This window comes from Phasianus colchicus, chromosome 15, assembly GCF_987193195.1.
Source record: "Phasianus colchicus chromosome 15, bPhaCol1.hap1.1, whole genome shotgun sequence".
NCBI lineage: Eukaryota > Metazoa > Chordata > Aves > Galliformes > Phasianidae > Phasianus > Phasianus colchicus.
Window position 1 is genome coordinate 13585642 of NC_143450.1, and position 218537 is coordinate 13804178.

A 218537-nucleotide genomic window follows, 5' to 3' on the forward strand; every position below is an offset into this window, starting at 1 on the left:
CTCAGGCAGGACCCTGCTGCCCAGACTTTCAGTCCCCAGCTCCGGTCACAAGATCGGCGCCTTCCCTTTCCAAAATAGACTGAGTGCAACCCATACATCGGGGGATTTTTGCACCTTCCCTGTGCCAGCAGCTGAATGTCCCATGGGGGCAGCTTGGCACAGCATCTCCCCTCCAACACCGCAGTTCCTGGCACTGGGGACCCCATGACAGGGGCTCCTGCAGCATTCCTGCACTGTTGGCACAAACCATGAAGCAGAGAGCCCCCAAACCTGCTGCTTTATGCTGTAATGGGGCATTTCTCAGGGATCCTTTGGCACCAACACCATGCAGCAGAAGGACAGGATGGGATGCATCTCCAAAGAGCAAACCTCTGCAGGACCCTATTGGACCCTATTTCTTTAAGGGAACGCTGCCTCCACAACTGATACGGAGATGTCCCTGTGGTGTGGCTGTCACTTGGAGCCATGCCTGGGCCACCCTGTGCCCGGCTGCTGTCACCTCTGCTGCAACCCAATACCACTCCAGGCTCCCTGCGGTCCCTCGCTGCTGGGAGCTGCCAGCACCATTCCATCCACCCCAGGACCCCACTGCAGCATCCCCAAACACTGCTAGGGCTGCATGGGGATGTGTGGGCATCGGGGCTGGAGGATGCTCCAGGGCAGGTCACTCTGCCCCCTGTCCTCCCTAGCAGGGCCATCAGAACTTCTGATGCCATTCACAGCACTGTATCTATGACTGCAGGCAGGGCAGAACCTGCTCAGCACTGGGCAGGTGGCAGCCTGTCCTATACACTGCTTTCCTGGGGACCCTGTGAGGGCAGATCCCAGCCTCACATTGTCCCCCACGCTTCCTGGAGGTGAGGACAGCCCCACCCTTGCTGACAGGGGCATTCTTGGGGCAATTTGGGGACAAAAAACACCAGGTTTGGTGAAATCTGCTACCAGCAGAGCTCCTGTGCCACCAAGGTGAGACCAAGGTGCCACCGAGGGGCATGGCAGTGATCACAGCCAGGAGCATTTGGGGACTGGGGCCACACGTGTGTGAGACATAAAGCAGCACGTGTGTGAGTGCGTGTTAAGCACTCAGCCCTCATCCTGGCAAAACTGCTGTGCAGTCCAAACGAAGCCGCTGAGGACACATCCCGGCAGCACAGACAGCCCCTGGCCCAGCCCGGCTCTCCCTGTGCTCTGTTTTCTTTCTCTTGCTTTTCTCTCTTAACCCCTTCAGGATCCTACTGGATTGGTGCAGTGGGGCCACACAGCCAAATGCTGCACAGCTCCTGCATAGCCCTGGGGACTGTGGATGGGGATGGGGACAGGAGTGGGGGCAAGGGTGGGGACACTGGGACAAAAACAGGGACAGAGAAAGAGATGGGGATAAAGACAGGGACACCACTGCTCCTGTGGGTGGCTCTGCTGCCCGCAGGCACCCCAGTGCTGCTCTCCCTGCTTCCCCCAGCCAGTCTCTCCCACCCTTTGGTACCCCACGGTACCTCCATCCCATGGGGAAAGGCTGGTGGCACCCAGGTACACTGCGCTCATCTCTTCCCCCCACCCCCCTATCCCCATTCTCCCTCTGAGAAGCAAACCCCCCTCTGCAGCCCTATGGCCACCCACCCAGGGGCCGTGACCACACTCCCCACGCCGTGCCCATACCTGTGTCCCCATTGTGCCCATACCCGGTCCCTGCCAGCAGCTCAGCTCAGTTCTCCTCTCCCGCTCTGCTCCAGCCGCTGCGGAGGGCAGGGAGAAAAGGGGGGAGAGGGGCGGGGAGGAGGGGAGCGGGGAAATGAAACTTTAATAGCACAGAGCCCCTTTTGTTTCCCGACATATGGGATATTTCATACATGCTGAAGGCATTAACCACCTATGTGCTTCTAGGGCTGGCGGCAGCGGGGAGCGCAGCACAGCTGGAGGCGGCCCCTGTCCCCCACATCCCTTCCTCCAGGGGGGGGGAACCTAATTGCAGCTCCCCGTTTTAGAGACACACTGCGAGGAGGGATGAGAACAGGGGGGCGGTGGGACCCCCAGCAGCCCCCCCATTGCCCTCCTGCCTTGGAGACACAGTGGGGATAGCCAATCCTGCAGCGCTGTGACTCGTGTGCCCCATCCCACCCCACACCCCAAGGCACAAAACCATCCCCAAGAGCAGCAAGGCTGGAATACACGTCTAATGGGTGTCCTTGTGCTGTTTCCCCCTCCATCTTCCTCCATGGAATCCCTCGCCCATAAATTGGAGTGACATTGGCAGACCCCGGCATGGCGCATCGCTCCCTCTTCCCCTATAGGAGGTGTCAGCCCACGGGACGCCAGCCCATGGTAAATTGGTACTTTGTGCAGTGTTGATCCAGGCGCACTCTAATTTGAAATAAAAAAAAATAACGCAGCCAGTAAAGGGCCTTTATGGCTCTTCAGAGCTCGTAAAGCTGCGGTAAGGGGCCGGCGGGCTGGAGGCAGCTGGGAAAATTTATGGCAGGTTTGGGTGAGTTCAGCATCACAACTCTGCAGGGCCGGTGTGCCGGGCAGGAGCCAAACAAGGGGGCTTTTTTGGGGTAGGGATGTAGGGGCTGTGCCTCCCAGGGACCGTGCTCACTTCTTGCCAACCCAAATGCCCCAAAGGATTTCCCCAAACCTCTTTTCAGACTCATTTTTAACGGTGGACAGATTTTGCATGGGGATGCTTCCAAAGCTAGGGGATGGATCCAGGCTGCACAACCATGGACCAAAGCTGCGTGGACCTGCATGGGCCTGACAAGCATCCCCATGCAATCCCAGCATTGGGCAGGAAGAGCTGGAAGTGGGGCGGCCGTGAGAGCCACAAGAATTGGGAGAGAATGGGAGGAAGCTGTCGGGTGGGGACCATGCAGAGGAGGCAGGCAGTGGGGAAAGGCATTTTTCCTTGCCAGCGTCTTGGCTGCTTTGGTGTGAACTGCTATAAATTCGCTCCTTATCTCTCAGACCATTTCATGTTTTCATGAAAAGAAAATAGTCTGCAGGAAAAAAAATTGCTCGCTGATAAAATATCCCTTTGGCATTGGGAGGAATGTGAAACAGCTCTAATCAGAGCGGGGCTGGGGCTGGGAAATGGCTGAGACGGGGCCGTGCCCCGGCCGGGATCAACCCAAGGGCATCCTGGGTGGGAGCTTCATATGCACAGCACTGCCACGTGCCACGTGCCACCCCCCTCACAACAGAGCTGTGCCCCCATCGTGCCCTATCCCAGCACTGCCACCCCTTGGACTGCGCTGTGCCCATGGGAGGTGCTACACCACTGCCCCACGTCCCTTCCAGCCCTGTCCCAAATCTCTGCATCCCCCCTCTCTGCAGAGAAACGCAGGCACAGACGGCGTGTGGAAATAGGATGTGCGTTTCGGTGCCAAAACATGCACAGACGCACATGCCAGAAACGTCTGTGCCGCCGCACAGAGCCGCCTGTGTTTCCCTGCTTCGCACAAGTGACTTTTGTTGGAAGGGTTTGGCCCTGTTGAGGGGCTGCCAGGCATGGCTATGGTTGGATGTGTGCCCCCTGCATCACCCCACCCATAGGTCCTTAGGGTTCAGGGTGCTGGTGTCCCCAGTCCTGTCCTTACTGAGCCCCACAGTGGTCTGGGGCTGCGGCACAGCCCCATTTCCAGACAGTCCTAGCTTTCTCAGAGCTGGAGATGGAAGAAAGCCCCTTTGTTCAGCTCTGCAAACAGTGCTCATATGGCTGGTGGACCCCCTGACCTCAGTGCCCCAAAACACAGCCAACGGGGTGCAGGGATGGGGCAGCCCCGCTGTCATCTCCGAGTGCTTGGGGAGACCCATGGGTATGACGTGTATCTATGAGGGACAGACAGTGAGATGGATGATTTATAGCCATGTCTGGGGCCAATAATGGGAAATAATGGGGGGCGAGGGGTTGGCGTCGGGCTCAGCCCCAGCACCAGGAGGAAGTAGGAGCACAAAGCAGCGATAACCGACCCCGGCACAGCACTGCTCCCGTCGGCCCTGCAGAGTGTTTATGGCAAAGCCTGAGGTGAGTGAGAAATCCATCTCCCGCTTCCTGTTGATCGCTGCGAGCCAAGCGCTGTGCACGGCCAAGCAGGATGGGAAGGGGATGAGGGTAGCAGAAAGCGGGGCAGCACAGAGCCCAGCCATGAGGGCTTTGTTCATCCTGTGCCATGGGACAGAGCCGAGCTCCAGCAGCACCGGACCCTGTGGGCTCACACTGCAGCACCCAGGGCACGCTGAGGGCAGGAGCAGTGCCGAGCTGTGGATGCTGTTTGCTCCCTGAGTCATCGGCCACAGTCGGCTGGGGCTGAGATCTGCCCTATTTTTCCCAGAATCCATGCGAAGAAGATGGAAAAAAGGCTGGGGGAAGGGGATTGCACTCAGTGGGGTGGGCTGCTTGCATTGCCCACCCTATCAGTGGCCTTGTGGGGAGCAGGGTGTGGGGTCACAGCATGGGGCTTGAGAGTCCCCCCCACTCTGTGGGGAGATCCTAAGTCCCGGAGTTGTAGAGGCCCCCATCCTGGCCAGGGGTGCTCATGTGGCCACCAGCTGCTTGGAAAGCCTTCCCTGGCGGTGGGTCAGAAGTACAGCTTTTTATAATTATTAGTCCTGGTAATTTACCATAAGATATGTATTCTGGCTCATTCCAAAGCTTTTGAATCGTGTTGAGTCTGCGGGTGGGGGCTGTGCAGGGCTGGGTGCTCTCTCCCCATCCTCTATCTATGGGATGCACGTGGCCCCCAGCGAACACCTCCCACCTAGAATGAGGTCTGGTTCACTGTCTCACCCCATGTCCCCTCCCCAGCACCCATAGAGGCCAACTCACCTGCACTGAGCCAGGACCCCCTCTCTGGGCTGGGGTCACAGGGATAGAGGCAGTGAGGGCTCCTGGGTGGTCACAGGACTGGGCTGTGTCTGGAGATGGGCTGGAGGATGGAGGATATCTCCCACCCCCCATTAGGATGGGGCCCCGCAGCTCGCTGAGCCCCCGCAGTGTATGTATGGGGAAACTGAAGCCAGATGTGCGCTGTTGGGACAGCCTCACATTGCCCTCCTGCAGCTGGGATCCGCCTCACAGCCCAGGATCCTGCTGGGTTTTCTCCTCTATCGCTCCACAACGCCCTGCAAAGAGCTGTGGGTGTCGGGGAGGGGGAGAGGGGGGAAACTCCAAGCTCCCCTCTGCATTATTAACCAGCCCCATATCAGCCCTTATCCTTTTCCATAGAGCTGTAGCTGCCAGGAGCTGTGGGTGCAGCGCTGCAATAGGATCTGAGCAACGCAGTGCCCACTGCAGCCCCCACTCTACATTGGGGTGGCTGCACAGCAAACCACGTCGGGACGTCTTATTGCCATTTATAATCTGACTTTTTAAAGTCTATTTTACTCCTGCGTGGTTTTCTGGTTCAGCCTGTGACATTTACACGGGCAATTCGTATTTACAGTCCGAGGCGCTGTAAATATGTGATTCATTTGTGAACGACTCCTAATGCAAAGCACACATCTTCCGAGCGAGGCCTGTGCACGCTCACAGGATGAGGGTTTTCCTATAGGTTTTATAATCTGGGGGTGGATGTACTCATAATAAAAACACACTGACATTTTTCAGATGCCGGAGTTCGGCTTTATTTTATCAGAAAATGTAAATACGTCACTGCAAATCACGAGACAGCAGAAGAAATATTTTGCATGGCCCTCGTTCAAGGAGAGGCTCTTCTTTAATTACTCTTTGAAAACAAACACGGCTCCGGTGCAGGTCCCTGGGACAGCAGACGGGACACATCCTGCTCCCAGCACCAGGCATGGTTGGGTGCGTGCAGGCTTTGGGATGGAGCTGCCCCCAGTGCATTGCCCCATGTGTGTCCTATTGCTGTAAGAGCCTTCGCCATCCTGCTGCAGTGTGAAATATTTGCATCATCTGGATTTCGCCTGCTGCCATATGGTGCTGGGATGCCTTTCTCCTGGGGCTGCTCTGTGTTCTGTGCCTTCTATTATTTATGGGGTGCGAGCGAGCCCTGAGCCCGCAACGCTGAGCCTGTGGCCAAACAGGAGCTGGTCCTTGGCACCGGGATGCTCTGTGTGCCATTGTACAGGACCAACACCACTGGCATTACTCCTGGCCCTGGGATGCAGAGTGTCACATGGTGCCCAGGAAGGACACGGGATGTGCTGAGGCACGGGGATGTGTTGGATGTGGAGATGGATGCATTGGGCTCAAGGTGCTCCGGGAGGCACCAAGCCCAGGGCTCCCCATGTCCCTGCCAGTGCCCGGCTGGCCGCAGCCGCTCCGGTCCTGGCCCTCACCCAGTGTGGATTTCGCTTCGTTTGCACATTTTCCACAGACACGGGAGCTGGAAAACATCATCAGTGCCAAGGGCTGGGGCGAGGGGACGGGGCAGTGGGAGCCTTCCTCCTGCCTGCACCACAGGGCTGCGTGAGGCACATAGGCACATCCCTTTACTCTCCCAGTGCAAAGTCCGAGTCCCATCCCACCCAATCCTGTTAATTAAGCAATTAACACCATGCAGCAGCTGGTACCACCTGTGGCAGCTGACTGGGCTGGGGGGAGGTGCACAGTCCTGGGTGGATGGGAACAGGGGCTTCATGTCCCCACAGGACCCCCCTTCTCCCACACGTTTATTTTTGGGGGACACAGGGAAGTAAACCCCAGGGATCAGGGACAAGGTGCATGCTTGGGATTTGCTGCAGCACAGCCCTAAACAAAACCCCCTGATCCCTGCACTGCAGGCAGCCTCCCCCCCAACAGCCCCGCACATCGTTTGTCACTTGGACAGGTTCGAACAGAGCCCGCCGCTGCCCGGCTGGGATTCATTAGGCCCCAGCTTCGTTTCCTCCAGCGCTGTGCAGAGGCCAAGAGGGAGGGGGAAGGTAGCAGCCAGGAGGGTTTTGGGGCCCACGGGGCTGCAGGGGCCATATGCAGCCGCAGTACAGTACGGTCGGATCCAGCGCTGGATGGCTGCTGCCACCTCGTGCATGGAGCTGAGCTGTGGGGCTGCTCCCACGGCACCTCCATCCTCCCCACACCCACCTCAAAGGCTGGGAGACACTGTGCCACGAGGATGGGAGCACCCAGGGGGATGCTGGCACATATGGAGGTACAGAAGAGCCTGGTTAGGCACATGTGGGTCATGCCACGGCAGTCCTTGCGTGCACACCATGGCATCTTGTGTGCACCCATAGGGCGCAGATGACAGCCTCCAAAAGGAGACCCCAACACAGCAGTCCTAGATCTTGGGCACAATAGTGCTGCAGTGAGTGGGTGTGCAGTACCCTGTGCAGCTGTTCTGGGGAGAAGAGCAGGAAAAAAGGCCAAAGCACAGCAGCTAAAAACAGCGAACCCCATTTTATTAGCAGTTAGTTCAACAGGACCTTACATTAGTGACTGGGACACTCTCTGAACACAGCCCCAGAGATGGGCTCGGACGGAGCCAAGGGGTGCAGAGGGGAAGGGCAGACCCCACCCCTGTGGCCCCCGGCATGGCTACAGAGGTTCATGCAAAACCCAAAGGCTGGGAAGCATCACCGCCATCCAGAACCAGACTGAATGGTGGGGCAGAGCCCCCCACTGCTGCCACTCTTCCCCTGCACTGCCCTGGCATTGCTCCATGTCCAGGCACTGCCAGGGCACTGCAGGAGGGCAGCCAGGGGGACTCCAGCTCCCCTTCTCCAAGCATAAAACACAAAGGGACCAAACATCCCCAGGCTGGAGAAAGCATTTGTCCTCACCCCACCTCCCCACACCGTACCATCAGGCCACCTCCGGCTGCTCCCCAGCAGTGCTGCAGGTGCTTTGGGGGCACAAATGGTAATGGGGTGCCCTTCACAAAGTGCCCCCACCCATCCCTACGTACCACCAGGGCTCTGCCTTTCCCCAGCCTCCAGCACACACACCAGCAGCTCCATCCACAAGGAAACCTGGGCCCTTACCACATAAACCCATTACGGCTCAGTGTTGGCACTGCTACATACATGGATGTTCACACACACACACACACACACACACACACACACACACACACTCGTGCACTCACCGCCAGGGCAGCCAGAGTCAGGGATGGGAGAACACTTGCAAAGCCCACATGAAAGGAGGCAGCTCCTGCACATCACCATGACAAGTATAAAGACACATCTCCAGTGGGGAAAACTCCCATTACTTCCCCACTGACCTTTGTCCGCCTCCCATGTAACAGCCAAACAGACCACGTAAAACCCTCAGGGTTTAGGTACAAATTCTGGCACTGAAGAAAAAAAAACAAACAACCCCCTGCAAAATCAGAACGAAACAAACCCTCCCCCCATACCCCAACATTATTAAAATACTTTAGCTTTTAATATTCAAGAGGTTTGAAGTTCTCAGCATCCTTCCAACTGCTGTTAGCCCAAAGTCTGCCTCGTTCCCGAGGGCCCACGCTCCTGTGAGCTGTGTTGGGTGTGTGCAGAGACCACCAGGCACCTCTGGGCTTTACCACAGGAAACACCACAATTGTAAAACATTGCAGAGCAGGCGAGGGTCTGGGAGAACCCCATCACCTTCTCCTACTTGACAGCGGTCCCACCGCATTGCCCATGGACTGGGAAGAGGTTCAGATTGAAAATGAATGAAGATGAACAAAGAAATAGCATCCGTGCCTTTGAAACAAAAAGACACCTTTTTCTTTTCAGGTGTTTTTAGAGCTGGGTTTTGGAGGAATCCAGCAAACCCCCCACTTCCTGCTGCTGGGCTGGGTGGCAGGATGAGGTCTGGGTCACTTGGTGCACTGGCTCTCCACCAGCTCCTTTCTTCTGCTACAGCTCTGTATAAGTCACTTCCAGCACACCCAAAGCTGCTCCTCTGTCACCTGCTGAGGAGGTGCAGAACAGTTCCAACGCTGCTCACAGCCCAGGGCACTTAGGGTCTGTTTTGGGCAGAGAAAGAGGGAATTTGTGCTAATTCCCTGTTTCTTCCATCAGAGCGGGATAGGAAAGGACCTCACCGTCAGGTTTGGGAATTGAAAAGATAAAAACAAAACAGAATGGATGTGGGGCAGACGGAGAGGTCACAGCGCTGGGACCACAGAGTCAGGCCAGCACCCAGCAACCTTCAACACAGCCATCCTGCTCGAGGGCTCCAGCATCCCCTCGAAGGCTGCAGCTGGATATTGCTTAGGGATGTGATCGGAGGGCGACAGCTACCTGGTGCTCTGCAGCTCTTCCCGCAGCCAGGTGGGCAGTGTCTGCCCCATTTTGTACAGCAGCTTGGAGAGCTCGATGTTATGGTCCCTGTAGTAGTCCCGCAGGAAGGCTCGTGACTGCAATGGGAGAACGGAGATGAGGGTTAACAGGACAGACTGCTTGTAGTAGAAATGCTAAGTCACTGCCTAAAACAGTGATTGAGCACCTGGTGGGAAGGCAGGACCAATCCAGGGGAGCTCAGGTGTATGCAATGTATCTGAGTGACCAGAAGGGATGCAGCCAGGATCCACCCACCCCTCCCCACACCTCATTTAAGGGCTGGCAGTGGAGGCAAGAGGATCTCTTGTTGGAAATTCCTGCCCATCTGAGGCCTTCCAAAGGTAGGCAGCTTTTTTCCTTTTTTTCTGTAGCTGCTGTCTTTGGGCTCATTCTCATTTGCTGTAGCCAAAGACTTTGCCACCCTACTATTGTCACAGTACTTTCCATCCTATTATAGCATTATAATGCTGCATCCAGATCCAACCTTAGCCTTTCTTTGTTACAGCCCCATTCTGTGTCTAGAACACCATGCCAGCAAAGCCACTGCCCCGCTAAAACTTTCTGCATACTCACATCTGAATCCATCTCAGGGTACTTCCTCCCTTTGCTCTTCCCCAAGCATTTGGTTTTGCCTCCTTCTAGAAGCTGACACCAGAATCCTTTCTTTGGGTCAAACCTGTAAAGAGACAGCTCTGCCTCACCCTGCCTGCCAACCTAGGGCACCCTGCCCAGCCTTGATCAACAGCAATGCACTTCCCTGGGGTATCCAAGCTGGCTGGCAGAAGAGCCCTGCTGCAGAGGTGCTGCTCTGGAGCCTATTTTTAATTTGCAGCCCAGCTAACATCTCATTATTGACCAACCTGTACAACAGGTTTACCATGCAGGTGCACCATAAGCAGCCTGACAAAATTCATTTATTTATTACTTACACTGCCCTGCTATGAGAAAGCATAGGAGCCTGTATGGGCTTTCATTATTACCTTCTCTGGCACCTCCAGCTTTGAATATTCTCAGGAGCTCCTCATCACCTGGGCCCAAATTTAGAGTGACCAAAGACAAAGGCAAGACAGGCACAGAAGTAAACTAATTTTTTTAGGAGCTCTGAAGGCTTCTGCTTCCTATTGATGGGCTTTATTGCCTGAAATGCTCCTGTGAAGGTGCCACACAGTAAGCACCAAAAGCAGGTCTCAGGGTGCTGCCCTGGAAAGCTTTGTGCTCCTGAGTTTCCCCTGAAGTAAAAGGGAGCAATCCCTGATCTGTGCCCTGTGGAACACAAGTGCTTTCCAGGCTGAGGAGTAAGAAAAGCTGGAGGTGGGACTTACGCCAAGGTTTTGTGGTAATCGATGAAGTTGGTCACACCTAGGAATTTCTGGACTGTTTCCATCACTTTGGCAGGTTCTGTTCGGAGCAGCTTGCCGTCCAGGACGAGAATCTGCAAGAAGGAAGGCAGGGCTCTGAGCTCTCACCTCCTGCTGGCTCTCAGCCCTGCTCTCCTGGGGCAAAACAACACCTTCTCTGCATATTTTGCCATCTCAGAGCTATATGTGCCATGAGCTTGTGGAGGGTTCCCTTTTTAATGCCAATAGTGAACATGTGTCCAGGTGTTCACTTACACTAGGTGTTGGAAAATTGAATGCAAGTTAAAGTCAGAGCCAGGATCTATCCAGGACAAAATCAGAGCTTTAGCTCAGGGCTGTCTAACCCGCAGAGTCAGGATTATATTACAGCAATTATGCCAGAAGTACACAATTAATAGACTTTATAAGGTTGAGTGATGATGGAAAAATCATTCAGCTGTGCAGAATCACCCGACGTAGCCCATACCCTGGCAGCAGAACGCGCTCCCCCTCCGTGCAGGTTCACAGCGGGGCTGAGATCTAACCCTGATTTCCCTTATGGGCAGCTTGAAGCCAGGGACAGCTTGGCCTGCTATTTTTGTCCTGCTCTGGTGCTGCACTGATGCTGTTCAGGAGAGTGAGGTGTCAGGGCTGCCCTCCCTACCTGGTTGGCATGGTAGCTGTTCAGCCAGCGCTCGATGTGAGTGGCATACCAGCCTGGCACCAGGCAGCGGTTCTGCAGGGTCCGCAGCTTTGCAGCAGCCTCAGGCCCAGCTGTGATCACCTCATGGAAGGTGTATTTCAGGGCAACTGGGTCGTCGTGGGCTCGCTGATGCTGTCAAACATGAGCAAAACAGGTTCCTGAAGCAGCCAAGAACGGACACCAACTGGACCCAAAGCCCAGGTTGCCTGCGAAGCACTATAGCCTCCCAAGAGATCAAAGGAGCTCCTGAACCAACAGGGAGCTGGGCAAGAAGAAGGTTGGGTGGCTCACCTGATACCAGGAGTAGGCTCGATCTGCAGGGTTGATGAGGATTGTGATGACTTTGGCCTTAGAGAGCAGGGCTGCGGCTCGCCGGGGAGCCACTTCTGAGTCAAAGTAGTTGGCACTTTTTTCAAAGTAGAAGTCAGAGGTGGTGTTGGAGGGGATGGGGAAAAACTCCATGTACCTGAGGGAAGGCACAGCGTGAGGCAAGCAGACAGACATCATAAAATATCCCCAGCAACCCTCTTTGCAGGTAGCAGTTTCCTGACACTTTGTACCAAGCACTGCAGGTGCTCAGAGAAAGACAAACTGGCCTCCAGACAGAGCTGCTACTGTCATGAGCATGACCTTGCATGGAGCAGAGCATGTAGTGGTCCCCAGCTCCTTAGACACGAGACCAACAGCCTCAAGGCAACCTTGCTTGTGCTCCCAGTCTGTCCTCATGGCAGGGAGATGCAGGCTGACCTACCAGTCTATGCCCTTGTGATAGTTGTGTCCGTTGAAGAACTGTATCTCCTCGAAGGTCTCTGAGCTGGGGTAGTTGCTGCTCAGGTCCGGGTGCATCCCCAAGAAGAGATAAAGGGCAGTTGTCCCTTCAGACAGAGAAAACAAGAGCTGACAGGACTAATTCCCCTTCCTGCTTTGCATCAGCAGGGCTGAGAGAGGCTCCTTGAGCGTGGGGAACTCAGCAAGCCTCTTGCTATGCTCACAGCACTGAGAGTAAAGGGGTGTACCTGTTTTTTGAGGCCCAATGATGAGGAGCTTTGGGAATCGGTCACAAGTCTTTTCTTTGGACCAAATGTCTTTGTGGCGCTTGTCTTCACAGGGATCCTGAAATGCAGAGGAGGATGGTTGGAGACTGGGCAGCCTGGGAAGGAAGCTGTGTGGCTGCTCAACTTCCCTGAGCTAGAGCAGATGTGCAGGGTGGCCATGCAAAGGTCTGGGTTTATTTCCAGGTTCATGAAGCAAATTCTGCCCTAGCACCACCCACAGAAACATAAAGAGGCGAAAAATCACTGCTCTTCTACAGTATCACAGGAACATTCAGATTGGAAAGGACCTGAAGAGGTCATTCAGTCCAACCTGCTGCTTAGAGCAAGGCTGGCTTCATCTCATTTCCCTCTCCCCAGCACAGACAGAAAACTGGGCTGCCCTCTCCATTCCTTCTGCACAAGGCATACCTGCCACAGAGGGTCCTTCTCCTCAGAGAAGATCTGGAAGTACTTCTGTGCCAGCTGCACAGGTGGCAACGTCTGCAGCTTCAGGTTGGTCCAGGAGTTGAGGAAGCGGACCAGGTGTTTGAAGGTGTACAAACCCAGGCGGTCATTGCCATAATTGGACAAATGGGTCATGAAGATGCTGATCTGAGGTAGAGGATGGAGCAGGGGTTAGCAGGACCTCACCCAGCCTCCATCCTGCACTAACAGCCCTCTGCTCCAGCTGAGTGCACTGGGGATACTGCCTGCAGCAGCAGCAGGGGACAGCTCTGCAGGAGGTGCCATCCATGTGTCCCCAGGCAGCAGTACTCACAGGGTTAAGGAGCACCGTCAGGAACAGTTCGCCTCCATTGATGATCTTGTCCAGCTCACTGGAGCCACCAGGGTATTCGTTGTAGAAGATGGTGTGTGTGAAGAGGCCACAGGTTTGTCGGGGGAGGACCTGGGGAGGGAGAAAAATATGTCTGGAGCAGTTGGAGGAGCCAGGGCAATGAAAAAGCCTCACAGCCCCTTCTCCCAGATTCAAAAAAGGTTCTCAATCTCTCTAAGGTCAGGATCAGCTCCACTACCCCTTGACTTGAATTCTGCTACTCTCAAGGGATGTAGATGAACAGATGGAGAGGCCACAAAGTGTCCTCATTAAAAGTTCCACTGTGCAGGGCCAGCAAACATGAAGAGAATGCAATCCTGTCAAATCAACAGTCTCCTTTGGCTGAAGCCAAAATAGCCAAGCCATCCAGAAACCACACATCAAAGTTTTGGTGGAGGAGGCAGAGAAGAAAAAGCATCAGAGGTAACATCTGGCCACCTACCATGATGCCATTGTGGATGAAGCCACGGCGATAGCGAGCAGGTTTCAGGTGGGGGTATTCTTCTGTGCTCGTGACTTTGATTGACCAAACCTGCTTCCAAGCTTCATACAACTGCACGTGGACAGGGTAGACACCGGAGTGGTGGGGGGCCACTGCATACCCCATGTCAGTGGGGATGCCATGCTCCTACAGGGAAGAGATTGGAGATTGGGTGACTAGGGAGAACCCAGAACCACCAGCTGCCAGCTCAACACAATCTCCCCCAAGGATTGTCCCTTCCCAGCCATGAACAGTCCACCTGTGTCTTGATGAGCAATAAGAGCTGAGCTGTTCTCATGCATCTTCCCCTAACCAAGGCTGTCTCCAGAAAAAGGAGTTCAATAGAAGATTTGCTGGATGGACACTTGCTCCTCTCAGAGTCATTTCTGCTTTCACAAAAAAGTCAGCAGCAGCAAAGCTTAGGTGAAGATTGTGCAGGGACAACTATACGGGACTGTAAATTGATTTATATCAGTAGATACAAAGCAACTTGGAAATTTTCAGCTGAACACCTGCCCATCTCTTCTAGCATAAGCAGAAATGTTCCAGTCTCACGCCTTAATTAATTAAGAGGGAATAATTCAAGTTAGATGAAGAGCCATCTCTCAGACTACCAGATCCAATTATTATTGCTAGGCCTGGCTTTACTGGATTTGGATTTGAGACAGCTGAGCAAATCAGTTGATCGCAGCATGACCTGGTGTCAATGCTGACTTTATGTAGGCCAGATAAAGGACTTTCCAGGAGGATGGACAATCTCCAACCAAGCCAAAGGTCAGAGCTGCCCTTACAAAGAAAATGAGTCCCTCAACAACTCAGCCTGCAGAGGGAGTTTCTAGCAGTGAGATCTTTGCAGGCACAGCCGCTCTGACCCCACTCCAGGATGCCACATCGGCCAGCTTCAGTGCAACACCAAACCACAGCGTGCTAAACATGAACCTCAGGCTTGGTTAAAATCCAGCACACAAACCCAAGCGACTGCTGCCTTCTGTAGTGCTGTGGGTTTGATCTCTGCATTCCCATGAATGCTGCGTCGGAGCAGGCAGCAGCACTGGCACAGCTGCAGCCACACGGCTGGAGTGGAACAACACATGGACAGCGTTTCCCAGTCAGCAGGCACTTGGGCAGCTCATTGTGACAGAGGCATGTTGACTGGTGTGGATAAGTATTTTTGCTCTGAGCACTAGTGTACAAATGGATTTAACCACCAAGTTACAAAGGCAGGGTGCTGAGCTTTAGAAGATCCTCATCCCAAATTTATACCCGGGCAGACAGGAGAGGGGGTTCCTAAGGCTCACTGTCATCAGCTCCCCTTGCTCCAGCAAACAGAGACCGTCATGCTGGGAATCAGAGCTCTGTCCAAGGAGTTAGGAGATCAGCCTAGTGACAGGAGGCCAAACCCATTCTCTTTGATTTCTCAGCCTACAAAGGCCTATTCGTACCCCCTCCTCCCATCCTCCCCCCATTACAAGCATCCCCGCCGGCGGCATCTTACTCACGACAGCGAATTTCTTGTTTAAGGTCATCTGCTCAGCAAGAACTGACTGGTTGTGGAAGAGGTGAGGCTGCATGTGGCTCCACATGTGTGGGAACCACCAGAACTCCCTCACGTAGGACAGCAACAGATCATCACCTTCATCCTCGGCGTCAGTACCTGCAGGGACAACATTTGTTGTCACTGCAGTGTATGCAGAGCTGCATAGGGTGTCCCTGGGATGCATGAGCGTCCCATACAGAGGTAAGAGGACAGGTACAAGTCCTAGCATGGGGTACCTGCTCCAAGGAGCTCTCTCGGGGGAGTGGGAAAGCTCCTAGAAGTGAGCTGCCCCACTGTCACCTCACCTCTGCTGGCTAGGCAGATTGCTATGCAGCATAGCCTGGGTCAGGGATTCCTGCAGCCCTGACATCAGTAATGCACTGATGCATGAAGCGATGCCCTTACTCTCCTCACCTGTGTGGAAGAATTTCCCTGAGTATCCCAGGTTGAAAGTGAAATTTGGGATGTGGGTGCGTAGCTCGTTCTGCGTGTCAAACAGCGCCTGAGAGAGGGAAAGAGAAAGCAAAATGTCCTCAGTCAGCAGCAGCAGGGGACAGCTTCATAACCAGGCCTCTAGCAAAGCCCATATTAAGGCAAGAACCCATGCCTCTAAGCCCTCTGGAAAAGAGACTCTCATAAGGAGAATGCTCTGAGGACAGGGAAACTCACCCCTGCAGTAAAAAACATCCCATCCCATCCCTCACCCTGGTCCCAGGTACCCCCTGCCCATCCAGCCAGACTCCAATAGCAGCACCTTAACATCTTCCACCTTCATGCGAGTGCCCTCCTTGCCCACAAATATATCATCAATGTCCACCAGGATGTAACGATCGAGGGGTAGGGAGAGCCTTTTCCCTGTCAGGAAGGAGACGGCATCCACAAAGACCAGCTTGTGCAGCCAGAAGTTGAGGTTGTTGCCAAAAAGCACCCTCTGGATGCCATCATGGAGGCCCAGGTCCTGCATCACTGTGGTGTGCAGCGCTGCATCCACGCTCATATGTGGGATTGACTCGGCTGACTTGGTCTTGGCCAGCAGGACGGGCTCGTAGGTGGAGTGGTTGGACTGGAAAACGGTCCAGTCCTCACCAGGGAGCACACCCTTCTCCACCTCGCTGGGCCGGGTGATGTAAAGGAGGGGTGACTTGGGGTTGATGCTGCAGTCCTTCAGCGCCAGGTTGGAGTGGAGGAAGAGGGGGAAGCCCTTCAGCTGTGCGCTCAGCAAGCTGTTCTCATTGGCCTGTGAGGAAAGAAAAGTGTTAAATGAGACAAGACAGCAGCTCCGTTGGGGGGCTGAACAGATGGGGGAGAGGAGCAGCCTACCACCCCTTCACAAACAGCTCCAACCCTCACTCTGCACTCCAGGCACTGGGTCCCTCTCCTATTTGTTGTGTGGGACACCCTCACCTGCAGCCACCTGCAAATCTGCATTTCCATTCCCTGCTCTCCCCCCGCAGCATTCTAACAGGACAAGACAGGCAAGGAGAACCTGCAGAAGGACAGCCCTGGGCCAAACTCCTTCAAACATCAACACCTGTGGCCACACAGGCTCCTCTCCTCCACTCAACCTCAGCCCCTGCTACGTGGGCTCAGCTCACCCCACACACCCCATACCTTGAAGAAGCCAATGATGCCCACGCCGTACTCCACGCAGTACTTGTCCAGCAGCTCCCGATTCCAGGCATCCAGGTTGACGTATTTGAGGATGTTTTCATAAATGATGAGTGCAAAGCGTCCCCGGTCTTTGTCAGTCAATGTGGGCATGTCCCCCTTTCCTGGGGCGATCTCTGTCCTGTACTTGAAGCGGCTCGACTCCAGAATGGCCACAATCTCCTGACCCAGCTGGGAGTAGAGGCTTTCTACAAACACCAGCACCAATGGGTCTGTGCGGGAGGAATCGGCCACTTTGAGGGCCTTCAGTGGGAGCAAACGGGAAGGGGCAACCTTGGGTTCATCACAGTCCGGCCCTGGCACATCCCCCGAGGGCTCCAAGCCCCTTTTCCACCCATATAAATAATATGCTGAGACAAAAACACTGAGCAGGCAGAATGCGAAGAGCAGGAGCAACACGACTTGGGGAGATACCTGTCGGATACCCCTCCGGGCCCTTGCCAGCACAGTCATCCTTGCATCCACAGGCAAGTTGGGGCCCCCTCCCCTGCCCTCTCGAGCCCCAGGGGAGGGGAAGAAACGAACACCACCACAAAAAAAAAGGGAAAATAAACTGGAATTATACTACTGATAATAAATTAAAATACTAGCAGGGTGCCTGTGCACACACAGGTTTTCTCCCCTCCTGCAGTCCAGCGTCCCTCGCTGTCCGCTTCATGTCACCATGGCAAACGTGCTGAGAGTCCCCGTGCCCAGCCGAAATCCCATGGCCTCAGTGGGGCGAGGGGGCAGCAGGAGGCCTCGGTGTGGGTCTGGGCAGACATGCAGGCATGGTGGCTCCCTGGGGTGCCTTGCTCCAGCAGCTCCACGTGCAGCCCTGTAAGAGAGGGGAGGTGAGCACGGGCACAGCATGGCCTGGCTTTCTACAAGTGCTCTCTCGCTGAGTTGCCAGCATGCTGGGGCCTGTGGCCAGCGTGCCAAGGCAGGATGCATGTGTGCTGCATGTCCCTGGGTGCCCAGCGGGGGTAGGAGTGCTCATGGCCCCCCACGGGCCCCCAGGGCTCTGTGATCCAGCAGAGCCTTCCAACAAGCATCCTTGCTCCTCCCTTCCCTGCTGCGAGCATGTGGCCCACACCCTTTTATTTTGCACGGGCTCCAAGGCTTTGCAAACGTATTCACCATGAGCAGCATCGGGCCAGAGCTCTCACATTCGTGCTGTGATAAAGGTCCATTGGGGCACAACGTCCCTGAGCCACGCTGCCCTCTGGCACAATGCACTCGTGGGACACGGCTGGTGGCAGGGGAGGGCTGTGGGCAGGAGGCCAGCCAAGGTCAGTGAGACAAAGCCTTCTTCTAAGGGAAAGGCCGAGGCCAGGAGGAGCGTCCACGTGGAGCCAGAAGGACCTTGGGATTGTTTTTCTTTTCTCTGTGAAAGGCCAACATGAAAAAGGGAGAAAAAGGAGCAGACACCACTTGCTGTTGAGTAGGTCCTCCTGGGGCACCAGCCCGCTTCTGGCTGGGCAGAGCTCTCTGCATGCAGCCTCTGGGTGCTGTGGGAAGGGGTTTGTGCAATCAAAGCATTACAGGGGATTGGGAGAGAGATAAAAATAGAGCTCTGGCATCCCAGCCGCAGTGGCAGACATAGAGAAGGGATCTGTCCCTCGCCCCTGCCCTTGGCATGGCTCAACCCTGCCCAGAGACAGCCCGAAAGGGCAGCCCAGCCCCTTGCTTTCACACCTTGCAGGGTGCTGGGACTATTCATAGCTCCCTTGGGAGCCCTTCCACAGAGGTCTGGGCTGGGAGCATGGCTGTGCAGGGCTGCACAACACGCAGCGGCCGGACAAATATAATCCAGACAATAACGGGATTAAACGTGGCCATCTGAGGAGTAACGTGGATTATAGGCTGCGACTTTGCAGGGTAATCCTGTCATTCCTGCCCTTACCTGCAGCAAGATCTGCTCCATGCCCGTGCTGTACCCTTCTTTCCAAACCTCCAAGCACAGCAGAATAAAGGAAAAAAAGCCAAAAAGCACTGTGCGTGTGTTAAGGGAAATCCTTGGGGAAAATCCATCCTCCCTGACAAACTGGGGAGAGCTGGGAACACGCCTCCAAGCATCACATCCTGAACGCAGCACCCCATTCCCCATAAATCACATTCCCTTATCAGGAGGGCAACGCAAGCACTGGTGCTGCTGTGTTCCCATGGCTACCGGCAGGGAAGTGACAGCCGGTGGATGGGGCATCACCATGGCAGGTGACAGCGGTTGGGGCTGTGCATCCATCCATCACTGCCTGTCAGCAAACAGGCTGATGCGCTTGGGAGCAGGGTACAGGCAGCTCCCACTGCCACAGGGTTAGGTCTGAGAACAGAAGTCCCAGAGACCAACAATGTTGTTGTATTTTTTTCCCGAAACAAAAATGTGAACGTGATGATAAAACAGAAAAAAATAACCTTCACAAGAGCTGGCGAAGTGGCAGCAGGAGTCAAACTTCCTTTTAACCTGATTTCAGAAGCTGCTCAGGTGCCTCTTAAAACCACAGTGGTTACTTAAAAGACACCAGCTGAAAACTACAGCCGGAGCACCACGTGCAGCCCTCAAGCCCCAGAAACGCCGTGCTGCGCCGACCAATGCTAAGCTGGAGCAGCACAGAAAGGATCCCAGGAGGAAGAGCTGCTACAAGTACCCTTTTCTCTTTGATTTATGTCCAAGCTCATTGCATGGGCTCTCCTGGAAGCCCACGTTCCTGAAGCAGAGCCTGCCACGCTCCCCACTGTGCCTGCAGGCTCAGCAAACCCACCTCTCTGCTTGCTGTGCGCAGGAAACCTCCCGCCTTCCCAGCCTCAAAGCACAGCTTCTGCAGCGCAGCCGAGCTCTGCTTCCACAGTGGTAACACAGCAAGGCATTAAAAGGGTCTATGAAAAAGGAAGGGTGAGGGTATGGGGCGGAAGACACAAAGCTCCCCATGAGGAACACCCTGCTGCAGGCTGCCGGCCGGCTTAGGGCCAGCGGTTGTAATCCGGGAGGCTGACAAACAGCATCAGCATCACAGCAGCTTCTCCAGCATGGCCACACACCCGCCTGAGCCACGGCCATGCAGTGCAGGACAAGCACCCCAAAGCTTTGCTCTCCTGCAGCGCATCCCCCGCTGTCACCTTCCCACAGCAGCACGTGCTCCCTGGTGCATCCCTGCCTGCCACTGCTGTTCCTGGTGGGCAGGGAGGTGGGACAGCCCTGCCTGAGCTCATTGGCCACCTGGCATTTGTTTATTCTTCTCTCTCAGATAGAAAAGGGGAGAAATATTGCTAGAAAGTGGGGCAGAGGGAAGGGAAGCTTCCCATTGCCAGCTGGACAGCCCAGGGATGGAGATGCTGGTACTTCCCAGCTGGAAAACCAGAGAAGGACTGGTGGATGAAGCCACCTCCATCACCAACACACAGTGCTCTCCCTTTAACCCCCAGTGGGATTTGCAGGGTTGCAATGGGAGGATTAAATATAAGTAAGGAAGTGCAAATAGATCTGGAGGAAAGAGAAGGGCTGATCGGTCCCAGCAGACACGCACAGCAGTATTGATTTATCAGCAGTACAACAGGTCCAGCCACAGGTGCAAGCAGCAGAGATCAATGTGGTTCACAAGCCAAATAAATCATCTATCCCAGCACAGGATGCAAGCTCAAATCATTGATGTGACATGGCCAAGGGGAGCTGGATGCTGCAATCACCCGCTGTCCTGGAATGCTCAGAGACCTGCAGGGCACATCCCTAAGCAGGGGGCTGCTGAAGTTATGGGGCAGTGTGTAAGTGCTTACCAGCGGAGGGCTACGTCTCCCCTCAATGGGAAGAACCTGAGATAGGAATGTGCCCCCCAGAGCCACGGCCCTGCTTGGCAGAGAGCTGCCATGCGTAAGCAAGCTGGAGGGGTTAAGCCCAGATGGACAAGGATTTAGAGGAAAGACATAAGACTGCATTGCTTAGCTCAGCAATTCACTTCTGCTTGCTCCATCACTTCTCTTCGCACATCCAGGCTTTGGCCAACCCCTCTGAGCTCTCAGACAAGCAAGGCAGATGCTATTCTTTGGCCAGCCTGGAATGTCCATCCCCAGCAGGACCACGACGCCATCCTGGCCGTGCCCCATCTCTCCTGCATCTCACACAGCCTTGCCAGCATTCTGAGTGGTCGCTGCCCGTGCAGCCCTGGGAATCACAGGCTACCTGCAGATGATGCACAAAGCCAGCCTAAATGATTATTAATAGGTTTAAATTCCCTCTACAGGGAATTTTCCCTCGCTCTGTTGGTAATATTTAGATCTTAAACCATTGAACTAAGCACATCCTTAGAGAGGAGATTAATGCCATCATATTATTCAAGACACAACCGCGAGCTTAAGACAGGAGAGCGCGCATTAGAAATGAAGAAGTAACCAGCATGAGAAATCTCCCCATAAACATCCACTCTTCTGCATCACTGCTTTATCAGCCGCAGATTCCTGTAGGCTTTCCCCCAGCTGGGGGGGATGCTAACTATGGGCAAGCCGCTCCAGCAGCCCCGTGCCACTTTTGGTACAAACAGTCCCATTTTGGTCAAACTGGCCCTGGCTCTTCCCAAGGCGACCTGCAGGGCCGCTCGCTATCAGAGCAGTTTTATAATGCTGGATAAGGAATGCCTTAGCAGTAGATTACATGGGCTTCTTAAGTACTTAGCAAACAGTAGTTACAACATGCCAGGGATAAAAACAAAGTGCTTACCAGCAGGGCCATGGCCCCAGCCCAGCTATCCTAAGGACAGCAGCATGGTTTTCCCCATCCCAGCATCCCAGAGATATGAAATAAAGAAGGATGAGCACACCAACGTGCAGCCACAAGCTTGGGGTGCCAGGGATGTGCTTGGTGTTTCCACGGTGCAATAGACTGAGCAGCAGCAAACAAGAGAGCATTGGGAAAATGCATCTCAGATCCACCCAGGGTCTGGGCAGCAGGACCATCGGGGTGAACCACTGTGGTCAAAGCAAGCCCCCCCTCCTGCCCGAGCTGCTAGACAAATGATGCACCCAGTAAAAATGGTCAAAGTTCTTCTCATAAAGAAGTTATTTTTGGCCACAGCGTCTGGCTCTGAAAGAGACATTTTTCACCCAGACAGCCCCGTTAACGCTTGGGTTTTACTGGAAAAGATAAAAGTAGCGTTTTGCTCAGGTTTCCTACAAAACCAGTCGTGAAAATGTTTCTCTTCTCAGAGAGGGAAGGGAAAGGCAGGTTTTGGTGCGGTGTTTTTTGCCCTTGAAGCCTCAGGAACACCCTCATTCATGAGGAATTGGGAAGCGGAGCTTGGGGAATTCTCCCGAACCTTAATTGAAAGAGACGCTTAACGAGGAGAGTTTCTTTTGTCTGTTAATTGAAACAGGTTCTTACTGACAAAACTCGCCGTGAATTTTAAGTGGGCTCACAGGGGGGAAAAACAATCCCCTCAATGAATCAGATTTTACTGCTTTGAAATGTGCCATGACAATTCTTCTGGTTCTCCAAGCGTCCAAGAGCCGTTCTGGATAAGCAAGGTCTGAAGTTCAAGGATCGTCAGAAAGAAAAAGGACTGAAGGAAGGGAACCTTATATGAAATTTAATATATAGGGGTAGGCAAGGAGCCACAGGCCGCAGTGTCACCTGCTCGTTGCACGGGGACACCAACCCAAATATACACCCTCTTGAGAAGGCCCCAGTGCTGCCTTTTGCTACTTGCAACACTTCGCTCAACCAGATTTTTGCTGGTCCTGTTGCAAACAGAGAGGGAAGGAGGGCTTAGCTTAGCTGCAGAACGTGGATCATGCAGCACACCCCCAAAAAGCTACAGCCCCTCAGCCAAGCAACGTCCCCAGTCTGCTGCTGCTACCCAAGCAGCACCACTGGAGCCTCTGGTACAGAGCAGCTGCTTCCTTTTCTTGACAGCTTCCCATGACGAGGAATTTGACATCTGCAGGAGACCAGCCTCAACCAGTTGCAGAAGAACCACCAGCTGTTCAGGGGACAGCAGGCCTCCCTGCCATACATTAATCTGGCCCCAAAATGTCACTTTTGCAAATGAGCGTCCATAAAACTGCAGTGCAAACTAACTGAAAGCATCCCTGGGAACCACTCAGGGCTGCAGCGAGCCCCTCGGTGCCCACGACTGGAAGCAATGGCTGTGGCACTGTGCAAGCTGCCCCCTCCTCGAGGGGCTCTGGAGATGCTCCCTCTGCTCCCATCTGTCCTGCTTCAGCTGAGGGCAGCCCCTGAGTGCCCACAGTGTGCATGGAGTTAGGAGTGCAGCACCCGCTGTGGGTGCAGGCATGCCCTGGTGTTGGCTCCTGACGGCCAGTGCTTGGGGATGCTGCCTCCAAGGTCAGGGCCAGGCCAGGCAGAGGTCGGATCTTTTCTTAGATCAATGAATGCAGTTGGAAAACCCGGCACAACCCAGACAGGAGGTACTCCTCATGCCCCAGAGCACATCTGTTTTTTCCTAAAGGTATTAGCTGGGCTAATAAAAGATATTACCTCTCCAGACAAACTTTGCCACCCTTCAAAAGTACCCGAGGCTGTCATGCTCTCCAGCCCTGCAGAAGCACAGGCAGCAGGTGCAGAGCATGGGAGACGCTTGCAAGCTGTGGTGCTCCCTTCCATCGGGGCAAGGCAGGAAGGAGCTGACCCCTATGGGGAGGACATGTCCCAGCCAAGCAGCTCCAGCCCCAGCCTGCAGCCACATGCAGGATTTACGGTTCAGTATTGATTCATCTGCTGCAAGCCCTGCCATTACAGTCGATGGCTTTTGCAGGAAAACAATATGAATCATAAGCTACGGGCTGCCCTCTCCCTACATCCGCGCTGTGTGACTCACCCGACATTTCCAGGGGTCCTGCAGCAACAGCTGCTCTGCTGTTCCAGAGATGGATTGCATGGTGCTTAGAACACTCTCACTTGGGGACCAAGCGTGCACAGCCCCCCAGCCCCAAAATCTGCAACTGTCCCCAAAGAAGCAGCATTGTACATCTCCTCCTCCCAGACCCCACAGACACATCCTCCTCTCCCCATCTCCGGTTCTAAAGCCATCAGTGCACATGGGACAGCACACTGTAGAAATGCAAAAAGAGACACCTCAGCCAGAAATATCCCATCACCCAAGAAGCCCAAGGGTCCTGAGCTCCAAAAAGTCCATCCAAGCAGGGCTAGGAAGACACATTAGATGGATTGGAAACCATAGCTTTTCACGACCATAAAGCAATTGCAAGATATAGGACCTTAATAACTTGTTTCTCTCTGCTTTGAGCCCTAACATAATTCTAGCAAGACTTAAGTCAACAGTCAAAACTAAAAGAGATGAAAGAAAATAATAAAGTCCACATAGAAGATAAAATCTCACAACCAACCAATGCCTTATGACCAACCCCACTCAATGACCCTACACTGCACTCAGCCAAAGAGCAGCCACTGCAGAATGGCAGCCCACCAGGCAGCACCTTGCTCCCCAGCTCCCCCTCATCTCATCTTACAGTGATGAAGAGACAGCTAGAAATGTAATTTTCCTGGAGAAGCAACTCTATGGAGTGTCACTAAAGGATTGTGTCTGTCTTGCACAGGGGAAGCCCTGATACCCAGCACAGCCCTCAGTTCACCAGGACAGCATCCCTCTGTCCCCTGCAGGGATTTGGGCAACCAGAGATGTCCCCAGAATCAGAGAGAAGCAATCTGCAGGCAGAGGGGGCAGGTGCTGCTGGTGACACTGCTGCAGCAGGGACATGCTTGGCTGTGCAGTATTTCATCACGACACGTTCCTGAAAAAGATATTAATCATTCTCCAGGCTCCAGCCTAGTTTCTGACTTGCGAGGCATCTTTTTTTCTTCTGTTTAAATTACCACCAACAGAGCATTAACATACATCCTGTTTTAAAGTACTGACAGCTCGACGCAGAAAGAAAAGGGAAAAAAAAAAAACGAAGCAGCTCACAGCCTGCTTAACAGAGATGGGTTTCCCATCCCCACCAAAACAAAAACAAAGCAGCCCCACCAGCTTCCCAAAGTGTAATGGCATGCCTGAGCTTTCTGGCCCTGGGGATGCACAACAGGGGAATGGCTTTGCAGGTGGGATGGCACAGCCAACAGCAGTGTGGGCACCTGTGGGATGGGAGCCTGGGGGTGAGCTCAGGCGATCCCAGAGACAAATGGGCATCCAGAGCCACAAGCATCGCTGCGTCCTTCTTGGTAATTCCCAAAACAAGCTCTGACACAGAGGGAAGATGCTCGGCCACCCCACCAGAAGCCAGCAAGTTTTTTTTTTTCCTGTCTTATCAAACCACGCACGTTTTTTTCTATTGTTTAATTTCCTTCTTCTCCACCCACGGCAAGTTCACTGAGAAGCAAGAAACTTATTTCCTATTGAATCCGTCCTGGTTGTTTTATTTGGAAAACAACGACTTCCTCCACTGCGGCCCCGTGTGCAGCTGATGGAGTGGGCACAGTGCTCATCTCCTGGTTCGCACCTCAGCCCCGGCTGAGCCAGCTCAGCCCCAGTTAAAAAAACAACACAACGCTCTAGAGATTAAAGTAACAAAGATGCTGCTCTGTCGCAGGAAAAGCCGCTGCGTGAAGGCTGTCGGTGACAAGGCGGTGCTGTGAAGAGCTGAGCACAGGGAGCAGCAGCCACACAGCAGCACCAGTGGGAGCGTGGGAAGGGAAAATCCCTGCTTACAGGAGGCTGCAATGATGGGATCCAGACCAGGGGGAGCACAAACCTTCCCGGTGACACTGCTGGAATGCCAGGCAGGGGACAACCTGCCTGCACAAAGGCAAAGGTGGAGTCAAAACACAAAAGACTTGGGCTGGGGGATGGATACAGCTATACATTAAAGCTCCAGGAGTTCGCTCTCGGCTGAGTAAGTACAAGGATTTCTTCTAGAGGGGATTATAAGGTGCTTTATGGAGACTCAAGACACTCCAAGGAGCGGACCATTACAGCACAGTTCTTGGCTGTGCTGCTGGGATCTCCTTTAATCCTTTATTATTTTTAATTAGTGCCATTTATGATCCTTGCGAGCGGGGACACTCCAACCTACCCCCATGCCAAGCTCATCTCTGACTTTCAGAGGCCATGTGCACCCACTGCGTGCAGTACTCGGTGCCATGCAGAGCCTGGGAGCTTTCAGCACGCAACACCAGGCAGCTGCACGGCACATACCGCTTCTCCTCCCCCAGAGTCGCTTACTGAGGGATGGAAAGCTTGAAAGGTATTGAGGGACCTGATGGACCATGAGCTTGATGGAGATGAGGCTTAGATGGAGCTGTGAAGTCCAACGGTGCTGCTAACACCTCCGGCGAGCAGCTGACTCACTCTGGACATCCTGGGAAGATCCGACAGCAGCAAGGCAACAGGAGCATCTTCACGGGAGGCCCGGGATTCCCAACGGGCGGCACGGGTCGGGCAGCCGGGAGGGCACCAGGCACGGCGCGCCAGCAGCGTGGGAAGGCGGGGAGAGCAGCAGCCGCGCCCGGGGGTGCAGCGATCATCGGCAGGTGACCCCGGCGCTCCCCAGGAGAGCGCGGAGCCGGGGCGGAGGCACGGCACCCCCAGCGCCCCAAACGAGCAGGCGGAGCGCACCGCCGCCAGCACCTCCCCGGCCCCGGAGCCGCCGCCCGGCCCGAGGCAGGTGGCACGGCGCGGCCCCGGGCCTCCGGCGTGCAGCCGGGCTCGGCCTCGCCGGCTCCGGGTCCCGCCGAGCGGCAGCAGCAGGCCGGGGCTCCGCATCCCCCGAGCCGCGCCGCCGCCTCCCGCCCGCAGCCCTTTGTCTGCGGCCCCGCTCCGCCGCCGCCCCGCCTCGCTCGGATCTCCGCTCGCTCCCTACCTGCATGCCCCGCCGAGGGCCCCGCTCCGGCTCCGCTCCGCCCCGCCGCTGCCCGAGCGCCGCGCCGCCAGGCCGCCACCACCGCCGCTCGGCTCGGCCCGGCCCGGCCCGGCACTCCGCCCCGCCAGCGGCACCGCCCCCGGGCCCGCCCGGCACTCCGCCCCCCGGCAGCGGCGGCGGCGGCGGCTCGGCCTCGCACCCGGCGCTCGGCGCCCGGCGGCGGCGCGGTGGGGTCGGGGTGGGCGCCGCTGCCCCACGGGACGGGAAGGAGCGCCGAGCCCTACCGCGCCGGGCGGTGAGCAGCCGGCGCTGCTGGCCAGACGAGTGCCCCATCCCTGCAGGCGTTCAGGGCCTGCTGGTTGGCAGCCCTGCCCGCGGCGGGGGGTTGGAGCCCAGCAAGGTCCCCTCCAACCTAAGCCATTCTATGATTCTGTGTACAGAACCCTGTGTACAGGTTTTTGTTTTTAAATTCAGCTGTGCGATGATCTCCCGACAAAGGCACCGTGACACTTCACTGAGCCTGGGATGTGTTTGATGTGCTCAGTGATGTCCTGCCAGGTCCTTCCCTCCCCATGGGATGGGATGTCCTGAAGGGTACAGCCCCAGCAGTGCCTCGGTGTAATTGGCATGTCAGGCTGCTGCCTCCTACAAAGCATCCTTTTATCTTTCCCCTGGTGTGTGTGTCAGATTTTTGAAGCCAATTAAGTCTGAGGTCGTCCCCATCCTCCTCCCCGGCTGCAGAACTCAGGCTGGATGATGAAGTGCTGCTTCATCACAAAGCTCTTCCACCCCGACTCCAAGACAAGCTCAAGGTGCACATCTGAATGAAAGGCTGGCTGCATCCCAGACCTGCGTTCACATACACAGAATTCCCTTCATTCCTCAGAAGGGGGAAAAACAAGCTTCACACAGTTCACTTGCTCCTATAGGCAACCTGCTTTAGCAGTGGGATTGGACCTGGTGATCCCCAGAGGTGCTTTCCAACATCCCCTCCCAGGGGAAGGGAGCCCAAGATGATCATCTGTGTGAAACGCTCAGGTCAGGCTCACCAGCACACACTGTGTGACAGCCCTATGGGGCTGCCTGTGTCCCATGTGCCAGTTTGCAGAGAGCCTGCTTCCAGTCTGGGTGCATCTCTGAGGGGCAGCTCTGGGGCTGGAGGGGTGATGTAGAAGGGCACAGAGCAACGTGGGCTCCTCTCAGATGAAAGGAAATGCGTGAAGCTGGATGAGCTGATTCGGAAATGGAGTACTGAGACATAACAGAGGAAGGAACAGCCGGGAGCTCTGCACCCACTCCACCTATCCCCAAAGCTCTGAGATCCCATCCTGGATCTTGACGTGCTTGTGAACGACAGAGGAATGCCTTGCCAAGGCATTTCAAAGCAACACTGAGAACAACAACATCTTCCCTGAGATCTCCCTACATCCGTTCCAAGGCATGACAAATTCGTGTTGTGCCCGCAGGGCTGTCTCTGCTCTGTGCAGCATTACCAAACCCCAGGGCAGCAGCAGGGTCTGGATGTGCCGGGCAGGGCATGGAGATGACCCCAGGAGGCTCAGGTCCAGCCCACAGGAATGGGATGCAGCAGAAGGTTTGTCTGGAGCTGGGCTTTGGCAGTGCACTCCAGGAGAGCTTCCTACTCGACAGGAGGCAAGGAAGCAATTCCAATCACATGCAACAAGCAGATAAACAACCAGCCAACTCACCCCCCTCCCCCTCCCCAAATAAAAAAAGGAAATAATAGAGAAGAAGACAAAAAAAATCACAGACAATTATGCACTCCAAAGCGTTCATTGAAGTCAAAGACTTCTTATCCTTAAACATTTCACTTTCCTCGCAACTTTTTTTCTCTGAAGATCTTCCCTAAGCCAAAGTTACTTGAAAGCTCAGAAAGTAAAAAGGAACAAACAGGAGATTTTTCAACTGTGAGCTGCTGTAAATTATGTTAAAGGCATTTTTTCAGCCTTAAGTGTTTTGCAAACTCAGCCTGAAGATGGATCTGAGCTAGGAATAGCTTTATGAGGCCAAGCTAACCTCTGTCAGAATTCTAACAGAGGCGACTCATGTACAAATCATCGAGCAAAAAGCCAAGGATGAGTAATGAAAGGCATACACCAAACTGAGGACAATCTCCAGAATCCACAATCTCCAGTGGTAACATTTTCCACTGAATACTGACTTTTGAGAAAAAGGAATTTGTTGAACACTTGCTCAGGCATCTGCTAATACATTTTTTCAGAAGCATGACCTATTCGCCGGGAACAGAAGGCTGCTTAGAAATACATTTATGTTTATTAATACCACTTCTACCATTTTACATGAATATCAGACAGCTTTTTTTTTTTTTCTTTTTTTCCTCTTTTCCTATCTTCTGTTTGCAAATGCAAGGAAAACCAGTTCCTTCCCTGCATACTTTGACTTAAAGGCTCTTCTTCGGCACATCTGTTAGCAAGAAGTTGAGCAGCTTTCCTCTGTGTTGTCTCCAATTTATTAATCAACACCTTCAGCTTCCTACTGAGTTACAGCCGAATTATGGCCCCCTTGAAGTCCATAGCAGCACTTCCACCGACTTCATTAGGAGCAAAACTGGCTCTTGAAGTCTCTGCCAATTCCTTAAGTGCTTTAACTTCAGCGTTGGAGATTTCTTTTTTTTTTATCTTCTTATGCCTGTTTCTGACACATCATTTTACATGTGTGCATGCACAAACTGCATTTCTAATGCCAAAAAGCCCAACAGCCTTAATAGAAAGGAAATACTTTTTTTTTTCAGTTCACCCAAGAATGGCCACACTCAAGACCTCAATTTCTCATTATAAATGTTATCAGAGGAAAAATGCCATTGTAAGGAACATGGAGCTGCTGCCCACCAGCCCCACATGCAGACCCTGCTCCATAGGCACATGGCAAGAGTTCAGTCTCCAGGAAAATTCTGGCCTCTCCCATCTGTTTTAAGGCCACCAGTGGGACCGTCAGTGCAGTGGCAGCACTCAACAAGTGGTTCATGGGAACAACACATCCCCAGGAACAACGGCCTTGCAACACCAAAAATTCCCACTTGTGGAAAGCCCCGAGCTGGGTCAGGCTTCCTGCTGTCCTTGTCCCAGCCAGGACTGGTTTATGCCAGGACTTGGGCAGAATGTAGGGTCAAGAGCAGCATTTCTATTTTTGTTGGCTCTCGGGCCCCCATTTTGTTTAGTCACTGGCTGAGTTATGAAATCTGCCTGCAGCATCACTATGTCTGTGGTTTCCCATGGGCCTTTACACAAGGAGCAGCTGGAATTTTAATTACCCATTAAAGAATTAAATCTTGGGGATTTCTCAAAGCAAATACACATAATCTCTGCCACTGACCCGACAGTGGCCTGAGCATCCTTCCGGCCAGGCTGGAGGACAGTCCTTGCAGCTCATGCTGGGTGCTCCACTTGTAACTCATCCCGGTCTGGGAAGGTCTTCAGTGCTGGTCCTGGAAGCTATAACATGCTGTCATGGGCAGCATTCGGGGACAGGAAGCTCCCTTGCAGACACATCAGGACTCACACAATGCCTATGGTGAAGGGAGAATTGAGAACTGAGAATTCATCCCTAGGAGTGGAAAAACCCCAGCCTACACAGTGCCTTAAGGGACCTGATGCAGACTGTCTCCCAGCTGCTTTGGGGCTGTAGGCAGAGCAGCATTTCAAACTGCTGGGTTGTTGGATTTTTTCGGAAGCTCATCTGGAGCCCTGGTTTCAGCTTGTTACCCTGTCAGTGGAAGCTTGCCCATTTCCATGCCTCTGGCTTGCATCTGTTCCACAAGGACATCTGCGAGCGGGCACGAGCCTCAGGGAAGATCATTGCTGTCTGCCCTGTACACGCACACAGGGCTGTGCTGGAGAAGCACAGAAACAGCTAAAAGGGATGGAAAAATCCTCATGGAGGTGAGATGCAAGGGAAGAAAGGCAAAAGAGAGGGAAACAGTAACTCATATCAGAGTTAAAATGGGATGCAGAAGAGTCCCTGTCCTCAAGACTTGTGTGAGAGCAGAAGGCAGGGCAAGTGCAGTGGTGGCAGGGGGAAATCAGCCTTGTGCAGGCCAACGGCTTCTTCACTCTCCCTTCAGTCAAATCAGTCCACAGCCCATGTCACTGGAGCCCCTGTCTGGAATTACAGCAGCCCTCCCAATGTATATTTTAAAAGACTCTCATCCAATATTTAAGCAGGAAGATCCCTGATGGAGCGGCAAGCTGCTGAGGAAGAGAGGAGCAGGCAAGGTGGCCCACAGGGTCAAGTGGGTGTTATCATGACATCGGTGGGCACAGAAAGCTTTCCTGGGGGAAGCCCAGTGCAGGGAGGAGCAAGGAAGCAGGGAGCACTACGGAACAAACCTATTCTCCCCAGAGGGCTGCATCCAGGAGGGACTTTGCATGCTTGGCTAGAGAAGAGAAAAGATACCCTGAAAGACACCAGCCTTGCTGTGCACATGGAAAGCTGCTCCTCTGGAACACCTGGTGCAGCAACAGCATCAGAAGCAGAAAGCTGTGCTGTACAAGGGGGCTCAGCACCAGTCGTTCATTGCACTGACCTCTTTTCATGCCTGAGCAAAAAAGCACCAGGCACTACAGGAGTTCAAAAGTTTTGCACCAGACAGCAGAAGTTCTGTTGTCCAAGCAGAGGAGTTTGACTTTCCCTGCAGAAGCATTTTCAGGCTTTCAGATTGTGCAATCCCTCCAGTGGAACAATTGTATAGAGTCTCCCTCATACCTCATCTGCAACAATCTGCTTCTCCTCTGGTTTAATTGAGGAAAAGCAGAGCAGGATCAGGCCCAGAAAGCATATTGCAAATGCTATTATGTCAGGTTCGATCTGTCTTTTTTCCAAAGGTCTTTGATGTTTCCCATCTCTCTCCTGAGCCCTATTTAAATCAGTAGGAACTGATTTAAATATTCACTTGCTGGATTGCCTTAATGTAAAACTTTACACATTTACATTCTATTTGCTGTAGAGGTGGAAGAAATCTCCCATGATAATTGTTTTAGGAGGGAGTCCCTCACTATCGTTCACAGCTACAAAGTCTGTGTCACTTACATCAGCCCTCCCAACTGAGAATTACGTGCATTAAAATCTCTCCCACTAGCTCCTTAAGAGAAAATACTCTGAAGATTTCCACATATTAAAATATCTAGGTACATCCCCCTGACGGGTAAAATTCCGAAGTACTCCCTCAAAGTCTTATAAATCTTCAGTAAGAATGACAGAAAATGCTATGCATCCAGCTCTTAGAGGAAATAAGGTAGACATTAACAGCGTTAGAAACCTGCTTGATTTTTGCAGAAATGTCTTAGCACAAAGCAGAATGTACAGCTGGGCTACATTAGCAGGTAAGCCTCATCCACGAGCCTCCTGGCATCAGACAGCTGAACAAAGAGGCTGAAGGTCTACAATGTCAACAGAGATGTTGATTGTAGAGTCTGTCTGTTTGGTTTTCTTTAATGGGTCAGGCAAGGTCGCTGCACATTAAGCTTGGGGTTTAAGGTCTTAATCAAAAGCCTTGAACAGAGTGGTAGCTGTTCTTCTGGATGAAGACATTAAGCTCAGGCCCAGTGCTGTCAGTAGCTAGGAGTCACCTGATGGCACGACGGGTTACGAGTGAAACAGAATCTCCCATTCTCCATTCAGGCCTCTTCTTGCACAGTGTGAGATTTTGTTGGCGTTAACAGAGGCATGCTCGCACTCTCAGGAGTCTTTGTGGCCACTAAAGTAGTGGCTTAATGAAGTCTTGGTGGAGAAACAATGCTGTCCTGTAAAATTACTCCAGGCTTTTGCAGGGGACTGGAGCCAAGGTTCCTGTCTGAACTTCTAGAAGACCAGTTGGATTTCTATGAGGTGTAGAGACACGGTTGTGTTCAGCCAACCGCCAACAGTGCAAGAGGAGCAGCTGGTGCACAGTTCTGCTGGGGCTGCCAGGCCTGATGCCAGCCCTGCCCAAGGCCAGGTGTCTGCAGCTGCCAGGCTGGGGCAAACTGGGGCCGTCTGCACCAATCCCCACTTGTTTGTGAAACCAGCTCAGTCCTACGTTTCTAAAGCTCTCCCAGCACAGCTCTGTCAGGAGCACAGATGTGACAAAGCTGAGGAAAGTACTGTGGTAGTTATCCTGTATTAAGTACTTCCTCACAGTCACTTTACTTCGCTGAACTGGAATTGGCAGTGCCAGACTGAGCATTTTGTACCAGGTTAGAACAGGAGCCAGCTGAGGGCATTTTGTGAGTAAGACAGAGAACATGAAGCAGGACTGGTGCTAAAGCAGGGCTGAGGAGAGCAGCCCTCACATGTGGGGCACCTGGTACAGCCCCGTCCCATTGGGAGAGGACTTACACCTCACAGACACGGTGTACAGCACCATTAGCAGCATTCGGAAGGATCCCTTTAGGTACATAGCACAGCCCTTTCGAACAGGAAAGAAAAAGGCTCTCAGGGAAGACTCCCTTCAGGTCATGGGATCGCTTCTGAAGATGAAGCCGCCATCTTGGTGAAAGGAGATCTGACGTGTGGGCGCCGCCATCTTGGGGAGGGGACTCTAAGCAAGGGCGCCGCCATCTTGGGGAGGAGACACGTGAGGGGAGGGCGCCGCCATCTTGGGGAGGGGACACACGAGGGGAGGGCATCAGGTTCTGCTCCATAGCTTTATTTATGGTTTTAACGGGACCGGCAGGGCTCTGCACAGAGAGCGGCAAATTGCTGCGCCAGCGATACTAAAAACATCTCTGTTCCGGCGGAAACCGCCCCCGCCGCCACCACTTCCGGGTGAGCGCGGTAACCCCGCCCCCTGACCCCAGCCACTTCCTTTCCAGCGGCGGCCGCCGGAGCAGACGCGCAGGTGAGCGCAGCGTTGTTGTGTATCCGCCGCCATCCTCTCTCCTCCGGCTCGTCGCGCCGTCCCTGCCCGCCTCCCGCCTCCCCGGGCTCGGGGCTGCGCGGAGCAGCGCGCTCAGTGCCTGCGGATGCGCGGCCGGCGGAGCGCGGCGTTAGGCCTCGGCCGAGCCGGGAGCTGGCGTAGCTGTGTGCCCGGAAGGGGCCGGCATCCCATTGGGGATAGGGGGCCGCTGGAAAGAAGCGGGTTCCTCGCTCTGAAGCTCGTACTGGTTTGAGCCCGTGGCTCAGTGTTTGCTTTGGTTAGTGAGGTGGATATGACTGAGTTATATGGATGTGTGAGCTTCAGGGTTACTTCAGGAAAGTAGTTGTGGTGGAGCCTTTCACTAAGCGCGTCAGAAAGGGGATGCAGCTTTGTTGGAGTGGCTGTGTGGGCCCCGATTTAACAATCAGGTTTAAGTGCTGCTCTCTGTAGAGAGAGGCCGTCAGGCTGAGGCTTTAGGATAAAAGTAGGTCATGCTTTGAGCTGATTTCCTTAATAATATCGTTTTTTTTTTCTGGTAGAAGGCCTCAGAGCTTGTGTTTGATAAGAGAGTACAATACGAGTAGATGCCTGGGCACCTATCCAAGCATTTTGGCATGCCGTGTTTGCCAGCCTCCACGTTAGTGAGGCAGAGGCAGAAGCACCACTTGAGCTGGACCCAGCGGTGTGGTTAGGTGGCTTATGACACATAAGAGCCCCTGCTGATACTCAGAAGCTCTGGAGAGTGAGAAAGCTTTGTGATGGTACTGGATCTATAATAAATGTTTTGCTGGATGTGGTCTTGACTTCCATCAAGTCAAGTAAATGAGTGAGGGGAAGTCCCCAGTGGTGCTGGTCATCATGGAAAGGGTTTCCTCATGCTCTGCTGTGGTAGTACGTGCAGAAAACAGCTGAGATAAAGCACATCTTAGTTCCCTTTGTGAAGCACAGCCCTGCTAAGCAGTTGTGTGCTGTAGCTTGCCAGCATACAGCGAAGATGCAAGTGTGAAATATTTCTGCTTTTTGTTCAGAAATGGCACCTCGTAAGGGCAAGGAGAAGAAGGAAGAACAGGTCATCAGCTTGGGACCTCAGGTTGCTGAAGGCGAAAATGTGTTTGGTGTCTGCCATATCTTTGCTTCCTTCAATGATACTTTTGTCCACGTGACTGATCTCTCTGGCAAGTGAGTATTGCACACTGCTCACCTTACTGTGTACCTGGCTCCTTCGCTTTTGAAAAGAGAAATTATATTTTACAAAAATGTCCGCAGAAATAGGTACCTGGTTCTGTCAGTACTTTGAGGCTGTTTTGCAGGAAGGAAAGGGGGACTGCTTTTTTTTGAATAGGTTCTTTTCTTTTTGCAGGGAGACCATCTGCCGTGTGACTGGTGGCATGAAGGTGAAGGCTGACAGAGATGAGTCTTCTCCCTATGCAGCTATGCTGGCAGCCCAGGACGTTGCCCAGAGGTGCAAGGAGCTGGGCATCACTGCTCTGCACATCAAGCTGCGGGCTACTGGTGGGAATAGGTATGTCAGTGAGTGTGCTTGGTTTTGGAACTAGGCCAGATTGTGTCTGATCATCCTCTGGTTCTTCTGTTCTTGCACTGCCAAGCTGCCAGTGTAAGTGTGCCCTATGAGTTTGGCTTTGTCACAGGGTGTCTCACACTACATAGTGACTGGCTGACATTGCTTTTCACCGAGCATCTGGAATCTGTTCTAAAGTGGCATCTTCAGTTGGTTGGATTTGGGTGTGCTGTTACTTATTTGTTTGTGGCAGTGGAAAGGGAGATGCTGTTAAAGTTGAGGATATGTTACCGTAGAGTGACAATAAAGTGTGCCCGACAGCGTATGAATAGTTTGGGTCTGGAAGAGGAAGAAAGTGAATTTGATATTTGGATATTTTGGAGTGAGGAAAGTGGTTTGTTTTTTTTTTTTTAATTGTCAGTTATTTGTTAGTTGTGTTAAACTCATGAATCTTTTAAGGGATTATTAGTTGTGATTCTTTCCTCTAGGACCAAGACTCCAGGTCCTGGTGCCCAGTCAGCTCTGAGAGCTCTGGCCCGATCTGGGATGAAGATCGGCCGCATTGGTGAGTAATGGAGAATGTGATACATAGGCATGCGTGTCTCTGTGTGTCAGTGTAATGCCTTGCTACTCTGAAAAGGTTTTGAGGGATTGTTAAGTAGAAGGAGCTCTGTGGGCCTATATGCTATAGGATTCTTGTGCTTGGTGTGGCAGGTTGACTTGGGACTGTTCTGCTTAGCCTTTGTCTGATGCTGTTGTAGGTGTAATTTAGTGTAAGCAAATGCATCGTCTTTTAGTGACGGTTAACCAGAAGGTGGCGTCAGTTGACTCCAGATACCAAGCTTTTGACTGCATAATAAACCTCAGCTCTACACTGAGATGCTGATGGGCCTCTGATGTAACTATTTTTTCCCAGAGCAGCAGTTTAGTTACCTAGAAGTATTGTGCTGGTCCTGGTTTAATACCATGACTCAGAAATAACTGAGTTCCTTGAACTATTTGAGGGAGATCACTGAACTTTGTAGGGAAGTTGTAAGACATAGTAGGATTGGCTGCCCTCAAAATTACATCATGCACAAACTGTTTCTTTAGAAATGCTGTGGCTTCTTCATGTAAGTGAACTGGGAGATGGGGATGTTTAAATCCTAGGCATTAAAAGCCTTGGGGTTGAACTCATTTGGTGAGTTCACAGATGTCCTACCTTCTACAGACTGTTCATTCTGCAGTGACAGGCTGCTCGAGGTGGCTGCTTGGGTTGTGTGGGTTTGCCCAGTTGGTTTCCTGAAGTACTTCTGTCAGGTAACAGGGTTTTTTTTGTTTTTTTTTCTCTCACAGAGGATGTCACTCCCATCCCCTCTGACAGTACTCGCAGAAAGGGTGGTCGCCGTGGACGTCGTCTGTAAACAGTGCTGCACCTTTTGTCATTAAAGCTCTCTTATAAACTTCGTCTGTATTTGCTTACTGAATGATGCTTGGAAGTTGGGCAGCTTTAGTTTGATTACATCCACGAATGGCTTGTTTTGAATTCCCCTGTGAAGTGGGGCTTCCTGTTTGTGGTGAGGTTGTTAGTCCTGCCATAACAGAGTTGCTGTGTGAATACACAATAGGAAGGCACTGGCATTATTGCTCTCAGCTGTACTGTTTATATGTTTATGCTTCCAGATGTGTTTAAGAAAAGTGACTTCACTTCCTGGTCCTGCCCTGCTTCATGCACTAATGTTTACTTTCTGTTAAATGTGCTGCCATAATCTGGAATTAATAAATGCCCTTTTTCACCTTTTTAAAAAGTGCTTTCCCTGGCTCTCCAAGCTTTGAAATCACTTTTTTTTCTCACTTCTTTGGCGATAGTAGGATTTTATACAAAGGAAAGACATACTGGCATGTGGAATTTGAGAAGTACAGCTTCAGATAACTGAGTTCCTTTATGCTTGTAGTGTCAAGCTGACAGTTAAAATAGATTCTGCCTTTCAAGAGAGCTGAAATGATCAAAATTTTCCCCTAAAAATGGTGACTTCAGCCCTCATACAGAAGTGCCTGCTTTGACGTGGGTCAGCCTTGTGCTGTCATGCAATTGCTGGGCAATGCAGTGTGCAGTAGGTGGTTCAGGTGCTTGTCATCATCTTCCTCCTCTTGCAATTCCACACTTCTCAGTGGGATTCTGGCTTGGCGTTGAGCGAGTGAGCTCATCTAACACTTGTGAGGTGGTTGTCCAGGAATACTTGTGGTCGGGTTTAAGTGATGGTAGCTGTGGCTTATTTATCAAAGTTGATGAGAACTTGGGATTTTAGCTACATGGCAGATGAGCCTCAAGATCCTGAGATCTGAGAATTTCACTGCTTTGTCGTAGGCTCTTTCCAACACCTTTGCAACTTAAAATACTTCATGGGATTCCTTTACCTACCCACCTTCCTCGTTACCAGAAAGGGTGCTGTGACTAACAGCTTTGTTGTGTTCTCAAAGCAGACTCTGTTCTAGCAAAGCTGCCTAGCCTGAATGAGATCCAGGGTGTGTTTCTCCTGTCAAGCCTTGTCTCCAGCTTGAGCTCTAGCTCCCATGCTGTGAAAGGGGATGTATTTCACAGCAGGGGAAACGAGACCGATGTGAAGCCGTGGTACGTCTTGGTTTTCATAGCCAGAACTACTTGGATGTTTGTGGTTTCTGAGTTAGTCGTGATCTTTTAGAGGTGTCCCTGCTGTGGAAAAGAAAGCTGTGCCTGTGAGCAAGCTAACCAGGGTTGGGTTTTCTGCAGGCTGTTGCTTAATACATGACTTCCCCTTTTTGTGGAAAAAAGTTTCTTTGCCTGGGTTCGTGTTCCTAAGCCAGCATTTCTCTTGGCGCGGCCATCATGTTTTATTTGTAATTTTATACATGGCTGTGGAAAGCTTTAGAAATCAACTTCCCTTTCTGTCTTAAAAGTGCATTATTGCAGCTATGTAAACAGCTATTTTCCTGTATTTGAAGTGTTCTTTGAACTTTGCATGGAGAAAGTGCTGAAAAACCAAGAGGAGTTGAGCCAGCGTGGAGCTGAGCACAGCCTGGTGCTGTGCAGGGAGCAGGGCAGAGCTGTGCAGAGCAGGGCTGCGTGTTACTGCTAACACAGCTCTATTCATGGTGCGTTTTCACAGTTAAACCTTGTTCTGGTGTTATTTTGTTAATGGGGCTACTTCACAGGGTTTCTCTTTGGGTAAGGTGCTTTCGGGACATAAATGGGAGGCAGGCAGGAGTGCTGATCTGTTGGCACAGGCAGCTCGGCCAGCTGTGCTGCCCATGAGACAGGAGGTCTCAGTGGAATGTCAGGCTGAGACATTCCGATGCACTGCTGAAGGTCTCTACAAATTAACAGACTTTCTTAAGGCAGAGCTGACATTTTCTGCTTGATTCAGCTCCCTGTGGGTCAATGAGGAGCAGCTAGAAACCATGGCAGAGCACAACTATCATGTCACATCTAATTGACCCCTGCAGGACCAGAAAAGGGAAGGTGCCTGGTTCTTTCGTGTTTGGAGAGCACATGAGGGGAAGCAGCTCTGTCTGCATGGCTGATCCCTCCCACGCAGAGGCTCAGGGCTGATGGGCAGCATCCCTTGTAGCTTTGCTTTGCTCAGAGAGCAAACTGCTGAAGAAACAGCATAGATCTTATGTCAAACTGAAGGCAGAGTGAGTCCAGACCTAATGCCCCTCTTGGTGTTGCAGTTCCTCCCTGCAGGGTTTGCTCAGGCTCACACAGGTGTTGGAGCTTTGCCCTCTGCAGGAAGGCGATGTGCTCTGCTGGCCCATAATCCCCAAGAGCAGGAGCTCTGCAGGGTCTGTACCAGCCTGAGCTGCTCTCACCCCCATCCATGCTGCTTGTTGCAGTGATGGTGCTGTGCCGTGGGCAGGGCATTCCCACTGTGCCAAACGCAACGTGTGGGTTGGGGGCTGAATGGCAAAATGTGACTCCGTGAAAACTGCTTTTATTTCTCAGCTGGTCTGACGTCTTTGGAACAGCTTCATAGATTGGTTAAGAACTCCCAGGGAGAAATGGTGAGTGAGGAAGAGAAGGGCACAGCCATGTGGTGGTGGGAGCACACAAGGACGCCTCGGGCCTCCTGGAGAGGAAGGCTCACTTGGCTGGCCAGCAGGGCTCTGCTCTGTGGGTACTGCCTCTTCCTGCCTCAGCAGAGCTGCTGCAGCCATGCGTGGAGCTGCCAGCCCTGCAGAAACACCCCAAGCTGAGCACTGATACACACGGCGGTGGTGGGTCTCTGCTCTGTGGTGAATGCTGTGGCTCTGACCCAGGCATGCTCTGCATTGCTTTGCAGAGTGACGTGTCCTGCATGTTGCCAGGAACGTGCTGCTGTGGCTAACTCACAGGACAGAGGCTGTGAAATGCAGGCTTTGCCTGGTAACAAGTGACGACAGGTAAATGCCCACAGGGTTATTTCCTCCTCCGTGCCTGAAATAATTGCTGTGCTCAGGTCAAGCCCTGTGGGTAACATGCAAGTCTCAACTCAGCCATAAGACTGCTCCTTATTCCAGATGTTTGGGGGGCTTGGTTTGCCCTAAAAAGACAGCTGATTCTCCTGTACATAGCAGCATGATGTCTGTGGGTAGCATAAAACAGCTGTGCTGACTGCACAGCTGGCTGGAGCCTTGGATGGGAGCAATGTTGGGCTCGGCTCCTAGGTGCCTGTGAGTAGGACAAGGACACAGCTCTGTATCTGCTCTGCAGATGTGAGGTCCCACAGTGCTGGACACAGGGCTGCAGGGCTGGCTGCAGGTGCTGCCATGGGGTGCAGGAAACAGTGGAGAAAAAGGGAGGTTGAAGGCTGATGTGCAAAGGTCAGCATCTTCCTAGGAAAACCATCGACTTACTGACATAAATTTTTAAATGCCACAAAGATGTGCAAAGATGTCTTTAAAAAAACCCAAAACATTCTGAAATAGAAAAACTTGCCCAGAGCAGAACTCGGTGAAATCCGTGCTGCTTTCACTTGCTGAGTTCCCCTTTGCTTTTCCTGGCACCCCTTGGGCCAAGGCTGTCAGGGGGCTCACAGCCCTCTCTCCCTGCAAGGAGCTGAGCGTGAGCCAGAACTGTGCAAACTCTGTGCCCCAGCTGCTGGCTGGGCAAGGGAGGGCTGGAAATGGCACGGGCGTTTTTATGGGCTTTTTTGTTTTTAAATGCCAAGGGTGTGTTGCTGGTTTTGAAGATGCGAAACGTTAATGCCTTCGGAACAGACTGCAGAGGGGTCTTGTGTGGGTCCCTGCCCCATTCTTTGTGGATGAGTCTCTGTTCCTCAAGCAGGTCTCAGCCAACAAGAGGTCTCTGCTGGGCAATCCTGCAGGTGCAGAAGCTCCCGTGCTGCCCCAGGAGAGAGGACTGATTTACTCAAGGAGCCTTCTTGTGCCTGCTCCAGCCTTAAAACTTCATGGAGCGGAGCCGGGCGGTCTGCCCAGTAACAGGTGACACCACCAGATGCTTCCCATGTCACAGGCAGCAGACCACAGCACAACAGCAGCAGTGCTCTGATGGGACCTGGCGTCAACTGTGGACCAGAGACGTTCGGCACAGAACTCTGCCTGGCAACAGGTGATGCAGGGCCGACAGCCAATGGGGCTTTTTTTTTGTCCCTCTCCCAGGGGGTGGCAGGGCGGGGGGTGCTTAGTTGGGGTATTTCCAGCAGCAGTTTGTGGGGCTCTCATTTCCCCATCGGGCAGCAGTGGTGCAACCATGGCTGAGGAGCAGCGGGACCTCATCTCCTCCGATGGCAGCAGTGGGGTGCTCCCCACTGGGAACACCGAGAGGTGCCACCACAGGGACATGGGTGGGGGGAGTGGGGAGGACGCAGTGTGACTGTGGGATGGAGGAGTTGTGCTGTGTGGGGCTGAGAGTGGGTGCTGCGTGGCTGTGGGGCAGAAAGGGCTGGAGCTTGGCTGTGGGGTCAAGGGGGTCATAAAGCGGCTGGGGGGTGGTTGGGGCATGGCATGGCTGTGGGGTGGGCAGGTTCATGTCGTGGTTATGGGGTGCATGGGGGATCACTCAGCATGGCTGTGGAGCAGATATGCTTGTGTCGTGGTTACGAGCGGGTTGGGGGCACAGCCCAACTGGCAGACTGCAGGCTTGGCTGTGCGGACCGGGTGGGGATGCAGCATGGCTGCAGGGTCCTGCTGGCACGCTACGGCACCCCCATGTCCCAGCCACCCTCTGTGTCCCAGTCTCTTCGTGCTGGGTGTGGAGAGGTGGTGGGGGTCACCTCGAACGCTTCCAGCCAATCAAAAATCCCAGGAGTGCTGACATCATCAGTCTCTGGGCAGACAGGCTGGCAGCATGGCCAGGTCCAGACTCTGCTGGGCAGCACCTGTAGGTGCCTTATTCCATAGTGCAGGGCTGGCTCCCAGGGGCAGGACACAGCTCAGAGCCATGGCAAGGAGACATTTTCTATTTCATTTGCCTTTCTTTGGCGTCCATGTGCAGTCGCACCCTTAAGCCCTGCGCACGTGGCCGAGCCCCTCTGCTCACAGCTGTGGTTTCGGTTCCCAGTGCGTGGCAGCCACCCAAGCACTGATGTCACACTCATTGTTTAGAAGAGATTTGTGTTTCTCTGGGTGCGCACTATCGGAGCGGTCTGGGTTCAGTGGCACTGTAGGGTTTGGGGACCACAGGGCACCTTGTTTTGGTGTTTGGCCCCACAAGCATTCCCTCTCCTGTCCCACAGGTCCACAGTCGGCCGCAGAACCGTGCTGTCGGTGGTGTCCATCCTGGTGGCCCTGCTGATCGCTGGCCAGGCCGTCACCATCTACTACGTGTACCAGCAGAGCGGGCAGATCAGCAAGCTGACCAAGACCTCACAGACCCTAAAGCTGGAATCGCTGCAGAGGAGGATGCCCACCAGTCAGTAGCATCACCAGGCCTGGGGATGGGTACTGGGTCCTGCTAGACTACCAACCCCAGGAGATACTGAGGGCTTGGTGGAAGCCAGAGCTACTCTGCTTGGCTGTGCCCCTCACACTGCTCTGTCCTTGGCAGGCACCCAACCGGCAAACAAGATGGCGATGTCCATGATGAACATGCCTATGGCCATGAAAGTGATGCCTCTTGCCCCCTCTGTTGGTAAAATGGTAAGAGGTGCCCCCTCAGCAAGGGGTTGGAACACAAACACGATGGTCTGTGAGGTCCCTTCCAACCCAACCATTCTATGATTTTTCTCTGCAGCCCATGGAGGCCATGAAACCCCGCAGCAACAAGACCGAGGATCAAGTCAGGCACCTGCTGCTGGTAAGCACTCCCACTCACCTGAGCCCCACAGCTGCCCTCTGCTCTGCAGTAGGTAATGAGACTGCATGCTTTGAGCTCCCTGGGGCTCAGTGCTGGTAGAGCTCTGGTCCTAGCAGTGCTTATATAAGCAATGCTCCCTCCTGCCTTATCTCCTTGTTTTTCTTTGCCATCTCTCACTGCAATGCTCTCTCTGCAGAAAGCAGACCCCAGGAAGACATTCCCAGAGCTGAAGGACGACATGCTGGGCAACCTGAAGCGTCTGCAGAAGACCATGAGTGCTATGGACTGGCAGGTCAGTGCTGGTTCTCTCCTACCCATCCCTTCCAGGAGTGAGTCCTGTTGGCACTTTGTGGGCCGTTGCCCGCTGGGCTCAGGACCTCTCCATATTTACCCTCCGCTCCCCTTCCTCAGGATTTTGAGGCCTGGATGCACAAGTGGCTGCTCTTTGAAATGGCCAAAGGCCCCGAGGTGGATGAGCAGAAAGCAATCCCAGCGGAGAAAGGTATTGTGGGGTGTGGATGCTGCAGGTCAGGGCTGAGCCTTTGGGAGCAGTGTACTGCCACGGCAGTGACAATGCTGTCCCCTGCCCTCCTCAGGGCTTCCTCTTCCTCCAGCCTCCTGCTGGAGGCCTTTGGAAACAGCTATGTCCCAAAATCCAAAGCACCAGTTCCAACCCTCTCTGTCACTATCACCCTTCAGTGAGATCGTTATCCTTGGCTCTCATTAAGGTAGATGGGTTTCCTTGGGGAAATCCAACGAAGTGACACTCCTGAGCAAGGCAGCATTTTGTTGCTGGTTTCCCTTATAGGATCTTCCATGTACCCCGAGGTCCCAGGTGCTCATACTGCCCCTTTTGTTTTCATTATCCTAGTGCAAACTAAGTGCCAGGCAGAGGCCAATTTCAGTGGTGTCCATCCGGGTCGCTTCCGCCCCGAGTGCGATGAGAACGGCGACTACCTGCCCAAACAGTGCTCTGCCAGCACAGGCTACTGCTGGTGCTGCTACAAAAATGGCACCAGGATTGAGGGCACTGCCACCCGGGGAGAGCTGGACTGCTCGGGTAGGTGGCAGGAGGAGCAACAGGCAGGGAGAGAAGAGGGGGCCCAGGGCTGGGGCAACTGAGAGCCAAGGGCGGGCAATATTGACTGCTTAAATCTATCCTGGGTGAGGGATGAGGCTGTGGCACTGAGCTGCTACTGTCCCTTTGCAGCACCCACCCCGACAGAGCCTGAGGAGATGATCTTCTCCGGGGTGGACATGCTGAAAGGTAAGAAGCCCTGGGGCTGATGTGCTGCAGGGGTTGGAGGAGCTCTGCTCTGCCTGTTCCCCACAGCAGGGCTGCTGGCAGCACACTGATACAGGGGCATAAGGCTCTCTGAGCTTAGAGCCAGCTGGTGACTCCCTTCTCTCTTTCCTTCAAATCAGCCAAGTAGAAGAGGACGCCTGTGGATGCCCATCCAGCCTTCAGCATCTGAGTCCACCTTTTTTTGCTCCATTTTTCTGCTCTTACCTTGCTTTCCCGAAGACAATTAGAGCGCTCCTGCCCTGACCTGTTACATCCTTTCCCCTGCTGCAGGACAGGGCCTGGGGTGGACCACAGTTGGTTGGGGCTGCAGTGTGACTGCTCCACTTACTGACCCAGGTGGTAGAGCTGGAAAATGATTTCAGCTCTGGGGGCCCAGTCGTTTTTGCTAATGGGATGTGAGCTGCAATACTGGCACTGTGTGAGGGACACCACCTGGTTCCCAGCCTTCTCCTGTTCCCCCAGAACATCTCTCCCAGCACCTGCAGCAGAAATGCAGAGATCACCCCTGCTGAAGAATGAGCCACTAATGCTTTCTTTCACTGAACAAACATTAAAAGCAGCAAAACAACCTTCCTGAGCTTATCTAACCCCTGTAGGTTTGAGCCCTGTTAAGAGTACTAAACCTTCCTTCATCTTTCTTGGGTTGTTTTACTTCTGTTTTTTTGAAGACTGTAGTACAGATAGATGCTCAACTTTCAGCTGAGCAACAACCACAGGGAGCAGCAAGAGGAAGAGGAGCTAACCTTGGAGGCAGGGGGGCTTTGAGTTTTTCTGCACATATCTATTACTTCCTTTATGAATGAAATCAGAAGCTAATTATTTCAAATAAACTTTTCAATATGAAAGCCTTGTAAGCAACTCAAGTTGTGCAGTAATGCCAACTGGGTTGTAACTATCCTGGATTAAAAATAAATTCAATTTCAGGGGGAAAAAAGGAAAGAAAAGGGAAGAAAACTGCTGAGCTCTGCATTCCTACTCCTTACTATGCTCCTCGTCCTAGTCAGAAGGATCTGGTCCCTCTTCTTCCTCACCACTGACATTGCAGAAAGCAATTCAGTTTTCCCCAGGGGCTGAAAATGTGCCCAAGAATCTGGTTTAGATGCTGGGTACTCCCTTCCTACCTGCAGCATCCTCTGGAGTCAGCTCCTGCCCCCGGCCAGCTCAGCCCCAACCCAAAGGCCTTCTCACCCCTGTCCCTCAGATGCAGCTGAAGGAAAGTCTCACTGTTCCTCTTTTATTCCGTATTCCATAAAAAACAAAAAAAAAACAAAAAAAACCAAAACAACAAAAAAAAATGCAGCCTTGGCTGAGAACAGCTGTGGACACAGCTGTTCAGTGCAACTCCAGGGACACAATAACTATTGCCGTCAGTGTTTGTTAGAATAAAAACTAAACCCAAAGAGCTCTCTTCCATAGATAGTAAAAGGTCTGACACCACAAATCACAGAAGGAAAAAAGAGAGTAAAAGTTTCTCTTAAAAATATAGCTCTGTGAAGAGAAAAAAGGTGGCTGGGCGTCAGCTAGGAGGAAAGCAGTTTCTGCACACTTGCTCTTCTCTGGTCAAAACATCTCCCTCGGTTCAGTTCTTAGTGCAGCACATGAGCTGTCAGGGAGGGCAATAAACACAGCTCTGGGCCCCAGCAGGACAGGAGGCAGAAAGTTACATCACTCTGCTCTAAAAGTCACAGTTAAAAGAAGATATAAATTATTATTTATAAAAGAAAAAGAAGTGGGAATTCTGCTGATGAGCTTCCTTTTCCACTCTTCTGTTTGATCTTCACCCATAAATCCTTAATCACAGGGATGCGGTACCTTTGGGGAGAGGAGTTAAGAGAATTAGGGATAGTGAAGAGAACAGCTGTACAGCTGAGCAGAGTGGAGGCAGATTCATCTGGTCCACTTCCAGATGGCCAGAACTTCACCAGCTCATCCACATGACTTTTCCAAGCTCCCTGTGGTCAGCCAGGACAGACAGACGCTGCCAGAGGCCACTTATCTCTGGTGACAGAGGACAGCAACATCTAGGCTGGGCATCCGGATTTCAGCAGCTAAAGAGTTGAGGTCAAACATCCAGAGAAGCCAGCACACTTCTGTATGACTTCCCTTATTCTGTTCCACTCCCTGGCTCTCTAATATAGAGCCAGGCTGCCTCACACAGTGGGTGGTTAGAGGACACAATGTCTTCCCAAGACTGGCTCAGGAGCACTGAATTTGGCCAAGGTTACCGCCGCTCAGAGGTACCAACTGATAGTTCCCACGGGCCATGTACCTTCTCACAACAATCCTTCCGGCTCAGCTGTTTTCTTCTTCTAAAAAGGAAAGGGTAAAAAATAAATCAGTATATCTGCATCACAAACACGGAGTACCGAGCAGAGCCAAGAGCCACAGATGCTCCTCAGATGCCAAGGACAGATCGATGACAAGGAACACCCTCAGTCTCTCTCTGCCACCCTTTCCTAGTCATTGGTATGGGATGCAACAGCCTGCAAAGCCCTCAGGAGCTCCAGTTCCTGCTGACAACAGCTAGATGAACAGTGAAGGAAGAGCGCTCACTCAGGCAAGTTCCCTGAAAACAAAAGGGCCTCAGGGTTTGTTCCTTTTAAGGGAAAGTATCTTCCCTGAGGGATACAGGAAAATGCCTTTTTTCATTCCACCCCAATCCCAAAGAACCAAAGGTCAGGGTTTTTGTATTGAGGCTCTGTACTGTCAGCAAGGCCAGGACATGGCTCTGTTCCCCTCCAGCCTCACATGTTGCAGGAATGAGCATCACAAGTGCTCGTCAGAATGCCTGTCCCCATGGCATCCTGTCCCAGGTCTTTCACATACCTTTTTCTTCTTCTTGTGAACTTCAGCAGAGCTATCTGCTGTCGATTCCCCTTCTGTGGGCATCTTTTTGTTCTTCTTTTCTTTTCCTGTCTTTTTCTCTGGGAAAGAAAAGTCAACTAAGACCTCTGTGAGGGGACATAAAGAGCTCTTGGTTGAGGAGGAGGTGGGTTTCTGATCACATTCAATCCATGGCAGTACTCTGGGTGAAAGCAGAGCTGTGCCACAAGGAAGTTGTGCCCACTCCAGTACCCTCAGGCCTGAGTAGTTTGATCCCTGTACATGTGTGGGCAGAATTAGGCAGGATGCCCTTCTTCCCACTTGCTGCTGTCCAACCACCCTGAGGAACTGTTTCAGTGCTGGAGCAGCTGAGCACATGCCAGAAACCAAAGCAAGGGGAGCTACCAACACCAGATGGACACAAGTTTCAGCTGAGCACGACTGTACCAAGAAGCTCCAGTGCATGTCTGTGCAACAGCCCACACAGAGGCTGACAGACAAGGCTGTTTCCTCCAAAATGAAGGGGTGCATCTCTGCAGAACAGAAAGCCCAGCAGATCTGGCCCACCCATTTAATCTTCTTTCTCTCTCATGAAAAAGCCCACAACAGCTATGACTTGCAAATGGATTCTGAACTGCAAAGGATAAAAAAATGCCCTTGCGTTAGCCCAGCGCAGACGGGCAGGTATCACAAGGTGCACAAGGAGGCCTCAGGCAGTTCAGCACAGACTCACCTCAACCCTCTGCCAGCCCTGAGTTGTATACTTCCAGCCCTTGTAAAGGCCAGGAAAGGAGAAAACCATGAGACAGGTCATCCCATGACATTTGCATAGGGACATCAGCTTGCTCTGCAGACAGCAAGGATCAATGAAAGTATTACATAGTTTGTGCTGTGCTGGATGTGGGACAGAGGCAGGAGAGCCCAGCTGGCTGCCTGCAGTATGACCTGATGCTGAAAATGCAGAAAAAATACTAAAGTTGGGAGTTAAAAATCTTGCACTGGCTTTGAGTGGGCCAGAAAGGAATGAGACAAGGCTAATGGGAAGATGGTTGCCCTGCAACAGAGGCTGAGCTGCAAGAACCTACTGCAAATGCAGCCCCACACGACACGGAAACTTACTTTTACTTGATTTTTTCTTTTCCTTGCTGTCTGGCAGCTTCTCTGGATCATCAGCTGCTTTCTTTTTCTTCTTTTTGGGCACTTCTTCATTAGCTTGTCCTTTCCGCTTCTTTTCCTTGGGCTGTCCAACAGCCCCATCTTCTCCTGGCCGTTTCCGTTTCTGAGATGCTTTCTGCTTTTTGTTCTCTTTGTCTTTGCTCTTAGAGGTTTTCACAGCCTTGTCTGCTGTGGAGGAAGGTTTCTTCTTTTCCTTCTTTTCTTTTTTCTCTTTTTTTTTCTTCTTCTTTTCCAACCCTTCTGGTGTTTGCACTGCAGGAACTCCAGCAGCAGTGGTGACCTCACTTTTACTCCCCAAACTCGACTCCTCTGGCTGTGGGGTTGAAAGCAGTGCAGATGGCAATGGGTTTACTTGCGTCTCTTTTGCCTCAACATCATTCTCTTTCGCAGCCAGGGCTTTCTTGAATGGGGAAGGCTTGGGGTTGGCATGACTTGCATCAATTTTTCCTGCCCCCTTCTCTTTGTTGGATGCTCCTGTGGCTTCCTGGCCCAGAGGAGGTTTGCTTTCTGCAGAAACAGCGACGAGAGAGATGACAACTCTGGGAGCATTCCTTATGCACACCCATTAGCAGAGGAGGGGAATGCACATTTGAAGACAAATACCCAGTTCTCCCTCCAAAGCAAAAATCTGCTGGCGATCCTAGCTACAGCAGATAGCTGTGTCATGGCCAGGTTAAGCCAGCAGACGGCAGCAGCACCCCATGCTGGGTTTTGCAGTGGAGACACAACCGGAACAGGCCCTGGTCCCAGTGTCACTCTCCTGTGCCAACACAGCTCTGCTCCTGTGCCAGGCAGATTCCTAGCCTTGCCAAAGGACCCACCTGCTTTGTGGTTTGCAGACACCTGCTCGATATCTGTGTCAGAGTCACTGCTGTCACTGCTGGAGCTGTCAGCTGGGGCTGCTTTCACGGAGACTTTGGCGAGGGAGCTATTGGCATTCACAGCTGCTTTCCCTTGCCCTGCATTGCCTACAGGCTGGGGGGGAACCGTCTTTGGTGTCTGAGGTGCTGCTGGGCTCTTGGAGAGGCTCATATAACCTGTGAGGAGGGACTGAAACAGCACAGACACGCTGAGGAGACAGCACAACAGAGCAGCCTCCCTCACACCAGGTACATAAATCTCTCTCTGTTGATATAGCCCCCATACTCCAAGTGAAGAGCCCCCACTTTGGCCACCTGCAGAGTGTGCATGGTTCAGCCAGCTCTGCAGAGAGGCCATGGCAAGGCAGGACTGCCAGGAGAGGGAGCTAGCACAGACAGGCCCTAAGCTTGCAACAGTAAGAGCTGATGGTGATAGGGTCTCTCCTTTGTTCTCACCCAGTAAAGCAGACATGGGGAAGGCTCCAGGCCATTAGCGTGCACCCACGCACAGCTAATGCACTGCAGATGTGCTGCATGCCCTGCACATTACTTACAGAGGGAATTTAATGGCTTGGACAGGGATTAAGTTACAAATAAAAAGGGGGAAAAATCCTGCTGCTATTGGAACTACGCACCAGTTCTCCTGTTTTAACCCTTGCTAGGCACCAGCTCCTCCCATGTGCAGGGAAAGATATCACCAGCTCTGAACCCAAGGCTTGGCTGCCTGGGGAAGCATTCCAGATTTCAAAGCCTGTGCCTTCCCACACCAGAAAGCTCTGCTCACAGCACTACAATTTCCTGCTAGCAAACCTACCCCAGCTTTCCATTTGCTATGGTGGAAAACTCAACCTTTTCTCTGCTACTTAGGAGTCAGCTGCAAGATGGATCCCACAGCCTGCTCAGGTACAATACCTGTGATACTGCCTCTTCATCCTCACTGGAATCTGACGAGGAGCTGTCATCTGGCTCAGTCCCTCCTGGTTTCTGCAGCATCCCTGCTGGAGAAGCACAGTTCATCCCATTAAACCCACCACTGCTTACTCAGGGCTAGTTCACCTACCCAGCACATGAGGATTGTCACCAACAGGCCTTCTCCCTCCAAAGGGGAGCCCTCTGCAGAGCTGGAGAGAAGAAATCACTCTCCAACCATTAATGTGAAGGAGACATACCTCCTACAAAAAGCTGTCCCACCCTGGCCTGGCCCACAGCACTGAGAGCATTTTTTTGGGAGAACTAACCAGGTTTGGGAGGCTGTTTGGGTGTCTCCTTGTCACTGTCAGAGGAACTGCTGCTGTCCAAGCTCTCCTCTGCTTGAGTGAGCAGTGCAGTCTGGCTCAGCCTGGCATCCTGTGCTGGCTGCAGGCCTGGCTTCTTTGACTTGGCAGTGGGGCTTCTCAGGATGGAAGCAGCCTGCGGGGCAGCAGGGCTGGCTGGAGGAGCTTTCCCCGTGGGAGCTGTCTGCTTTAAGCAAGGAGGAGGAACAGCCTAAGGAGAGAAAGATGAAATGCATATGGAAGAAGGAATATTTGCTCATGCCCATGACTGGACAAAGCCGCCTAGAACAGTTGGGCTTGGCAATATCAGTGCAATAACAGTGGTTCTCTATTTTAATAGAGCAATCTTCCCCCTTCCTGAGCGTTCTCCTGCAGAAGAGGACAATGCACCAGCCTCAACCTCCAGCTCACTCACCCCCTCTGCCCACTCTCCCCAGGGAAGCTCCCCACATTCATCTCCTCTGTCTTTACCTCTCCCACCACTGTGCTGCTCTCTGAGGAATCACTGTTTGAGCTCTCAGACACTCTGGAAATTGGAGGGATAGGAGGTGCTTTTATTCCCTTCCCCGAAGGTGGTGTGGCATTAGCCTTGGCAGCCACTGTGCTTGAAACCTTGGTTGGTTTGATGTTCTGCTGGGATAGAGTCTAAAATAGATATGAAAGAAAAATAGGACAGAGCACAACTTGGAGAGAAAACAGACAGAAACACACACCAATCCACTGCTACCTCCTTCATCTTCAGCACAGCTCTAATGCTCTTATTCTGCTTTCCTCACTGGTCAGCTTTGTCTACTGTGAGCTCTCATGCATGGCCAGTACTCTGCATGTGCCTACTGCATTAGCTCAGTGCCAAAAAAGCAACCATACAGAGGGCTCACAATGTGCTTGCCAACCAGAGATATCTATCCATGGCAGCACTAGCAAGATTGTTAATGCAGACTCTATTTTGCAGAGCAGGCACCTGGACTCTCTACACACTGGTGTAACACATTCAGGGTTAATTAGCAGCAGAGATAAAGCAAGGACACCAACTGCAGGTCAAATCTGCCTTCAGGTCCACAAGCAAGTCACGGATTAAAGAGCAAATTAACAAGAAGCAGTTGTGTTTCCTCACACTTGAAGCCTCTCATCAAACTTAACGTAAGAGAGGTTAAAAATAGAAGAGCCACGGGCATGGAAATCAGACACTGACATCAGGTCCAAGACACAAACACCAGCTAAGGAGGTAGCAGGGGCAGCGAAGGAACTCTCAGCCTCCTGGTTTGTGTTACAAACAAGGCTACGTGAGCAGCGCTCCCTCTCACCATCTCTGACAAGCTGGGTCTTTGTGGGCTGACATTTCTCACACAACATCTGGCTTTCAGAAAAGAAGGCAACGCTGCACAATACAGAGAACTGCCAATCTGATGAGAGCTCTCAGCCGTCTTGCACAGAGCTCAAGTTACAGCAACTGCATTATTTTATACAGTCTTGGTATTATAAATAAGCTTTAATCAAGGACTGCTCAGGCTGGCTGCTTGCCGACCAGTTGGGTAGAAGGCAGCCTTTCCATTAGCCAACATGGGGAAGGATTTCCTTGAATGCTCCTCTTCTCCCTCTCCCAGCAAGGGTGCTGGCCAGAAAGGGGGTATGTGTGTGTAGACAAATAGCACAAGAAGTGCACTTGGCCACTCAACCCCTGGCTCCAGCTCCTTTGCAGCACCCAAGCCCCCATCATGTAGGAATGACAACCACACTCCATAGTCAAAGCTTCCTCACATGGATTTTTCTTGGGCTTACGCTTAAGGGGTGCAGAGACACCCAGAATAACTTCATGCAGAGGCAGTTCAAGCCCCCATAGAGCTCAGCTATGGCCCTATAGTACCAGCATGGAGAGACATGGCATGAAGAGACTCAGCTGAGAAAGCTGGGATTGGCTTCATGAACACTCAGGAGTGCCTTTGGCACAGATATGGGGTCACCTCTACTCTCTAAAGTAGGGGTCTGACTCTTCCTCTGGCTGAGAGGCAGCAAGTGCACTGTGCCTCCCTTTAACACAGATCTGTCCGGCCTACTGAGGCATGGTAAGCAGCAAAAAGCTGCAGCTGCATCCCCTGCAAGGGGTTTGGGAGGAAACAGGGGGAAATCCAGCTACCCAGCTCATGGAAAAACTCTGCCTGCAAGACTTGGCTGCCTTTCCAGTCTGTTTAACTCCCTGGAGTAGGGCAAAAGGAACACAGACCCAGAGGAGCTCTGGCCTCACACATCTAGTCATGTTCCTGCCAAAATATTCACACCCTTCACTATTCTCACGTACACCAAGCTTGCCGAAATGCACATCCAGAGATGGGGTCACTGAGACCCAGGGATGCTGCCAAGAAACCCTGATCCAGCTGAGAGAAGGGCTCCTCTTTGCGCCATTCATCACTCAACTACCTTCAACAGTCCTGAGATACCTGCTCAGCACCCACACTCAGCAGGTCAGCAGCTATTTACCTGTGTGGGAGGGACTATTTCCTCATCAGAATCCGACTCCTCACTGGAGTCATCACTGCTGTCCATAGGCAGAGGAGGGGCTGGGGCTGATATGGGTGCCGGTACTTTCCTCACACTTGTTGGCTGGGGCATAGCATTGCTTTTCACTGCAGAAAAGGCATATGAGATTGTTACTATGAGAAAGAGTTGTCCTGGATAGCCAAGGAAAGCAAGAGTTATCTTTAACAGGCTGGGCGGTTCCATTTACAGGGTAGAAAAGGAAACCACGAGAATGAAGGCAAGGGATCCTGGTCACTAACACAAGACTCACCAGCAGGCAGTGCAGGCTGTGTCTGTGATACCAGAGTCTCCTCCTCACTGTCAGACGAGTCACTGCTTCCACTTTCAGAGGTCTCATTCTTCAAGGTGCTTGCCACTGCCTTTTGAGGAGTCGCGGCTTTAGCAGCCTGGCTCAGGCTGGGAACAGGCCCAGGCTGTTCTGGTAACCTCTGAACAAAAAAAAGAAACACAGTCCCAGGAATGTGGTATTAGTACAACAGAAAAAACCCTGCAACTCAATTGGGATGTACTCTCACAGCTTGGGCAAAAGGCTGCAGACATCCCTCCTGCACACTGCTGAAGGCTAGCAGTGACAGAGGGAGAGTGCCTGCTGAGAGATCTGGTAGCTGCACCACCCGCAGATATTCTCCGAGCTCACAGTGCTCTGCACCCACTCAGTTTACTCCGCTCATCGCTCATCTTTGGGCTGTTTTGCCAAAGAGCAGCATCACGCTTTCCAGGGCAGGCAGCCCCTATTCAACCCGCATGCTGACAGACTGCTTGGTGCCATGCCTCCGGGTCTGCTGCAAGAGGGTAAGACAGACTCCTGCCCTGCTGCACAGACCCTGCCATCCGCATTTCCCAGTCCTGCAATGCTGCAAACCCAGCCCTGCCTGCTCGCAACCCTCCACCAGCCATGGCCAGCAGCCGAGAGCAGCAGCCCAGCCTCCTCACAGGAGAATGGATCCTATCGTGCTTCCTGGCACAGCCCCACTGAGGGCTGCCACTGGGGCAGTGTTTATCATCTCCAAGCCAAACACTAAACAGACAACAGCATCTGCATGTTTATCCCATTACAGAACAGCACTCGGAACAAGCCAAGCACATTTTGACTCTGCTTAGAGAAACAGAAACCTCCAAAGGACTTGGGAGGGGGGGTAGCAAACCTCTCTTGTCTGTTTTGTTTTGATTCCAGTGAGTCACTATCTCCAGGAGAGAGGCCAGATTTGCAGTGCTGAAGAGAGAAGTGCTTGAAGACAGCACTAGAATTCACATGGTCTACATGAATGCATTAGCTCCATTCCCTTTCCTTCCCAGGCAGTGCTGTGCAAGGCAAAAATCTATCGAGATCAAACCCCAGTTGCTCCCTTTTAAGGCCTTCACAGCACCAGGACTGGCTTACCCCCCTGCTGGATGCACAGCAGGAGGGCTGCTTTGCTTTCTAACTTCAGAAGAGATTGGAAAAGACCTGTGAAAGAACTAGATGGAGGAATCCTGGCACAGAACAAACACAGCATCCACAGAGAAACCACCATAAGCCTTTATACAGCCTTGGGATTCCTCACATATTCCTGGGCAGAAGCCAAGGTCCCTCCATCCACCTGATCCCGGTCACTGCCAGATGGCTGATGGCCACCACGTCCCATGGCATGGCTCCAGACAGAATCAGGCCAGCAGCGTGGCTGAGCAGAGAAACACAGGCAGGGGGTTCTGACAGCTTAGAGTCACAGGTACTGCAGTAACTCAGAGAGGAGGAAAATAACTCAAGAGGAAATCATTTTTCCTGCTCCTTCTTCAGTCCCCAAACCAGGAGCTGCCTGTGGATCAGTACAAGTGATGACTCAGCTCCTGCACAACCCATCTGTCACTCCACTGGGTCCATTTGCATCATGCAGCGCTGCATGACAAGAGGGGGAAGCAACGCCAAGCCACGTGCAATGAGCAAACTGTAACAATCACATTCCACCATAGAAGTGCCACCAGCGTATCAGGACTGAAATCAATAGCTCAGCTGTGTCACGACACAGTGAAGAGAGTGATGCCATCTGCAAATGAGCATAGAGACAGGATTAGGGAAGGGAGAGGGAAAGACCTTCCATCTCATGGGAGATCTGGCCTCTCTCCACAGGACCTCCAGTCTAAGACAAAAACTTGCAGATACAACTTCCACCGGCACAGTCTGTGTGGGTTTCTTTGGGATGTTCAGGAATGACACAAGTTCCCAGCATGTGTCTTTATGCAGCTCACACCCCATCCTGGTAAGCAGAAACAGAAGTCTGTCCACGGTGGGCTTATGTGCCATCTTTGGCCCACAGCGTTAAGAAGAAAGGAAAGCAGAGCAGAACTGACATTTCCAAAAGAAAGGCAGCTCATCGGGTCTTTAAGGTCAATTTGTTCTGTCCCCCCACCACCAACCTCCCCTCCAAAAATAAGCAAACACCTTGTCAACTTCTTTGACTAAATATTCCTGAGTCTTCAGGGGTAAACATACCAATTAAGCAGTTCAATTTAGGCATGATGTTCATTTTAATTGTGCTAATCCACCCCCACAGGGAAAGATGAAGCAGCTTCCAACGCTCTGTATCTGTTTGGATCTTGCACAGAAGCCAGAGGAAGTTGCAGGATACAGCAAGTCAGTGGTTAGCATATGCCCAAGTAACAGATGGTGAGGATGAGCTAAGAGTTTGACTGGGAGGACAGGACTGTGGACACAGCTAAGCCTAATGGTTTAATCTTCAGGCTTCACTTAAGGTTCCTGTCTTAAGGCTACTAACACAAGAAGAAACAGCCTGTTTGGCAAAAATAGAGCTCCCTTGATGACAAGCTCTTCTTTGCTAACTACATTTAGTGAAGGGTAATTGCCACTTTGCAAGAGGGAAGATGCTGAAGTGGTTAAACAGCCACTGGCAAGACAGCTACTTGCTGCTGCCAGCTTCAATCCAACACGGGGGGAAAATAAACCCACCCCAGTATGTCCTTCAACTGCAACACTTCTAAAATGGATGAGTCTCAATAGTTTTACAGAGTGAATCCCTCATAGCCCAGTGTATGGGAACTGCTGAATCACGGACTGAACCTCTGATTGATCACCTGAGGTGAGCAATGAGTCACCCTGGGAGCACAGGTGAAGGCAATTCACCTGTCCTGCTGGAAGGGTGGAGTCTGGCTCCACCTCTCCTAGACCCACTTAAGAGCTGACTACCAGTGGGGAAGGATCTCTTTCTGGAGATCCCTTCTTTGGAGTTTTACAGTGAGCCTAGGACAAGGGTAAGCACTCTTATTTATTCACTTTTTGGTATAACTGCTTAGCCAAACTCTCTTGTTTATTTCATAATTATAACATCTGTATATTCATTAATTATACACCCAGCTATCAGGATAGCTGCTCCTGCCACCCAAAGCTGAATCTTTACATATAATAATGCAGGAAGAGAGCAGCATAGAGCCAACTGTTAGAGAAGCATCCCCCTCCACCCACCTCAGCAGACCAAGGCTATAAAGACAAAAAATACAGAGCCTCTCTGGCTCCTGCCTGTCAATACTGAAAGGACGCGTTGACAAAGAGCCTCCATGCAAGGACACGTGAGGCTCTGCCCCCGGATTCCCTTCCTCCCCAGCAGATAACTACCATCTCCAAAATATTGTTTTCAGGGCACTTTCCAAAAGGTTCTACAGCTCAGAGTCAGCGCAGCGAGAATCCATACAACGGACTTGAAGATGCTCTCACAACCGAGGATGCTTTCACAAAGGGATTTGCCTTTAGTCTGAGTGCTCCTGAGAGAGAGCTCTAAACAACTGCATACAGGACAGTTAAGCAAGACCAAACCATTGACAACCCCTCACGAAGCCCACTCCAGAGAAGGAAGGCACAATTGTAATGAATCAGACTAGTTCACAAGAGGCACTTGGCATCTATTCCCTACATGCAGATGCTGCTGCTGCTGCTGGGACACTGCTCCTCAGCTGAGCCTGTGTATTCCAACAGTTTTTGCAATGGTGTTCCTCGTGGAAGATCCTGAGAATCCTTAGGAATCATACAATCATTTAGGTTGGAAAAGACCTTCAAGATTATCAAGTCTAATCATCAACCTGAACTGATCAGTGGTAGCATTTAATGGCTGAACGATTGCTTTGTGCAGCCCATTCCATGTGAGTGAGCTAAATGCACTATCACCCACCTTCTGGCTGACAGGCACAGGCAGATCCTCCTCTTCACTGCCTGAAGAGTCTGTGCTCTCTGCCGGGTTTGTACTTCCAGCTGGCTTTGCAGGAGCAGCAGTCCTTCCTGGTGTGGTTTTAGCTTGTTTTAGCACTGCTGTTTTTGGTGCTGGCTTCCCTTGGGACAGTGGAAGTGTTTTTGCTGGAGCTGCTTTGCTGGAGAGCGATGATGCTGGTGTGGTTTTCACTGGGGATAGGATGGCCTGGGAGGTTTTTAAAGATGGCTTTGACTGGACAAGACAAGAAAGGACAGTGTGAAAGAAGGCAAATTCCATGGCTGCATAACTAATTCCCTCAGACTATAATCAAGGAAAGATTTCAGAGCCCCCTGGTATAGACAAATGCTGAAGGAAGATCAGCAACTGGAAGAAAAAACAAGGAATCCTTTCACCCAGCTGCCTGGGGACAGTATCCCAAGATAAGGAAATAAGACGAGACCTTCTTCATCAGCCTTCTGATATTACCAGTCACCTCTACCGACGCAAGTTGGAGATCTCTCCACAGGAAGGAAGCTAAGCTGCACTACAGTTTGCCAAATTATATGCCATTTATTGTAATTTATAGCTGAAAGACAAATCCAACCATGGCAATTTCCAGCCTTGGAGAGGCATGCAAGAACAGTGTCAGACAGATGCACCTGGGTTACTGATAGGGGCTCCTCATTTCCACTGTCTGATGAGTCACTGCTCTCTGAGGTGTCATCAGGCTTTGCAGCCACTGGAACCGTTATGGAGCCATGCTTGGTCTGGTTTGGTGTCACTGCTTTTTGCTTTACTGTGCTCTTCTTGGTGGACACTGAAGTAGCAGGTGCACTTTTCACAGGTGTTGAGTTAACCTGCACTGCTTTAACAGCTGGTTTTGCCTGGGAACAGGAGGAAGAACAGGAGAATTTTACACACTTAGGAGAGAAGAAACTGGCTCTGTCATAATTGCAGAATCTGTATTAAGCAAGGTCACCATGCTGCCTTTGATCAGGAAAGGCTTGTTCAGACTCCAAAGCTGAGCACTTGAAGCAAGCCACTCGTCCATAGACAGCCTGGCCAACCTGCCCTCCTTCTGCAAGTCACATCTCTACAGTTATGTTTAATCACTTCCTTACAGATCAAAGAATCTCCTTCCACTTCAGGCACTGGGAGGAATTGGAATGAAGCATTCTCTTCTGGAAGAGGTTAGTGGAGCTCTCAGCTACACAGCATGTTTCTGTGGCCTTGGATTTGGGGATTTTATGCATCCAGGGATGAAAGGGATGTTCTCAGAGAACTGAGCACTGCAGCATTTTCTCTCCCTTTCAAGAGAAGGGAAGTTTCTTTGGGGACGAAAACTCTGAGAGGTTACCTTGACTGCTGTGGTCGCAAGCTCCTCCTCAGATGATGTCTCATCACTTGATTCCTCACTGCTGCTCTCAGCTTCCCCAGCTGCCTGCTTCAGCTCTGAAACATGAGAAAGGAGACAACACAGCTGCTGCCTGCTCTCAGCTCCCTGAGCATGATGCTAATGCAGCTTTTGAAGCCAGGAAAACAAAACAAGCAGCAGTGAGAAACTAACGGGATTTGTGGGGAAGAGTGCCTAGTCTTTCCAAAAGCATCAGTTGCCTGGTAGGAACTGCTTCTCCAGGCAAACATCTACCCACAAATACAACTCCCCTAAGTACAGGCAGATGAGAATTCCCTTTCTGACTTTTCTCTGATCATGCAGGGAGTCATCCAGCTACACACAGCTCCCTGCAGGGGCACCCTAGCCTCATTGAACCTCCTCTGAAAGAGTCAAGAGAAGGACCATTTGAAGAGCTTTTGCAACATATTCCTCACCCCCAATAAACAAAGCATAAAAGAGATTCCCCTAAAGACAATAAAATACTCTAAAATAATCACTTTGCAATCACAACCAAAGATGCTGAAGTGCCTGTCTAGAAAGCTGAAAGTGTCTACTGCATTAGTGTTGCATCTTGTTCAGATATGCCACATTCATCTCCAGCCCTGTAGAGCACAATGCTGACAGAGATGCAGATGGACTCCTTAGCACAACATCTGCTACTCAAAATGGAAGCAAGCATGCTGGATTCATCCCACAGAGCTCCAGAGCTGGCCTGCTTTGCAGTATTCTTCCAGTCTCCCCAGGAGCAACTGCTTTGAGCTTTCCAGCAAAGGAACTGAAAGCAACATGCTGATGGTATGGCTGGGATCTGATCTGCAGTGAAGTCAAAGCACAGCACATGCATTCACTCTGCCCTGCAGGCTCCTTACCCACTTTGGGGGCTGAGGCCTTCACAGTCGTTATCTCCTTTTCCTCCTCACTCTCTGATGAGCTGCTGCTGCAGCTTTCTGGTGCTTTGGTCATTACTGGAGCTTTGCTTTGTCCTGCTTGGCTCACGGCTGCTACAGCTTGTCCAGGTTTTCCAGGTCCAGGCAGTTTCTGCCCAGCCTTGGTTGGGGTCACAACTGATGCACTGGGATGCTGCTTATTTGAGAGCACAGTTCTGTTTGCAGCAGAGGGCACTGCTACTTTACTGCCTGGAGCAGTGGGTTTAATAGGAGAATGCAAGGAGTTGGCAGCTTTGCCACTCACTACAGCTGGTGTCACCTACAGAAAACAAAAGAAATTAGAAGTCTATAAAAAAAAAGGGGCTAAACTGGACGCAGCATTACCTCAAGCAGCAATTTTGCATCTGGACAAGTCCTAACACTTAGGAGACAGTATCCCCTTACCGTAATTGCACCTTTTCCACTTGGTGTTTCCTCTTCTGATGAGGAGTCATCATCTTCACTGCTTTCTACATTCACTGCTGAGTTTGTGACCGGGGAAATGCTGGTTACTGCACAGGAGAAATTGAGACAGACCTTCTCATACCAAAACAGTCCCTGGTCTGCAAAGGCTCCCAGCAGGCAGGGCAGGGCCCCATCTTTACATCTGCCTCAGATCCACAGCCACTATTCTTGAGACACATAGGTGCCTTGCTTCTACCCCATCCTCCTCACCACAGCCAAGACACAATCTGCACATTTCCAGGGGATGTACTACAGCAGATGAGATTGAGCTAAAACATCTTAGGGCTTTTGTTAGGCTGCACAAGCCAATGCCTCCCACATCAACAGCAGAAGGGTTGTCCAGACCAAACAAAAAGGTCCTTCCCTCATCTGTGAAAATACCTTTCTTTGCTAGCCAAGCAGACAGCTGGGGCTTATTTCCCAAGGCTTCACCCAAGCTACAATACCCAATCCCTTCCCTCCCCAGATAATCGTAAAAGGTTTTTGTTGGCCTTAGCACACATCTGCACTCTTCAAAAACTCTACATGAGATAAATCTGATAAATTTGATAAATTCGTTGTTCTAAGAGCATGAGGGAGTAGCCATTGATTTTTCAAGCATTCTATCTAGCCAAACAAACTGAACTGCTCAACACAACCCCTCACTATTACTCTGTGAAATTGAGGGAGTTTACAGGCTCTTACCGTTTCCAGTTTTCGTCTTCTCTTTCTCATCCTCTTCTTTCTCTGAGCTTTCAGAGCTGCTCACAGGATCAGGAACTCTGATCTTCTCTGGGATGGCCGCCTCCTCATCACTCAGCTTTCTTCTCCTGGCTTTTGAAGGAGTTCTAAGGGGAATGGATTTTGTGTCAAAAAAAGGGAAATATGAAGAACAAATAGAAAAATTTAACATCATCCACTCTCAGGCCAGGCTTAAGCCTGAGGACAAATAAGTGTCATTCCTCTACAGCTCCCAAGGAAGGGAGGAATGCCTGCCCAATTTGTTGGCAGCTGGTAATACAACAGAAATCACTTCAAAAATTTGCCATGTGTGACCAGACGTTCCATACATCGTGTGCAGGAGAGCTGTGGTGACCTCAGGTGCTTGTCTTGCAGCAGCCTTTGAGGGCTGCACATGCTCTGAGTACTACTTCTGCAACCAGGGCTGAATCTGTACATCATTCCCACCACTTCAGAACCTCTGCAGCCTCCCTCACCTACCCAGCATCCCCCAATAACAAATACAGTCCAGTAGGAAGGCCATTCCTAAAAAACTGGAAATGCCAGCTACTAGGCTCACTTTGAAAGAATTTCTGGAATACACCACCAAGGATGGTCTCAGATGGGAAGGAGCTGCAGCACAGTCTGAGGAAAGGTATTTTCTAGCCTATGAAGTGACATGACTAGAGGATCATAGATCACCCAGACAAGTGCATTTGAGCCAAGCAGGATGCTTTCTGGATAAATTAAACCACAAGTCAACACATCCCTCGTGTAGAAGACATAGCAAGGGCAGGCAAGGAATAAAAGGCATACTTGTGGTGTAGAATCAGAAGGTAAGGGTGACACCAGAGAATAAGGAATCAGTCAGTGTGAGCACCCTGTCATCCCTTGGGTTTAAAAGTAATAGGACAACAGGCGCAGAAGAAGGTTGGCATCAACACCCAGGAAAGCAATATATTGTTGGAGGCAGGAACTGTAAAAACCTGGTTCTTACACTACTCCATTCTTATCTAGATCCACCTTTCTCCTGCTCTTGCAGGAACAAGACCAAGGCATGAGGCATCCTAGCAGGAGACACCTCTTCAGCAAATGCCTGCTTCCCAGGGCTGGGGCACAGCCAAAGGAATGCTTTCACTCAAGCACTTCTCAGCACAGGCACCAAGACCCAGCTGCACTGACACCCCGCTTCCCCACCCCTGCAGCTTCCACCAGGCTCTGCATCAAAGTGCACAGCGTGAGAACAAATAATATCTCACTGCACACAGCTTCGTGCTGCAGTTGTTCACAGGGAGCAATCAGTGGGATAACGATGAGGGAAGTCACTGGGGATGGACAAGTATGGGCATGAGGGTTGGCTGGGAGCAGGAGATCCTTTGCTGCCCAGAGAGGCAGTGGATGTCCCGTCTCTGGAAACATTCTGTGTCAGACTGGACCAAACTCTGAACAACCTGATGGAGCTGTGGATATCCCTGTTCACCGCAGTGGAGTTGGACCAGTTGGTCATTAAGGTCCCTTCCAACTCAAACGATTCTAAGGTCCTTTCTGGTAGATGTGCTACCTGTGCTTTGCTTAGGGCACTGTGAGTCTCTGCCCATTCTCCACGTGCAGCTCACTCTGGCTGCAGCCAATATGCATAAAGCACGTGGCTTGGTAAGGGAACTGAAACAGAGACGGGGAAAGCAAAGTATGCCTCTGATCCCAGCATCACAGCATCTCAAAACTAAGCAACAACTTATCCCTAAGCTAAGGAGACGTTAATAAAAAGCGATTGTTACCACGTGAAACCAAGGCAGGAGGAAGGCTGCCGAGCACAGCCATCACACAAAGGGGAAGCCCCGCGCATCACGGACACACGTGTCCCCCGGCCCGGCCCCGTCCTTCCCCACTCACTTCTCCCAGTGTGTGAAGATCTCCTCCAGCGACGTCGCCAGGGACGGGAGCAGCTTCTGAGGGGCAGAGAACACGCGTCAGCCCCCGGATCTGCTCCCAGCACCCCACGATGCCGCACCGGGCCACGCGAACCTCGCGCACAGACCCTGCCCGTGAGCCCGGCCCTACCCGCGCGGGCCCCGCACCGCGCCGCCCCTCAGGCCCACGGCGAGCGCAGCCCAATCGAAGCCGGCCCGGCCCCTTTACCTGTCCGAGCTGCGCCTGCAGTTCGCGGGCTGCCCGCGCGTAGCCGGCGCGCAGGAGGTGCTGGTGGATGAGGGCCAGCAGCTCCCGTCGCCCGCGGCCCTCCGCCGCCATGGCGCGGCCCAGCTCCGCGCTGCTCCGGGCGCCGCGTGCCGCGCTAAGTGACGTCACGTCCGCTTCCGACCGCACGGCCTCCTGGGAAATGTAGTGCCGGAAGTGGCTGATGGGCTGGGGTTGGGCTGCTGTGGGGTGCGAGTTTGGTTACGTGGGGTTGGGTTGCATTGATGTTGGGTTTGGATTTAGGGCTGGGGTTGGGGTGCGTTGAGTTTGGGCTGCGTTGGGATTGGGCTGCGTTGGGATTGGGTTGTGTCTTGCCCACTGTGGCCACTGAGCTGAGCGGGGTAGCCCTGGGAAGCCATGATGGCGCCCAAAGCAGGGAGCGTAGCTGAGACCTGAAGCCAAACCCAGAGCGAACTGAGTTCTGAGGGGGACCCAAACAAGGCAACAAGCCTCTCCTGAGGAGCTCCATCCAGCCCCATGCTGAGGGGCAACCTCTGGGGCAAACTGAGCTATGCCCAGGAGCCAAACCTAGGCACCATCTGAGCCCGGGGAGCTCAAGAGATATTCGGGATACATACTGATGCTTCTTACATTACTGCATTCCAGCAGGAGATCAGACACCTCCCACAATGAGGACAGGCTGATAACCAACGAGGCAGTGATTATTTCAGCAACAGCCACTAAATTTTCCTCTTGTGGGGACAGAGGCCTCACTGCCCTGGAGTGATTTACTGTTCGATAGACATGAAGCTGCTGCAAGGATCTGCTCAGGCATTCTGGGGGCAAAACAAAGCAAATAATGAGAAGGAGCTCCTGACACAGTGCAGCTGTTGGAGACAGGCTGCATGGCAGAAGGGCTGCCCTGTTACCCCCCTCCCCATGCTGATACTTTCCAGGAAAAATCTGGCTCCTGTCACTTTGGCAGAGGTTTATTTTTAGAAGGTTTAATAATGACCGTGGCTTGTCTGTCACTCACTCAAAATACAGAACCTTTATTTGCGTTTATAGCAAAGATTAAATATAAAACTGACTGTGTTCCAATTGGCTCCCACATCAAATTTCTTTGACACCAGCATCATCCAAAGCAATAAAGCCACCAGCCAGGTGGCAGGTTTACAGCTCCTGTAAATGAAGCACAGACATGGCTAGGCATTTCTAGGGGTGACCTCCCCCAGCACAGACAGTCATTGAAGATTGCTGTAAATGTGGCTGTGGCATCACTGCAAGGGTGATGCTGTGGCTGACCAGGACAGCATTCCCTTGCTCCAGGATGACCTCGCACAAAGGCAGGAGTCTAATCAGCCAGCATCTGCTTTGGAGACCCAATTCTCCAGCTAAGGAGGGGAAGAAACAGGTAAGGAAAGCATGCTGGGGCAGAAAATCCTGAATTGTGCGTCCTGTGGTGGACTGACCAGGGCAGAGCATATAGAGCCAATGTGGCCTGGAGCAAATGCCTGAAGAAGATAACGTCAGGGGCCTCTGGAAATGGAAAAACCAACCCAACCTCTTCCACCTCTATCCCTGCATATTCCATGGTGCACAAGGATCTACTGATGAAGGAAGGGATGCCCACACTTTGGGCAGAAAGGAGGGGATCTCTCCAAGGCAACAAAGCTCTCCTAACTAATGTCACATGAAAAAGGGGTTGGATTTGGTTTTGGCCAGTTCCAGTAGAATGTGGAAAGGAAGAAGACAGAGTTGACATAGGTGGAGAGAAAACATGTTCGGAAGGTGCTTCTTACAAGAATGGCAAGTAGAGTATAGGATCATAGAATCATTAAGTTTGGAAAAGACCTCTGAGGCCACCTAGTCCAACTGTCCACCTACTGCCCACTAAACTGTGTCCCTAAGTACCACATCTACACATTTCTTAATGTTAAAGCCTGGATGCCCACGGACAAATGACTTTTAAAACATACTCCATTTTTTCCTCAAGTGTCTGCTACAGTTCAGGGTCACCCGAGTCCAAAGTTTTACACCTTCAAGCCATGAATACCCTTAGGAAACCACAGTGCAGAGCCTGGTAGTAACACAAGCCACTTGAATGGACTAATCTGAAAAATATAAATATATACTCTGCACCACAATTACAGGTAGAGAAGGTATTTGAGGCGTTTGGTAAACATGCCAAATAATAAATACAGTTATTCAGTCAGCAAACAGCTGCATGATTATAAATAGGAAAATTGACCTCAGCCCAAAGCCAGCTGAAACCCAACAACATACTCTTATTAAGGAGTGATTTTTTTTTTCTGCATTTTTTTGGAAAGACATTGAAAGTATTTTGCCCACTCTTTATTTTAGGAAGGTGAAATGTCCCTGGTGGATTTCAAAAGCTAACCCCTTGGGTATGCTTTTTCCATGCCAAGACACTGAGTCACGAATAGATCGGAGGAAGAAGTGTCAAATCCAGACAGGGGATAACACGGCTGTGATTTAGTAGCCAGCTCAGTCTGCTAATAACCACACAGCCCGCTCCATGCCCTCAGCCTCACAAGCTGAGAGCTTTGCTCGCTGCCACTTTCACATGCTATTTGCTTATTGCTCGGGGTAAAACTTGTCCACACCTATTCCATTCTGAATGACTGTTTGTATCCTGGCCAAACCCGGGCTTGGGGAGCTGCTAGCAGCTGCATGGCGCTGTCATTCCTCCTCTGCGCCCTATGGAATCTAACAGTCTCTAAGCACGTCTGCTGGACCCTTGGGCTTGCAGGGACACTTCTCTGCTCTCTGTTCATGAAGCTACAAGCATCATTTCTGTGTATTTGTCCACTTACAAGTCTGCAGCATTAGCGTGATGTAGCCATGTATGGACATTTTTATCTGGTGCTGCTTAGCTGGGTGTAGTTTTCGGGCATGCGGCTGATTCTGCCTGTTGCTGCTTTGGGGAATTAAAAGGTTGCATGAAACAAAGTGAAGAGATGTTGTGATCCTTAGGGATGCTGGTGTAGTACACAGCATCTATGGGGTCTGCTTCTGTAGAGATGCTGGCATGGTGCATGGAATATATGGGGTCAGGATACTGAGTGGTCCCAGATGTTTGCCTGAGGAATTTCTTCCTCCAACTGCTCATTCTGCCTCTGCTGGATCTCCTGTCCAAGGTGTGGGTTGTCTGTCTGGGAACAGGAGCATTGTCACCTTCAGCAGATGACTCTGGTGGGTCTTAGCATCAGATCACTCTCCCCAACCATGAGTCTGACCCAGATTGTACCCCATTTTAGGCAAGATCATCAGGATGCTTCACACAGCATCTCTAGGGCAGCTGTTCAATGGCTCTTCTGGTGTTCTGCTGCTGGGATGCTCCTGCAGGGAAATGGGGATGGAGCAAGATGAGAGGAGTGTAAGAGAGATGGATGGAAGTGGAAAGAGTAGGGCAGGGAACTGCAAAGGGACAGGGGGGAGAGAAGGTGAGAGCACAGGAGTGAAAGAGTGAGAGGAAAGGGGGTGTTGTGAAGGGAGAAGTTGGGATGGAGGAAGAGGTTCTTATTTCCAAGGGAAATCAAAGAAGGAAGGGAGCAGGCAGTGTGAAATCAGAGGAAGAGAAGAGGAGGAAAAGGCCACGGAGATGGGCCTGAGGGACTTGCTTTCCTCCTGCCCCCAATTTACCAGCCCTCAGCCAGCATTGCGCATCTCTGCGTGCACAGTGAGTTGCCAGGTGCTGTTCTGCGAGGCTTTGAGTCACCCAGGCCGTCAGCATCCCTCGCTGTGTGCCTGGGGGAGCAGCGTGGGCTGGAGCTGGGGCAGGGTGGGGCTGAGGGTCTGCAATGAGTTCCCCTGCCTCGACCCACAGCTTCACAAGGAGCTGCCACAGGAACAGCCTCACTCCAGAATCCCATTTTTTCCCTCTCTTATTCAGCTGTTCTCTTCCCCCTCCTCCTTTTCTTTGTCTGCTAATGCACAACAGATGGGAGGAAATGCCATTTTAAATGCCACAGCATCCTGATGAAATGTGATGGGTTATGGCAATCTCAGATGAATCATGGCATTGTTTTGTGTACATGGCTCCACTGTGACTCGGCCTCGCTCAAGCAACTCTCTGCCTCCTGCTTCCCAAACACAATTAGGGTCATTTTAGGCATCCACCAGCAGCAGGTGCCCTTCAGGACCTGGCTGTCCAAGTGACATTAACTAACTAACCAGCCACATTTGTGAAGGCAAAGCTGAGCCCACTGAAACATCTACTCCAGGCTGGCTTTGGTTACACAGGGATTATACATTACACTGCATTCCCATGTTACATTTATAGGATTTCCACACAAGGTGCAGGGACTCTGTCCCCAGTAAAGGGATTGGCACAGCAGAGTCATCCTCACCAGCTCCAGCTTCACCTGTGGTCCCTTTGGGGAGTGGGGCCATATCCCCATGCCTGTCCCTTGGCCCCATGGCCGTGTTGCTGGGATGGGAACGCAGAGCCAAACCCAGGGGCTGTGATGTGGTCTCCTACTGCTAGGATTTGCTAGGGATGGTCGGGTCATTTCGCCCAAGCAAGCAGACCGGCATCAAATAATATTGACTCAGTCACTGCCAGATGAGAAACAGCAGTTCAGAAGTGAAAAAATATATCTGTATCTATGCATATCCCAATGGCTCCATTACTGGAACCAATAGACCCAGCCCTGTTAGCTTCAAACTAATTAATTGTGGAAAAAAGCCACCTCTAAACCTACAGAATATAAAGCAGCCTTTTAGTTTGTGTAGCTGGAAGAACAGATTTGAGAACTCTAATGAGTAGAAGACGTGGCATTAAAATTTGGTTGCAATATGCTTAATCTTAGCAATCTAGATGGGAAATACATCACTGGGTATATCCAACTGCTTGTGTGCCTACTGGCATGGCAGCAGTAAACCATTTAATTCCTCGTTTCTCTCTCAGATCTATGTCAATGGAGCAAGCAGAAGGGCTGTTGTGATTAACTCCCCCCTCCCAGCCCTGCTCAGGGCCAGCTGTAAGTATAGCCCTGCTGAAAGCCCTGGCAGCCCAGAGGTGAGTGCAGCCAACACCAACACTTGGGGCAGACCTGCTGTGTTTACCCAGATTGCAGCAGCTCTACCTGGAAGGAGTGGGACAGGGGCTGTGTTTGCGTTCCTGAACCGGAGCTTTGGGGGATTATTTTTCCCCCACCAGGCGTTCCTCTGCTGCTTTAACTCATGTCAAAAGCTGTGAGGCAGGAAAAGGAGGGGATGGAGAGAGCAGCGTGGGCTGGGGAGCAGCTCCATTGGGATGTACCCCATGCTGCCTCCATCTGCATTGTCCAGATGGATTTCTGTGTACCTGAAAAGCTCAAGTTTCATGCAGGAATAACACACACACATGGGTCAGACAGCCATCTCCAGCCTCTCCTGGGGAACTGCAGAGAGATCCTTGCCTTATCTTATTGCAGTAAAGGGGTTTATTGTGGCCACTCCGCCAAAAAACGTACACAGAAATTCCACCGAAGCTCATATATATGTTTCTCTTGGAAGCAGACAAAACTCCAGTACGCAGAAAAGCCCTGAGCTGTTGTTAATCTCTGGGGTTTTATCCAAGTTTCTTTAGAAACTTGGACATCATCACAATGGCTTTCAGATAGAGCCGAGTGAGCCTCCCTCTGCCTTTGATTTCCTCTCTGAGATTTGAGTGGGTTGGGAATTGGGTGGGACGTTTCCAGCCAACGTCAGCCCTTGTAGCCACAAGAGGGTGACAGAGTCCCATTGCGCGGTGGTGGCTTTGGACAAATGCAGGGATGTCCCCAGCTGGTGCAGGACACAGCCCAGTGGGGACTGAACTGCCCTTGGGTGACCAGAGGCTCTTGGAAATCCTTGCTGGAGGCTTTGCTGGCTGGAAATGGGATCCTGGTGCTGGGAAGCTGAGGACTTTTTTTCCACTTGGTTTCAGTTAGCATTGGTGCTGGCATCAGCAACGTGTTCCCATTGCCAAAAGAGGGGAGAATTCCCATCCACTGCTGCAGCAGGCAAGGAAAGAAACCTCACCCTTGCTCTGTATTGGTGGTCTAATGCAAATACCATGTTTCAGAGCAATTCTGGAAAAACGGAGAGCTCAGTAAATATCCGAAGGCAATGCAATGATGCCCTGTTCCTCCTGGCTGCTGGGGCTTGGGGCCTTTCTGTTCCTACATTGCCCGCTCATGCTGCTGGCTGTGGCCTTGGAGCTCAAAGTTGCTCCATACATCCCTTTCAAGCTCTTGCTGTCCAGGTGGCTCATCCTGGGTGCATCTGCAAAGCCCCTGTGCTTGGGATTCTCATAGTGTACCCATGGGCAGTCCAGGGCAGATCCCAGACCCTGTGGCCTTCTTTGGGGGAAGCAGCAGTTCCACTGCTCACCCCTGTCCCCTCTCCTGCCTTCCAGGCAGGGCATCCCCAGTGAGCAACACAGACAGGGGGCTTCTTGCACAGCCATCTCTGCATTTCTGCTTTTACAGCAGCCACCCGAAGCAACATCTGAGACAGAAGATTAAAGCACTCTGGGATGCTTCCAAGGCTGAATCTCATCCTCCACCATCCCAGGAGACCACGGCAGCGGGTGTGGGCTTGATGACATCTCCGGCGCTGATCGTCAGCCAGCTGCCTCCTAACCTCATCCAGTGCTGGCCTGGAAACGCCTGCAGAGCACCGGGCAGGAGGGCAGCCCTCATCCTATCTGCTGCTGGGTGGGAGCTCGTTGTGTCACCGGGATCAGCTGCTTTTCTATGGAATGGGGTTGGATCTCACTCTGGTGCATGCACTGGTGTGTGTACCAGTAGGATATAGCAGGAGGGAGATCTGCACCAGCGCATGCACTGATAGAGTACATCAGGAGCATTTGCTTAGATGGAAAAGGGGCCAATCACACCCTGGGAGCTTTGGGGTGTGTGTGGGGACCAGGCATTGCAGGGACATGGGGTGTATTGGTGTTTGGCTGTAATGGGGAAGGAGGACGTGCATTCAGGGCTCTCCTCGAAGCTGCAGCGTATACTCCAAGGAGATTTTTCTATTTTCTCTTCAAATACTAGGAGTAATTAGATGCTGCTTATGAGTAATCACTTGGACTAAACAGTCTGGTTTCGTTTAAAGTGGTCGGTGTGAAACGCCGCGCGATTTGTTTGGACAAAAAACTAAGAAGGGCTCCTTTGAGCCTCCCTGGAGCCGCGGTGGGGAAGTGGGCAGAGGTGGAGCAGACCCACTCCTTCCCCAACCTGTGCCCTGGATGCACTATAAAGGCTTCCCCAGGGAAGAAAACATCGCCCCGGTCTGCGGGCAGAGCTATAGGGATGAAAGAGAGGAGCAACGCTCTTCCCAAAGCAGAACCTTGAAAGCCTACAGCCAACGTTAACGACCAAGTTGCGGCACGCGGAGTTTTACAGTCCTCGGTGAAAATGGTGACAGTAAATCCTCAGCTGGCTCCAGCCGTGAAGCTGCCCCCAACACCACTAAAATCCCTGCAAAGTTCTTGTTGACTTTGGCCGTGTCAGCGCCGCGCTCCATTGCAGCACGCGGTGTTAATGGCAAAGAGATTTTCGAGGCCTCAGCGGTGGCGGGGCTGCTATTCTGCCCGCTCCAGAACCAACAGAAGGCATCTGCCTCTCCCGCGTGTGCTTTCCTAGGGCAGGATCCCAATCCCAATCTCAGATCCTGGGCTGAGCTGCACCTTCTGCTCTCGTTCCTGGGCTATACCTTTTTATTTATAGTTTCAGCAAAACAGGATTGGGTTTGGCTGCAGGCAGTTTTTATCTCGGCTAACATGTCGCTTTCAAAGCCCTATTATTAGCGATTTTGTATAGCTTCAGGATTACTGCAGATCATAATGAATCACCCTCTGCAGCATTGATATAGGTACTCTCAGCCTCCCGACAACCACCCTGCACGTGACGGGGAGCAGAAAACCCCCAGTGGCAATGGGTGGGATGGAGATATGGGCACAGTGCTGCAGATCCTGCGCCCACAGCCCAAGAAGGGATTTGTTTCTAGTAGAAACGTTCAGGAAAACATGCCCGAGGGCTAATAATAAGGGTTTTCTACCTGCAGCAGTGCAGGAGATGATGTATCCTTTTATCCCCTTAGTGGTGGCAGCCCACCATGGTTGGGTTCACTGCCTTCTGCTTGGTCACTGCTACTCTGTGCTGAACACGGTGCTTTCCCTGCTGCCCACATGGGGGTAAATACACCTCCCCCACCCTGCTGCACCAGGGGGCTGCCCCACAGACTTTCTTACAGTATCCAAATATCCTCCTCTTGCAGGGTTTAGCTGCAAATGAAAAGTGTCAAAGAATCACTCCTCGAGCTTTCCACTTGAGTGAAACGCTCCCTGAGAAATGCAGCTGATGGAAACTTGGTTTTCTCTCATTGTTTTGCTCTGTTTCCCATTCAGGAGTGAGAAATCCAACCTCCAGAATGCGCTCCGGGCTGACAGAGCTCACCGCACAGCAATGAGAGAGGAAGCTCTGCTGGCCTTTGGGCATGACTAACACCGCAGCACAGCAATCCCTTGGTCAGGGTCCAGAACTCTGCCAGGTCTCCGGGTTTCAATGAGGACCTTCTGCTCTGACTCATGCCTGGGAATCATCATCCTCAGCAGTGGGGCTGTGTCGCAGTGCCGGGGTGGGGGGAGCTCCATCTCTGGGTACTGTGCCTTCTACCCCAACAGGACGGCCCTGGGCACCCCATGCCTTCGAAGAAACTTCAAAGCAACAGCACGGCACCTCCTGCTAGCAGGGAGTGCTGATGAATAATAGAATGGACCCACCCACTCTCACTTTAATCTGTCATGTTCTATGGAAATTAAGCCTTTCTCTTACAAGCAGGCAATTTGCGCTCTTGGCATCTCCAGTGAGAGCGAGCTCTCAGCTCTTCTGCTGAGTTATTGATACCTTTTGTATAAAGCAATGCAGTGCCTAATTGGGCTCTTTGCCTATTCCATTGTGCTTCCAGCAAGCAGAACCTACAGCAGCCCTTTGCAAAAGCAGCTCATGGTGCTATGGGGAGAAGTAGGGCACGAAGAAAACACATCCTGGGCAAACAGGCACCACTCCCCTAGTAGCTCGCAGGTGCAAGCCCGGCTGGCTCACACAGGTGTGTTTTCCTTGCTCTGATCTGGGCCAGGGCTATAAACAAGCAGGCAATCCCTGAGCAAGAAAGGGCTCCTTGTTTGCTGCAAGCACTTGTGCCAAGCTGGGGGAGTGCGGGGGTTTTATGCCCCTCCTTTCCCGTGTGTTAGGAAAGCATCTCGCTGCTGGACCTTGCACCCTGCCAGCCAGAACACAGCTCTTTGAAGAGGCTGCACCTGGAAGGAAAGATGGAAAGGGCTGGAGAGAGCTGGGGGTGCCCGCAGCCATGGGAGGGAGTGTGGCACTGCAGTGAGTGGGGCTGTGACTGTGCCCAGGTGGTGCTGGGAAGAATTGTGCCTTTTCATGGAGCTGGGTGAGGCTGGAGGTGATGCCTGCGCCCTGCATGCTTTGAGGAGTTGGGGGGTGCTGTGTATCCTGTGATAAACTGCCTCAGGAATGAGGGTGGGGAGTCCAAAACCAATAGGGGGGGGAAACCAGTGCCAGGGTCACACTGCAGCAGGTCCAGAAAGCAATTATGTTAAATGCTTAAATCCTTCCTTTCACCACTTTGGGTCCTTCTCTGCTTCAAAGGGGTTTGGAGGCAAAGAAACTGCTGGGTTTTGTTTTTATTTTTATTATTAAATAGTATATTTTTATTACTATTATTGTAAATGAAAATTGACCTTCTGGTGGGGTGAAGGACAAAGCCATATCCACCCAAGGAACTTTAACTGTGAGAATGGATGGGACAAGGCACAAACCATCTGTCCTCAGCGTCTTCCATCTTCCCAACCAAAGCTGCCCTGTTCAGGGGGATTCCTCACACCTAACCCATGGTATATGGCATCTCCAAGTTGCATTGGTTGGGACATCTCCAGCAGCACCATGGGGCACAAGGGAGAGCCTGGCTTGTGCAGGGCTGGATCTGGGGCCTGGAAACCCATGCCTGGGGCAGGAGGAAGAGGGAGAGCACCCAAGCAGAGTGGAAAGCTTGCTGTAAGACATGGAAAAAAGGAGCCACGCCAAACCCAGAGGCTCCTCTCCAGCTCATCAGCTCTTGAAAGTGAGCATGCCAGTCATTACAGAGGGGAGGGAAGGAGGTGATGAGCAGCAGTGCACAGAGCTGGGAAAAGGGAGGGATGCTGTGAGGGAGTGAGGCCAATGGGTTGGGGTCTGCCAGAGGAAAACAAATGTGAGCAGGAATGTTTAACTGATTTCAGAAGAGAACCCACAGAGTCATTAAGATGTATCAATGGGGTTTAAGAACAGAAAAGAAAAATTCCTTACCCTGAGACAAACTGACTCTTATTTGAGGATTTTTTACTTGTTTGGGTGGTGCCAGGCAGCCAGGAGAGGAGCAAGGGGAGCAGCAACAGTAGGAACAAACCCTGGCCAAGCCCAGCATGTGCTGTGAGAGGAGATGGTTTACATTAGAGAAGGCTCTAATATTGCGTGATGGCCTCTAAGTGCGTTTTGATGATGATGATGATTATTTTCATCCGAGCAAATGGCAGGAACATGGGCAGGGTATTGGAAAGAGCCATTTGGCTCCGAGAACAACATCCAGTGGTGCTGCTGAGCCCCTGCCAGAGGGACTGCTGCCGTGCTGCAGGGGCTGCTCCCTGCGCCGATAGCACTGCTCCCCACTGCTGTGACCATCCTCGCAGTTTGGGCAATGACGAGGGTTGCATAAGCAGAAGTCAAAGTCAATTTGCTGTTTTCTCCTCCCTTGATTTCAGCTTCCAGGGAGCAAAGGATGGTGTGTTTAGAAGCTCTGTTGACACCCCTCTCCCAACAGCGGAGCGCTTCTGAGCTTTTCCCTTTGCAGAACAGCTCACAGGAGAGCCCTGCATTCAGCTCCTCACAGCCTCACACCGCCCTGTGATCCCTTTTCCCCCTCTAGACAAAATAACAAGCTCACTTCTTTCTCAGGACCGCACGCTCCTTTTCCAGACTTGCCTCAGCTCTTTCATCACGCCAATAAAGAAAAAAAGCCAATGCATCACACGTTGGCTGCGGAGAGCGGAAACCCTTAAACATCTGAGAGCCGGGAGCGAGGCGCTGTGATTTGCAAGGCCCCCTCTGCTCCCATTGGGTCAGATGTGTCTTGCTCTGAAGGAAGAGAGAGGGGACTTGTTAAAACCTTGCCTATTTCTCGGTCTGAGGTCCCGTTTTGGCTGTCCGGAGGCTGAGGCGTGAGCTGGGAGTGGGGCTGCTGAGGGGGCAGGGCAGCGAGCCTGCAGCGTGCAAACAGATTGTGCAATATTTGCCTTGCACAGAGCTCCCATTGTACAGCCTGGGAGTTCTGCTTTCAATAATTCCCCTGCTCATAATGCCTCATTGATGGCGAGAGAAAGGCGGTATTGAGGGCTGAAGGGGCTCCGGCTCCGAAAAGGGTTAAAAAATAAAGAAAAAGGGGGAAGAAAAAAAAAAAGGAGATTTGAGGCTTAGTTTTAAACTTTGCTGTGTGGCCATTATGGTAAATCGCAGCCACTGAGAAGTATGCAGAGAGCTGTTTGCATAACCCGGTGTGCAGCAAATGCTCTTGGAGCCCAAACACGAGTGCGGCCGGAGCTGGAGGTGGTGGGGAGAGAAAGCAGGAAGGGCTGTGATTATTTTAATTCTTGCCCCAGGCCACATTAAATTAATAACGAAAAAAGAAAAAAAGAGCTAATATCCAAATATTTGGTTAGAGAAGCAGCTGTGCAAATGTGAGCCACTGTGCCAGCTGCAGGGACATCGGTCAATGCTCACTGCCTTATGCTGATGGCTGGAGAGCATCTCGTGTGCTGCTCCAGGCTGGAAAGCACCAAAAGGAGCCCTGAAGCCTTTGTCTGATGGCTTCACCCATCGCTGCTGTAGAGGTATGGTCTCAACTGGAAAGTGCCCGTAAGTGCATGGAAGCGCTCGGTCTGGTGGGCAGAGCTGGGGGATGCTCTGCATGCTGCGATGCTGCCAGCCCTGCAGCTCTCACCCCCACGAGGCTCCCCATTGCTGCGGGCTGGCAGAACTGCCTGGGCAGATGCGGGACCAAAGCGGCTGAGGGCTTGGACTGAGAATGCCAACATCAGCAGCTGTAGCCAGGCGGGTTGCCAGGGGAATCCTCCCTGTTGTGCAATGCTGAAGCTCTCCAAGGAAGCTCCCAGCTCTTGAGACATCTCAGAGCGAGACCGGGCAAGTGACTGCCATCAGTTCCCAGCAGTGACAGGGGTGACTACAGGCCCTGAGCACTTTTTCCATGCGTGGACCTTGTGATGCATTAATCACCCCTAGAACAGCGTCGCCGCCGGCTGCAATCGTCCTGACCTGAACCTTAGAGCTCTCATTTCTTCCTCTCCCTCCTCTTCCTCCTCCTTCACAGCTGCTCCCATCTCCTGCCTCAAACAATCCCAGCAGGGCTGCTCCGACGGCACCATTTACTCATGTTAGGTGTTAGGAAAATCTGACACAGGCTGCCCAGGGAGCCGGGGGGTCGCTCTGCCTGGAGGTGTTCAAGGAGTATGGAGATGTGGCACTGAGGGATGCAGTCATGGTGGGCTGGGTTGGGGTTGGATTTGGGGATCTTAGAGGTGCGTGGAGATACCTCCTTCCTGAGCAGCACCCTTTCATCAAGTCCAGTTGTTTTCTACAAAGAGGGAATTATTCAAAGCTGAGGAATTCAGGGGAGAGCGGAGAGACGTGCGGGAGAAGAGCAGTGCAAAGGAGAGTGGGGAAGGGAGGAGAGGAGCAGCAGAAGGAAAGAAAGATGAACTGATGAACCCCCAGGGATTAATCAAACCTTGCTGAAGGGTTGCAGGGAAAGGCACAGCCAAGAGCCAAACGTCCCCACTTCTGTGCCCCAGCGTGCCTGATGTGGGGTGGTGGGGAGACATGGGATGGGAGGGCTATGGATGTGGGGGAGTGTCTGGGGCAGAGAATGTGGGGACAGCCCAGGGAGGGGATGTGGAGGAGGAGAGCCCAAGGAAAAGGGTGTGCAGGGGAGGGGATGCGGAGGGGCTAAGAGAGCAGAGCCCAGGGGGGGACACAGCAGGGGGAGGCCCAGGGGAGAGGATGTGAGGACTGTGGAGGGACCTGGCAGAGGGAAGTCTGGGGGAGGGGGGAGTGAGTGGGGGGCCCACAGAGGGAAGGGAGGACATGGTGGGGGGGGCTCAGAGGGAAGGGGACAGGGGGCCCTATAGAGGGGAGCCATCTGGCTCAGCTGCTCCTGGGAGCTAATGCTCTGCAGAGCCATCCCAAAGCCCACGCTGAGCCCTTGCCATTGCAGCCCTGCAGTCCTGAAGGCAGACATGGGGTGTGCACAGGCTGGGGGGGAACGTGCTGGGTTGCACTATGTGTTGGGAGTCCTCTGTTCCCATCCACACAAGGGTCATAATGGTGCCAAAATGCTCACCTGGATCTCCTGTGTTCTGTGATCGGTGTGCGCTTCCAAACCCCCTGTCCTGTGCCAAGTCCTGCCCTAAGGAAAGTCAAGGAGAGAGGTGTGTGCCATGCTCAGTGCTGTCCTGATCCCTCATGGATGCAGACCCTGCAAAAGGAGTTACACAAGAGTATCTCTCTCAGCTCTCCCAAAACTCCCCTAAAGCACTGAGGCAAAACAATGTGGCCCCTTGTCCCAGTACCCTTCGCCTAGATCAGCACTTTTGTATGGGCATGAACACCTATTTTACACCAAACCCTGCCCTGGGCTGTCTGTGACCATGGCAGTCACAGTCCCTTTCTACCTCAGTTTCCCCACTTATAAAATGGGTGCAGCAGTCCCCATCCCATAATACATACATATACATAATTGTCAGCACGCCCTGCAGCGGCCTGCTTCAACACTGGAGACGTCCCAACAAGTTTCTGCAGCTCTCCTTTCTTTGCCCTATCTGCATGGGGCTGGATGGGTGCCGTGGGGCTGCAGGTCGGGGCTGAGCATCGCACCGCAGGGGCCGTGCTGTGGAGAGGCGGGCAGCCCCGCTTAGGACCCTGCATGCTTTGGGTTTTCCCAGCTTTTTCCTGGAGTCGCTGAGCGAGCGGGGAGGGGCCGAGCTTGCGGCTCCCCATAAACCTGGACGCTGCGCCCACGGTCCGGGCAGCTGTGTGGACTCACGGTGTCCATCGGAGGCTGCATCCCCGTGTCCTCACCGCCCGCGTGGCTCTGCGCAGCCCTCCTGCCCAACCCACAGCGCTGAGTTTCCAGACTGAGAAAGACTTTGAGAAAAGAGAGAAGAAGGGAAAAAAAAAAAAAAAAAAAAAAAAGAGGATAAAAAGCCATGGTGGTGTGGGCTGGTCGAGAAATTCTTCGGGAGAGGACGGTGAGAAAAGGACACAGCGGCTGTTCCCCAACGGGTGAGGACGGGAGCGCGGCACTGCTGGGCTTGAACTTTAGCACCCTCTTCTGCGGGAGTGTAAGTAAAAGGATCGGCTCATCCTGAGCCAACACGGCGCTGGGGCGGAGGAGAAGGCGGCCGCTCACTGCGGAGTGGGTTTTCTGTGCTGCTTTGGAAAGAAATAAGAGGGAAAAAAAAAAAAAGAAAAGAAAAGAAAAAAAAAAAAAGACGCGTTGAGAAGCCAAAGAGTGCTTGTAGCACTCCGAGTTGCTTTGGGGCTGTTCCTAATCACCGCGTGAGGAAAGGAAAGCCGTGCATGTGGGTTTGATTGGAGCGGCGCGATGCTTGTTTTCTTTTGACCGATCGCAACCCAGCCCCGCCGCTCCGGGCTCTTTGTGTGCGTGTGAGCGTGCCTCGATGGGAGCTCGTCCCGCTCCACTCCCACCCGCCATCCCCTAAGCTGGGGGCTGTCCGAGGAGGGGACATCCCCACGTGTCACTGTGATGCCGGGGCTGTAGGTCGCTCTGTGGGCAGCGCGCACCGCTCTGGGATGGCTGTGTACGCCCTCACCGGCTTCTCGCTGGTCAGCCTGCTCAGCTTTGGCTATTTATCGTGGGACTGGATGAAGCCTGGCTTGGTGGCTGATGTGGCTACGAGCCCCATGGAGAAATCGCTGCCTCCTTCCTTCACCCGCCCGCCGCACATCATCTTCATCCTGACTGACGACCAGGGCTACCACGACGTCGGGTACCACGGCTCTGACATCCAGACGCCCACCTTGGACAGGTTGGCAGCTGAGGGCGTGAAGCTGGAGAACTACTACATCCAGCCCATCTGCACGCCGTCCCGCAGCCAGCTGATCACCGGCCGGTAAGCCACCATAGCTCATACCTATATGGGACCTCTCCTCTCCCATAGCTCTGCAAGGCTCAAGCCCCGCTCATCGCAAGGCAGGTATTCCAATATGTTGGTAGGTACTTCATCACTGCTGGAGTTGGACTCCTGATGGATCCCTTCCAGATTGGGTTATTCTATGATTCTGTGCTGGAAATCCTCTAGAGAAAAGAGCCTTCCTGGCCCTGTTGGGTAAAGAGTTGATTTTTGCATGGTTTTGTAATAGCACGTGGCAGGTCACCAGCAGTGAAAATGTTGGGCAACCAAAGTCATTTTGAGAAAAGGCAGTCCCTGCCCATGAGGTCCTCTGGTGGTGGGGTGAGGTGTCTCCATGTGGATGACACTGCAGACATTGGGTTGGTTTCTTCTCACATGGGAATTGGCTGCTGGGCTGTCTGGTGGAAGGATGCTCCCCTGCACTGCTAGCTCTCCCTTGGGCTGTGCTTTTCCTGCTGCTCACTCAGTCTGCACTGAGCAGGGCAGGGTGGGTGGGAGGCTTCTCCATCCTATTGGGCACACGCTTCAGCCTCCTGGGAATTGATGGGGATTTCCCTGGAATAAGACTGGGATGATTTCCCTGCCCTGGTATGATTTCCCAGCACTTTCTATAGGAGGCAGATTAATCAGCATCCCTCATTGATACGGTGGCTATGGATGTGGTCACCTACTGCCTGGGGTGATGGAGCTCAGTGGGGTCCAGACAAAACCCTCTTCTCTCTCCTGGTGGCTCCAGAGGGAGCTCAGGCATCTGAGGATGAAGAGGATGGGGATACATCTGCACTCAGGACTCAAGTTGCACCAGAGATGGTTCAGGTTGGCTATTAGGAAAAATTTCTTCTCAGAAAGAGCAGTGATGCAGTGTCACAGCTGCCCAGGGAGTTTGGGGGATCACCTTCCCTGGAGGTGTTTGAGAACTGTGGAGATGTGGCACTGAGGGACGTGGTCAGTGGGCATGTGGGGTTGACAGTTGGACATCTTTGTGGACTATTCCAACCATAGGGCTCCATGGGGAAAAGCCGAGGAGCACATGGAGCCACTTCCTTCCTGAGCCAGCACCCTTCTGTGATTCTATGATAAGGAGCTCCCTGTATCTGGCACAGAGCTTGCTCCATGGCATTCGGCTGGGTGACACAGAGAGCTGCACATTGCTGGGGTCTCCAGAACACAAACTGCCACCATATCCCACCCAGCATTACTCTCATCACCACTGAATTGGCTCTTTCTTGCAGGTACCAGATCCACACAGGGCTGCAGCACTCCATCATCCGCCCCCGGCAGCCCAACTGCCTGCCCCTTGACCAGGTCACCCTGCCCCAAAAGCTGCAGGAAGCCGGCTACTCCACGCACATGGTGGGCAAGTGGCACCTCGGCTTCTACAAGAAGGAGTGCCTGCCCACCCGCAGGGGCTTCGACACCTTCCTGGGCTCCCTGACAGGCAACGTGGACTACTACACCTACGACAACTGCGACGGGCCAGGCGTCTGCGGCTACGACCTGCATGAAGGGGAGAACGTGGCATGGGACCAGAGTGGGAAATACTCCACCTTCCTCTACGCCCAGCGTGTCAGCAAGATCCTGGCATCCCACAGCCCCAAGGAGCCCATCTTCATCTATGTGGCCTTCCAGGCAGTGCACACTCCGCTGCAGTCACCCAAGGAGTACATCTACCGCTACCGCTCCATGGGCAACGTCGCTCGCCGCAAGTACGCGGCCATGGTGACGTGCATGGATGAGGCAGTGAAGAACATCACCTGGGCCCTCAAGAAGTATGGTTATTATGACAACAGTGTGATTGTCTTCTCCACGGACAATGGTGGGCAGACGTTCTCTGGGGGAAGCAACTGGCCGCTGCGGGGCCGCAAAGGGACGTACTGGGAAGGGGGTGTGCGTGGCATCGGTTTTGTCCACAGTCCATTGATCAAGCGCAAGCGACGGACCAGCTGGGCACTGGTGCACATCACAGACTGGTACCCCACCCTGGTGAGTCTGGCCAGGGGCAACCTGAGCAATGTCCCAGGCCTGGATGGTTACAACGTCTGGCCTGCCATCAGCGAGGGGAAGGAGTCACCGCGAACTGAAATCCTGCATAACATTGACCCCCTCTACAACCACGCCAAGTACGGCTCCTTGGAGGATGGCTTCGGTATCTGGAACACGGCCGTGCAGGCCTCCATCCGCGTCGGGGAGTGGAAGCTCCTCACCGGGGACCCCGGTTACAGCGACTGGATCCCCCCGCAGACGCTGACCAACTTCCCGGGCAGCTGGTGGAACCTGGAGCGGCTGACCGACGGCTTGAGAAAATCCGTGTGGCTTTTCAACATCACTGCAGACCCCTACGAGCGCTACGACCTCTCGGAGCAGCGCCCCGACATCGTCCGAGCGTTGCTGACCCGTCTGGTGCACTACAACCGGACGGCCATCCCAGTGCGCTACCCTGCTGAGAACCCTCGTGCCCACCCCGACTTCAATGGAGGTGCTTGGGGGCCTTGGGCCAGCGAGGATGAGGTGGAGGAGTGGGAAGGTGGTGGTGGGGAACCCCCCAAGAGTCGGAGCAAGAAGAAGAAGTGTAAAATCTGCAAACTGCGCTCCTTCTTCCGCAAGCTGAACACCAGGCTCATGTCCAACCGCATCTGAGCGGAGGGTCCCCAGCGCCGACACAGCCTGGCCAGGGTGGAGATAGAGATGGCAGTGCTATGGGGTGGGATGGAGGGAGAGGGATGGACGGGGTTCACCCCGAACACTTCTGCACTTGGCCGGACCACAGAGAGGGCAGACAGACCAGCAGGGATAGGCAGTGTGGGCTCATGGCTGTGCACAGCCTCTTCAGAGCCAGACATTCTTCTGGAGGACCATGCAGGCTGTGAGCTTTGGCCATGGCAGCAGCACAAGGGTGGGGGTGCGGAGCGCCTGGCCAGCCTCAGTCAGTCTGGCTGCAATTTTTCCCTTGGTGTTTCTCTGTAGATACATGACTTGCTACATGCTGCTGAGCAGCTGCTTGGTTTGCTCCTGATCTAGGAACTTGAGGGCTTCCCCAAACCCAAGACAATGGCATTTCCCCGTTATACTTCCCTATAGAAGGATGGCTTCCTGGAGGTGGACTCAGCCTTGGTGTGATGAGGTCCTCACCTTTGTCCATGGCTTCTCTTCTCCACTGGCTTTGGGCGGCCAGGAGCAGCCCTGGAGCTGTGCCTGTAAGAACGTGGTTGGAAGCAGTGCCTTGATGCATGCAGAGGACAAACGCTTCTGGACAGCCCGATGCATGGGAGGCAGCTTTGTCTCAAAGGTCCCCAATAGTTCATCCCCAGCTCTGCCTGGTTGGATCCCATGGCTGCACGGCTGGAGGCACCCCTAAGTTCCTCTCTGTGCATCCTACGACCAAGCCCAGGACAGACAAAAGACCTCAGGAAGATCTCATAGATCTGCTCCATCACTGCAGGACATGGAGCCCCGGGGTCATGGAGACGGACATCCCTTCACCCTCCCCTTTCCTGCAGGTGGGCAGGATGTGCCAGCACATCCCCTCACATGGACACAGCGCTGTGCCCCCGCGCTCCCCGCGGACGTGCGCTCTGATGGGAGCTGGCGCGGATGAAAGAGGGTAAATAGCTTTAAAAGCATTTTGGATGCACGGTGCATTTCCATTTACACAATGTGTTTTACATTTCTCCCCACAGGTTTCTCTTGGTGCAGCGCGTGTAGGCGAAGGCCCTGCTGTGAATTTTGAAAATAGTTATTTTTGTCTCTGGAAAATGAGGCCCGTTAGGACTTGTCAGCTCTTGGATGAGCAGTGTGGGCTTTTTTTTTTTTTTTTTCCTTCCTTTTTTCCCCCCCTCTTTTTCCTTTGCAAAATAACATTCATTTAAAATCTGTCATTGAAAGATGTGACAATTGGCAGCGTGCACACTGAATACCTTTCAATGCGCTTTCAAGCCCTGTGTGTGAGAGGGACGGGGACGGGGACGGGAAGAGAATGCAATGACACGTTTGTATTTTTTTTTTTTTTACTCTTAGCTGGATTATTTGGGGGAATTGGGATTTTCTGTAGAAACAAAGAAAAAAAAAAAAAGAGCTGACAGCAAGGCATCCTACAGGAGGGCTTCTTCTTGGAGAGATGGGAAGGAGTTCGCAATGCTGGGGCTTGGCTGTTGGCGCACCTGGCCCTGCTGCTCCATCCATCCATCACCACACTGCTGGCCCAAGGGCACGTAATGCAGGACAGGACCCATAGGGCACTCAGCTCCTCCCCATCCCTAAAGCCCCATCTCCATCCCTGGCTCATCCAGGAAGGTGCTCTCTTGCTGCCATTTGGCCAAGCCTCTTGGCAAGTGGTTGCCAGATTTAAGGGAGGAGGAGGATGCTGAGAATCACACAATCATTAAGGTTGAAGAAGACTTCTGAGATCATCACATCTAGCATGAGATCAACACATCTAACCCTGTCACCCTTATTGCCCAGTAAGCCTTGTCCCTCAGTGCCACATCTACACATCAGCATGTGGGCTGAGACTCACCTGAGATTCCGGGGTGGGCAGAAGGAGTGGGGCTGGCAAGGCGTGTGGAACAGTTTTCATTTCCATATTTATATAAACGTGTCCAAGTTTAGTCCTTCCTTTATTTCGTTTTTTTAATTATTTTTTCAAAAATGGAAATTTCCATGAAAACACATTTGATATTTCTCCAAACGGTTTCAATAATATCTCATTGAAAATGCTCGTCTTGTCTCATCTCCAGCTCTGATCTTTGGGGCCAGTGCTGGTTTTGCACAGTCAGTCTAGCCAGAGTTTGGGGTCTGAATTCTCTCTTTAAAACTAAATAAATAAATAAATATAAAGCGTTCTGAATTCTAGAAGGAAGAAAAAAAAAAATGAAAAAAAAATAAATAAAAGCATTGGTTCCTGAAAAGAGGAAGAGTGGGCAGAGATGTTTCTGGGTGTTGGGGAATGCAGAGCCTGTCCCCTGTCCCACCACTGCTCGTGAATGGTCCCAGTTGGTTTGGATCCAGCAGTACAGCTCTGGACCAAGGAGAGAAAAGCAGTGATGTGCCAAAATCATGTGTTTTCACACCATTCATCCCCCCTGGGAGAGCTCTTGGGCTCCACGTGGGAAAGGGTTAATGGAGCTGATGGGCGAGACGCTGCTGAAGTGGCTTTGGAGAGCTCTTCACCTTGCTGTGATGCTGCAGCACAGAGATCTGTTTACATAGGGAAGCCAAGAGCTCACTGTCCCACTCCTGGGAGAGTGCTGTGAGCCCTGGGCTGGGAAACAGGGCAAAATATGGCCCTGTGGAGGGATGGGCAGGGGATGGAATGGGATACAGCTGAGAATTGGCATAGGGAGGGGGATGGAAATGGGTTTGAGGTTGGGAATGGGGGTGAAGATGGTGATGACAGGATGGAGATGGTGTTGGAAATGGGATGGGATAGGATGGAGTAGAACAGAGACATGAATAGAAGAAGATGGGGATTAGGATTGGAGATGGGATGGGAATGGAGGTGGGAAAAAGATGAGGATGGAGATGGGAACTGGGATGAGGATGGGAAAGGGGATGTGATGGGACAGAGATGGCATTAGAGATGGGATGGAATAGGGATGAGGGTCAAGGTGGAAAGGAGACAGCTATGGAGTTGCTGATGAAGATGCAATGGGTCAAGCAAGCAGCAGGAAAGAGGATGGACATTTCCCAGCAAACTGCCACCTGGGACGACAGCAGGGCACCCTGGGCACCTAATTCTAGGGAGAAGCACAGACAAGGGGCTGCCTCTCACTCCAGAACCTGGGACTAGGGAAAAGGTGGCACTGGGCCCTCCCATCCCACCAAAAGCAGTTTCTGTGTTGCTGCTGGCACAAGTGCTGGGGCCCACAGACTGTTTGCCATTTGCAAACACAACCTTAAATGTAAAAATGCTCGCCTTACCCAGGTATTTATAATCCTCACCTAAAAATAACCAAGAATTCAGCTTCCTGGAGGACAGCAACTGAGCATCCCCCAGACCCCAGCTTGTGTGTGAAACTGTCCCAGTAATTTTGGGATCTCTGCAATATGTAACTCACAGCCGTGCTTACCATGTCTGTGAGACATGGCTGCAGGCTCTGTCAGTCCATACAAGCCCTGTGCTGGGGGGTGGCCATTCTGCAGCCCCTCTGGGACACATCGGGTCCTCCTGAGCCCCTTGGACAGCTGCCTATCTTATGCATTCAGGGCTTGGTGTGCAATCCTCAGTCAGAGCATCCTTCCTTGAGCTGGAACTGGAGAGCCCGTGCCAGGCTGCAGAAAGGAAATATCTGCATATGGAGCTGAGGGACGTGCGTGGAGGTATTTCGGGAAAGGCAGGCGGGTAATGGAGAGGAGGGGATGAAGGTCTCCATCAGGTGGCCAGACACAAGCACTGCTGGTGGCTACATCCCAGAGCTGTGAAGGAGCAGATTTCTGGGTGGGAAAGGAGATTTCAGATAAGGGGATGCAGCACCTGTCAGTCAGCTCAGAGACAAAAACTCCCACTTAGGAAGCAGCACCAACACCAGCACAGAGGCATTGGGGCAAGTGCTGTCCCCTTCCCACTACAGCTGGGGACCCCATGCCTGTACCCCACCCATGGGTGGGAATTGGGCCCCTGCCCTTACAGCTTGGTGTGGGGATGAAAGCAGGTAATGGTGCAATTAATGGAAAAGCCATTAGGCCTTTCTCCTCCTCCCCCTCCTCTTCCTCACTCCGCCACTTGCTGTCCTCCTCCACTTCCACCTCCTTTCTTCTCTCCCTCTCTCTGCTCCTCCTTCTCTCTCTCTCTTCTCTCAAAGATTTCTCCCTATTTTTTGTCTGGTTAGAGCCTTTTCTTTTCCTATTAACCCTTCCATGGCAGCCTGGAAGGGAACTAAACCAACCTCATCTGCCCAAAGCAATGCCTTCCACTGAGAGTCCCTGCTGCTGAGGGCTCCTTTTCCTCCTGCAAAAACCACCAGAAATGGGACAAAAGAGGCTCAGGATCCCATAGGGTGCAAGAGATGATGCCTGCTGGAGGTGGGGTGTTGGCAGCAAAGCGGGTTTAGGGGGAAACCTTTCCCTTGAGACCTCTGAGTACCACTTTTAGTGCTCTTTTCAAGTTTTTTTTTCCTTTTTTCTTTTTTTTGTTATTTTTTAATTAACTGAAAAACCTGTTTTTTCAGCACTTTTTGCTTTTTTCCCTCTTTGCTCCCCTTCTGGCTTTATTTTAGGCCAAGCCACCCCCAGGTGCCAGTGACTGGGGCCAGCCCCAACGAGAGCCCAGCTGCTGGCAGGGCGCTTACAGGGACCTGGGGAGCTGCCATCATTTTGCTGCCTTCGCCTGACACACTTCTGCTCCATCTGCTGCCACCCGCCCCACTCTGCAGCAGCCCGTCCCCCACCCTGCAGCCCCCCAGGGACTCTGGTGCAGGCTACCAGCAGGACCTGCATTTGGGGGTGGGGGGAGGTAGAAATGGACCAGTTGCCAGGGCGACAGCATCCTCCTGCAACATAGAAACCACGGTTTCCATGGAAACCTTTTTGCCCCAGTTATTCTGCCACTGCCACATCTTTCAATTTGCCTTTAAGATTTGCATTTGGGAGTTGCCCCCCTCCCTATAGTGGCTGTGAGACCCCCCAGGCAGCCCCCAGGGCCGGGTCCCCAGCAGGGCCACGGTCCCCAGGGCGGGCGATGGGTTTGGGAAGCGGTTGCCCCGGCAACAGAAACAGGGCGTTTCTGGCAGCGGTGGTCACCATGGGGATGGGGATGCTGACGAAGGCTTGTGAGGCTGAGAAGACAAATTGCCCTCATCATTATCTCCAGGCTTGTCAATCAAACATATTCCCTTATTTACCTCGGCGAGGAGAGAGCCCCGGGAGCACACAGAGAGGGAGGGAGCGAGAGGAGAACTGCTTGCCCCAAACTCCGCACCGGGGAGGGAGCATTGCCAGCCCCTTGGGATGGCTACCATCACCTGCAACCGCTTCACCGAGGAGTACCAGCTCTTTGAGGAACTGGGCAAGTAAGTTGGAGAGGGGCTTGGATGTGCCCCCAACACTCGGAGCAGGAGTGGGGCTGGGGAAATGCCTCAGCAGAGCTGGAAACAGTGGATATGGGGAAAAGCAATGGGCACAGAGCGTCGGGGAGCAGTGGGGGGACTGGGATCGGGATGGGGTCTGCTAGTCCCTGTTCCGTCTCCTCCTGACTTCAAGTGCATGCCAATAGGTGCAGACCCAGTGCACCGCATTTTGGGATTGGGGAGGGGTTGGCTGCCCCTCTTATGGAAAAAAAAGCCAACACTCGTGGAAGAGGATGCTGCCGGCTCCCCCAGTAACTTCCCCCGCTGGGAGGAGGGACGGGACAGCCGAGGGGGAAAGCCCCAGTGGTGGGCGCCCTCCGGTTCCTTTAGGGAATTTCTCTGTGCAGATTCCCCAGCGTTTGACTCATCCCGTGGGATACTCAACCTGCAGGGTAGCCCTTGTGGAAACCCCACTCAGAGCTGGGGGTCTACCCACTCTGTCCCCCGTCCCATCTGCATGTGTGAGTGCCCCATACTGAGCCTCAGCCCCTGCTTTGCTGCAGGGAGGGCTCAGTGGGTCCGCGTGGTACTGCCTGCTGCAAATGGGGGTGCGTGCATGGGTGCAGAGAATAGCAGTTGGGGCAGTTCTGGGGGGGCACTGAGCACCCCAAGGTGGAACAGTGTGCTTGTCCCAGCAACACACACGTCCTCAGTGCTGGGCAGCAGATGCTCCATGTCTCAGTGGGGAGAGAGTGGCTGTAAAATGAGTGTACAAGGAAGCAGGCGTATGCTTCTCTTTAGTTTGGTTTGGTTTGGTTTTGATGCCTCTTTTTGGTGCTGCCCCAGAGCTGGGTGCCCCTGCTGCTGGCGAGGTGCCCTTCGTCAGATAGGTGTGTGGCTGTGGCAGTCTGTAGGCATGGAAACTTGCTCCAGACCCACATCCCTGCATCGCCGGGCAGCCTTCGCTGAAATGTGCACCCATGCGTGCGAGGGTGTGCAGAACGGGGGCGAGAGAAAAAAGAGAGGACAAAGATGGAGAACTCAAGAGGCTGACACAGGGGAGGACGTTGTGCCAGGCGGGATGCAGCTGGTGCTCCCCATTCAGATGGGGGAGTGGGTCGTTGTTGCAGACAAGTGCAGAGCAGAGTGCTGGTCCTGGGGTGTGCTGATGGACACATGCATCTACATGCAGTTGGGGCAGGTGCCGGGGGTTGGTGGGCAACTGATTGGAGCAGTGGTTGGGGAGCAGCTCTGTGCTGTGCAGAGAGCTCCAGCTGGTGCTGCAAGCAGAGTGCCCAGGACCTGGGGCATGATATGGCTTGGGACCTGGTTTTCCAGAGGTTTCCCAGCTTTTCTAGGTTCTGTGGGTGGTCAGGAGAGCAGCGGTGCCCGCAAGGGATGCTGCTGGACCCGGTGCAGTACAGGGAGCATGGTGGGGAGCTTTTGGGCTGTGTGTGATGGGGGAGGCCTGGGGTGGAAGTGAGGCTTTGCCATATGGGGTGAGCACCCAGACCTGGTGAGACAGACAGGCAGATGTGTTCCTCCACCTTCACTAATTAATGAGCAAAGCCTGCAGCCAGCCTGGAACACCCAGCATCCCCTGACACAGAGGCAGAGCAGCTCAGCCCAGCAGCTCTTGCAGCTCCGTGCATCCCACCACACCTTCCCTTGGTTCGGCAGAGGCAGGCATAGGGCTGAGAAACGTTCCCAAGTCAGAGCCCTTGCTGGCCTGTCAGTGTGATGTGGTGCTGGTTGGGAATTTTCCACCGGGATGGTTTCCAGTGCATCCCACACTTTCAACAATCAGTGGTTTCCCATGGGGAAATTTCCGCTCTGTGAGCTCAGGAAGGGAAATCAGGACGGAGTGCTGCATGGCTCTCTGCGGCAGTGGCTGCCCATAAACCCAGCAAGGGTTATGGCATTCCCAGTGCACAGCCCCAAAGAGCTGGTGCCATGTGCTGGGGCATCAGCACATCCCCTCCACCCTCCCCATGCTGCCTGTGTTTCTTTTCTACCCAAAGAAGGTCAGTGAAAGGTGCTGGGTGCCAGGCAGCTGTTCCCAACCCCTTTGCCATTCCTTCAGCTTCCAACCAATGTGATATGCATCCCATGGGGCTGTCCCAAACACAGGACACAGACCTGGTCCCACATTCCTATAGGGGATACCCGCATCTGCAGCATCCCTGCAGGACGCCAAGGTGGCAAGGGGCTGCAGCACTCCCCCTCACCCCCCCCTGCAACCTGCAGGAGCCGAGGGATGGGGCGAGGAGCAGGGGCAGCACGGGGGCAGCAGGGAGAGGATCCTGCCCACGGCCACCCAGGTAGGACAAACAGCAAGAGCAGCTCCTTGGGTGCCTCCGAATCCACCCCCGCAGCAGGTTCAGGGAGAGGCTGGCGGCAATTAGTGTGCGCTCAGCCCCTCCGCTCCCAGAGCTGCAGGAGAGGGTTTTCATTAAAAAAAAAAAAAAAAAAAAAAAGATATGGAGGAACAAAAAATCCCCAGCCCACACTCTTCTCTCTAGAAAGGAGATAAAATGCCTCGGAGGAGGAGGAGGTGTTGAAGAGAGGGAGGGCGGCAGCAGCGCAGCCTGGAGCTGGCAGGGAAAGTGTGAAGAAGGGGGAGCGGAGCATCCCCGTGTCAGATGCAATGGGGGGGGCTGGCAGGGACTTGGGGACAGGGCACAGGGGTCACACCTGGGCTAGGGGACACTGGCACTGGCTACGGGGCTGCAAACTAGTGGCAGGAGCTGGCAGGGATGAGGTCCAACCTGGGATGTGCAACCTGTGCCTATGCAATGCATCTGTATCTAACTCCATAGCTTAGTCGGGCTCAAATGAATGGATGGGTGAATAGCTGTGAGTGCTTGGACATCAGTGGCTGATGATCTCCAGGAGCAATGCAGGAGAACCAGGGACCATTGTTCCACTCTTGCTAACCTGGGGTGGGGACGTAGCCCAGACCTGTGTTTCCAGCCTCTGGTACAGCCCTGGGGCACCCACGTCCCTCCAGCCCTATGTAGGATCAGGCAGTGGGACCCCACAGTGGGTTTGGAGGTGAGCCGAGCACCTGGGACTTCTCTGCCGTGAGCATTGCTGCATTGCCACAAAGCAAAGGGGGATTTTTAGGAAAAAGGAGCAAAGATGGGTCATGGGGGAGGAAGGGGCCTTCAGACCCAGTGTTGATGAAGCTCCTGGTGGGACAGGATGAGCAAAACTAGGGGCAGCACGGCTCCAGACTCCCCATCACTCCAAGCTGATGCTTGCCAAGAAGTATTTCTCAATCCCTTTCCAATTAAACCCCTCCAGGCTATGGGAATAGGAACAGCTCAGCTATTCCAGAGGCCAGGATCAAACTGCAGAATAAGGAAGCATCAAGCTCCTTCCTCTCCTTCTCTCCAGCTCCTCTCTGGCACGTGCCTCAGGTGATGCTGCACGGGCTGGCAGCTCCACTGTGGTTCCTGCACCCCACTGCTTGCCTTGTTCTGTTAAATATCTCACTCAGCCCCAAATTGCCCATCTCCACCCACCTCCACCACTACAATCAATTATCCACTGCTGCTTGGCAGCGTGCTCGCAAACTGCGGCCTTTTATTCCTCGCCATGGAGCAGGAGCGGGGGAAGATGGAGCAGGAGGTGGCATTGCTTTTGATAGTTGTTATTTCAGCGATCGGAGGGGTTTGGCAGCAAAGGGAGCCTGGTACAAAGGTTGTGCTCAGCAGGGCAGTGCGCTGCTGCTGCGGTGGGTTTGCAGCCACAGGGATCTTGCACCGGTCGCCTGCAGCCATGGTGAGTGCTCATAGCTGGTTCTGAAAATTGCTGCAGTGATTGTGAGCTCTGAAGCTGGCAAAGACACTCGTACACATGGAGTGAAGTGGTTGAGTGCAGTGCAACAGATGTGTCCATTCCCAGTGTCCCCAAGGAGCTCCTGGTAAATCTCTGCCCTTTCTCTGCCAGTAGTGGATAAAGCAGAACTGGAAGGGAGGAGAGAGCACTGAAGGGTGAATCCTGCAGCCATCCCCAGGGCTATCTCTGCCTTCCCATGTCCCCAAGGACTGCAGTGCCAGGAAGCACCCACTTTGTTCCCCCACTTTCCAAAACCCTTCCTCTTTCAGTAACCATGCCATGCAATGCCATTCCATCCCACCCTATGCCATGCCGTCCCATCTCACCCCATGCCATCCCGTCCCATGCCATCCCATCCCATCCCCACCACTGCCCCTCAGAGCATTAGGACTGACCCGTGTCCTTGCCTGTACTGAGCCCTTCACCTCCCTCTGCTCCTTGTCTTCCCAGGGGTGCTTTCTCCATTGTCCGGAGATGTGTGAAGGTGTTGGCAGGACAAGAGTATGCGGCCAAAATCATCAACACCAAGAAGCTGTCTGCCCGAGGTAGGTGCTGGGGATGCTCAGGGGGTTGGCAAGGTTTGGTGGCAGGGAAGATCTTTGCCCCACCCCATCCTCACTGTGGTGCATCCTGAGCTCCTCGATGAATGGCCATTAAATGCATGGACATTGCCAGTGAGTGCCCTGCTGGGAGGCTGTAATTAACTCGCTGCTCCTGCTGCTCTCCCTGACGCCACTGCTCACCTCTGAAAGCAAAAATGAAGCACAGAAAATGGTGACAAGCTGCTGTCTGACCTCAAATCAAACCACTGCGTGCCAATGCAGTACAGTGCTGACGCCTAACTGAGGAGCTTGGCTCCAAACCTCCATTTGGAGATGGCAATCCCCCACGGGATTGCTGCTCTCCATCCTCTTCTCAGGTTTGCAATGTCTTTGTGTCCATCTGTCGGCTGGAGAGAGCCTCAGAGTTATTTTAGCTGCTCTGCTGGCTGGAACCAGCGGCTTCTGGTGGTAACAGATCCTCATTCTTCCCCATTGTGCAGTGCTGCGGCATGGGATTGGCCACTGCCTGGGCTGCAAGCTGTCCCCAGAGGGATTCTTTGGGCTGGTGGCCCATGGGAATGTGTCCCATGGGGACGTGTGCTATGGGAGTGTGTCCCACAGGGATGTGTCCCATGGGGAGTCCCATGGGAATGTATCTCACAGGGATGTGTGCCATTGAGATATGCCAGCAGCTGTGCCACACACGAAGGTCTGGTGGGATGGTGTGCAGGGAGGAGTTGTGCTGTAGGACACCCCGGGGTGCCTTTGGACATGCTTGGCTGCTGACACAGGGAGCCAGCAGAAGAGAAACTGCAGATTAAGGAGGAGAAATGATTTTTGAGTGTAGACTGCAGTTGGATTTGTGGGGGAGACGATGCTGTGGCCAGGTGGAGCTGGGTCCCCACTGCTGTTCCCATCTCCTTTCTGTGACCATTGGCTTCTTCTAAGCAAGCAAGTTTGCCTTGCCAAAAAGCAGCAATTCTGCACTTCCTCTTGGCTGGTTAATCTCAATCTCTGCAGACGGGGAAACCCAATAGGAAACTATCTGCAGATGGGGAAACTGAGGCAGAGAGTGGGAAAGGGTGATTTGCCCCTTGTCACCATGGGGCTGGAGAAGAAAGCAGCTCTCCTGTCTCCTGGAGAAGTGCTTACCCCAGTGATGCTGTCCCTCCACACCTCCATTCTCTACCCACGGTGGACTTTGGCTATGGAAAGAACAGCCTAAGCCACCCACCTCCTATCTCCCCATGGTCTACGGTGGAGGAAAGGCAAACCCAAGAAGGGTTTGTGAAGGAGCAGTGTCCCCATAGTCGGGGTGAGTTAAAGACAGAAGGGGTGGATGTGGAAGGCTGCAGCCCCACATGAGTGGTTGCTGATTTGTTTGATGCAGAGCGAGACAGCGAGGTGTGAACTTGCAAGGTAGCTGCAATGGTGCCGAGAGACAGCAGCCCTAATTATATCCTCACCTCTCCCATTGTTGGGTTCCTGCTATCACCAAATACCTTCAGACAGAGGTGCGGTGAGGCAGCACCTGCAGAGTGCTGGAGGGCACAGCAAGCGGTTCTGGCATGGAACCAGACCCTAATGTGGGGCCATTACCTCTTTCAGACCACCAGAAGCTGGAGCGAGAGGCTCGGATCTGCCGCCTCCTGAAGCACCCCAACATCGGTAAGCACATCCTGCGCCACTGCCGGCCCCATCCCTACCACCCCTAATGTGGGGTGGGCACTGGGGCTCCCTCCTCTTCCTCACCAGGAAGAAGTTTCTCCAAAAGGGGTCACGTATAGGAAGGCCCCCACCAAGCGCAGGGGGGATCTAAGTAGGTCCCGACTAACCCAGTTGGCTGCATGTCCCTGCGGGAGGAGCAGGGCTGCATGGGGACTATTTTTACTCCTCGGATGCTGTGTTCCTCTGCATGCTCCAAAAAAGCGGCTCCAGCTCTGAGCAGCAGCAGAGTGCGGCGTGGGAGAGGCGATGGCGAGGGGGAAGCGAAGACTTTCCCACCGGCCGTCCATCTGAGAGTAGCCTCCTTCAGAAAAGCTGTTTCAGGAAAACTCCTGAGCCCCTGCAAAAGACAAAAATAGGCCAGGAGGAGAGAGAGGGAGGGGAAAAAATTGCAGCAAAAAATCCCAAAGCTTAGCCTCGACGGTGATGCTGATGCAGGCTGCCTGTGCCCAGTGCTGGTATGGGATCTGACACGGGGACAAAGCAGCTGTCTGCTTGCAGCAGCATGGGATGTGCAGATCCCATCAGAGCCAGCACAGCTGGGGGCACGAGGAAGCTGGAATGCTGTGATCACTGAGGGGCTGTGAGGCTCTCTCTAGTCGCCCGCAGTGCCTCCCCAGCCCTCCTCTCCCATAGGAACGCCGGGCTGTGCAGACAGGGTTTGCACAGACATGAGCCTGCAAAAGACCAGCTTCTGCTTTGCACCATGCATGCATTAGGGGCTGCACTGGGAAGCACTGTGTCACAGCACTCTGCAAGGAACAGTGCAGATTCACCAGGTTGCATTACCCTGGAGGCATGCTAGAATAGGACATTTTGGCTACATCCAGTCCTGGAGCTTTAGCTCTGAGTACATATTGCCCTGTGACTGTGGGGACCAATGCTGTGTCCAAAGCTCTTGGCATAGAGTAGTTTGACACTGCCGCTGTGCTCAGCCTATGGCCAGCAGCAGATGCTCACAGGACTGAGCTATACTTAGAGCAGCTGCTCCTCATTATACCCTTGGCTCCTGGCAGCCATGGGCGATGGGACTTCCCCAAGCAGGGGATGTATCCGGACCATCTGCTTAGAGTTTCACCACCCCATCCGCACTGAATTTGCCTAATCCCCTTTTGAACACGATAGGATTCAGCAAGATCCCAGCACAATACCCCCCAAATCCCTCTCAGATGAGATGAAACAGAAGGAAATGTGGTTCTTTCAACAGAGGAAGGCAGAAAAGCTGAGATTATGTGTCAGAGAGAAGTGCTGAGCAAACACAGGTGACGGAGCATGGGGGATTGGAGACCATCAATAGGGAGGAATGAGCAGGGAATGGGATGAGCATCCTTATTGTTAACACCCACAGCCTAAAAGGATGTTTCCACACAGGGCACAGCTGGTGTAGTGCAAAGAAATGGGCTGAAAGTGGTGTCAGGTGAGCAGTGAGGAGGGGTTAAATACACACAGCCCCAGTGAAATCAGAGTGAAGTGAGATGTGGGCAGACAATGCCAGACTGTGATTTGCACACCAGATTCTGTCCCACCTATTTCTGCACCTTTGCTGCGCGTCTGACTGCTGAGCTGTGAGAACTCAGCTGAAGGGCAACGTGCTCTCACAGGGGCATCCCTCGGAGCAGGGCAAAGAGCCAGGCAGGGGGATGGGGCAGAGTGTTCCTGCTCAGGGAATCTCATCCCGTGACGATTCCTGGGCATCCCCAGCAGGAGTGCTCCCAAGGAGAGAAGAAAGGTCATGAAGAGGAGGGAAAAAATAACTACAGAGACAGGTCAGAGTCAGGGCTGGGTTGGCAGCCCAGCACTATTCTGACCTGAGTTGGGAGCTCAGCCAGCTGCTGGCTGTCCCCAGTTTAGATATGACTTCTGAGCCGTGGCTCATGGAGGCCCTTGGCTGAGTGGGACTCCTGCCAGTCGGTGGCAACAGGAAGAGGGGCAGGGGGAAGGATGAGCTCCCAGCAGAAATCCATGCTATGCCAATGGGAACCCAGGCTCCCCAGGCAGCGTGAGAGGAGCCAGGCAGCCTGTAACCTGCTGTCTCTGCTGCAGTGAGGCTCCATGACAGCATCTCTGAAGAGGGCCACCACTACCTGATATTTGACCTGTGAGTGCCATTTAAGCTCATCTTCTAATCTGCTGCATGCTCCCATCAAGGTGATGTGCCCCATGGTCTCCTCCATCTCATCCCTGTCCTTCTGTGGGCTGCCTTGAAGTCCTTCTCTGCATAGAGAGGGAAGAGACAGGCTTTGGGTCCTTAAAGTTGGCAGCTGGAGTTGATCTTTGTCAGCTCCTCCCATCCCTTATCCCATCCCATTCTATGCCAGGCAGGTGACAATCTGTCCCTGCCTCACTCCCTCATGCATGGCAGCAGTACTTGGGTGGATTATTAGGGCTGTGCATGCTGTGAACAGACCCAGCCCTGCTGCATACCCAGTGTGAATCCCTTGTTCTGTCCCAGGGTCACTGGTGGGGAGCTGTTTGAGGACATCGTGGCCAGAGAGTACTACAGTGAAGCGGATGCCAGGTGAGCAAAGATCTGGGCAGGGAAGGACAAGAGGTGTCCCATGTCCCCACAGCTTCCCAGGGCTCTGTGTACTCTGCTTTCTGCAATTCAAGCTCTTGCTCTGATGTTCCCCACTTGGAAGCCTTAAGGAGGGCAGGGGCAGGATGGCTGAGGGTGCAGTTTCCAAGTATCTCTGTGCCTCTTGGCTTTGCCCCATGTACAGGGCATAGTCCATACAAATGCTTAAGGGGTTGTCGAGCTCTGTGCTACTTCTGCTTCCATGGAAATATCCCCTATTTCTAGGCATAAAACAATCATAATTAACAGATTGCTTGCACTGAATCCACTTCCAACGCATCCTCTATTAGTGTCATACAAATAACATAAATGTAAATAAAGACCTCCCTTACAGAAAGCTGTTTTGGAACAAAAGTGGTCATAGCCTCCTCCTTTTTCCCTTTCTTTCTCACGCACACAGTGAGGCTGGAGTTTAATGAACTTGACATAAAGCAAACTGACACAGTGAGAGCCACCCATGTTAGACAGTGGGAAAATGGGACTGGAGCATCAGCTGCATGGCCAAAGGCACAGCTGCTCTGTTCACCTTTAGAGACCAAATCTGGGCTGGCACCTTGTCTGCACCATCAGTCCCCAGCTCCTGGTGCCAGCTCTGTGGGAGCCCAAGGGTGCGTGCATAGCCCCAGCTCCCTGCTCACCTGTTGGTGGCTGACAGTTGGGTCACCACCATCAAGTGATGTGGTGGAGAGGGACACCATTCTGCAGGGCTGCAGGTGGGACGTGGCGATGGGAGAAGGGCAGAGGGGTGAGATGCAGCCGTGTGGATGTAACTAAGGCACTCTTGTGAAACTTCTCCTCTTTGCAGCCACTGCATCCAGCAGATCCTGGAAGCCGTCCTGCACTGCCACCAGATGGGGGTGGTCCACCGGGACCTGAAGGTATGGACTGCAGGGGCGGGTCTGTGGAAGGATGTGGGGACCCTATCAGTGGTGCAAGACCCTGTGAGGCAATGCCTGGCACCCTCCAGGTTGGGGAGGAATGCCATATGGGAACTCCTGGAAAGCTTCGGCAGCTCTGGGACGAAACAACACAACGGAGAGTGGGTAGAGAGATGCTTATAGACCATGGTCCTCTATGGTGCATTAGGATACACAGCCCCATAGAGCAGTGGGACCACATCCATCCTTCCCCCAGCTCTGTTTGGAAGTCATAGCAGAGCCCATAGGTTCTCTCTGAGACCCTCTCCTCCTCCTGCAGCCTGAGAACCTGCTGTTGGCCTCCAAGCTGAAGGGAGCTGCTGTCAAACTGGCTGACTTCGGTCTCGCCATTGAGGTGGAGGGAGACCAGCAAGCCTGGTTTGGTGAGTATGGCTGTGGGTTATCCACTGGGCCCTGCTCAGGTTGGGTCAATGGTATCGGGCCTGGAGGGCTGAGCACTCCCAAGCCAACTGTATGTATACATGCAGAGTGTATGATGGGCTCTCTGTCGCAGGTTTTGCTGGCACCCCAGGATACCTCTCCCCTGAGGTGCTCCGCAAGGATCCCTATGGCAAAGCAGTGGACCTGTGGGCTTGTGGTAAGGGAAGTTAATCTCAAGAATGTTCTCAGTTTCTCTCCCTGATTTGGGCTGGTCCCTAGCATGGGTCTGCTGACACCCCCTGCAGTGCAGTGCCTCTCACTCATCTGCTGACCCCATGTCCCCTCCTGCACAGGCGTCATCCTTTACATCCTGCTGGTTGGGTACCCACCGTTCTGGGATGAAGACCAGCACCGCCTCTACCAGCAGATCAAGGCTGGGGCTTACGATGTGAGTGCATTTCTCTTTCTGCCCCCTCTACTACCACCCCTTCCTCCTGCTGCCCCCTCACTGCAGTCTGCTGCTCCAGAAGAGTGACTGGGATGAGTCAGATGGGAATGGGTTTCCTTCCCTTGCTCTGATTGTAGAGGACTGACTGAGATGCCATGCCCAAGTGCACACACTGGCACCTTTCAGTCCACTTTGCAGAACAGATGGGTCTCGTCCTGGGTCTTGTCCTCCCTCCAGCCCTGCTCCCCAACTGGTAGCAATTCCCATTTGCTCCCATGAGTTCCTCTGCCTGTTCCCACCTGGGGCTGGAGGAAAACCAGCCCAATTGTCAAGGACTGCTGCTCCTCGCTTTGCTCCCTGCCATCCCTCACCCATCCCTCTGTTGGCAGTTCCCCTCCCCTGAGTGGGACACCGTCACTCCCGAAGCAAAAGATCTCATCAACAAGATGCTGACCATCAACCCATCCAAACGCATCACGGCAGCGGAGGCTCTGAAGCACCCCTGGATATCGGTGAGTCGGGTGGCACTCACCCACAGGGACCCAAGCTCTGTGGGCATAAGGGTTTACATTGGGATCCTGCACACGTGTGCCCTGAGCCAAGTCTCTCTCTTCCCAGCACCGTGCCACCGTGGCCTCATGCATGCATAGACAGGAGACGGTGGACTGCCTGAAGAAGTTCAATGCCCGGAGGAAGCTAAAGGTAATTTGCACACTGTCCTATCCAGGCTGCTGCACAATGCTTGGTGGGGTCTGTGGGGGCTGGTTGCTGAGTGTGGAGAGCCAGGGTTTGTGTGGATTTGCACCAGGCTGCACGCAGTGTGACACAGAGCAGGGCAGCTGCAGGCTACTAACACGATTATCAAGAAAAGAAACTGGCTATGAACTCTTATTACTTTTCAGCCAGACAAGTAATCAAATTAGTTCGGGCATGCACTTCAAAATGGTAATCCATTGCTGCAGGCAATTAGTCCTAAGTAATCTCATTATACGCTGAGCAACTAGTTAGTAGAGTCAGATGGAGAAGGGACAGCATTTTTCTGGGTGTTATTTTGCAGTGTTGCTGTATGTGTGGCTTCCATGAAAAATCCCCATCCCTTTCATTGCAATCACATCCATTTCCGCTCCCAGCGGCTCCCCTTGCCACCAGCTGCCCACCCCGGCCAACAAAGAATGGGATTGAAATGTTCCCTGGGTTATTAAATATCCCTTTAATTTTTGAGGGAAGATTCAGAGCCTGCAACCCAATGCCCTGGCGTTAGGGATAAGAAGTCAGGTCAGCCTGTGGGCCAGCTTCCTTCCAGCAAAGGGTGTGGGGGACAGGTGACACACAGAGCTGGGAGCATGGGGACCCAGTGGCTCTGCGCACTCCCTTCCTTTCTGCCTTCTGTGTGTTGCAGGGAGCCATCCTCACCACCATGCTGGCCACCAGGAACTTCTCTGGTAGGTGCTGTCTCTGGGTTCCTCTCCTTAGGGCAGAACTGGGAGGGGGCTGGGCTTCATTCCACCTACAGTGGGGCTGAAGCTGCAGCCGGGTGCTCTGGGGAGGTGGTGATTTGGTGCCCTCCCTCCTGGAGATGTTTGTGATGTGGATCCTCCAGGTGCCCCAGCAGCACAGGGTTCCCCAACCTCACCCACCTTGGGGTGCTGACCCTGCAGCGATGCTGCTCCCCTCCCACATCCCTGCATCCCCAGGGCTGCATTGAGAGGCAGGGACAGAGCATGGCAGTCTGCAGGGTTCTCAGCACAGCATGACTTGTTTTCAGATGGGAATTTTGGAGCGCTTTGCTGAGACACCCCAGGAGCCGGGTTTTGCGGTGGGCAGGGGGGACTGGGGGCAGCTGGCCCAGCCAGGAGTCGTGCAAATGGCCACAGCCAGGATTGGCATCTGCATTTGTCGCAGGGGGGTGGGGAGATCATGCTGACATATTTAGCACTTGTGGGCAGCGTGTGTGGGGCTGGAGGAGTCCAGCAGCTGGCGCGGATCCGGTTACGGAAGGCGCAAAGCATCAAAGGGCAGGAAACCCAAAAGTTCTCTCCTAGCACTTCCCGTCCCACGCAACCCAGGGGCTGCCCGTGCCCCCTGCCCACCCCAGCAGGCAACAGGATCAGCACGGGACTGCTCCCACGGGCGCTTCAGGATGTGGGGTCCCTGGTGCAGCCAGGGGGTTCGGCGCTTGGCCAGCAGCTGGAGGTGGGCACTGGAAAGGCATCTGCTTTTCATCATTGTCAAAATGTGGGCTGCAGCTGTCAGGCCGGCGGGCCACGGCAGCACATGATCCCAGCAGCATGGGGCTAAAATTAGAGGGGCGGCAGGCGGGCGGCCCATTCCAGTGCTGCGCCGACAGCACCCGCGGCCAGCAGGCTCCCTATGGGGCACCCCACTGCCTCGCCGTGACGTTTGGGGACGCTGATGTCCCTCATGGAGAGCCGCTCTGGTGGGACGGGCCGGTGCTGGAGAGTTTATCCCTGAGCTCGCAGGGCTGTGCTGGAGGGGCTGTGAGAGGACGAGAGCTGCCACTCAGCTCTGCTGCCCGACATCATGCTGCTGATCCTCGGCCTCCTGGTTCTGGTGCCCTGCCTGGCTCTGCTCACCTCTTTCCTCCTCTCTCCAGGAGGCAAAAGCGGTGGCAACAAGAAGAATGACGGCGTGAAGGTAAGTCCTCTCCTGCCTGCCTCTCCGCACCCTGGTGCTGGCAGTGGGGTCCTGGTGCTATGCCAGTGCTCCCTGAGGCACCCTGTGCTTTGAAGGATAGTTGTTGGCACTGCTTTCCTGGTGTGTACCTGAGCCACCAGCATGTTCCTGGGCCACTGGAGCAGCGTTTCAGCATGGCGAGGGAAGGGGTTGGTGCTGCAGCCAGGAGCAACAGAGCATAGTGGAGTCTCACTGCTGCTTTGTTGCCCCAAAAACATGCTCATTCCATGCCATGGACTGGAGGAATAGGGGCCATGGAGTTGGCTTTGCAGCCTAGAGCTGGGGCTTCAGTCCCAGTGCAATCCTGATGCTCCAGGGTTCCCCAGCACCATCCTATCCCCACAATGGTCCATGGAGGTGTTTAACCCTCCTGACCCTGTTCCCATCTTCTGTGCTCACTGTAGACGGGAAAAAATGAGCACTCCAATTTGGCAATGAGTTGGGAACAAGCTGGTGCTGGAAGGGCTGCAGGAAGAATGGCTCATGCAAAAGTCTTTCTCTTGTCCTGTTGGACACAAACTATCACTCAACAATGGAGAACTTGCACAATTACATTCCTCTGCTCCAAGGCAGGGATGCAAGGTGTGAGGCAGAGCTCTGGGACTCTGATTGCAGCACAGATTCTTTTCTTCTGGTCCTTTTGCAGGGACCCTGCTATTGTGAGAGTTGCAGGATTTGGAAGAGCATTGCACTCAGCTGGTTTCTTCCTTCCTTTGCCCAAAAGTTCAGCGCAGCCAGAGGGCTGGGGGTGGCTTTTTGTTCCCCTACCACCATACCCACTAGCTGTGGCATGCCAAGCCTGCAAGGTTTGAGACCACACAAAATCTGCACACAGCTCCATAAAATCAAACATTCTGGCCACGCAGAATTGTTCTGCAACATGAAGCTGATGGGCTGCATTGCTATGAGAGGAAATTGCCTTGGGCAGTGGGATGTCACATGGCTCCCAGGGCAGGACTGCTGGCTTTGCACAGCCCCACGGGAGTCCCAGCAAGCTGCCTGCCAGCCCTTGTCTGCTGCTTCTGCAGCCACCTGAGCAGTGACCCCAGGTAGAAGTGCCAGAGTTGCTGGAGCATAGCTGATCGCAACTGGAAGATGCTTTTTAAAGCATTGGTGGCTGGAGATGCTTCATCAGGCACAGCCCTGAATTATGTTTTCCAGCAAAAAGGAATTGCCTTGATTTCATCTCTAGGTGTCATGATAGAAGACCACTTGCTGGCCCAGCATCCTAACAGAGATCTCTCTTGGCTTTCCAAGTAGATTGAGCATGAATGTTAGCCTGGGAAGCTGGCTGCTGCAGCCAAAGCTTTGGTGGCCCACCACAGGCACCTGGCATATGGCAGGGCATTGTTGGCAGCTTGTCACTTCCTTCCATTTCGCTGGGAAAGCACAGCAGGGATGTGGAATCCTGCATGGATGGGTGGGCTCGGTCATGTGGGGGGGTTTGTCATCGGAAGAGTTGTCTGCACCTGGAGATATCAGCTGGGCCAGCCTTCATGAGAGCAGGCACCAGAAGGGTGCTAGCCCAGGCTTGGAGAGCTCAAAGCACTCTCCCAAGGAGGTTTCCCCCTACAAAAGCGCTCACAGGATCAAAAACTCCTCTCCACCCCTCCTCTGGGGTCTCCAGGAGGTGTTCTGGTCCCAGCAGCCACGATACCTTCACTGCCCTGTGTAGTGTCCCATCTCGTCACATCGTGAACTAATGAAATCACTGCCCCATGTCACATCCTGTCCCGTCCAAAATTAATGAGCTCACTGCCCCGTGTTGCATCCTGTTACTGTATGTCCCGACTTGACGCGGTCACTGCTTTGTGTTGCATTCTGTTGCGTCTGAAATTTCTGCAGTTTACTGCCCCGTGTCCTGTCCTTGGTTAGCAGAGGCTGAGAGCTCTCTCTGGCTGTACGTCCCCCTGAGGTTCCTCCTGAAGCACAGCAGCGTGCCCTGCTCCAGGGTCACTTGTTGTCCCAGGGAAGAAGGGATTAGGAATGACAAAAGACTCAGTGAAGGAGAGGACAGTGTGTTGGCATAGGGGAAACTCAGCAATGGTGCTGGTGGGAGCCATTTAGGAAGTGAAAAGAGCAGTGAGAATGGATGGATGTTAGTTTTCCTACTGCAGCCTATTTATCCACCCTAACGAGTTGCTGCATGGATTTTTCTAAGAGTGTGGCACAGTGCATGCTTTTTTTCTCTCTGTGGGACAGGCAGGAATGGTGCCTTGTTAAATGTGCTGGCAAAATGCTGCTTATTTGGCACTGCAGCTCCTAATTCTTGCATTGGTGCTTCCTGTCACCAGCTGTGATTTGTACCCTGCAAGCTGGAGGTGGAGAAAGGCCAGTGTTCGTGTCCTTGGTGGAGAGGGGAGCACTGTATGGAAAGGAAGGAGTATCCAGAACTGGTTTGGGATTACAAGTGGGGATGCAGCAAGGGGGTCGTCTTTTACAAAGCCTTAGAGCCTTAGTGGTAGTGGTCAAGGATGGAGATGAATATGCGCATGTATAAGACTGTCTCTTGGGAGGAAATTTAACTCAGAGCAGCAGAGCTGTGTCAGGACAGCTTCTTACAGTCTGCCTTGCAGGGTTAAGAAGTGATAGCTATGCTGGCTTTAAACCAGCCAGCTCTGTGCTGAAGACAAGTCTAGGTCCAAGATGACAATTGAGTGTCTCTACACTGGTCATCAGCATAGGTAGAGTCAGTACAACTTCATTTTGGTGCTGACAACCAAGCACAACGTTGTGCGGGTGACAAAGCTGCCAGAGCATTTAGGCATCTCATATTGCTCCTGTGGGCTTGGTGGCCTGGACACAAAGCCAACAGAGGGGTCACCTACTTCTGCAAGACTTATGTGCTAGGCAGATCCTTGGGGTGAGCAACAACAGGGATTGTGGCAGGTCAGGAGAGAAAGGTGGCAGTGGAAATGTGGGCAGGAGCTGGCACGGCCCCGCTGTGCGGTGGCACGTCCCTCCAGGAGCACCAGGTTGGCCTCGTGCCTTTTGCTTACCCCTCCGTGAGGACCATGAAGGGTGGCTCAGGAGCTGCTGCCTCTCTCGTGCTGCTCTCTGCCTTTCTCACTCTGTGTCTCTTCCTGTTCCATCTCTTCTCCTTGTTTTTCCAGAAAAGAAAGTCCAGTTCCAGCGTTCAGTTAATGGTGAGTGTCCTTCGTCTTCCTCAATGCCGATATTGCTGGGCCTCTCCACATGTTCCAGCTTTCCCCCGTTTTTGGAAGTTACCTCGGGGTAGGGAAGAAAGGCCACCGGGGTTGGAGGGAACGTCCTCAAAGCCGTATCACCCACAGTCCCCATTCACAGGGTTGGTGCAGGCACTTGCTGGCCACCGGCTGGTGGGAAGCCAGCCCTGGTTCTTGCTGATGGGTTCTCATGCCGTTTCTCCCAGTTCTCCTGACTCAGGTCTGCAGGCTGCATCGGTCCAAGGAGCCTTGGAGAAACACCTTCCATGCCTCTGCGGGGACTGTATGGTCATGGGACACCTTGCCAACCTACATCGGGGTATTATGGGTAATACATCAGCAAGGCTCTGCTGGGAAGAGCTAGCAGAGCCATTGCTCTAGCTCCGCTAGCAGAGTCGCCTTGATGGGGCTCCTGGAGAGAGACGGGGGGGTCAGAACCCCCTCCACCCCAAATCTGTCTAGTGCTCAGCTGTTGATGGAAAGAGCTGTGTCTCAGCCTTCGGTGGTCCATGTGGGTCTTGGAAGCACTCTGTTGTATTGTACATTTCTTTCCCTTACTCTGCGGTCAGTGTGGTCTCTCTCACTCCTGCACAGTCCCCTCTTTCTCATCCCAGCTCCTCCTCGCTGTTAATTTGTACATCTCTTTCTATCGTACAGTCAACATGGTGTCTTCCACCCCTGCGCAGCCCCTCCCCTGCCCTCCTAGCACCCCGCCGAGCCGCCCCGGACCTGCCCCACCTCTGTGTCCCTGCAGGCGTCGGTAGAACAGGCAGCGCCGTGCCTGCAAGACCCTCCTGAGCCCAGTCCACGTTCCCTCGGCACACGGCCGGGGGGCTCGGCCAGCGCTGCTCTGCGCTCGAGCTGTGGTGGAGGACGGGTTGGAGCTGCCGGCGTTTTCCTCGGCTGCCGTCCAGTCGCACAGCCGAGCACTGTGGGGTCGGACTCGGGGGGCTGTCGGACACGCAAGCTCCTCCTGGCATGGGGGGAAGACTGGGCTCACCGTGCTGTCTCCTCTCTGTTCTTTGCTCAGGAATCGTCGGAGAGCACCAACACCACCATTGAGGATGAAGACACCAAAGGTACGCCAGTGGGGGTACCCCAAGGCCATTAGCCTAGCAGCCCCTAATGGGGTGTTGGCTATAGGAAAGCACAATATCAGCATGGTGTCTCGGGGTTCCTTAAGAGTGTGTTGCTAGCATAGGTGGCTTCACCACTGGGTCACCACCAGGAGTATCTGGGACACTGCTGGTGAGGAGAGGAAGCTCACAAGACTGGAAATTGATGATACCGTTCCCTTCCTGCGTTCTTGCTGAGGTTTGGGCTCCTTAGAGACCAACGTACCTCAGAGAAAAGATACCAGGAGAAATCTCTCCTCCCTGCCTACCAGAATCAGCTTTCTAAGAGTAATCCAGGGAATCATTTATCGGTGCTAATTTGTGAAGTCACTTGACCAAGTGATCTCAGCACAACACAGGATAGATGTCTTAGTTGGATATGTGTTCCTCCCAAGGCAGGTTTCCTGGTGATGCTCTGTGCAGGACAGTCTTCCTTTCTATTAGGAATGACTTTTGTGCGTCTTTTCAATAGTCTTAGCAGAAAAACAAACAAACAAACAAAAAAACCCCGGTGTTTTTGATTTAAATTTGTATTTTATTCTTCTTTAAACCAACAGTACGGAAGCAAGAAATCATTAAGGTGACAGAGCAGCTGATCGAAGCAATAAGCAACGGCGACTTCGAGTCCTACACGTGAGTGTGCTCAGTTCTGGGCTGGGCTCAGCATCCCAGAGCAAGTGCCAAAGGACCTTGCTGCCAAGGGCAGGGTGACGTGGCAGAGGGACGTGGACACCATCCAAGAGACACAGGGGACATTGGTTTCCCAACCCCATGCTTTCTCACACTGAGATGACCACATTTCTCTGGTCTTGTTAGCACAGATGTGCCCATTTTGTGGGTTTGCAGAAAGATGAATAACTGCAAGTGTGATTTATGGTGGAAGAAGGAACATTACATCTATGATATCATTACACCCAGACCGCCTCAGGCTGCTTGGAAGCAGAACTGCTCTCTATTTGCTGAGTTGAAGCTCCTCAGACTACACTTCTTCTGTGTCCAAGGCCTATTTAATTAGTGCATCTGAGTGAGTGCAGGTCTGCTTCTCTGCCCCAGAGGACAGCAGCAGGGATATTTTGATACAGAGCAGAGAGAATTCATTTTTCCCCACTGTTTTTCTCCTATCTCTTATGAAGAAGGCGGCAGTGCTTAGGAAGATATAACAGGAGGCGTTGAGTGATGGAGGGACCTGTGTCATCGGGGCCCCAGATGAAGTTGTGGGGCTGGGGGCAAAGGGTGTCTAGGCTTCCTGCAGGGCCAGGCCAGGCTTCTGCTTGAAGATAGTTTGTCTTGCTGGAAGCAATGAGATGATCTTTCCCTTCCCTCTCCCTTCCACCTCCCCAGGAAGATGTGTGACCCCGGGATGACTGCTTTTGAGCCTGAGGCTCTGGGGAACCTTGTGGAAGGCCTGGATTTTCACCGATTCTACTTTGAAAACCGTAAGCTGCCCCTTGCCTCCTGAGAAACCCTTCCTACCTCCCATTGCCTGGCTACATCCCCACCTTCAGCAGCTTGCTGAAGAGAGGAGGGAAAGGGTGGCTGTGGGAGCATTTAGGCTAGGTTGGAATATCCCAGACGGTGAATGAAGAGCTGTTTTGTTAGAGTCATAGAATCAGTAAGGTGGGAAAAGACCTCTAAGATCACTAAATCCAACCCACCCCCACCATGCCCACTGACCATGCTCCTCAGTGCCACATCTCCATATTCATTGCACACCTGCAGGGATGGTGACTCTACCACCTCCCTGTGCAGCCTATTCCAGTGCACTGTCATTCTTCCCAAGAATACATTTTCCTAATATTCAAGCTGGTGCAACTTAAGGCCATTACCACTTGTCCTAGCTCTCCAGGTGCACGCATCCTGACCCTATTATGACCTCAGTCTTCTAACCCCAGGATCCCCCCCTTCCACACTGAGGAACCACCCAAAGTCCTTCCCCTGCCTCAGGCAACCCCGATTATCCCCTCCTTTCCAGTGTGGTCCCGGAACAGCAAGCCTGTGCACACGACGATCCTGAACCCCCACATTCACCTGATGGGAGATGAGTCCGCCTGCATCGCCTACATCCGCATCACGCAGTACGTGGACGCAGGGGGCATCCCCCGCACTGCCCAGTCTGAAGAAACCCGCATCTGGCACCGCCGGGATGGCAAATGGCAGATTGTCCACTTCCACAGATCTGGCGCGCCCTCTGTCCTACCGCAGTAAGCCCTGTGAGCATCCGGGGACTGCGATCGGGGGGCAGATGGGGTGGGAGGGTGGGGTCCTATCCCAAGGAGCATGGCTGTGGGATTTGTGGTGGGGAGGAGATGGGCAGTGGTCATGAGAGGGCAGTGGGAGAGGGATGCTCTGCTGGAACGATGGCTGAAACAACATCCTGCTCTGCTTGTTGGTGTTTTGCAGCTGAAGCATGGTACGGCCCGTGCTGGGTTTGTCACTGACTGACTGCCAGGGGAGACCCCTCCAACTCTTCACCTACAGGATTTTGGCTGTTGGCTCTGCTGCTTGGTTCCTGCTGGAATAGCTCCTCGCTTCTCACTGCACACATGCAACGGCCTCAGCGGCACCTACAAGCATCCCATCTCCATACCCTTTCACCAGGACCCCTTCCTCTGCATGAACAAAGAAAAGAAAAACCATGAACCTAAATCTGAGCACTTGATGCCTGCCAGGGCAAAAGACTTCACCCTGGGCTGCATGGCCCCCCTACAGCCCTGCAGTCCCATACATCCCACGGATTGGGACAGGACTCTTCATTCACCTCCATCCCCACTTCTGCTGGCAGCTCCCCAGAGAAGAGGAGGTTGTGGGGAGCTGCTCTGTGCCACACATCCTCCGCACACCGGTGGATTTTGCCTTGCTGCTATCAAGGTCCCTGCCCGCTGCCCTGAGCTCATGCATCCTGGCAGCCTCAGTTGGGGAACCTGGGTTTTAAACCATTTGCAAAATTCAGCTTCTGTGCATCTTAGGTGAGGAGGGGAATACGTGGATGGGTGAGTAAAGGTGTCCTGGTGTTTTCTCTTCCCAGGAGGGTAAGTAGATTTGCGCCTCGGCAAGTTACCAGGATGTTCTCTCTCCTTCCTCCCTTCTCTCCTGGGAGTGGGGACTGGCAAAGCTGGGAGAAAAGAGGAGAAAGGTGACCTCTATCTATCACCACAGCTCAGAGAGCTCTCCCAGCCACACCAGTGGGCTCGGGGCAGCAAATCTCTCCCACACCCTGCTCCCATCCCTTTGGATCCTATCCCCCAGCCCCTCGCATGCAGCATCTGCAGCTCCCCATGGCACAAAGGCTGAGGTAGCCAAGCTGGCCACTGATTGGAGATACAGACACCATTGCCCACACGACACCTTCCAGCGAAGATGAGGAATGCAAGCTTTAGTGACAAAACTCTGCAGAATCTGGTTGTGCTTTGAAGAAACAAACAAGCCTTTAGCTATCTTCTACTTTGAGCGCATGCCTTTTTATAGGAAAAAGAAAACAACCTACTGTGTATTTCGTAACTTGATTTTGAGTATTTGCTGAAATGGATCTTTATGTAATAACTAGAAATGTTCAACTGTTTGGGGCCGGGGGGTGGGGGGATTTTTGGGGGTTGCTGTTTTTTGTTGCGTTTACATTTGGAGAGGGGTTGCAACGCCACGCCACTCCCACCAGGGCTGCCAGCAGGCAAAGACACCAGGGCACCATGTCCCCAGGGCAGCCATGTCCCTGGGACACCAGTGTCCCCAGGCTTCCGCACCCAGGGGGCTGCTTGCATGGCAAACCCAGAAGGGGACTCTTCTGAGTCACCAAGGTATAGTTTTTAGGATGGAAGGCAGGGCCAGGATGGGGAATTTTGGTCTTGCCCCTCTGCCATCAGGTAGAGGTCTGAGAGAGACGTGAGGGCGGTGGATTTTCCAGCAATGCTTCCGCTTCTTGTTGTCTTTTTCCAATGGAAGCCCTTTGCTCGTTAACACGGGGCTCCTGCAGTGCTGCTGCCCCAAGGACTTTCTAGCTGCACTCTCTTCATCTGCATGGCGTTTAACTTTCTAGACGGTGCGTGTGTTGAAAAACAAAGAAATTATCAAAAGAAGCACTTGTTTTGGACATTTAGAAAAAAAAAGAAAAACAAGGAAAAAAAGAAAAAAGAAAAAAAAAGGAAATGTTTTCTCCATGTAAATTCTGGGTGTGTATTTTGCCTTTTCTGTGGTTTTGAATGCTTTGCTCTTTGTCTAGGCAGGGGCGGCTGCCTCGCGAAATGCGGCCATGTCCTTGCAGACTGCAAAAATATTTTCCTACTGGATGGAGGGGCAGAAATCCAAACTGTTGGGGTATTGAGAGGCTGTGAAAAGTTTTTGTTGTGTCCCACTGTGCAGGGACTTGACTGTTGCTGGCAATGTTGTATAGGAGAGACAAATCTCAATGGTCCTCTTCGGATGCAAGTGTATGTCCCCATGCCTTTGGTGGACATTTGCTGGTTGACTGTGGAGCTATGTTGGCTTGCAAGTATTGCCCCCAAAGCAGGGACATCTATTCAGGGAGAGAATAAGCTTTTAAGATAGAGTTGGGGTGCTTTCACAGACCCATTTTTCTTCCTGTAGTTGCGTAGTGCTGATTTTTTTTTTCTTTTCTTTTTCATTTTTAAAGGAAGGACTCAGCTCTTTCACAGTTCTCCCTCCTCTCCAGCATTGACTCTGAAGCCAGCCATGGCAAAGGTCTCATCCACCTCCTGATGTCAGAGCTGTACTGCAGATGGGTGTGAAATCGGCAAGAAAGCAGGAGGCTGTGGGGCTCAGCCTAGTTTTGGAGCTGCTAGCAGCTCTGGGCTATGATGGCAAAGTTGCTCCAGCAGACAGGGAAGGAGAAAGGGCTGGGACAGGGATTGTGTAGGGTTTGTTGGATCTGACAGATGGGATGGTGGGGTAGATGCAATGTCTTTTTACTAGGAGCACAGTTCCAGCAGTTGCTGGTTGAGGAGAATATCTTGGTTTCCAGAGATACTTTGAGGTGTTTTTTGGAGGTGATTTCTCTTCCTTGAGGCTTCCCTACCATCATCTCTCCAAGGACAGGTTCTTTGCGAGGCACCTGGATGTCTTTGCAACACCCAAAATGCTCCCAGTTCTTCAAAGGGAAGTACAGTCTTGTTTCCAATTGTTTCCAGTCTTCCAGTCAAGCCGAAGCCTGACCAAGGAAGACCCAACTTCCCAACCTGCCTAAGCTGGCAGCATTAAGCACCTGCACTTTAGAGATCTGTTCCGCCTGGTTTCTCTCCCCACTTCATCCTGGTTCTCCAGAGCAGGTTTCTGTATCCCCAGAACACCTCTGAACAAGCACTGATAAACCAACACCTTTTCTTTTAGTAGCCATGGCGAAAAACTTTGCCTGTCTTCCTTTGCATTTCTTGATTTTTGCCTGAACTTGCAGGAAAACTTACTTTATAAAAAATCAACGTAATCGTACATCACAGCCTTTTTTTGGCTTGCAGAGCAAGGGATGCTGCAGTTATATCTGTACCAGATGTTCTTGCTAGAGAGTGTTTGTGCTGTTGACACCAATTGTATTGCACGCTATCTGGTATTGCCTCTGCAATACAACCACAGTTCTGTCATCAAGTGATGACAAGGTCCAGGAGATGTTTGCAGTATGCAATATGAATGATGCCACCTTCTTGGTATGGAGTTTACTGCCATGGTCTTCCTGTCCCCAATATCCTTAAGGCCGGAGATCACCTAATATCCTAGTGCAGGTACAGCCTGACTTATCTGTCCATCCAGGTCAGTGTAAACTCAGAAGTCCTCCAATTTGTCATCTCTTCCATCTCTTAGACCACTGCAGATAACTGAATCTGAGGACTTGCTATGGCATTCTCAGGCTCCCACACCCACAGGTGGAGCTGGGAGCTGTTCCTTTTCCTTTCTGGACTGCCAGGGTCCAGTTTCAGATGCAACACCTTCATTTCTCAGGTCTTGCTGGTATATCCACTCTGGAAGGAGAAGAAGCCACCCCTTGGCCTCTGCTCTTTGCTGGAGAGAGCAAATGTTCTGCTCCACCCTCTAGGCAGGCACAGCCAGGACAGCTCTTTCCCCTTCCCAAATAAATGCTCCACTTTCCAGTCACCAAACCCTACAAACTCGCCTTGTCTCCCTCCCCCCCTCTGCCCAACATGAATTTATGACCCTGTGGAAGCATGCAGGATGGAGGTGGCAGCACTTGGAGCTCATGGACTTCTGAGAAACACCAGCAAACAGCAGAGCTGTGTTTCAAAGGGCAGCTACACCTTCTGTGTAGCCCCATGGACCAAGAGCTGTCTGCCAGCAGAAAATCCCATAACCAAATCCTCTGATCATCCCAGGAGCTGGGCTAACCCTTCATCTTCTATCACGGGACACTTCTCGTGGTCTACAGAACTGTCTTGATACAAACGACACACTCCTGCTAGCTGGACAAAGACTTTGCCATTTCCCATTTCCAAAAGTGCAAACCCCATCCCTTTCATTCCAGATAGGGAAACTCAGATTTTGAACAGGTCGTGGACACATCAAAGCAGGGAATAATGGCCTCTGTGCCATCTGTCCCCTAGAGGCCGCCCTCCTCAGCAGACAGTCCTTTCTGCCCTTAGGTACAGGAGAGGGGGTGTGGAGGGGGCTGTATTGAGTGGCTCCTTCCTTCCTTGAGTTGTTGTCCCCTTTTTCTAACTGTTGCACAATTTTAGGGTTTTTGTAACATTTTTTGGACAAGCAGGGAAAATACGTTCACAGTGGTTTAAGAAAAAAAAAAAACAACGAGATCTCTCTCATATTATATATATATAAAAATATATATATGCGTACAGGAATTCTCTATGGAAATATTTATTTAAGATGACTGCAAAAAAATATATATATATTAACTAAGAGTATACTAAGCTTTGTCAAGCAACATAAACCAGGCCCTGGGGAGGGGCGGCTGCCCGTCCCCTGTGTCTGTAAGTCCGTACGGTTGCAGCTGAAGCCTTTATCCTTTTGTATGCTTACTCAATCCTTCGAGCAGTGCGACCACGTTGGATTCGGTGGGCTCTCGATGCAGGGGGGGGAGGGATTGGTATCGTTTCCTTGTCCTTTGTTTTCAGAACCTGTGGCTGCAAACAGAACGATCACTGCTCAACTCGGATGCGATACATGGGGAGGGCAGCGGGGGGACCGGGCGCGGGGCGGGAGGGCGATTGTCCGTTTTATTCTTGGTGTTCAAGTGCAATAAATAGCTAACAACTTCTGAGCATGGAAACGGATGATTCTCCGTCACTGCAGTGACTCGGACCGTCTGCATCCCTCCATTGCTGCCCTTGAAAGCAATGAGGCATGGGAGCTTCACGTCATCCCCAGCCCTGGCTGACCCCATTGCAGGGTGATGGGAACACAGCTGCTCTGAGGGCGGCAGGAGGAACTCAGGGGTGATGATGTGCAGCCATGGGGTGGCCTGGCAGGGCATGGCTCCGGGCCTGCAGTGGTGCTGCGGTCCCACGAGGTGTCAGCAGAAGGCTGTGCTGAGGGAAGCAGGCAGAAGCCTGTCCCAAGGCCAACCTCTGCCCCGTGGCTGTATTTCCGTCGCTCCGTGCCAAAAAGTGTTGCTACAAGGTCACTGCGGTGGCAGAGCAGGGTGTACCCCCGAGGGTGGAACGCGTGGAGGCGTAGGGATGGATGCAGTGCTGTGTCCAGGGGACGTGTCCCTGCCCCGTCCTTCACACTGCACCTCCAAGCGATGGCAGGCATGCAGCCTGTAGGATTCCAGGGGGAATTTGGGGCCAGGACCCCATTCATATCCTCAGTGGGATGAACCCCAGTGTGGGTGTGGAGCCACACAGAGCCCAGAGCAGAATGCCCAGCTCAAAAATCCTCCAACTCCGCATCCTGTGAGGGTGTTCCAGGTGCCTCCAGCACTCTGTGGCCAGCAGTGATGCCATGAAATGCCCAAGCCCACCGCCTGCTCCATCACATCCATCTCTCAACAGGGCCAGGCTGGCTGGGGTCCCCCGGCCCGCACACCACGGTGGCTGGGCAGCACCGTGACCTCCCGAGGCCTCCCGCTCAGCAAATAGTGTCAAGGTTAGAGCGAGGATTCATTGGGGCCATAAATGTTTATGGCAGGCCCTCCCCGCTCCCCAGCCGCCACAGCCTGAACTTTCCATCAGCGACACTTTTATGGCCGGCCTCTAATGATTAACCCAGGGGATAGCGGACGGAGGTGCTTTGCGGCACGGTCGCGCTGCCACAGCCCAACGGGCCCAGGGAAGGGGTCTGATGAGGAAGAATAAAGGTCAGAGCCAGCTGAGAAGCGAGCCGAGTTGTGCTCAGTGCCTCCAGTGTGGGGAGGAAAGCAGCAGGGAAAGACGCGTTGGAGAACATCCCTACCGACCCAGAGGTGCAAAGGCAAGAATTAAATCCCCTACAGTGCTAGGGAAGGGAGACTGAGGAGCAGCACAGACTGCTGCTGAGTGCTGCTGGAGTGCTGGCTGGTTTCTCCCCGAGGTGGCTATGTGCTGTGCAGCACAGTGGAGCCTGGCACACACGGGTGACGTGATGACATGGCCATGCCAGGAAAGCCTCGTGCCAGGTTTGCCCTGGAGAGCCCAGTACATCAGAGCTACAGGCATAACTCAGGCATAAGCCCTCATTTTTCTGTTTATCCTTCTTTGTGGTTTTTACCTTAGCAGAACAGAGATGCATTGGACAACGCACCAAGTGCCTGTGCCCCATGTGCCTGGAACCCTTTCTGGATGTGCCCTTATGGATGCTGTGTGAGCTCCTCTTTCTCTACCCAGGCAGGAGGTACCCTGGGGGCAGCTGCACTTGCGTGCTTTGGTGCTGGGTCCGGTTGACTCCTGTGCATGAGCTCCAGCATTTATGGGGAACCAGAGACCTAGCTTCTTCCCATTCTTCAGTTTGCCTCAGCCCTGCCCCTGTAGGGACCTACAATCTCAGGATGTCTCAGGCCAGTTTATTTATAAAGAACTTTATTTCCTTCTTACTATTTTTGACTGCTCATTTATTAGGTCAGATTTCAGCAGGATGCTAATGCACCCTGGTTTTGCTGGGGTATCTCTGGGGGCACTGACACAGACCTTCCTCAGGGCATTTAGGATATTGAAATCCTTTCTCACATGTGTTTGTGGGTTGCTGGAGTTAAACACATATTAGCAGAGAACGCACAAACTCCAAGGACTGCGTCCTTCTACACCAAGCATCCCTGGGCTGGGGCCAAGGGCTTGGGGCAGCCCAGATGCTTGCACAGACATTGTCACATGAACATATGGACTTGTTACACACCTTGCCACACTAAACACAAACACCTTGGGGGTGACAGGACAGGCAGCATCTCTGTCCTGGCAGAGCTGGGATGGTGGTAAGGGGTCCAGCAGGGCCAGCAGATCCCAAAAGCCTCCCCAGCACTGAGCCAGCTTGAAGTGCCAAAGTGTAAAGAGGAGAGCTTATCCCCTCACATCATGGACTCCTCCTCTTCCTCCTCGATCTCCTTGTCCACCTCAATGGCCGTGTTCTCATAGCTGGTGATGCCCCCGTATTTCCGCATGTGGACCATCAGTGGTTTGGGGGACTGGCTGCCAGCCAGGCTGGCCACATATGTACCAGTCCGGTTCTCCTCCAGTGACGGGCCCCAGTCCATGGTGGGACGGCTGGCTTGCTGGAAGCGCTGTGAAGGGATGGGTAAAGGGATGTGGGTGCTCACTGTGGCATGGCACCTGCTGTGCTCCCCGCTATCATTCATATCCTTAGTGGGATGAACCCCAGTGTGAGTGGGAAGGGGCCAAAAGACTGTTCTGTGGCATTTGGGGAAGGCAGCACTGTCTCACTGCCCTTCTGTGCTTTGTGGCGGTCTGTTGGTCTGCATGGGATGGTGGGGAAGGCTTGTGGGAGCTGGGAGTTAGTGCAGGGCTACGTTGTGGGATTAGAGCCCCCTAGGTAATGGGTTAGCATCCATCAAGGTGGTTCCTGGTCACGTCACCATGCCCAGGACCAGGCTCCTCCTTCCAAAGGCTGCAGCCTGGGGAGGGCAGCAAGTGCTGCAGCTCTGCTCATAGCAGCCAGGGGAGAGCAGCAAGGCAAAACCCAGGCTGGGATGCTGCAAGCAACTACACAGCCTGCCCCTGGGCAAAGCCTTTCTGCACCACTGCTTCCTTGTTTTGCCTTTTCTACCACAAAATGGCTGTGAAGTCCCACATGTCTGTATCCACCACATGAAAGGGACAACATTCTGTGCATTTCACAGGCAGCAAATCACCAGACAGCACAGGATGGGCAGGGGCTCAGGATCAGCTGTTCACATTTTTGGGGTGCTCCAGGGCCTCCTACCTCCCACAGCGTCCCTTCCTCTTGCAGCACAGCCATGAGCATGCCTGCAGGGATCATCAGGCAGGAGCAGAGCCCCATGAGGATGCCCAGGGCCTCAGCCCAGGCAGGGAAGCGGTAGCTGCCATACTCAGAGGGCTGGTACTTGACGATGTTGTACACCAGCAGTGCCTGTGGGGTGGGTGGAAAGCCAAGTAAGCTCAGAGCTCCTCAAAGGTCTCAAACAAGGCCCAAGAAAACCTCCCAGCAGAACCTGAGCGGTCCTTTGAGAGGTCAGTAGAGCAAATTGTGATAAGGGGGGGTCACTAGGGTTGCTAGCACCATCTAGCCCGGTGGTTACCATCATTGTAGCTGGGGACAGGACCATCCAACAGGCTCTGAAGTAGGGCCCTGGTTGGAAGCCCAGCATCATGTGAATGTCTCTGCAGAACCTCTTCATGCCTAGAGAAGGGACAGGGACAAGGATTCAGCAGCTGCCATCTCCCAGGACCAGAGCGGCAAGAGCAGTGATTTGCATTTTCCTCTAGCAGCAAAGAAGCATTTCTCCTCCCAGCTGGAAATGCAGGAAGGAGGACCCAGCTGGTCTGAGGGACCAGTCTCAGTCCCGCAGATACCTCTGGGAAGTGAATCCAGTGGAGGAGAAACAAGAAGAGGTGCCTCATGCTACGCTATGAGGCTGCTGGCTCCCATCCTGTTCCCTCCAAATACCTCTTTGTCACTCTACCCCACCCTCTTTGTCATACCCACTCTTCCCCGTGTCCCCATGGGACAGACCCTCTTACCATAGACACGTGTCACTACCAGGCAGGTAGTGATCACCACCACCATGAGACCAAAGCCAGCGCTGTAGTCATCCAGCAGGACCAGCCAGTACATCCCGCCCTGCAGAGTCCAAGCACAGTGACCAGCATCTCTGTGACCAGCATCCCAATAAAATCCTACCTACATCCTCCCATTTGTGGGGTCATATACCCCTTACCCCGTGTTGGCAGCCTCAGGAGACATCACTTCTCTTCTGGGGTTGGTACAAGGACAGTAATGCTGTGTTACTCCCTGTGGGACTTCACATCCCCCAGGAACCCAGTCCCATCAGTCATCTCTCTCCCACCTTTTTAGCTGATATGAATGTATTTGTCTCTGTCTTCAAGGATGAACCCCTGGTCAGTCCCCAGTGCATCCATCCCCTCACCTTACCTCTGTTGTGAGGATCAGTCCCATTAGGAAGAGGCCAATGCAGATGGCAGCTGAGAAAACAGCTTTCTTTGGTCGCAGGTAGTAGGGAAATTCATCTGTCACTGCCGTCACAATAGTCTCCATAAAGGCAAACTGAATGGGAAGGAAAAGAGGATTCCCTGATCCCCCTGGGATGCCTGGCACTGCAGCTGGCCTGGTGAGCTCTGTCCTTACCTGGCTATCCAGGCCCAAGGTTAACAGCATGAAGAAGAAGAGGAAAGACCAGAATGGAGAAAGGGGGAGCATTGTCATGGCCTGGGGGTACACCACAAAAGCCAGGCCAGGACCTAGGGGAGGTAAAGGACAGCAGAGTGAAAAGGGGGTGAGAGAGCAGGGCATGGAGGATAGAAGGCCCCAGCAGCATGACACTGCAGTGGGGACCTGTCCACAGCCCTGCAAGATGGGCCGGAGAAGGTATCAAGGTGCAGAATAAGTCTGTTTCTTGTTCATGCCATTGTTAGGCATCACTTAGTGTTGCTTAAGATTTGCATGGCAGGAAGCAATCTTCCTCATTCCCTTTCCTGGCCAACCAAGCCTGCAGTTCCATCCCTCACACTGACACCCTCAGCTGCCTTTCATCCCTGTGCCTGAGTGGGGTGGGAGTTCTCCCATCATCCCCATCCCAGCTGAAGGTGCTACAGGAAATGAAAGATCTGCCCCACACCTCCCCTTCCCAGCTCCTTGCTGTGCCCTGGCAGAGATTCTGGGAAAACAGGTCCCTGTTTGACCTCACCTGCTTTGGCCACTTGGTTGACAGGGACCCCGAGCTCCTGGGACATGTATCCCAAAACAGAGAAGATGGCAAACCCCGCCAAAATGCTGGTGATGGCATTGCCCAGGGTGACTATGAAGGTGTCCCTACAGAGGAGAAAGCAAATGCTCTGAACATAGCAGCCCCATGCTGGGGTGGCCTTGCCAGCCCTGGTTTCACTGTAATGCGATTCTCCCAAGGGCCTCCCTCGGTGGGTACTTTCCAGAGTACAAGGAACCAGTATCTAATGACATGGGTCATGCTGTGGGGTTTCTCCCAAGGTTGCTTTCCCTTGTGGAGGGAATCAGCCCAGCACCAGGAGTCTCCTCTCTACCTGTGCCTGCAGTGGGTGCTGGGAAACAGCTGAAGCTTTTGTGGCTCCCCAGCCATGATTTTTAGGAGATGGTATCTGGCTCCTACCTGTAGATGTTCTGATGAAAGGTGTTGTATGAGGCAAAGGTGAGGAGGCCCCCAAAGCCTACCCCAAGGGAGTAGAAAATCTGCAGGGCTGCTTCGATCCACACCTGAGGGGAAACAGAGTGTAGGGGAGCCAGGGTTTGGAAACCCCCTGGAGACATAGGGGTGGGAAGCACAGCACAGTAAGGGTGTGGAGCAGAGACAAGCTGCTGAGTGGAAATGCTTTAGGTCTGGTGGAGGAGGGGGAGAACTTTGGGCCAGAAGCTGGCCAGAAAAGACTCACAAGAAGGGGAACTGGCTCTGTTGTGTGCTGGAGGTGACAGGAGAATATTCATTTTTGCATCTTGGACAAATTGCTGAAAGCCCTGCTCACCTTGGAAGACAGCAAGTGGTCAAACTGGGGCGTGAGGTAAAAGCGGATTCCCTTCCAGGCCCCCTCCAGTGTCACACCACGGATAAGCAGCATCACCAGGATGAGGTATGGGAAGGTGGCAGTGAAGTACACGACCTGTGGGAGAGCAGAGCTGGCTGTAGAGCTGCAGCAGTGCACCTGATCCCCTGTAGCACATCCTGGGGTAGGACACTGGGTCACCCAGCATCACCCTGCAGTGCTGAGGTCCTTGGGATGCAGCATGGCCAGTGGCATTGGTGTCAGGGTGTGCAAGCCACCCCCAACAAGCCCATGTCTAGAATATGTTTGTGTCTCTCACTTCCCCAGATGCAAGGAGAAATGCAGACACAGGAGGACATCCCTGAAGAGAACATCCAGCCCTTACCTTGCCAGAGGATTTGACTCCCTTTAAGATGCACAGGTACACAATGGTCCAAGAAAGGAGCAGGCACAGGCACAGGTTCCAGCGGATCCTGCCAGGATCCCCGATTCCAGAGCTCCCTTGGATGTGCAGAACGTAGCGGCTAGGGCGAAAAGAGAACGGCTGGTGAGCAGTCGGTGGGACTTCTCCACAATGTGCTGAAGAGCTATGAGGGAAGCCTGGCTGGTTGTGAGTCCTGGCTGGTCCAGCTGTGGGATGCATTTCCTTCTAAAGTATTTCCAGGCCATCAAAGCAACTCCAGGTAATGGACACATCCCACAGCCCAGAGACACAATCCCAATGGTTAAACTGGGATATCACCCAATGCTGAGAGTGAGCTCATCACTGCACCCACAGTATGAGTGCCCACCTTCTCTTATCCTTGTTCTCTCCCTGTTCCCCACACCTCCTCACCTCCAGTACTCCTCGCTGGGGCTGACGGTGTTGGAGATGTTGACGGGGAGGGTGGTGTTCCCCGCTTTGATGATGCGGTGATCCAGGCACAGGTCAGTGTTCCACCAGTTGCCACAGTGCTGCCAGGGCAAGTCGCTTGTGAGGGATGCAAAGAGGTAGAAGAGAACGTAAGCAATGATCATATTGTAGTAAATGGCCACCAGGGAGACGATGAGGATGGTGCCCATGCCAATGCCTGGAGGAAGGAGAGGGTAAAGAAGAAGTGAGCCATCTCTCTGGAGCAGAGCGCATCCATATCCAGGGTCAGACAGTGTGGTTCAGCAGTCACATGGTTAACCAGCTCCAAGGCAGAGGTTCACCTGCTGGGGAATCCCCTTTATTGACCTCTGTATGCATGTGAATGATAATCTATTCCATAGAATCATAGAATCATTAAGGTTCCAAAAGACCTAAGATCCGCAAGTCCAACCCCAGCCCATCCCACCATGCCCACTGATCGTGTCCCCCAGTGCCACATCTCCATGGTTCTCAAACACCTCCCTGGGCAGCTGTGCCACTGCATCATCACTCTTTCTGAGAAGAAATGTTTCCTAATATCCAACGTGAACCTCCTCTGATGCAACTCAAGGCTATTCCCTCTTGTTCTATCACTGGCAGAGCTGAGAGATCAACCTCTGCATCATTACAACCTTCTTTTAGGCCTTATACAGAGGATTTTGCTCCAGCTCAATGTTGAGAGTGTTTGATCTGACCTTTTTTTTGAACACTTTGTTCTTACCTTTGTAACAGCCATTGCTTAGCTTCAGTGCTGTGTTTTGTACACTGTTTGACTCAGTTTTTCATGTAATTTCATATAATTTCTAGAGCTGATGAGGACATGCAGAGACTCTGAAGACAGGTAGCTCATACATATCTTTCAGCTACCCAAATGGCTGACCCAGCAGCCTGGCCAGCTCCATTTTCCCCCAGCATTTAACCTTTGAGGATGGTGGGATGAGGCTTCTGGTCCACGGCCCCATCCAGCAGCTCTCATAGAAGCACTGCGTGGGCTCTGGATTTCACTCACGCACCTTTAAACAGAGGGCTGATCTTCCAGACAGCAAGTGGCCCCAGGCTGGAGAACTGCCCGAGTGACAGCTCCATGAAGAAGATGGGGATCCCGCAGATGGCCAGCATGATGAAGTAAGGAACCAAGAAAGCTCCTACGGGAAGCAAAAAGGAAAAATGACTCTGAAATTAATGTGGAGTGAACAACTAAAGCCCACCTAGGAAAAGGAAAATATCTTTACCACAACCTCCCACTGCCTTCCCAGGAAGGGGCCAGAATATTAACTCTGCAGAAAGGGGCAGCAGCAGCTTCCCACGATATCGCCCACCCCTGATCCCAGAGGGCACCGTGCCCCTGGTGCAGAGGAAGGGCTGTGATTCGCACCTTGCTTTGCTTTGCCCACATACACAAAATGTTTTCTTCTCAAATCTTTCACAAACACCATGATCTTCTCCAGTTATCAATGCTCTTCAGCCCCGAGATGGGGAAGGGGTGTCTATTCAGGGACCTGCCCAATTCAGTGATAAGGGGACATGGCTGGAAGGATGCATGAGTACCTCCTCCATTGGTGTAAGCCCTGTAGGGGAACCTCCAGACGTTTCCCAGGCCCACGCAGTACCCAATGCAGGAGAGGAGGAAATCTAGACGTCCCGTCCAGTTCCCTCTGTCTTCTGGGCACTGGGAGCCCAGGTCTCCGTCCTGGCTGCTGGGGCTCACCAGGAGCTCTGGTGTCACCGGCTGAGTGAGAGAGGGTACAGGAATAGGAGAGGGTGGCTAGGGATGGAAGGAAGGGGTAAAGCAGGGGAAGAAGGGAGGGAAGGATCTCTCAGAGGTGTAAATTCATGACCACTAAGTCACAGTGATGAAGTTTGTCCCCTTTCTGGCGGTTCTCTGTACACCACCAAGCCTACGGCTTTAAAGCAAGCTGACATCCTTTGAAAGGGGATCAAATCCATCTCACATGGCCAGAGTCCCCTGGGAAAGGCAGTTTCATCAAGAAATCATCTCAAGGGTCCACAGCAAGGTTTTCTCATTTTCAAAACACGGGCATGAGTATGGCATGGGAAGAGCCCTCTCCTTGTGGGGTGCATTGAGTTCAGCTCTAGTGAGGCAAGAGGGCAGACGTGTCCCTGCTAACAGGACACCAGGACCAGGGCAGGGGGATTCCCAGCTTGAAGTCTCCCCCCCCTTCTTCTGGAGTCTTAAAAGGGAAAAACAATAATCTCTGCCTGAGTTCATAGACCATGGAGAACCAGACAGTGAGATGTGGATGTGGGGGGATAAGACGAGAGCTGTGGGTCCTCCTTTCGATTGGGATGCAGAGTGTTCTGTACAAGGTGGCACACCGCCTTCCTCCTCATCCTTCTTCTCCTTCTCTCCGTCCAGCCTGGGCTGATCCTGCTGCCAGTTCCCATGGAGACCAGGAGCCATTCTGCAATGGCTGTGTGCTCTCACCCTGCTCCTGCCCACCAACACCAAATGAATCCACCTGGTGTGGGATGAGTCGGCAGCTCTTCCCAGAGCCAACCTGAGATGCTCACCTGAGAAAAAGGCTGGCATCAAAACCCAACCCTGGCTGCAGCAGCCACTCCTAAAAGCCCATTCCTGTTGCATGCCATAGCCACAGGGTACGGGCTGGAGGAAAAGCTTCAGGCTGCAAAGTAAAACCATGACCTAGATATAATACCATCACTACAAAACACCGCTGCCACCTGGCAGCCCTCCTACAGCTCCTTAACTGAGCTCTCTGATTTAGCAATTCCTCATTTTGGCCATACCCACTAATTAACCCAGTGCACAGCCACAACCCACAACAAACCATGTTTGCAGACGATGGACAGACAGTGTTGCAGCGTCCCTGCTGAGACATCAGTTGTGCTCCCTGAGGTCTCTGGCAGGTGGGGCAGTGGGAGTACAGGGGTAGGTGAGGCATAGAGGATCCCAGATCGCACGGCTCCTCACCCACCACACAAAGCCTGGGCTGATCATCTGAATGAAAACGAATTGCAAAATGCAGTATTTAAGGATTCCAAACCACCTTTGTCCCAGACAGCAGAGAGCTGCACACCTCACTGATTCAGGTGGATATCTCACGCTGAGGCTCTCTTTCAGCCCTTTTTTTTAGGACTAATGCCCTCTTTCAGCCTCTCTCATAACAGGGCTTTTCTCTCCCAGCAGAGGCTGACACACAGCTCTGCTCCAGTGCTTTGCATGCAGAGCTGCCATCTTTCAGACCAGTTACAGACAGACAGGGACCATCTGCTCCCCTGGCATCACTGTCCTCGAGCACTGCACCACTTTGCATCATGTGCCAGGGGATGCCCCCAAAGAGGTCTGCAAAGTAAAAGGCACCAAGAAGAAAAAGGGTTTGAGATTCTGGTAAGATACGAGCTGGCTTCCACAGTGAAATTATCCTGTGCTAATTACTATCTGCGAACTGCTTTGCTTAAATTAAACCTCTACAAAACTCAACAGTCATAAAGCTGGTGCTATGAGAAGCCAGCCAGCTCCAGGTTGATTTTTTCATCATATTTTGCCTCAATTCATACTTTTGGCATCGCGGCGTTGTTTCGTCCGTGATTTGTTGAGGATTCTGTGTGTGAACCACAGCTTCTGACTGAGGAAATGCCACCCAAAGGCAGATTTCTGTGCCGTGAGCACAGTGCGTCTGTGCCATGTGAGTCACTCCGGATCAGTTTGAATTGCTTGTTAATCTCTTGCAGAAAAAAAAAAAAAAAAAAAACCACTGGCTGCAATGGGTCAGGCTGTGGCATGGCGCGAGGAGGCTCTGCACCGCAGCACCTGTTGGAATGGGGACATCCCAGTGCCAGGCTCCCACCCGTGCACCAAATAATCCCTGAAGCATATAAGAAATCCCATATAGGAAAAAAATAAAATAAAATCCACTCAGCTCTTACAGAAATACTATTAGGCAAAAGCAAAAATCCTTAGAGCCTGAGAAAGATCTGTATTAAGGAGGAATTTCCATATGTCTGGTAGAAAGGCTTGAAACTCCCGGCTTGCAGATAGGAAGCGGATGCAGGTGAGGAGGGGCTGCTGGGGTTGTGGGGCTGTGTGAGTGGTTCCAGCAGCTCCGGGGAAACCGCAGCCCAGGGTCAGGCATGGCATCCTGCCACCTGAGGTGGACACCCCCTCCTGCCCTCCACCCGGGGCTCTGAGTGGTTGGGATGGTGAAGGGCCCCAAGCAGCACCGGAGATGGGGAAATAACTCCAGGGGCATCTGCTTTCCATTCAGGCTGATTGCTGTGGGACTAAATGAATTCCTGACTAAATGTTAAACAGGACCGTGAGCAGCAGAGAAATTTCTTCGCATGTCTCAGAAAGGCTTTTGGAGGGACAAAGAGAACTTTGAATGGATCTTGCAGTCGCTGAGTGGTCTGATAAAATGATTTGTAGGAAATGGGAGAGGACAGAGCTGCCTCCCAGCAGCACAGAGCAAAGAAGAAGGCTGCCAGAGAGCTGCTGCCTTGTGCCAGGCCAGCACTGGGTTTTTACATCATGTCCCAGCATCCCAGGAATTTCCTGTCATGGACAAAACTCTTACGGTTTTCATTCCTGCAGCTGGAGGCCAGGCATGGGCTGGAGCCATCCTTGCCCTGCGGTTAGCAGGCAGAGCAAAAAGGTGAAGGGCAGTGCCTGGGCGTGCTCTGGGCAGCACCCACATGCAGGAGCAGCAGCATGGGAGCTGGGATTGCCACTCAGCAGCCCCGCAGCACCCAGCCCCATGTGGGAAGGGCAATGGAAGGGACTCTGTCCCTGGTGCAGGTGCAGACAGAAGGCTGGAAGGGCGAACCTGGGATGGGGAAGTCTGAGAGCTGGATCTCAAAGAGCTCCCATTAGAATTCCTAGCTTTACTGACCTCCAAAGGGCACAGGGGGAGCTCAGGGTCCAGCACCACCTGGGTCCCCTGAGACCATACAACCCCAGCCTTGGTCAGGGAAGCAGCAGCCCAGCTGTGTCCTGATCCCATGGGGGAAGCTGGAGCCCTCGAGCTCCCTACATCAGGGGGCAGCATCCTCATGAGCAGCACTGTGGGACCGAGCACCTGGTGCCCACCTACCCGGGCATCCCTGGCACAAATCACTGCCAGCAGCACCTGCCTGGGGGCAGGGGCTGGGGACGCATCCCTCCAGCAAGTCCCTACAAAATGACCCCTATCCATCTCCAAATGCCCCCCGCCCAATTTGCAATCCGTGCCCCCAGCCATTCACCCCATGGGGCGATGGCACGCGATGTCCCCGCGCTCCCACATTGGCTCTCACCTTGCGGAGCTGTTGCTGCCGAATCTTCTTCATCCCAGAATCCTGTTGCTATGCGCTCCCCGATCCGACACTTGTTCTCTCGCTCCGCAGACGGAGGTAGGGAGGGAGAAGGGGGAGCAGAGCAGGCGGGCAGAGGGAGATGCCGGGGTGGATGGATGCAGGGGGCGGGGGGGCACAGCCCGGCAGAAGGCTCTGCCTGGAGTTGGTGCTGGCTGCACGCTGAGCGGGGAGGGAGGGAGGAGACGGCTCTGGGCAGGCTGCAGGAGGGCTGTCTGTCAAACGTACCCCTGCTGGAGGGGGGGTCTGGGGCTTCGGCCCCAAGCAGGGCTGCGAGGAGGAGAGGATGCTGTTTTACATGTGCCATGAATGTGTAAGGTCTCAGACACCCTGCTGCTGGGAACAAGGGACTCTCACGTGTCCCAAGGGGTGGTGATAGCAGGGCAAGTGCGGCAGCTTTCAGCAGCTTTCTGGCCAGCCCTGCGCTGATTTTCCTTCGGGCAGCACACAGCTGGAGCCCCCAGCCCAGGGCAGCCCTCAGTCCCTTTGGGCAGGTCCAGTGCCTCTCAGTGCTGGGGGCTGGAGCCATCCTGGGGCAGGTCCTACAGCACGGGTCATCTCCCTAGAATGTGAGTGTTCAAGCTGAGTGTCTGGTGGGATCCCACAGACCCAGAGCTCAGGGGATCGGGATTTTTCCCCTTTGTGCTCAGTCAAACCCCAGGTGAGGAAGCAAGAAGCTGGTCCCTGACTCTTTCTCTCCTTCTGTGGTGTGAAATGTCCCTGTTTAGGAGGACTGCAGGAGGGGATGATCTCACGTGCTCTGGGGCCACGAGGAGAGCTGCTGGCTGCCTCAGGGCTATACCTTTTTCCTTCTTGTGCTTCACTTTCCCTGTGCTGTGCCCATCAGAGTGTGTGTGCCCCATTTCTTTGCAAACACGTTGTGGTACTTCAGCCTGACCCAAACGTGTCCCCAGCCACTTTAAGGCTGAGCAGATGCTGCTGGATGTATGCAGAGAGACAGAGCTAGGACTGAAGCCCTGAAACTCCCTGCTATCTAACAGGAGTCATGTTCCCACACCCCTCCAAACACTTTTGTAAAAATTCTCCCGAAGGAATCAGATTGTGAGCATGAAAATACATTTCTGCAAAACCCAGCACAGATGAAGTGCCTCTGAGTTTGCACAGTGGGTCTTTCAGAGCTAACATTTACCTGGGTTTCCCAGCGGGAAAGGAAGAAGGAGCAAAATACATCATCCAACAAACATCTCTTTTTTACATAGCTTTTGGGAAATCTCCAAGCTTTTACTTCCCTCTGGGTGATCCATTGCTTCTCCCTCTCCTGCGATGCTATGGGGAATGCTGCACTGAGCTGCATGGCGCATTGTCCCATCCTCACCCTTCCTGCTGGGGCAGGGATGCTTTGTTTGCCTATCGTGCCTATGTGATCTGAACCAGCCCATTGTTTTTTTTTCCCTTGGGATCTTCCTAGAGAGAAGCGTTTCATGGTGGGCAGCTGCTGGCAGCATGGTACAGCCCCAGCCCTGTATCACCAGCACAGGCCGAGCCCTACACAAACAGCCCAGCCCTCCACTGGGGCGGGCAGGGAGTTACCCGACATGGATGGGACCGTGCCCAGCTCCGCTCCACGGGACACAGGGAAGGCAGCAGCCGCAGCAGCGCTCCTGTTTGTCACTGCTGGGAATTGTGCCATGCCGGAGGCTGCCATGCTGTCGGCCACCTGTTGTGCGTGGCCTTATTTTGATGATTATTTCAAGATTTCTCCAAGGAGTGTGCAAGCAGGCGGTGTGAGCGCAGGGGAAGTAATGGGCAGAAAGCACAGGGGCTTGAAGAGGACAGCCCTCAGAGTCCCTCGTCCGTGCCACCCAGTGTCCCTATATGGCCATGGTGCAATTTTGGGCTGTGCAACTCAAGGGTAGGTGCCATAGCTGCTAAAATTGAGTGACTGTCACCTGCCAGGGGTGCAAATATGGGTATGGCACAGCCAGGAAGTGTGGATGCCGAAGCCAGCGGGGACACAGCGCTGCCAGAATGATGGCAAAGAGTCAGGGGAGGACATGGGAGCGGGGACACAGCAGATGCATTTCGTCAGCGGGGCTGAGGGGTGTGTGTGTGTTGGGGGAAGGGGTGCTGGGTGTGTGGGCGTATTTATGGCCTCTTCCCGCCAGCGCCTGCTCCCTGTGCACACACAGGCTGCAGCAACCCAAGGGCACAGCCCACAGCTCACTGGACTTTTACCCCGCTGTGCAAACAGGCAGGCGCCTGATTAGGGTATCAGTTGGAATTTCATGCTGTCAACGGCACCGGGAGCTTCTCCAGGGTGTGGCAGAGCATCTTCCCTCTGTGTGGCCCTCATCTTCCTGCAGGCACCAAAGTGTCCAATGGCACACTGCTCTTTGGGCAGGAGACCCATCCACCCCAGTACCTTTCCCCTTATGGCGCCAGCTCCATTCCCATTGCCTCTTCAGCCTGTTTTAACCACCAATGCCCTGCTGTGCCATGTGCCAGACTCAGCAGGGCTCAACACTGGGCACAGCCACTCCTGTAAGGTCACAGAAAAAAACCCATTGCTCTGCCCCTCTCTCTGCCCCATCCCTCCTTTGCTCCTCTATCTCCTCTACCCAGAAGGACTTCACCCTTCAACACATCCACCTGCCCCACCTGCACATCTTTGTGTGTTTTGAGGCTGGAGGAGCTGTTTTGGGCAGGGATTTAATGGCAGCCCCAAATCTGATGTGGCTGAGATGGAGATAGGCAGTGATAAGATGGGGAAGAGGACAGCACAGGCAGCGGGGACCACCCATACCCGCTCTGTCATGACCAGGCACTGATGCCAGCTGTCCTAAGCTCTATCTCATATCCTCATTCTCTGTTTGCTCTTCTTGGACAAGGAGGATATTCAGCCCATCAACAGCCATAAAATGAGATTAGAAGAGGGCAGGCACCAATCAGCAGCAGCCACGTCGGTGGGCAGCTGGCCTTGTTCTTTGGCCTCCAGCACCAGCAAGGCCCAGCCTCACCCTTTCCCTGGTTGTCCCCGGGAAACCATCCATCCCTTAGCCATCCCCACTGTACCCAAGGGACGTGGCTGCCTCACACCACATTGCAGCCATGCTGCCCTCATGAGATGGGCACACAGCACACTGCAACCAGACTGTGGGACCAGGCTGCTGCATCCGGATACCTGTCCATGCCCTCCCTGATGGCACTGATCTGATCACACTTGGGGACATCAATGTGGGCACACGGGGAGAGGCAGCGACACACCCACAGCTCACAGGGCTCCTGCTCACTTTTATTTTTGACCAAAGCCTAGAAAATAAAACATTCTGCCTTCTGTACACAAGCTGTGAGCTGAAGTCCCAGGCCAACACCAGTGTCTGCCTTTGGTGTAAAGTAGCAGTGATGGCCCCAGGAAGATGTCACTGGTCTGCATGGTGGGGGATGCGGACCCTATTAAGGGGCTGTAGATGCAGTGGGTGTCAAGGAGCTGTGCAGTATTAAACCCCAAACACTGTGAGTTCCAGGCCAGAGTGGGTTGGGAGTAGACAAGGGGCTCTGCAGGCAACAGGGATATCTCCACTTCTTGTTCCTGCTGGGGCTCAGAGTGATGGTGCTAGAAGAGGATCATCAGAGCCGCTGAACCCTCACCTTGGTCTTGGTCACAGCCCCCAGTAGGAGCCTCAAACCCTCCTGTGTCCCAGCACACCTCTGGGGTACCCAAAACTGGGCTGTAAGGTAGCTGGGCCAGTAGAGATCCCAGGATTCAGCAGGATTAAGGGGAATTTTAACTCTGATTTCCAGCAGGAAAAAAAAGCCATTGGTTACCAATGGTGCAGCACATGGAGGAGTATAAAGCAGGCAAAACCCAGAGCCTTTTTTTTTTGGAGAACACAGCACAGACCCACCCATCTCTCTCTTTGGAAGCCAACAATCCATCATCTTGCACCAGGACATGTCCCATCACTGTGATGGTCCTGGCAGCTGGTAGTGCCTTGATGCAGCATGGAGCTGTGCAGGTTCTGCAATGTCATGGGTAAGTGAGTGGCTCTTCTGGGCAACCTGGAGTTGTCCAGTGTCCTAACTGCACATCTTATTCTTGTTCCTCCACACTGGAAAGTGGTCTCAAGGCCTCCATAGGGCGGTCCATCTGTGGGACAGATGTCTGCAGGTCTCATGATGGCCCTTTGTTGCTGCAGGGATGGAGCTGGGGATGGTGGCTGGGGGACATGGGGGACACTCATTGTCATTGTCTCAGTTTAAGGAGCCCCCATTCCCCCTCCAGTCCCAATGCTGAGGGTCCTACCCAGCTTCTGCTGTCCAACTCACTCCAGGCATGGCAGATTCCGGAGACAATCTCAACTGAGATTTGTCTGCCTTGAGTCCAGCCAAGTCTTTTCTTTATTTCAGCCTCACTAGAACTGCCCCGAAGCAGCAGGCAGCTGGATCACCAGGAAAACTGTGCAGGAAGCATCCCACCGGCTCATTCTGATGTGCCACAGAAAGGCTCCTCCACCATCACCTAAAGACTCATCCCACTGGTTTTGGGCTACCAATACCAGAGACCAGCGCATGTTTCCTACAGGAGAACAGCACTACCTAACGTATGGGCTTTGTGTAGGACAGAGCTCATCAGCCTCTTGGGAAGGCGACAGAGCCACCATGTCCCCAGGGGACGTGGTGTCTTTGGGTGCTCAGCAACAAGCTCTGCCATGTAGTGCTTATCTCTCAGTGTCTATGGCTGGCGGAGGGGGCTAAGGCATGAACTCCTCCTTGATGGTGAGCGGAGATGAGGAGACAAGGTTTGGGGCACTGCCACTGCAGAGGGTCCCCATGGGCCCTGGCGTGCCCACGGCTGGCGGGGTTGGCGTGGTGGTGCTGGTGGGCTGGCTCTGCTGCTGCAGCTTCTTTTTATTCACCTTCCTCTCCTTTGCCCTCCGGTTCTGAAACCAAATTTTCACCTGTGGAAAGACAAAGATCGCCATGCAGAAAAGGGGACGTGGACAAGGAAGAGCACCCCAGGGGCACCATGGGGGCTGGAAGCAGAATGGGAATGGCATTGCCCTCTCTCAAATCCATCTCCAGCACTCACCTGCCGTTCAGTGAGCCCCAGGGCAGCAGCCAGCTCGGCCTTACGGCGGATGGTGATGTAGCGGCTGTAATGAAATTCCTTCTCCAGCTCCAGGCGCTGGTGGTCCGTGTACACCACCCGGTACTTGTCCTTTGTCCTCGTCTTGCCTGGCAGAGAGAGCAGAGTGAGGGTGAGATAATAGGGCTGGGAGACAGGAGCATCACTGATGGCATGGAGGAGCTGCATGAGTACACAGAGAGCTCTGGAGGAGCATGGGACCAGAGAATAGGAGTTCTTGGCTCATATGGAGTTTGATACCCATCCTGAGTAGCACCAGGGTGTTTCTCCATGCTGGAAAGCACCAGGGGATAGGGGCCGTTCATAGTAGGAAGGGAAGGAGGCGTTCAGTAACATCCCAAGGTAGTGGTCTCCACATCCCATGCGCCATGATCATCACCTCAAGAGGAGCAGAGCTGCAGCCCAGGTGGAGGACACGCTGCCTGGACAAGCCCAGCCCAGAGGGCTGCAGGAAGCCCAGCTCTGTGCCACAGAGCCCAAACCCACAGTGCCATCAATTGAAGGCACGCAGATCAGGACAGGAAAAGAAGGAAAACCCAGGAGTGACAGCATTTTTCTGCCACCAAGAGAGGTTTTCATCATCTCCACACTGTGTTCACAAAAGAATGGTGTAGTTATTAAAGATATGGTGGGGAGAGCCCACATTAAGCACAAACGTTCCCAGTGATGGATTCAGTAGCCAGCAGTGCTTGGCCATAAACAGCCTGAATCTGCCCTTGGGTCTCCCCAAGTATGATCAGAGCTCCATTGAACTCCACATTTCACCTGAGCAAGAAGATAGCCGACACATGGTGCCAAGAATACTGCTTCCTATTAGAAAAACACAGTGAAAAATAGCATTGGGTCGCTGTGGTCCAGCCCTGCCCATGCCCCCAGCACAATGCATATTCCCATGATCTGAGGAGGTGGAGGTACAGCAAGGCTGCGCCACAGATAGGGATGAAAACTGCATCCCCCGGAACCAGGGCTCAAGATATCTTCTTTCACATATGAATTCTTTTTTTCCTTTTTCATTTGGAAGCAATACCCTTTCTGAAGAGATAATGACTGAAAAGTGATCTTATTTGCGATATTGCAATTTAAATGCCACTGCGTGGTGAAAAAAAAACAGCTGGAACGCAACGGAACTGACAGCTAATGTTAAAAAAAATTAAAGAGTAACGAAACAAGGCGGTTTGTGGATACTGCATCTGCCAGGAATTTTAGCAGGGATTATTATTTCCTGCTGCAGCCGTAAATAGATCCATCACTGCCTGTGCTTTGTTGTTCTCTTTTCGTTGCTCGTCCTTGGCAAACCCCGGCGCAGCACCGGGTGCTCATTGCAAATATCAGGGAGCAAAGACTCTGCTCGCCACCAACCCAGAGATGGAGATTTCCTCGCTTTGACTAATTGCAGTTTTCAGCGATGTTTGCTGAATTCAGGAATGTATTGTGAGCGCTTCACAAGGAGAAGAAAGGGACTTGCAAGAAATGCTATTGACAATGAATAATGCGACTACCTTGAATATCAATGCTGGGTTACACTTAACTCGCCCTCGGTGGCCCTTTTATGGCTCTGGGAAAGGAAAGAGGAAATTTGGGATGAGCCATCATGGCTCCTCATGGGGACCCCTCATACCTGTGGGTAGGACCCCAATGCCCACAGGGATCTTGAGGAGCAGTGAGATGGGGCAATCTGGGGTTGGGGCTGTGCCAGGTCTCTGGCATGGCCCACTGCTATTGGAGGGGCCGTGGGTGGCAGCACGGATGGGACAAGGGTCCTCCTGCTGCCAGCACCATCCAGCCCCAACACACATTCAAACTTCTTCCTTCTTGTCCCCAGAAGAAAAAAGGAACAGGTCAAGCTGCCAAACTGAGCCATCCATGGGGCCAGAAGGAAGGATTCCAGCGTTGGGATCAAGGCAGGGCCCAAAGCTTGGGGAGAGGGCATCATTACTGCTGTTAATGTATAACCCTAATAGCACTCACCTGAGCCACGATTAGATAAGGGAATAGCTTCAATGTGCTGCACAGGCCCCAAAGGACACACTCCTGAGTGTGCGTGCACACGCACTCACAGACACATTAAGGGAGACCCGCTGCCCTGATCTGCTCCACATGGCAGTCCTGGGGTTGGGGATGGGGACAAGGATAGGGAGACAGGAGTTCCCTGCCCTTGACCACAGTACTATAGCATCTCTGGGTGTCCACGTTGAGGTCATGCAGCCTGAGTGACACAGCATTATTGCTTCTCTCCCTCCAGAACAGAGGCAGAGGAGAGGAAAACCCAACCCCAGTGCTGTCTCCAGCTCTGCACCTACAGGGCTACTGTCACAAACAGGCATAGGAAGGCACCATGGGATGATGGAGGCTGTTAGGGGGCTGTAATTCACCCTCTCCAGCCCTGTCTAAAGGATGGCTTTCAACAAGACACAGACCCCCTAAAAGAGATGGGCAGTGAAGTGGTGGAATGTTTTGAGGCTGATGCAGGGCAGCTGTAGCAAATGCTAGATCAAAACAGGCAAGAGTATAATCCTATGCTGTTCCCCAAAGGTCTCCATTTCACAGGTCAAAGCAGCTCAAAATTACAGTGGCTGCAAGTCCTGGCTCCATTCTGAGCAGCACCGCAGCCATCAGGGCTCCGATCAGGTCAGAGCACAGCAAGTGGGGCTGTGGAGCTGGAGAGATGAGAGCCGTGCCGCTGCCAGCTGCAGAGGTCCCCAGGCCTGGGGACACAGGCACATGGCAATCCGGGCGCCAGGCACTGTGCAGGGCACTTAGCATGGGAGGTGCTGGTGGGGATGGAGCTGAGGCTCTGCACGCCCTGCTGCCCAGCAGCTCTTTGCATGACTGGCATGGAAAGATTGGGCTGTCCCAAGCAGCCTGAGAGCAGTGCATGGAACACATCGAGGATGAGAGTCCTATTTCCCATTTCTTCCCAGGAAAATTCTCTATGAAAAATTTCCCCCTATCTCAGTGTAGCCTGGGCAATGATATGGGTAGGGAAACTGAGTCACAGAAGCAACACCAAATCAGAGTGGAGTCCCAGGGTCAGAGCCATGGGCAACTCAACTCCCCCTCCACCCTCTCACATCTCCCACTGCAAAAGAGAGGACAGCCAGCAGAGCAATGCTGCATGATGCAGCCCTGGGATAAGGGTTGGGGTCTGTTCCCAGCACTCAGGACCCTCCTAGCTGGGTCACCATCATCTGGCAGCCAGATGTGCTCCAGCTGTGCCTGCACAGAGAGGTCAATGCTCCCTCTGCTGAGCAGAGGGGACCACAGCCACACTGTGCTGATACTCAGTTCAGACAGCCCAAAACATGTTACTGTTCCCAAACCTTCTGGAAATAGCAGCCCCAAAGCCTGAGCACCCCACTGGACACTGAGCACACTCTGGACACCCCAGGATCCATCTCCATTATGCTCCCCACACTGTTGGAGTTTAAGCCCCAGCGCTACTCCTGCCTGCTGGGAACCAGGGGGCAGGGCTTTCACTTCCCCTTCCCATATTTTCAACAATATTTTCAGCTCTTTCCCATCCACCTCAGGAAGCGTGGTGTGATGGATGGGGTGATCAGTGTGGAATGAAGGACTGCAGCCACATGGACCCCCTTATTGTTGTCAACCAGAGGACATCCCACCTCCATGAGATCCTGCCAAGATCTTTTCCGTTGGATTTAGACAACTTCTGGGTTTCCAAAACGATGTGAGAGGATCTACCCCAGCCCATCTCTGTTTGCACTGCAGAGGGAGGGGATGCTGGCTGTGCCCCCACCCTATGGCCATGCCCAGGCTGCCGTGGCTCCTGCTCCAGATGGCACAAATTGGCACTGCTGAGATGCTGGGCTGAAGGAAGGGCTCACTGTGGCCACCACCCCCAGGCAGCCCTGCAGCCCCCAGGGCAGCTCCTCACAGAGCTGTTAGCCAACACCAAGCCAAGCCAGGGAGATCTTCCTGGTGCCAAAGATCTCAGAGGAAGCAGCAGTGCCACCCCACTGGCAATAAAACCTCATTTGGCTTTGATATGTCACACACTGGGAATGTTTCAGTTACAAAACCGCACTACAGTTCCCAGTGGTTTTATAGTCTTCTGCACGCAGAGGATCAAACTCTGCACTTCAAAATAGCCCCATGGCTTTGCTATGTGATAGCCAAGAGCAGGGCCAATATGCTAGGGGGCAAGTCCAAAAAGCATAGACCAGAACACCAGCACCCAAGGCTGAAGTGATTGGGAAGAAACAGAGCAGGCAGGGAAGAGCTGGGTCTGCAGACCTCAGACCCCCAAGGCCAGGAAGAGCAGTCTGGCCCCATCCAGCATCCCCGACCCAGACCCACTCCCCAGCCAAGGCACAGCAGCCCCAGGCTGGGTGTTGGGACAAGGGTTTCTCAGCAGAGCAGTGATTCAAGCCTTTATTTTGGCAACCAGCACATTCCAGGGGCTGCTCCTTGGTTTTATGAGCACCTCACCAAGTGCCGCCAGCCAGGCTCCAGCGCTGGGTCAAAGACCACAACGCAGGGACATGTGGGCTGCAGGCACGGAGCATCGCCTGCGTGGTGTGGATCCACTGCCAGAACCAGGGCACAAAGCTGCCACCCCATTCCAGATTAAGCTGGTGACACTGTGGGGGGCCCAGCTGGGCACTGGGATTCTCTGCCCCTTCAAAGCCCTCTGGGGCTCAGTGCAGGGGAAGCATCTATCCCCTTATCCAGGAGAATCACAAAGCTAATAGCACTGAGGTGGGTGTCCTTGAAGGGTCTCCTGCAGGAAGCACTGGCCATTGGCCAGAGCATTAAGTGTCCCTCAGCTAATCCTGGAGTATTAGCCAGCCAAGCCCATCACGTAGGTACCCCCAGGGAAGCCCTTTTTATTCAAGGAAAGTCAATTCTAAGAAAGTTCAAACCACCTGTACCTTGGCCAGCAGGCTAAGCACTCAGCAAACCCCAGCAGAGGCCAGGAGCAGGCTGTGGGTTAATAATTCAAGGGGAGAGGACCAATAGGGACCCTGGTGGCATGCAGCACTGCAGGTGACCCAGGGGAGCAGAGGGCTTCTTGGGGAGCAACTGTGTCCCTAAAACAGGACCAGGTCTTCCAGCCATCCCTGACACCCATCTCGAACCTCTCCTGGGCTGGTGTCTCATTTATGGGATTTCATGTTTCCTCCAGCATTCCTAGTGCTGAACAAGCAGAGCTGGAAAACTGAGCCAGAAACAGCAAAAACAGAGCTGAAACAGAGCAGAGAGCTGCACACTCAGTGCATTGCCTTCTGCCCATGCTTGAGGCATCCATATCTCAGGATGTTCCCACCATGGCTTCTCATCCTGCACTGCCCTATGCACATTCACCTCCCCAGGGATGTCCAGGCACACTTTCCCTTCCAATACAGAGTGCTGCAGTCGGGCTCATTAGTGACCTGGAGGCTGCACACAGCATTTACATAGCTAACGAGGTAGGGGGGGTGAACTTCAAAGTTCAGCACACTGCTGCTTCCAGCACCTTCCTGAGCTTTTTATAGAGCAGGGGTGCCATTCACAAGGAAGTTTGCAAATAATTATGAATAAGGAGGAAGCATGAGGGTTTGACACTGTGCTCGTGAAGATTTTATGAGCAGAAAAAGGGCTGATGGTTGGGAAGAAAGGAGGCATGGGGACATCTTGTTCCTTCTGTTTCCCAATTTGGGGCACTTAGCATCCGTTACCTGGGCTGAGCTTTGCCCTGTGCTGTGGCTGGCCCTGCTGGGTGAGGCACACATGTTCTTAGCAGCAGGTATATCAGCTCATCGCCCCATGAGGTCTGACTCTGCACTGAGTCACTGGGAGATTTCTCATCAATTTCTCCCAGATCTGCATCACGCCAGCAGAACCCCCTGGCACGCTCCATCCCTGCATAACATTGCCTCCAAGCATGGCACGGCTCCTTCTGAGCACCTTCATGCCGCGGCCGATGGCTGTTTATACAAGGGAAGACAGAGGGAACCTTAATTTACAGCCCTCTGATGATTTACAGCGCTCGCAATGAAGCTCTCTGTATTTATAGCCCACGCATTCATTTCCTATTCCCACAGCATGGAGAGGGGTATAACCCATCCAGACTGATTAATGTACAGTTTATTGATTCCAATAAAACATTTCACCCTTATCTATGTCAAACCCACCTCTTGGTTTATGTAAAGGCAGCCTGGGCAGGCGCCGTGGGTTTGAATTCAGCTGCACGCTCCCATGTGCAGAAACCCCAGGGCTGGGGGGGTTTGCAGAGGTGTCCCATATAACCAAGGGGGTTTTGCTCCCGCCAGCCCTCTCTACCTCCACGTGCAGGGAACAACAGCTGGTTCATTTGTCCCTTTGTATGCATTTAATCTAAGAGATACAAACTGCTCAACAGCTGATTTTTCCAGAATTCAATCACTCAGTTGCTGTGTGACTCAATCAGGGGAACTCTCCTGCCCTCATTACATCTCACTCCCTTCATCCAGAGGTGTTCTTATGTCTTCCTCCCCTCTTTCATTTTCCTTCCCACCTTTCCCAGAAAAAAACTGAGATTTCTGGACCTACAAATCCCACAGAAGCTGTGGGCTCCCATTCAATGCGTATGAGGAGGGGGTGCAATTTTCCTAAAGAGTTATATTCAGTGCTTAAAATGGATCAGGAAATGCCACCCTGCCTCTCCCTCCTTCTTGCAGAGCAGAGCTCGCTGCTTTCCACCTCCCGGGATGCTCAGCCCCACTGCAACCCCTGCTCCCACCGGGATGACCACAACCCCAGCATCCAGCACAGTCTCACAGCAATTTTCACGCAATTTCCAGAGCATGGGGCCTGGGGATGGGGCAGAGGAGCAGGGGATAGGACAGTGAGGACGTGGGCACCACTGCGCATTGCTGTGCCCAGACCCTTCAGCATCATGCAGTCACTGTGCGTCTCTTGGCTATCACATCCCCAGCACCATGCACGGGGACAACCCAATGCAGTGATGCCAGGAAACCAGAAGCAAGCCAACAAATGAAGCATTTTACACCATTTTCAAACAGGGAGCCCCGGACAAGTGGGAGAGAGAGAGGACCGCCATCGGTCTGGGAACCTCGGAGGGGAACATGAAAGGGCACGAGCAGGGCAGGACAAAGGCTCTTCCCGCATCTCTCCTCAATGCCAAAGGAGCCGGCAGCATCTCCATGATAAAGCAAAGTCCGTGTCAATTTGGGCTGGCCCCGAGGGGGGACTGCCCACCGCCTTTGAAGTGGGCAGTGGGGCGGCCGCGGGCGGAGGGCTGCGGGGCACAGACACTTCCACCTCCCCCCACCCCGCCGGGGTCAGGAGTTCAGCAGGGACAGGACCCCGGGGTCAGGGGACAGGGTACAGGGACAGGGGACAGGGGATAAGACAGAGGGACAGGGGATGGACATGGGGACAGGAGATAGGGCACAGGGACAGTATGGCTGCCCAGTGCCAGACACAGCTGTGTGCCATGCAACACCCAGAGCACCCACACGCACCCTGCACATGGCACCGTCCCCGATGCACTGCACCTTGCATGCACCCTGAGCACACAGCATCGCCCCTATGTGCTCGCTGACTCTGTGCAGTGAGCTGTGCACATGCACTGCTTGCAGCACCCTACACACACAGCACAGCACTCCTCCAAAAGGAGCACCCCACCACCATGATGATGAGCCTGGACTATCCTGGACTGGCCATGAGAAGGACTTCCCATATGCAGAGCAGAGTTCTCATTCTGACTGCCAGCAGAACAGGGTCACCCGCACACCAATGCTCTCCATGCCCATCCTCAGTCCATGCCACCTCGCCAGCCCCACAGCTCTCCCCTTTGGGGTCGGTCCCAGAGCAGGATCCAGCCCTGCAGGACTCCAAGCTGAGAGCTCCCATGTGGAGGAAGGAATCCAGATGTAGGGCTGGGGGTTTCCTTACCGCTGTTGCTGGTGCTGGGAATACTGCGCCTCATCCATTCGTACGGGGTGCGCCTCTGTGCATTAGGGGACAGCTGTGGCACCGAGCTGCTGATGGCTGGAGGCAGGAGTCCAGAGCCCGCATGGGGCTGCATGGGGTTAAAATCCGGGGGGCTAAATCCAAACTGCCCTGGGTTGGTGGTGGCGGAGGCGGCAGCAGTGCCGTACGAGTGCCAGTCCTCCTTGGCAGGGGTGTAGGGTGAGCCCCAGGCGGCCGCCGGCTGCCCATGGTGCGGGTCGTTGTTAATCCCTGGCACATGGTGGTAGCTGGCGAAGTCCGAGTACTGGGGTGGCCCCGGCACGTAGTTCTGGGGGTTGAGGTTGAGGCTGGGATGCCGGACGGGACTGGGATACATGTTGGTGTCCTTATCCAAAAGATAGCCTACATACATCTTCTCTACCTGGCTCTGCGCTCATGCTGTGCCGATGCGCTGCGCTGTGCCGCTCTGTGCCGAGGCGGCCGGGTGTCACGCAGCGGCCGCCCCTCCTTCCCTGCGCTCACCTGGGCGCCTTGGGGAGCTGTGTCCCGGGGCCAGGCACCTCCCTGCCCACAGGCTTTTATTGGGCCCAACCTCTCACAGCATTTGCATTGAAAGGCAGGGTTGCATTTCAAAGTGCAGGAACCCCGGCGGTGCGGGGCGATCCGAACCTCCCACCGCCCCGCGTTCCCTCTGTGGTCACCAGCATGGGCTGTCCCTGTGCCACCAGCTGTGGTTCCTTTATGCCAGCTGGTTTTGGGGACAGTGTGGCACAGCTGGTATTGTGTTTGAAGATGCCCCAAAGGAGGTCACCCTGTTCCTAAAGCCTTGTGCTCCAGGAGAAGGGCAGCTTGGGCTGAGCCCTCACATCAAATCCTGGCTGAAGGATTGAATCACCCATGAACTGCTGAATGGAATTGCCCCATCATCCTTGCTTTCCCCTGCATCTGTTTGTTTTGGAAACGGGGTTGGTGGGAACAGGTGGCTCTGGGTCCCCCTCCATTTATAACATCTGGGGGCAAACCCATCCCTCGAGCCCGATAGCCAAGTTCAGCACAGCCACAAAAAGCAGGATGGACAGACAGACAGAGCCAGACACAGTGATCCTTACGGGTCCATTCCATTGGGATATTCTATGATTCTATGGATGCATGCCCCAAAAGCACATCTGTCCCCAAGCAGAAGCCATCCACTTGTCATCAGGCAGGTCAGGCACACCTATGCTCCAGAGGGGGTGAAGGACTGAGGTCACCTCTGTGCCATCACAGCACATTGCTAGTCACCTCTGCATGGTCCCAGTGTATGCTGAAGGGAAGGGAAGGGAAGGGAAGGGAAGGGAAGGGAAGGGAAGGGAAGGGAAGGGAAGGGAAGGGAAGGGAAGGGAAGGGAAGGGAAGGGAAGGGAAGGGAAGGGAAGGGAAGGGAAGGGAAGGGAAGGGAAGGGAAGGGAAGGGAAGGGAAGGGAAGGGAAAGAAGATTTAAGATGCAATTGAGAGAAGAGGATAAAACAGCAAACTTTCACAGTTTTTTTGCAATTGTAGCTATGAATCTATGAAGAGGTTTGAAGGTAGGATTGCTTTCCAGATTCATGGAGTTAAAAGGAAAATGGTAACAAAGCCAGCAAACTTTGCTGTGTTTGAGGAGCTCAGTGCATGCAGCACACAAGCACTTCCCTGCTGCTACTGGGCATGTCCCAGCCATAGCTGGGCTGTGGGTGCAGGGCTCCATGGGTCCATGAGCACCCTACCTGCACTCTCCTGCAGCAGGTGAAGGGCTCAGCACAGAGCAGCACGGCCAGGTGCCTGCTAGCAGCGTGCCACCAGCTCCAGGGTGGACAGGAGATGACAATTGGGCCATAAAGATCCACCAGAGATAACTTCCCTCTTTTCTTCCTTTTCAGCCTGTATATTGCCAGAGGGGATTGTGACTGGAAAAAGTGGTGCCAGGGAAGAGCCTTTCATGGCTGTGAGTGGAGGGTGGCCCTGCAGAGACCCTGTGACCACTGTCTCCAACAGGGGGGCCCTTTGGTGTTCAGCTTGGTGGGACATCATCCGCACTGGGGTCCCACAGGAGAGCAGGTCAGGGGCAGCAAAACCGCATGTGGACCCTCTGCACCCATCCAGAGACCCTCAGCACCAACTCAGCCGGGGGGGCTCCTTCCAGCCCTCCCCACCTGAGATTCCCGGTGGAAACCGAACTGATGCAGGGAGAAGAGGAGCAGCCAGGATTTCCCCAGGGCTCGGCACTGCTATCCATGATCGAGTGATGCCATCTCCTGGAAGCAGGACGGCCAGAAAGGGAGGTTCCCAGGGCCAGGCTGTCAGGAATGGAACTCTGCAGGGCAGAGTACGGCCCCTGCTCCAGGGAGGAGGCATTCCCCACAGGAAGCCAAGTCCTGCATTGTACCTGGCTTGTTGAAATCTCTGCTGTGGTTTCAGCAGGATGGGGAGATGTCTGAGGAGGCAACATGGTGTCGCAGCAGTGGTTGGAGGTGGGGGAAACTCACTCCTTCCTCCTGGTTCAGGCTGTCAGCAGAGGGTTAACGATTCCCACATTAAGTGGCTGCAGATGTGTGGGAAAGTCTGGGACGAGTGGACTCGCTGCTATTAGTATTCACCCCCCAGCCTGCTGCTGCCTCCAGAGCTCTGTGCTGCACATTTAATACCGGGGCTCATCGTGGGGTGAGGAAAGTGCGTGGGATAGAGGCAGAAAGTCTGCGAGGAGGGGAAGCAGTGGGGCAGCATCCTCTGCCACTGCCTAATCACAGTGCCTGAACTGCCTGAACCCCAGGGAGGTGACAGACAGTGGTTGTAGGAACACAACACTGCACCTCCACTACATCAGAGTGAGTCATAGAATCATAGAATCGTTTGAGTTGGAAGGGACTTTTAAAGTCTATCTGGTCTGACTCCCCTGCAATGAGCAGGGACACCTACAGTCCATGCAGCTTGGACTGAGTGTCCCCAGGGATGGGGCTCTGAGCACTGATGGAGCTGTGGGTGTCCCAGCTCATTGCAGGGCAATTGGACCAGATGGCCTTTGGAGGTTCCTTCCAACTCAAACAATCCTATGATTTTATCATCTGCTGCTTCTTCCTTACCTGCCTCCCACCTGTGGGCACAGGGGACTCATTGCTGACTCTGCCAAATGACCTGGCTCAAGTGGCCCTTCTTATGCTTTTTCTGGGGTTTCCATCTCAACCTGTGATGGAGGTCACAAAGATGCTGTGATCCTGGTGATGCCTGAGCAGTACAAACCTCACGAAGCATTCCTCTCCCTCGTTAGCACTAACGCTGCTTATCTGGCCTTGCTGCAGTCTGCGAACCCCCGCAGAGAGCAACTCTGGCAGCCTCCCCTGCAGCTGTCCCAGCCCCGGGGGAACCACTAAGTCCTGCAAGTGCCACGAACGGAGGTGCAGGAGCCCAAAATAGAGGTGAGCAAAGCAGGGGTCAGCGAGCCGCTCCTCTCCACCCACACGCTCACAGGCGCGAGTCCCTCCGGCGTTGGGGCTTCCTTTGGGTTGGCCTTTCCCAGGAGCTGCCGTGACCCCAAACTCAGCGCCAGCCCTGGCTGCTGGCTGGGGACGTGCAGCACCGTGTGCTCGCAGCATCCCAAAGCATCACTCTTCGACCCTGGCTGATTCCTGGCAATATTGAGTGGCCGCGTTTTTCACAGGATCGTCCATTTGCAGGCAGGAGAAGGGGGATCTGCGTGACCTGTTTGTGCCTGGAGCCCATCCCCAGCACAAAGGACCCAGCAGGATTTCACCATCAGGTTTTTCCCTCTTCTGTTCCGAGAATGGGGTTGTTGTCGGGAAATGGCTTTGCTGAGCTATTCCCAGCAGAACACGTGCCTCCACGGAGGGACCCACCCTGCATGTCCTTATCCCTTGAGAAGAGCCTCACAAAGAGCCACATGCCCATATGAGCCATCTCTTGGGCACTCTTCTGCATGGCAAAGTGCCAGCATGGGCTCTGAGCCCCACCAGAACACGGATCCCCATTGAATGCCAATAATTGAGGACAGATCCCCACTGAATGCCAACAACTGAGGATGCCAGGATCTCCTTGCCCTCTGCCAAATGAAAGAGATTTCCAAAGAAAACCCCTCCAATTGGCTGCTCATCAGTGAAGATTGAGGGCTGAGATAAGTGGAGATAAGCAGCAATCTCCAGGGCTGGGCAATCATTAGCTGTGCCTATTGTGCTGTGTTGGACCAGCAGGATGGAAGGGGATGGTGCCTTGCAAACAATCCAACCTCAGATCTCAGCAGTGCTGTCTGTACAGGAAGGGCTTTTCATTCTTGGAAGAGAAAAAAGGAGAAAGAAGGGCATCTTCTCAGGAAAACTCATTCATGAGAGATGCTGCATTTTCACAGTATTTTTTATACTTGGATCAGAATAAAGCACATCCCCAAGCCAGAAACAAGACAAGAACGGGTGGTTCAGAAGACGGTTTCCATTCAGAAGGTCTCTATACTTTGTCAAAAAGGCAAAGCAAATTGCTAAAAATCCCAGTGCAGACAAACTATATTTGTGTCCATCAAGAGATTGCCAGAAAATTGATTTTAGCTCACCAAAGCGTGTGGAGGGATCTGTGCAGATACATTACCATGCACATCATGGGCATTCAGCACAAGGGTGCTGAGGGGATGGGATGGCCAAGGCAGAGGTGGGAGCTATTAGGTACAACAGAGAGATGTCAAGATGACTGGCCTCCTTCCTGGGGCACAGAGCAGCACAGGACACATCCATACCCCTAAGCACCCACATAAACCCCATCCAGCCACCACCAACCCCACATCCCCAGCATCCCACACCAGGGCATCCCAGTTGCACGTTATCTTTTATTCCCCGTTCCAAAAACAACCAACCCACCACTCCAAGGTCCCCCAGAGGACGCTCCTCCAGGAACACTGTTGGCAGGCGTTGGTGGTCCCAATGCCTGGCTGGGGGCTGTGGGGCCGAGGGGGGGCAGTGCTGGCCCGGCCAGGGCAGGAGTCCGGAGGGAATATACGGAGTCAGTTCGGCACAGGCCTTCTTTAATAAAAACATGAGTCAGCTGCTGGCGTGGGCAGCAGATTTTCTAAACATCCCCTCATATCCTGAGAAAGGAATAAAAAAAAAAAAAAAAAAAAAAAGAATAAAAGAAAACGGGAGGGGATTGGGGGGAGTGATTGGGGGGGGGGGAGTTGGAGAAAGAGGGAAAAAAAAGAATAGAAAGAAAATAGGGAGAAAGGCCAGAACTGAAAGCAGGCACAGGGAGATGGGGAGCAGCACCCTTCCCTCTGCTTGAAGGGAAGAGCCTGGCTGCTCCGGGCTCCTTTTGTTTCCCATTCGCGGGGGCCCTGGGCTCCCTTCCCGCAGCCCAGCTCCCCTCTGTCTGCACCACTTGAGCTTCTCCTCTTTTTTTTTTCTTTTTCTCCCTATTTCATTCTTTCTTTCTTTCTTTCTTTTAATCCCTCCCCATCGCGCCTCTCCGTTGGGCTTTAAGCGAAAGTTTGGCTCGAAGCGGTGTCCCGCAGAGGGCGGAGGGGAGGAAGTGGCGGCACTCCGCTGCGGGGCAGCCCCGCCGCTCCTCCCCCTCCTCCCGGGCTGCGGTATTTATCCCCGCACACCGCCCCGCACACCGCTCTGCTGCGCGTCGGGGGGCTGCGATGCGCTGAGGGCGCAGCACGGCGGCTTGGCTCTGCCCCAGTGTTGGCACAGCCTCCCCACCCCTTTCTGTTTTACTTTTCTCCCTCCCCCCAACAACCCCCCCCCCCCCTTCATCTTTCTTCTCTATGCGGGGAAGCCCTGCCAGCTGGGGAAGGCTGGGAGGGCAGAGAGCCTCCGCAGGCTGCAGATAAAGAAAGCGGAGGAGGAGAGAAAGGAATTCGGGGCGGCTGTGGACGCGTGGAGCAGCACTCACTCGCTGGGACCCCACGTGAGGTAAGGCTGGGAGCTGGGGTGGGATGTGGGACCCCAGAGGGGGCTTTGCTGATGGGGATCATGTGGGGGTTGGAACCCTGAAATGGCCCACCAGCCCTGTGAGGGTGGGGGTTTGGAGAGTTTGGTGGTATTCCATGGGTAAAGTCATCCCATGGGTGAAGTCATGTGGGGTGACCCTCCCCAAGGGATGCTGTAGCTGTGGCAGGACTTGGGGGACCTCTGCTTTCCTTGGGGAGCCCCAGGTCTCTCCTTATGCTGTGCTGGGCTGTCAGAGGGCTGCTTTCTGTCCCCAGTGATCTACCACTGTGCTGTCACAGGCAGGGTCTGCAAGCAGAGCTGGGTGCAGAGGATGTTAACTGTAAGGTCTGACTGCCCCATCCATGGAGAGCCTGGTGCAGAGCATTGCAGGCAGCAGGAGGGGCTTCGTGCTGACCTCCATGCAACTCCAGGATGGGTTTGCAGGAGGTTGGCACAGGGATGCAGGTCCTTGCTGTGTGCAGCGATGCTCAGCTTCACCCTGTGCTTGCATCAAGCAGAACAGTGATAATGCATCCAAACACAGCTGGGGCCACCCCTCTCCAGTCCTTGCTCTTAGTGGCTCTCCTGTCCCTTGTGGGCCAGGCCAGCATGCAGGGGACATCTGCAAGACCCACTCAATGCCTGCACCCATTCAGGGTGGGCCTCTCCAAGGTGCACAGGTGTGGGTAATCACTCAGCTGTCCCTGAGGCTTCCAACCCCATTGGGTGGTGACAGATCTGAAGCAAAGCCTGGGGACAGGAGTCTGCATATCCTGCAGTGCTGTGACAGTCGCACCAGGACATTTGGGGACATTGTGGGAATGGAGCATCCTGCTCCTGTGCTCATCTGCCAATAGGGAGTGGAGCTGGGGGTGCAAAGGGATACTGTGCTGCTCCATCCCTGCCCTGGAGCACTTGGGGCTTCTGCTAAAGCAGCAGGCAGAGAGCTGAAAGCAGAGGGTTTGGCACTAAGGGCTGTAGTTGGGAGGAGGTCACCAAATGTCCTGGGTGCTTCCAGTGGGGTCCTATAGGTCTCAGTCCTGTGCATCTCCCCATGAGCACATGGGGGGAGGGGAGGTTGCATCCTCAGGGAGGAGTAGGCTGGGAGCAGCAGCCCACCGTACTTTGGGAGAAACTATTAAATGTCTGTACATGATCTTTGGAGAGAAGAGCCCAGGCAGCTCATGCTGTGGGAAAGGATCTGGAGGCTATGCTGGACACAAACCAGATTACAGCGCAGCATGGGGAAACCAGCAGTGCTTCCTGTGGGACTGGAAGGAGCAGGGCTGGGGGCAGAGCCAGCACAGAGCAGTGCTGAGGGATGGACACAGAGAAAGGCTTGGGGAAAGCACAGAGGGGGGCTCAGAGCGTCCATGGAAGGCTAACAGAAGGCGGCTGATAGATAGGGTTGGGTGCTCACGGGTGCTGGGGTGGTAACATGAAGTATTTGTGCATGGGGAGTGCAAAGGAAAAAGTCAATGTGTAATGGGGTGGAAGACTAACTTCTGGTGGGCAGGGTGCCTTCAGCACTACAGGTTTTGGGAAGCAAATGCATGGGGGGACGTGGGCACTGCAGCAGGGCAATGAGTTCTTGATCTCCTTCAGACTCCAGTTTGGTGTGTTCCCAAGGTATGCAAAACAGTGTTACAGAGAGAACAGCATCCCTGGGACTAGGGCAAGAAGTGTCTGTGAGCACCAGAGCTTAGGAGATGCTCTCCAGCAGCAGATGCCAAATTGAAACTGGATGGGTGCTGGATGGCCAAGCATCTCCCTGGATGCAGCAGCAAAAGGCAGGGAGCAGAGGTGTGGTGGTGGCTGAACACTGCTGGCCCACAGCCACTAGTGGTGGCACTGGTGCTGCCTTTACCCCAGAGCTGGGGACTCAGTGGGGACCGGTGGGCTGGATACATTCCATCACTGTGAGGCTGGGGCTCTTGGTGCAGTCTGTTTGTTTGTGCTTGAACTGAGGGGAAGAAATCCCCTGGAGAGAAGGTTATAGGTCAGGATTGTTCCCTGGGGGCTGGGTCTGCCAGGCAGATTGGACAGATTGGACATAACGAGGCTTGTTTTAAGGGTTGCTTAATTAGGCTTCCCTGCCCCACTCCGCTCTGCATGGACGGCCCTTCCTGGAAGTGCAGCACTTTCCTGGAGCAGAGCTGGCTGGGACAGGGATGGGAACACATGACAGGGATGGGGACACGTGCCAGGGATGATCAGAGGGGCACTGGGGCAGGTCAGGGGGGTCCCATGGGTCTGTCCCTTTCCTGGCCTTGTAGCAGGGGATGCTGGCCGTGATGTCCTGACCCTTACACCCTGCTTTCTCCTCATCCTTGGGACATGGGCTGTGGAACAACCTTGCCCATGTTTCAACATTCCTCATGAAATCTCTCACAGAAATGATGCTGCCAAGCAAGCAGGAGGTGTGTGGTGCTGCTGCAAAGCAGGGTTGTACAGGCAGGAGGTGCCTTCCCCCCTAAGGAAGGGGGCTTCTCCATGTGTCCTCTGCAGGGTACAGCAAGAAGCAGGGCCCCATCCTGCTCTCCCTCTGCCTTCCCCCTCCTGGCCCGTCTGCCATGCAAAGGAGGTTGTGACTGAAATCTTAATGCTACCGAGACACAGTAATTGGCACCAATTAAATTGCTACATTCATGTTTGAATTGCTTTAACTGGCGAGACACACTGTCTTATTTATACAAAAAAATATGTTTGCTTGTGGGTTTGTCTGAATCGGGGCCAGCAGAAAATAAACCATTTCAAGCTCTGCTCTCTGAAAGCGCATTCTCCACTTGCAAACTGAAAGTCACCTCCGTTTCAGGGTTTGCTGAGCAAATGGCTGCAGAACAGAACCCCACTCTGCTCAGGGCGCTCCTCGAGAGGGTCCTGTCCTCTCCTGCCAAGTTTCTCTCTCCAGTGTGGGAGTGGATGGGAAGAATATGGTCTGATTCAGGAAGGCAGACTCTGGCAGGCGTAGGACTCGGTGATTTTAAAGCTGGGTTTGGGGAGAGCAGGTGGTGGGTCTGTGGGTTTTGTGGGGTTTTGGAGGTGTTTGTAGAGCATCAGAGCAGAGAGAAGCTGGGGTTTTCTCTGTTGTTCTGTGAAGGTGGAGCCTGGCCCCAGCTTGCAGCACAGGGAGCTGGCAGCTTGTCCCTGCTTTGCAGCAAGGAGAAGGGATGTGGTATTGGGTATGAGGCGGGGGTGTCGTTCAGCCCCAGCAGCAGGGCACTGCATCAGGCCCCATCCCTCGTGCGTGCTGCTGCCTTTGGCACACCGGGTCCTGCTCCTCATCCCCAACCATAGAGCTGTCGTGTGGCTAATCCCAGCCACGAGAGCCTAAAACCCCAGAACAAAACGATTAAGCTCAAGTCCCTTGCAGGCAGCTGAGAAGAGAAGTGCCGATGCAGCCATGGGAATTATTTCCTCCTCCCTGGCAGCATGGACAAATCTCATGGACATTTTCAGGCGAGGATCAGGTTGCTCTCCCTTCACAGGGATGTGGGGCTGGGGATGCACAGCACAGGGGGATGTCTCTATCTTCATTGCTCTCCCCTTGATCAGCGGTTAATTAGAGCCATCCAGGACCTTTGGCCCCAGCCCAGCACAGCAGGGGACTCAGAGGTTCAGGAGACAGTACCTTAGCAAAGCACTTAGCTTTCCTTGCTGAAGGAAGAGAGGGAGGAAAGCCCTGGGGTGCCCTTGTCCCTGCATCCATTCCTTATCCTCTAGCTACACAGCTAGAAAAACATCAGGCAAGCGGATGGGGACACCCTGAGGTGCCCCAGATGTTACAGCCTAAGGACAAAGGGAACAGATTGCTCTTGGAGCTGCCACTACCTGGCAGTCTCCATGTTTCGCTGCATGATTGGAGCCATCTTTTCCTGGGGATGGCAATGAAGTGATGCTAGGAGCTGTGTGGGTGCTGCCCTGTGGCTGGGGGCACTGCACCCACGCTCATTACTCACACTGCTCATGTTCTCGTGGTGTTTGCTCCCTAAGATGTCTTTACTGTCTGAGATGATGGAGGAGTTGGAGGATGACCATGGGCAGATTTGGTGGAGAGGGGCACTGGGGAAGCGTGAAATGGTCCCGAGAGGCACATTTGTACCCCGGGGGGGAGGGGAGTCACTGCCTGCAGAGGGTGAGCTGTGGGGCTCAGCAGATCCTACTGCCCACACGAGCATCTCACGTTGTGTGCAATGCCACAGCTTGGTCCAGGTGACCAAGGGGCAAAGAGCAAGGCACCCCATCCCTTCTTCCTGACTACAAGAGAGCCCCTTGTTCCCCTCCCAGGGTTTTCCCACAGCCTGCGCCAGGTTTGTTGGCTCCAGGGAGCAGCCCTGTGCCCAGCCTGCTTTCCACGAGCGGAAGCGGGGGAGCATGCGCAACCCAAAGGGCCACGAATACCAACACTCAAGGCTGGGGGATTATTTATAATGCTGGCCCCGCTCCAAACAGATGTTTCATTTTATTTTGAACTTGTGCTAGATGGGTCACTCATTTCCTCTGTCTCCCATGGGCTTAAACCAGAGGGGGGATTAGGGCTGAGCATCGCTTGGTGTCACCAGCACAGGGGTAAAGCATCAGGACCATGTTTGCATCTGCATGTCGATGTGCAAAAGAAGGTTTATGCTCCAGGGTTAGCCTGTGGGACCCCAAGGACTTCCCAGTCCCTCCAGTTTCAGATTTCCAACCTCTGTGTTTTATCATCGGCTGTTTACAGGCTGGGGATGATGGGCTCCCCGTGTGCGCACTGCCTAATTCTAGCCATGTGCTGGGAAAAAAGAAAAAGGGCTCTGTGATGATAATCTGGCCTGTGAGTAAATGTGGTGTCATGGGAGCCGAGGGACCCCAGAGGAGAGATGTTGCAACTCCAGCCAGTTCCAGCCAAGGGAAAAAAAAAAAAAAAAAAAGCTCAGTTTTATTTAGATTAAAGGGTGGGAAAGAAGCAGTCGCAGAGGCGGGGGGAGGGTGGCAGAGGGAAATGGGACAGAGCAAGGGGTTGGCAGACAAGCAAGGCTGGGGTCTCAGCAGCCTTTGCTTGGGGAGCAGTTCCCCTTCTAAATGGGGTGGGACATCTCCCCCCAACCCAGGCCAGGAGGAGCCCCCACACCACGGCTGTGCCGGGCATCGATCCCGCGATCCATGCAGGGCTTTCTCATTGCGCGCGGGCACTCATGATCTCACTTAATGACTCAGATGAGTTTAGACAAAGAAAAAATAAAGTGTATTTTACTTCCCACTAATTCACACCAGATGTCCTTTGCCTGCTTGGCGGGACCGCGGGGCCAGCGAGTACAGCGGGAGCGCCGGGAATCGCAGCCCGGCTGGAAATGGAAAGGGCAGAGGAAAAGCGAGGGCAGCTGGCTGTGCTGAGGGGGGTTTTACACCCCGATTTCCAGCAAACAGCACGTCTTGCTAAAGGGCTGTGGGTCACAGGGAGTTTGGGCTCTGTTCAAGGAGTGGTGAGGCTGCAGGACGTGCAGATCCTACCCCTCCCTGTGTGCAGCTTGGCAGGCTGCTTCTCAGCTCCCACAGCGCTGGGGGTGCTTGTAGGACCCTCACTCTGTTTCTCTGCTTGGTTGTGTGTGAGAGGCAAGAAATGTGGTCAAGGTGTGCTTAGGCAGTGGGCAGCAAATGGCAAGGGTGTTGGTTGGTGCTGATGCCCATCTGTGTTGATTTCCCATTGAAGGACTAGAAATGGACACAGCACAGAAACAAAAGGGCTCAGGGGTGGGCAGGGTGCGCTGAGCACTGTCGGACCACGTTTCTGCCTTCATCATAGAATCGTTTGTGTTGGAAGGGACTCTTAATGGTCATCTGGTCTGATTCATCCACAGTGAACGGGGACGCCCACATCAGTGGCTCAGAGCCTGGTGCTCGAGTGTCTGCAGGGTCAGGGAATCCACCACCTCTCTGGGTAACCTGTGCCAGTGCCTCACCACTCTTATTGCAAACAACTTTTTCCTTATGTCCAGTCTAAATCTCCCCTCTTTTAGTTTGAAACCATTCCCCTTTGTGCTATCAAATACCAAGAAGATTTCAAGACTGAGCCCACACAGTGTGCTTTGAGCATTCTCGTTCAAACAAGACACAGATCTGGAATGGAGCAACAGTAATAGATGAACGGGGTTTGGTGAAGTTTGAGGTCCCCAGTAAGGCACTGCTATGGGGAGGAGATGGTGAAGGAATGGCCTTCCTTATGGTGGGAAGGCATCATCCCCAGAAGAGATTGGATGTGGCCCTTCTCCACATCCAGCATCATTGAGGCTGCCATGAGGAGCTGTGGGCCACAATAAGGCCTCCCTTGTGCTCTGTGCTGAACAAACTGAGGGCTCTCAGCTGCCCCTCGCACCTCTTAGTGTATAAATGCAGCCTGCTGGCCGCCCTCTCCTTTCCCAGCCAAATTCTTCTCTTAGAATAATAAACAACACAGCTCAAGAGAAAACGGCTGGCTTGCCCTCGTGTCACAGCACCAGAGAGGGGCAGAAGGAGATTCTGTTCTAGCACTGAGGGACCGTAGTGGGGAGGAGGGGCTGTGGAGGATCTCAGCACAGCGACAGGAGCTGGGATGTCACCTCAGTGCCTGCCAGGCTGTGCTGAGGAGGTGGCATTGCTGCAGGGCAGGAACCTTGCCCATGGAACTCCCATAGTTAAGGTTGCTCAGCTGCTGGTCCTTGGGAAGGGCGTAAGAATCTGAGAGGTCTATGACCCCATTTTCACCTATAGAGCTGGAACGAGACAATCTGTGGCATCTGAGCACTGTGTAGATGACAATGTTTGGGTTCAAGGATGGGATTACATCTGTGTGCCAGATTCTGGACTGCTGGGTAGGGTCACCCTCACCTCAGGTTATTGCCTGGCACTCATAGGGTGCATATTGGTGCTCTTACTGAGAACAAAATCTGAGACTGAGGATTGGAACAAGTGTCCTCGAGGCTCAAAGTGTCCTCAAAGCAGAGATCTGGGTGCGTTTACATCCCTTGTGAAATGCCTCTTTGTGCACGTGTGCAAGCACACGTTGCTGTGACAAGGAGAGGAAGATCTGTCTGCTGGGCAGGCTCTGCAGAACAAGCAAAGCTTGGCATTTCCAAGCATGCCTCTCACCCCAGCCAGAGCAGACAAACAAGGGAGAGGTCACAGCTATTCGCAAGATGTTGCCACCCTCCCACTCTGCTCAGGAAGCATCTCCAAGAGAAAAGGCTTTCTGCAAAACCAGCGTTTTTATTAAAACCAGCCTTGAATGCTGGGGAGGCAGCCAGAGGCAGCAGGCGGAGGCTGCAGGGCTCTTGGTTCTCGCTGCAGCCTGAATCCAGCAGAGCACTGGTTTGCTTGGCAGGGATCCTGGAGAGACCAGGGCGCTGCTGGTGGCACCAGACCTCTCTGACAGGCAGCTTGTGTCCATTTACAGCCTGAATCTCCCCTCCATCCTTTCATTCCCTCCGCCCCCAGGTCTTTCCTTTAAGTGCTCTCTTCCTTTCCAGCAAATGCAGAAGAGAGGAGTCACCCAGGGGCTTTATGGAGGAGGAGAGGAAAACTGCTGAGTAAGCTGGAGGCCTGGAGAGTTTTGCTGGTAGATCAGACTTTTTTTCTTTTCTTTTCTTTTTTATTTTTATTTTTTTATTTTTGGAGCCAAAGCAAGAGAATAATAAAAACATCTGACAAGTGCACGTCATTTAAAAACCATTTCCTCCCAACATCCAGCAAAGAGAGACAGCACTTCAGGGCCAAGAGGCAGCAGACCCATTTGATAAGAGGCAGTGCCAGCAAGCTCAGATTGCCACCAGCCTCAGGTGGAGGGCTCCTGGGGGCTTCACCTCGGGGTCTGCCTTGGGAGCAGCTTCAAGATGGAGGTGTGAGAGCTCTGAACCTCAGCTTTGGCTCTGGGGTCCCCGAATCTCAGCCCCTTCTGTGCCTGTCATCCTGTTGTGTAGGGGATGGCTCCACTGCTGTCAGGGAGCTGTAGCCCCATCTCTTTTGAGCCGTCAGTTTGCTTCGGGGAGGGCTGGGTATGCTCTGTTAAAAGGACTTCTTGAGAAATGTTGATAAAAGGGATCCTAAAACAAAATTATTCCCTGAAGATGCATATTTTTGAAAGTGAAATACAAGAAATTCTCTGTTTTTTTGGAGGGAATGTTTTTGGACGCGTTTTCTTTTGTTGAAAGAAGCAGAAAATGTGGGAGGACTGTGGAGAGGGGGGGGTGTCTGTTTTTTAGCAAGTTTTATCTCATTGGGACTGAGGGAAGTGAAAACTAATAGGGAAAAAAGGCAGGGGAGGGAGAAAGGCAGTGCTTTGCTGTTGGGGAGAGGCATTTTGAGCTGTGATGAGCAAGAGCTGACACAGCTCCTGGAGCCTCCAGCCCAGTCCCTGTTTCCCAGCAGGAGATGCCTTAGATCTGCTCCTTCAGCAGATCCAGCACGAGGGAGAATGAGGTCAGCAGCAGAAGAGAGAGGCTGAAAACTGGAGAGAGGGGAAGTGGAGAGGGGACCCTCAGCCCAGCAGTGCTGCATTAATCCTGCTTTGTTCCTGACAGGATTGGGCCACTGGGTCGTGGAGCCCACCATGCTCTGTCCCTCTCTGAAGGCATCACTGCAGCTCCTCATCCTCACTGGTGAGTGGTGGCCCAGGGAGATGGGAGCAGGACTGGACCCCTCATAGAGAAGCTGTCTGGGGATGCTCCCATCACTGGGGTGATGAGGAGATGGGTAATGGGACAGGAAGGCACAGGGCTGCACTGCCTGCATCCATCTTTCCTGAATCTACTGGCTCTGCTGACCCAGTCCTAACTCTAACCCTTACTCTAAACCCTAACCCCACCCACAGGGACACCATGGGGGAGCACGTGCACTTCCCAGCCCCATTGGGACATCTGGGTGAAGCATTGAGGCCAGGAGACATGGAAGCTGTTCAGGAAGACCTTGCCTGCTCTATTGCTTCCATAGGATTTCCTGCAAGGCTTTGCTTTCATGCCTTTTTTACCTTCTTTTAAACTGACATTGTTTCAGCCCAGCCCGTGTCATGTTAGCACTGTCTCTGTGGAGAAACAGCCAGCAGAGCGGGCAATTAATTCCTTCATCTCCTCCTCTCCCCCTGCCCACCAAAGCATGGCCTTTCTGAGCTTTTGATGGTGCAGCTGAGACCTACCTCTGCTTTATGAGACCAGCTCATTTTTAAGTCAGCAGTACTATATGCTGTCAGCTCCTTGGGCCCAGCGCATGGGATGCATACAAGCAAACATCTTGGAGATGTCTAGGTCACTCCTGCTTCCAGCTCTGTCCTCAGCAAGAATATCCTTTGCACTGGTGTTGCAGCATCACAGCAGCCCTGTTTGCACCCTCTGTTTCAGCGGGTGCCTGAATCCCTCCCAAACCAGCCTCCTACTCCTCGTCTCCTAAGGACACTGGACATTACTGGTCCTTGGATTTCAGAGATGTCCAATGTGGTCTCACCTCTCCTCTGTCCCAGGTCTGCTGGACGTAACATCTGGGGGCAGTGGGCTGCACATCGAACCTGAAGATGCTGAGCTCGTCCTGAGGCTCCACAGCACCTTCTCCCTCGTGTGCTATGGGGACAGCGCGCTAGTCTGGGAGCGGGATGGTCAGCCTCTCACTGCCTTGCTGGAGCACAGGGATGGGGTCTTTGTCAGCAACCTCACCCTCAAGAACGTGACAGGCCGTCACACAGGGGAGTATGCATGCTTCTACAGCTCCGACCAGGCTCCAGAGCGAGCAGAGAGGAAATCCCTTTACATCTATGTTCCAGGTAAGGGACAGCACATCCCTACCTCTGCATGGAAACTCCCATGTGTGGCACGCTGGAGCAAGCAGTGGGGGAGATCATGGTGTAACCAGTGTGCCTCTCTCTCCTATAGATCCCTCCTTAGTTTTTCTCCCCGCCATCACTTCTGAAGAGTTCTTCATCTTCATCACGGGCTACACAGAGGCCATCATCCCATGCCGTGTGACCAACCCAGAGCTGCAGGTGACCCTCTATGAGAAGAAAGTGGAGAATCCCATTCCAGCTGCTTATGACCCACAACAGGGCTTCAAAGGTTTCTTTGAGGACAAGACCTACTACTGCCAGGCAATCGTGGATGACCAAGAGGTGGATTCAGACACCTTCTATGTCTACAGGATTCAGGGTGAGCTGCCCTCATCTTCGTGTATCTCTGTAGCTGTTGTGGCCATTCCTTCAAAACAACAGGGATGGGAGAGAAAATATTTCCCCCTCTCCTTAGTGATGTCCCTGATCAATTTAGGGGCTGGATTTAGCCCTGTCTCCATTAAAGAATAGGTTCTGCCAAAGTGTCAGATCTATACCTCGTAGAAGAGATTTCAAATGAATAAGTCCACCTAAGATAAATGGACTGGGTGTCCACTCATCTCTTCCTTAATTAATCATCCCTTCCTTTGACGCTTCCCACAGTCTCATCTGTGAACGTCTCCATCAGCGCGGTGCAGACCGTGGTGCGTCAGGGAGAAAATGTTACCCTGATGTGCACTGTCAGCGGCAATGAGCTGGTCAACTTCAACTGGGATTATCCACGCAAGCAGGTGAGTGCACCAACCCCAGCATTTGCAACGTGTCCCATGGCAATCCCTCATCAGTATCATAGAAACATTCAGGAAGCTTCATGCCACGGCAGAAGTAAAATGGGGAGATCCTTGGATGAAGGCTGTCTATCTCAGGGACTTTTGATGGTGCATGTTCTCTGTCCCCATTGTAGACTGACTAAGGTCTTCTGCCCATTTCTCCTCCCTCCCTGTGAGCCTGGCTCTGTAGCTCTGTTGGCATGAAATGTTCTTGACTTCACACACAGTATCTCTTGTCCCCATTGTGCAGGCTGGGAAGGCTGTGGAGCCAGTGACCGACTTCCTGCCTGGATCCACCCATGACATCCGTTCCATCCTCATCATCCAGAATGCAGAGCTAGAGGACAGTGGGACCTACGTCTGCAATGTCTCTGAGGGCTACCATGAGAAAACAGACCGGAAAGACATCACGGTCCAAGTGATCGGTGCGTCACTGTGCTGTCAGAGGCAGCAACAACCCACACGGGTGTCACTCCAGAATGGCAAACTCCTCTCTCTGCACAGCCTCCAGCTCCCTCCCCTTCTCACCCCTGCTCTCATCAACCATGGCAAAAAGTCAGCCCTCACCCCGTGGCATCCCTGCCCACTTTTTGGCTTCAACACATCCAAACTCCCCCATCATAACTTTTGGGAGTCCTTATTTGAGGGTTTGCGTGAGAGCTCTTTTTGCACTGTGCAGTGCCAATGTGTTCTTAGGTCAACCTTCCACCTACACCTGTACTCCCTTCATGTCATCTGAGGGAGGCTGCCCATCCCTGAAAATTGACAGCCCTTTCCTTGCATGTTACCTGGCCTGTGAGCTCACACCCATACTCTCCTTGGGCACAGACCTGAGACCTTGAGGGATGGATCTGGAGCTGCTCCATCACTTCAGGGTGTTTTATCCCAGATTCATGATAGCCCATAGAGGTGACCGGGTCTCTCCTTGAAGCCTGTATCCTTCTTGCCTTTTCTCAGAGCGTGGCTTTGTGCGCTTCCACACCCACCTGGCCAGCACAGTTTATGCTGAGGTCCACAAGAGCCACATCATCCAGGTGGATGTGGAGGCCTACCCACAGCCAAACATTGTGTGGCTAAAGAACAACAAGACATTGACCATGGAGAGCAGCAGCGAGTTCACCATCACCAACAGGAACCTGTCAGAAACCAGGTGAGGGCACATCACCCCTCACCAGGGGACAGGGAGGGGATAATTCACAACACAAACTGGTAGTGCATGGTATGGTGGTTGGGCACGGGATGGTGGCTGAATGCTGACCTTTCTGTGAGTGAATTTTGTGCATTCCTTAGTTGGGTGGGAGCCGATCCCTTCCAGCAGTGTCAGTGACCAGGTACCTTCCTACATGCACTCCATGGCTGTGTCTTCTCCAGGTACCAGACGTCTCTGGTCCTGGTGCGGGTGAAGCAGGAGGAAGGAGGATATTACACCATCCGAGCTTCCAATGAGGACGATGCACAAGAGCTGTCCTTCCATCTGCAAATAAATGGTGAGGATGTGCATGCAGACATGGGGCCAAGGTGTGTAGGGGCAGTCCCAGGGGATGGCTCCATCCTTTGCTCCAGGATTCTCAGCCTGAAGGCTTTACAGCTATGACTACAGATCCGGGGTGGTTTTGGTCAAAAGAAGAGCATTAGAGTGAGGAAAAAGATCACCTGAAATATTTCACACTTGGTCTTACAGCAAGAGGGACAAGGAGTCAGTGCAGACATCAGCAGCATGGCCTTTAATGTTGTCCCAAGGGTGCAGATGCAGATGCATCTACAGATGCAGAGGTGTCCTGTAGTTCCTCTGCTATACAAGCAGAATGGATAGGGGCAGGTTTCTTCTGTGACCACCTCAAACCTTTCTGGTTTTGCTTTTAGTTTCAAAAATAAGGCGCAATTGCTCTAAGTCTTACCTCACTGTCACATCAACCCTGTGCCACAATGGGGATCCATTATTTCCCTTCCTCATCTGCATTCAACACCGAGAATTAATTCCCACCAGTGTCTCTTGGTTTCAGTGCCAGCCAAAGTGGTGGATCTCAAGGAAAACAGCAGTGCCAGCAGCGGGGAGCAGACTGTAACATGCTCTGCTGAAGGGATGCCCCAACCAGAGATCAGTTGGTCCACTTGCAGCAACATCAAATGGTAAGCAGAGAGATGAACCCCATGGGAATGACAGGGCTCATGCATTTTTAGAAACAATAGACTCTATTTCACTGTGTTCTGCTGGCCCACGCAGCTGCACATCCCATGGTGTTGCATGGGTCTGGCTGCCTCTTAGCTGCCTTTATCCTCCTCCGGTCCAGGTGTGGCAACCAGGGGCAGCCCACCCAGCTGCTGGGGAACAACTCTGCAGAGATTGGCCTGCACACCAACGCCACGTACCATGCAGAGCTGCAGGTGTTCCGCGTGAACAGCACCCTGCAGCTGCACAGGGTGGATGAACCCCTGCTCCTGAGATGCACTGTGCAAAACTTCCTGGGCTCCAACTCCCAAGACATCACTCTGGTCCCAAATAGTGAGTGCTGTGGGAGGTGTTCACATTGGAGGTGGGGAGATGGACTTTCCTCTCTATGCCCCCAGCCTGGAGGTGCTGGGAGCCAGCAGCATCCTCTAATAGCTTCAGTCCTCGGGCGGAAAGCCTGGATATTTCTGCCCAAAATGAAGCATCCTTTGTGTTGAGTAGGAAAGGCTGCTCTGAGAGCAATCTGTAGCCTTCATGCCCACTGGCCATGACCTTTCTCCTCCCACCCCTAAACAGGGTTATCCCTCCAGGGACAAGAACTGATCAGGTCCCTAGTGTCTTGTTATTAGCCCAAGGGTCACTAGATGGTGCCACAGACCCAAACAACCACATGCTTTCCCAAATAGCAGAAAGGACGGTCTCAGCTGGGAAGGTCTAACCAGGAGGAGAGAACAGGACTGTCCCCAGTCAGACTCCAGTCCACAGGACAGCCTGGGATGGATGTGTGGATCTGATTTAAGGTCCCCAATGGATCATCAGTCCATCATCAACCCCTGGGGTTGATGCCCGTTGGGGAGGCATGTAGCAGGAAGGGGACAGTGACTAGAAGAGAGAGGGAGCCCTCTGTGCTGATAACCCCTCTCCCTGGGTCACCCTGACTTTGCAGGGGTGGGAGTCTGACTGCTGACCCTGTGCTTATTGTTGTAGCCTTGCCGTTCAAAGTGGTCATCATCTCCGTCATCCTGGCTCTGCTGGTCCTCACTGTCATCTCCCTGATCATCCTGATCGTCCTGTGGCAGAAGGTAAAAAAGGACAGCATTTGCAGGTTGTTGCACATGTCAGGGTGGATGGGGAGAGCAAAGCTGTGAGCTTCTGCCTGATGATGTTCTATCCATGTCAGAGATCATTGGCTTCTGTTGGCCTCCTGCCATCTGTAGACTAGACATGGAAGGTGGCAATGACTGCAGAGGCCAAAGACTCCCTAACAAAATCCATCCACAGTCCCCCTGCCCTCCCTGTCCCTCAGCTTCTCTGATCTCCCTTGTCTCTTTGCTCCCCTCTCCAGAAACCTCGCTATGAAATCCGCTGGAAGGTGATCGAGTCAGTGAGCTCTGATGGGCACGAGTACATCTATGTGGATCCCATGCAGCTCCCTTATGACTCCAGCTGGGAGGTGCCCAGGGACAAGCTGGTATTAGGTAAAGGCTCTGCAGGTCCCTCTGATGAACCCTGTTTGTCTGGGGGTGATGGTTTTCGGTTTGGGATCTCAAGAAGAGAGCAACCCGGGCAGAGCACAGAGATTCCCTGGGATATGATGTGATCCTGCAGCATCTGGGGCCACTGTGGGAAGCTAGCTGCTCCCTGTGGCATGAGGCACATGGTTATTTCTGACTCTCCTTCCCTGTGGCTGGCAGCTCCTTCCCTTCTCAACTAGCCACAAACCAGTTTCAGTGCCAAACACCTTCACTCTCCACCACTGCCATTCCCATCAGGATGGCTGGTGCCATTTCAGACAAGAGACATGCCTTTTCCGAGGTCCTCTCCTGTTCTTTCCTATCCTTAGTGATCATACCAACCTCACCTTTCTCTGCAGGACGCACTCTTGGCTCCGGTGCCTTTGGACGCGTGGTGGAGGCAACAGCGCATGGCCTGAGCCATTCACAGTCCACCATGAAAGTTGCAGTCAAGATGCTCAAGTGTAAGTTCCTCACGCTGTCCATTTCTCCCACCCCAACACCACAAGGCTGGATGATGCCCAGGTGCTCACTCCTCACCTTGCTGCTCATATCAACTGTCCCCAACAGCCACTGCCCGGAGCAGTGAGAAGCAAGCCCTCATGTCTGAGCTGAAGATCATGAGCCACCTGGGACCTCACCTCAACATCGTCAACTTGCTGGGGGCCTGCACCAAAGGAGGTAACTGAATGCCAGGTGCCCTGTCTTTTCCCTGCTACCTTGCATTGTGCTGCAGAGTGAGAATTATCCTCAGAGAGAATAATTGCTGATTTCTAGTTCAGAACAACTCACCCTTCCCCTGGGAAAGCCTCAGGGGGCTCTGAAAGCCTCTCTTTCCAACCCACGTGAAACTGGGAAGGCATGTTTCTGATAAGCCCCACCTGCCTTCCCAAACATAAATTTCAAATTCCGAAAATGCTCAGTCCCAGAAAGACAGCTTTTCCCCACGGTCCTGCAATCCGGTAATGTCCCCAAGGGACAAAAATCACTGCCCTGGGCAGCAGACAGGGGCAAGTAAAGATGACACAAGTGCTCTTTTCCCCCAGGGCCCATCTATATCATCACCGAGTACTGCCGTTATGGGGACCTGGTGGACTACCTGCACCGCAACAAGCACACCTTCCTGCAGTCCTATGGCGAGAAGGCCCGCCGGGAGGCAGAGCTGTATGGGAACACCATCAAGGAAGACCATGTGCAGAGGTGCCTGGAAAGCAGCCTTCTCCTCCTCCCTGCTGCCTGCACCATCTTAGCCCACACCACTGAGGGAAGCTGGTAGTGCCAGGAAGGATACTTTCATTTCCTCCAGGCCAGTAAAATAAATGCTGGCCTAGCAAAGGAGCATGGTTGCACAGTGTTACCTGTAGCTCCTGGCAGGCAGGGATTTAGCAAAGGCAATTTGTGTGTCCTGGAGGCTGATGCTAACACATACCCTGGCTGCTCCATGCCAATTGGGAATATTCCCTGGCAGCATTAACTTTGCTAGCATAACAGTTGCCACTCACTGAGTACAGAGAGGAGTTTCTCAGCACATCTTAGCCTTTGGGGACCTCAGCTGTGCATTTTCAGTGCAGTCTGTGTTGCTACTGTGCCTAAGGGAGAAGTGCTAGAAGGAGTGCAGTTGCACAAGAGGTGCTAAGAGGAAAGGGAAACAGTCCTTCATCCAGCTGCCAGCTGTAAGAGGTGCAGACACATCAGTGCAGAGAAACACTCCCATGGGAAACTAGAAAGCAGCACTTCCTTCCAGCACACAAAAGCAACAGTAAAATAGAGCAGCATTAGGGCATTTTCACAGCTGCCCCCTGTGCTTGAAGGCAGCTGAGACCCTCCTAAGCACAAAGCACAGCCTCACAAGCCCCAGAGGATTCTTTCTGGAAGGAGATACCTGTGCCATTTGTATGCCACAGAGCTGCTTTCCCTGCCAAGAGACATTTCAATGCTGGGGCTGAGGGTTCGGGAGCTGCAGATCGTTTCCTCCATACCCTGCATCTCCTGCCCTCCACTGTGTCTGAATAGTCTCTTTTTCCCCCTCCAGTCACCTCTCCTTGTCTGTCGAGAGCGATGGGGGCTACATGGACATGAGCAAGGATGAGTCTCTGGATTATGTGCCCATGTCTGACATGAAGGGTGAAGTCAAGTACGCTGACATTGAGTCCTCTAACTATGGCACTCCATACGAGCTGGACAGCTATTCCCCATCAGGTAACAGCTCAGCTGTAGTGGAAGGGAAAGGAAATTGCATTTGGGTTGCAGGATGCCTTTGCTTGCAGAGCTGGATGGGTCATATTGCAAAGGTCACCTTTGATACTAATACAGCTTCATGCTGGGAGCCTCAGACTCTGTCCTGGTGTTGATAGGGCCAGAACTGTCCCCATTGAGCTGGTTCCTTCTGCCAGCTGCAGTCTGTGTTTGTGCCATGTCACACCAACCTCTGTGTTTGCCTGTCTTCCAGCTCCTGAAAGAACAGACCGGGTGACACTGATAAATGAATCTCCACTCCTCAGCTACATGGACTTGGTGGGCTTCAGCTTCCAAGTGGCCAATGGGATGGAGTTCCTGGCTTCCAAAAATGTATGTATGCAGGCTGGCCTATGGAGGCAAAGAATGCTGTGCTGTGCCTGTGGTCACGTTCATCTCACTGTCCCTCTGTCCATGCTGACCTCCTTGAGAAACAAGTGGCCGTGCAATGGAAGGGCTGCCAACCACTTTCCTTTGGAAATATATCCCCGAGGATCAGTGTGATTGCGCTTGCACGCCAGCTACTCTGATGCAGACCAAGTTTCACACCTCAAATTCCATGACTCTGAGCTCCTTCCAAGCCCTGTGCAGCACAGCTGTGATGTTACATAATCCTTTACTGGGATGACCAGCTGCAAACAGATAGCCTTGCTGTGTTAAACACAGGGCATTCCAGAGCAAAGCTGCAACTGTCCATGGACATTCACATTGCCCCACATGCTCTAAGCTTCCCAAGCCTCTTAAGAAATGCTTGTTCAATGGTAATTAAGCCAATGGAGTGGACCAGGCTATGGGGGCTTCCTAAGGTCTGGCTTTGGCCTAGGACAGGCAGTAACATATTCTCTGTGAAACATCATGCAGGGCAAGGGTAAGAGACAGGGTGGGGTGGTATGAATGACATGCAGAAAGAAATTTCTGGCTCTTTGCCTCCAGCCAGACAGTGTGATCTCCACAAGTGTAGAGTCAGTGCTATCCCATGGAGCACAGAAGAGGAGCTCCAAATTCCCACAGTCTTACTTTGCAGTGATGTAACATCACTGTTCTAATTGGTAGGGTCTGGCAAACATAGGGCCCTTGCCAGCGTGTCTGTTCCAGTAAGCAGCAAAAATAAAGTAGTCCTTTAGTGGCTTTGAGCTATATAGGTCCATAAAGGTGAAGGAGATGACTCCTGTCCCTGCAGCAAAAGAATGGGCTAGTGCTGGAGCTGGGCTTCTCTGTGCCATTTGGGGCTGCTCCCAGTGACAGTGCCCTGCCTCCCTGCAGTGTGTGCATCGTGACCTGGCTGCCAGGAACGTCCTCATCTGCGAGGGAAAGCTGGTGAAGATCTGTGACTTTGGTTTGGCAAGAGACATCATGAGGGATTCCAACTACATCTCCAAAGGAAGTGTGAGTACCAGGAGCCATGCCATCCCCTTCTTTGTAGGGCTCTGGGGCTGGCGCCAGCAAACCCCCTGTCTGTTACTGTGCCCAGGGGTGGTGACGTGGCCGTCCCAATTGATGGTGTTAACCATCACCAGCCAACCATCGTGCACCTGATGTGCTCTGCACACTGGAATAGCAGAATTGTATGGCTGTATCTCCAAGCTCCTAGAGAAGAATCTGGCTGCAACAGCAAAACTATTGGACTGTGCCCTGCACAGCCCTTCAGTGGCAGCAGAGCTGTGTCCATCCTCTGCGTGGTGCTGAGCATGGTTCTCAGCTGCAAGCAGGAGCAGTGCAAAGTTAGGGAGCTTGACAGTGGTGCAGTGAGTCACTGGCCACTCTGGGAAGAGGTCCACAGTCTTCTGCTCTAACCACCAGACCACAGGGTAAGAGGAAGTGCTTTCCTGCAAGCAGCTACTTTCCAGAAAGACATCTCCAGTCTTTCGAGGCAAGAGAGGATGGAGCTGTTATTGAGCTTCCCTGAAACCTTCCCTGTGCTTTCAACAATAGTGTGTTTGCTCCAGCACTGAGCATCTGGGAATGTGCAACCCTAAGCAAAGCAGGACACGTAACTGGCTCCGTTTGGCGGACAGGGAAACTGAGTCTGAGGGAGTTAAGAGTGGTGCCAGGCCCCTCAAACTCCAATCTTTATTTACTCAATGAACTACTCAGCTTCCCTCCTGATTTGTCCCATTTGCATGGCGCAGCAGCCAAGTGTTCAGCATATTGGCAGGGGACCCCTCTGCAGAGAGATTGTGATTTTCCTGTCCAGCCTTGATATAGCTGCTTTTCCTTATGAAACAAGAAATGAAACTGGGCCTCTTTGCAGTTCTTCCTGGAGATTATTTTGGTATTTGTTGTGCAAGTGAATCTCCAGAACAGCACAGCCAGTGCTGCACACACTGATTGAGTGAGGCTCCTTTTATTGTGTCACCACGTGTGTAGGAACAGGAAAAGCAGGAGCTTCAGCTCTTTTCTGGTCATCCTATAGCCCTCTCCTGCTTAGCCTTAGGTTTCCAAAGCTTCTGGTTTCCTTTCCCTCTGGGAGTTCTGTGGTCACGCTGTGCAATCAGTGCAATCATCCCAAGGCGCAGAGATGCACACTGTGACAGCTCATTATGGCAGACAGGCTGTTGTCCATGATGGAAGTGGATGTAGCACACCTGTTCTTCTCTCCTGATTGCTGAGTTCATCCTGCACTACAAAAGAGAAAACTGATCCCTCCAAGAAATGCTGATCACCAGATATGTTGGGCTGTCAGGGGTTTTTCTCTGCTTGTAAACTGTGTCAGACTCTTTCTTGTTGAAACAAATGCTGTAGATGCATCTGACTCTCTTCTTATTCCAATTGTTCCTCATAGACCTTCTTGCCCCTTAAATGGATGGCTCCTGAGAGCATCTTCAACAACCTCTACACCACCCTAAGTGATGTGTGGTCCTTTGGGATTCTTCTCTGGGAGATATTCACTCTAGGTAAGTGTCGTGGAGATCACGGTTGTGTCCACAGAAATGGTAGCACTTTAGCAAGATCCTTTCCCAAACTCAGAAGGTAGGTCCATCTTAATCCCCAAGTCCCAACTCTACCAGCATCAGAGTAGCACTTCACTCAGTGTCTCCTTCTTTCCCATGCTGGCGTGGGCATTTGGAAGCAAAATGAAACAGAAAAGGTAAATTAGAAAACATAAAGCAAACAGGAAAGCTTGGTGTGAAAAGCATGATGGCATGGAGATGGCAGGCTCTGCACTAGCCTGATTCCCTGCTCTGCCTTTTTACCAGGAGGGACTCCCTACCCTGAACTGCCTATGAATGAACAGTTCTACAATGCCATCAAACGTGGCTATCGGATGTCCAAACCTACCCATGCTTCTGATGAAATGTAAGTGCTGCCTGCACATGTTAATCCTGGGCCTCCACATGTTATTATAACCCTGCACATGTTAACTCCTGCAGAAATGACAGGAGCAGTTCTTCTTCTGTTTTCCTGCTAAGTCCCAACGTGCCCTTTCTTCCATTTTGTTAGCTATGATATTATGCAAAAGTGCTGGGAGGAGAAGTTTGAGATCAGACCATCCTTCTCACAGCTGGTGGTGCTTATGGGAAACCTCCTGGTGGATTGCTACAGAAAGGTATGTGCAAGGACTGTGTGGTGAGGGCTACAGAAGTGTCAGTGCTCTTTGAAGGGATGCCACCTTGGTTTTATGGCATTTGATGAAGGTTTGGAGACCCTAATTAATAATTATTAGCTGCTGTGCTGGAGGATTTTGCAGTGATTTGGGCTGCAATAATTTGAACAGCCAGAGGAGGTGATTTAGGAATCCTGGGGACGTTGCAAGACAGCTGTCATCACCAGGCAGCTGGTTTCTCAGCAATCAGAAAGAAATCTGAACTGGCTGAAGATCAGAGGCCTGCTGCTGACTGATATTTTCGAGCCATGGAATTGTGCTGCTGATCTCTCATATAGGAAACATTCATGATGTGTCTGTGGTGGAGTCAGGGTAGCTGAATGCAGCTAGATGTCAGCCCCTGGGGAAAGAAGCTGGCAGACAGGGAAAGCAAACACATCTGTGTGTTTTCTCTGCTCACAAGACCTTTCTGTTTCTCTGGTATCCTGTGAGAGCAGAGGTACCAGCAGGTGGATGAAGAGTTCATGAAGAGCGACCACCCCGCTGTTGTTCGCACAAGACCCACCATCCCTGGGCTGAACAACGCCAGGCTCCCTTCCAGCTCCCCAACCCTCTACACAGCTGTGCACCAGAACGGGGGAGAGAACGACTACATCATCCCTCTTCCTGACCCCAAGCCTGAGGCAATCTGTGACCTCCCTCAGGAGGCCTCCATCAGCCGTGCCAGGTAGAAAAGTCTTTTCTAAATGCGTCTCTTCCCAGGATTGCCCAAAACTGAAGAAGGGGGGCTTCAACTGCAAATAGGGATGCTCTGCTCAGGGATGGGTTTACTAGGAGAGGAGGGTAGTGTTACCCCCATGAGCACCCAGGGATGGAGGTGAACCAGAGGGCTCTGAGCTAAATGGTGTCTTGTCTCATCCCCATGTGTCAGCCAGCACAGCTGGGGATAAGAGATGACACAACCCAGGGTACAGAGCTCCTGAAAGATGCTAAGATTGACAAGGAGCTCAAGATGCTTCTCATTCATTGGGAACCCTGTCTCATCAGGAAACTCAGGATAGGCACTCATATCTTTTCCCTTTGTCTCCCTTCAGCTCTATTCTGAATGAAGCCAATACATCATCTACAATATCCTGTGACAGCCCCCTGGGCCCCCAGCAGGACGAGGAGCCGGAATGTGACCTGCAGCTGGGCTGCCAGGAGCTGGCCCTGGGGCACCACGAGGTGGAGGAGAGCTTTCTGTAGGCAGAGCTGGACTGATGGCATCTCCCCACGGCGAGGCCAGGTGTGGGGCTGAGCCAGGCATTGCAGAGAACCACGCTTTATGCTTGTTCATTGGGACATCCCTGCTTGTCCTGGTATTCCTCCCTCTCTTCCATCTGCCAGAGTCAGGTGGGGAATCAGAGACATTTCCCCCATTGCCATCCCCTTCCCTCCTCACAAAGAGGTGGCTCAGTGCCCAGCATCTTCCAGATCACTGCCACATCCTCCTCAGCGATCAAACCGCTGTGGGAAGGAGACATCTCACAGACCAACATCTTCTTCTGAAGTGGAAGATGTGGGTTAGATCTCCACAAGAGACACCACTTTCCACGTTGCTAAGATGCTCCAGCCTCTTCCCCTTCCACACTCTTTCGATGGCAATGAGTTCCTGCTCCTCCGCACCAGCACTTCCCTGATGGTCTCAGCACCAACCACACCGTGGTTCTGCGAAATGCCACCAGGACAGACAGTTTCCTTGGAATTTGTTGCTGGGGGTTAGAGAAGCTGCAATACCCAACTCCAGCTGTTGGGTGGATTTTTCTCCAAGCACAGCCAAGGCCTGGAAAGACCAGCCAGTGTCTCACAGATACTGAATCACCATTTTCCTATCCTGACTCTCCAGAGGACAGAGCATCACAAGCTCAACAGGTACCTGTGGCTCTGGGGCACAGCTCTGCCCTCCCACCCAGAGCCATCCTGTGCCCAGCCAGGAGTCCCAAGGGCCAGGAACACAAAATGCTCTCACAGTGACTCTGCTGTTGTAGCAAAGAGGGCAGTCCAGTGTTGTTGTCTGCGTGGGCACTAAGCTAATTATTCTCCAGTGATGATTTAAAGGGAACAAATATATTAATCCACTAGCCAGGGCCAGTATAAGGAAGCAATATAGCTACTCATTAATCTTCTACTGCCACTAAGCCCAGATCATTTGCTGGGAAATCGGATAACTCCTATGGCTGCAAAACTTTTATGTCTTGTCTTTGGAAAACAAGGGCTCCCTTGTGAAAGACTGTTCACCCAAACACCATCTTTCTTAGGATGGTGGGTCCTTCCTGAGCCCTAGCAAGACTAGGGGGAGCAATAAGGATGCCAGAACACCAGCCCAGGGACATCTCAAAAGACAGAAAGGGAGAGAGGTTGGGAAGCTGTTTGCCACGACACCTCGCAACCTTCTGGGGATTGGGCACAGCCACTCAGCCTTGCAGGGCTAGAAAAGCTAGACCCCAAAACTACAGCTCTGACAGCACAGAAATTGGCAGGGTTTTTTTTCCAAAAGGAGAAGTTTCACCTTGCAGAGCTCTGCAGCATGACCCCCACTCCCATTAACCCTTGTGCTGCCTACTCATGCACATTTCTCTGTGCACCCCACAAAACCTGTGCAGGCAAATTTGAAAATTCAGTCCGCATCTTTTGGGTTTCAGCCACCTCAAAGCCACTGAATTTTTTCATTTAATCTGATATTTCTGCCAAAAAAAAAAAAAAAAAAAATCAGCAAAATAGCTTCTGTCTTACGTTGTCTTATCATTGAAATGCTGCCATTTGAGCAATTAAAAGAGGAGTAGATATTTTGTAGGTTGATGCACTTGGTAAAATGTGAAGCTAAGGAAAAGCATTTTTATTGGCAGCTGGTGGAGTATTTCAGTCCTTGTGGTCAGATTCCCCATCCCCTGTGGGAAACGCACTGTGAATGACAACTGTTTTTCCATACTAGATTCTCCTGATTGTAATGAAGGAGCCATCTTCTGTGGTTCCAGAAATGATCCTAACTGTGGAGAAGTGATGATTTCTGAGATCCTTGGGGTCAGACCACTGTATTTTTCTAACATGCAAGGTGCTTGGTAGGATGCATGTCACTGCAACTTGAGCCCGTAGGATGGCACATCTGATCACTGCTGTCCGCACCAGCTCCCTTTTTAGTTTGTCTTTCTCTGCCAAGTGTGATCAGAAGTATCCAGTACTCCAGTTTGGGTCAAGTCTAGACCTCACACAGGGCATTAATACCTTCTGGTCTGTCCTGGATTTGTCTTGCCTTGTGTAGCTTTGGATAATGCTGCCCTTTTCCAAGCCACAGCATAGCGGTAGTTTGGAGTCATCCCCTAACCAACCTTAACACCTACATCTTTCTACTCTTCCAGCATTTCTAACCAAAATACTCCCTGCTGTTCCAGACGTTGGGTCATCAGCACATTTCATTAACAAACTGTTATTTTTGGGCTGGATTAACTAATAAAAATATTAAATACTTCAGGCATCAAGAGCAAGCCCTAGAGAGCTACTTTTACTACCTCCATCCAGCCCAAAGATTTGCCTGTCAATAAAACCCTTCTCACCTTTGGCCATTTGTTTTATTTCACAAAACCTGCGCTAAGCTCCATCTTGTACAGATGAATTACTAATTTCCCACTATTAAACACCATTCCACAGTCCTGAAAGCGAACGTCTAATTCTTGTCCCTGATGGGGAATCTCAGGTACCCTGTCCTATTAGCCGGGCATTAGCTACACTTGGATGCCTATTGCATTTTATCCCATGTACATTCATTTTAATTATTCTTAACATCAAAACCTGTTCTGGCTGTATAAGGGATTAGATTTGTCAGCAAAACCCATCTCCCTCTTCTTTCTTAAATCAGGTACGCCACAATGGTACCATTCCCCTCTCTAGAGAAGTATGACCAAATAGTTGCCATTGGCCCTGTGATGCTGAGGGCCAGCTCTTGCACTTTGTGGTACTTTCCTATCCTTACTCCACTATTCCCACCACCCTACCAGTGTAGTTCGCAAAGCAAGCCTCCAGCTTGAGCTGGGAAATCTCTCCTCAAAATGGCTTAGGAAGGGTGAGCTCACCCCAAGTGGGGACCTGCCTCCAGCCCCCGTTCCCTCTCTCTGCTGTCAACACTCCAGTCCTGGCGTGACCCAGGGGAACAGGGCCAGCAGAAATGTTGGCTGTTCTGAGCCCAGCTGTTTTGCAGCCATGATTTCTCCGGTGAGATTCTGAAGGGAACCAGTCCCTCCAGGTTTTTACTTTTGACCATCAGTAATTTTGTTTGGATGTGTTTTCATGTTTAGAGGTGGACCCAAACTTGGGTGCCCTCCCAGAGGGAGACATGCCACAGCTTGGGCCCATCTCTAGTGCAATATCTTTTATTTGTAGATTATATTTTACTCTGCAGCTGTCAATTGTTATCAGCACCAGTATACGCATAATCCTACTGCCAGTCACTATTTCATACATACCTAAGTGTATCCCAGAAACTAATGCAACACTCCGGAGTCTCTTTTTGTGTTTAAGATGCTTCTCAGACTGACGTGTGCACAGGTTCTAAGTCTTTTGTCCTTCTCGGTTTGAGCGTGTTACTATTTTTTTTTTTTTTTAAGTGAGAGTGTCACGTTTAGTGTTTGTTTGTGTTGTGTTAAGAATCCTAGAGCACAGCGGACTTTAATGGAACTCAGTTGTCTCTGTTCACCTGTCAATGGGACTGTGGTGGAGCCCCACAGCGTGGGAGGCAGAAGTGCAGTGCAGACGTGCAGCCAGGGGAAGTGGGCCAGAAGGGAGAAATGGCTCTTCCCCTTCTTCCCAGCCAGGGCTTGGGGCTGGGGTGGGCAGCACCACAGGCACGGGGCTCTGGGTTTGGGCTGTAGGAAAGCTTGAGATCTGTCTGTGTAAAGCTGGGCAGATCTGAAGAAGGGGATTCACGCTGTCACTCTGCAGCATCTCTGAACTGCACAGCACCTGCCTCCACGCCGTCTGCCAGAAACCACCCTGAGGGCAAGGGAAAAAAACAGAGTTCAGACTAAGGTACCAAAGAGTTAACATTTTCTTAGGTTTACAGGACTTGTAGGACTTGTACTATGTCACATCTATAGCCATGAGATATTATTTTTATGCTGTAAACTTTTACAAATACATTTGTAAAGAAAGAGTTTAAAAATAAAAGTGTTTTTCTTTTTGCAGAGTGCCATCTTTTTTTTTTTTCTCCCCCAGTTTTGGTCACTGCCCCTTGCTCCCACTAAGGTAGGGTTGGAAATACAGCTTAAGCATGTTGTGGGTGAAGGCTAAGCACGTTAATACGTTGTGCATGACCCTAGTGCTTAGCAAAAGCCAAGCTGGAAGCCAGGCAGAGAGAAGCAAGGCAACAGCCGAGCACAAAGACGTGGTAAGGAAAAGGGGCTGCAAACAGGGCAGGAGCTACCAGTATTCCAGCCAGTGGGTTGTGTCGTAATGGTGGGAGGCAAGCAGAGGGAAGACCACCAGGAGCAGTTCCCACATGCATTCCCTGAGGTTCACACAGCAGCCCCCAGCACCGGCTCACCATTTTCCATTTCTGGCACTGTGCTCAGATCAGAGAGGGATGCAGGAGGTGCCAGACTGAACAGTGCTCAGTGGGGGACACCGCGGTGCAGGTGATTTTTGCACGTACTTTAATAGACCAAGTCCCAGCAAAGTTCCCCTTTCCAGCACAGCTTGTCCCAAGCTCCCAACCCTGCTCAGTTTGCCAGAGAGGAGGACTGCAGACTCCTGACCAGTTCAGGTCAATGATCTCCAGATTTGATCTGAGTCACCTAGCACAGCTCAACCCTGACACTCAGCCTGGGCATTTTCCTCCAGAGGCTGAATCAGCAGGGGAAAAAAATCACCTTGTCTGCAGAGAGGCTGCAGCACAGGTTTGCAGGGGAGCGGGGAGGGGGCAAACCCCAGCCAGCTCCCACTGCCCAGTCTCTGCCTGGCTGGGCTCCTCAAGAAGCCTCCTCAAAGAAAAGAAGGGAGGATAAGATGTTGTTTCCCTTCTCTATATTAAACCTGTCTGGTTTACTACTTATTCACACTGGTGAGTCAGTTCTCTATGAGCTGGCATTTGTTCCTGGAAAAAAAAAAAAAAAAAAAAAGAAGAAGAAGGAGGAGGGAAACAAACATCCTTTTAAAAGCCCCTTTGGCTCAAAAGGAGGAAAGAATAATCAGGCAGATGTCTCCTGCAGCTCAACAGGCTCCCAGGTCTGGGCAGGAGCCCCCCAGCACAGCACAGTGCTCTTTCTGAACACTTCACATTCTCTTTCTCCACGGCCTGCCAGGAAAAACCGCTGAGAGGAAACCTTCCCTGGCCAAGCACTGCTGTTTCTTCTCTCCGGGCTCCCTCGTGCTCTCCATCCATCTCTGTAGCCAAAACCCAAAGCTTTCTCCATGCTCCCATGACTCTTAGTCACTTTCAGCACAGCCATGCTCTCATCTCTTGGCCCCAGCACTTTGTCCTCCTGGCACCTCTCTGACCGCAGAGACCCCTGAGCCTGTTCCCTGATTTTGGAGACAGGAGGACCTTCCTGTGCTGTGCTACCTCATGCTGTCAGGTGGTGGCCATCACTTCCCAGCCCAACGCTGCCACAAACAGCTGCAAACTTGCAGTGCAGCAAGATTATTCAGCACTAGAACACAGCAAGGAGCACTGCAGGCCATTTCCCTTGGCCAGCAAATGTTCTGCTTCCCTAACTGCCCCTAGAAGAGTTATTTTCTTTCAATCCTACCCTCACTTGTTATTTGTGTGGGCAGCCCAGGAAAGGGTTAACAAAGTGCCTAATTACTGGACCCAGCTGTCTGCCAGACCGGTTAATTAGACAACAACTTCAAAAAGCCTCCCCAGGAGCAATTACAGAAGGTTCTAGGTGAGGAATGATCCCTGTTTGCCTTTTGGTGATAGAAGAGCTTCATCCCTGATTTGGGGCTGGGTGTGGAGGTACCAGGAGAGGGGTAAGCAGGGGCTGGCCAACCTGAAGTGAGGGGAAGGGGCTACAGGGTGGGACATCAATGCTTCTCCCTGCTGGGGAGAGCAGTGCATGTGCCCCTGCCCCAGCACAGCCCTGCTGTAGGGCTTGGGGAGAGCTCACGTGGCTACAGGAATCTGTGCAATCAGAGTTGCAATTTTCCTCGAAACAAATTAACTTGTCATCTTCGCAGGCCTTTACCCACCTGAGAGCTGCCCCCCACCCTAAATCCTCTCTGTGGGGTATCTGCCATTTTCCTGAATGGGCACAAAGCTGCCAAGAGCTGCCAGGCCTGAGGTAGCGCTTGTCCTGCTGAGGTAAAGTGGAGCCTTCTGCATGTTGGGCAGGAGGTCAAACTGCGACAGTCCCTGGGGGTCTGGATGGCCATGGCAAGGGTTGTCCCTAACTCCTGTGCCCTGAGGACTGGTTTGGGGCGAGGTTTCCTCCCCAAGGTAGGGCCTGGAGCAGGCGATGGCCCCATGGTGGTGGGCATGGGGTATGCGGTGCCCAGCCCCGCTTCGGCCGAGCAGGTTCGTCACTGGTGATGTTGCAAATCATTTTCTTTTTTTTTTTTTTCTTCCCCTCCCATTTCAAAAACAAACACACAGACGCACACAAAAAAAAGGAATTTCTTCACTTGTGGTCAACTCAGAAAGGAGAAGCTCCCGCTGAGGGAGTGCTGGGGATGGTGCTGTGAGGAGGGGCACCGCTGCTCACACGGATCCCTCAGACACATCCTTGCCCTGCTTGGGGACACCATGGGTCCTGGCCTCCTCCTCCTCCTGCTGCTGACCGCACCTGCTGTCCGCTATGGTAGGTTCAACAGCATCCCATAGCCCTTTGGGGCCACCATGTCTCTCTGGGGCAGCTTTGGGATGCGGTGAGGGCTTCTTGTGAGTGCTCCGTGGTTAAGGTGGGGTGATGGCTGCAGCTGAGCTGGGGAGAGGGTTTGGGCTAATGGCTGCTTGGCTCCTGGTTGCAGAGGGCAAAGCCAGACTCCTGATTGCTTCTACCAAAAGCCTGTGTTAAGGTAGGAAGGTCCCAACCTCTGGAAGCTGTGTGCAGGCTCAAGGAGCATCAGTGTGGCAGAGAGCAGGCAAGGAAATGCATCTGCTTCACAGCAAGGCCTTTTAAAGCCGGCTGCTGTGCCAGGGAGAAGACAGTGAGAGAGAAAGAGTGTGCTGATAGTCTGTGACTCTGGAGTCCAGCAGTGTTGACAGCTTACTCTTGGCTCCCTGCAGCACTGCCAAGGTATGGCCAAGTGGTATGGAGAGGTGTAAGTGCAGGAAGAACAGCATTGCCAGTGGAGAGATGGAAAAAGGAAAACTTGCCCCGTTTTGAGTCTTGGAGAGGATTAGGAGGAAGATGAGGCTGAGCGGAAAGTGTGTTCTGAGGGAACTCTGAAATAACCCTTGTCCTAAACCGGACAAGAGCTGGTGCTTGGTGTGCAGGTGGGAGAGTCAGGAATGTCAGCTATATCGGCACCTTCTATTGAACACTGCTTAACTGAACATGTCTGGAGTTGCTATTCTCTGGTGGTGCTGGCCCACATAAAAGGGCTGTCGAGCTGGGTGTTATAGAAACAGACAACCAGAAAGGGAAGGTGGATGCAACTGGTTTTTGAGGCTACAGAGATGGCCAAGAGGCGATAACCCATCAACCTCAAAAAAGACTCACTAAACCTGTTCTGAGGTTTGCAGCCAAACACACAAAACTGTGGCTCTTCCTTTGTTTTTCTCTTGTTTGCTCCCCTCACTGTGAGACTCAGATGGGAAAGCGGGCAATGGCCTGGGGAAAAAGTATTTCAGATTAGAACAGACAAGCAGTGTATCCCTCTGTGTGTTCACGTTTTCAGCCCTGGAAAGCCCTCGTATCCCTCTAGCTGTTAACTGCGTGGTATTTCACATCAAGTCATGCTGTGCAGGTTTTTTCTGGTCTGCTGCTCTTGAAGATGGTTTTTGAAGGCTGCAAAGTTATGTCACGAATCTGGTTCAGGGAGTCTGGCCCACATTACTTGAGTGTTTCTTGCCTTCAGACTCTTTCTCTTCTAGTCCCAGACTTAGAGGCAATTAATTTATTACATGTGGGTTTTTTGCTTGTTTGATTTTTATTTTGCTTTTTGATAATAGGGACTACGTACTTCTGATGTATGTTGGTGAAAGATCATAACAATATCTGTCAGAATGTCTCCAAAGGTACCTTGAGGCACTGGGCAAAGCAGGTCACCAGCTGTGACACTCTCATCGGGCACTGTCTGCCATGGCAGGGTGTTAAACACATCTGTTGGAATGCAATGGCTGTTGGCCATCTGCAGCATGCCGTGACTGTTCAAAACAATAGCTTCAAGCTACAGCCTGACTTCCTTCTCCTGCCTTTTGAATCACAAGTGCATCTTCTGAGTATGTCCAAGGCTGATGTGGTGCAACCACTGTGATCTGGATTCTTGCTGGGGATGGGCTTAAATTCCAATTTTAGGTCAAGTAGAGGAAGAATGTGAAAGCTGAGCAGCTTGTATCTGTCTTCTTGCCCATCTAGAGATATTCCTGTGGTTTCTTTTGCTTTCTTGCTGTGGATAAATCTGAACCTCTGAAGAAGCCCTAGGTAGAGAGGTGTGTTGAGCATCCCCCTGTCCAGATACTCTAATTAAGCCCAGGGAAGGTGTCCTCAGAGGTGAAGCTCTATCCCCCTCGTTCCTATCACTGAGGGGAGAGCAAGGGGAGCTCTGGCCTAGCATAGGACCCTTCCTGGGTCCTCAGACCCTCAGAAGCAGGTCAAGATCCTGATTACTGGTCTCTGTGGTGGGATTCCTGAGCCTCTAGGTCCTCCACTCCACCTTCTTCATCCTTTCCAAAGCCTCAGCATGGTAATGTAATGTTTTGGCTAGGGTAGGAGAAGCAAGGATGGAGCCCACAGCTGTAACTGGAGGTCATAGTTACACAACCTGTGGTAAAACCTTTGGCCAGCAGTTACTGACAGTGCTGCGGAAGCTGCTGAGGAGCAGTAGAGACATCCTCGGGCTTCGTGCAAGATTGCACAGTGGTCAGCAGGGAGCAAGCCTTCCCCCAGCAGCCTTGCTTCCCCATTCTGGGAAAGGACACACTGAAGTGACTTGTTCTCCATCGCACACAAAGGAGCAGATGCTCTGGTGGCCTTCACCTGGCAGTGTCCTGCATTGATCATCTCTGTCCCATCCATCCTCACTCCACTTGTGTGGTTGTTTGTGCCATTGCTGGCTTCTTCACTGCACAGTGTAATGACAGCAAGGACACTACATGACCCTACTCTCAGTGTTGTTCTCCTGCTGTGGTCTCTCCAGGGACCAGTTACAACGTGGTCTTTCCCTGAGCCAGTCTGAAGGCAACTCTGAGTTGCAGAGATTGGCTCCGCTACCACGCTGTGCTGAAGCCTGGGATGCAAATAGGAGAGACACAAGTGTCCAGTGACACTAACAGCAGCAGGAATGTATCAAGCCTGGTGGAAAACAAAGCTTAGCAAAGAGGGAGGAATGTTGTACTTTAGGTAAGTGGAAAATGTGGCTTTGTAAAGGATTCTGGAATGTTTTATTTTTCCACTTTGGGGATGAGGCTTTTCCTGTTTCCATAGAAAGATAAAAGCATTGCACAAAAAGAAGAGGGGGGGGAAAAAAAAAGTCAAATATTCCATATTCCATGTCTTCTGTTTATTCCTGCTGGGCCAGCAAGTTTGATTCAGGATTTGTTTGGATTTCCTCTGGGCCACTGCTCCATCACACAACAGCAAAGCACTCCAGGGCTGAGTCCCATGCAACTGTCCCTTCCTTGTGTGGAGGAAAGCATCAGCTCGAGACAGCTTAAATGATACTCTTTGATTCTAGTGGATGGGCTCTGGCACTGAAGCCCTGGGCACAGCTGATAGGACACGCATTCATGCCTTGGACATCATCTTCCTCACCAAGGAAAAGCTGTAAGCATGGGTGTGTGATGATAGGTGTGTGTACCTCTCTAGCTGTGTTACAGGGAGGGTGTCCAAGACAGCATCAGAGAATGGTTGTGTCCATAAGCAGACATTCCTTTCTCTCTTCCTACAAGTTTGGACAGTGAAGGGCCTGCAGTGCCCTCCTCTACCAAGAGCAGCAGACTGATAAACTGGGCAGCTATCTTTGCACTTGCTATTATTTGAACCCTGGTGTGTATCCCTTTAAGATGTGAGGATGGGTTAGCAACTGGAAAGGAAAGCAGAAGTGGGAGAATAGCCCTGGAAAGGGGCCGGAGGGGGGTGAGCAGCCCCCTGAGCACAGATAGCCATTTGCAATGTGTTTCCTGTCCTCCCTGTAGGGCTGGTGTGGGGGTGGCAGTACTGCTTCTTCCCCAGCTCTGTGGCACTGATTCATTTCTCACTTCCCCCACCCTAAATATAGGAGGTGATTCAAAGAACTCGCTGATGTGGCAAAATGAGGGGGGGGGGGGGAAATTCCCTCTGCCAAAAGTGGCTGCAGTGGGACCCTGGTTCCCTTTTGTTTGGCCAGTGGAGAAGCCATCTTCAAGACAGTGATGGCATCAGAAATCCTGCTGGGTTGCAATGCCAGTGTCAGCACAGCCTGGCATGCATTGTGCATGAGTGCAGCCACAGGCCTGTGTGAGGAGTTGGCTTTCCTGTCCCTCAGTTTCCCACCACCAAATATGAATTATAATGCTGACTCCGTCTATGGTGTTTTGATGGCAGCTGGAAGGAAAATGCATTGTTTGACTTCATGATAAGTCATAAATAGGTGTACTTCAAAATCTACTGCCAAGCAATCAAAAAAAATGCATGTGCTAACTCCTGCTCTGCGGCTTTCCAAGCCTGTTCCAGCTCATCATAGCACCAGTGCAACAGACAGCCCCAGCCATGGAGCTAAACTTCACCAAATGATGTTATGGGCTAATCACGTTCATATCCTAGCTCTAGCTCTGCCGCAAAAGGAAAACAGCTACAAAAACAGGCAAAACCCAACAATTTCTAGGCTAGCATTTGGCCTAATCTGCTCCAGATGATTGCTATTTCTCTCTCAGTACTCTGAATGTTCAGTTGTGAGGTTTTCTTTCTTTAAGTTTATTCCTTAGAGTACTGGGCCATGCTCTGGTAGGATGCAGAATGATGTGAGTCAAAATGCCAGTCTGCATCCCAAGCCTAGCCTCAACACTGTGAACTCCAGCAGAGCATCCTAAAAAGGATCTTTTTTTTTTTTTTTTCATCCTCACTCTTTCTCTTTCCTTTGCAGGCTCAGCATCCCCCGTGATCAGCCCTGATACCTCTGTTCTGGTTGTCAATGTGGGTGATCCAGTCCTCCTGCACTGCTCAGGAGAGTCGGAAGTTAAATGGTATCCTGAAAAGTTTGCCAACCGTACCAGCAGCATGCTCAGTATTCCTAGGACCACTCACAGAGACACAGGCACCTATAGGTGTGCTTATGTCAACAGCAGCGACAAGGGTGTTGCATCTGTGCATCTGTACGTGCGAGGTAACCATTCTTCATTCCTCCCATGTATGCTGGCAGAATGGCCTCTCTTCAGGGAGCATGGCCTTTAGACAGTTCCTCTCTATAATCCATGGTTGTATTAGAGTTTGGAGAGTAGTGCAGGCTCCTAGTGGGAGCAGTTGACCACCCACAACCATATAAAGACACATTATGGGCCCTGTGGCTGAAGCACTGTGGTACAGAGCATCTGTATCTTGTGTACACCTGGGATGACCTGGACCTCTTCCTCCTTTTACCCTGGCTTCCCTTAAAAAGCAGTGATGAAAGCCTGTTTGGTGTTGTAATGCACAGTGAGATTTGGAACTTAGGAAACTGTGTGGCTACTGCCCTCAAAGAGGAAGGATCACAGGAATCATCCTCACAATGTAAGCCAAAGCTCCAGTATGCCATGGTATCTCCACCATCTGTGTTCACCCCTTCCTTCGTACAGAGATACTGTCCTGGATAGGGAAGCTGAAGGTCTAACAACTAAAAATAACACTGTTAGGAAAAGTTGAATTAGGGCTAAGCATACTTCTCAGTTTTTCTTTTCTGCATACAGCTGTGAGTTGCTTGCTCTGCTCTCCTCAAATGCCTTAGCTGGAACTGGGCTTGTCATGTGAGTTTTTAGAGGCTGAGTCAGGCAGGCACTAAGCCAGGTTGCCCGAACACTGAACTCCCACTGGGCAGCAGAGCTGGATACTCGCCTTTGCTGGAATATCTCTCTCAGCTCAGTGCCTGCTTTTCTGATCCTGTTCTCTGGTTTATTTCATCTCCTCCACAGATCCCAATAATGTCTGGTACGTCCCGTACTTCCGGATCTCTGTGACCAAAGGTGGAAATGCTGAGTTCCCCTGCTTCATCACTGCTCCTGAGTATGGATCCAGTGTGACTCTGATAAGGAATGATGGCTCTAAGCTCTCACCTGGAACCAACTACTCTTTCAGTGCTGAGAAGGGAATAACGCTTTATCACGTGGAACACGAGCAGAAGGGCCAGTACCAATGCCAAACAGTGGTAAATGGAAAAATAGAGAAGTCATCAAGAATAAGACTGATTGTAGTTGAAGGTAAAGGATTGGGATTGCTGCTGTCCATGGGGGGACAGTAGTAGCTAAGCTGGTCACAGATCATTAAGGAAAAGTTCCTAGCCAGCAGTTGGAAAGACTTTCTGAACCTGCAGTTGTTAGGAGGTATTTAGAGGAGGTAAAATTCCACTAGCTGCTGGAAACTTGTCTCCTTTAGATGTGTCTTTATGGGATCTGCAGTGTTCAGCTTGTCACAGGTACTGTGTACATATGTTCAGCATATCATAGGTACGAACAGAGTTTATTTATGTCTTTGATGTTCTAAAAGACCTTGGGCCCTGATGGTCAGGATGAAACTATGGCAGAAGGGTCCCTTATCTGTAAATCACAGTGATGGCTGCTGCACTCTTCCTGACTTGTATTGCTTCCTGTAGACATGTACAAAAAGTGAGAATCTCAAGGAAAGGAGAAGGGCATGGGTAAAGAGACTGGAGAGAATGGAAAGGAGGTGTCCAGGCCTTAGGGAGGCTCTGAAGCGCGTGGTGCCAGTGAGCCAGCTGGTGGTGCATCTTTTCCTGTTTGTCTTTGCGTAGGACAAGAGAAGCCTGTACAGGTAATGGTGGACCCTGCAGACCATGTGCGAATTGTGGGTGAACCTTTTGAAGTCACTTGTGTGGTAACTGCTCCTTCCCATAAGTATGACATCAGATGGGTAACAGCAACAAACAGCGTAAGTTAAAGTGCAGCTTCAAAGGGTTATGGGACTTTTGAGGAAACCAGGAGGCATAGGGTGACAAGAATGTCTTTTCTGCAGAAAAGTCTTGAACTGCTTGCCCAAAGTTAGCTATTCAAACAAACCATACAAATCCAAAAATCCTTTCTTTGGGTGATACAGGGTTATGAAACAGCTGCCCATTCTCAGGATCTTGCTGTGGAGCTGAAAAGTATATTGTTTCACCTGAGCTCATTGAGCGGGAGCCAAGGTACCTATTAAGGTGACATCTCTCCACCCTTCTCTGCCAAGGCTTACAAAGCAAAAAGGAAAAGTTCAGAACAAACAGCTTCCCAGAGAAAAAATATGGGTGAAGAAAGGGAATGCACCTCAACATTTCAGAATCTGTTGTACTGACTCTTAACTGTTGAAGGCTTAGATAAGATTTGCTAGAAGTCCTTATGTCCACTTCATTCATGAAGGAGTTGGGGGGGAAAAAAAAAAAAATATATATATATATATATATATATATATATATATACATACATACATATACATATACATATATATATATATATGAGATATGTGTTTAATCACACCATGTGAGGACACACCAAGCAGCCAGAAGGCTAACGATAGGTGTACCTATTTGAGGCTAACTGCCTCGAATATTTGTGTTTAATATGCCTCTTGGTCTCCATCTAGAAGACTTTCAGTGGTGGGGCACAGTTGCACAGAACAGAGTATTTTTATTATAAATATAATTCAGTTCCATTCTCTGAGCTTCCAAACAAATGACTGGTGTTTACTCCCTGACAGATTAAGAGTAATGGAAAGCCTGACATAAGTGATGGGAACTACATCATCAATGACACCCTGTCAATTCCAGCTGTGACCATGGAAGACAGTGGGAAATACACTTGCATAGCTAACAATTCAGCAGGATTCAAAAATGCCTCCACAATGCTTCGGGTAGTAGGTAGGTACTTCCCTAGCATACCAGAAAAGTATGGACTGAAGCATGCCTATTCTTGAGTATTTCTTGCTCCTGCCCCAAAGCAGGGAAATTTCACTGCACCTTGTAGGCTTAGGTTTGCTGATGACCCAAACCCACTGCATACTCAGTGCATTACTCAGAAAAGGGACTTGTTCTGAAAGATTTCTGGGTGAGAAGCCAGGAGTTCAGCTAAGGGGGCTTTGCCTTATATAGATCACAAGATATAGTTTTAGCCACATTATTTGTTAGGATAGTGTATAAAACCTCTTACACAGCTTGATCCAAGCCATCGTGACAAAGAAACAACAACTTAAAAGTATTTCTCTATCAACATGAGACATGCAGTGTGTGTAATGCCTCATTCCCTCCTGCAGTCTCACAGCTGAGGCTGCTCTTTCCAATAATGGTCTATTTATAAAGCTGCTGTAAGCTTGTTTCAGGTCTCTTTGGACGTGCCTGCTGATGGTCATGCTCTCCTCCATCCTGCAGAAAGAGGGTATGTGATCCTGACCCCAGTGCAAGCCACGAACCAAGAAGTTGCTGAAGGAGACAGTTTGAAACTCCAGGTCCATATTGAGGCATATCCAAAACTTCTCCACTGGCACTGGGAGCACATGAATTCATTGAAGAATTCTGAGAGCAACAAACTCAATTGCGAAATGGACCCTAAAAACAACTGGTATGTGTTCTTCTATGCTGGCCATAGCCTGTTTCAGAAAATGTTTTCAGTGTAAAATTTGTAGATCCCATGCTGCTGGCTGATAAAGAAGTCTGATTTTAAAGAGGGGAACTGTTTTGCCTTTCTGACTTCTATTTCCAACATTAGTAGCAAACCACAGTGAGGGCTGATCAGATCAAGGAGGACACCACCCCTGACTAACTTGGCAGTTTTCTCTTTAAAAACCTTTGTAGAAGTCAGTGGTAGGTTTTGCAGTCTTTTTCAAGTTGGCACTTTTCTGCAAGAAGAATTAGGAGGGATGGGGACACAGCACAAAGAGATGGATTCCTTTAGTGCTCCTCAGACCTGCTCCATGGTCTGGAGAATATATATACCAAGAGGTACTATATATCCCATGTCAGGAGAAGACAGACATCCATATGAGGATATGGCCCCACGTACAGGAGGACACAGTCATGCTCTTTCTAAGCCTGCAGCCAAACTGAGGAGTTTGTGCAATTCCCTTTTCATTTTCTTGGGATAACTCGATGCAGGAAGATTAGTGTCTCCTCCAGCTCTTCCAGCACAATGATTTAGATGTTAAACTCCTTTCTGAAACCCACCCGGACACAGCCTTTCAGTAATACTGCACTTGGTGGCACAGTGCCTCTCCTTCAGCAAAGACCCTTCCAGCAGCCCAGTAGGATCAGCCACTTCCTGCTTCCCCGGAGAAGCAATGGTTAGCAGCACTAAGTTGGGAAGTGTTCATCCAGTCCAGGGCACAGGAAACAGCTGCATCTTGCTGAGCAAAGACTGTATGAATGCCTGAGTTTCCTCAGCACAGCTTTCTTCATGGTATTTATTCTCTCTGTAGGAGCAGATGTAACAACACGCTCTTCCTGGGTCATCTGGAGGGAGAAGAGAGAGGTCTCTATACATTTTACGCTCTCAACAGTGAGGTCAACTCATCAGTTACTTTCAGTGTATCTGTGAAAGGTAAATGTTTAGCACTGCTCCTTCCTAAATGCTGCTTGCCCAGAGGCTGCTGCCCAACAGGCAGGGTGTAGGGCTTGTGGATCAGGGCACTTTCAGCCCAGTGCCCAAAGAACACAGACATGCTGCTCTGGGACCCAGCTCAAATCTCTGCATAACACAGGGGGATCCTGAAGTTCTGTTGTTGGATGGAGAATAAATCAGATCACCAGGAATGCACTCTTCCTCTGGTCATAGCGCTCTTCTCTGCTTTCCCCAATAGCTTCTCCAAGGATGTGCAGTGTCATGGTATCAGCCAGTGACTCCAGTAAGCTCCTCTGCACAGCCATCGGCTACCCTGCCCCACACATTGAGTGGTACCAGTGCTCCACTCGCTCTGACAGGTAAGAACTACCTAGGACTGGGCACCACGAAGTACCTCTAACTCTGAAGAGTGCACTTGCAATATTAGTACTTGCTGAGCAGCACAATGTGGACTTTCCTACAGGCCATTTAGCGTAATTGCCAGTGTCTCCTCTCTTGCCTGAGACAAGCTCGCTATGAGCAACTGCACTGCAGAGAAACATTCATTCTGTACTGCTTTGCATCCCTACAGATATGAGAACTATATGCTGCTTCTGAATGACTCCAGTCCCCATGTGGTAAATACACTACCCTTCCAAGAGGTGGAGGTGGAAAGCACCTTCCCATTCCAGGATCTAGGGCCCAATTTCACCTTCTGCTGTGTGGCTGTTAACAGCAAGGGGAGCACCTCTGACATCCTTCACTCAGTCTTCAGTAAGATATTAACTTGCAGCTTGGTGGAATGGGGTGGAATTTGGCTTTTGGTGTCTGTCTGCCTATATGGATTTCGCATGGTCTTGCAAAAAAGGTGGAATATTTTCCATAGGACCTCTGTCATCACAGAAGCTGGGAGGCTTTAGTACTTGCTGCTTCTACAAGCCATGTGGGAACTGCTGGCTGGGGAGAGCCTGATGTCAAAGGCTGTGCCATAAGCCCCTTGTAACTGCAGGACCTAGGTACAGTGCTTAGCACAGCCAGCTGATTGATGCTCAGCCTCAGAAGCTGCATCTTTTGCTGGGTTTGTTCTTGCTGCTCCTGCTCTGCACCTGGTGCTGTGAAAATTGGAGTGCAGCAGCTCTTTTGAGTGTCTTTAAGGCCACTGCTGGGTTGCATTGCATACAGGGGAAGCCTGAATGAACAGCTAGGCAAAATACCCAGGGATTGAAACAGGAGTATTTACTTATCCCCATTTATTTCTCCTCCAGGGAGTGTCATGGCTCCCCCAAACCAACTCTTCAGTCCCATTCTCACCACCTGCATGTGCACATCGGTCTTGCTGCTCCTGCTGCTCCTCTTCCTCCTCTACAAGTACAACCAGGTCAGCCTCCCTGTTGCACAGCAAGGGCTGCAAGGCCTGTCCAGCCTCAGAGGCCACCCTGCCTCAGTGGCAGCCACAGGCAAAGCTTGTACACCAAAACCAAAATGTGTCTTAGCACCTCTCCCACCTGGTTCCTCAGACTCGTAGCCCAGAGATCAGTGCAGACAGTGTCTTGTGCCAGTTGTGCTCATTCTGTGCTTCAATTGCAGCTGGTTTTGCTCTGGTCACTCTGAGTATAAAGACTTAACTAGAAAAAAAAAAAAGTGGTTTGCAATCTGTATCTGTTTCTCCATCCTGCTTTACGAAAAAGCTGCATTAGTGAGGAAGCAGGTTAATATTAGAAGATGTTTGTCTCCAGGAAGGCTAGCTCACTGTTTTTATACAAGAACTTGCCCCATTTTCTCTGCAGGATTTATCTTCAGTGTTGAATTTCCTTTCATAAACTGCGCCAATCAATTGCCACTTCTGCTTCATGGGTGGGTGAAAATCTCCTGGTTTTCAGTTCTCCATTTGGCACCTTGCCTTTTACAGCCCACCAAGGCTGCAGATTTTGCAGAGTTCTGGTGCTGATTGTCACAAGATCCAGCAGAGCCTTTCACAAACAGGCACCCACAGTTTCTCAGGCAGAGCTGTCTTTGGGATGTGCAGCCCTGAAGAACAGCTCCTAGGAAGGCCTTGCAAGCCCAAGAGAAACAGAGCATGTTTGTAAATAATATGGGCTGCTTGAGCCATGGCTGCTTGTTGCAGAAGCAACTGCTCACACTTAGGGTGCACCCCTCTCTGCAGTTATCTGGCAGAAGTGATGAGAAGTGCTTCAGTACACACCTTCCAGTAGCTGGGGCATATATCATGATTTATTGTGGCCATGGTCACTCCACCCACACTTGGCTTTGCCTGCCTTGATGGGCTTGAGACCACTGTTGCCATTCAGGCATGCATCTCCTTGCATGAGCAAAGGCTGCTCAGTTTTTTTCAATGCTGAGCTCTTCACTGTGTTTTTGCCTCCAGGCTGGGTCCCCGGACCTCACAACATCCATGACAACACTCAGCACAAGCTGCTTCCAGCAGGTGCTGGCACTGTTTTGCCCTATCCTCATCTGGTTACTTCTGCCATAAGATTTGTGGAAAAGAGAAGAAATTCTTAGTTTGGTTTCTCCTTTTTTTTTTTTTTTTTTTTTTTTCCCCTGAAAGGGAAGCAAAGCTGGGCCAGCTCCACTGTTCTGCTGTGCTCAGCTGCCCAGAGTACTGAGGAAGGAGGCACAGTGGGGACATCTCCCTCTGGTACCATCTGGGCACTGCTTAGCCACACTCCAGTGGAACATGGTGCCAGCTTTGCTGTGTCAAGTCATAGCTGCAGTGACAGGGGCAAGAAGGCCTCCCTCCCTCGTGGGTGAGGATTGGGAGGGACCTTGTTTAGATCAGACTGTCCAAACTGACTGTCCAAATTGAACATCTCACTCGAAGCAAGATATATTTGGTGGAGTTAAACCCAAGCCTTCTCACCCTGCAGTCACACTGAGAATCAGAGCACTTGCTGAGAGAGGGTAACTCTCAGGACTCGAGCAGCAATGACTAACTGGAGTCTCTTCCCTACAGAAACCTAAGTACCAGGTGCGGTGGAAGATCATTGAGGCCTGTGAAGGGAATAACTACATCTTTATTGATCCCACTCAGTTGCCATACAATGAGAAATGGGAATTTCCCAGGAATAACCTCCAGTTTGGTAAGAAACCTTTCCTGCTGCTTTCCTGGTGGCATGAAACTTGCCACAGAGCTGAAATACTCCAAAGAACAAAGTCAGAGCAAATAGGCAGCATCCAAAGCTGAATCCAGACATGGCAGCAGCATTCTCAACCAGGCTTTGCTGCCCTCTTCTACACAGAGTGCTAAACATTAGAGTGCAACCTCCCTCCAACCCTCTGTTGCTGTAAAGAAGATTGAGAGGATCATGTTTCTCCTCAAGCATCTGGGGTCATCCCTTAACATGTACACTTTGTGAGCACATGTTTGATCTTGGCCTCTTTCATAACATCTTTGCTCACAGCGGGGTTCCCCATAGATGCTCACCACTTTCTGACTAAGAGTTACTCATCTGCCATCTTGCATGGGCTCAGCAGGAATCCTCACATGGCTATGTGCAGGACAAGTGCTCAATGTCTTTTTAGAAAGCATCTTTTAAGTAATTTTTTTTTCCCCCTGCAGGAAAAACTCTTGGAGCTGGAGCTTTTGGAAAAGTGGTAGAAGCCACTGCTTTTGGACTGGGAAAAGAAGATTCAGTCCTCAAAGTGGCTGTGAAGATGCTGAAATGTAAGCCTGGGCCAACCTGCACAGGTTGAAATCCCCCAAGTTTCTTTGGGCTGGATGTAGTGTGTGTCTATCAGACTGGGTGTTAAGATGTTCCTGTGATAAGTGCAAGTGGACTTATGCTGGTGCAATTATTTGTGGACACATGGCCAGAGGCACAGCCAGAGGAAGTAGATTCTTCTCTGCTTATCTCCTCTTGTTCCATCTGTCTATACCCTTGTTATCCCCATCATCTCTTCATTGTCCTTTACTGACTCCTTCATATTATCCTCATCTCGCAGCAACAGCAGACACAGATGAGCAGGAGGCTCTCATGTCGGAGCTGAAGATCATGAGTCATTTGGGACACCATGAGAACATTGTTAACCTGCTGGGAGCGTGTACCTACGGAGGTGGGATCCCATAAACCTGCTTTCCCGAGCAGAACCCTTTCACAGCCTGCTTCTCCAAGGCTGTTATTGGAGAGATTTGATGATTCAGCTGGCTTTTTTTCTGATCCTATCAGTTTGCAAGGATTTGTGGGCTGGCTATTTCCAGCTGTGCTTGCATGCTGGGTGGGTTCTGCTGTTCCTCCTCCTTCTCTGCCCCAGCAATTTTCAGGGACTTGTTTCCTTTGGATGGGTCACACTAAAGTCACTTCTTAACAACCTCCTTCTGCCTTTCTCCCAGGTCCAATTCTTGTCATCACCGAGTACTGTCGTTATGGAGATCTGCTGAATTTCCTGCGGAAGAAGGCTGAATACATAATTATCCAGGACTCAGCTCTGGACACCTCTTTGGACAGCACTGCTGATTACAAAAACATTGAGTTGGAGAAAAAATACATCCGCAGGTGAGAGCAGGACTGTGGTGGCCACAGGGCTGAGCAACGAAGGGTGTACTGGGGAGAGATTAATGCCGAAGATCAGGAACTTGCAGATGGGTGCAAAAGTAGACATGGATGTGGTTTCTGCCACTCAGTGGACATGGAGGAGGGCAGAAGGCACTGCTAGGAGGCTGCTGACAGCCTGCTTCTCTTTGTTGCTCTCTGACTCAGTGACAGTGGCTTTGCAAGCCAGGGTTTGGAAACTTATGTTGAAATGAGGCCCATATCATCATCATCTTCAGCGTCATCAGATTCTGCGCAATCCAGGGGTGAGTTGAAGATCCATTCTTGTATTTGCATCATTTCTTCAGACTGACCATCTGGTCTGGCTTAGCTCAGGGGAACTGGGATACAACATGGCTTGCACTACTTACCATCTTCGCAGCAACCCTAAAGCTTCCGTTTGAATTTCAGGGAAAAGCTCAGAGGAAGATGAAACCAGAGAGGACCTCCGGCCCCTTAACCTCTCTGACTTGCTTCAGTTCTCCAGCCAGGTGGCACAGGGCATGGCATTCCTTGCATCAAAGAATGTGAGTGCCTAAGAGGACCACTGCACCCTAGTAGGTAGCACCAGTCCACCAGCAGCAGCCAGCTGTCCTTTCTGCTCAAGGCTTGGGAGGTTTTCAGATGAGATGGTCAAACTCAACTGTGCTGCTAGAAATGGGCCTCTCTCCACTTTCTGGGTTCATACATGCTGGGCTTCAGTGCCCAGTGTTTCCTGTGGAGCTTGGATTCAGACAGGCCATGATGCAGCAGGACAGAGCTGTGCATCATGCTAGTCTGCCTCAGTATTTTCTGCCCAGCTTTTACATGAGGTGAGGAACCTTGATGCGGAGCTTTCTCGCACTAGCAGCTTCCTGCTGCCCCAGGGACAAGGAACTGAAAGTGGCTGTTGAGCTGCCTCAGTGGCAGAGGACAATTGTATAATGGCTTCATATGGGACACTGTGAGCAGTGCCCTGCTCCTAAACTTTGCCCCCACAGGGAAGTTGAAGGCTCATCACTAATACAGCTGATAATGCCACAGTGTTTTAGCACTGCAATTGGAGCAGTTGAAAGGGGAGAGCCTATACTCACTATGCATGACAGTGCCTTTTCCAAGAGCTTTTCAAGCAGCACATGCTCTCCTTGCTCCTGTAGGATTTGTTATGGTGACATTCTGAGGCTGTAGGGACATCAGTGGGGTCTCAGTTATGCTCTCTTTTCCCCAGTGCATCCACCGTGACTTAGCAGCCAGGAATGTGCTCGTATCAGATGGACGGGTAGCTAAGATTTGTGACTTTGGCCTGGCCCGTGACATCATGAATGACTCAAACTACGTTGTAAAAGGCAATGTAAGTGATTGGAGTGGGGACTGGAGAAGGTACAAGGGTGAGGTGCAGCCAGAGCATGGACAGGGTGCAGTATAAACTGCCTGCTTGTCCCAGGCTGCAGGGTTCTCTCCTCTTCCAGGCCCGCCTGCCCGTGAAGTGGATGGCCCCGGAGAGCATCTTTGACTGTATTTATACAGTGCAGAGTGATGTGTGGTCTTACGGCATTCTTCTCTGGGAGATCTTCTCCCTTGGTACGGAAGAGGGAAGCTTGCAACCCTCTCTTGTTTTCCATGGCTTACCAACACTTTAATGTCTGCAGGAAAGGAGGGAGGTTGGAAAAATCTGGTATATATCAGGGCTTTAAAACACTGTTTCCTGAGGGACCATTAGAAGTATTGGGTCCCGGAAGATTTGCTCTAACTCAGAGCTCTGAGTGGCATTGGCTCCAAACTGCCTCTGATCTGAGTGCTCCTGTCACAGGTAAAAGTCCCTATCCTGGCATGGCGGTGAACAGCAAGTTCTACAGCATGGTGAAGCGGGGCTATCAGATGGCCAGGCCTGACTTTGCTCCCTTGGAAATGTGAGTGGTGCACTGAGGTGTGCAACAGGTGGAAGGGGGACTGGAGCTGCTTCGTATGGAGTGGGTAGTGAAGATGGCATGGTATGTCAGTCACAGGTCTGTGGGCTGCTCCCAGGGAAGCTCTGCGGTAGGCACGTGAGGTTTAGGGTTTCTCCATGCTCACACGCAAAAGAAGGAACCAGAGCAGTCAACTATGATGCTCTGCCCAGTATCCACTGCTTCCAGCCAGGAAGGTGGGAGAGCTCATGCTATCTGTGTGTTCCTAAAAGTGGCAGTTTGATTTTTTTTTTTCCTTTCAGCTACTTTTAACTCTAGCAATGTGAGAAGACAAGCCTGAGGAACTTACAGGAAAGGAATGAGTTTAAGCTGAAGTACCAAGCATAAAGCCTCTTGCAGATAGATGTGGGGACATAAGATGTTCGCTCTATCTGTTCTTGTGCTCTCATTTCCCTGGGGACGCTGTACTTACACAAACCAGGAGTATTATAGACAGGAAAATAGAGAGGAGGGGGCTGCTCAGGACTGTGTGCACAAGTACAAAGTGAATCACTCTACTATGCTGCTGCAAAGAACTAGGGGTGCAGACTCCCAGCAGCTTTGCAGAAGTACAGCACAACTCTGTCCCTCTTTGGCTTTGCAGGTATAGCATCATGCAGGCATGCTGGAGCCTAGAGCCCACACAAAGACCTACGTTTGACCAGATCTGCTGCTTTATTCAGAAAGAACTGGATTTGCATAAGGAGCAGGTAAGAATCTTTGGAGAGGAGAAAGCACATCTTCCCCCAACTCCTTTCTTCCTACATCAGCATAGCTTCTGGGCAGTTTTGCTGGTGCCATCCCCAACCTTTAACTAATGGAAGCAGCTCAGTGGAGAGAGGTATCCAGATGGTGAAAGGTAACAAAAGCAGGCTGGACACAGAAATAGGGTTACTTAGCAGCAACCTCCATGGGCAGCAACATAAGTGCAAATGAGAGCAGTCTGAAACATGCCTTTTTTTTTTCCTTCCTGCTTTCAAGGACTATACAAACCTCCCATCCACTGCTGAGGAAGACAGTGGCTGTGACACCTCTGGCTGCTGTGAGGAGTCCTGTGAACAAGAGGAGAGTGGGCAGCCCCTTCTCAAAGGCAACAACTATCAGTTCTGTTAGCTGGTGCCATTGCCCTGGGGTGGATCCTTGTCCTTCTCTCTCTGCAGAGTGCATGATTCTGCATGGATGCCTTCAGCTTTGGCTCTCCTCTCTGTGCTTTCTGAAGTATGAGAGTATGAACATCACTGACTCCCTCACTGAAAGGACAGTGCTAGAGTGACTCAAAACCAACACTCACCATGGGGGCCCTAAAAGCCTTATCTCCATCTCTACAAGGTGCAGAGGTGCCATCACCTGCCCCTGCTCCCAGCACCCCTGAAGGGGACTGTGAGGTGATTTTGGTTGTTTTTTAAATACTAGTTGCAGCCAAGTAGGATATTTCCAAAAGTCGCTCACGTGCCTGAACCTTGTTCTCTAAGTACCTCTTAAAATGAGCCCTTGAAGTGGGCACTGCCTCCCCTGCCCAAAGCAGACCTCTGCCTTGGTGGTTCTGCTCTCTTCCCTTTGCCAGACTGACTCTGGATGTTGCAGAATGAGTGGTTAGATATAGATAAATCTCCACTACGCATTAAAGATGCATTAACCTCTAGGTTTCCTCATGCAATCTACCTCTCTGCAGCTAGTGCTTCTGCAGGGACTGGTGGGTGAAGTGTAACAAGGAGCCAATCCCAGGGCTCTGTGAACCTGCACGTGCCTCATGAACAGGAGAGGGGCAGTTATTTCTCAGGCAAAACAAAAAAGGTGAGAAGTGCTCTTCTACATGAGCACTGAACACAATCCCAATCTAGGCAAGAATGGCAGCTTAACCAGACCTGGAAGTTTTCAACATAACACATCTTACAAAACTTTTGCATTATTAAACATGTAGCAATTCACTGCCGCCTTCTTGATTACAGACATGCTCTTGTACATATTTTCTTGAATGTATTTTAATAATACAGCTGAAATAATTTTTTTTTCCTATAAGCTAGGGCCTAATGCCCTTAAATTTTTTCCTCATCTCATTTTTGTTCAGGGTTATTAATGCCCTAGCCACGTTGTCCTGTGTAGCTATCAGAAGTAGCTGGTAAATCTTCTTAGCTTCACCTGCCTTGAGTGGTAAAGGATCAGCATTACAGGCACAAGCACTGACATGGCTTAGGAAAACTGCAGCAAGACAAACCTACTGTGTGACACCTAGCCTTCATCAGACCATTATGTTGTGGGCCACTTCTGATTGTATTAAACCTGTTTTTATGCTAACACCAAGTGATTCATTTCTCCTTACTAAATAAAAAGCTAATGTCATTTCCATCTGTCAACATTATGAAGAATAAAGTGTTAAACAAAGTAAGTCTTCCCCAGGGCTTTAAGGGCTGTTCTTAGGGTAAATGGATCAGAGCATGGATAACAAACCCACTGTCCTCTCATACCCTGCAGCTCTGCTCCAGTTCATCACACATAATTCTCATCATCAGTTCTTAAAACCACTGTCTTGTGTAATAAGAGAGGAAATAAGAGAAGCACATTAAAAGGCCTTTACTCTGAATGGCCTGTTTGTAATTCATAATAAAAAGATGTCACTGTCACCTGCTGCAGAAAGTCATCAGGGAACTGCAGAATGAGAGTAGGCTGACCAGGGGAGCTGGCCATCTCATTCTCATAGACCTGCCATTGCTCCACAAACCTTGTTAATTCCATCTGAACTCTGCTGAGCCTGGAGATGAAAGAATGGATTTAGATCATTTTTGCAAACTGCAGATGTATCCTGAGAGACGTTCCAAGCTATCTGGGTAAGAGAAGCACTGATAGTACTGAGCAGCCTCTTAAAATATATACATGTATATATATACACTCATTGAAAACCCTAGGAGTTATACAAGGGCCTGAACAATTTCTTGAGCTGTTCTTCTCATACCACGCTGCTTCTGAGAATACCAGGCTTTCTGTCTGTGCAGACTGGAAGCACAGTTTACACACACACACAGTGCTTGTACCCTTTCCCACTGCAGTCTTCAGGTCTTGTAGGCAAAGAACAACTCACTCGGCTGCAGTTTCACCCCCAAAATTGGAGATAATTTATTAAATTTTATCACTGACTGAAAAAAGTCACTAGCATCTCTTATAATAAGTTAATGTTCTTAACAGAAAAACCCCAAGCCATAATTACTGCATGTGCTCAGACTTGATACATTTACTTTTACAGTACGGTACTCAATAGGTTCCCCTTCACAGAAGGGAATTTTCAACCACACCACAAGCCTCTGAATCTTCCCCCCTGCTCACTCAGACAAACTAAACTCCCTCCATAGTTCAACACCACTCTCTCCTCTGCAGCACAGCAAACAAAAACCTTCAGCTTTGGTGCCAGCGACAACCAAAGGGACTTGTTAGCAAGACACATAGAGCTTTACAGTCAGAGCCTGAGGTGTTCTTTAGACATGCTGCAGGAGCTGAGAAAGCAGCCAGGACAGCAAGAGGCTCCTCTAACTCACAAGTGCTGTGGGACACAGGCAAGGTGAATAAGACACCTAGGGCACTAAGACTGCACGTGTTGATGCAGCTCTTCAGTGTCTATTCTGAGGGAGGACCTCACAACTCTGCTCACTCTGGCAATCCTGCATCGTTTCTCCTTGATCTCACAGTCTTTGTGACTCAGTTCTAAGGGCACAGTAACAGAAATTCAAGTCCTTAAACAAAACAACAACAGAAAGCATTCAAGAGGACAGCATAGAAATGGGAGTGTCCTTCCTATTTTCACAGCTAACACCTCATACAGCCCCCTAATGAACTTGATTCCCTGGGGCCTGACAGGTAAACTCTTAATGTACAGAACACCATTTACTTGCTATGTGTTTCAGCTTCTAAATTATTAGTGCTCATGTGAGGGGACAAATAATTCCAGACAGCTTCAGCAGCCAAAATACTCTCAATCCTGGCTTCAGAATGGCAGCCTCCAGGGAGGCTCTCAGACAGGACACCTTAAAGCTTCATGGCTCCTCCTCTTCAGCTAAGGACTCCCTGAAGCCCATGTGTGAGAGCTCTGCAGGATTTCCAAGCAGGAGCCATTGTCCTAACCAAATCTGTCTGGAACATTTTGGAACGAATTAGTTGTCTGCCTTTTGAACCTATTCCCACATCCTCAAGCCCTGCCACCAGTATGCACAAAGAAGTCAGCAAGCAAGATTCAGAATTAAGAAACCTGTGCACTTGGCCATGCATACCCCCTGCTACCAGAAACATCATTTGCTTCTCCACTTGCCAACTGCAGGGAGGGCAACTGCACACAGCTGAGGAGTGGGTCCGTCGCACACCTCACACAGAGGGAGCTGCAGCCTTCAGCAAGGAGTGTGGCAGACCCACTCACAGCAGCATTTGTGACACTCTGGAAGCACACAGCTCTTTGGTCATTAAAAGCAGTCAAAGCCACCGCTACTACACCTCCAATCTGTAAAAATAAGTTCTTGAGCCAGACAGCTGCCCAAACCCTGCAGAAGCTGGCCCAGCTCACAACCAGAGAGAGAAACCAGCGAGTTGGTTTGTTACTAAGCAACGTCTTTATCATTTTCCTGCTTCTCTTCTTCATCCTCTTCTGTTTCTGTTTTAATCTGTGCCACTCCGAGCCGGTAGAGAGCATCACGAATTACCACCTCCCCAGGCTGACAGCTCTGTACAATCTCCTGGATCTGCCGATTCACAATTTCCCTGCTGGTGAGGAAGTCCATAAGGCGATTGTAGAGGTAATAATGTGTGGCATTCTCAAAGGTGATGGGCCTCTGGCGGATGTTGCTAGTTTTGCTGTCACTGATAGCAGTGATGATGGTGCTGTAAGGCTCCAGCTCTCGGCACAGGGAGATGCAGTGGTGCCGAGCTGTTGGATCGTGATGACTGTTGTGCTCCGAACCGGTGTGAACAATTCGGCGTGCTGTTGACTTGGTGATTGGGTGCTGAACGGAGTGCTCAGCCACAGTCATGTCTACACTGTAGTGCTGGTCCAGCAGTTCGGGGCAGGAGACGTACTGGGAGAGAGACACACACCAGGTAGAACCAGAACAAACCTCCCCATAATTAAGAACAAGATAAAACTACCATTCAGCTGAATTCCAAGCAGAACTGCAACCTGAGTCATGCTTCTGAATGGCACAAACGTAGTTGGTTCTGTACGCTCCCTTTCCCACTCTAATGCCCCTACAGATAATCCCAAGGCACTAGCGGCCCTCTTCCTATCCCATTTCTCAAGTAATAGCAGTAGTTTGAGAGCAGTGAGTCAAAATAAGCTACATGCTCCAAAGTTCATGAGTTGAACTGCTACAGGGCACTTCCCCCTGTCTATATACACTATATAAATCAGTTTTATTGTAGATTTTTGTAGGTGGACATAACTAACCGCTGGAGGATCCATAGGGTCAGAGAAGCAGCCTTGATTTTTCCCCCACAGCTGGGAAGTCAAGTCAGGACAGTATATGTCTGCACACAGTGCCACTGAAGAGGCCATATCGACAACATACACTGGAGGCCAGTGACGTGAGGAAACCAGCAGGTCCACATGATCCCGAGCATTTTCTCCTCTTACTATGTACTTTGAGCCACACACAACCTGGAAAGAAAAGGATTAGTACCAAGCAGCACAATAAAACTGAAAACTTACAACAATAGAAAATTAAGAAGAATAAATTAAGCTTCTTTTCAGGTATTCCAGACAATACAGTAACCAAACAGCTACTTCCTCTGAAAATACTGTTTCCTCATCACACATAAACATTTTATGGTGTGCAGAGCTTCACCTCAGCAGAGGCATCTGACAGGCATCCCACCACTGGTCAGTCTCAAGATCTCCTGCAGGACTGCTCACACACCAGGCCCCTGAGGCAGCACGTTTCATGCCCAAGGCTCACAGAGACCCACTGGACTCATTTTAACAAGGGAACTCCACACTGGTCACTCAGGTAAGAGAAGGCTACTGCTAACTCCAGCCTTCCTTACCTGATGTGGACACACTTTGTAGATCTTTCCTCCTGTGTGGTAAGCAGAGGTTTGCCTGATGCTTGTCCCGTTCTGTACAAAGTCATAGAGAGCCAGGAGGGAGTAACAGAGCTGGTCCTAGAAAAAACAGGCACCAGAGATGGTCTGAATATGACAAACTAATGGACTCTCCCAAAGACAGAGCAGGCTGCAGACAAGGTCTTCCAAATGCTCATTTACACATTGTCCAATAACTTTCTAATTCCAGTCAGCACCACAAGGATGCCAAGAAATTACATGATGTGGAATCTGTGACAAGGTAATTACAGGCTTCTTTTTTTCCAGTCTCCAAAGTTTTACAACGTGTAAGTAATCCTATAATCTGCAGGCACCCTTCTAACCCACTCCTGCCCCTGGCACAGTCAAATGAGAAGTTTATTATCTAAGATGGCAAGTGCAATTTAGGGAAAGACAGTGACAAACAGCTCCACTCACGCAGACTGGTATGTGAGCAAATTAGCCATTACCTTTGTATCTGAAGGCTCCCAGGGGATGCTGCACTGTGTCAGAAAGCTCCGCAGCTCTTCCTCACTGTAAGAGCTTATCAGCTCAAGCCTGAAGGTTTCTTCCTGAAGGAGCCTCACCAAGGCACTCCCATTACCTGCAAAAGCAGGAAACGTTTGTTCTCAGGAAGAGAAATCATCACCACATCTAGTTCTTAATAAGCACCTCAGCCATTACCTGGCACTGGCTGTGCATCCAAGTTCTTGTCCTTCTCAGTATTGATGACCACTGCTCCTCTCATCAATGGGGGGAAGAAAGGAGCAACAATAGAAGCATCAAACTTTGTGATGGGGATGCTAGAAGGAAAAGCCACCTGCTCAATCACCTCTGTCTCCATTGTGGACCAGAAGTCTTCCACATTCACTTCACTTGATGACAAGAATTCTGGCCAAGTAAACTAGAAAGAGCAATAGAGCAAACTGGTCAAACATAAATAACCACAGCTCACTTGGTAACTGCAGCCTCACTCAAAGCACAAAGAATACCCAGAAGAGTGGTCATCCCAAGTATAGCAGGATGACATCAGGCTCCTTTTCTGTCCTGGAGCTCCCCACAATCACTTTTCTTTGGGTGAAAGTCAAAACCATTTATTTGACATAAAACCACATGTTCTGTATAGTACTACAAGGGCATTTTTCTCCATTTGGAAAGACAGCAGCTCCATGAAAAAGAAATTTTAAAAAAATTATTTTGTATCACAGGAGGAAGGCAAATTTTATCCAAGGTCCCTACTGTCAGGCTGCTGGACTGCAGCTGTGGTCCAGGCACTAAGGATTCTGTTTTCTCCAAACAGCTCTTATGAGGAAGCACAAACATCACCACTCCAGCCACATCCTCTTGCCAAGCATCAGCAGAAAACTGCTCACAAAGGCTCACATAATTGTTGTCCATTGCAAAGACCAGACTCAGCAAAAGTCTTTATGATCTGCTTTGAACATGAACAGGATGCAAAGTCTCTGAAAAGCTTACCTCTATATTTTTCAGTGCCAGAACATTTTCTACGTTCCTCTGGGCTATTTCCACCTTGGGGGTTATGCCACAGATTCCACAGATCATATCATTGTAATCCCGGACAGTGAGGCATTCAAAGGCCCAGTAGCCATTGCACAGCAGTTCCTGGAGCTGAACCTGCTCATCTGGGCTCAGGCTTTTTTCTGAAAGGAGAACACACCACCATTACAGCTTTCACTTCCTAAAGTCAGTGGAGAGATAGTAGAACTCTCCTATGCAGGAGAAAAACAAACCTGTCCTCCAGAGAAATGCTAAGGAGAACTGATCACAAAGGTACTGTTGTGTTTAGGAGGTGATTTAACAGAAACCTACCATACCAGAAGAGGTGGATTTTTTCTTTTTAACTTAACAGACTTCAACAGGTCACAGAATTTAGTCTGTTATGGTAAAAAACAAAGGGGAAAACCCACCAGTTTGCTCCTGAACAGAGTTGAGAATATTGCCAACAGCCACTCTGGGATCCTCTCCAAGTTTGATGTGGTTCCGGATTGCAAACAGAAGATCCAAGCTCACTAGTAACTTGTTACCCACATTGAAAAGGCCTGCAATTATAAGAGATAGTTACTGCCTGTATGGTTCCAGATATCCCTCACAATTATATACACTCCTTTCTTACTGATAGCAAAATGCGTACGCAGGTACAGCTCAAAAATAGATGGATATAACTGGATAGTGCTTCCATAACTGTTCCCAGCATTTATCACTTAGACAGAGGAGACTGACAACAAGGAAGCCAGGCATGGTCTTCATCAAAGTATTTGTTCATACAAATACAGGTTTACTTACAGAAACAGGAGAATTCAAGTAAAAAATAATCATATTTAATACAGTGGGGCACATAAGAGGCTCTTCTATGCAGACAATTTGCTGATACAATCCCAAGGCTTCTGATGGTGTTAATCTGTACTCGTGCTGTAAGTTTCTGCACTCATTTTTTTCCTACCTGTGTAAATATCAGTGAAGCTATGGAGAGCCAAACACTGCAGGTTCAAGCACACTTTGACCTGAGCTGTAACCACCTGTAATCTATTAGCTGTCAGCAGCCAGCACTCCTGAGGACCAGCAAGGGAACTGTAACAGACAAGCAAAAGACAGCTCAGAGTCAAGGCAACAGGTTTTTCAGTTCAGGACTGCAGTAACTTAAGTTGTTTGAGTTCAGATCAGTTCACACATATGTCATTCTCAGCCAGTTCACATAAATTCACCACAGACAGAAAATTTTGAATTTTTAAATACATTTCCCTGGCACAGTCAGGTCACTGTTCACATTCTTTACACAGCAATAAGCTCCACATATTGAACACACAGGATATGAGGGATGTAGAAAACATACAGGCCCAGGTGCCCTGAGAGAAGTATCAGCCATAGTGCCACAGAGCAGCAAATGGTGACTTAGAACAAGTTCTGCCCAAATCAGTCCCAGCACACGCACAGATTCAGAAAGGCCCATTCCCTTACCACAAGGATCCAAGGAGGAAGTTCAGACAGGAAAATGCCAGTTGCACCCTAGGGGCACAAATGCAGCTGTCCACCCAGGAAAACAGGAATTAAAATTCAGAGTTAGCTCTCCCTTCCACTGGCAGCAGCTTAATTAGAGCCAATGCAGGCAGGAAGGAGATATCCTATGGGCTTTTATGCAAAACTAGGTAAAGGAATCTAGCCTGTGCATTGGTAGTTGCAGAGTCTTTTGGGTTTTTGGGCACTGGGTGCAAGAAAAGCTTTACTCAAGACCATTCTAGGCTATAAAAAGAATGGAAACATCATAAGCAAAATGATCCACACAGCAAACATTGAGACTGGGAAGAGAAAGAAAAAGGGAAATCACATAACACGCATCTATAATCCCACAGTTTTGCCTGTCAGCCTCAAAACATCAGAATGGAAAACAAAGAGGGGATGAGTAATGAAGACTTCATTCCAAAAAAAATCAAACCTAGACTTAGCAGTTACACTTTGATGAAGCTCTTCTGCTGTATGGTAATAGCAACCATGGCAAAGTGAACGTTACAGGAGAAACAGAAACTGCTTAGAGTTATCCAAAGAAGCTCTTCCCACAGACATGTAGCATACTGTCACTTACACCAGCTTTACAATTGGAGTTAAAGCAAATATTACTTCTTGCATACTTGTAACAGAGAATATCAGCACAGGGTTGAAAGAGTCACAAGTCTAAAACAGAATCTTACTTCTGTCCCCCTTTGAACAGTGGGCTGTTACAGAGGAGGCACTGCGCAGATGGAGACTCATAGTAGTTTGACCAGGAGGTCTGCTCTATGGTGACTGTCTCCTCACTCACGTTGGACAGGATGAGCCGTGAGCTGTTCAGTTCATGGATGAGTGTGAAGACCTCAGCCAGCTCCGATTCATTCTCTGGGATCTGCATTACTTTGCGCAGCAGCTGCAGGGTGGATTGACGCTGGATCTCCTTCTGGGATGGGGTTAGGGGTTCACTGGTGTTCAGCACATCAGGCTGACCTGGACCGACCTCCTAGAAAGCAAACAAAACACATTTTAAACTAGGCAAGTGTGGGGATGAAATATGAAGAAGCCCACAGAAGTCACAAAAGGTAACAGCAGCACAGTGACCTTTGTTCCCAGAAGACTTGACTTCTACTTCACTGCACTCCACTAACCGCAGATTGTAGTTTCAGGCCTAAGTCACTTCACCCAAAATACTTCTTCACAGCATGGCCTTTTGGGGAACTTCTGTTATATCACTAGTTCATCATAGGCTTATCACTAAACTGGAGCATTACTGCAGGGACTGAGGATCAGGAAGGATCGGGATCAACAGGGCAACGAAGCCTACAATACTTCTGTCAAGTATCACTGTCTGTCTCCACATGCCATCATCCACATTTTCCTACATACCGTGCTCAGACAGCTACAGCAGTCTGCATACCTCCACAGGAGCCAGAACAGACAAGTGTTACACAGGAACCAAGCCTTGCCATGTGTGGAATACACTGATGGATTCCAACTGATCTGCTACAGACCATTTTCTCAGACATATGCCCCTCTACCAAGTCAAATACACAGGATCAAACTCTAGGTGACTCAGAAGAACTGAAAGAACATACACAGACCAATCTATTTTAATCACACCAACCTTTCTGCCAAATTTCAATCTGTTTTCCTGTCTAGTCTAGCAATGAGACAAACAATCAGTCCAAAAGCACAGAGGTAACACTGAGCTGTGCAACTGAAATGCTGAATACAACTAAAGCAGAAAATTAAGGAAAAAAAAACCAACAACAAAATAAATGAGGAAGAGACAAGCCACATGCCTCTCAAAATGCAAGCTGAGCTAAGTGTGCTACTGTTCCTTACACATCTGCTTATGTGTGGGTTTCACATGGGCCACTTCAGTTTGTTGCGTTTGGGGAGTTTTATTTTGCTTTTTGTTTGTTTTTAAACAATGCACAAAGCCATGCGCTTCAAAATACATTTTATAAGAAGTGGAAGAGTCAAATTACCACACAGACTAAAATGCTGGCTTTTAAAATAATAATTCTGTGAGAGAAAAGCTAAGCTGTGAAACTTCAAATGCAAAAAAAAAAAAACCCCAAACCAAACGAAGCCCACGATTCATTATTTACACCCATGTACAACAACAGGAGATATCTTGAACAACATCTTTCCACAGCAGAAAAAAAAATACTACATCCAGAAATAAATTCAGGCTGGAAGTAAAGCTGCACTACAAACCCCTAAAAATAGGAAGCTCTAACACAGGATGTACTCAGATGTACAAGATGTACATTTGCCACAAACTGGTCACAAAGGAGACCACGCTTGGGAGTTTTTTGATGAAGTCTGAAGTTCCACTAAGCTGACACAACTGTGACTTCAGGGATGGGTTCCCAAGCACGTACCAACATGCTGTAAACATTTGTAAGCTACAGAGACATCCAGTGGTAGAACAGAGTGCTGTCAGTCTCAGTGTGAGCCTGAAGCACCACTGCTAAACAGAAGAAAACATCATCGCAAGTACTGCAGTAGTATGTTAATCTGTAAAAAACAGACTTACCAAATGGGAAAAAAAAAAAAAGTAACAGGTTCTCATGGGAACTTGCAAACTTCCTCATCTACTCCACAACATCCCTTTGAAAGATCAAACCTTACCAGAGATTTTCCTGTTTTCTCAGCTCTGTCTTTGGCAAGATTATAGCCGCATTTTGGGCAGATTCGTGGCTTGTGCCTGTTTGTATACACGTAACTACAAGATGGGTTCTTGCATTTCCCTCTGCCACGTGATGTTGCCAATCCCAAATCCTGAAAGGACACAAGAATTACATTTGCTGACCTTGACTGTAGAACAGTCTGCTGGAATATCGTATGCTTTTCCCAAGCACTTAGTGTGAAGGTTATATAATGGCCTTGTAACTTTGTACATAATATTTTTTACTGGCATCCAAAAGTTTAGGGTCAAATCCCAGAGACCACAGATACTCCATACATTCAACTCAGAAACCACCAAATCTCCCCCCTAACACTTATAGGGGATGGTGACAATGCAGGTATGAAAATAATCCAGTTCTTAACATGACTGCAACATATCACAGTCAGACTAGATAGGTGAACAAATGACAAACAAAGCACACATCTCCCCACGTTAAATACAGAACACGTTTCTGTAAGTCAGTTAAACAAAAGCTACGAGAGCAGCCTCAGCCCAGAGATAACAATTCCCACAGTGTAACTCAGATCATCTGAAAAATTCTCACCAAAGTTACAGTGCAGCTGTACTTGTAGGAAGGGAAGACGTCCGGTTTGACCTCCACTACTTTAACCTGTGATGCCCTGTTGGTCAAAGCACTGTGGAGCTGCAATGAAAGCAGAAAAAAACAACACCTGTGAGATACCTACAATGGAGTAATCACGTCTTGTAAGCAAATACATACTAACTTTTTTTTTTCCCCTCTCAAGAAATCTGAAAACATTCATTAATATCCATGGATTACAAAACACTGTTTTGCATACCAAGGCTTTAAAATTCAGAAGTATTTGAGCATATTTGCAAGCTTTGCTTCTTTACTCGATCATCTTTCACAGATTCCATCAGTATAAGGTCAGTATTACATTTCAGATTATCAAAATGCTACCAGACCTTGTGACATCTTCTGGAAGCTACTGGGAAGTTTTCAAAGCAACCAACCAAAGGACTGTCCAACAGCAACAGCAGTTCAGTTCCTAGCCTCAGCGATCTAGAATTCATACTGCACTGCTTCAGAGCCACCTCATAAAAACTTTCAGCCATAATTTCCATCATCATCAGGCTGCTACACTGTCATATTCTATCTTCCATCCTTCAGGTCTAAGGAAAAAAATGCCAAAGAAAAAAATGTGCATTTGAAGAACAAAGCACAGGTACCTTGCGCTCGTCAGCACTGGGTGGTTGCAGAACTGACTGGCCCAACTGCTTCAGTGTACTGGGCTTCAAGCCTGATGTTCTCACAGGAGGATGTTTGTCTTGAAGAAGGAAAAGAGCACAGCAGGTTAGATATGGGAACACTGTCTTTGGTGAATGACACCACAGTCACATGAGATACCTTCCTCTGAACTTGAAGTGATCCAAGCAGGTGTTTCATGCACCATTTACCTGCCCTTCTGGTTAGAAAGAAAAGGAGGGTATTTTTTACCTAGGATAGCTCACTGTCTCCCTTCAGACATATCTCATTATTTGACAAAGACCACTTCAATACGGTGAGGAAAGACAATCACTCCCAAAGCATACCAGAGACCCAGTATTTTACCAGTATTCGCAAACGCCTGTCTCTTGCTAGCCTGCTCAGTGCTGGCTTCTCTCCCCACGCTGGCTGGTGCGGGCAGAATTGCTCGCATGGGCCTTGCTGCAGCCAGCAAGGAGGGCTTCGGTCTTGGTTTACTCTTTACTTCTTGCCCTTTGTGTGCAGCAGCTGGAGCATCAATTCTAAAAGACAAGAGCTACAATCGGAAAAAAATTCCATGTCTTCCTTCTCACCCTCAATTTTCTTCTCTTTCCTGAACTGTGCTTTATTAGCATGATCATCATAGCTATTGTAGCAGAAAGGAAAATTGTGCTAAAGATACATCTGCACTGAGAATACTACAATAATTTAATTGTCACTTAAAAGAAAAAAAATAGCTTTGATGGACAAAACTGTCTCAAAGGAACAATCCTGAACTGGCAGAAAGCAGACGGTACACAGAACGGGTCTCGCGCGAAGCACTGCCAGCAGTCTTCGATTTCTTGGATTTGTCCCATCAATACACAACAGACATCACACATTCCCATAACATATGGAAAACTGACTCACACCACAGGCTTTTTTGCAGAGGCATTTGGACTCAGCACCTCGGAAGATGGTGGCATTCCCAGCCCTATGCTATCTTTTTCTGCCTGCTCTGCAGAAGAGTCTCCTCGCAGTTGGCTCTCTTGACCCAGCGTCACTCCAGCAGCACTCCCTCCATCTTCAGCAAGCACATTGTTTGTAAGAATGTGAGCATCAGAGATGATTACTTCCTCCCACTCGGTCTCCTCCATTTGCCCTCCATCAGGCACAGCATTCAGCAGCTGGCTGACCGCTTCAGAGCTTTCCAGGGCAGACTTGGAGGTACTCTCACCAACAGCCGCTGGCTCTGAGAACACTGACTGCTGACCTCTTTTAGTTGCAGGAGTTTTCAGAGAAGTGCTTGAATTAGGCTCAGATTTGCTTTTTGGTTGCTTTTCCTGGAAACAAAGAGATGATCATGTTTCAGAGGTTTAAGCTTTTGCGGGTAAGCAGGTTCCCTTCACACAGTCTGGTCTGTCCGTGCACTATCCAATGCTGGATCAAAACAGTAATATTAGGAGTGCCTAAGCAATGAATTGCACACAAGAGCAGAAAAATAACATCTTCTCCAATGGGAATGTCCCTGTTAATATTCTATCTACCCTCGGTGCAGAAAGCATTGCAGAGCAGTGCAGTCACTACACTGGATGGAAGGGAAGCCATCCAGAAGGACCTGGACAGGTTGGAGAAGTGGGCCCATGAGAACCTAATGAGGTTCAATAAGACCAAGTGCAAGAAGAACCCTTGAGAGCAGCCCTGTGGAGAAGGACTTGGGGGTCCTGGTAGACAAGAAGATGGACATGAGCCAGCAGTGTGTGCTTGCAGTCTGTAAGGCCAACTGTGTTCTGGGCTGCATTAAAAGAGAAGTGGCCAGCACGGAGAGGAGGTGATTGTCCCTCTCTACTTTGCTCTTGTGAGGCCCCATCTGCAGTACTGCGTCCAGGTCTGGGGCTCCCAGTACAGGAAGGATGTGGAGCTCTTGGAGCAGGTCCAGAGGAGGGCCACTAAGATCATCAGAGGGCTGGAGCACCTCTCCTATGAAGAAAGGTAGAGGGTACTGGGATTGTTTAGCTTGGAAAATAGAAGGTTCTGGGGAAGCCTCACTGTGGCCTTCCAATATTTGAAAGGAGTCTATAAACAGGAGGGGGAACGACTGTTTACAAGCATGGATAGCAACAGGATAAGGGGGAATGGTTTTGAACTAAGACAGGGGAGGTTTAGGAGGAAGTTTTTCACTCAGAGGGTGGTGATGCACTGGAACTGGTTGCCCAAGGAGGTTGTGGATGACCCATCCCTGGAGGCACTCATGTCCAGGCTGGATGTGGCTCTGGGCATCGTGGTCTGTTGGTTGGCAACCCTGCACATAGCAGGGGGGTTTAAACTGGATGACCATTGTGGTCCTTTTCAACCCAGGCCATTCTGTGATTTTCTAGTTTTATTTTTAGACACTTGGAAGAAACAGTCATCCTTAAACTCTCTCAAATATCACTATTAGCACCAATACCACAAACTCATCCAAGGGCCCACGTGGCATGCTCTCCTTTCCTATCTTCATCTCTCTGATGCTGCCTGTTCTTCCACACTGCTGGAAAACTAAAGCTCCATAGACACAGAACGTGCAGCTATGGGACAGAACTGCAGCGTAGTGCAAAGGGCTGTAGTAGCACTCAGAAAAACATGCATCTGAGGGAGTCAGGAAACACAGAATTACATCTGAAGGTTTTTCAACTTTAAGTGAAGTTTTATCTTCAACACTGAAGCTACAGAAGTCATGCATTGGAGTCAATGAAGATGGAGCACTGAACAAGTAATCCACAAATGCTATCAGAGGAATGGAGTCAAGAGTTTCTAGCATGATAAACATATGGATTCTAAGCTTTCTACAGAGGTTATACTCAGGAGAATATTCTAGTTCTTGACAAACAGATGTCTTCTAACCTAATCTTTTATCTAAGGAACAGGAAGGTGTGTATATATTCAGTTTCTGTTTTACTGATGTTATTACCAGTCTAAGAAAAAATTGCTGATGCATATTTTTCTCCAAGACGTGACACCATAAGTGGAACTGTTTACACAAACATGTTCCCAGAAGAGCAGAATAAAACTGAAAAAGAGAAGGAAAACTTCCCTCATTTTAGTTCTAGTCAGCATAGGATTTAACAGTGCAGATATGACATATTCAGGCAGAACTGTGTATTTACAATTAGCCACCTATCCACTTCAGCATGTTTACAGCACCAAAGATAATAAACCATCATCACTAAGTGTTTCCCAACACACGGAAAGCCCAGCAATCAGCTCAGACACTACCCAGGGTGTAATCTGTTTGAAGAACTTTTTGTAACTAAACACTTAGTGCATGTAGACACTGTAGCAGAAATGCAAGTCAGGGCTTGAACCAGTGATTGAGCACCTGGTGGGAAGGCAGGGCCAGCTCAACAGAGGTCAGGTGTATGCAATGTACCTGAGTGACCAGAACGGGTGGAGCCAGGATCCACCCCTTCCCAGACATCATTTAAGGGTTGGCAGTGGAAGTAAGGGACTCTTACTGGAGATCCCTGTGAGACCTTCCAAACTTCCAACGGTAAGCAGCTTTTTTTCCTTTGTTTCTGTGCCTACAGCTGTTGCATTTCAGTAAGTTTTCGCTTGTTGCATCCTAGGACGTTGTTACTGTACTTTCCTTTGTTTTACAAGACACAAAATGAAGTAAGTTCAGGACAAATTAATATAAAGCCATGGAAGTTTTTACAAAAAATATCTCTTAACTTGAGCCCAAGGAGTCTTATTTCAGACTAATACAACAAACCTATCTGTTCAGAGCTGAATAATTATGTTTACACTGCTGTGGTTTAAGGAGCAAATTTGAGAGCATGGCTAATAGAGATGTAAGCAACTTAAATATTGCATGGAGAAAGACTTTTTCCATTCAGCAACTCAATTTTGTCTGAAATCAAAGAGAATGAAAAGCAAATTTACCTTTGGGATCCATTTCCCTCCAAGGAAGTTTCCACATTTGGGGCATTTTGGTGGCTTGTGCCTGGTCACATAAGTAAATGAACAGCGAGGATTGGTGCAGTTCCCATGTCCCCTGCGAGTGTAGGTGGTTGTCTGAAACAAGAGTTGTCAACAATTTCTCTACAGAGTTGAAAAGACACAAAGCTGTGCACATCACTCCCTTTTTCCTAGAAAGTACTTCACAAATATTATCTACCAATGGCCTGCCCTGCACTATTATTCATCAGCTAACACTCATTTGTATTGTGAGTCAGCACCATAATTACACTGAATTCAAGTGTTCTGTCTATACACAGACATTCAGTATTAACAGAACTTGGGTTAAATTGCAGAGCAGAGATAAGCAATGCATATAACCTACAGCTGAAGCTAACCTTGCACTTCTAACAATGAATTTGAGAAAGTCATAATATAATGGTACAAAAATAATTCAAACAGCAGTCCACAGCAAGGGAAGATTTAAATGATGCATTCATGTTGGAGTGACAGTGTTTGAAAGAAACAAATGCTTGTGATGTGGAGACAGTTTTCATCAGTAAGGTAATTGTTGTTGTATGCAGTGCTAAAATACTCCCTGGTGCTTTACTGTCACTCACTATAAACTACTGTAATACCAGCAGCACCATCAGGCACCATTTACAAGACAAATAAACCAGAGTCTTTCATTTTTTGCCAAGAACACTAAATCTACACATGGAGTTTGTCAGCACATCATTTTTCAGGATTCCATACTGCCACTCCTGAGGGAGCTGTTGTGCTGTCAGCCTGTAACTAGGTCTTTTTCCTAGAAATACAAGTGCTGCAATTAAGGAAAATAGACCATTTAAGCTAGGTGCTTCTCAGGAACAAATACCTGAGGTATCTCCATCTGAGAGACTTAGGCAAACATCACACTAAGAACTTATACAAATATCTGCAGTGTTCCACCTGCTAGAAGCATGGGGATGTAAGACAACAGGACTTCCCACCACCTTATACAAGAAGCTGCTATTCTGACTGTACAGTGATGTCTCCCAGTGGCTACAAAATGCAGGTGGCTGGAGTGACAGACAAGATTGTAGAACTAACGCCACTCTTCCTTGTGCAATAGTCCAAACTTTTTTAATGTGAATTTTCAAAACCTGAGGTCACTGTTCATCTACCATCACATGGCTAAAGCGACAGCCATCTAAGTGACCAGGGAACTTGTTCCTGTCACAAGAGCAGACTTTTGCTCTCAGAAACTACTGTTGATTGGATGGGTTGCAACACCACTATGTACTCTGTCTGCTTCCAAGAACTTGAGGACAAAGGCAACAGGATTATAAAACGCCCTGGGAGGTTGGAGACCTCCATTTGCCTGCACAAGGCATAAAGCCAGGGATAAGAAATGCATTAACTGATGTGGTGGTTTCAGGTTGGACTATGATCAAACACTTTCTACTCTGGCAGAAGGCAACCCTACAGTAATATATCCATATCTTGAAATACAAGACTGGGTTTCTTACCAGTTTAATTGATGTTGGGTTCTCCACAACAGAATGAGCTGGCAAGGGTAACATAATGAACTGTGTAGCAGGTGTGGAAGAGCTGCTCTCTTCAGTATCCTAAAATGAAGTGTAAGGGAAATTACATGCAGCAAACAAGGCATGAGGTGGTCTGCATTCCACCCTTTCACAAACACTACAATTGAACATATACCTCTATGAGGATCTATGAGACCAGAAAGCAGGAAGGAAGAGTGACCATTTCAAATGCAACAGCCTTACCTTGTCTGCTCTGTAAGTTATCTAACTCTTTACATCTTGAAACTGTTGAAATCAGCAGACCCAAAACTTCACAGAATGTTTTCTGTAACAGATCCCTAACACCTCAAATTACATGGACTCCCTTTTCACTGCAACCAAGAGAACAGTTCTCAAGAGCACAGAGGTAGTATATTTCTTAACCCAAAATCTTGAAATACAACTGTGGAAGCCACCTCAAGTATTGTTAAAATAATGAATAATTAAAAAAATGACCTTTGACCAATCATCTCAAGATATGAATGACAGCAGCATGTAGCAGAGAACCTGCAGGCAGAGATGCAGTAAACACTCAGAAAAGCTGCTCGCTGCCATGCTACTGAGCAATACAAGATCTCCTGCAGCCACTAAGAATCTCAAAACATGATAAACAGCAGTCAGACACTTCTGGTGAGAAGCTGACAGGATTTGGAGCATTACTTGAGTAACTCACCCTCCCAGTCACCACAGCCACCACAGACACACCATCGGGAATCTGAGGACGGGCCACAGCGATGCTCCCATTGGAGATGTCTGCAGAGCCACTGACCAGAGTCTCTTCAATAACGACCTGAGTTGTCTGATATGGCTGCCCTTCCATTTCCAGAGAAGCCTCATCCAAAAGGACATCTCCAGCCACTTTATCTGTCATAGGCCCAACATAGTGAGAGAGAACCTCCGATGCCACCACTTCTTCCACAGCCTCTGACTGACTGAAGGAAGTGGTCTCCTCTGACAGTCCTTCAATGGCAATGCACTGCTCAGAAATGCCAACGTGGCTCGAGTCCACAGAAAGGACATTTTGCACAGCATTGTGGGAGGTATTTGTGATGTTGGTGGAAGCTGTCCCTTCAGGTGCTGCCTGACCCTGTGTCACATGCAGCTCCAGTGACTGCCTGCTCCTGTCCTCTTGAAGAGTGGTTTTGGGAATAATTATATAATCTGAGCGAGGGAGAATCTTGCGGAAACCTGGAATGTCTGGAACTACCGTAGTTCGAGAGGAAACCTTGGAGTTCTGTTGGCAAAAACAGAATGAAACAAATGAATTAGAGAAAAAGGGGGATTCAGTTCTCAGTCCTGCACGAGTATTTTAGTGCTGAAAGCTCAAATGTCTCCCTCAAGTATTCTACTAGAGTTCTCCACGTGACAGCTTGGAGTCCCTCTCAGCCCTCACTTTATCATCCACTTCACCATCAATTGCTCTAACACAAAAATAACTACCATTCCCATCAGCATGAACTGACATGTCTGTCTCGGATTTCAAAACGTTATCCCTTGACTGAAGAGAAGGCGAAAGAAATACAGTGCCTTACACACTGCTTCCATACAGGCAGTCTGAAATAAAAATACAAACTGGAATCTGCAGTTAACAGTTCTCTCACAGTGCTATGTAAGTATTTAAGTGCCAAAACAAATACAGCCATTGGCCTCTCTCTTCACAAAGCAAAGAATGACAGAAAAGGTGACTTACTGGGTCCAGTCCCTCTTTCTCCAGCTTGGCTTTCTCCAAGTAATAGCTTTTTTCAGCCACGCTGAGCAGCCTCCAACTCTCACTGATCTTTTTGTTGATTTCAGATTGAGGGAGGTGGGGAAGCTCTTGCTGTACTTTCAAGTAAATATCATAATAGTAGAGGAGGTAAGCAGATCTGAAATGCAACAGACTGAAATATTAATGTCATTCTACATCAACTGTGAAAAAGAAAAGCACAAGGTTTTACACTGGTTCAAGGTCAAACTACAAGTACATGAGATACATTTCTACATGTAAATGAATTTTTAAAACTGGATGAAAGTGAAGATTCTGAAGGGAACTTATGCAATAAGGAGCAAGACTCAGTCACATGATTAAAACTTAAGAACAAGCAGTGGCAGCACTCACAAAGGCATGCCAAAAGCCCAAAGGCTGCCTTTTTATGTATGTTTTGCACTGATGTGTTCCAACTGTACTGCAAAGTTTGTTATCAACTGGTAGAAGGAAAACTGTCCCTACACTCAAGATTAGGTTGAATGTTAGGGGGAAGTTCTTTACTATGAGAGTGGTGAGGTGCTGGAACAGCTGCCCAGAGAAGTTGTGGATGCCCCATCCCTGGAGGTGTTCAAGGCCAGGTTGGATGGGGCCCTGGGCAGCCTGGTCTGGTATTAAATGTGGAGGTTGGTGGCCCTGCATGTGGCAGGGGAGTTGGAGATTCGTGATCCTCGTGGTCCCTTCCAACCTGGGTCATTCTGTGATCATAAAGAAATGAAGGCAGGAAGAACTTACCTGGGTTTTTTGGCTTTTTCTCCATGATCACCAGGACTTTTGTATTTTTTTTTCTTCTTGGAAGGCACTGGTGATGTGTAAGTGTAGGTGTCCTCTATCTCCTCCATGACCACAGTTACTTCAGTGCCATCATACGGAGCCTCCATTGCTAAAAACACACGCAGTGTCAGGCATTCACCTACATCACCTACACAGCACTTTCCTCCCCACAAACACTGCTCTTTATCACGCTCGCCAAACGACAGCATCACTTGAAGGGTCGATAACAATTAAGATAATGACAACTTCTGACCAACTTTTAGAAGAGAACGCCTTTGGCAGCGTTCTGTGCAGCTCAACACAACCACAGCGTGCGTGCGCTGAGAGCTGCAGCGCCCCGGGAACCTCTGAGCCAGCTTTGGGGATGCAGGAGGATTCCCATCCCCAGCCGTGTGACCGAGCAGCGCGGAGCCCTCCCTCTCCCGCGGCACAGCGACGCAAGGCCTCGGCTCACCGGGCAGCACCGGGACGCAGCCGCGGTCACATCCCAGCCGGGGCGCGGCGGAACGGGGTGGGAAGCGGCGGAGCCGGGGGCCGGGATGGGGGCGGGCAGGGCAGGCCGCGCATGCTGTGCCGGCCGCGGGGGCAGCAGCGCCGCTCCGGACCCGTGGCTCCGCGGCCGCCCGGCGCCGCCGGAAGTGCTTACAGAACTGCTTCCGGGTCGTGGCGGGGCGGGGCCGCGGGGTCAATAAGCGGTGCCGGGAAAGGGATCCGTGCCTTTGGGTTCTTGCTGTGGGCTCTCGGCTGGGATGGGAAGCGATGGCACTGAGGGAGGAAAGGCGTTGGGGTGCCTGAAGCTGGCATAGAGCCTCTTCGTAGCCCAGCCCTGCCTGCTGTCCCTCGGTCACGGCCGGCGGGGAGCAGGCCTGGCAGCTGCGGGTCGGGGAGCCCCGGCTGGGGGTGTGACGGTCTGGGCCGGGCCGGACGAGGAAGAGCTGTGGGAAGAAGGATGTGCTGGGAGAAATTACAAAAGGGCAGAGTCTGCCGGCAGCACCTGGTACATGTGAGAGCTGCGGGAGCCCCGTTTCGTAGCAGCTTTCCTGTCACAAAACGCAGTGTCGCCCTGGGGGCAGCCACCACTCCAACTGCCCGGGGGATCTTTGGGTCCCAGCATTTCTTTACCAGTGTTTCTCCTGCAGATTTGAAGTGGAGACGTTGCTGTGCACAACAAATTGTCCCCTTGCTTTAAGTATGAGTACTGAAAGATAAGCATCAGGCTCCCCCAGGGAAGAAATAGCCTTATAGGGCTATATGCACTCACGCTCTTCTTCCAACTGTTGGGAAAGTGAGATATGGGATATCTCAATCCAACTCCTGGCTCCACAGCTATCACGCAGCTATTGTTCTAACACGTTTTTCAAATTATGCATTTTCTGTTTTCTTTTTTTCTCTATGCGTGTCTATTTCTGTGTTTTACATCACGCATTCTAACTTTAGAGAAATGTAAACCACATCTATCTTCTGTCTTGGATCTGGGAGAATAAGGGCTCCTCTTGTCTGGTAAGTCGTTAGTAAAGCCCACAAAGTAGTGATATGACAGCCAGTATTAAATCTGCAACTGGTTATTTATCTTCCTGATGTTCTGCAACCATTTATGTGGTCTGCTCGTGTTTATGTGTGATAATTGGTGGCAAATTGTCTGTTCTGTGTCAAACATTGGGCAGTTTAATCCAAACCGGTACTTTTCCAAAGCTCTGTACTTCTATCCAGATCAATAAGCGGCCGCTAGAGCTTTGTTGGAATTATTACCTAGCCAAATATTTGAAAGAAAAGGCTGCTTGGCTTCACAAGACTAATGAACTGAAAGGAAAAAAAAAAAAAAGAGGAAAAGTGTGCAGGAAAGCAGCCATGCTTCCCTTGTTTTTCACAGAGGAGCTTCTCACTGTGTGTGTGTTGTCAGTTGAATTAGAAACTCAAACTGTTTCCTAACTTGGGCATTTTGATTCTTTCATGGACACAAAGCTTTATCTTAGAAAAGTGATATTACCAGCATGTACATCATTTTAACTGTGCTTCAATAGTACTGTGAGGAAGAGGAAGCTGCTCTGCAGCAACATCTGTTGTGATCCTGAGGAGAGTTCCAAAGGGATGCCCACTGCCACAGGGGGAAATGGCATTCTGCCACCAGGGCACCCTGTGCACCATTACCTTGAGAAATTAAAGGCTGGAGATTAAACTCACTATTTGTTTTACTGATAAAGTACAAGAGCTACTTTGAAGGAGTTCAAAAGACACCCAGGCATGCTGGACTAAAGCAAGTACCAGCACTTGATTTTGAGTTGTCTTCAGAGTCTGTTTAAACAAATGAGATATTTTATCAGGTTATTATTATTTTCATCCATCTGGAGCACTCACATCTGGTAAGCCTTGCAAAACTCTATCCCACCTCCTGCTCAACCAACATCACATCAGGCAGTTGGGGCTGAGGCACCTCTTTCCAGTGAGTGACATGCAATTGGACATCATCTCCACATCAGCCCTCAAGCAGCACTGCTTTCCAAGATGCTCTCATGAAACCCACCTCTGACTAAAGCTATTGGCACTTGGCACAGCAAGTTCCACGAACTCCAAGAATTCAGTTCCACAGTGGAGAGCTCCAATCACCACCAAGAACAGCGCTATCCACAACCATGTGGGGGTGTGCTCTGGTCACCAGGGACAGTTTTCATTCACCCTTCTAAGCCAGTTTAAATCTCCCTGAGGTGCACAAGGATGCTAGATTGGTGACCGTGGGGATGTGCTGCCATCACACCAAGTTCCAGCATGGCTCTGCATGCATCTGCTGCAGCTCCCAACCCACCACACTGCTCAGCCTCTGTGCTGATGGTAACTGCAACAACATGGCAGAGCAGTTGGAGGAACGGAAGCAAAGAAGGAATGAGCATCTGGCTGCCTGCATAAGGGTAAAGGAGCCCCTGTTCCATCAGAAATGTTGCAATTAAGATGTTACTATTTTTAAAATGGCACCAGTGGAAAAGCAAAAAGGGATTTGTTATATTTCAGATGAATTCTGGTATGTTCGCAGGGACAAACATTGGGGATCTCAGAAATGTTAACATCTGCAAAGTTGCTATTTATATAAACAAGTTTCTGGCTCTGGAACATGGTTGCCTTTGTCTTTTTGATCAGGTAATTCATGGCACAAATTCATCAAACAAGAGAAGGGACCAAAAGCGATAGGCTTCATTCAAATTAGGTAGCAGAAAGTATCTTCTTGTTTTACCCAAATCAAAGTAACTGTTAAACAGAGAGATACTGTACCAGCCTCCCATTGAATCTTCCAGGATCATAAAAATCTCATTTTCTCAGCGAGGCTGCTGTAGCCTCACATCGTGCTTGAAGTTTTCTGTATTTATAAAGCAGAACCTGCTTCTCTTCTTTGAAATTGCATTGGTTTCCGTGTCACCATTCAGCCAAATCTATTAAACAGTAGTCAAACTAGCACGAAGTAAATGCATTTCTTTCAAAAGAGGTTACATAAAGCATTTTTGTGACGTTCACTTAAATTTTCCTAAACAATAAAATCAGAACAATGATTCACATTACTTCTCTATTCTAGTTATTTCAGTAAAATTGTTACCAAGGCTTAGAGGTGCCCTTCACATTTTAATGTAAAATTCAATCTCTACCCAATTTTCTACAGAATGAGGTATAACAGTATTATATGTTAGGTGATGAAAATAATAAGAGGCACAGTTAAAAGGACTAATACTGTCTAGAGAGTTTATGAAGAAGAGAAACTGAGCTGGGGATGTGCTTGTGTAATGGCAAACTGCACAGAAATGGCTGGTGTCCCATTGCTTCTTTAACAAAGTTGTTATCTTCAGGGCAGTGGATGAGAGGATGAGAGAGAGCCAGCACACGGCCTGACAGCTCACCCCCCTGAAGGCACATGAATTCTGTCCTTCTGGCAGTTAGCAGCTGGGAAGGGTTATTATTTTCCAGTATTCATGCTGTGCTGCTCTCTCTGACGGAACGTATTGCTTTATTTCTTTACAATTGAGTTAAGTAGCATGTAACACTCTTCTGACATAAGTCAAGATAACTGCCTCCATTCTTTGTTGAACACGGTAATGAGTTTGATCCATGTTGTGTTTTTTTGTCTGCTGTTCCCTGAGCAATGTGTTTGCCCAGATCCTTTCACAGCTTGTGAAGTACAGAAATGTGTTTCAATGAGTGGTAAATACATTCGTTAGGAAGGAGCTGCCACTTACAACGTCATCACCTTGGGAAATTAGGGTGTCCTTTGTGCCCAGCCTGTTAAGTGTGATAAGCTTGACTTTATCTATGTGGTTCTCAAAGGAAACACTACTTGAAGACTTGGCATTTGGGGCTGCAGCTCTAATATGACACTCGAGCAGCAAGAGTAGAGAAATTTACTCTAGACAGTAATTAAATACTGTGTATGAGGCAGGTAAACAGTGCTTCTTATTTCCCATTTTGATGATACAAAAATGAAACACAAAGAGATGAAAAAGAATACCTGAAGGTCAGTACTTCATGATCCTGCTGTAATTGCTCATTGTTTGACCCAGAGCATTGATTCTAACCATATCTCTGTTTGGGAAGGGAGTAGGGTGAAGAAGTGGTGCCAGGTTAACAACTGTGCAATAATGGAATTTATAATGACTTTCTCTATGTCCTACAGCTTTCAGTGTATTTGCATCCCTGAGAGCTCAGGGCAGTCTTGTGTAATAGTTAAGATGCTCTAAAAAGTGAGCCTTGTTGGAAGGGCTCTTGCACTGTCCCCACAGGACAAGATTACAACAGAGGAGACTTTCAGTTTGACCCAGACTTGCTGTCCCTGAGCTCGTGTTTGTACCCATAATGAGCAAAGTATCATCTGAGACAAAAGGCACAGCCAAGCCTTTCCAGTCTCATCCCTACCAGCATGACAAATGGATTGATATCATGGGTCAGCAGTTGGACTATGGGTTGATGTTTGGACTAGATGGTCATAGTGATCTTTTCCAAGCTTAATAATTCTCTGATTCTATAATGATTCTGTGATTCTCAGCTCAAGACCACTGAACTGGATTCAGACAGACATCTATTCCTATTACAGTGGAACTGTAGCATTCAGCATCGTTACCCATAGCCACAGCAGTCACCAGAGCAGCAGGAATCCAGGGTGGCCCTGCACAGATTCTGTCTCAGGAACACTCAGCCAGCAAGGAAAGGGAATCTTCAAATTCCAGATGAGGTCGTAGTCCATATTTTCTGGCTGAAGATATCTGTCTTTATCTGCAATGCAGACAAAAGACCCACGTGGCACACACAAGGCTGTAAATGATTTGGTGCAGGAAGAGGTTTGGTACCTGCATAACTGCCAAAACTCAGGGGCCTCACTGTATCACAGCAGTGCTGGCCCTCACCCTGCTGGATTAAAGCTGACATGGGAAGGCTGACAGGAGGTATGGCCACGTCTCCCTGCAGTGTGGATGTGCAGTAAAAGGCTGCCCAGCAACAACATCTCTCCTGTCATGGCACTGCTTGTTGCCTGCACCAAAAGGTAGGACTTGTCTGGGTAGAAGACAGCAGATATTTCTCAAGAGCTGAGCTGAGATTACAGACTGAGCTCTCTCAGGGCCTGGGAGCCTTGATAAAATAATTTCAAAGAACTCAGATACCAGTACAGTGAGTCTGGGACATACAGACCAAATGTGAATCCCCCCAGAGTCGTGTTTGTTCTCCTTCTGCAGCGTGTAGGAAAACAGCGAGGATCTGGTTTGTTCTCTGATGTCATGGTTGCAGTAAGTCTGGATGCTGACAGTGTGCACTGCTGCTGGACCTTGAGCAGCACGAGCAGGACAGAAATCTACCCGGGTCCTGTCAGCAGTACCTGGTGGTTTATTGCCACACTGGTGATCTGCAGCATGGGCTGATGTGCCACACAGCCCTGTGGAGGGCCAGTTTTCCTGCATACGAAAAACAGCTCCAGCTGTCAGGTACTAAAGGTGCAATTCTGGTTTCTTGAGGTTAATCTAGTTTCAAACAGAGCAACACAGAATGGAATCAAGTACCATGATGGTTCACATTTTTACAGTGACTTTCAGAACAGCTGCATCTCCTGGTGTTTCCGACAGCATAATGCCACATCTCTGTGCAATACTATTGATCTTCTCTCCACTCTTTCCACTGAAGAGAACATCAAAGCTCCCACACCTGCACCTCCTACCTGGCTCTGGTCATACCCCCCTACTTCTGATACACTGTGCTGTCCTGGGAGAAATAAATGAATTGACTCCTTCCTCAGGTGCACAATTCTCACTGGGCCAGTTCAAAAACCTACCTGCCTGCTCTCTCTCCCCTCTCCTTGGTTCTGTGCTCCATCTTGAGCTCCAGCCCTCCCTTATCACATCCAGCAGTTGTCTGTTGATTACAAGAATCAAAAGAACATTGAGCCGTGCACAACGGAGCATTTCTAAATGCATGCAAGTCCCTGGCAAGCAGAACTTGGTGCCAGGGCCTCTTTTCACAGAGTTCCTCGCAGTGACTTGGCACATTCATCACTCTGAAGGGTTCCTGAGCAGCGCACACAGAGAGACACAGCCAGGCTGCCTCCAGCCCTCAGCCCCGGTGCCTTCCAGCAGTTCTGTGAACTACACAGTGGGATGGGATCCAGGAACCAAGTCACACCTCCAAGCTTGTTTGAACAAGTGTTGGCATGCTTATGCAGTCCATTCTGAAAATACACCGCTACCAAATGCCAGCCAAAGTCACTGCTTTGTCACACTGGAGGGGCTGCACCTGTTTGTTAATGCCAAAAGGCATCTGCCTCACACTGATTAGCACAAGCGTGTGGGAATAAAAGGAATAACTTCTCTCCAGCATGGTGCTAACTGTAAAACTCAACAACTCTCGGCTATTATAAAAGAGCCACAAATAACCCGGAGAGTTTATTAATACCACATTGTGCTAGCCTATTGCCAACAGTGCTGTAGAGAGAGAACATTTCAAGTCAAAATAGATCGATTAAAAGTGCGTATTCTTGCACTTCTGGACTGCAAACATCAGATAGGCACAGGGTTATAAACACTGAACAACAAAAGTATGGTACATTTTGTTTAGGAACCATATTTTTACTTGCTTATATAAATCACCACTTATCTGAGTGAATAATGGAGGAATTTTGCTGCAGAACTGGCATTCTGGTTTTTGAGCTGGCCCAGTGAGGAGTGTGCACACGAGGAAGGAGTCGATTCATTTATTTCTCCCAGGACAGCGCAGTGCATCAGAAGTAGGGGGGTATGACCAGACAAGATAAGAGGACTAACAAAGGGAAAATATAAGCTGAGAAACAAAACCTGGCTTCCTAGAGCAGGATCCATTCATCTGTGCAGCAGCCCGATAAGAAACCAGGGGAACACATGGCTTGGGCTCTGGGAAACAGAGCTCGAAGAGACAAAGCGTTAATGAGTGCATTGGAGAGAAGGAGGAGGTTCTGCTCCAGCTCTGCCATTTGACAGGGCTCTCGGGCAGCTGGAGCCATGCCCATTAGTGCTTGTTAATGAGAAATGAGACTGAGCTCAGACTTGAGATTTGTCTTTAATAGTGGAGAAGTAGGTTAAAAATTCCAGGGGGGACAGGAGCACCTAGGGAAAAAGAAAGGGGTGGGCTGCTAGCACTCGTGTAACAGCCAACGCCTTTTGGGGTGTCCTCTGGAGGAGGGTTGCTTTAAGATATGGTTCTATGCAAAGCCAATTACCCCAACACCCTACAGAGCCCGAATTCAAGAAGTGCCCATGGGATAGAAAAACAAAGAATAGAGAAAAATAAATGTCTGCACTGGTAATTGATGGATGCAACATGGATCACAGGTCAGTGAAACATGACCCAGTCATAAAAGCCAGCACAGCGGGCTGCTCTCTGGCTTCCTAATCTGGCTGTGACAGATGCTTTGTCTCAGCAGGTCACCTCCATGCTGTCCCTAAGTTTTGTTTTCTGATTGCTAACGTATGCACATGATGTTGTAAATCTGCCCTGTGGCCAGGCTGCCCCATGCTTCTCTCCTGGCTTCTCACTGATGCTGCAGCCCAGGGTTTGTCATCATCCAAGTGGCTTCAGCAGAGGAAACCCCTTCTTCCAATTGCATCTCTTAGCAGTTGTTAGGGAAGGGAACACAAGACAGCATAAGATAATGATACAAATTTGCTAAAAAAAAAAGTGCTTTTTTAATTGCCCTCCTTGGAATGTAAAATAACAGGGGTGGTATTTCTTTAGAATTATTCTTGTCCAAACCATTCAGAAATACTTGTGAGCAGTGGAATGAAGACTGTGGTCATTCTTCAGAAGCACCCATGCTCTCTATTGAATGCAGCAGATGCTGCTGGAAAGTTCCAGGCACTGTGGCCATTAATGTCCTTCCCACACCTGAATGCACAGACCATTGCTTTTTTAGAGAATCTGGAATAAGTATTTACCCCCGAGAAGTCAAAATCTGCTTTTCCCTGAGTATTTAAGAGCACTTTCCAAGGAAGATCTGCCTTCTTAGTACACGACTGATGGAAACACAATTATTAAGTGTACAATTACAGTGCTTTTTCCTGCAGTAGCACTATTCAGCAAGCAGATATGACATGTTTTGTGAGCCTCTGGGTGCTATCGTTGTCTTGTTCCACAGAAGAGGAGAGTAAGGATCAGCAGCTCATGATCAGCTCATATAGGATTTGATAAAGCTGAAAGAAAGAACCAGTTTGGTTGTTTTAACTTTCTGTCTGCGATGTAAAGAAATACAATATGACGTAGTACAAGGAAGTAGAATGTAAGAGCTTTGGAGCAAGGTAGCAATTAGAGGTCCCCTGAATGGGAGATGCCTGGGACAACGGGAGGTGCCAGGAGTGGGGAGTGCAGAAGGAAGCACAAGAGATAGTCCTGAGTTTGGCTCAGAGAGAGGCTCATCTATGAGGCACCCAATTCCTTGGGAAAGGCCACCTGAGGTCCCATCATTTGTGTCACTGTCTCCTGAGGCAACGTTTGTGGTGATGCTGTGGACATCCCCAGAGCTGCAGGCATGGGGCAACCCTCCCAAGGGACAGAACTCTACAGGATGGATGCAGATTGTAGGGTAACGTTTGCCTTGTGGTTGTTTTCACTTCGGAAGGTTAGAGCAGCGCTGCGGAGTGCAGCTGCTTTCACTCATGTAGAAACAGCCATTGATGAGTCAGAACATGGGAACAGTTCTGCTGTCAGCCAAACAAAGACCCTGGGCTCCTGCCCTCACTGTGTTTGGAAAAGAGTGGTTCCCAATTATGCATTCCAGTACACATGATTGCTCCGAGAACCAAACGTATCTGCAGGACTCTTCTACTGCCTTCAATCTTTTGTTTGCCAGAACTGCTGGCTGTGGAACGCAGAAAGTCCAGGGGAGAGCAGCAAGAACAAAGAGAGATACAGCAAACAAATGCCATTAGGAAGAACAGAGAAAATAATTGGCTGGTTTTGTCTAGTGGGAATGAAAGAGATACACGATAATACCCTTTAAATATGTAAAGGTGTTGTATTATAGAGTCTTGGGTGGTGCTAGGAGCTGAACCCAATGATCCTGGTGTGTCCTTTCCAACTTGGGATATTCTATGATTCTATGGTCAGGAGACAAGTATGATCTATGACTTCTTGTAATAGATCTCACTGAAGGAGATCTATTGGTCAGGCATTAGGAAGGGCACATTAGGCACATCAGCAGTTGTGTGTGCAAGGAGTGTGTCACATCACAGGAGCGCCAGGAGAGGTGAGGCACCCTGCGATCAAGAACAGGTTAAGCAGAGGAGTTCAGGTCCCTTCGATTTATTTCCTGTGATCTTTTCTCATACAGTATGTACCTGATTAAAATACCACAGAATGTTTCCCTGCTGTCTGGGAAATCATGAGAAGTACTTTAATAGCTGCATTTCTGAGTTCTTTCCAGCTGTTTTAGCTGCTTGGGCTGCGCAGATTAGCTCATAACCTTTTAATAACATAATTGCAAAGACCAGGACTTCCAAACAAACCGCTGTGTATTACAGACCCAGCTCCCACTGAGTTTGCATGAAACCAATTGGAATCGCACACAGTGAAGGCCTGCAGAGCCATGCAGACTTGATGTAAGCCAACGAGCCCTGTGCTTTAGGAAGACATCTTTGTGGCCATCTCATGTGATTGCACTCCTTCAAGCAGCAGACAGCTCCAATCAGTTCTTGCCATGCCAGTTTTGCGACATTAGCTTTGCTAAATTGAGTCCTGCAGGGTTGTGTTGGAGAGCTGAGATCTGCACTTTGAAACTGATGCAGACAGTCACGTTGAGGAGACAAGCTGAGGAGCATGCAGACATAAAGTGCCTTTCGCTTGCAGGAGCCCCAGGAGATCTTCCCAGCTCAAAGTTCTGGGGATCTGCTGCCAGTTCTCTTCCTCCTCAGCTAAGCTGGTTGATTTCTCCAAGGTGCAGGATGTTCTCAAATCCTTCCAAAATATGTGGGAGTGACAGTTGCCGAGTAACAAAAACTCGTCACTCTTTTCCTGAAATGCTCAATCCCTCACGTTTCTGTTTTGTAGAGCGGGCAGATGAAGCTGTGAGCTGGGGACCAGTCTAGGATCAGGATTGCTCAGATCTCAGCCATGCCCCTGGGTAAATCTATTGAGTCAGAGTTCAAAGAGAGGAAGGGATCTGACTACCTCTGGACTTCATAAACACCATCAAGGGTGCGTTTCATGATTCACTGAACTGACTCGGTATCCAATGTAATGAGATTGTGGCAGCGATGCTGTGGCCATGGAGAGGCTGCCTAGCATTTCTTCAAGAGGTGCTCTTCCCCAACACGTACCTTAAAGCCCTTGTCTAGCTGATGGCAAGCAAAGTTGGAACATCAGACACCAAGCAGAGTCATCATCTAAAGCTGACAAATCCCACCCCTTCACAGGAATTAGGAGGAAGATTCAGCCCTTTTGATATCTGTGGGACTGGGTGAGAAGAGCAAATGAGGTGATCAGGAATGGAGAAGCTGCCTTAGGAGGAGATGTGCCAAGCTGGACAAAGAGAAGGATGATGGCACGAAGATTTACAATATGAAGAATGCAGTGGATAGGGTGAATGTTATCTGCTGGCCAGCAAGCGCCGCAGTGCCAGAATGAGAGGGCATTTGCTGAAACTTGTAGGGGATTTGTTCTAACAGACAAACAAAAATGCTTCTGTACAAAGTGGGGAGTGAGCTTCTGGAACTGGCAGCCACTGGAGGCTGTGGGAACAGCCAGAACAGTCAGAGATGGTGTATGGGAACTGTTGAGAAACAGCCTGAGCCACTGATTGAGCACCTGGGGAGAGGACCAGGTCAGCCCTGGGAGCACAGGTGAAAGCAATTCAGCTGTGCAATTGGAAGGGGTGGAGCCTGGCTGCACCTCTCTCAGACCTCATTTAAGGTCTGATAGGCAGTGGAGAAGGATCTCTGGTTGGAGATCTTTCCCTTGTGGAGTCTTTCCTGCAAGCTTAGATCTTCACAGATGGGTGAGCACCTTTACTTTTCCTTTGAAATGCCATTCTATCCTTTGGTGTGACACTCCTGGATTGCCCTTCCACGGCGTTAATCTTTCCGATTGTAACAGAGGGCTGAGGTCAATTAGTGAATGAAAAGCCTAGAAATGGATGCCAATGGTCCAGACAAAGGTTCCCTCTAAGATCTCTGATACAACCATTGTGGTTGCTAGGAGTATAAGCCACCTTCAAATTCCATCCAGGGGCACGGCCTCTTCTTAATGTCTTGAAATCTCATTCTTTGACCCATTGGCCCTCTTCCTCCCACACAGCAGTAGGGAGAAGCATCTTGGATACACATCCTGGATGCAGACAGTATCAGAGTTTGTGGCACGTTAGCAGAGTGACTGACACAGCAGAATGACGTGGGAACAATTCCGTGTTCATGCACTTCAATAAGCTGGTTATAAGCAAAAGGTTTCCTCCTCTAATATCCCCAGACTTTGCTGCTGCACTGGAGAGGACTGAACTAATGAAGGTCTCCTCCTGTGAGGAACTGTTCCTTCTATATTACATTGAAAAGAACATAAACCAGAAAAAGCATTCTTTGCTGGCAATAGATCATGAGAGACACTAAGGTATTGCTATCAGCAGTGGAAAAACGCTTTTCTCCCACAGCCTTCTTCAGCCCCATATTCATATAGCACTTCAGCAGAGGGTGCTGGATAGAAAATGAAGCAGAGGTTGTGCTGTCTGAAGATAAATTGGTACATCCACTGGCGTGTGAGTGACTTTGTCTTCTTTGGATTTGTCTTCTAGCTTACAGAATGAGACCAGAGATAACGATGACTTTACAAACTTGCCCTTCTTCCCCTCTCAGCCCCTCCTGAACAAATCCCTTGGCTGAAATGAGCTCAACACAAAGATAAATGTTCTGGCAGTAATGTGCAGTATTATTTTTGGCACTTGAAGAGTCTCAAGCTAGATAAGGGAAGACTGAAAGGAAGACAGAGCTTTTTTGTTATGTTTGGTTTTGTTTTCCAAATGCAAAGGACCAAATTCCAATCACACATTTGAACACACAGTCTTTTCCTTTTCTGGATTACTGCAGTGATTTCTGATTTTCACCACATTAGCTGATTCTGAGGCTTTATTTCAAACCCAGCGCATTCAAAGCCTGGATGAAATCACACAATAACGGAGCTGAGAGACAAAAGCATGCAAAGGCAGCGCCAACTCTATGGCTCCTGCCCAAACAAAGGGCTAATTTGGCTTCAGACACAGTTTGCTGTAGAAATGATAAGATTAACACCCGATATCAGGGGAAACGGCTGAGCTGTCTGTGACCTCCTTCAGCAGAATGGCACTCCAGCCTCTCTTTTATTAGCGTATGTTAGAGGAGCTGCTTCATCACACAGACCCTGCAGAGCCTTTGTGGAAAGCTTGGAGCTTCTGCAGGTACATCTGGGGGCATGTTGAATAAAACATGTGCCATTTGACACTGTTTGCTTGGGCTTCTGTGGGTAATGGGAGAGGGCACATGTTCCTGCATAGCAGAGAGCCACGAGGATGGAGCTGGCCTTTACAATAGCAGGATGAAGCATGGGGACACGCAGGAGTGGCTTTGATTCCAGCAGAGCCCTGAGCAACGACCCCGCTCACCCTGCATTGATCTAAATGCCTGCTGC

General features: G+C 51.3%; 11 protein-coding genes and 1 long non-coding RNA gene across 22 annotated transcripts; 7 read left to right on the forward strand and 5 right to left on the reverse strand.

The window, feature by feature from the left end:
* Window positions 1-7335: 7335 nt before the first annotated feature.
* On the reverse strand, window positions 7336-26725 carry NDST1 (N-deacetylase and N-sulfotransferase 1). 2 transcript variants are annotated; one of them, XM_031598275.2, is made up of 16 exons: window positions 26619-26725; window positions 16761-17634; window positions 15904-16386; window positions 15564-15651; window positions 15112-15266; window positions 13574-13759; window positions 13075-13203; window positions 12726-12908; window positions 12279-12375; window positions 12014-12137; window positions 11554-11728; window positions 11224-11394; window positions 10545-10654; window positions 9796-9898; window positions 9184-9299; window positions 7336-8906 (listed from the first exon to the last, which is right to left on the reverse strand). In XM_031598275.2, the coding sequence occupies exons 2-16, from the start codon at window positions 17268-17270 to the stop codon at window positions 8900-8902; spliced, it is 2637 nt and encodes an 878-aa protein (XP_031454135.1). In that variant the 5' UTR covers window positions 17271-17634; window positions 26619-26725; the 3' UTR covers window positions 7336-8899. The 2 variants fall into 2 exon arrangements, with proteins under 2 accessions (XP_031454135.1, XP_090006826.1); XM_090150700.1 differs by having other exon boundaries at window positions 7336-9299.
* A 6598-nt stretch (window positions 26726-33323) lies between these two features.
* On the forward strand, window positions 33324-36456 carry RPS14 (ribosomal protein S14). Its single transcript, XM_031598282.2, has 5 exons — window positions 33324-33474; window positions 34521-34671; window positions 34853-35014; window positions 35500-35576; window positions 36347-36456. Exons 2-5 carry the CDS (start codon window positions 34523-34525, stop codon window positions 36412-36414), a joined length of 456 nt encoding a protein of 151 aa, XP_031454142.1. The 5' UTR covers window positions 33324-33474; window positions 34521-34522; the 3' UTR covers window positions 36415-36456.
* A 4178-nt stretch (window positions 36457-40634) lies between these two features.
* Window positions 40635-44414, forward strand: CD74 (CD74 molecule). Of its 2 annotated transcripts, XM_031598279.2 has the most exons (9): window positions 40635-40792; window positions 41704-41879; window positions 42015-42106; window positions 42201-42263; window positions 42460-42555; window positions 42675-42765; window positions 43135-43323; window positions 43474-43530; window positions 43689-44414. In XM_031598279.2, exons 1-9 carry the CDS (start codon window positions 40719-40721, stop codon window positions 43694-43696), a joined length of 846 nt encoding a protein of 281 aa, XP_031454139.2. In that variant the 5' UTR covers window positions 40635-40718; the 3' UTR covers window positions 43697-44414. The 2 variants fall into 2 exon arrangements, with proteins under 2 accessions (XP_031454139.2, XP_031454140.2); XM_031598280.2 differs by lacking the exon at window positions 43135-43323.
* Window positions 44415-45331: 917 nt separating this feature from the next.
* Window positions 45332-62207, reverse strand: TCOF1 (treacle ribosome biogenesis factor 1). Of its 6 annotated transcripts, XM_090150808.1 has the most exons (18): window positions 62038-62207; window positions 61792-61847; window positions 59884-60026; window positions 59140-59246; window positions 58678-59014; window positions 57770-57864; window positions 57072-57296; window positions 56395-56664; window positions 52488-52665; window positions 52178-52323; window positions 50174-50347; window positions 49667-49913; window positions 49341-49426; window positions 48390-48618; window positions 47512-48075; window positions 46396-46493; window positions 45839-45878; window positions 45332-45381 (listed from the first exon to the last, which is right to left on the reverse strand). In XM_090150808.1, exons 1-17 carry the CDS (start codon window positions 62146-62148, stop codon window positions 45843-45845), a joined length of 3102 nt encoding a protein of 1033 aa, XP_090006934.1. In that variant the 5' UTR covers window positions 62149-62207; the 3' UTR covers window positions 45332-45381; window positions 45839-45842. The 6 variants fall into 6 exon arrangements, with proteins under 6 accessions (XP_090006934.1, XP_090006936.1, XP_090006935.1 ...); XM_090150810.1 differs by having other exon boundaries at window positions 45332-45878; window positions 59140-59216; XM_090150809.1 differs by having other exon boundaries at window positions 45332-45878; window positions 49341-49423.
* A 14135-nt stretch (window positions 62208-76342) lies between these two features.
* Window positions 76343-82219, forward strand: ARSI (arylsulfatase family member I). Its single transcript, XM_031598283.2, has 2 exons — window positions 76343-77296; window positions 78550-82219. Exons 1-2 carry the CDS (start codon window positions 76977-76979, stop codon window positions 79952-79954), a joined length of 1725 nt encoding a protein of 574 aa, XP_031454143.1. The 5' UTR covers window positions 76343-76976; the 3' UTR covers window positions 79955-82219.
* Window positions 82220-85089: 2870 nt separating this feature from the next.
* CAMK2A (calcium/calmodulin dependent protein kinase II alpha) lies at window positions 85090-105460 on the forward strand. 2 transcript variants are annotated; one of them, XM_031598284.2, is made up of 19 exons: window positions 85090-85320; window positions 89611-89705; window positions 91311-91370; window positions 93471-93525; window positions 93880-93945; window positions 94808-94880; window positions 95200-95302; window positions 95434-95517; window positions 95654-95748; window positions 96138-96260; window positions 96367-96450; window positions 97148-97190; window positions 98363-98403; window positions 101556-101588; window positions 102658-102706; window positions 103300-103375; window positions 104084-104178; window positions 104715-104952; window positions 105143-105460. In XM_031598284.2, exons 1-18 carry the CDS (start codon window positions 85259-85261, stop codon window positions 104945-104947), a joined length of 1470 nt encoding a protein of 489 aa, XP_031454144.1. In that variant the 5' UTR covers window positions 85090-85258; the 3' UTR covers window positions 104948-104952; window positions 105143-105460. The 2 variants fall into 2 exon arrangements, with proteins under 2 accessions (XP_031454144.1, XP_090006939.1); XM_090150813.1 differs by lacking the exon at window positions 101556-101588 and having other exon boundaries at window positions 85096-85320.
* A 6104-nt stretch (window positions 105461-111564) lies between these two features.
* Window positions 111565-123989, reverse strand: SLC6A7 (solute carrier family 6 member 7). 2 transcript variants are annotated; one of them, XM_031597944.2, is made up of 14 exons: window positions 122018-123987; window positions 118292-118472; window positions 117757-117888; window positions 116687-116921; window positions 116237-116375; window positions 115834-115968; window positions 115464-115567; window positions 115026-115150; window positions 114467-114579; window positions 114254-114385; window positions 113842-113941; window positions 113400-113500; window positions 113063-113230; window positions 111570-112403 (listed from the first exon to the last, which is right to left on the reverse strand). In XM_031597944.2, the coding sequence occupies exons 1-14, from the start codon at window positions 122048-122050 to the stop codon at window positions 112191-112193; spliced, it is 1911 nt and encodes a 636-aa protein (XP_031453804.2). In that variant the 5' UTR covers window positions 122051-123987; the 3' UTR covers window positions 111570-112190. The 2 variants fall into 2 exon arrangements, with proteins under 2 accessions (XP_090006938.1, XP_031453804.2); XM_090150812.1 differs by having other exon boundaries at window positions 111565-112403; window positions 114254-114579; window positions 122018-123989.
* On the forward strand, window positions 122070-128445 carry LOC149915913 (uncharacterized). The gene is made up of 3 exons (XR_016471327.1): window positions 122070-122113; window positions 125837-126068; window positions 126443-128445. It is a non-coding gene; the product is annotated as an uncharacterized LOC149915913 (long non-coding RNA).
* Window positions 126787-135510, reverse strand: CDX1 (caudal type homeobox 1). Its single transcript, XM_031597926.2, has 3 exons — window positions 135081-135510; window positions 127125-127270; window positions 126787-126993 (listed from the first exon to the last, which is right to left on the reverse strand). The coding sequence occupies exons 1-3, from the start codon at window positions 135508-135510 to the stop codon at window positions 126787-126789; spliced, it is 783 nt and encodes a 260-aa protein (XP_031453786.1).
* A 5066-nt stretch (window positions 135511-140576) lies between these two features.
* PDGFRB (platelet derived growth factor receptor beta) lies at window positions 140577-166307 on the forward strand. Of its 2 annotated transcripts, XM_090150675.1 has the most exons (24): window positions 140577-141024; window positions 148521-148609; window positions 149571-149648; window positions 150503-150799; window positions 150909-151178; window positions 151463-151590; window positions 151880-152054; window positions 152587-152779; window positions 153001-153116; window positions 153633-153759; window positions 153921-154132; window positions 154787-154881; window positions 155145-155277; window positions 155673-155777; window positions 155884-155994; window positions 156360-156513; window positions 157346-157512; window positions 157763-157881; window positions 158812-158934; window positions 160331-160442; window positions 160746-160845; window positions 160990-161095; window positions 161590-161819; window positions 162187-166307. In XM_090150675.1, the coding sequence occupies exons 3-24, from the start codon at window positions 149600-149602 to the stop codon at window positions 162335-162337; spliced, it is 3273 nt and encodes a 1090-aa protein (XP_090006801.1). In that variant the 5' UTR covers window positions 140577-141024; window positions 148521-148609; window positions 149571-149599; the 3' UTR covers window positions 162338-166307. The 2 variants fall into 2 exon arrangements, with proteins under 2 accessions (XP_090006801.1, XP_031454146.2); XM_031598286.2 differs by lacking the exon at window positions 148521-148609.
* Window positions 166308-167990: 1683 nt separating this feature from the next.
* CSF1R (colony stimulating factor 1 receptor) lies at window positions 167991-186837 on the forward strand. Its single transcript, XM_031598289.2, has 23 exons — window positions 167991-168091; window positions 168299-168422; window positions 168714-168918; window positions 173345-173584; window positions 174366-174650; window positions 175202-175338; window positions 176140-176299; window positions 176807-176996; window positions 177850-177971; window positions 178231-178351; window positions 178564-178745; window positions 179237-179349; window positions 180946-181072; window positions 181552-181656; window positions 181935-182045; window positions 182323-182485; window positions 182690-182787; window positions 182933-183048; window positions 183729-183851; window positions 183970-184081; window positions 184311-184410; window positions 185051-185156; window positions 185428-186837. Exons 3-23 carry the CDS (start codon window positions 168864-168866, stop codon window positions 185557-185559), a joined length of 2898 nt encoding a protein of 965 aa, XP_031454149.2. The 5' UTR covers window positions 167991-168091; window positions 168299-168422; window positions 168714-168863; the 3' UTR covers window positions 185560-186837.
* Window positions 186838-187366: 529 nt separating this feature from the next.
* Window positions 187367-206039, reverse strand: HMGXB3 (HMG-box containing 3). Its single transcript, XM_031598288.2, has 20 exons — window positions 205861-206039; window positions 205368-205515; window positions 204579-204753; window positions 203562-204122; window positions 202832-202930; window positions 201306-201437; window positions 198315-198727; window positions 197772-197947; window positions 197390-197487; window positions 196743-196841; window positions 196141-196290; window positions 194202-194503; window positions 192959-193086; window positions 192426-192557; window positions 191974-192158; window positions 191182-191401; window positions 190968-191101; window positions 190462-190578; window positions 189866-190075; window positions 187367-189497 (listed from the first exon to the last, which is right to left on the reverse strand). Exons 2-20 carry the CDS (start codon window positions 205511-205513, stop codon window positions 189024-189026), a joined length of 3951 nt encoding a protein of 1316 aa, XP_031454148.2. The 5' UTR covers window positions 205514-205515; window positions 205861-206039; the 3' UTR covers window positions 187367-189023.
* Window positions 206040-218537: the final 12498 nt, after the last annotated feature.

Bases quoted from the DNA above. Each gene is read 5' to 3' on its own strand.
- CAMK2A (XM_031598284.2), top strand. From the start codon at position 85,259: ATGGCTACCATCACCTGCAACCGCTTCACCGAGGAGTACCAGCTCTTT. The intron at 85,321-89,610 runs GTAAGTTGGAGA...TTGTCTTCCCAG, and splicing joins CTCTTTGAGGAACTGGGCAA to GGGTGCTTTCTCCATTGTCC. The intron at 103,376-104,083 runs GTGAGTGTGCTC...CCACCTCCCCAG, and splicing joins GGCGACTTCGAGTCCTACAC to GAAGATGTGTGACCCCGGGA.
- HMGXB3 (XM_031598288.2), bottom strand. From the start codon at position 205,513: ATGGAGGCTCCGTATGATGGCACTGAAGTAACTGTGGTCATGGAGGAG. The intron at 204,123-204,578 runs GTAAGTCACCTT...TTTTGCCAACAG, and splicing joins AGAAAGAGGGACTGGACCCA to AACTCCAAGGTTTCCTCTCG. The intron at 192,558-192,958 runs GTAGGAAAAAAA...TTATAATTGCAG, and splicing joins CTTCACTGATATTTACACAG to GCCTTTTCAATGTGGGTAAC.
- CSF1R (XM_031598289.2), top strand. From the start codon at position 168,864: ATGGGTCCTGGCCTCCTCCTCCTCCTGCTGCTGACCGCACCTGCTGTC. The intron at 182,486-182,689 runs GTGAGAGCAGGA...TCTCTGACTCAG, and splicing joins GAGAAAAAATACATCCGCAG to TGACAGTGGCTTTGCAAGCC. The intron at 185,157-185,427 runs GTAAGAATCTTT...CCTGCTTTCAAG, and splicing joins TGGATTTGCATAAGGAGCAG to GACTATACAAACCTCCCATC.
- CDX1 (XM_031597926.2), bottom strand. From the start codon at position 135,510: ATGTATGTAGGCTATCTTTTGGATAAGGACACCAACATGTATCCCAGT. The intron at 127,271-135,080 runs GTAAGGAAACCC...TCTCTCTGCCAG, and splicing joins TCCCAGCACCAGCAACAGCG to GCAAGACGAGGACAAAGGAC. The intron at 126,994-127,124 runs GTGAGTGCTGGA...GTCTTTCCACAG, and splicing joins TGGGGCTCACTGAACGGCAG to GTGAAAATTTGGTTTCAGAA.
- ARSI (XM_031598283.2), top strand. From the start codon at position 76,977: ATGGCTGTGTACGCCCTCACCGGCTTCTCGCTGGTCAGCCTGCTCAGC. The intron at 77,297-78,549 runs GTAAGCCACCAT...TCTTTCTTGCAG, and splicing joins AGCCAGCTGATCACCGGCCG to GTACCAGATCCACACAGGGC.
- SLC6A7 (XM_090150812.1), bottom strand. From the start codon at position 122,050: ATGAAGAAGATTCGGCAGCAACAGCTCCGCAAG. The intron at 117,889-118,291 runs GTACTCATGCAT...TGCTTCCCGTAG, and splicing joins GGCTTACACCAATGGAGGAG to GAGCTTTCTTGGTTCCTTAC. The intron at 115,969-116,236 runs GTAAGGGCTGGA...GCTCTCCCACAG, and splicing joins GAGTCAAATCCTCTGGCAAG to GTCGTGTACTTCACTGCCAC.
- PDGFRB (XM_090150675.1), top strand. From the start codon at position 149,600: ATGCTCTGTCCCTCTCTGAAGGCATCACTGCAGCTCCTCATCCTCACT. The intron at 152,055-152,586 runs GTGCGTCACTGT...GCCTTTTCTCAG, and splicing joins CATCACGGTCCAAGTGATCG to AGCGTGGCTTTGTGCGCTTC. The intron at 156,514-157,345 runs GTGCCTGGAAAG...TTCCCCCTCCAG, and splicing joins AAGGAAGACCATGTGCAGAG to TCACCTCTCCTTGTCTGTCG.
- CD74 (XM_031598279.2), top strand. From the start codon at position 40,719: ATGGCTGAGGAGCAGCGGGACCTCATCTCCTCCGATGGCAGCAGTGGG. The intron at 40,793-41,703 runs GTGCCACCACAG...CCTGTCCCACAG, and splicing joins CCCACTGGGAACACCGAGAG to GTCCACAGTCGGCCGCAGAA. The intron at 43,324-43,473 runs GTAGGTGGCAGG...GTCCCTTTGCAG, and splicing joins GGGAGAGCTGGACTGCTCGG to CACCCACCCCGACAGAGCCT.
- NDST1 (XM_031598275.2), bottom strand. From the start codon at position 17,270: ATGACTGTGCTGGCAAGGGCCCGGAGGGGTATCCGACAGGTATCTCCC. The intron at 11,729-12,013 runs GTAGGTCAGCCT...GCCTTCCCTCAG, and splicing joins TATCACAAGGGCATAGACTG to GTACATGGAGTTTTTCCCCA. The intron at 11,395-11,553 runs GTGAGCCACCCA...CATGTTTGACAG, and splicing joins GAGCCTACTCCTGGTATCAG to CATCAGCGAGCCCACGACGA.
- RPS14 (XM_031598282.2), top strand. From the start codon at position 34,523: ATGGCACCTCGTAAGGGCAAGGAGAAGAAGGAAGAACAGGTCATCAGC. The intron at 34,672-34,852 runs GTGAGTATTGCA...TTCTTTTTGCAG, and splicing joins GTGACTGATCTCTCTGGCAA to GGAGACCATCTGCCGTGTGA. The intron at 35,015-35,499 runs GTATGTCAGTGA...TCTTTCCTCTAG, and splicing joins CGGGCTACTGGTGGGAATAG to GACCAAGACTCCAGGTCCTG.
- TCOF1 (XM_090150808.1), bottom strand. From the start codon at position 62,148: ATGGCGGCGGAGGGCCGCGGGCGACGGGAGCTGCTGGCCCTCATCCAC. The intron at 49,914-50,173 runs GTAAAGACAGAG...TTCTCTCCTTAG, and splicing joins GCAGCACAGTGGTGGGAGAG to GCTGTTCCTCCTCCTTGCTT. The intron at 45,879-46,395 runs GTATGTGAAAGA...TTTCCTTTTTAG, and splicing joins TTCACAAGAAGAAGAAAAAG to AAGAAGAAAACAGCTGAGCC.